This window comes from Perca flavescens, chromosome 22 (assembly GCF_004354835.1).
Source record: "Perca flavescens isolate YP-PL-M2 chromosome 22, PFLA_1.0, whole genome shotgun sequence".
Lineage (NCBI taxonomy): Eukaryota > Metazoa > Chordata > Actinopteri > Perciformes > Percidae > Perca > Perca flavescens.
The window spans coordinates 7,930,403-8,218,760 of NC_041352.1; the positions used below are offsets into that span (position 1 = coordinate 7,930,403).

Below are 288,358 nucleotides of genomic sequence, written 5' to 3' on the forward strand. Positions count from 1 at the left end.
GCACTCATGGGAATATTTAAACGCTGTAAGAAGGAATGATGAATGACAAAGTGGACAGCAGCAGCATGATTGTGAAAATGCTCTTCTTGCTGTAGTGACTTTTAGTTCCACTAACTAAAGTTAAGCAAAGAGATTAATATGTTTGGGTGATCAGAATCAGTAAATGTGTTGTTGATCAGTAAATGTGTTGTTGATGGTTCCAGGATTTCTTAGGAAAAACCAAGAAGTACTACAACGCAGAGCTGGAGACTGTTGACTTCAAAGCTGACTCAGAGGCCGCCAGGCTCAACATCAACAGCTGGGTGCAGAAGCAGACTCAAGGTGGATCATACACACTAACACACATGGAAACATAGCAGCAACCATTTTTCAACACTTTGGACTTGCTTTCGGTTGTGTGCCATTGCTTCACATATTTGTCAATTTTGTTTACCAGATAAAATTAAGGATCTGTTGGCCGACGATGACGTGGACAGCCTGAGCAGGCTGGTGCTGGTTAATGCCATGTACTTCAAAAGCGCCTGGAACAGCCAGTTTCAGCAGCGTTACACACGGATGCCAGACTCAACAAGGTAACACTGCTCAATGTAATTGACTTCACTGATTGACAAAAGTCTGTTAAAGTCAGTAAATATGGGTTTTTAAATCAATAATATGGCCATAGATGCTAATTCTGACTTCTTCATTGACGGTAGTGAAAAAGGGCTAGGGTTGGGTACCGAACTCTGTACTTTTTTGGGTACCGACCAAATTACGTCGGTACTAACGTGGATCGATTCACGCTAAATCAAGCAGTGAACAGCAACACACATTTTAGCCACCAGATAAATGACCACTTATAATATCAGTGTAAGTGTATGCTATATTTAGATTTTTTCACCACTTTACCTAAGTTTATGCAGGGGAAACTGAAGGGGTTCTTCAAAGCCACCAGACTGAAAAAAAAAAAAAAGTCATTTTACCTACCAGAACATTAGGAGCTGCTCGTCTACCACTGCCTCAATTTCTTGGTTAGTTTTTGTTATTGCATGACTTTGGTGAATCCAAACCATCCCTTTAATACACCAAAGTCACACAATAACACAAAGTAACTGATCGAGGCAGCCGTAGACCACCAACTCCCATCTTCTGCAAAGAACAGTTATTAGCAGGTTAGCGCCGTGAGGAGGTAATCCTAGCCCAGACTGAATTTCGTTCTAAAAGTCAGTGTGTTGTTTTCAGAATGACACCAAGCCGGTGAAGATGATGCACCAGGAAACATTGTTCCCTTTCTTCAACAACCCTAAAGCCAACTGCAAGGTACTGATGCCATTGATTAATTAATCAACAATCAAACTAATCATTTATAACTTTTTGTTAAACAGGATTTAATGACATTTCCATTGAATGTGATGATTCAAAGGAGAAAGGATGAGAGTTAGGTTATGATCCATTTTACCATACAGTAACTGTGAAACTAACTGCCTAAAAAAGTTTATATATATAATATAATTTTATAATTATATTATATATATAATTATAGTATATATAAATAAAATAAATAAAATATATAATTTTATATATATTTGCTGTAATGTTTGAAACCCTCTGTTGAACAGATCCTAGAGATGCCTTACAAAGGGGAGGAGCTCAGCATGCTCATCTTTTTACCCAATGAGATGGAGGACAGTACAACAGGTCTGGAGAAGGTAAGACACACACACACACACACACACACACACACACACACACACACACACACACACACACACACACATATAAAAAAACAGAGACAGACAAACTAATAATTGATTCTGTGTCCACCCCCAGCTGGAGAAGCAGCTGACCTATGAGAACTTTATGGAGTGGACTCGTCCAGACATGATGGCTAATGTTGAAGTCGAGGTGGGGCTGCCTCGGTTCAAGATGGAGGAGACGTATGACATGGAGGAAGTCCTGGTCAGCATGGGCATGGTGGATGCCTTTAAAAGGCCAAACTTCTCTGGTAGGACATGTGCCTGGATCATATCAGATATATTCATAATCATTTAAAGAACAGGCAGGTGAACCTGAACTGTCTCCTGTCAGTTTAAAAGAAACAACAAGTTAATACAGAGGTTCTCCCAATTTAATCTACTCTGTTCATGTCATAGGATAAGACCTGATGTTATATTTATTTAAAATATTCTGTCTCCTTTTTTGTCTAACAGGCATGTGTCCTGCCAACTGGCTGGTACTGTCAAAAGTCGTCCACAAGGCTTTTGTGGAGGTCAACGAGAAGGGAACTGAGGCTGCTGCTGTCAATGCTGCTGTCATGATGCTGGAGTCTTGCATGATAAGTTGTCCATCCGCCACGTTCATTGCAGACCATCCCTTCCTCTTCTTCATCCGACATAACTCCTCCATGAGCATTCTCTTTGCTGGCCGATACTGCTCCCCTGAGTGAGCAATACATCGTTTAGAGTAGTGTTTCTCAACTGGAGGGGGGGTTACAATACATCTAGTATTAGAACAGTGTACCATTTTATTTGGTATATCTTGAAAAATGTTAAGAATTACCACTCTAGAGTTTCCTAAAGCTAATAACAACCTGAGTTCCCGTCACCAGAATGATGAGTAAAAACTGCGGTGTTGAATGTTCTTAACTGTGACTACTTGTTTGCATCACTTCTTATATGAGGGAGGGAATGATTCTGTGTTCATCCTTAACATTATGTTCTTGCACTGTTCTTTGTATCTTTTGCCCTTAATCTCAATCTCATCCTTAGGATCTTGTTTACTTTTGGTAATTATTGGAATTGTAATCAACAAAGTGCAGTTATTGTTATTGTACCACTATGCATGTCATGAATATAGACTATAAAGATAGTTTATATGAAGGTTTGCACTGGTATTGATTCCAGGTCATTTTTATGTATGCATATGAAATAAAAGTGGGTGCTTCACAACTATTGTTGTCACATTTGTTTTTTTTAAACACAATTTTTTTTTGACAATTTCTTGTGACAAGATGGATATATATATATATATATATATATTTATATATATATATATATATATATATATATATATATTAAAAAAAAGTATTTTAATTAACATTTTAAACGGATTAAATGCATTGACAACTGTAAAGAAATAATCCGGACTGGCTGTTTTGTCAGTAAATCCATCCTACTCCAGCACAGTAGGTGGTGCTAATGCATCGCTATGTTTGTGCCTTTAGTAGAAAATAAGAATTTGGAACTGCACTTCTGGATAACTTCCTAGTTGTCATGTTTGCAGTTAATGGGAAAAGCGAATCGCGTATTAACGAAACATGACGACAATAATACCAGAAATCTCTTAAAGGCAAGCTGAGATGAGAGAAGCGGAAACTCTGGCTAACGTATTCCAGTTTAAAGACGGGAAAACTAGCTAACTTAGCTCCTAGTGAAGCCTGCTAATCAGGTTTCTCCTGCTTGGTTGGTGATGGAGAGGCTAATAACCAAGCTCACAGAAAAACATGTCCTTTTCACGGCTTCATTCGCTATACGACTGGCCTTGGTCGCTTATGGAGACTACCAGGACAGGACTATGGTGGTGAAGTACACTGACATTGACTACCATGTGTTCACAGATGCTGCAAAATTCATTACTGAGGTAATAGAAGTCCTATAACTTATGTGACATAAGGAGGGAAGTTAAAGTAACCTTAGCCAGATAAAGCTAATTTGTTGAAAGGAAAATTCTCAAGTATAGGCTACTTACATTTTAGATACTACTGTTAGCAATATATAATGCTAATATCATGCTACGCTACTTCTACTACAGTCTTTTAAAACGTCAAACATTCAAGCTAAACTTAAAAAATCAAAAGCTATGTTTCAGAAGCAAATACTTTTTATTCCACTAACGTTGCATATGTTTTTTTTAATCAACTATATTTTAGGGCTGTGCTCGATTGAAGAAATTCTTAGTCGACTAACACTCATTCAATTGTATCGACCAATCGATTAGTTGATTTAATCGACAGATCTGTAAATCTGAGTCGTGCAAAAGCACCACTTTAATTCTTGTGTTTACCAGAGATGTGCTCGTACGTTTCTTGGAAATAAGTAATTCAGCATGAAAAAAGCTGAAAACATGACTAATCGACTAAAGAAATCTAAGTTGACTAAGACCAAAACGACCGATTAGTCGACTAATCGACTAAGAGGGAGCAGCCCTACTATATTTACTGGTTGCCTTTCAGAATAAGATTTTACATACAACACGTGATACATTAATGTAAAATGATGTATTGTTACAGATTTAACTCCCCAACATTAGGCTATGTGATGCAGTTAAAATGAACTGTAGCCTACCTCCACCAGCTACACCATTTAAAGTACTGCTTATTGCATGTCAATGCCATTCTGCATCAAGAGTACTTGTAGTAAATACACTTTGTTGCTTCTGTGCAGTACTACATCATTTAAATATGGGACACTTTTGCACAGGGGCAGTCCCCGTACAACAGATCAACCTACCGCTACACCCCTCTCCTAGCCTGGCTGCTGACCCCTAACATCTATCTCAGCATGGTGTTTGGCAAGATCCTCTTCATCGTGTGTGATGTGCTGTCAGGACTCCTCATCTATAGAATCCTTTGCCTGAGAGGTCTGGGCTCAGAGGTATGTTTTTTTTTTTTTTTTTTTTTTCCAAGCTGTTCCTTGTTGACCATAAATGCTTTTATTAGCATGTTTTATTGATAATTGCTGACCATTGTTGCAAATATATTATTTTTTCCTGTAATACAACAGTATAGAGCCTTCTTGAAAATGCAGAGTGCATATTACTTGTTTGTTTTTCAGACTGCACGTCGTGTTTGTTCTCTGTGGCTCCTTAACCCGCTGCCAATGGGAGTATCCAGCCGTGGGAATGCTGAGTCAATCCTGGCAGCCCTTGTGCTGGGGACATTACTTTGTATTGAAGGTAAGGGTGTGGAAGTTGTGTGTGTGTGTGTAGCTTTGGAGCTTCAAAAACACATTTTATCTCATAATTATTATAATTATATCTCAAAATTATGTAGATATTGCTAATTTTGTAAGGTAATGTGTACACCGCTCCTGTGCCAATACGTTCTTACTGTTTTTCTTCTAGCCAGGCATCTGATATGGGCAGCCATATTCTATGGTCTGTCAGTTCATATGAAGATCTATCCTGTTACATACGCTCTGCCCATCGCTCTAACCCTGCGCACGTTTGAGACCAGATCCGAGGACAACAAAAACGGGTGGAGGAGGTTCATTGGATTTATGGGAAGCTTTCTCAACCGAGAGCTGTTCCTCTTTGCAAGTGTGGCCGGAGGAGTTTTCTTTATGCTCACAGCCCTCTTCTATTATATGTGAGATGAACACAGAACTTGCACACAAACACACAGTAAAACGGTTTTCATTTTGACTGTGATTTTCGACTCTACAAAGGAAGTATTACATATTACAATAGGTGTTTAACCCTACCAAACTAGTTTTTTTTTTTTGCATGGAGTTAGATTTCTCCAAAATGCAAACATGTCCTGGTTCTGTTGTTCAAGTGTATAAAGTCCAGAGAACTTAAAATGATTCAGCTGGTAACACATGATTCATTAAAACTCCCCCTACAGTATTCACATGGTACAAAACATGGTGCTTGAAATGTCTGATTTAAGTATTTCTGATATTACTTAATATTAGGGCTGGGCAATATATCAATATTATATTGATATCGTGACATGAGACTAGATATCGTCTTGGATTTTGGATATCGTAATATTGTAAATGGCTTAAGTGTGGTCTTTTCCTGGTTTTAAAGGCTGCATTACAGTAAAGTGATGTCATTTTTTGTGTTACCAGACTGTTCTAGCTCTTCTATTATTTTTACCTTTACCCACTTAGTCATTATATCCACATTACTGAGGATTATTAATTTTAAATCTCATTGTGAAGATATTTTGTTAAAGCACCAATTGTCAACCCTAGAATATCGCCACAATATCGACATTGAAGTATTAGGACAAGAATATCGTGATACCTGATTTTCTCCATATCGCCCAACCCTACTTAATATTAGCCTCTCCACATCATCCCTTATCTGAAGAAATACACTTTCACATAAAATAAATAATACTTTAATAATCCTCTCCTGTATTACCAGGTATGGATGGGAGTTCCTTCATGAGACCTACTTGTACCATCTGACCAGAAGGGACATCAGACACAACTTCTCTCCATACTTCTATATGCTCTACCTCACCACAGGTATTCACCGCTCCAGCCATTTATAGCCTCCTAGTGTGACAACATACTGCAGACAGAATACAGACCAGCATAAAGTTAAAAATATATAGTTGAAAGTATGTTTATTATGTATTTTCTTTGTTACCTCTGTGTTAATTGGGAGTGTAAACTTACAGGAGATGATGCAGCTTTCTTAGCCTGGCCAAATGTTTTTGTCTTTTGTTGGTTCAGACAGCAGGTGGAGCCAGTGGCTCGGCCTGTTAGCTTTCTTGCCACAGCTCATCCTGCTGTTGTTAACATCATGGGCCTTTTACTCTGACCTGGCCTTCTGCTGTTTCCTGCACACCGCAATCTTTGTCTCTTTCAACAAAGTCTGCACTTCACAGGTACATAATCTAAGTTTAGATGATGCATTTCCAGTTTGATATCACAAGTTCATTGGGGTTACCTCTTAGTGTTACCTGTGAAAAAGGAGCTAATTTGTGTATTAGAACTGGTTCCCACCCATCAGAAATAAAAATGTTTTGTCCTCCAGCATACCCTCCAGCCACAGGCACTGTGAATATTAATGTAGTTACAATATGTGTATAATATTACATCGCCATAGCTCACACCCTTCTAAGAGCATTTAATAACATTTGCCTGTTAACCTTTCATAGTACTTCCTGTGGTATTTGTGTCTACTCCCTCTGGTCATCCCACATCTGAGTCTGTCACTAAAACAGGGAGTGGGACTGCTGCTCCTCTGGTTTGTTGGACAGGTAAGTCAATTTATCGCATTATCGGACAAAATCTTCATAAAAAACTGTCATTAATTATATTGCTAATAGTGCATCTTCAGTGGTAGATGCATTGATGCCTTCCAGTCAATGTCTTCCAGTCTTTTGTTCACCTGTATCGATTCTTATATTCACAATATTAAAGCCGAAGTAACTAAAATTCATGTTGGTATGAAGAAACTATTATATTTCCTCTCCACTATCAGGGTATGTGGTTGGGCCCAGCCTACTTCCTGGAGTTTGAAGGCTACAACACCTTCCTGTTGATCTGGCTTGCTGGATTGCTCTTTTTGATTATCAACTCCTCCATCTTGATTCAGATCGTAACCCATTACAAACCAACACAAACTTCACAGAGACTGAAGGTTGAATGACATTCCAGTATTTTTAACTTAAGATGATGGACTATGGATATATGTAAAAAAATAAAAATAAAGTGTGTATTTTGTTAAGTCTCCCCAGTACTTAATTACCTAAATAATTTTAGCCCAGAACAGATTCATACAATGGCATTTCCTGTTTAATTTTCAGTCATTCTTTAACAACCATGATGTTAAACAGCCCTGTACCAAAATATTTAAAACACCATTCAGAGGTTTTTGGTAGGCATTGTCATTTCTTGAGGATGGGAAGCACTTTCTCATTCCAAAGGGGAAAAATAGGCTGATCGTGTATAGCTGGGCTTTTTCTTTAGTTTGTTGGGAAAATACAGTGTTGCGCTAATTGCTGTGGCAGATCAGTTACATTATGTTGGTAAATCATTGTGAAGAGTTAGGTTTATAAACATATCTTCATATATCCAAAGGATGTGTGTGATAATAATATATCGCCTCATAGGTAACGTATGTGACATTGATATAGGGGCATATACTGTATGTCATTATTACATTTCCATGTGGAATGAGATGTGATTTAAAGACTTCTCTAGCTGCAGTGTGCAGTTGTTACCAGTAGGTGGAAGCATTCTCCAGCAGAAGAAAAAGCTTGAGCATCTATCCTTGTGTAACCCTCACAGATTAATCAGTCAACTGGAGCATGAATACAACCCAAAAAAAGACAGTGCTGGCAGTAGCTCCATAATCTCACTGTAGTCTCCCCCTAATCTCACATGGAAATTATTAGAGCATTCACTAGTCCTGTGTGTTCAGATCATGTTTGCTGGTCCTGCCCAATGGGATTGATTGTGGGAGTGCATAACGATGACATTAACATGTATTTGTGGAAGCATGTGAGATACACAGTAGAGAGGGTTGAATTAGTGGCTTTCCTGAGACATTCTTGTAAAACACTTTGTCTATCTGTGTGTGAGAGAAAGAGAGCTTGCTTGTGTGTTGTGTATGTGTGTGTATGACTCACGGTCAGCTGCGGCCTACATGTCTAGTTTATGATTCACCAGGTTGCACTCAGTAACCTTTCAACTGGCTAGTTGCCCCTGGGCACACTCATAAACCATTTCATTTTAAAACTGGATCCCACTGAATACCATCACATTCAGCTGTTTATTTTGAAATCCCTAGGACTGAAAATATGAATGTTGTTTCTTCTTCTTCTACAAATCGTTATGATTTAATTCAGGCAATCCCAACCAGGCATACTCATTTGACAAAATCAAAATAACAATTCTTCTACTACTTAATATCCACATTTTTAATAAATATGATACTATAGAATATGCATATTCAAGTCAGCTAAACATATAGTGACTGAGAGTGCTTGAAAAGTAGTTATCTAGCTATCAGGGCAAAAACGGTTAGCTAAAAGTATTGAAAAACAGTTGAAGTAGTTCGGTAAATGTACTGTACATAATGGATAGGCTGCTGATAGCTAAAGTGATGGATAAATGGTTGAAAGAAGTATAATATACAGTTGAAATAGCTAAAATAAATTTATAAACCGTTGAAATAGTAAGCTAAAAGTACACTGTAAACCCAGATTTAGTTGTAATTAAACTTTTTAGTGCTTACTACTTATTCTTTCATGTTTTGTTAAAAACCGTATTCATTACTAAATCACGTTAGTTGTTTGTAATAATCAACCTAAGTATGCAGTGCAGATAACTAAAGAATGTTACATTTCTGTATGGGAGGGGCGGGATCATTTGAACTGTTCTGGCTGAAGCAGTGCAAAGGCTCATGGGAAAAAACATACGTTTCGGTTTCTGTCCAAGTTAAAGTGTGTTATAATAATGCTCTGTTATTGTTTTGGGTGTGCATTTATGTTATCTGGGTTTTAGTTTTGTATGGTTGATTTAGTGTTTATGTACATTTGTTGTTGCACCATGACCAAGACCCGGGCGGGGACTGATCGGGTCTGGGCAGTGACGTAGAGCATCGCTAACGTTCATTCAGAGAACGATGGAAATTACAATCTTTGAATTGTTCTCCTTTCTGTTTTAATGGAACTAATGTATAGAATGCATTGCTCTTAAAACTATTTTGTAACAAAGAAAAAAACATTTATGAGATGATATCTTTCTATAGTTTTGATAAGTAGAGCCTATTTAATATCTATTATATTTGAACAAAAGTAAAAGTAAGTTTATTAATGATTTTTAGTGATGACTACTAATGTAAACTTGATTTGTCTACTTCATCAATTTACCAATCTGTGCTGATACATCTTGACCTGTTTAAGTTTTTACACAAGGTGAAACTTGACGGTTTAAGGCAACGGGTTTCCACGCAAATTTCTATTAAAGTCAACTAATTTGGGATAACAGTGTAAGGTATAAATAGTTGAAATTGATAGCTAAAAGTAATGGATAAACAATTAAAACAGTTAGCTGAAAGTAACGAGTACAGCGTTAAAATGGTCAACATAACAGATACAGAAACACACAGTTAAAATACTAAGCCGGAAGGGCAAAACTAATTGGGAAAATGGTTAAAAAGAAAACAAAAAATAAACAGTACTTGAGAAATGACTGAAATAGCTCATTCATTGAGTTATGAATTTTCAGAATAAAAAGCTAAAAGTAATTGGTAACTTTCCTGTGGTAGTAGTACAACAAATTGACAAATCTGACTCAATAGTAAATAACACCCAGTTTAAAATCAATTTAAATGGATATATTTGGAACATGCCGGGTGATTTTGGAGGGGTTTGAGTTCATCTGTCACAGCTGTGGGAAAAGACAAAAAAGATGGGAAACTAGTGCTTTAAAGGCATTGGCAGAGCTAAAGAAAGTAAGCAATAAAGGTGCTGTTTATTGTCCGTTAGTTAATTGTAGTCAGGAAGCAAGATGTGGCAAGGTTGTGGGGGATATGGGCGGGGGATTGCGTGACTGTCTTCCATATGCTTAGTAGGGTGTGTGTATATGTGCATGATAATGTGCATGCATAAGTGTATTTACATGCGTGTCTGTGATATACCCTCAAGGATTCTCCTCATTGTCACCGGGGGATATGGGGAGAGGAGATGCGGACATTGTTGTGTCTATGCATTGGTGCATCTGCCTATATCTGTGTGTGTGTGTGTGTGTGTGTGAGAGTGAGAGAGAGAGTGGGTGTAACCAATTAGGGCAAATGGTGTGCAGAGCAGCAAAGAGTTGGGTATGAACGGTCACGCAACCTTGCATGGTATAGGATTATAAGTCTTGGTCTGCACACACACGCTCTCTCTCTCCCCCACCTCACAGATACAGCTGTCAACAAGCATCAAACACTTGCTTACACTACGGTTGCCCTAAGCCATCACTCCTCTCTGTTGATTGGATGTGCGCTTTTCATTGTTTTCACCCCTTTCCCGAGCTAACTTCTCTTTTCTCACCTCTAGGTTTTGTCTCTCCACTTCTCTCTCTTCCTCTCTGTTTCGTTATTTGCCATTCTCACCCCTTCCCCTCTTTGTAAAGAATAAGTGTCGAATGGCGTGATGGTGTGCGTGCATGCTGACGAATATTAAACATTTAAAGTCATTGAGACAAAAGCAAAGTACTCCTTTGGGGAAAAGTAAAAGAGATACTACACACTTTCGCATACTTGATTGTTACTTATGAAGAGATCTGTGTATGTGTTTAAAAGAGGAACATTTGCATCTAATTTTATAAAGCTTGATCGCTGTAAGGCCACCAAAAAGCACTATGCTTCTTCTTTGTTCAGACTCTATATCACAATTTGATGTATATCCCATTATACCTTTTTAATATTCATTGTCCACAGTTTGAGTGCAAGTCCAGTTAGCAAAACAGAAAGTGGTCATGCTGTTCTTCCTTGCAAAAAAAAGTAGTTATAGTAGTAGTTTTAGGGCCAGAGGTATTAAACACTACAGTGCTGTCCATAGATCATTCATTGCTTATTACTGTATGAGCAAGAATGAGTTATGAACATAATTTAGCTATTACTATTCATCCTGTACTGAATTTTCCCACTCCTTGCCAACTGCCAAGTAATGAATCTCATTAATTTACTGCCATTTAGACCTAACCTGTCTTAATTGGCCCTGCCGTACTGTATGCAAACTCTGCATCCAATGGGAAATCCTTAGAAACTCCCTGTAAAGATGACATGTGTTAACCCTTGTGTTTTCTAAAATTCACAAATATGGGTTTCTTTTTAACTACCTAATTTTGATTACCCAAAAATAACATGGATGATTCCATACAACGCGCTTCGCAAGGACAAAAAAAGATCGGATCTCTACTTTCATTCACAATTTTGTTTTTTTGTTAAATTTTTTTATATTTGAAGAAAAAAATGTAAATGTTTCGAAACTAAACCCGACTGAACGTTGACATATACCCTTCTTTGATTATCCTTCCTTTAATATTAGTCTAAATAATTCATAATTCCTGCCTTTTTAATTAAAGAATTAGGTACAATTTTCTAAAAAGGAGGTTTATTGACCATGAATTCCAAAAATAAGTGTAAAACTAGTAATAAGTTGGTGTTAGTGGTGTTCATACATGGATTTGAAAAGAACTGTTATATGTAAAAAAAAAAAAAAAAAAAAAAAAGCATTGAAAACAAGCACCAAAAATGTCGACAAAAAGAGTCAAAGACGTCATAAAAAGTGTTGATTTTCAGTTTTGACCCAGGAGGACGATGCATGGTTGAATGGAAGACAACACAAGTGTTAAGTACCTGTTCAAGTGAAGTCCCAAAAACTGAATGCAGAGTTACACTCAGGACTACTGGAGGAGGAAGTAGAATCTTAATTGAATAGTGCAGGTTTAAACCAAGAGGAAGAGAACAGTTCTTCTCTACTGTACTGTGCGGGGCTAAATGGGTGTAGAGAACATCAATGATGACATTCATGTCACCATTGAATAACTTTTTGCATACTGAATCATCAAAATACTGTTCACTAGAGGACTTAACAAGGGAAGTGTACACTTATGGGAAGTGTTTAAAATGGAGAAATACTAGTTTTGAGGATACCAATTATATTTTACCAATGATATATTGACACATCACACTGACCCATACGTTAGACCAACACGGACATCGTGCGCCTGAGTAACTTCTGTGTTTTTTTGGTGCACGATAGTGTGAACCATGCTATTGTAAATCTAGTAGAGGCTATTTTAGCCACTGAATTTCCATTGATTTATTTTTAAATGACAGCACTTTTAAAGTTTAAAACATATTATATTTACACAACGTTACCATTTTCAGGTATCTTTTCAGATTTTGTTTGTTCTATTGCTTTCATATACATTAAGTTAAGTAGGATAATAAGATGAATCAAAAAGCTTAATTCTTCACCAAAAAAGAACAAAAAGTGCTTATGTCAAATACATGTGATACCATGAGCATGTAAATGAATGTTGTTCCTGGAACTTATATTTTTAATTACATAGTGGATATGTTTTATATAATATTGTTAAAGATGTGAAGATCATTACAGGATTAGTAGTCTGTTCGCAAACAAACATGGTGGGTGTGGCTATCTCGTTATACAAGCATGCAAATGCACACGCTTGCGCACATGCACATACAAGCTTGCAATCATCCCAATAAGTAAAATCCCCACACTAACTGATCCTTGTGTAACCTGTAAATCCCCATAAGCTATACTCTGACTGTGGTGAAACAAAACCAAGCTTGGGGGAGGGATTAGACAGAGGAACGACAATAGCTGTGGAATCAGTGGGAGAAGCAAACCAGTGAGTGACCCACTGCAGTTAACGGTCCTATAGGCTCAAGTGTTTAAGCAAAAAAGAGGTCAGAGGCAGTGGCGGATCTAGAAAATTTTACATGGGGGGGCAAAGGGGTAGCGAGAGATCTTGGTAGGGTGGCAGGGGAAGACGGTACATGGGAACCCCCATATGTAAACTGCTATGCCCTACTACGCCCCGCGACGCCCTGCTATGCCCTAAACTGCTACAACTATTATTTCTAGTCATAGTTCCATTATCTTTTTTTGTTACTATAATTACCATTATTATGAATCATAATTCTCTATATCTGTATATGGGTATCCATCTGTATCTAACTGGCAGTGGCCACCAAGACCCTGGATCTGTCTGATGTTTCTGCCCAAAAGGAAGTTTTTCCTCGCCACTGTTGCACCAAATGCTTGCTCTTTGGAGAATTGTTGGGTCTTTGTAACTTAAAGAGTGTGGTCTAGACCTACTATATCTGTAAAGTGTCTTGAAAAGAGTGAACTGTTGTTGTATATGTAAATATTTACATATCTAACCCTATAACATATACAACAGAATGGAAATAGCCAAAAACTGAAAAAAGGTCATGTCACGACATGTTATGTTACTGTACTGCAATTTATATGGAAGGAGAATATAAACCAATCTTATGGTCCTGGGGTAACTGCAGCCTCCTCTTCCTCTCTATCATCTTCATCTGCCTCCTCCTGATCATTCTCTGCCTCTGTCCCTCTCTGAAGCTGCAGCCTCCTCTTCATCCCTCATAGTCAATTCTTCCTTTCCCTCTTCTCTTTCACTCATTTCTGCATCTCCTTCTGTGGTCTTCTCCTGCTCTGACCTGCCTGGTCTCTCCAGTTTACTGTCTTCTCCTTCTTCATTTCCCTCCTTCCTCCTGTGCACATCTCAGGATTTTTTTGGCTGGCAATATCCCCACTTTTAGGCTTCAGCTAATATCTCCAGCTACTCTGGCCTGCAAAAGTCAAGATGTGAAAAGCTCTTGTTATTCTTGTATTACATTACACTGTATGGCCCTGTAGCTAATAAGTAGCCTAAAAAACATAACATCAGAGGAGATTTATTACATGCACACATCAGTTATGTTTAGACTAGCCTTCTTAATCCCGTTGTATTTGTTGTTTTCCCAGTTTGACAGTAAAGGATGTCACCTGGTTTAATTTGTGCAGCCATACTGCCGTGATATGTGAGAGGAAGTGGATTTTATAATACTCCTTAACTAATCATATACAAATGATCGGTCTCAGCAAGCACTGTGTAGTGTGTTGTAACGTAACGCCACCGAAACGGCGACCCTCTGTAAACGTTATGAATTCAAACATGCCAGTTTGTAATATTTTGTATTATGCTTTTCCACTGCTTTTCCACTGAGTCCCAAGGTGTCATCTAACCTGCGTTGTTGAATATGGCCACTATGCAAAATAGTGCTCCACAAGAGAACACTACTCTTTAAATGCATAGTTTCCATGTTCCAGTGTTGTAATTGTTAGTCACCCAACATTTGCTCTAGTCCTAAACCTATTTTTTGTGTTCTATTATCTGCAAACGCATGGTTTGGAAGTTTCCTTTGACAAAATGTATAATATAAGAAAAATTACATAGAAATGGATAATATTTGTATTTCACATTGAAGATGTAAGAACTAATATAGTCACTAAGGGCTTTACACAGCCACCAAAGGCCAAAGGGCATTAGTAAATGCCCTCTGCATAGCTCCTTATGATGTCATAAGGAGCAAGGTTACACCCCCCCCCCACACACACTTTCTCTGCTTTGCCCACCCAGAGAATTTGGCCCCCCGAGAGAGAGACTTCATAAACAGTATTAGGGGACCACTAAGGTCTATATAAAAGCATCCAAAGAGCACCATGTCATGGGACCTTTAATGGCTGTTCTCTCTGTCACAATGCAACTTTTATACGACTATCTGGACATGGTGTTAGAAATACAGCTACGTACTGTAATCCAAACTGTGCTACTCTGTTCAGAGGGATAAAGGAGATAGTGAATGTTCAGGGACTATTTTAAACCCATCGGGTGAATGCAATGAACTACCTAATAAGATAGAAGTCCGCTTCTCCTGGGAATCCTGAGGACCAAGATTTTACCACAGCTTTTAGGTTACATCTCTCTCTCTCTCCCCCTCTCCCCCTCTCTTCTTGTTCCCTGCTTCTATTCTTGCCTATACCTCTCTGTGGAGACCAACATTCCCCTGGCTCTAGCCCATGTCCTAGACAGTGGTGAGAGACTGGTGTTGAGTTTCCCAGATCGTGTGAAGGAGCTGTCATGCCAACTTTACAGCACATTAATCATACAGGCAATGTGGCTAGAGATACTCTGTATCCTGTTCTGCTGAGTATTTATTATTAATAGAGACACAAATCCAAAGGATGAGACCACATTTGGTACAGTATACGTAAAAAATTCAAAAGCTACTAAAGAGACAACGTTAACCGAACAACAGAATTAGTTTATTTTTCATTCTTGAAATATTTTTGACCAAATACCTCGATATCAAAACCGCAACGATATTGTAGTGTTGACTATTGGTGTTTTCACAAAATATTTACACAATGAGATTTTTGATAAATAATCATCAGTAATGTGGATATAATGACTAAGTGAGTAAAGGCAAATAATAGAACAGTTACAACAGTCTGGTAAGTTCAGAAAATGACATCACTTTACTGTAATACAGCCTTTAAAACCAGGAAAAGACAACACTTTTTTTCCCATATTACGATATTACGATATCCAAAATCTAAGACGATATCTACTCTCATATCACAATATTGATATAATATCGATATATTGCCCAACTCTACTGTAGATGTGTTTTATTGTGGTAGTCCAGAATGCCATTACATGTAATCATGTTGATATGTTACTCACCCATCAAGCTGGCAGTAATTTGTTGCTTTGTTTATTATTCACCTAATGGCAAAAGAACAACAATCACCCAGAGTTTCCATTTAAAGAAAAGTATTTTAATACATAAGTCCCATTTGCAAAAAAACACGTAGAAACATTGGAAGACACTGCATATGTACACTGTGTTCGCTACCTTGCAGCTACCTCCTCCATGAGACAAGTATGACAGTCTTTAACAATTATCAAAAAGATAGCAAGAAAATAAGCCATATTTATTTACCTTAATGAAACAGAAAAGCCTTCAAAACTAGTTTTTAAATTATACACTTTTGCCTCTTACAATAAATACGAATGATCATACATTTATTGAAATGAACACACACTAAGAGAAAAAGACAAAGTCATAACAGTGACACCATGTACAGTTGTGCGTGTTGACTCAAAAAACAAACTGGGTAGGCTGAACTTCAACTGAACTACTCCCAGTAGTGCAATTTAGAAACTACAACAGTAGCTCCACAGAACTGAGACTCTAACGTTGAATCAAATGTGGTGCTTTTAATGCATTTGTGCAAACATATTGATTGTGAAGACAATGTCTGATGTTTTCGGACTCAAAAGACAACACGAAAAGTGTATATTCATTTGAAAGGAAATGTGTCGTATCTGCAGTGCGATAGGCTGTATCGAGTTGAAATGCCGATTTTGCCTAAACACTAATCTAAACTGTACAACATTAGCTTTGATATAAAATTACATAAATCAATCAATTATTTGTATGTTCAACAGGACTTGCATTACTTAAAATTATAAAATGATTGTGCGCATTGCAAGAACATCAAAACTGTCAACAATATTTTTCATATTCAACAAACACTTCTCCCTTGTCCAACAAACCTTCAACTAATAATTAACATCGTCATTTAACTGGAGCAGACCATCTTTCTTAGGTCCAAGTTCATCTTAGGTTCTGCAATTTAAAGGGCAATTCTAGTGTGATCTTTTATTTCTGCCACAAGGAGGTGAGAGCTAAGGAGCACATGCTTGAACCACATGTGGTGATAGGGTTTCCCTACTTCCTGTGCCCCGCCCTTACTATGTATGCCTTCATGTGTTATCAGTTTCTAGTTTAATAAACAGATGTAGTGAATATACTTATACTTTGGCCAATAGTTTTACATGTTTTGGTCCATTAAATACACATTTTTTCAAAAGGATTCTTCATTTGCAAGGAGAAACCGTTTTTTTTTTATTTTATTTTTTTAAACTGTCCTTGGTGTTCTGACAAAAGCATTGCATTGTACACTATGCTCTTGGAAAATCCAATTCAGGACACACTTTGAGTAAGCAAAGCTGTTGTGGAAAAGATAATGTGAATTTGGTTGTGTCACACATTAAAAACATTTTTAAAAAAATCTGCAGCTGCCAATAGATGTCAGAGTCGTTGAATGCCGGAATAATGAGTGGCAAACGTATTATCTGGCAACAATTATGTAAATTTGACCAAAGTTTTTTTTTTTTTTTTTTTTTACTTCAATTGATTCAGTTTCAAGTCTCATTAAAGTTGATTTAGTACAAGTCTAAATTGCATAGAAACCAGTAGATCCCATTCATACATCACTGGGGGCAAGTAAAGAAAAAGGTAGACGATTCATAGTTAAAGCACTTAAACATGCAAAACCACCATCAAGGCAGATTATCCTTTAAGTTGTTTTCATGGACTCCTTATTAACCATCTCCTTTGATAAGCCCAGCAGTGGGTGTAAGTCAGCTCCTGTGTATAACGTTTTACAAAAAAAACGTCTTTTTACAGCAAAATCTTTGTTCCTCCCACAAAAGCCAGGTGTACACAACACATAAAATAAAATTGTGTTTCTAGACGTAATTCGTCTCATTGTCACTAAATCCAAAAGTGCTAGGAACCAACTACAAAATGTATTCCTTATAAACAAAATCATCTATCTATAAACTGGATTCAAAGTATTATATTTGATTGTCACAACGCTAACACTAGAACCTGAGCCTTGTTTGTGACCCCTTCATCAAATAGAAGAAGTCATGTTAAATGTTGACATCCTGGGAATCCTTTTGTAATGCTGGTGTATGTTGCTTTGTGTGTGTGTGTGTGTGTGTGTGTGTGTGTGTGTGTGTGTGTGTGTGTGTGTGTGTGTGTGTGTGTGTGTGTGTGTGTGTGTGTGTGTGTGTGTGTGTGTGTGTGTGCGTGCGTACACATGCGTGTGTGCGTGAAATTATCTTCTGTGTTTGCACTAATCACTTTTATGGCAAATAAATGTAGGGACTAGACTTGTGGTGCCCTGTGCTCATAACACATGGCATAACGTTCCGTGGACCAACCATCATGGACTGGCTCATGTCATGAGCGCTCTCAGACCACGGGGGGGAGTCCATGGGCTCCCGCTTGATCGAATGGACCAGGCTGTGCCCTTTGAACTCATAAGTGTCGTGCTTGTTATAGTCCTGGTGCATATAGGCCTTGTGAGGATCTTGTGAATAGTCCATGAGGTTGACTGATTGGTTGCTGCATAGAGAGTCTGAGTGAGAGAGTCTCTGAGGGCTAAACTGGCTGTTGTCATTGTTACTGCCCAAGTCTTTGTCGCATTTTAAGAGACGGCCGCTTGTGTTCCCGCTGTTGTTGACTGCATAGTTCTGATAGTTACCGTTGTTGTACGGCGGGCTGATTCCTGCTTTCCCTCGCTGACAGGGCGAGTACTGCGGGTCATAATAATCTGCCTCTGATTTGAGATGGAGGCCTGAGCTCTGGTCGTATACCCCGTTACCATAGTGGCGGTCGATGGCCTCTGGGTCACGGCAAACCCAGGGTCGTCCGTAGACATCGCAGCCGTTCTCAGAGTCCGAGTCTTGCTCTACCTTGATGGGTGGCATCTCAGGCATCAAATGGCCATCGTAGCATTCCCCGTAGCCGTTCTCGTTCTTCACCAGGTCCACACAGTAGGCATCTGGGTCTGTGGGAATCTGGACGTTCCCGTAGAGCTTAGAGACAAACACCTCGTTACCTCTGCCGCTGTGGCAGTTGGGGGAAAGGCGGTATGGCTTCCCATACTGGCTGGCCTTGTTCATACGGTTGGAGGGGATGTAGCCAACACCCTGGCCTGCTCTCAAGGGGCCTGAGTTTGGCCGCAGAGGCCAGCCGCCGCCCAGGCCTGGGCTGACACCTTTATGGGGATCCACAGTGGACTTGCAGTAGTTGAGGGGCTCCTCCTGGTTGTAGAAACCCTCAGGGCGGTACTTGAGGTTGTATTTGGAGAGCGGGGTCCAGGGAGTGTGGTGACCCCGCTGAGTAGCCCCAGGAGTGGGACAGGAGAGGAGGACAGGGTCGGCAATGTCACCCATTCCTCCACTGAAGGAATGCCTCCGGAGGTGTTCCCCTCGCTCACTGTCAGGGAGAGGGATGGCATGAAGAAATGGGTGGGGAGGAGAGAGGGATCAGGAAAAGGAGATCATTAGTCATGAATCAAGAAGACAAACCAATCAGTGTAGATTATACAATGTTTCTGTAGACCTTGAGGACATTCAAGAAGAAATGATCTCTTAAACATATCATTGGTCTGCCCAGATATCCACATGTCCTCAAATGAAATGTTTTTTCTACTGATTGATGAATGACTCAAAACCCAAATATCTAAGTTTGGTTCACTTAAGTTCATGAGAGAATCATTCCAAAAGTGACTCATCTTTTCCGGAGTTCATCTCATCTGAAAATTGAGAACAGAGTCAACATCCATAACCCAAAATTCAATGATGGCCCGCACTCCAAGTTTATAGGCAGAACATTGCAGTATACTTACTTACTATTCTTTATTTGCTTTAGACTTAAACACACATTATGTGTCTAACGTTGATTAATATTAAGTGGAGATTTTTATTAGGGCTAACACCAGAAAGGGCTCAAGATTATTAAACATGAAACTAGAGTGTACTGTAAGAAGGCACTGTTTTCATGCTGAAGACTCAACCCAATAAGCTTCGTGGCCTCCAAGTCCAACCAGCCTGTCCACTTATAAGTAATTGGTATTTTTCTAAAGAAACCTGAATGATGCTGAGAAGAAATGGACAGCAGAGGAGGTGGTAGGGCTCTGCTCCCTGACTACAGCTCAACTCCTGGCCTCTAAGCCTTCCAAAGTTGTTAATGATGCATGAAGCACAGAGGGCCTTATCCAAGCTGAGACATGTATTTGCTCCTAATTGGCCACAGGTAAGGCGTCCAGCACTCATTTGGTTTAGTGTGAGAGCCTGCTGGGTGAGGAAATGGCTTATGTTTGTGTTGGTAACTGGGCCCCAGGGTAAATGCTTGGGTGTTCATGAAGCTGTTGCTGGGCAATAAGCTGGTATCTCTCAAAAATGAATAAATAATACATGAGGATGAATGCCCATGTAGTTTTTCATCACTCTAACACTGTTTTGAATATGTTTTTTGTGCACCCTTGCCTCATGGATCTTAGTCAAGGCAGTTACTAAGTATGTTTTTACATGTAAACTGTACTTATTTACTAAAGTAAACATGGCGGCCCTTATGAATTATGAGGGCATCTCTTTGCTGACAGCTTTGGCATTTTAAGGTTTACAATTTTGACCTTTACTTTTAGCTTCCCCAGTAGGCAAATCAGTGTAATCTATAGAGGAGAGAACAGGCTGCCAAAATGCATCAAACCTCAAGTTTGGACCAAAAGGTTCTGATACATTAGGTTTGTGTTAAAAAGCTTGACCTTTAATTACAGTATAACACCCCTATTAGTCAGTGGATTTACACTAGGACACAGTGTGAATATACAGTACATCATCCCTCCAACTTGAGGTGATGTTGCAAGGATGTTGCTGATCTGTATGAGGTCTCTTACTCATGCTCCAGTGCAGAGATAATCCCTCCACCTCCTCCCTTGTTCTTTCCCCGCATTAACATGTTCTTCATTTTCATCTCCGTGATGGAGGGCAGTAGGAGGGGTACACCTATGCAGAATAGAGCCATCTGGGGAGGCAACAGAGCCCCGGAGGCTGACTTCTTTTTCTGACCGTGGAGGAACTTCAACCGACCCTGGAACTGCATAGTCTGGGAACAAAGAGAAGAAGAATAGAGATATCCAATGATCTATTTATCCTTTGCTTTTTGAAAAGTCCTGCATGTTATTTTTTTCTGTGCATTTCCAATTATAAATTAATACAGGATAGCATTAGGTGCTTTGAGCGAATGCTAACATCACCATGCTATCATACTCACAGTTACAATGCTAGCATGCTGATGTTTAGCATGTCATTTACCTGTTTAGCAAACAATGCAAAGTAGACAGAGAAAGAAAACTGTTCATTATACTTCATAAAGTATAAGAGTCCCAGGCTATGCTAACGGCACAGCTGTGCTTTGAGCTAAATGCCAACAACAACATGCTGAAATGCTCCTAATGACAATACTATCATGGTGAAGGTATGATGCTTACCCTACCGTGTTCTGTTCACCATCTTAGTTTAGCCTTTTAGCATGCTAACATTTGCTAATTAGTACTAAACAAGAAGTACAGTTGTGGTTGACAGGATTTTGTCATTTGAAAGAGGTGGAAAATTAATAAAGCTAATGTGGCTAGCAGGTGTGCTCAATAAAGCTAATTTGATTTCATTCTTTTAGCGGGGAAGTAAGATTAATTAATTTGAATAAGTACTGTGCATTACAAATGTGTTGTGTCTTAACTGTAATTATGTTGACTGATCAATAAAAGAACCATACCAGTATTTGCTCACTCTTTGGCCAACATGTGCTTTAAGACTTGAAGCACATGTACAAAAACTGCCATCTAGAATTTCTGTTGCGCAGCCAACCTCAGTGCAACCAGAGCAGACTTGGTGACAGTGAACTCTAATGACCCTGATGAAATGGTCCAAACCCCATATTCTTATTGATCTGTCATCAGGGCCTTTTCCACTGCTGTTCTCCAAACCACTCTAGTCACAGCCATGAGGAATGAACCAAGCTCCTATTCTGCTGCTGAGTCCAGGCACCAAATTACTTCATAATGCCTTGCAATACAACTATAAATAACTGTACACACTACAATTAAAAATGAAATTGTGCTGTCCCAAAGGGGTCATACTACTTTTTATAGGCCTGGGTCTTCTCCCAGAAAGTGGGCAACATTTACTCCATGCTTAATTTGCATTGCATATTCTGCAACTTTCTGTTTTGTGTGGACGTTAATGTATTGAAAACTGAAGTTACTGTTCAGTTTAGCTGGCAGTTTGTTTCAGACCACTCACCAAGAATCCAGAGGTGCTGTCCAAGAGGCATCGGACTCTGGCAATGAAACATCTGTTGAGAAAGCAGGAGAGCTCAGGAGGAATTCCCCCTGCCTCCGGAGAATGGAACAGGCTGCTCACTACAAAGTCCTCACCTGAAATGTAATAGAGAAAGATGGAGGAGGAGAAGAATTTAATTTAAATTGCAACCTGTGTGGCAACCTACAATGTGCTTCTCAGTCATGAAAAAAAGGGGGAAAAGAACTTAAAGAGCAATCAATAAAACATTTTAACAACAAATTGCATCTTGCAATTGCATTTTCTTTCAGGATTTCTGTCAGTGTGTACAAGTCACTATACTGATGACATTGTAGATCTGACTCAAAAGTAACCAGCAGAACTTCAAAATCGAATTGTGATTAAAATAATTAGCAAGAAATCAGTCAGTGATCACTATGAGAAGCCGCTTAGGCCAGAATTAAATACTTCACTTGCACATACATATATACTGGTACTAACCACTTGCACATACACGCATACTTCAGTTGTGCATACATACTATATATATACTATATATACTTCACTTGCGCATGTATGTATATATATATATATATATATATATATATATATATATATATATATATATATATATATATATATAATACCCACCAAATATATATATATATATATATTATATATATATATATATATATATATATATATATATATATATATATATATATATATATATATATTATATATATATATATATATATATATATGGTCTTATATATATATATATATATATATATATATAATATATTATATATATATATATATATATATATATATATATATATATATATATATATATATATATATATATATATATATATATATATATATATATATATATATATATATATATATATAAGACCATTGGGCAATTTGGTGGGCAATGCATTATGGCAGTCAATGATGCAGCTCAGGTAAAGCTGTATCAGGAGTTATGTGCAAGCAAAGAAACAACCTGAGCTGCAATATTGACTGCCATCATGGACTACCTCCTGAGTGAAAGTCCTATGTTTATGCATAAGTAATAAACACTGGTAAGTAACGTAATCAATAGATAAGTCACTAGGTCAACATATTTACCAATGTTCTTGAACGGGAATTGATCTCCGACCTCCTGAGCAAATGTCCTGTGTTTATGCATGCCACCATCCTTCTGACCGCCAACCCCAATGCACATAAATACTTACTTAAGCAGACACACATACATACTCACACATGTTATGCATGCATGTGCAAGTGAAGTATCCATGTATGCACAAGTGAAGTATATATATATATACTTCACTTGCACATACATATATACTGGTACATGCGCAAGTGAATTATATACTGTATATGTATGCACAACTAAAGTATGCATGTATGCGCAACCCAAGTATGCATGTACAGTATGTGCAAGTGGTTAGTACCAGTATATATGTATGTGCAAGTGTTTAGTACCAGTATATATGTATGTGCAAGTGAAGTATGTGCAACTGAAGTATTCAATTCAGGCCTAGGCAGCTTCTCATAGATCACCCCCATAGCCACATTTTAACCAAATAGTTTGACCAAGGCAACTGGCTCATCCCTTCCCAGTAAGCTACCCACCAGTCCCTGCAGCTAGCGGGCTGTCCTGGTGTGCTGACATCCCCTGTGGGGGACACATGGCCCAGTGGAGCTGCCGTCTGAACTCCTGACGGTCGTCTATGTGGATGTAGTCAAACACATTCTGGTGCATCACGTCAGTCTGTGGGGAAAAATCAGAAATGATTTTAGTATGTACGTACAGTATATATAGTCATAAAAAGTCAGGCAGATACATTTGTAGTTTTAAACTCTCTCTATCATCTTCTAAAAGTCTAAAGAACCATGAGATTGCGGGTTTACAGCACCATCCTCAGACTGACTTTGGACCACTGTGTTTTTCTGCCAACAGTGCAGTCAGGAGGGGGGGGGATTCCTCTTGTCATAGCGCTGATACACTCAGTCTGCCTCAGGATTCCCAGGGAGCGTTCTAACCTCCCCCCCACACATATAAGGTCTATACTATACACACAAAGTCACACACACACACACACACACACACACACACACACACACACACACACAGGAGCATTTACTTAGTACAGTAACACTCTAAAGGCCACTGTAGGGCCAGTGAGGGCAGCTGTGTTTGTCAAACATCGCGTGACACCAGCTCCCGAACAGCAGTCTAGGCCCAGCTTGCGCTCCTCACACACACACACACACACACACACACACACACACACACACACACAAAAACACAGTGTGAGTCGGGTTCCAGCCCACTCTCGTCATGCCTCTCTCTCTTTTCCAGCAATAGCTTTGCTTTCTGTCATTCCATGACAGATTCCTCAGTAAAATGTTCAACCTTCTCCTCTTCCTCCTCTCCCTCCTCCCTGCACTCTCTCCATAATTTCCACACTGGTGGCACGCGAGGGGTTTTGATCGCCTGCCTCTGAAAACACAATCTGTTCCCACCGTCTTCGGCGGGCGCTTCGTCCTGTGGTTTGGTTCCCTACCGGCAGTCGGGCAGACAGACGGATCGAGTGACTATTGTTTATGTTTCTCGTAAAAAACACAGGGAGTAAAAGAAGAGGGGAAAGAAATGAGAATAAGTGATATTTTCGCTGACCTTCAAAGGCTAACTGCCCCAGTAACAAATGGGATCAAAGGCCAGTGGAGGTTTTCTGCTCTTCTCCAGGGCTTTCTTGTGGTGCTACTTAGTGAAGCGTTCTCTTTTTTCCCTGTGGTATATTAGGGATAAGTGTCCTTCTGACTGCAATTGTGGGCTCAAAATTATGTAACATGTTGTCAAGGCCTTAGAGGCAAACTATGTGACTTAAAAAACAACCAATAGCTCCTTTGCTAGAATTGAACATGTGGGAAAGGCGAAGAGAATGTTTTTGTGACCATCTCTGAAATATAATGATGATCTGTGAGTACTTATTTATTTATGTACTGCAAGGACAGACTGTTCATTGTCAACAACACATTCATTCTTAGGTTTCTCAATTAGAATGATTATGGATTCTCTGCCTCTGGTGATCAAACATCACAGTATCACACAAAATGCTTGGGCTGCTTTGCATGCTGGGATGCACTTGCTCTTACTCCTGACCATGTTAATTATGTTTCTGCATTTGTCGAATTAAAAATGTTGATGTGGAATGATTGGTGTTATGAATAGAACAAGTCTTACATACAGTACAGTCACTGTTGCGTTCTGTATACTAAAAGGCCCTGTTGTGGTTGTACTGGCATGAGTTGGAGAATTTGGTTGTTTGTTTGGTCCAGACTGAATTGGCTTAACAACTATTGGATGAATTGCTATGACATTCATGCTCCCCAGAGGATACGTCTTGCAGAGATTGGCTGATCCCCTGATTTTTAATAATAATTTTCATTTCTTCCGTTACTTTGGTTTATGACAAAATACTTACAAAACAAATGGCATTCTAATCAGCCTCACTACGGTGCAAATTATTTTTGTCATTGTCATGCAGAGCATTTTAGCATGCTGTTGTTGGCATTTAGCTCAAAGCACCGCTATGTCGTTAGCATAGCCTTGGACTCTTAGTCCTATTTATATGAAGTATAATGAACATGATCAGTTTTCTTTCTCGGTTTACACATGCATGCACACATTTTATTCACCTTACAGTTTTAATTTCCGTTGTCTGTCTCTAGTGGCTCTCAAGGCATGCAGACACACACACACACACACACACACACACACACACACACACACACTCGTGCACACAGACACACACTGTGGCTGGATCTTTCAGAACGCTTTGGTTTGCTTGTCGATTTCATGGTGCTGGGTTGCTGCCCCCGTCTGCTTGTAAGCCATGTAGGAGCGCTGTAGCAGTAGAATTTCTACCCCAAAATGTCAGTGTGCATGTGTGTGTGTGTGTGTGTGTGTGTGTGTGTGTGTGTGTGTGTGTGTGTGTGTGTGTGTGTGTGTGTGTGTGTGTGTGTGTGTGTGTGTGTAAGCAGACATGAGGGCAAAAGAAGGGATTTTAACAGTGAAAAGCACTCTATTCATGGTTTTAAAGGAGAGAGATGATTTCAGCATGGCAGGACAGGCTGGCCCGTGTTGAAATCATCCATAATTGATGACTGGGTGTAGCTGTCGGAGAGGAAGGAAGCTAAACTGTTGGTGACTTATCAGTGCCCCCACACACACACAGACAGCCACATAATGTATCTCAGGGTGAAACAGAGGTCTTCACCTTCCTGTGGCCTCTTAGCTGTGACTTAGGTTCACTTTACCCTCTACATAGAGTTATCAGACACTGAAAGAGAGACTTTTCCTCAGGCTCATTAGCCGTAAGATGAAAAGCAAAGAAAGTGGAAAGGAATGGATGGAAGAGAACATATCAGCTAAGGGTGAAAGAGGGGAATGTTGAACTTGCTCAATAATGGCAGAGACTTCTGACACTTGTTGACAACTTTGAGACGGGCTACATGAGAGGCTTCCCAGGGGGATTTATTAGCTGACCTTTGAAAAGGGGATATCAATAGATGTCACACACCTCCAATTTGATGAAAGTGTGACATCTGTTTGACTATACATTTAGTTTATTGTTCCAAGCTATTAAAGAAATAGTTCAACATTTTGGTAAATAGGCTTATTTGCTTTCCTGCCCTCTAACTCTTTCTAACTTTGAGAGTAAGATGAGAAGATCAATACCACTTCACACGTGTGCTGTAATTATGAAGCTGGATCTAGCGTCTGGTTAGTTTAGCTTAGAATAAAGACTGAAAACAAAGGGAAACATCTCCAAAGGTAACAAAATCCACCTACCCGCACATCTAACGCTCACTATGTTTAATCTGTACAAAAACCAAAGTCTAAACACAATTAGTTTGATTATTGTATGTACTTAGTACTTACTGTGTATGATGTATACATTGATATTACCTAGAATGTGAGACAACATGACCCTAACAAGAAATTGATGAATGTCAACATTGTTTTTGCATTTTTCATATTGGCTGTGGTTGCTGTCAGGAGCCAAAATTCCTGAAATAGTTTTATGGATTCATGTTACATTAGCCTCAAGCAGGAGCCCCTTGGACGACTGAAAATTAGTCAAAAACCTGAGATGGATGGACTGCTGAGTAAAGAAGGAGGAACTAACAACACACTCCTTTTTCAGAGAAATGTTATGCATTGCTTGGAAGATGACACTGCCTACTAATCTGTCTGTTTATATGTTCATCATACAGTGTTGTACCATCATTATACAGCACGTTACAGTATTGTAAACGAAATATTTTTGAGACGTTCAACTCACCTGATGAAAACCAAGATAGTCCACAATGGTTGAAGAGGCATAAAAAACCATGCCATCACTGCTCACCACCAAGGCAAAGCCTGTAAGAGACTACAGGGAGAGACAGGAATAAGCAGTGACTCAGGGCAACTCATGCAGCAAATAAACTCAAGTGCATCAACTACATTACAGACAAACACAAACAACTGTATTTACTCGCTCCAAAGGCTAACTTTAGATGGCATTATTGCATGATTGCACCCAGCAGAAACACAGTGCAACAGAACCAAACGGTTATTATTTACGACCCAACTGTGGTTACAGTCATTACTGTACAATTTTTTAAAAGCACAACGCAGCCAGAATTTGACTCTAGCCAGACTTTTTATAGCACAATGTTTAATTTATATCACTCTTTCCATAATTCTCAGAACAGCAAATAACTGTAAAAATGGAACAAAAGATTGAATAATACTGGACACTGGAGCAGGAATGAAAGACAGATGGTTATGGAAGTGAGCAGGCCAAATAAAACTTGCTGATTTGTAATGCAAAAATATTGCTTTTGAAAGACCTTTTCGAATATTTTCTGGTGTTATTTAGATTCATGGTATATTGAAAGCAGTTAACTTGAAGATGATATACACTCCAATTTGCTCCTCTTTAAATGTATGTATTTCATAACTTTGATAATTAAGTCTGTTTGACTGGTAAAATGCTTTGATTTGTGATACCAAACACGTTGATTAGAAGCAGAGAAACTCTCTCGTTCCCGCTTTCCCTCTTTACACACACACCCATGCTGTGCACACATTTGGGAATAATGTGTTTGGCCAACACAGCTTACAGAGACAAGTGTTGATTAAAAAGAACATTTAAATAAATACATAACTGGCTTCAGTCAAATAAGGAGGGATGGACAGATGGAGATGGAAGCAAGAGTGTGAGAGAAAAAAGGAGAGGTCTTCCAGTGTGTGTGTGTGTGTGTGTGTGTCTGCGTGCACAGCTGTGATAGCGTGACAACTGCAAGGCTACTTGACTTGCGTGACTGCTGCTGCCAGAGTCTGTCATCTCTATTTTACTGCGAGACTATGCAGGTCTTCTATTGTGTGTGTGTGTGTGTGTGTGTGTGTGTGTGTGTATGTGTATTCTATGTGTTATATATCCCTGTGGCCTCTAGATTCACACTCACTCCCTCACTTTCTCCTACCATTGATCTGATTGCCTTAGCGAGCAGTGTAATGCTCTGCACACTGCACATGCTCCATCCTAACCACATAATAGACTCTGAAACCTGTCTGTGAATAGAGAAATTTGTCCCAGAGGTATTTGAGTCATCCTGTGACAACGTCTCTGTGACAGACAAATCTCTGTACTATGATATATGATAATATGCGGAAAACATAATATGATGGGGAGGGAAACAGAGATAGGAAGATGACTCCGGTTCTTAGTGATGTAGATGCAGATGTTGTTTGACAAGTTCAACTGGCACATGTTCATAACATCCAGGGGGAGGGTGACCGCCCGCAGACTCAGACACACAATAACAGACACACAGCTTTCTGCAGCAAGCACTCACAAATAAAGGATGCTACCACTTTAGCGAGAAATAAAATATCTGATTTGCAAACAAGCACTTTTCCTGATTATGAACCTTACCAAACAAGATTTGGACATTTGTGCCAGTCACAAAAAAAAAACTTTTGGATTGCTCTAAATTTTGAAATGTGGGACCAACATAGATTAGAAGGGGTTTCCAATATACTTAATATATTGGTCATCTGGTAACAGTTTGACATTGCCAAATCTAATATACTTATGAAAACAGTGCTTTGAGTCCAAATCCCAAATGTCAATGTTGAATATATGAACATGTCTGGTTTTTTAGACCACAAATTTGACTTTCTGGGATGTTTGCTGTATGGAAACCTTGTGTCTAAGGAAAGAAAAAATATATTTTTTCTTTTATATACAAAGCAGTAAAAAAAAAAGTAACAATTATAGCTGCGATGGTCAGGGCATTTTGAGGAGAAAATGGAAAAAAAGCAGGAAATGGAGAAGAGGAAGAGGAGAAAAATGGCAAATACACGAGCGCTCTGTCAGCAGAAGTGCCAAACATTCCTGCTCATCACATTGATTGTGCCCAAGGAACAGGCATACTGTTTAAGTCAGGCTTGATGAGTGGTGTGTAGGGGATTGAAATGCTCTGAAAACCAGTATTAACTTTGCTGAACTACAGCTCCTTCTTGTTAATCTAGGACACAAACTAAGACATGCAGGGAAGGTGTCCAACACAATGGCTTATCAGGCATATAATGGTCACCTTGTAACTTTTGGGGCTTGAAGTCACAACCTTTGGGTCTGAAACCAAGTGCTGATCTAATTGAGCTATTGGCCAGACACTTCTAGCTTGGATGAGGTCAGAAATGTATTAATCATAAGAAAAATGTGTGTACTTTGTCTAGTAAGGTCTGTAATTTATTTTATTAAGTAATCTGGGTCAATGGAATGGAAAAGTCAGGTACCAGCAGGATTGTATTTTTTTATTCAGCAAAGTTATTACACATATACATTTCAAAACGGTCAAAATGACCGTCAAGGCTGTTGTAGTATTAATGCAGACACACATTTGAAATATGCAGAACAGTTGTCCACAGAACAATGCCTGATTAGATCGATATATGTATGATTATCTTGTAACAACAGGGCTTCGAACTCAGAACCTTTGATGCCGTAGGAAGGTGCTGACCACAGGGAGCTATTATCTGGGTAATGACACAAGTGGCCTCACAACATCTAGTAGACAATGGGCAGGATTGCATGAAAATGCAGAATTTTAAACTACTGTAAAAAATTAATTTCTCACTAGAACATTTTGAGAATTTGTTTCTTGGTTAAGACAACATAGAGATGCCTGTAATATATTTTCACAAAGCTCAATACATACAAACTGATGTTTAAAGATGCTCTATTGACTGCAATGGCATAGATGAGGACACAATTCAAACTTTTTTTTTGTTAATTAACTTTTTTATGATAAAATTCTGAAATTTTGCACACTAAATCTAAAGTGATCTTCGAATTGTTTGGAAGAAATTGCAGAATTTTGTTTACACTACTGTATGCAGTAAAATGTTGTAATACACCGTGGGCTAAATTTTTGATAAATCAAAAATCTGACTATAACTTTTGTGGAGAACAGTCTGGATATGAAGTTCCCAAAATTTGGTGTCAATAGATCAAAACATGTGGGAGGAGATAGTTTACGAGGTAGGTTTTTAAGTATAGAATTTAAGACTATTAGCACGCAAATCACACTGATTAAGTTTGGCACGAGACTGGACTTTTGTGCAAAGTTTGGAGATTTGTTTTACACATGGGAACATGGATTTCTTAGGAAGATGAAGATTAATACTATATAATACTGGCAAAAACAATAGGGTCCACGCAGTTTTGCTGCTCAGCCCCTAAAAATATGTCCAGTTACATAGTTCTTCTTCAACAAGCAGCTGAAAATGTAATACATGACTCTGGGATTAGGAGAACCTGTCCAAACAATAGTGTGTGAAAACATCCTGAATCTACTTGTATGCAATGTTGCCTTTAGGAGGTTCAACAAGGCCATAAAAGGCCAACATTTACATTTTGGGTTAATTTAGCTTTTTTTTTTTTTTTTTTTTTTTTTTGCCTGTTCACCTTTCTTCTCCATTCCATTCCAAGTCATTGAAATGCCACAGAAAAATTCTGTGACCCATTTTTCTTTTTTAAGGACTTTGACATTTTTAGTCTTCTGGAACAAATACGCCTTGGACTTGAGACCTGAAAGAGTGTGCAGGCAAAACACTATATTTTCTAAGTTGATTACTGTAATTGGCTTTCCAAAGTGAAATTCTTGGCAAATATACCATGGATGAATGCAGTGCATTTATATTTCACATGTCCAAAACTATTATGGGAACACCCATCCATTTAACTTGGAATAGGACAGGCCATTTACACTGTAATTCACGGAGAAAAATCGAGCAAAAAGCCGCTACAACTAAAAAAGCAATTATTCTTTTCTTTATAAAAAAAAACAAACATCCAAGTTAACGACCAAGAGAGACATTTATAACTCTATTATTGAGTAGGAAAATAGAACTAGAAAGAAAGAAACAATAGAGAAAGAAAAAGAAAATGGATTAATAGTGGCTGCATTGTGATACATGCTGTTTTTGTGGGTTTTTTTCTCAATTCACATTTCCCTCTCTTCCTTGCATACTAAAGCCTTTAGGTAGTGGAAACAGGCACCTGCTGTTGGCCAGCTCCGCAACATATCTGCAACTACAATGCCCCCGGCTCCCATAACTGCCGCTGGGAAACTAAAAAGCTTTGACTTACAAATTCTTAAGAGGCGCTTTGCACGCAGAGCCCAAAATAAAATATTGGTTCACTGGATTTGGAAGCAAAGGAGAGTAGGGGAAGAGGTGGATGGTGGTGGTGGGGCAGCCTTGTCTCATTGTTTTAACAGAGTTTCTTTGGTTTTGCATCTGTCTAGCTGTCAGAGTAAGATGAAAGCGGTGCTGATGAGGTCATGACAAACATGGAGACCTTCTGCCATCGGGAACACACCCACATCCTAGACACGCATACTAAGGATAGAATAATGTGGGATTCTGATATATTGAATGATAATTGAAAAAAAATGTTGGACATCAGCCAGTGAGTGAAACCACATGCAGTAACACAAGAAACACATTGTGGCTCTAGTGAGGGCAATGAGCGTCTTTTAGTTGGTGGGTCCACCGCTCTGGCCCAGGAATATCTCAACAACTACATCAAATACTTTGTTTTGTGACCAAATACCTGCAAAACTAATGACATTCCTGTCAGCCTCCGCTGTACTTTGTGTGAAGTACAGTGCTGATAAGCAAATGTTAACATGCTAAACTTAGATGGTAAACAATGATAACATATTGCGTAACATCTTCATGTTATCAGCCAATTCCCATCCATATGTAGTGCAAACTTTAACCAGATTTCCAGAAAATGGGTGAAACAGGAGGCAAAGCAATCCTCATTTCAACCCACTATTGTATTTAATATTCAAATATTGTTTCATCAAGATAAACCCTTAAATAGTAAAAAGTTGGCATTGCCAATTCTCCAACTATTGCAGAAAAAGATGGTTTAAAAAGATGATGTTATCAAAAGAGTGCCAGTCAAACCTTAAATGAATGAAAACAATGTTGAAAACGTGATGGTAATATGTGTTGTGAGTCTGTTGTTCCCATTCTGGGAAAACTCTGAACAAAGCCTCTCTCATCTGTTTTGTTTTTTTTGTTTCTTTTTGGTATCATGAATTTGTATCATAAATTGTTACATTGTTTTCCTTCCTGAAGATTTATCAGTGTGAAGCTACCTTGAATCAATCCTCCCTTTCCTTTGGTGCCTCTTTCTTATCTATCTACTCTCACTGAATGGAGGGATTGTTATGTTATGTTATGTTATGTTATGTTATGTTATGTTATGTTATTGTTATTGTTATTGTATGTATATCAGAATCAGAGGCCTGTTTCACAAAACCAAGATAAGGGATTAAGCCGGGATTTCCCAGTTATCCTGGATGAATTAAGCCTTGACTCGGTTTCACAAAAGTGGAGGCACATAAATCACCATGGAGATTTATTCTGTGCAGCTAGCCTGCTCCCGACCAGGCTAACAGCCAGGACTTATTTAATCCTGGAACCTTTTCTGTTCACTCAGCAGTGGTTTTACCCTTTTGTTATCAGCCTGGATTAAAATACAACAGGTGTATATTGCTGTTCATTTAATTATTTAAAGTTGTGACCATTATTTTTTCATTGCTACTGTTATCATGCTGTATGAAATTAAAAAAAATCAAATGTGTTTTAAATGAAGTCTGTTACTAAGGGCAATACATACAATGGTGTACATTTCTATAGTTCCCCAATGCACCTTAAATTATTTTAGTTTATAATTTATTTTTTTATTCTTTAACAATAAGGATCATGTGTGTTCTGCTTCCATGTGCATTGTATTTGGCATTCTTAGCACACAATTTGTGTTGTCCAGTAAACTGGGACTATAATTTGGGAGGAATGTACAATTTTAAGAACATATCCTAACTGTACAATCCTCCCAAATTATAGACTTAGTTCACTGGACCAGTAACTATCTAGTGATGTAGGCTACTGTACATTCATGTGACAACTGGGAGAGGACACCTTAATGGTTTTTGACCTTATATTTTGCCTGGGGGGAAATAACTGATGAATATACTCTGTTCCATTCATGTTTACAGAGTGCATGGAATTTATCACATCTTTATAGTTTCTAGATTTTACAGTCCAATTTCTTCAGTGTCTTTATTTTCTATGTCCATATATACCAGGGAGCAAGGCATATAATATGTAGAGAAGGAAACTCGTCCTCTATAAAAAATAAAAAAACGCGAGAAAAAGCGTGACAGATAATAGCGGACAGACTAAATGATAGTCTAAAAATATACATTTATGAACTACTGCTCTTAAATGAAACCATTCAATGTGTCACTTGTCATTTGCAAAAACGAACACCTGTACACTTTGCATTAAAAGCGAGTAGGCCTAGTGGAAGTTAATATGACTTAGGAAATTAATATTTTAGCCAATGAGAGAGAGGGAGGAACAGAGTGAAAGAGATATTTACGCTTCATATTCTAGCGTTATAGAAAATGGATCTTCATGGTACATTTCCTGAGTAACATTATCTTCTGCTTACTTTTAAGGCAAAGAGTACAATTGTTAATTTGTGCAAATGATTAGTAGCCTAATCATTGAATGGTAGGATTATGACGGTTTCCATTCAGAGCAGTGGTCAGTTAATGTATATATTTAGGCTGCTTACGCATTCAGTCGGTCCGTGATCGTCTGCTACACTTTCTCTCGCTGTTTCAGTACAGCGGCCGTGTTATTTTCTTTTTATTCAAATAATGTGTTTCACGTCATCATACTTCCACAAGAAGCTGCTGCTCACTCTGTATAAAGTAAAGTATGTATGTACAATGCGTATTCTCCATTTTGGCATCAGTAAATCTGTGATCGACCTCAATATAAAGATAAATGCAATCAAAATTAAAATTAAATTAAATAAGTAGAATAAATAAAAACTAAAATGCACTGTCCGCACACATTTAAAATAAGCAAGTATACACATAAGATCAACACTCTACCTGGTGTTAAAAGCCAAAAAAAAGAGGTGGGTTTTAAGAAGAGTTTTAAAATTAGACAGTGAGGAGGTATGTGCAATGGGCAGGTGTATAGTCCAGGATGTAGGTTATATATAGCCTTGTGTGTCTCACTAAACCTTTAGAACATGGTGAAGGAAACCCTGCCTCGTGTCACTTTGTTCTCCAAGCGCTTGAAACTGCTTTTAGAATCAACTGGCAGAGATCAAGCCAGTAGATTATAGCATACAATCCATCGTGAACGGATTGTTTCATTACACAGCAGGTGGAAGAACAGCTAGACCCTCTTTAGTTTGCTTATAGGGCTAGCAGAGGTGTTGAGGATGCAATACTTACATTGCTAAATTCCCTTTATCAACATCTGGAAACCTCAAAGACTCATGCAAGGCTCCTTTTTATAGACTTCTCTTCAGCTTTCAATACTATTCAGCCGTATTTGTTGGCCGAGAAACTTCAGTCTATTTTTAACTTGAACCCTAACTTAAATGGCTGGATACTGGATTTTTTGTTGAACAGGTCGCAGTGTGTAAGGGTCAATGGTGTTTTATCCTCAAAAGTCCTTACTTCCACAGGCTCTCCTCAGGGCTGTGTTCTTTCTCCATTGCTTTTCATTTTATACACAAATGACTGTAGGAGTAAGTATGAGAAGAGGCACTGTGTGAAATTTGCAGATGACACTGTTATAGTGAGCCTTTTGAATAATGATGAGGTGGGGCATGGCCCTGTAGTTGATGATTTCATTGCGTGGTGTGAAAACTCCTATTTGTCTATTAACGTTTCTAAGACAAAGGATATGATTATTGATTTCCGTAGATCACAGCATAATGTTTCACAAACTGTTATCCAGAACATGAACGTTGAGACAGTAGATGAATATAAATATTTAGGAACCATCATTGACAGTAAATTATCCTTTGAGAGCAACACAGATGCAGCCTGTAAAAAGGCCCAACAGAGACTTTTCTTCTTGAGGAAGATGAAATCATTTAGCGTGTGCAGGACTCTGATGACTTTGTTTTACCAGTGTTTTATTGAATCAGTCTTGACATTTTGTATCGTGGTGTGGTATAGTGGTCTTCCAATGACCAATAAGCGTAAGCTCACAAAGCTGGTAAATGTAGCGTCTAAGGTGGTTGGGGTACAGTTATCACAGCTGCAACACATATATGATAGACGGGTCAGGGGTAAGGCTAACCAAATTTTAAAATGCCCTGATCACCCACTCTTTGGGAGTTTAATTTGCTCCCCTCGGTCGCCGTTTTAGGCTACCTATGTTAAGAACTAGACGTGCCAGGGATTCTTTTATTCCTGTGGCTATTAGGCACCTGAATTCATTTGAGGGACATCATTGAATTTTTTTATATAGAAATGTTCTTATTTATTATCTTATTTTCATTACTGTTCATTATGACATATTGACCTGTGTACTGTCCAATTGGATCTTGTCACTGGTTTTGGGGAAGGTGTCTCTATTGAAGGTGTTGATGTGTGTCTTGTGCTGTGTTTATAATGTTGCTTACACATGTATGTGTATGCGTGTGTTTTTGAATATCCTGCTGCAAATCAAATTTCCTTTTCTAAGGATAAATAAAGTGGAACTTGAACTTGAACTTGAACAATATGGTATTTATATATGTTTAAATTATTCATTTGAGTCTTCTTTTTCTCGATACACCAACTTTTCCACCTAAGCAAAGCATAAAAACATTTTGCAATATTTCGAATTCCTGGCATTTCTACTTTAAGCTTTTATGCAAAAATTGAAAACAGGTGGATGGAAACACACTTATGGTCATTGTAAGCTTGGAGCATGTTAGTCCCCAGCATTGCTGTAGACGTTTCAAATTTTATAGAACATGTATCTATATAAAAAATGTAATATTGCAAATGCAATATATACAATGAAATATACAATATATGGTGTATGTATTGAGTATCTCCAAAAATTCCTATTGGTCAACACTTAGACAAACATTCACAAGCAGATAATAAAACAAAAACAATAGCATATCTCACACATACAAAGTCATGCAGCCCTACCAAGGACACACAAACATATCCATCTCTTCCTCTCTCGGGATCCCAGCACCATAACAACGAATACACAGTTTGCTGTGAGGCCCTGGTGCACGTTGAGTCACGCAACGGTAGGCAGCACATAACTACAGTCAATCTATCCTTTTGTTTGCCGCCCCATTGAGACATCCTAACACGTTAACAGAAGCATCAGTGGATCAGCTCGGCTCCTTGTCTGCGCGCACACAGTTTGGTTGTCCGATGATCAGTGTCATATGTTGTTCGACAGATAGCCATTAGGATATTGAGCGTGTAGCAATGATCTGATGCTAAAGCAATTCCCATGTAGCGTGCTGCGTTATGTGTCTGATTATGACATCCTGTCCGCTCTGATGCCTTCAACAGAAACACTTGCCTTTCTAGGAATTATAGTAAACAATATATCTTTACGAGTTTCATGTAAAATACATTCAACAACATTGGTCATAGCTGAGTAATCCTGGGTGTCCTGATATCATGTCAAAACATTCCAAGAAATGACCCATACCCTTAAATATATGCACTTATAATAATCTATGTTTAAATCTGAGTAAAGGTCTTAGGTCAACTGACAAAAAACAAATCTCCTATTTGCTCTGATTACTGTCGACAGGCTTGGTGTGTTCTTCTCACTCTCTTCTGCTCACTTTCACACACGACCACATGCATTCAGACAGAGATGCACTCACACAGACACAGACACAGTCACAGACACACACACACACACACACACACACACACACACAGGTTTGTGGCACTATCTTTGTGGGGAACCGTCATTGACATATTGTATTCCCTAGCCCCTTACCTCTTAACCACCACAACTAAATGCTTAACCTTAACCCTTACCCTCACCCTAACCATAACCTAATTCTATCCCTAATCCTACAACCAAGTCTTAACCCTCAAACAGCCCTTTAAACTTATGGGGTCCAGCATTTTGGCCCCACAAAACTGTCGGGTAGTAGTATACTGGACTAACGGTTTTTGGACCCCACGAATGTAGTTAAACAAGCCCACATACACACACACACACACACACGACTGGTTGCTCAAGCCGCCAGCGTGTGTGAGTCCCCACCTCCTCCATCAGCTCTGACACTCCCGTCTCACCCCTATGTCACGCAACACCCCAGCTCTGCAAAGGAGGTCAGAGCAAAGGGCGAAGGGCACACACGCACACACACACACACGCACACACACACAAAAAGCCCTCCCTCCCCTCTTCCAAATTCACACTCCTGACTGGCGTGTATTCAAGCTAGTGAGTGTTTCATCAACGGTACAACACAAAGGCAACAATATAATACTAGCATAGCAAAAACCGATGGGCAGTATTTGTATACAGACTCTGCTGACAGAATTCTTCCACACATACAGACAACAGCCATGTGGTTTCTTACTTCCAGAAGGAGGCTGCTTTCATTGACGGTGGTGCCCAGGGGAATGCTCTCTTTCCGGGGTTCAGGGTTAGAGGATGCTGTGCTGATGCCGTGCTTCCTGGAGGGCTTCTCATTGTTCGCTATAAAAAAGAAAAAGAAAAGAGTAAATTGGCTGGAATAAGGGACTTATTTATGTTAAAACAATAAACTAATAGCAACCCGTTGGATGTAAGGATGTAAAAGTAAAAATGTTGTTCAGTCTGGGGTTGCAAGTGCAGGTGGAAATTAAAAGAGCAGCCGCAAAAAAAAGAGAAGAAAATCATTTTTAGTAACCGTACACAGACAGGGATATGTGCTCATATATGCTGCGTTCAAAGTCGGGAAAGTAAAATCAAGCACACCTCATATAGGTCTTGAAGTTATTATTTTCTACTCAGAATACAGAGTATGTGTGTAGAGCCCTGTCAACACAGGAAAAGTTGAGGATGATAACAACGATTACATTTAAAGTATGCTTGCCAATTCTTCCACAACCTCTGTGATATGGCAGTGAGAGAGTTGGACCGACACTCAGACATGTGGCCAGCACATTAACTGTATCAGTCTCCTTTTGCACTGCACTAACACCAGGTATTAGTCTGTGTGGTGGGGCCGTGTAACAAAGCAAAACAGTGGAAGATTTTATGACTTTACAGGATTCTTCTCACACGATATATAGCCACACGCACAGGCAAAGCTCACCGATACACAGAGTTAAGTAGAACGCAGCATTTAGTGGGTTTGGGACATCTGGTTGATTATTGATATCATTGTTAAAATGGACTTATTTGCACTGAAACAAGGGTCTGCCATGTTCTTCATCATTTAATTCTGTTAAAACAAGCTTCGACCTTACTGAAGTGTCCTTATAAAAAACACTGAACTCTTTCCAGTTCCAGTGCTGCTGGTCTCTAGCTGAGTCTGATCTTTGTGGACGGGGACAACACAAAAGAAAATGTCTTATCTTTTCTATATTTCAGTCCAACAAAAAAAAGGATTCTAATCATAATCTGAATCTGTAATCTCTTCACAAACACTGTACTGCAATTAAAGACAATCAGCATGTCTCACTCACGCTCCTGCTCCTGTGTGCCATGTGATATTTAAAAAAAAGAAAGAAATATCTACTAAAGTTATGAAAATATCACAAGCAAGTAACGCTCCATCAACCACTACACATATGGCGTGCTCTTTCCGCTACCGTAGAGTAAGGCGTACCTACTACCATGCCAGAGTGTGTACACATGCAATTAGCCTACACGACTGTGGCGTGCAGAACTGTCACATGTGCATTGGTGACGTGTGTGTTGCGTGTTGGAGACATGTTTGCGTGTCTCTTATGGGTGTGCTGTCAGGGGGCATGTGGCTCACTACAAGAGATCAGCCCTTCGCTCCGTCACTCATTGTAGCAGGCACAGATTAGTCACGCAACACAAACACACACACACACACACACACACACACACACACACACACACATAGACAGACACACACCATAGACTCACTATGAAAAACGATCTAAGTACGAATGTATGTATCTTCTGATGCTTCGTATATAGTCCCCACCCCCACCGAATAACCCCATTCTTCCGTCTTCCATTCCTCCCCCTTTAACCTTCTACCATCTCCTGTCCTCTGTCTATCCCTCCCCCCCATCAACTCTTCTTCTACCCTCCTCCTCCTCCTCCTCATCTCTCCACCCTTTCTTTGTTCAACTCAGGCGATCGACAACCAATTTCGTGATAGCAAAAGCGTTCCCCTTGTCTTAATTCCACCCTGAAGCACGCAAAGCTAATGCGCCTGTTTTTTTCCCCCTCTATCCATACATTTGTCTGGATTTACTTTTTTCACGTTTAATCATTTATTCCCCCATGTTGCAACATCAGATTTTATTCAGGCTATGACTGAAAATACAGTTTTTTTTCTGAATTGCTGAAACACTAAACCCCATTCTCTGAACCAAATGCTCAGTGGACCTAAACCCATTTGTTAAATCAGTCTCTCTTCTTGCAAAACTCTAAACACATTTTACACTGTGATGGAAAATGGTTAACACTATATATCACTATATGTGTTCTCGAATGTTTGAGGTAATGTCTAATGGATGCTCTGTAGTGTTGAGTTATTGACTGGCTGTGTGTATGATCTGAAAGCATTGTTTGATTTTGCCAGCAGAGTCAGGTGTTGGTGTGAATATAGTTTGAGAATTTGGTTTTGTGTTTACAGTTTTGAGAAAATGGGTGAGGGTTTCAAGAGATGTGTTTTAGCAATATAGAGTAAAACTGTAAAGGCCGCAATGTGTGCCTCCGCCGCTGAAAATCAGGCTAAGGGCTGATGACTGCATTGACAGGCAGCTTAGTAAACTCATAAATGCCAGTAATAATGTTAATTATTTTGTCATCACCTCCGCTAGGTGCAAACACATACAAACAAACAAGACTCAGACAGCCACACACACACACACACACACACAAAACACACACATTCTCTTCAATCACCACAATATCATCCAAACAGTGGAAAGTAGTGCAGAGGGAAATGAATCTAATAAGCCTCTTTATTTTCCTCCTTCAACGCCTCATGTATTTTTGTTTTCTCTCTTACGGCAGCTTTTGGAGAGGATGCAGCGTCAGGAAAGACAAACACACGGGATGATTAATTATCGGCACAAGCACTTCCTCTGCCAACAATACGGGCTTTATTCATCGCCGCTCGTGTCTTCGGGTTTGCTTTTCTTTGCCTCTATTTTCTCCCTCTCTGGTCTATAAAGAAAAACAGAGTAGGTAATGGTGAGGCGTTTATGTGCTCTGTTTGAGGACAGGGTGTTAAAAAGTGACAAGTAGCGGGATGTACACGCTGCCAAGGGTGAGGCTGAAAGCGTCTAGCTCCTTCAGTCGGCCAGGTCTGTCTTTCCACTTCCACTGAGTAAACAAAATGTTAGGACCACCCCGCCAGATATCAAGCTCATTCAATTTACGTCACAAATGTCTCAGGTAACACCTCAGATGAGGGACTATGGAGACAGATGAGTTTGATTTTTTTGAAATGAAAAGATAATCTGCTATTGCAAAAGGGACTGCGATGGAAGGAGATACGAGAAGTGAAAAAGATCTGTAAAGTTGTGGTGAAGATTGCTGCGTGCCAAAAGAATCACTTCTACTGAAAAATTAGCAACATGTGTCCCTCTCCTACTAAACTTTCACTGCTGCTTGTCGTCAGAGACTAGGAATGAGCACATCATAAAAAAGGAGTGTGTGAGTGTATGTATGTGTGAGTTTAGGACACAGTCCCCACCAATCAGGTATTCATTTCTGTAACCTCTAGGGGGTGAGGTGAGTTTGGCCATGTAGCATAATATGAATGTGTACAGCACAGTCCTGGTGTGTTTTCTTTTGTTTTCAACACTGTCTCCTTTACAGTAAAGCCATTTTCTCCCACAGTACTAATAACAGGCGAAAAAAGAGAAATATGAAGAAAACACAGAGAAGAGAAAGAAGAAACCGCCATAAGGAGAGACAGCGGTGAGACAGGGGAAGAGATGTCTCTGTGGACCCATAATGTCCCTGGCATGTTTTTATTCTGGGGACAATGGAGATGAAACACAAAGGAATGTCTCGCAAAATGATGAGAACCGCACAGATGAATATTTCAATACAGTCCTGTACATTAGAGCATTAGATTCAAAGATGGCATGGCACGACATTATGTTGAAGAGCGCTGCTGAAGAGCGTTGCATGACTCAGAGCGCTTTATAACTCGCGAGTACATGAGTAGCATGCGTTTTGAACTGAATAGTAGGCAATACACCAGGTCCATTGTTTAGCTCAGGCTCCTATCCAGAGCAGTATGCAGTGAGGAGCAGGTAAGTGGTCATACATGGCTGCATGCATGCTACTCCAAATCGAGTCAAACAGGTGGTTATTGCTGCCTGCTTTCATTACTTTATACTCTGCCAGTTTAATTAATTGATAATAAGCAGCATTTATTTGACAGCTATACTTACTAGTGACTCTGATGCACTGTTAAACTACCCAACAATAGGCTATATATAAAGGAGTTAAAATGATGTGTATAGTACAATATATATAATATGTAATAGTTACACGTACAGTTTTTTGTTTGTTTTTTACTGCATGCCTTTTTTTTACTTTTGATACTTCTAATCTGGCGACCGTTTTACAGTAATACAGGACTTTTGCCTAATGGAGTATTTTTTTACATTGTAATAGAAATAAGAAAACTTATGTGTGTTCTCTCTCAGAGGGTTGATGTTTCCCAAATGTCTCAAATATCTGAGTGACACCTGAACACATCTATCCATCTATCCATCTATCCATCTATCTATCTATCTATCTATCTATCTATCTATCTATCTATCTATCTATCTATCTATCTGTGTTCCGGCTCCCTGTTACCCTGATTTCAGCAGCATGGGTGCCATCTTTTGGCAGCTGATCCTCTGCTGTGTGTTTGGCTTGTAAATGAAGAGCTGCAGACCTGGAACATGCCAACGCCGTGCAGCACAGCAGTCCCTCCCCTCCCACAAGGCTTGCGTGAGTAGAGAAAACTCTGTGTGTGTGTGTGTGTGTGTGTGTGTGTGTGTGTGTGTGTGTGTGTGTGTGTGAACATATGTGTGTGTGTTGAGGTTGGGTTGGCTTACAGCCACTTCCTTTGCTCATTCCCACCCCCTTCCCTCAGCACTCTTCTTCTCTGTCTCTCTCTCTCTCTCTCTCAGTCTCTCTCTCTCCACAGGCACAGGAAATCCACAGCAGAGAGAGCAACAGCAACACACAGAGAGAGAGAGAGAGAGAGAGAGAGAGAAGCTGGCTGATCAAGGGCTGGTTGTCACGCGAGCGAGCCGTCTGTCAATCTCCCCCCCCCCTTCCTCCTGACAGGGTGCTGGCGGCCGGCCAAGGCCTTGCGTGCGAGCCGGCGAGCCACATTAGCCCATAAAGAATTTCATAATAGCAACAGCTGTTAAATATTGATGACTGCTGGCAAGCGCTTAATGGTGCTCCGCAAAAAGGTTAAGCCTGCACTGTAATGGAAGCTAATACTTCATTATGACACAGATCAAATGTCCGGATCCTGGCCTTTCCAAACCCAGCCCTTACCGTTTCAACTTTTTTCTTGTTTTTGCAATGTGGCAAAGAGAAGAAAAAAAAGATTCAGTGAAAGAAAGTTTATGGCATTTCATATTTTCTGAGGATAAACAGGAGCTTTTCCACTTGTTTATGTAATACTGTTCCAGTTGATGGATATACACAATACGCATTTAACTACACTGACTCCATCGTCAATCACTTTTGACCAATATTAACGTTGGATTGAGGGCTATAATCTTTCCGATATCGTTATGAATGAGAATGTTTTTCACTGTGAGAATCTGAAGGGATAGACTGCCAGGATTTAGAGATTTTCCTTTTGTCTGTTAACAAAACAACATCTACAAAAAAGTACTCTTCTTAGAGGCAGGGCAGGAATCACAAATATCATTTTTTTTTTTTGAGGAGATTATAACGCGAGTGATTGATGTTTGAGTGGAGTGTGCATGTGAAGCTGCTAAGGGAGTTCTATCCTAAGTATCTATCTAAAAAATCCATTCCTGAATATAGAACGTAAACAACAGCCGTAGTTGTGAGCCTAGATACTGAAGTGAAGGGGAAGTGATATTATGACACAGCAACATGGTCACACCGGTTGTCAGTTTGGGATGTAAACTCAATTGTTAACACTTCTCTGTTTTGGTTGTCACCATGTTGTACAAGAGTGATATGCCTCCCCACATGAGCCCTTGGGCAAAACCCACTTGTACTGTATGGCAACTGCTCTACAGCGTGTACTGCTACTGTATGTGGCTTGCATCATAAAACTGACGCCACACACGCGCACACACACACACACACACACACACACACACTGGAGGACTATTGTAGCAATCATAATGTGAAAGCCATTTAATTGCTTCTATAAATAGAGAACATGACTGATTGTTTGGTGCACGTTTTATGTGAGCATGTTTGTCGGCTGAGAAATTTGTTTTTCTGATGAGCCCGTTGAAAGAGCGACGCACATGTGATGCCAGCTAAAAGGCTGTCTAAACTACACTAAATTTGCCTTGTCAAGCATTTGGAAAATGAACCACAACATAGGGCCAACATGGTGCAATATTTATACAGACAATTAGAAAAACTAACAGAATGCAAATGGGTGGAGGCCCATTGAGAATGTGCTTCAGAGTGAAATGATGTGCTCTCCACTTACACACAACCACACACACACACACACACACACACACACACACACACACACACACACACACACAGACAGGCTGCATTCAGGCATGTGTTGCGTGAGATGAGCCAGTTATGCAAGAAAGCTTATAATTTGACGTTAACCAAATGAATGCAACAGTGTATTTTCTAATTGAAGACAACAAGACGCTCCAGTTTTCCTGTCGTTGCCGGGGATCTGGCGTGTTCCACTAGCCAAACGTCGACCCTGGCCTTCAGACTGCTCAGCGGGGGTGAAATCAGGATACAAACTCCCTCATGAGTCACATACATCGCAGTAATAACCCTGCCTGGAGGTAGAATGACAACACATGTGTATATACTCTGGAGCTTGCATGTACAGTTCACAGTTGCAGAAACAACCACACATAGTGAGGGTATATTACACCATTTATCAAGGGAAAAAGTCCATTGTTAAGCCTATTTTTCCCTCTCTTCTTTGTCTCCTTTGTTTCGATATTTATCTCAAACTTCCTCTGACAGGCTCATTCAAATAGAGACATCATTTATTTCCTTTTTGGGGTCCATACATACTACATTTGAGGGAAAACTGTGGATACAGAGGGTACATTTTCTACCCTGCTCAAGCACAAAAAGTAAGACTTTTAGATTGCTGGTGTATAGTATGTATATGTATAGGTGTTTTGTTTCCTGGTTGGCCAACTGTAAAATTATTAACTGATACATTTCTAATGTATTGATTATAAAATAATCTCTGTGCCCTGTGTGCACATGAGAGATACACTGCATCACTGTAAGAGACATCAGCTCCTGCGTGCATATAGTGTTTGCGTGGTTAATCTATAAATAGCTTTTTCCTGGGATTCCTCCTTTGATGAAGATGGCTGTGGCTTGTTGGTGGTTAATAAAAGTTGCATTCAGGAACCCCACCTGGCCACAATAAAGCACAAGCCTTCTATTTCTGTACTCTCACAATCTCCATTTTCAAGAGCAGTCTGAGATTTCAAGAGCTCGAAATTAACGTAAAGCGCGTGCGTCCTCTCAAATTGTAAAGTTTATGTGCACGTTTGCTAGTTGCTATAAAGCCCATCTCGCTGATTGAGACTGAGTTTAATTAGAGATAGATTTGAAATGAAAACCTCTCGTGCTTTATAAACAAACAAGATGCTTGGAAACAGATGTGCCATGGGAGGTGAATTTGACGTTTTAAATTAGTTAAATATGATTGGAATTGCAGAGGGAAAAGAGAGGGTTGAAGAAGGAAGAGGAGTGTTGAACTGAAAAAGGCATACATATTTTTTGGGGTCCTCATAAGTTGAGTTAATTAGGTCCAGGCCCTGGTCCAAAGAGTCTGAAGTACATTCATTTCATTCAAATCTAGACTCGAAGAAATGTAGTGCAGAGCACAGGACCGCTGGCCCCCAACGTTTAGAATAAACAACCGTATACGTGTATACAGTAGCTCACTCATTTCACTCAGTAGTACTGCACTGTTTAGTTTTTCATTACAAAACGCACCAGTTTCCTGCTTATTCATACTAAAAAAGGAAATTCTTAACAGCAACTCAGGGTATACTTATTAGTTTTCCACCACTGTATTTTAGTCTCGCTGCATTCCTGCCTGAGAGGGGAGGAGGGCAAAAGAAAGAGCGGAGGTTCCAGTCTTCCCTGCCACATGCACCTCCGGTTCAGCAAAATGTTGCTTCCTTGTGTTGCGTGCCAACTAGTGTCACTCACATTATTCAAAATAACAGGGAGAAAGAAGCACAACAAGCCTTAGATTATCCCTCTCCTATTCTCCTCCCCGCTGTCGGCCAGTCAAAGGCAATCATCACTTGTTTTGTGGTCACACCAGAACATTCAACAGGTTTTCTGGAGAGAAAAAAAAAACCACACCTTTCATGAAAAGTTGATTTCATCTATGATCCTGTTAGCATTTGTCTCCTGTTATAGCCTCTCTATAACAAGAAGGTAATCTGTTAAAAAGATTATGCTGCCGTTTCGGCCCATTGAGGCAAATAATAATGGGCAGATGGTGCCTCAGGCTGAATCCATATGGGAGGGGAAACTACACTAATGCTGCTGCAGCACGCAATGCTAAACGAATGCTAACCACGGAGTACTTTACGACATCAACAAGTTGTGTTCTGAGCGTTGACTCAAGAAGGGAAAGTGGCTGACATAATGTAGTAATGAGAAAAGTTGAGTTACGAGGGAGTACTTTTACAGTACTTTGCTGAAAATCTGCTGGGACAAAATGTCACTGTAAAAACCATGTATCTCCAAAGCATTAACTTTGCATGAGCCAAGAAAATACACCTGTTTTGAGGTTTGTGACAACGCATTTTAGCTAATTCACTGGGGCTTTAAATTGTTTATTTTCTGTAGTTTGAGAAGTAGGGGAATTTTCTCAAACCATACAGAAACCCTCAGTTTTTCAGAAAAAAAAAAAAAAAAAAAAAAATCATAAGCATCAAATTTGGTGATACATGGATTTCTTTTAACGAGAACAGTAATACAAAAACACAGGCATATCTTCACGCAGAATCCACACCAAAACATTACACACACACACACATGCACCTGCACAGAGAAAGGCCCACCTATGTAGTGTAATTAAATTGGTGCGAGGTGGTTAATGTGTTCAGGGTTGAGGGAGATCAAGTGATAGCCATGATGCTGATCATGCTTTATGCATGAAAGCCATTAACTTGTCAGTCAGTAAACACTATCAGAGGTGTTATGTATCCACTGTGATTCTGTGTGTGTGTGTGTGTGACCAATCAGTGAAGCAGGTAGAGCAATAGGATATACAGCCACAGCTCAATTTCAGCTTGTCACCCCACCACATCCCTTCATAGCGTCAAAAGCGTCTTTGTCATTACAAAAAGTTGTAAAAAAAAAACAGTTTCAGCCTGATGTGATCTTACTTCGCATCACCTCACAGCTTCACTTTAGCATGAGTGGCCCGTCTCCTGTGTTTCTTCCAATCCAATAATATCACACAACAATTTGGCCTTTGACAGGGCTGATTCATTAAGCGACACGCTAACCCAACAGTAATCTGATTATCCTTCTCCTAACACCTCGTCCCTGTGTTGCAGAGTATTAGATCCAGCAGCAGTGGGCAAACACTGGATGCTCGCGGAAACATCCCAGAGGCATCTCAGCTGCTCTTTCACCAAAACATCAAGTTTGGGGAAAAAACACAACTTGAGAGTTCAGAAAATAGGCAAACATGTTGTGAAAGTGAGGATAAAAATGTCCATCTTAACAAGTGTTTGAGTTTAATATTGTGTTTTAATAGTTTGGGTAAAAGTATTGAACACTGAGACAAAGTATTAGTACTACTGGCAGCTTCAATCCGACGACAACAATAGTATCAGCTTTTTCAAAAACTCTCTTTAGAGCTCTAGGAGGACTGTTGGAAATAAGTGAGGTGAGTACTGTAACACTGAGATATCCTTTGTCAGGTCTGGACATATCGTGACTGTCCACTTCACATTCTGCCGCCTGTGCCCCTTGCATGTCATCCCAACATTCTAATCCAAGCCTGTTTATACTAACAGTGTTTGCTGCGATCGTTTCATTTGGTTCAGGGAGGGAGGACATACACCTCCTGTGCTATCGCCCAGCAGGCGATACGTGTATTTGTGTACTTGTGTTTGCATGTGACGGAAGGACATGGAGGGGGGGGGGGCATGATGGGAAGTGATGGTGGGATCACGCAAGCTTGCTAAAAGAGGCAAAGTCGGGAGAGAGTCATGCATGGTAGGGCTTTGCTGGGGATGCCAATCAGTCGCCACTGTACTTCCTGGCATCTGGTGTTAGCGTGACGCTACGAGTGTATATATGGATGTGTGTGTTATGTGTAATTCCCAACCAACTGAGGAGATTTTCAGTGTGTAAACAAACACTGACTTGTCTGCCCTCTCCAAACAGTCTGTCACACTGAATAGGAAGGCTATTTTTTCTCCCTGTACATGCAAAGCTGCCAACTGCAGCACACTCCACCATGTTCCCTCTCGAGGGAATATTGAAAACACTACTCGGCCTGTAAAACTGTTGATAAATGACTTCGGAGGCCCTGGAGGAGCTGTGTGCAGTCTGAGAAGATAACCCTGACGATGTCACAGTGATGTCATCAGGGCTTGGAGACTACAATTTTATAACAACAAGCCTGCGTTACAAACTGGAGTTGTGGATTTGGACAGGCAAGGGCCTATAGCCTAAAAAAAGTTTTGATGCTCATATTAGGGATTAAAAGTCTGGATATTTCGAGCTCTGCTGCACCAATTTTGTCTTAGAATTTGTCTCTTCGGAGTGTCTGAATGATCCAGTTAGGAGTCATGTGTTTGTGGTTTTGTGAGTCTATATTTGTGTCAATGGGTAGGTGAGGTCAGCCTTTATTTTTTGTTCTTTGTGTTATGACACAGTAATTGTTTGTGTGCATGTGTGTGTTTCACCCTGCTGCTGATGTTCTAATAGCATGTGCTTAAATCTCCTCGTCCCCTAAGATGAGCCTCTGCTTCTCACGGAGGCAAAGTCGAAAGCAGCGGTCCGTGAGTGTGTGTGCTTATGTGTGTATTTGGATCAGAGAAAAAGAGGGATTTTTTGGACAGCTAGGCAGAGTACAGTATGGCACAGCAGGGTCAGCGGGCAGAATTGAGTGTCTCCGTCCACTGACCTAAATGCTTCTGTGTCCCTGAATCACACAAACACACACAAACCCTGACCTGTCCGTTTCACTGCCTTGAGCTTACCATATGGCTTTCAGTCTAAAATACATTGGAATAAAGTGTTAGTTAAGTGTTTCAAACTGCATTTAGACTAGGGCTGCACGATATGAGGAAAATATCTAATTGCAATTATTTTGACTGATATTGCGATCGCAATATGATTCACGATATTGGAGGGAATGATAGTTTTTGCATCATTATTCTCATGATGATTTATAGTGTGATTTTTGCGAGGATCTGTACCAAACAAAGATTTTTTTCTTTAGTCTGTAGGATAGGATTTATAGGCCGGGACATCTCTGCAGCACCACAATACTTAATTCAAAATGGTTTGACACATATTTTGCCTTTAACAAATATTGTGCCCCCCCCTGCAATTTGGATATTGCACTAGTCCATATTGCAATTTTGATACAATTGTGATTAATTGTGCAGCTCTAATTTCGACCATTATATGAAAATATAACTCTCCAGAGAAACTGAGGATGATCATATAAATGTTCTTACTGCTTTTAATATCTGATTGCTGCAGGATAATGAATTTAACCCTCTGAGGGGTAAATGGCATGTATCCTAGGCAAATTCACAGAAGTGTTTTGGTTCTAAAATAACTCAGGTTATAGAGCTGTTTAGATGCTAAATCATGCCTTTTACGTTACGGCACTTTGTAGAACTCTGCAGATGGGAAAGAGCAACATTGCAATGCTGAAGCAAAGGATAAATGTGGAAAAAGTTTCAGGGGAAATTTTGCAGGCTAATTCGATTTATGTAAATAGTAGGTAACATCGAGTCATTATATAATTTGATTTGTTAGGACTTACCTTACTTATAAAGACAGCTGCTTATGAAAATCCTGGATTAAATGCAAGATGAGATCATGTGCATCTGATATTAGTTTTTAAGCTGGAGATAGAAATGTAATCAAACAGAAAGGCATGCATGTATCTGTCAACGCTTAAGAGTCCTGATGTGACTTCTGGAAGTTTTGTACTTCAAAATATTCAGTTTAACAAGCAAGAGAATTCCAACAGTCAACGTTCGGAAAGGCTCATGGAGAAATTCTTACAGTTATGCTGAACGTCAGGACCTAATGTGCGGCACGCTCCTCAAACTACCCGTGCAATTATTGCCTCCACACTAATGAACCTCACATTATGTGTGTCAGTAAACCACCTTATGGGCTCAGCAGCATATAAACTTCCACTTCGGCTCTTTGGTGTCGCGCTACAGCTAAGACCTGTGGGCAACACCGCTGGACCAGGGCCCAAAAAACAGCCTTTCTGAACCTCCAGTTCTGGCTACTTCCATGCTGTCACTTCATTTTAGGGGTTACTCTTCATCTAAAAAATTTGCTTCATAAGTGCCCTAAAGTTCTCGATTTACCGGTCAGTTTTCGTTCCTACCCTCACCTATGGTCATGAAGGCTGGGTCATGACCGAAAGAACGAGATCCAGGGTACAAGCGGCTGAAATGGGTTTCCTCAGGAGGGTGGCTGGCGTCTCCCTTAGAGATAGGGTGAGAAGCTCAGTCATCCGTGAGGAGATCGGAGTAGAGCCGCTGCTCCTTTGCGTCGAAAGGAGCCAGTTGAGGTGGTTCGGGCATCTGGTAAGGATGCCCCCTGGGCGCCTCCCTAGGGAGGTGTTCCAGGCACGTCCAGCTGGGAGGAGGCCTCGGGGAAGACCCAGGACTAGGTGGAGGGATTATATCTCCAACCTGGCCTGGGAACGCCTCGGGATCCCCCAGTCGGAGCTGGTTAATGTTGCTCGGGAAAGGGAAGTTTGGGGTCCCCTGCTGGAGCTGCTCCCCCCGCGACCCGACACCGGATAAGCGGACGAAGATGGATGGATGGATGGACTTTCAAAAATTAACAATGATTTGGAGGTCCCCTGCAGTGACTCTGAGGACCCACCTAGGGGTTCCAGACCCCCCCGTTGAAGATCTCTGCTCTACGACTTGTGCACACAACAAAGTGGCATTTACTTCAAACTCCTATTTTTCTTATCTCTTCTATTCTCTGATGTCGCAACGACCAAATTTCGTCACAAAAATAATCAAAGTTCCATCTCATCAAATAGCTGCAGTCAGTGCTGAGTAAGACGTGAGACGGCAGCTTTAATGAGTCTCGTGGTATCAAACCCAGACTCAGAAACTGAAGTTGCCGCTTTTTCCATTGAGAGCTCCAAAGTCAACTTCAGTACCATGGCTTGGTTGAACATAAACATTTAACTCAGCTCCTATCTTCATGAATCAGATATTATAATGCTCCATTCTTGGCGAGAGAAATCTTTAAATAAATGGACGATTCAAAGTGACTTTTTTTTTCTTCATAAACACAGCATGTTATTTCCAGACAGAGAAATATGACACCTCATACCAAACGTATCTGATGTAGAAGTGCAGAACATGTGTTTCCGAAGCAGTTTATCTGCACTGTACTGCATGCCACTATTCAGGCCTGTCCTCCAGTGTGTTCTGATTACAGCTGAAGTCTGATGTATGAGCAGGACCTCAGAAATTCCTCTGCAATAGCTTCAGGATGTATCCAGAATACCAGTAATATCTCTGATTTTGGAAAGTATTAGCAGCTCAAAACAATTGCGTGTCACTGTGATCAAGTCACGCGAGGCAAAGCATGCCTCTTTTCCCCTTTACGTCGTAAATTGTGGATGTTTTCTGTTCTTTTACTCATCGGTTCTGTTGTCAAATCTGATGGGATGACTAGACAATGACCAGTATTTGGCTGATATATCAATTTGGTAATCTCTACTGTGTATAATCAATACATAATGAATGCAACTGATTCTAATATGGCATAAGGTAAGAGTGATTTTTATGGATTTCAATTGGGAATTGTTTAATGCTGTTTCTTATGCTAAGCATGGAAGAGACAGAGAAAGAAAGTTACAGCACTGTTACAGTTAGGAGAAATTGCAACACATCATCATCCACTAATTATGCACACACACGCACGCACGCACGCACGCACGCACGCACACACACACACACGCACACACACACAGTAACACCTAATGCAAACATGGACACATTTACAATTTCATCAGTTTGGGACGTGGCGTCTTGCTCAAGGATACTTCAACAGGACACACAGCTGCTGCTGGATTTGGACCGTCCATTTGGGGGCCAGTCTCCCGTTACACACACTCTGCGCACACACACAAAATAAACACACCAAATACCCACATCCTCCTCACCCTACAACAGTACTGCAACTGTTTCTCATATGACAGAGGGGGGTGAGCTGTTGAGCTGAGGGAGTGGCAGGGAATAGCGTGCAAAGACCTAATACAATGTTTCAACCCCAGATGGGTCACATCAGTAGCCCGCAATCAACAAATGTGGCCCTGCCAAGTTTACACGCTTTACATGTCAAAAGGACCGGCGCAGGGAAAAGACAGAAACCTTTTTTTTGACCCCATGCTTATTTTTATCGCCTGCCACAGCTTATAATTATTAATTACTGTGACTGGTTTTTCCATTATGGAAGAGAAGAGAAGAGAAGAGAAGAGAAGAGGAGAGGAGAAGAGAGGAGAGGAAAAGAAAGAAGAGAAGAGAAGAGAAGAGAAGAGAAGAGAAGAGAAGAGAAGAGAAGAGAAGAGACTCAGTGTGAACCCAGTATGCAGAAAATAACAGAGAGCAGGTTATTTCATGGAGACCTATAGGAATAGGTTAACTGCAATAGTTGTCAGGGGTCAAGGGACACCCTTAGTACAGCAGGAAATGTCAGCTGATCCATTTCCTCACTGACACCAGTGATTATTCCCAGAACCACGAAGACATTTAGGGCTGGCGAAACACCGTTGTCGTTATCCAAAGTGGTTCGGATGAGCCAACAGGACACCTGGTGCGTAACTTTAGGCGGAGGGCTTCCTAATGCGTTCACAGTAGGGATGTTTAAATGAGGCCGATGATATCACTGTCTCTGGAGAAATAAAGCTTGAGATAACAAAAGTTTCAGCATCCTGCGCAACTTTATCAGTGACAAATCACACACAAGCATGCTTACATTTGTGTGTATTTGTCACAAACACACACACACACACATACGCACACACAAGCACGCACACAGCATGCACGCAGGACGGTGTGTGGTCTTGTCATTCGGGCTTTGTTTCCACTGTGGCCTCTCATCTTTAAATAACCTGCTATAATCTGTCCATTCAAGCACAGACACATCTAGTTTCTGACTGAATTTTATGAGCACGTGCACTGTGCAGTTTAAAATCAGAGCAGACCGGAAGATCTGGGCCCAGATCTGTTGCAGGGTTGTGCACGTGATGATAAAGGATTAACATCAGTGGGAAAGGAGCTAACTAGTGTAAAAAGAGAATTAAAAAGGCACACCGTTTCCATAAAAGATCAAATGCAGTTTAATGAATGATCTAAAATGATAGTGTCAGACAATGACACACTGGGCGTGGGCTAATAATCACCATGAACATGTTTACAGAAGAACTCTTAAGTTTGAACTGAAGGGTGGCGCTACGGTGTTGCAATTCAAACAGCAGTTCCCATGCTGTTGTCTAAAACTCTGACAAACATAGAAGTAGGAGGGGGTAAAAAAAAAAGAATGGAATCCTTTTTGCGTTAGTAAAAAAAGAAAAGGAAAAAGAAAAAAGGCAGAAAGAGAGTTAAAGATAAAGAGAAGCCAGGGTGGGAACTGTCATAAAACGAACAGAGAATGAGATTCAAAGTCTTTCTCCCACCGGACAATAAAACATGAAAAAGTATGTGTTAGAAGGAAGGAGATTCCTTTGTGGCTCCACTGTACTGTGAAGGAGCGTCAGGGAGAGCTCCAGATGTGTCTCAAACATGCTTCAAGTTTCATAGTGATACTTAGTGGGTCTTAGTGAAGCGGACCCAGGGTTTGTATTAAACCCAATCCAGTCTGGCTCATGTTTATGCTAGGGCCAGATGGTTAGCACATGAGAGATACATAGCAACGTTTTTGACCTTAATTGTACAGTTATCTTTAAGATAATTGTACGCATCACCCAACAAATTACTTGGTAGTTTTGATTTATTTTATAGCTTCCAACAAGATGATGAACACCACTGCCCTGCACCACCATCACTGTCCAGAGTGATCTACAAGCACTGCTTTGGGCCACTTTGGAGGCTTTAAGTCCTCATCATTACTTGCATATTTGAACGTGTGTTATGTGTGCTATTTGTGTAAGCTTTATTTTGCACGTGTTTTTGGGTCACCTGTAGGTATGAATCCTCATAAGACAAAAATCTAAAGCAGGTGTTAAGTGTGTTTATTTGCTATATGTGCTATTTAGGTACCTGTGTATTTCAAGAAAGTTCCAGCAAACGCAAAGGATATTGCAACAGCTCCCCTCATTTCAACACTTTCACAACCCGATGTGAAAGTCAGCGCCTGACATCACCTTTCCTTTCCTGTCTCCCTCTCCATCTTCTCCTTGTCGAAACATTTAGGCTCATTATGCCACAACGGAGAAATTCACCTCGGATCCCCAGTGGTGAATCACTGAGGCAGGGGAGAGGTCAACAAAGCCAGCGGAGAGGAGGAAAGCAAGACAAAGTGATTAGACCTTGCTTGTGTTTGGGAAAATTTTGACTAATAGCTGCTAATTTTAATAATCTAAATAATCCTAGAAATTCTTATGTGAATACTAAATAATAACATTTGAATAAAAAAAAATAAATGATGTAATTTTTATAATTATTTTTCCATTTCTTAGACTTCTGGTGACAGTATCTCACACTATACAGTGGTTGGTAATGTTGAAGAATTCAAACGTGGTTTTAGACTTATGATAAATGAAAGACAGATAATCCTGACACAAAATTAGGACTTCATTTCTTTTGCTCTTCTGAAACAAATTTATTTAGATTTAAATTTAGCTAATTCCTTCTCTGATATGTCAAAGGAGCTTGACAGTTGGATGGAAACACTGCTATAGCTAACTCGCCAGTTGGCTTTCTGCATCTCAAATTCATATTTTCTTGACTCCAAGCCAAACAAGGCGGTTGATATGCTGCCAACTGGAACATAACTTGTTATGCTTCTGGCTTCTTTTATGCAGTATATATATGTTTTTTCTACTCTTACTTAAATCATATACAGTATGAGCTGAGTGTATATCTTTAATCTGGCACAAAATCACACAGCATCATAAGATTCAGTGTTTTTATGAGGAACAAAATAAAAGACTGAAGAGAGAAATGAAGAGCAGAGAAGGATGCTTCTGATTGGCTCTGCAAAGTGCAGATGTGTGTGCATTTCTGTGGAATGGCTGTCTTGGTGTGTGTGATCTCATCAGTGTCAGGAATGAGAGCTCTGAAGGTGTTTGGGAGTGAGTGTGTGTGTGTGTGTGTGTGCGTGCGTGTGTTTGTGTGTGTGTGTGTGTGTGTGTGTGTGTGTGAACGCCATATTTATGAGTGATTCCACCTGATCAGTGTTAACTATGTCAGCTCTATATCCTAAAGGTGTGTGTGTGTGTGCTTATGTGGGAAGAAGAGAGCTGGGATTCCCTAAAGCGTGTTCAGTAAATCCTCAACCGGCACGGATTCCCAGGCATCGCATGCAGCAGGGTGGGACTCCTGAGCTAAACCACGCCTCCACACATACATATACTCTCAGACACACACACACACACACACACACACACGTACAGTAGACAACAGCTCACAACAGAGACCAGTGTAACGTTAGGTGCAAGGCTTAAGCTGGTGTCGTGGGAGGGTTAATGGATTTCAACCATTTATTCACCTGTCATCCCCATTAAATCCATAGCTAGTCCTTTCGTGACCAAATGAGACCTCTTATCTCTATAACAGCCCTCATCTGGTTAACCTCAACCCCGCTTTCTCTCTACGGTGTGTGTCAGTGAAAATGCACATCCCCTGTAAGCTCCCGGCAGCACTCGCGGAAACACAGAACGATACTTATCTTGTGCAAATATGAAAGCAATGATCCAATATACCTCTGGATTCATCCTGAGTACGTTTGTGATTTTGTCATGGCTGAAACACCTTAAGACAAATGCAGTTTTGAAGTTAAAGAGCAGGTTCGGCTGATGAGTCTCACATGTTGAGGAGGTTTTGGTTGCAGTGTGGGTGGTCAGTAGATCAGAGCACTGGCAAGAAAAAACAGTCAAACTGTTGCGTGTGTGTGCGCGCGAGTGTGTGTTGTGGTAGTGGATTTGTGTTCGAGGGAGGGTGCAGGGTGAGAGTGCAGTCTATTATGGTCGACTGTACCAAAAACATGTCATTGCTGAGAAATGGTTGGTTCTCCACATCCAAACTATTTTCAGTGAAACGCTTTTCATTTAGAACATTATCATTGTTATGCTGTAGACGTGCAGATTAACAAATTTGAAGTGTGCTCAAATCTGAATCCCAGTGTCCCAGAATCCCAGAACAGGTTTATGTGGTTTAATTTTCAGAAAACACCATATTTTTTATTTGTTGTACTGCACATTGCTGCAGCTCCTCTTTTCACCCTGTGTGTTGAGCTCTCTGTTTTAGTTACAGACTGAGGCATCTCACTTCTGTTCCATCTTTGTTGGGAATCGTACATGCGCAGTAAGTACTGCTAGCTTGTCAGTTGCAGAGTATGAGGGCGTGCCACGCTAGCAGCTAGGTGAGCATTATAATGTGTGTTACAAAGTGACGCACGTTTATCTCTGAAGTAAAGGCTGGACTACAATAGAGCTGTTTGGAGCAGTTTGTGAACATGGTTTTCTGCTGGAGATGGTAAGTCCCTTTGGGGTGGATTTTGAGCTTTTTCACTTTGTAAACCTATAACGTACACAAAAAAGATATATAACACAATAAAGGAAAGGGAAAAAGCCCCAAAGCATAATATGAGCACTTTAAGGAATTTCTGTACACACTTTGTAAAGCAGCTAGCAAGCGAGCAAGTCGCTAATGGATAAATTGTCTAAATAATAATAATAAAATGATGCTTTGGTTGAAATAGTTAGCTAAACACAGACAAATGTTAAAATAGTTAGCTACAAGTAACACAAATGGTTGAAATACTAAGCTAAACACAACAGATAAATGGTTAAAATAGTTAGCTAAAAGTAACAATAAATGGTTGGACAACTAAGCTAAACACAACAGATAAATAATTGAAATACTTAACTAAAATGAACAGATAAAGAGTGTTTAAATCTGAATTCCAGTGAGAGTTTTTGGTATGAATGGTCCTGTGCTGGTGGGGTGGACTATTTGGCATCAAGGTGAGTGACCCATACTGTATAGAAGAACCATCTTTCAACAGTGGGATAATGAAATCACAATGATTAGCAACTATGCTTCTGGGACGTATAAAGCAGCTGCAGAGTTAGCTCACAAATTTGTGGCTGGCATGTCTCAGAAGCACTGCACAGTAGAAAGTTGATAGTATTTTTTACTCTCCCACATCTACAGTAGAAGACCTCATCCTATACCAAACTACACAAATGCACCGCTTGCAACGGCTTCAGGTTGTAAATCTCAACAAACATGGCAGCTGTTCTGGAAACGTGTCTTTAAATGTCAACATATTTCTTCTGTCATGTCTGAAATGCTGTGGTCAAGCATTTTTATTTTGGGATGAGTCAGTCAGACCAACTGATATACAGTAAGCCCTCTGAGAAACATTACAGAATGCCTGATCTCTGGTTTATAACACGTTAACAAGAGTCAGCTACATGACATTTTTATTGATGTTGATTCAGTCCTGTAATTTGGTGTAAATGTACCCATTGAAACGGCATGTCAATTAATCATGGAAAAACACCAGAGCCCTTCTGTTTGTAACTTGGCACTGTGTACTCTCAATAAATAAAACAACAACAACAATAACAACTCCATAATCTGGATATATAATATGGTGGACAGAGTCCCTTATCATTTTCACACACTGCACAGTAACAGGTAGAAGAGATCCAAAAAGGGCGTCTCTGGACAGATTTACTATCTTAAGTAGACAGTTGTTTTGCTCTGCACTTCACAGCCTAAGTGGAACATCTCGGAACTGTTAAGTTTTTCAGTTTGACTGATTCGTTAACAGTTGTTGCCTAAGCACCCTTGCTTAGAAATTAACACTATTAAGGAAAAATAAATCATGCTAAGCTTGCCACCTGCCTTATTTTAGTGTACTGTGCATACAGGCTTATGCGTGTCCATGTGTGCAGCCTTGATGCGTAAACCTGACACCATTACAACATGTGATGCTCACCACCTGTGCAAACTGCACTACAAAGACTTCCCTGTTTTCATGGCCTGGCCCTTTAATTAGCCGTTAATTGAGCCACAGCTCCCACAGTTAGGACAGTGAGACACAAGCAGACAGCTGTGGAATTAACAGCAGCAGAGACAGGAGATTAAATGTATGAATGGCTGGAAAATTACGTTTCCCTACATCAACCAGTCAGTAATCGTTCATTTTCAATGGTGTGATCAGCAGTTATGAGAACTGCATGCATTATGACGCAGGATCTTTTAATGAAAAATGATATTCATATGAAGATAAATACACTTAAGCTGTTAGGTAAGGTGGCTGTCTGCAAACTCTCTCACACACACACACACACACACACACACTGACACACACACACACACACACACACAAACACACACCTCTATAGCCCAAAATACTCCATGATTTACAAACCACATCTGAGAAGTTATGCAATACTAAAACATGTGGCCAGTTCTGAAAACAAACCATGGCACGCAACGGCAGCGAGGTCATTTTATGCACTGGAGAGCCTCACTGCAATGCTCTCTCTACTCTCTCCCTCCTCCTTTCTGAGTCTCTCTCTTATTCCCAAAGGAGCACTTGCAAAGCTCACAGGGAAAGTGGTCAGACATTATTAGCTCAGCAACATGCCACTGAGTTTTTCCCAACATAGGTTGAATCCCTAAATAGTCTTACCACTGCAGCAGGGACACGCAATGTCTCCTACTGTGCCATTGATATGAAATAGGAGCGATCCGCAAGCATGTTGGAATGAATGGGTAAAAGTGAACCGAAAATGACAATGTAACAAAATTAAACGGCACCAATCCTGATGATGAGGTGGTGATCCGAGACAACTGAACTAAAGCGTCAACTTAATGGTTGAGAAGAAACATGTGACGGCTTCTTTGAGGCACTATATGCTGTGTAATTTCCATGTAATCGCTACCACACTGGAGTGGCAGGAAGCCAGGCAGAGGGTTCTCTTGTATCATTAACCAATGATATTTCACACAGAGACAACAATCTCTTTGTCCAAAGTCATCTTTAAACATGCATAAATCCCCAAAACAGGCGAATTGTGGCATATTGACCAGACACATGCCAAGATTGATCTCATTTAGGCACCAAGCACTGTTAAAAAGTCAGTTTGTATGAGGGTGGTGTGTGGGGAACCTGGCACAAAAAGTGAAACTGTGTTTTCATTATTTGATTATACTAATCTCAATAACTACCCAGTATTATTAATATGCAATTCAGAGGTCTTGAATTTGGTTGTAATGATCACCCAAAAATCCCCAAGAGGATGGTAACCAGAAGAAATAAAATGTGAAGTTTGGTTCTAATTTGGAATGGGAAGGGTTCATGTGGAGTTTATTTACCTTTCTGGCCTGATATAAATATTTATTGAATAAAATATAAAGATCACTGAATGGAGGTCATATGAAAATGCTTTACATTTCTATAAAGTACAGGAAGAATAAAAAATGTCAGCCAAGTCAAGATTTCTTCACTTGTTTTCCATATCCTGTTCAGTCTTGTTAGGCAGATGCAAGCTGCATTTGATGGGAAATTTGAGGACTGATTTAACAGGTGATCTGAATTTATTTATTTTTTACTAGAGAAGAGTCAGCAGCTGTAAATCAAATAAAAGCAGCATGTGTGGATCCACTGTTCTGTGTTTGTGTGGGTGTGCGTGCATGCGTGCGTGTGTTTGTGTATTGCACATGTTTGTATATAGTCAGCATCCTGTGGAGAAGCAGAGGGAAACCATACCATTGTGTTGGTGTATGTTGACACCTCCTTCCTACCCCCTGCTTGCTTCACCAACACTATAGAAAGTGGGTTTTGAAACTCCACTCTACCTTTTGATGGTCTATGCTTTTAAATAGCCTACTGCTAGATCTGTATCATTGAATCACCAAAATACATATATAAATAAATATATATTATATATAAAGTAAAATTTCTCTAAAATTATCCTCATCCTCCCATCCATTTTGTAAAAACATCACTTTTTTGAAAGTTAGCATTTTAATCATTATAACATTTTTTTTAAAGGATTTTCTTTACACACTTTGTAAAGCAGCTAGCAAGCGAGGAAGTCTAGCTAGCAGTTCAATTGTCAAAATAATAGTAATATAATAAAAGTACTAAATACTAAAAGTAATAAATGGTTAAAGTTATTAAGTTAGCTAAACACAACAGATAAGTAGTTGAATAGTTAGCTAAAAGTAACAGATAAATGGTTGAAATAGTTAGCTAAAAGTAACAGATAAATGGTTGAAATAGTTAGCTAAAAGTAACAGATAAATGGTTGAAATAGTTAGCTAAAAGTAACAGATAAATGGTTGAAATAGTTAACTAAAGGTAACAGATAAATAGTTGAAATAGTTGGCCAAAAAGAACAGGTAATGGTTGAAACAGTTAGCCAAACCCAACAGATAAATGATTGATACAGTTACCTAAACCCAACGGATAAATGGTTGAAATAGTTAGCTAAAAATATGCTAATGAGAAAGTTTAAAACATCAAGAGACAGCATGATTGCAGACTTCATCAAACTGAACTAAATATTGACAGTTACATTTTGTGAAAAAATATTGTAACAATAACTTGATTCATAAAAATTAACTAACTAATTAAACTAATTAATTAAACAATAATTAAACAACTAAATAATGTTGTGTTAAATACCATCTAATTTCAAATCAGTTCAAAGAAACACATCTGGAAGTGAAGGGGTACCTGACTTTATCTGACAGGGCTGTGGGGGCACATCAGACAAAAAAGGTTTAGAACCACTGATTTAGATGATATTAATAATACTAGTTATTGCCTATGTGTGAATTACTGTCTTTTGCAATATGGATTGTTATACCGTGTTGCTTTTTAACATTCGGTCACTGAGGCTGCAGCAGTTTCACAACAACTTTGGGCCCATGTGCAGGGATCAAAAGCCAGGTGTTCCTAATGTTGAATGGTGGATATTTTACTTTGGAACCGAATTTGTCAAATGTGAATTTCATTTGTACTCTCCTGCACAATCCAAGGAGAAGATCTACAAAAGGTCCAACTCTATCAGGTCTGGTCACCAGATCCACTTACTGTCGTGCAAGACATAGAACACAAGAATCCTCTTTGGAAAAGCATTAGAGTGGGGTATCGAACATCCTCTAGTATGCCCCAGGACAAGAAAGAAACGCCCCGATATACATAACGAATGACACACCATTAAATTCCCATTTACCCACATTCCACCTGGATACAACAGCTGTGTGGAGAATGAATTACTACATGTAGTACTAGCACGAGGTATGGAGAGATGGAGTGGAGGATACACATATGGAGGAAGAGATGGATTGGCACGAGTTGCCTGTAATGTATTGCATTCACAGGATGCCCTGCACGCTCAAAAGAAACCATAATTGGCCTTGATCACGCTCAACCATTGAGACAAACAGTAAAAGTGACTGGCAGTGGAGAGACAGGGAGGGAGAGGGAGAGAGAGTGAAAGACAGGAAGGGAGGGGGAGATGGTAAGGCAGTGTGACAGAGTGATTTTGCAGAAGAGGACGAACTGTAAATATTGACCCTGGTAAAGGAGGGTAATATGTGTGTGCAAGATGCGTGTGTGATACGTTTTACCTGCTGGTGCGGAAAAACGATAACGACACACACACACAGTTAAAGTTCTTCACTGGTCTGGAAAATGCAGTAGCTATGAATCTTATTGAGACAAAATAAACATCTGGCTTTAGAATCGTTACAGTGGTTATGTGGATAGTTTTAGAAGAGATTTCAAAATTTTCCTGAGAACATTTTAAATAAAAAATAAAGATTCTCCTAAAAGGTTACAGTACTAACCCTTAAACCACACACAAGCAAGAAAGATGCTTTTTGTTCCTCATCATATATTGTATCAACCTTTAGGACAGAGTTTATAAGTCTTCTCCTGAGCTGTCAATGAACATTATTTATGAAAATGCGGGAGCCCACCTGAAAAAACTGCTCAACCCCAAATCTCCCAAACCCTAACTCAGATGACCTACTGAGCCGTTGCACTCCATGACTAATCTTCAGACTATAGCAGATCGGGCCTTCGGCTAAACTATCCCCCAGCTTTGGAATGCACTTCCCCACCATCTACGAGCACTACAAACATTTGAGTGATTTAAATGAGGCCTCAAACCTTTTAGTTTAGGAAGGCATGTAGTTTTGCTTTGAGCTCTCAAATACTTTTTAGTTCCTTCTCAGTCATATTGTGCTTTTACATGTGTTAACTGCTGCTGTCTATTTTGCTTTTTTAAATTGTAGCACTTTGCCTTTTGATGCAAGGTAAAAGTAAATGATTAGTATCATTCTGTTAGCTGTAAGAACTAAATCTAAGTAGTGAGGTTATTACTTTTTTATTGGCCAAGGTACTCACAGCTGCCCAGGATTTAACAAGCGCTAAGCTACTTTTTTTTATCTACTCTCACCTCATTATATAACACTTTCTACTGTAAGACGGGTACATAAACAATTTTCATAACAGATTGTGGAATAGAGTTTGCACTCTGTATACTGCATGTGCATATGTGTGCTTTTATTTATGTAAAGATAGATGCTGATTAAGTCATCACTATCAGTTTGGGTGGTTCTGTTCAAAACAGAAAAAGAAAGGCCCTATATTTCATATTGCAGCAAGCCCACTTTGTCATCGTTTTAATTTTCACTGAAATTATTGCATGTTCTAGCACGGCAGTAACATACGGTTACAATTCGATATATTTACAGTGTACATCTGCTATTGCTGCTGCCTATTTTTCACATTAAAGGAAATGTTGAACGGTAAGGAAGAAACCTGCAAGCTACGCAATAGAAAAATATGTTTTTACACAGACAAGCAATGCTGTTATAATTACACTTTTCTTGGTGCAAGACTGGTATGTGAGAGTGTGGGACAGAGCGTAAAAGCGTGTATCTCACGCCAAAAGCGTGAGAGCTGGAAACCCTGTTCATAACAAAGATCACAATTGTCATGACACAGACCCGTTCACCCTTCTTCTCTCTTCCTCTCCCTCTTCCTCCCTCTCTCTCCCGGCCCTTGTCCTGGTATGCCCTCCCTCCCTCCGTCATGCCGCTGTCCCTGTTGAGCGACTCATGCATGGATACAATGTGCTCCAGTGTGCTCTTTGAAGGCTAGCATTACTGTTCACACGCAATCTGCACCAAACACCGATATGTTTCTTTCCCCTTTTAATTTTTGTTCCTCTTTTCCATCTTTTGATTTTTTCTTACCCCTGTTTCAAGACAGAGCTGGGGAAACTGGTAGACCTTCAGAAATATTTCTAATTGTATAGCATATTCCTATTTTTACTCAAGTAAATGTATTACTTTATTCCCTTCAGAATTAATCCTGTAATTATTATTAAAATGTTATTAAATGTTACAAATACGTGACTTTCCGGTGATATTTTCAGATGCACAAATTCTCGGGCACATTTAAACTCATTTGTCCTCAGAATATGCAGCATCTGCTTAAAATGAACATCTTTCTTTGATTACAGGTTTACAGCCTCTCTTGCTCACCAAGCAATAAGCATAAAACAGCCACTGGTCTCACCACAATCACATTACGGGAACTAACCTGATGTTCTTCCTCTAATTATTTCAAATGCACCGGAAACATTGAACGTATTACATCACTGTGAATTTACTGTAAGAGAAAAATAAAAGTCGAACCTTGATATAGGTTCAATCACAATAACTGTATGGTATAGCAAATTTGATGTACACCCATTTGGATAAAAATGTTGACAACTGACGCCTTCTCTTTTCATCTCAAGAAGAAAAACAGCTCTCAATATGTCATTCAATGGGAGACTCTAAATCCTTCCGATCTTCTGTCCGTCTCCAATCGTTTCCATGTGGCCGGCCTCAGGAATCTCTCCTGGATATTCAGAGCATGCCACTGCCACAGTAGGAATATGACACCTGGCTTTTCTTTATCCGTCTCTCTTCTTTTTTTCCCCCTTAAGGTCTCAGTGACAATAATGTTCCCTTCTTCTCTAATTGTTTTTATCTGACTTTTTGTATTTGCTTTTGTGCAAGCACACTATCTGCTTGCCTGAACTGGCCTTTTACTGTTGTTCCCTCGTGGCTCTGTTAAAATGCTCTTAGTACTGTAGAGACAAACTGTCTCTACAGTGAGTATAACAGGAGGTAGGTGCAGTGTATGCACATATGCATTGAATACCTTAAGGTGTATGCGTGTGTGGTAGCTCTCCAGTGTCATTCAGTGATAGTGTAGTATAGGAAGTAAATGAACTCATTTCTGCAGGGCTGGTCTCTCTCTCTCTCTTTCCCTCTCTCTCTATGTTGCTTGCTTCCTCCGTTTCTCTCTCGTTTACTCTCTCTCTCTCTCTCTCTCTCTCTCTCTCTCTCTCTCTCTCTCTCTCTCCGCTTGCTTTGACAGATCGTTTTCATAACCACTTTTCTGAGGTCACAGCCCAGTCTGCAGTAGTCACGCAACCCTCTCGCCTGCTCAGTCAGCTTTACTTGCACACACACAGTAAATGTACACACACACGCACGCACGCACACACACACACACACACACACACACACACACACACACACACACACACACACACACACACTACTACAGGAATACTACACTACACTACACTACACAATTGCCTGTCTTAAAGAGACAGTGTGTGGCTCTCTCCCAGCAGCCACAACATGTTACAGACTCCGCTTTTAAAGGGTCAGCATGTCTATTTTTGGCTCTCTGTGCTCAAAGCATTCCTCCGCTGCTGGCAACACCCATGCAACCTGTGGCCTCGGAGTGGAAATGCAACACAGGCTAAAGCTAATTTTCGGATTAATAAACCTCTGACATTTTGAAAATGGAACATTTTAACCATGTTTTAACTGAGCAGAAAGCAGGGAATGAATTACCAAGTCGCTGGTGATACGCCTGTTCTAGTAACATTCTGCTTCAGGGGATTCATAAGAAGGATCTCTTTATGTGGTTGGTGTATACTTAGGAAGTAATTGTTTACCTTTACCTCATAAACCACATGTGATTAATGATGCTAGTTGCTAGTGCAGGTGAGAGTCAATTCCACAGTTGTCTCGCATTGCCAGACCCTCCTCCACAGCGCCGCGGAGGAGGGTCTGGCTAGTCCACACAGCATTCTAGGATGGGAGAAAAACGTGTGTTCTGGTTTATTGGCATTTCTTTAAACCAATCACAATCGTCATGGGCGGCACTAAGCGCCGGACGGAGCCACGGAGCCTCTGCAAAATAGCCTCGGGAAGGAACTTGTTTTGGGGGAACGTGTGTACGTTCAAAGGTTGTTTTAGTCGTGCAACAGAAAACTCAGATTGGACAGATAGTCTAGCTAGCTGTCTGGATTTACCCTGCAGAGATCTGAGGAGCAGTTAACCATAATCCTCAGAAATCCACCAGAGTTTAGAATTACACAAAGAAAGCGGAATGTAAAGGACATCTGGCCGAAAATAGGAACATCCGGTGGAATTTTCGGCAGCACCGGAGAACATCATGGATATAGACTAATTCCACAGAAACTATTTATCTTTATCCCTGATGGTCTCTCTACGTGTAGGACTTCCTTCTCTGCGTGTAACACGTTGATGGAGCCTCATACTATCCTGTCCTGTCCTGTCCTATCCTGTCCTGGTCTATCTTTCTGTCTCCTCTCTGTCTTCTTGTTTCTGTTTGGTTGCCTCTCCAAACACCTCCCTATCCTCTCATCACCTTCCTACCAACAGGATAGCCCAAGGAGGAATATACAGTAACTGGGGATGACAGGGAACTAGAGGAAGAGAGTGGGCAGAGAGAAAGAGAGTGCCAGTGATTTGAACAAGTTTAGTAAGACAGCAAAACAAAGGGATCATTCACATTGCTGGCCCTATAAAATTCTTACAAATTCTTACAAAGATCTGGTTTGTTGGACGAAGGATGTGTCTGAGACCTGATACCAATATTAACTCACAGGGATGTTAAAAATATGTGCACAAAAATAACATCACATCCTCCTACTTGTTACAACAAATGTATGGTTTCAGTACACACTCTTGTGTTTCAACTAAATGGAGCCGTCTCCCCAAATACTCATTAAGATGGCACTTGTCTTTTCTTTCCATTGCTCAGTTTTGTTTTCCTCTAGCCCGGCCAAACTGCAAACATTATGTCAAAATGTCAGTTGTATTTGTACATAAATTGAACATATTTTATTAACTAGGGCTTCTTGTCATTTGCAGCAAGCCTTACTCATCACTGGAACATATGTAGTGGTGATTAGCAAGACACAAATGAGCAGTGGTACAGTGGACTTTTAATCTATAATTCTGAGGCTAATTGACCTTCTGCTAAGCCCTGCCCCCCCTTAGTTACTTTTGCTAAGCCTTTTGCTTAAGTGCATAAGCTTTCTGTTATTGCAGGATATGCAGTTTACGTTAACAGTGGCATTTTTACCAATCAAAATTCATTTTCTGAACAATGGTATCAGACAGAGGTAGACCGAAGCAGCCTTCTTTCTAGCCAGCTTAGCCTAGTAAAGCTACGATTGGGTCAACAGTCTCGAAAGGCTCAACAATGGTCATTTGTAGCATACAAGAATATGCCCAGAGAGTAAATGCATGGATGTACTGTAAAAAAAATACACAAACACATACAGGTTTCAAATATTTTTACCTGCACTCTAGCTGCATAATCAAAGTTGACATTTTGACACTTAACTCTACACAGAGTGGACAATAATTCTTTACAAGCTGAAATGAGATTTTCCGGCTCATCAAATCTCAGTTTGTGTTTTTTGTCATGACATCACCAGCAGGGGAGGGAAGGCCACAAAACAGCCTCAATATGGCCTGGAAATTGACTGAGAATTTGGCCGGGAGAGGTTGCATGAGAAGGAGAAGGACTTGAAGTAGCAGGGAGGAGAGGCTTGCCAAGAGTAAAGGCTCAGGCCTGAAGGCTTTTGGCAGGTGTTTTGACTCTGCTATCCATCCAGCTGCTGACTTAAAACATGAGAGGTGTTACAAGAGAATCTATTAGCTGTACAGCCAGGCTGTAATCTCTGTGATCTTCTGTTCTGTTACTAATTTCTCCAAATCCTGCAAATGTTTGATGTCTGACTAGAAAAATAGATAAGAATCAACCTTAATGCAGTCTTTCAACAACGACAAAAGATTAAGATCATTTTTTTCTGGAAAATCTGAATCAAAGTTTATTGTCTACCACAACAGCCTCATCAGCAATCATATTGCTCTGCCAATTAGGTCAAGTCTGAGGGTTTTCTACATGAATTGGCCCATCTGACATTTTTACAAAGATGCTGGTTCAAGGACGGATGGATGGAGAATCGGTATTGTGATGGCCAAATGAATTATGCAATAGGGTTTCTTTGCCCTTTTTGCAACCCCCATCCACCTCGCTAGAACACGGCACTGTGTTAAAATCATTCATGGTATCATCTTTCGTGACGTGTTGACCTCATTACAAAGAGTCTTCTTGTTTAGTAGTTGCAAGGCTCATTTGCAGAGACATTTAATGGGTATGTCGAAGTCGTGGGCAAGGGTAAGTGAGAATGGGAGCTGGGTGACATGAGGTGGACAGGTGAGGAGGCTAAAGCAGCAAAAGTAAAGAATCAACATCTTCAGTCACTAAGGCGAGAGCAATGAAAGGTGAGAGAGTGAGTAACTGAGTGAGTGGGAGGCAGGCTGAAGCCACACCAGTAGGCAGGCAGGTTGAGGTTGTCCAGGCCTCCAGGCAAAGGAGTGGTGGCACCACAAGAGAGGAAGGATTAAATGGATGATTAACAAGCTCAGAGATGGCAAAACAAAGTGAAAAAAAATAACAGCTGCCTTGACATGGAATTACAATGACAATGATAAAGTCAAGTGATAAATCAAGACAAACATGGCTGTATGATATAAGAAGCCCTATTAATGTGAGGGAATTTAAATAAATGTGTATACTGCTGCTCTGTAGTGCAATCAATTTCCTTATTCATCCGTATCAGTTTAAACTCAGTAGTAGCGACTTCTCTAGAGTTGTGTTCCTAAAGAAGCCACGGATAATTCTTTTGTTTAAGCCAACACGAAAGACAAAGGATTAAAATGTGAACAGATGGTATGGGTGATCTGTTTGCTTGTAAAGAGAGCCAACAGCACATCAGTTCAGGCTAGAAAACATTGACAGACACAAGACAACGGGCGTTTGCTGCTTCTGTGTGTGCATGAGAGTGGGTACTCAGCACATTATCATGCCCGAGACATGTGAGCGGGTGCGGCATCTTCATCCTTAACTTGTTTAGGACGTATTGAGGTCATTTTCCCCGGGTTTACACAACATTGCGTGAGAAGGGAAGGGTATCCGGTGGATCCAATTGCCCTCTGTGAGGGCGGCAGCGCCTCCATGAATGTGGCCTTTGAGTGGCGAGAGGCCAGTAGACATGCAGACAGCCTGTACTTACTGTATCTGGGAAATAGGCCTGATGCGACTTCAAACAGCCACAATGATGTTATTATGCCCCCCTCCTCCTCCTCCTTCCCAAGCCTGCCTCTCTCTCTCTCTCTCTTTTCTCTCTCTCTCTCTCTCCTTTCTGAGAACTTGTTGCTCATGAGTCACAAGAATGGAGTCTCCAGCAATCTGTCAGCTTAGTAAAAAGATGTTTTTTTGTTATCACCCCCTCTAAGAGAGATTGAAGTTGAATTATCCATTAAGCTATCATTATTTCCATTTACCCTGCTGAAAATAAAGTGCTTTCACAACATTTATTTTATTGAGCAAAAGGAGGACAAGTACATTGGACATCATACACTAATTGTGGGGTTTTCTGGAGAGGGAAAACAAGGGCAATATCCTTGTTTATAAGTAAAAGAGGATCATTCTGTGGGGTGTAATGACTCTTCCAATAAAGTAATAAGCAATGGACCAACATAACTTTTAAAGTGATATCCGTGCACAGACTTTGCTCCGAACAAAGCATTTCACACTCATCATTCTAAACTGGGTAATCTATATCTTTAAGCCAAGACTTGCTGTTTGTCCCCAGAAATATTAAATAAGGCCTCCCAGTAAACATTGGGTAATATGCCATAGGTAGAAAAGTTGAACTACATCCCAAGCAAACCCAAGTTTTTTACAATATGATGCTATAGCACAGTAAAAATACAGTATAAGCAAAGTTTTTTTTTTAACTTATATCAGACAGATATCGAAGTCCTGGGTTACCAAAATGACGCTGGTGGCAGCTATGGACGACGAGTGGATGTGACTCCGATTTGATTTCGGTGCTATTTTTAAACAGGCTTTTAACGTCGGCGCAGGTTGTTACATCAACATCTTTTCAGTGTCACAATGTTTGTTGGGCCCGGCTAACTTTTGACAGTGAGAAACTGGGTTAGACTTCAGAATGACACACTTTTATCACATTTAATTTGTCAAGTCGTCCTGGAAAACACTTTTGTGAGTTTTAGGATTTGTAAAGTTGTAAGGTTGGTTATGTTAATTCTTGCTGTTCCATATGAACACGATTGTACTATGTTGACACTTGTGGTAGCTGTCTACAAACAAATATATAACATCTATTTTAAAACTTTAAAATTCAAATAATTGCATCCCTTTTTGCTGAGTTTTGTTTGTTTGTTTTCAGGCAATAAAGATTTTTAAGACTCAATAATGTACAACCCGACTGAATCAAAAATATGACTTTGTGGTAACTTGCAGTTTAAGAGCTTACATTGTATATTCCAGGCTGAACAGTCAATATCTAAACATGCCAAGACTCCACTCCATCTCCCTGCTCTCAAGCTAACTGTTGTCCCATGCTGTAAAAAGATCTTACATGTGTTAATCTGGAGACACAGCCAGGGAAAACGTTGGGATCCGTCACAAGAAACACCGCGTTAGAAATCAAATATGATTGAAAAATTATGGGAGTGGTGTATGAAAAATAAACACGGTTAGAAGCCACTTCTAGCTCTATATTTGACAGATGACACTGTATGAAAATAAGGATTAGAATGTCAATGCTCTGACAGGATAAATGTGGCTATATGTGTGAGTGTGTGTGTGTGTGTGTGTGTGTGTGTGTGTGTGTGTGTGTGTGTGTGTGTGTGTGTGTGTGTGTGTGTGTGTGTGTGTGTGTGTGTGTGTGTGTCTATGCGTGTGTGATGCATATTTAAAACATTTGCAATTTAATGATGAAAACAAACCCTGGCACATTAGCATGGAGAATTTACCAGCTCCGCACGCAAACTTAGGAGCAGGGGAGGGCCTCAGTATGTGTGTGTGTGTGTGTTGCTGTGGGTGAAGCCGGCAGCTGTTTAAATTCAGTCTAACTGTGCTCTCTCTGCAACATGCCAATTTAAACACGATCCTCAGGGACATGAAGCAGAGTCTGACACTTCTCTCCACCACCTCTTTCTGTCATTTCCTCTCCCTCTCCCTCCCTCCTTCTTGTTCTTTTTCCTTTTGTTGCAAATATCCGCTATTTTGCCTCTGAGTTGACTTTAAATCTGAATCCAACCAACACCACAATGCCTATAACTCCAGCCCGTACTGTACTCAGACCTCACTTATCGGATGAGTAAGTCATTAGATCAGCGCTGCGTTCGTCCCTGAGAGGTCCAGAGGCTTGATGCCCGTGGCTGCATTTCTAATGAGGTCACAAACACAAAGGAACCTCCGTGATAGACAGCTCTGCCATCATCCTTGCAGATATAGAGTAACACTCTTGGACATTTTAGATTAAAAAAAATAATAATCTAAAGAAAATGTTTCATTTTCTGTGCTTGCTGCTGAGAATTTGCAGTTGAAACGTTATATGTGAAATACTTAAACAGTTAAAGTTGGAGTTAAAGTTTCAGTCAAAATGCAAATACTGAAAGAAGTTAGAATGGTGCTGAAATGTCAGTTTAAGTGTAAGCACTGAGTGAAGTTGAAGATTCAGTTAAAGTTCAAACACTGAAAGCAGTTGAAATGTCAGCCAAGGATGAATTAAGCTGGAGGTGTAAGTCAAAGTGAAAATCTAAAAAAAGAGATTAGTGTCAACTCAAGTGTATAAATTGAAAGATGCTGTCAGTTAAAATGTTGTCTAAAGTGTAAGCACTGAAAGCAGCTGACATGTCAGTCAAAGTGTAGAAGATACATGTACTGTAGCAGTACAGTCAGTGGAAATGGAAGTCTAAGAAGAGTTAAGTACCATATTTTGAAAGTTGATTTCAGTTGAAGTGTGGGCGGAAGTGTAAGCACTGAACGCAACTGCATTAAATCTGCAAAAGATCGGCAAACTGCAAGGGTTAAAAGTGGCAGTTGAAGTGTAAGCACCGAAAGTTAAGTTAAAATGTCAGAGTAGGAGAGAAATAAGATAATGCAGCTAAAATGTCAGTGGACATGTAAGTGGTGAACGCAGTTGAACTACCATTTGAAGTGTGAGAGATGAAACACTAGAGATAACCTCTGAGTTAATAACTGACAGTAGCAATGAAGTACCTACAAATGCACCAATTTGCTTGATCATATATGTACTAATCTTTGCAAAAAAAACCTACTACAATGCATTTATTCTGCCTGTTTCTGAAATGATCCACCTGTATTTGCTTTAATAAAAGGAAAATGACAGTAGATCAGTATAATGCTTCATAATGGATTAGTTAAATTTCCTATTTCCTAGATGTGTGATGAGCCGATTTCAACAATAGTGCCTTAAATCCAAAGAATACCATGAACAGTCTTGACAAACTCGTTTTGTAGTGTGTTAGTAAGTGTGTGTACATACACACACATGTGGTTATGCTCTATCATCACTTCCCACTGGAGTTTTTCTCATTGACTCAATGTGATACAATTTCAAGTGAGGGTCATACATGAGGAGAGACCAGATGAAATCCCTTGTTCTTCTCCCATCATTTTTTGCAGCGCACACATGCACATCAATACGCACAAGTGCACACATCTCAACTAAACCCCAGTAAGCATTAGAGCCGTGACCGGGCCGGTCACGGCTCTGTTTACTGTTGAACACTTAAGATATACCTTCCTTTCCCCTGGCTAACAAATAATGCCTGGGGGGCTGAAGGGCTGAAGGGCTGAGCCAAGCACAAGTCACACAACTGCTTCTCTCTTTCTCAGTCTCTCACACACACACATACACACACACACACACACACACACACACACACACACACACACACACACACACACACACACACACTCTCGCCGTCCTGACTCACTGATACCTGGCTGCCTGTGTGAGACATTTGCCCCTGCAGAGCTGTTCCTCTTTGACAATGTGCCTGGACGCTGTCAAGTCAGAGACCCTCCTTCTGCGATTAACTGATGTTTGGCTTCACTTTGTCTTTATTGCGGTGCCCAAGTTAAAGTGTATGTGTGTGTGTGTATTCGTGATAAGGAAGGATTGGCTTTACCCTTTCTCCCTCTAGTTGTACCCTCTGCTTGAGTCTCTCTCCACCCTAAAAATATTTTGTCAGGCGCACTCATTCGATCATAATTCGGCAGAGAGCAGGAGTTCACGAAGAGTTCAGATGGCTCTGGGTGCACAGAGTGCAGCAAAGGCTTGCCAGCCAATAAAGACACACACAATCCACTACTTAACCATCCTCTTACATCACAGTTCCAGTAATCATTAATTACCCCTTAGTATGACCCGTTTTCACTGAAATAAATGGTTTGCAATGTACAGCATGCATAGCAATATATGATTCAGTATCAGTTACATGTGTGAGTTGAATTTCCAACACACTCTGTCTGGGATTGAAAAAAGCTACCCTCAAAGCTTCTCCAAATAACCCTAACTTTATATGACATGATCTGAGGAACTATTTTTACTCGGGTGAGTTACATGCTCCTGTTTTCCCCATATCATATGCTGATGAAAGGGGACCTCATCTGGTCTGACGGTAGTTAGCGTATTGAGCTGTATCGGGTCAGATGCCACCTTTGGTTAGTAATCTTTCCAACCACATGGAAACATATCGATTTACATTAGGGCACAACTGCAGGGACCGGGCCTGGCCACTGTTGCACACTGAAGCATGCTTCAATTAAGATAAATGGAGGTGACAGACAAAACAAACAGCCTGATGTACACTATGCCTGGCCAGCCAGCATACAGACACAACCTAATGACACGTAGAACATGTGGAATTCATGACACGCGACTCTTCAGAGAACAAACACAATCATGATTCTAATCAGTAATAATGATGCTCATAAAAGGCCTTTGCTTCAGTTCCTTTGCAGTCATTCCTCCACTGAACTAACTGTATTTAAACCTACACCGAATGTATGCAGGTAAAAGTCATCTTTTTTTTTTTTTTTTTATGATTTAACATTTTTTTGTGGCCAACCTGACAATTGTTAGCGTGGAGAGACAAATGCGACACAGACTACAGAACATTGACCGAGTTTCTTGACACAGTTTGTTAAATTGAGTCATAATTTTCTTGTGATTTTCTCCCTTTCACACCAGTACTTAAATCGGTGAGACATTGGTCGGCATGATCGTGCCTAGGCAGCAGCGTCGCTGATGTTCTTTCATCAGCCACTGTGAATAGCCTCTCCATTCGCTCGGTTTAGCCATCAACAGATCGCATTACTGACACCAGTGAGCTTTTTATGTGGGTGGCCCTGTTCAATTGCTTGTGCTGTAGCTAATAGGCCCTGGGTGTTCATTTGGAGCCAACAGGGGAGTAAATCTATGTCATGCTATCAATCAGTTCATTGTGGGCTGTCTCTAAAGCATGCAAACAGGACAACAGAGGGGCACAGACGTGCTTGACACTAACAAACCCTGATTCTTGGATTCCACTATTGATTTAGTTATTTCTACAATGCAAAATTACAATCTAGGCCACATGCAGGACTTTTTCTTTGGTTGTACGCATTCCAGCATTGTTGCAAATCTGATTCAAATTCAGTGACCTCACAATAAACAGTCGCAAATCTTTTTCCTAAAGCCAGGAAGCTGTTTCTGTGCAGAAGTGACCGCATGTCACAACAAATAAAAAAAAAAAGACTATTCCAAGGCTTAATGAGTTATCAAATGGACTTTCAACATGTGGCTTTGGGCGGTACTGAATCTGTAAGCCATATTGCATGTTTGCATGGAGATCAACAAAGTCTATTTGTTTGTTGTGTGGGGGGCATGGATATAAATTGGCAATGTGAAATTACTAAATCTAAGCCAAAAGGAGTGTAGTTGGGGTTAAGCATACAGTGGCATGCTTATAAGAATAGCACCGCTACACTGCAAACTAATAGCAGAACAGATGCTTGTGATATGAAATATGTCTGCCAATAACATTACCATTCAATAACTGTAGATTAAAAACAGTTTGCACACCCTATGACCTTATAATACTTGACTTCAGAGCAGCATGTGAGATTTCTAATTGAATGCCATGATTTTATAAACTATGTTAAACAACAGCTGGGATTTGTCAGCGTGTTTGTAGCACCGCTGCATGCTTAAAGTGCTTCCATAATATAATTATCAACTCAAACTCCAGGGGCTTTGGTGCGCTTGTTCCTTCCCTCCTTGTCCCTGTGAGCTTCCCTTGCTCAGGCAGAGCAGCGCGCTAGGCGGTAGCTGTGGCAGTAATTGCACAAGACAGCTTCCAACAATAGTGTTGGGCCAACAAAGGCTTCTGCTCCCTCTGCATGAGCCCTGGCTGTCTATTCACACTCACTCAAACTCAAACACACACTCTACCCGTCTGTTCACACACACACACAAACACACCTCCCATTGCTTGACGGACACCACTAGCTGTTACAGTTAGTGTCTAAAGGGGCCCCCCTCGGCACTGATTTGAGTAATTCACTTATGGCCTTTTGTGATCCCAGGGGGCTCTGTTGGTCCCCCAGGCCAACAGAGTCCAAGTCCACTCAAGCGCGTTCAATGTCTGTGGCACAAGAGGCCAGGCAGGGACAAAGCCAGTGTCATGCCTTTGATTCAAGCAACTAATGAGTTAGCTGTGAGGATCCTAAATGCATAAAGCGGCTTCTCCATTTATGGTTCTCGACACATACAAGGGATTAGCGTGGCTGGCCTGTCGCGCTAGTTAACAGCTATTGTGTGGCTGATTACGGCAGAGGGAGCAAACACACATGCAAGAGGGTGGGAGAGTGAGCCAACATGCAATAAATGTGCAATTTAGCATGGAACCATCAGGAGGGTAATGACTAAATGTTTGCCGCAACAAAGGAAATATAAACATTACAGAAATATAACATTTTAATTGCAAATATACAAGCAGCTTGTACACCTACCAATGTGATTTTTCTTGTGTCATCTCACCTCAAGGAGCTCTTATCCCACCTTAAATAATTCTATTAGAGTGACTTTGACGATGATCTTAATGGCATTGACGAAGTTGTTCCACTTTGAAAAAAAAAAAAAAAAAAACTCTTAGGGAAACATTTATACACACTAAGTCAAAACTGACACATGCATTGAGTCAATATAGCAACACACGCAATACTGGTTACTCCTTTTATCTTTATTGTTTGAATATTTGATCTTTTATTCTATTCTATTTATTATTTCTTGTATATTTTGTATGTGTGTTGTGTGTCTGATATTTTGCTGCTGTAGCACTGAAATTTCCCAATTTGGGATCATTAAAGTCTATCTAATCGGATCTAACTTTACCCAGTAAGCATGGGGAGAAAATCATTAGGTCCCAATCAAACCCAGGATAATGGGTTGTTTTGACCCAGTGTCAGTAGTTTTTTTATTACTGTTGGGTTATTTTCCTAAACTAAAATGTTTTTTTTTGGCTCAAGTTTTACCTTAAATCTGTCACAAATGTATTTGACCGGTGGTTCCTGGGTAAAGTTAAACCAATATTGCTATATTGACCAATCACTGGTGATTTTTAGTATGAAAATAGTCACATTTTAATGTATGTATATTAATTTATGTTAAAATGTTGCAAAAAGAATTGTCTGTAGCTTAAATAAAAAATTAAAAAAATCAATATCAGTACATTACTTTAGCGTATAAACCTATTTCTGTCTAACCGAATTTACACGAAAAATGAACAGGGTTTTAGCATGCCAAAATAAAGGACAGGAATGATAAGACCCTGAGCACTGGTATTAGGTTAGTCATAACAACGAGAACACGTTAACATTTACACTGGAAATGTATTAAGCGACCATACATCTACGTTTGTATATAGAACTCATAGCACGGAATAACAGACATCGCATGTGGAGGAAAGAGGAAGGAGAAAATCCTGAACACTCGCTTTTAGCCTGGTCACGCACTCTTCATGAAGCACATGGAGATGAGAGGTGATTTTCTTTCACAGAGGTCAGTGAAACAAACAAAAGGGCAGAACCCCATAGGGAGGAAGAAGGGGTTAGTCGTGGTCAAAGAAAAAAAAAAAACAGTTCATAAAATAAAGTAGACCGAAACGGAGTGACAGGGGGAATCTGTACCCCCATCTGATGATGATGAAAATCCCACATGAGATCAAATTATCTCTGCTTCAACATCCGACACGCACGCACACAGCTTGGGATGTTTGGATCCATTATCTCCCTGGATGCTCTTAATCAATACACGTCACTAGGTCTTAGATATATAGGGCTTAGTGATGTGTGTTTGTTGATTACTATAACGGATGTGAAGCGATATGAGAATCTACATCAAACGATCTAATGACTTGTCAAAAGAAATTGTGAGAATGTGACCTGCAGGGAAAAGTGCTTGTTACTGAGAAAAACACGAAAGCTCAAATGCCATTCAGGTCCACTTTAAGAAAAATATGTCATTCATGTCATTCATTCACCTTTTATTACTTCTAATGTAAAAAGTCTTGTAATGAAACAGCTCCGGGTGAACTGGAGATGCCGTGCCACCAACACCAGAACAGCACTGGCCAGTTTGCTTGTGTCTGTCTTCAGGCTTGTTGTGACACATGACATTTAACTGATATGATGGGCTGATGGGTTGAAGTCCTTGCATCCTTTGGGCGTTAAACATTACTGGAGGACTCAAATGCACAATCGCCGTACGCAACTAAGGCATCAAGAAATCAGCACGTAAGCGTTGATTACCAGCGTTGATACTAATTACCCAAGAAGTTTAACTGATTCCTATTGATTTCTCTCTCCTAATCCCTCTAAGACTGTGATTGAGTCAAACAACAGGGGCGAACGAAAAGTTCAAACGGTTTGACCTGCATTGAGTTTGAGTGTTCAATTAAAAAAAGGTATGGACAGATGTAACAAATGGGTTAATGAGCTGTGCACTCAGTGCATAGTCACAACCTGGGAGCGTATGATACTGGTGCCACAGGTCAACCTGAATAGGTTCCTTGAAAGAACCAAAAGGATTTGGATTCTAATGAAATGGTCAGTAAACAAGAGTCTACCGTCATGTGAGAATACAACTTTTCATTTCTACCTTTTTGTGGCATTTTAGTGTTTTTAACATAAAAATACGAAGGGCAGTTCCGTGTGATTGCAAGAACATGGAGGTGTGGAAACCTACATTCAACAAATGGCCTTGGATGTAGTCATAACATTTCTTCAAAAACTCGGTATTATCTAACTAAAACTTGCCCTCTGTCCAAATATGCAATGTACATGTGATAGACCTATCAAAGGTATTTACAAACCCTTCATCAATGCTGGGATAGGCTTCATGCCAACGTAACACTGAGTTGGTATATTGTCAGTGGGTAAAACAAAATTAAATATAGTTTCAAATATTTGGGGAAATAAAGCGTATCCACTTTCTTGCTGAGGTTCGGTAAATACACTGCAGCCAGTTAGCTTAGCTAAGCATGGCGTAAAGACTGAAAACAGGGGGAAACAGCTAGTCTGGCTCTAGTCTCGCATTGCCAGACCTTCCTCCACAGTGCTGCGGAGGAGAGTCTGGCTAGTCCGTAGTCTAGTAGTCTGGTTTATTGGCATTTCTTAAACCAATCACAATCGTCTTGGGCAGCGTTAACGCCGGACACATTAACGGTGCCTCTGCAAAATAGCCTCGGAAAGGAACTTGTTTTGGTGGAACGTGTACGTTCAAAGGTTGTTTTAGTCGTGCAACAGAAAACTCAGATTGGACGGATAGTCTAGCTAGCTGTCTGGATTTACCCTGCAGAGATCTGAGGAGTAGTTAACCATAGTCCTCAGAAATCCACCGGAGTTTAGAAAGCCAACACAAACAAAACAGAAGGTGAGGGACATCCGGACGAAAATGAGGGACATCCGGCGGATCTTCCGGCAGCACCGGAGCAATCCTCTCAATGAATCGCCGTCGATATAGACTAGTCTGACTCTGACCAAAGGTAACAAAATAGGCCTAGCAGCACCTCCAAAGCTCACTAATTAACATGTTATATCTCGTTTGTTTAATCGGTACGAACGCTGGTAAAAAATGCCTTTGTGCTAAGCTAAGCTAACCAGCTGCTTGCTGGCTCTTAGTATTTACCATATAGAAGATAAATGTTAATAGAAGATAAAGACGTGGAATTAATCTCCTAATGCAACTCACTCTCTCCCAAAATTACTTTAACTAATAAACGAAAACAAAATGACGGACTGTACTATTTAGGGTAACAGCATGCACAGATGTGTGCTGGCATAGACTTTAGGAGTCTAAGAGAAGGTGAACAAGCTGCCAATACTATCTCCTTGCAACATTTACGAATGTGGACAACTGTGGGTTGCAGTCTGTGATTTACTGGAAATTTCGAGAGCGGAGATATTTTGTTTAAAAAAAAAAATCAAAACAACAGTGAATTGACCACATCTTGACCTTTGTAATGCTAAACCTTTTCACTTCATTTCTAGTCCATACGGCTTGCTGATTTGTCTTGGCCTCTGCCTTTGGGTTTCGGAGCACAGGGAAGGAAAAAGTGCGGGGTCACTGAGAGTTTAGTAAACACAAAGTCCGTCTATAACGTGACCTGATACACATTTTTCACCGCTGAGCAAAGACTCCATTCACAAACACGCAGCAGCACTTCCCTCTTTGGGAAATTGAGTGGTCTGCACTTGTATTGACTCGATTTGATACAGATTTGACATGATAAGGATTAACCCAAATAGTTCAGGAGAGGGGGCTTACGACCATGACATTCTCGGAAAATTTGTAAATGAGAGAATACGGATGTAGACTGATCGTTTTGTCTTGTTTCCCCCTTCCTCTATTTCTCGATGTTGGGTTAGTTACAAAACCGTCTCCTGTCTGCTGGCTGACGTCACAAGTGGCGTATGCCTGCCATGAGTCTGTGGGCTCTGCGGCCTTTCTCTTCCTCTTTTATTCTAGCTCACCCAGCATTTAGAGGCAGACAACACACATACACCACTGAAACTGGCTGCCGATATTTTCGGAGATTAGCACACAGACACACGTTGCAGATTTAAACAGTGTTGGATATAGTGTTGAGTATGAATTTTACGTTGCAGCACGGCGATAAGAATGTCCAGTTACTGAAATTGGCTTAGATAGGAATACTTGGACTTGTGTCTCTCATCACATTTTGTGTGTGTGTGTGTGTGTGTGTGTGTGTGTGTGTTTTTTCCCATAACCTGTCATCAACACCCTGACTGGACTGACAGCTTTGAGGGAAGGTGGGGCTTTAATTGAGGGCTTCCAGACACACACACACACACTTATAAATACACCTTGCTGCGATGTGGATACATTTACACCACAGGCATTTATATTTGGGCATGAGATTGGTTTTGGTGGTAACTTTAGGGGTTGTTATGAAATATTGAAAGACATTGACAATGTTCAGGGCAGATCATTTACTGAGAGCAAAGCAATCCAGCACTCAAGTCTATCGAGATGGTTTCCAGGTTGTTGATGTGTCATGGAGGTCAGTTTGCAGGTCTATTTTGAGAGTACAAATGAAGGATGAAAGTGCTTGATCTTTGCATGTGGGTAATATATTATTATTTTGCAATGACTTATGAAGAATTTAAGATAGTGATAGTGGAGATAGAGCTGTCACTTGAGTTGAACAGCGACTGTGAAATGGAAAAGTTAAAAGAAAGTGCTTCAGCTTCTGCTCAATTAACCATGACTGTGTATAGAAGTACAAAGACTGGGTAAAACTGACAACATACAGATGCCAAAAGCCAAACACGAAGCAGAGGCTGATGCATGTTGATCTAAAATCAAATTATAAAATTCTGCCATTGTAGTTTTACAACATAATGATCAAGCAACATTAAGGCAGTAAGTTGGCCAACTGGCCAACTGGCATTTAAGGGAGGGAGGATGTTGCAATCTGGTGATTTTAATCATTTGAGGTAATACCACCAAAACTTGATGTTGGTCACACCATTTCTCCAGCGTCAACGACAACAAAAAACACTTGTATGAGATCCATCAATCAACTTTAATGTATTAGTTTATGTTTCTCTGGCATGTCCACTTAATTGGGGCAGTGGCTGAAAAAGAAAAGAAAGTGGAAGAACATGAAAAAAAGTGCAAAACATAAAAAACAGGAAGCAATGTGGGTTGAAGATCCACAAAAGCCTAGTCTTGTCAGTCCACTGAGGGTGGAGAAGCTGGTATGCTGAAAGAGATGAAGGAGACATTCCTTGAATGTGATCCCAAGAATGATGACGAGGAGAGAGAGAGAGAGAGAGAGAGAGAGAGATATATACACGCAATAAGATATACATATGGAATAGTGCCAATGCTGCTTTTTCCCCCAAGGGTGTGATGGGGAATCTGATCGCAGTGCCATGAGGGTCAGGACCTAAGAGGGTGACAGACGCCATCAAAATAAGAGTCTAGTCTCACACTTCATCGCACACAAAGTCAAAATAGCCACCATGGCAAGTACACAGTAATACACACACCCAACGTTTATACATATAACACATTGTACTGTAGCTGTCAGGGTTTAAGGTGTAACGCCTTGCTCTCTTCTGAGAACAGATCTTGTTCAGGAGTACTTCAGTAGTAGTCGTCCAGGGAAGAGTGATTGTCAACTGAAACTTTTTCAGCTATTCTGGGGATGTGAACCGCTGATCCTTTGGTCACAAGCTTATATGCTTTACAATTAACTTTTCTTAAAGCACTCTTTTTTCTTTTCCACTTTATCGGAGTCCCTGAGAGTGTGAGAGGGAATGAAGCTGCATACCAGCCAAGGATGTGACCAAATTACACATCAACAAAGCCCACGGAAGGAGAGCCAACATCGCTTTAGATTTATTGAGAGACATATCTTGCCAGCAACTCATATGAATGCATTAGCATGAATTACATCCACTGATATTACGCCTATAGCAGTGCAATACACTGACTTTATGTGGCCTCAAAGCCCATCTGATTCAAATAACAAGCTCTCTCTGTTATTCATATTAGTCCAGAAACAAGGAGTAAAGAGAGGAATGAAGAGAGTAATGGTCCATGTCACAGTTCCTTGATTCACATCAGTTATTTTACATGATATCATGATTGCTTTCGTGTCACTGAAATACAAAAACAGCACCCTGTCAACATCTCAGAAAAAGTACAAACTAAATAAATAGAGAATATTGGGCCCCCGGGTAGCTCAGTTGGTAGAGCGGGCGCCCACATATAGAGGTTTACTCCTCGACGCAGCGGGCCCGGGATTCGACTCCGACCTTGCGGCCCTCTGCTGCATGTCAATCCCCCCTCTTCATGTCTTCAATTGTCCTATCAATAAATGCCTAAAAATGCCCCCAAAAATAAATTAAAATAAATAATAATAATTAAAAAGAGAATATTCCGTGGAAGATCTGCCTTTGGCTACCTGATCCCTTTTGAAAGTATGGGCGTAATCTGATTCAATATTCGGAACAAAGCAAAATGCTATTTTCAAATAATGAGATAAAAATTTGTGAAACACAATCTCGCAAAAAAAAAAGACTCCATAAAACACACGTACACACACCGGAGGAGAATTAAAGGCAATCTGGCAGAAAGACAAAAGAGGAGGGATAGTTAATCCTTAGGGTAAATATTTAACAAGCTCAGCAATTATAGCGAGGGCAGAGACCTAACATGGAAGAGAAGAGAATTACAGGCTGCTGACTGTCACACACACACACACACACACACACACACACACACACACACACACACACACACACACACACACTTACTTGTTTAACCTGAATGTTCATATACACAACATAGCCTGTAGGCTATGAACTGATGATGTGGATTTTTTTTTTAAATTGTATTATCATTATTTTTATTTTTTCTGAAGGGGCCTGTGGACTTGTGGCCCATTTTTTCAACTGGAGATAACTGTGGCAGCAGCATCACTATATACTAATTATAAAGTGCAGTATATGCCCACTGAAGTCAGCTTTTAAGTTTAACTTATAATAGGCTGAGTCTGAACACCTAGAAATGGTTCTCGGCCATGGGGATTGTGAATTTAAATTTTCTTATGTCCAAATATATTTACATGTCAGGCAGCCTTGCAAAAATGTATTTTTTATCGTACACCAGTGGATATTTGCACCGTTACCGGCAGACACAACAGAATTATATTTAAAAAAATGTAAACTCAAAGTTATGAATATATAATTCTAATAATAAGTGATTTTATATATATATATATATATATATATATATATATATATATATATATATATATATATATATATATATATATATATATAGAATATAGCTATATATATGGGGGGTTTTTTTTCAGTTTGGGGGGCATGAGATAGCACATAGAGTCCTCTCAGGTCAGGTATCTTATTGTGCCGTATCACATGACAGCTGAATCTCATAAAATATATGATGAATAAGGGAAACTAGCTCAAGTGAATCTCTGTCTGACGTCGCTTTTTATTTACACACACACACACACACACATACAGACACAGGCATGCCTATGGGTATATTTGCATAAAGTACATAGGTACATACTGTTCACTGTACTCCACCCTTGAGCAGTCACGCAACAGAGACAACCAGTAGAATCTCAGTGTGCTAATCACAGCTAACTGAACTTGACAACAGTCAAGACTCAGTAGTAACTTCACACAGTCCGCCCAGTGGACAAAAAGCAGAACTGCATCTGTATGAGTAGAAATGGATTCAGTTCTTCTCTATTAAACAGTTAATAAATGAAACTTAAGACTGCAGGTTCCGTGGTTTCATTGAATGTTTTCAGTTAAAGACTCAGTGTTCAAAGAAGGAAAAAAAAGTGACGATTATGACCGTTCCAAACCACAGGAAGGATGTGGATACCGTATGTACTTGTTGCTCATGTTAGATTTATCTGGAAGAGCCCTTGCCACACTCTGTTTATATATCAGTGGAAAACTACAAAGTGACTGTGAGAGTCACGTGAGTTTGACCAAAGAGAGGGAGGGCAGAGATTGCAGATGTATACAGGACCTACCCCCTCATGTTCCACTCTGATTAATCTCATTAGTGTAGCATCAAAAGCGAGCTAAGCTGGTCACTACTGCCACTGATAACAAGGCATCCAGCAGAGGTGGAGAAAAACAAATAGAGGCTTTGGCATTAACGCATGTCCAAAAGAGTTCAGAACAGATCCCTGATGAATGCCACCTTTAAAGTTAATATTAGTGTCTAAAATCCTACTGCTACTTTGGAAGGTGAGCACAGAAGACACTGTTAGACAATGTAAAAGTAACATCACCACTCAATTACTACACACCTTTCAACACTTTTAGCAGTTTCTCACACAGACACACACACACACACACACACACACACACACTCAACCTTCTCCATTTATCCTATAGACATATGTCCTTTGCAGCTCTTGCTTGGCACTGACACTCCTTCATTGAGGCAGCAGTAGCAGTCTTTATCTCTGCATGATCCCTTATCTGGGAAAGGCCCCACTGGTAACGCTTATTAGCACCTTTACTGCAACTTTGCATGATGGTTAGCTATATGAACATTCAGGTTAAACAAGTGTGTGTGTGTGTGTGTGTGTGTGTGTGTGTGTGTGTGTGTGTGTGTGTGTGTGTGTGTGTGTGTGTGTGTGTGTGTGTGTGTGTGTGTGTGTGTGTGTTTGTGTGTGTAAAGTTGCAGCATGCAGTCCCTCTACTTTATTACAAGCATTTTCCCTGGCAAGACAGAGGGAAGATGATTATTTTTTCTTCTTTATATATATAAAAAAAAACTACCCCTTGTCTTAGAGCTGTCGCATCCAGCTGTGCCAGTAGCCTCTGAGTAGATAAGGCAGCCGCCGAGGCTGCCGGCAATGAAATACGTTATGAAGCGGCCCATGAATATTTGAAGTGAATTGTGGAGCAACACAAGGAGTAGAAGGGAGGCATTCAGTGGATGGTGGGAGGGTGGGAAAACACAAATGTGTCTCAACATACCTTTTAATTACACGTGACTTAAAGACGCAAAGGGAAAGAACAGATGCCTCATATATCTACAGTGATGCTATCACAGACAACGTGTCCATCTCTCATGAGCTTAACTCATGGAGCCTATAGGGATTCTTACCCATTCAGCACAAGGGTCTGACTAATCTAGTTTGGGGATACGGAAGATTTTTCCATCTTCTAAAAGACAATATTTTTGAAATTATATAGAATATCTTTAAAGTGATGATTTCCAAAATATTGCAAAATAGTATCCATGTTTATTTTCTACTGAAAACAGAATATTACTACTTCTGGGGCTATTACTACTATAAATACACATTACGACTGTTACTAATAATATCAATATTTATATAGCATCTTATCTTAGAATCAATTTTTTAGCGGGTCGGTTTTATAATAAATATGTATCACAGGTGGACACAACATTGACCTATATGCCAGTTTACAGCAGCAGACATCCCATTATCGACCCTGTATATCAACTCCGCAACTCCCTATTAACTCAGAGACCAAGACACACACACACACACACACACACACACACACACACACACACACTCATTATATAAATCCAATACCACCTGACACAACAAATATTGTCTTTCGACCTCCTTTACCTTGGAAGAAGCTCTTGACGCGGAGGTAGGACACTGCAAGGCGCAGCACGGACAGCTTGTCCAGCTTGGAGATGACATCGGCGGGGAACGGCAGCAGGCTGGCCAGCCGGTCCAGCTCAGCATTCAGCCTGTCTCTGTGCCGCTTGGACGGGTTGGTTTTCTCATTGGCAGCAGACGGCTTCCTGATGATGAGACGGACAGCGGGGAGCGATGGGGTTAAATGGGTATCAGGACATGTGTGTGTGGATGGACTTGTTTCAATCAGAAGTCAGGCATTAAGCTGTAAAATAAGAATGGGTTGAGCCAATTGGTCCCCACTAAATCATGTGTTTTAGTTGGGACGTATTTGACTCCACTGAGAACCTCTTCAACAGGCAGTAAATGATCAGCAGCACACAGAAAAGGACTTAAATCTCATCCACACTATATGAACAACGTTTTTTTTTTTTTAAAGCTGACATGCTTGCATCCCATTTGATGGTCTAAAACTACTCAAATCATCTTATAATTATTAGTGATATACTCACTACTACATTCTAAACTCTGGATAAGATCCTGTATTTAATGTATATCACCACAAAAAACTTTCAAACACTCATATCAAGTCAGTCCCTTGGGAAAAAGTAGAGCAATGGCTGACTCACGAGATTGTTTGTTGTGTGACTATTTGATTTTTTTGATCAATGGGAAGAAAACTGTTAAAGGAAACATAGGTATGAATTTATTATCTAGAACTAGTTTCTAAACAGATACCTAAGTATAAGTTACTCCTTATAATGACATCAATCGTGTTTTGTCTGACTCTGGTTAAGTATGGCAAGCAGTGCCCCATGCCAACCCGAGCAAAGACATACGGCCAAATAAATCTCACTCTGCACAAGTCTCTCTTTCTTTAAACTGTATTTCCTTCTGCCTCAGCCTTCCGCTGTACACAATGCAACACCCAGATTTGTGTTTCCTCCAATGACGAGTCGGTTTATTTGGCAGTAAGATTCTTCACAAGACAAAACAAATGAGTTTAATTTAAGTTTGGTTTCCCTCCCTGCAGACTATTGTTCCATGCTGACATAAATCTTGCAGGTTTACATTAAAGTAATAGATCTGTATTTACCTAAATCCACGTTGGCTGCTCTTCTTAGCAACTCCCGATATTAAAGGAATAAAAATTGCACTATCCTCCTCAGTGCCGCACAGCATGTAAAATGCTCCTTAGGCACAGTTATTTGTGTATTTTAGTATAGGGGTATCACGGCATTACCAGTTAAACATGATCCGCATATGTAATGGTCAGCTCCAATTTCCACAACTGAGAGTTTCTGATCATCTCTACAGACACAAAATACTTTTACATGAATGCTTGGACTCATATTCACATACTCTCCACACAAGTTACTATTGGAAAATTTACAAAGAAAACCATCCGAATGTCGGGGTTTTATCGGATTATTCAGATAATATAAAGTTAACTTCACTTGTGCTTTCAACAGTATTTATAAGGAACTAAAGGTGCCAAAATAGCATCATTATTTCAATATTAAACAAAGATAACAAATGGATAACTGTATAGGCACTGAATTATAATCCAAAATCCTAAAATATCTAGTGGCATAACTAGCAGCCTAGAATTTTCAAAAGTATATTTCTGTCGAGTGCACAGGCAGTATTGATTTGATGTGGCAAAGACTTCCTTTCAGATGAGCAGCGAAGGCAGTGCAAAACATGAAAACTTTATAAATGCCACAGGCCTTGTTAAATTACCACTTCCCTCTTCAACATCTTATATAACCATACCATTCACTATTCATGACATCAGCTGACAAGATGGCCCAAAAAACAACTGTCCTCTACATCGAAAACTATGGTCATCTAAAACACTGTCATCCAAACACACACACACACACACACACACACACACACACACACACACACACACACACACACACACACACACACACCTGCGGGTAAAGACATGTACATGCAAAGTTTAAAACATATACTCTATGCTCAATGTTATTCCACTGACAATATTTAGGGATCAAGAGAGATGCAATTACTTATACACACTTCTAATATCAGGCTATAATGAGTAGTAAGAGGCTTATAATAAAATAACCACGTTATAATGAGTGCTATTATAGTATGTTTGCAATAACAATGCTAGACTGCTTATGTGATTGTAACATGTTATGTGCTACAATCGTACTAAAACTGGCAGCCAGTGCCAACTAAAGCTTATGCTGTTATAGTCACACCTCATGGTGTTGTGGCTCTGTTACTTCCTGTGATTGATTGTAATTTTAGCTACTTTTTTAATACCAATGATCATAAGGTTGAGCGTGAAGTCCCCTTTGCATGTTAGCAGGGTAGCAAAATGTGTAAGCATTAATTCAACAAAATGTCACATGTTCAACAGCGCTCCTTAACTGTTTTTGGACGGGCTTCCTCCTCTTTCTGCCCGCATACATGCAGTCTCCCGGAGGGATCATGATTTCGCGCTCTGTGGAGGTAACAGGTGCGCTGCAGGATGAGATAGAGAGGACGTTAACTTCAATATGGCTGGAGAAAGAAACTTAACACATGCAAGACGGTGAGCATTCAGACTGGTTGTTGCACATTATGTCATTTAAAGTCATCCCTTGAGGAGAAATGCCTGTGAATCCCTCAAATGAAAGCAAAAATATTTCTAATTGAGCTCCAAATTAATTAGCAACGCATTAAGCAAGCGCTGTGGCATATAGGCTGTGAAAGCTTGATAGCCCACTTTGTCAACATTTACAAAACACAAAGGTGCAACTTATCTAATCAATAGTTAAAAAAACCGGAGAAGACATGCAGGCTCCCTAAAAATAAACAACGCATATAATGGTTTTAAGACAACAACAAAAAAATAAAAGAAATCACGAAACAACGTCAAAGAATAAAAGCACTGACCCAAAATCCCTGGGGGTATCAGTTAATTCCAGTATAGTGATGGCTGTGGAGACACATTCACTTAAAGTGCAGAAAAGTGATGCGTCTCTCTGGGTGCACCGGCTCGGTAATGCCAAATGATCCAAAGTGAAATCAAATAAATCGTAGAGGTCCTGTGTGAGCTCCGATCTGATGTTTTCATCAGCTTTGCACTGCTCGGGGCAGATGTTGGCTGATGCTTTATACCCAATTGAGTCGCCTTCACTTCCTCGCGTTTCAGGTGGCGGATTCCTCTGAATGACATGTCGAGCCCTTCGCACGCAACTCTCTGCCTCACAAACAGAGCGCAAGCGCACACACAGACACACACACACACACACACACACACACACACACACACACACACACACACACACACACACACACACACACACACACACACACACACACTATGCCGCTTTCACTGTCTGCTTATGTGAAGCTTTCAATTAATATAGATTACATATTTAGCGTATATGTGGCAATTGCTTTAGTACGCTACTCTAATAACAAAAACTGCACGACATTTTGTTCTCACTGTGGCCATTTTTCATTTTTGCATTCTTTGGTACTAGGCAACATTAAGACGTGTCTATCTTACAACCATTGTCTCTTTATTATGTGGTTACAGCCTTTGTTTGGCTCACTAAAATGCATTTTAAAATAAAAGGCCACCGACCATACCATATTGTTGCCTTTTAGTGTGCTACCTGGATTAAATCATGTCTATTTTCGATTTAAATACGTGTTAGTGCGTGTCCAGTTTGTATATTTACGAGGAGTACCTGAAAGTAGCAACAGCCCAACCCGTCCCGAGCCGGCAGCCGCGCGCAGCGCAGCGCACACACACACACACACACACACACGCGCGCGCGCGCGCGCATTCTGTGAACAGCGCGAGGGGAGGGATCACACGCGAAGGGCAGCAGAAGCACAAATCTCCAGATTCACACCGAGGCTATCCGCGGTCGACAGCACTCGCGGACCGGAGGGTTTTTCTACAGCGGCGGCCCCTTAAAGATAAACACACATTTAACAACGAACGCTGCTGTACTTGAATGTAATACCGCGCTGGACGGGACCGGGCTTCTTTGAACGCATGCTGAATTCAGTGGATGTAGCTTTCAGAATCAAGTTGGGTCTCTGGGACAGATTTGGCAGCAGCGTCAAGCTCGTTACAGATGCCGGGTTTACAACAAATTAGATTATGTCTTCAAAACAAAAGCATTACTGTCACGGATCTAACAGCCTACCCAATGTAGCGGGCCGGGTTCATCTGTAGAGTCTCTGGAGTAAAACTGTGACACCACTGTGAGTGTGACTTGGTCAAATCAAAGTCGTAGTAGTCATCCTATTCCTTTACCCCAATGCTAAGATGATTCTAAACTGAAGATATATGAAATTGTAAAATAAAGAATGCATGTCATGTCAAACCAGGTATATTTAAAATATGTTTCATAGATAATAATAATAATATTTTTTTTTCCCCAAATGAATAATCATCACAAATGCTTTTCAGTATAGGCTACCTTTAGTTTTGTAAAAGTATGAATTGTATTCTTTGACTTTTAATTGTTCCTTTTGTTTTTATGGTTGCTTGTTAAACTCTAATGAATGACGTATGCCATTCAAATATGCTGTGTCTCGTCACTGAAAGAACAGGAATGGTGTGAGAATATATCATATGCACAGGATGTAGTTTGTATGACAGTCTACTGTACTGCGCCCTAGTGTTCAAATACATGCACTACAAGCAGTCAAGTCAAGTACACCACTTGAGCACACATTGCTTATTGTGTATTTATGTGGAGTAAATCATGCAAGCTTATGACTAAGATACACTTTCCATCTTTAAATAGGTATGACATGTAGAGCAGAAAGCCCTTGGTGATGTTGTGCCACATATGATCACACTTACAACTATAGGAATAGGAAAATACCCTTAAGGGCGGTGGTGGTAATGATGGGGATGATTGTTTATGAATGAATGTACATTTCTTTATTTGCTGGTTGCATTGTCTGATTGCCCAACAAAATGAATACATATTAAATGACATAACAAAGGCAAATACATTGTGGCTGTTATACTTTCTCTTTAGAATAGAGCAAATTGAAACAAATTAAAACAATAGAGTAACATATACTTATATAATAATATAATATAATAATACTACGTACAATAACATCTAGAAGGGCTGCTATAGAAAATGGTCAACTGTATGGTAAATTTCTCATAATTACAGGTATTCATTTAACTTACATTAAATCCAGTTCTGAACATGTTCAGCATTGCAGTTTTACCTACTGCATTAAGCACATTTTTAAAGTTGATCTTATCTTAACCCTGTGAAAACCAAGCCACTTCTGAGCATTTTTTGCTCCTGTCACATGATCCTCACTGGGGGCTCATTTTTCCCTCTATCTGCAAGTCTGCGAATCTCAAAGTAACAAGCACAACCACAGCCAGAAGCAGGAATAGCTCCTACATTTCTTTTGAGCAGTATAACACAGTTATAATGGCATGAAATATAAAAACAAAGGAAAAACGTCAGTTACATTTATTTGATCATTTATTTTTAAGCAAATGCAAAAGCCTGGATGATTAAAAAAATGTTTTTCCTTAATTTTATCGATCACATACTGCACATATCTGTAACACTGAAATAGCCTACTTATAAGATAAGAAGCCTTTTTTGTCATTATATTACAATGAATACAACACAATTGTGAATGCCCCTCCCAGCAGTGCTTAAAAGAAACCATATTGCACACATCGGTATATAACATAAAAACAACAATTCATCATATACAGTACCAGTCAGAAGTTTGGACACAATTTCTCATTCATTTGAAAGGGAGGACATTTGTTGTGACAGGGGGAGCTGGGGATCTGAAGAGGTCCTAATGTCCTGTTAGCACTATCAGTGACAGCCATTAAAGCTACAGGGAGCTTTAGTATCAATGCAAATCCACTGGCAGCACTATCCAAGCTGCCTTCCCGATTAGCCTATAGGCTTAAAGCTCTGCTAACGCTGCTGGGAGGGACCTTTGCACGCAAGCCTGTGTGTGCGCGTGAGTGCATGTCTGCGTCCACCGCGTCTATGTGTGCTGGCAGCAGGTGTGTGTGCATGTGTGGTTTAACACACATTTTAGAATAATGACCACAGAGCCAAATAGGACTTACTGGAAGCCAGCTGCCATCTGCAATAGTGTCTTTCATTGATTAAGATGTCTGTGTTAGCGTCAGCATGGGATTTCATGGGACGTGCTGAGCTGTGAAATGACAAGTCTGATTCTAATGGACATTCATAATTGATAGGATGGTCGATATCGGAAGGACAACTTCAAACATAACTAACAGAAAGTACAGCTAACCATTTTTACATGCACACAAATACATGGATGTACGTCAGCAACCTTGTTATCAGTGGGGGAATGTAACTAAGTACATTTACTCAAGTACTGTACTTAAGTACAAATTTGAGGTGCTTGTACTTTACTTGAGTTTTTTTTTTTCATTCCACTTTTTACTTATCCACCACTACATTTCAGAGCGAAATATTGTACTTTTACTCCATTAATCTGACAGCTGTAGTTACTAATATAGTTACTTTACAAATTAAGGTTGTTGCACACAAAATGCACGTAGCTTAAAAAATTGCTGTTTTATTATAAATTAAACTACCCAACATTATAACGGCCTAAAAGTCCAGCTGAAATGATTAGACCATTAAACACTTGGTTGATTGACAGAACTGTTTGGATCGTTTCCAGGTTCTAAAATGTGAGGATTTTTCTGCATTGAGTAATTTTACTTTTAATACTATTTATTTTGTCATTTTAGGCCTTTATTTATATAGGACAGCTTAAGACACGAAAGGGGAGAGATAGGGGGGAATGACATGCAGCAAAGGGCCGCTGAGTCGAAGAGTTAACCTCTATATATGTGCGCGCCCTCTACCAGGTGAGCTCCCCAGGCGCCCACTTTTAATACTTTAAGTACATTTTTCGGATGATACTAACATACTTTTAGTTAAAGTAACATTTCAATTTGTATAAATGCAGGACAGGGTATTTTTTACAGTGTGGTATTAGTACTTTTATTTAAGTAAAGGATCTGAATACTTTACTCACCACTGTTTGTCAAAAAAACATCTAGAGGAAATATGATGGAATTTAAGTTGTTGGTCAAATTATTTTATTTTTTGCCCATTTCTAACAATGGGGTGGACCCAACGGAGGTGATGACCTCACCCACAGATGATTCCAAAGTCAGAAAGCAGGAGGAGAGCTTACAGTCCGGTAAACACTGCTGCAAAGCAGGAATGCTGTTGTCAGGATTTGTGGAGCCAGAGTGTAATCCATGACAGCAGAAAATAGTTAATGGACATGAAGCAGCTCAAGAGGCCCTGTTAGGTCAAACAGGACACATGTTCTGACCCTTCTATTGCACACACACACACACACACACACACTCCATCATACCAAAAAAACTGTTTGAATCTACTTACTTTCACAAATGCTGGAACCCACTGACCCTAACGTGTTTAATACCACATTTGGACAGATTGTCTTTTTTGGGGACAATGAGTAGATCCGTTTTGATCGGACAAGACTATGAAACTGAAATCCAGGATGCAATGAGACAATAAAGTTGAAAGACACAGAGTGGAACTATTACAGAATGTAGAAATGCACGACTTATCGTCTTGGGAAGTATCTCAAGTGTGAGTATAGATCTCATGAATGATTCAGGAATACACAATTGTAAAAACAATTGGAGACACAGAACAGCTCATAACGAAACATTGAAAAGAATTTCAACATTGTTAGGAATTCAAACGTGTGCACCTATCTTCAAGGAAATGGTAATGTGCCAGAGTAAAAAAAAAAACGAGAAGCCAAATGTGACACACCATTGTGTGTGTACACTCGTGGAAGCAAATCAAGTAGCAAAGGAACCGTGACACTTTAAAATACAATTGCTCAGACTGAATTCCACTGTATGATAGGTGACTCTTCTATACTAATATTGACAATAACTTTTATTTACGGACACTCATTTACACTTTACATTTTACATTTACACTCTGGATGATGTGGAATGAGGTGTGACTTAAAAAATACATGAGCTAAGATGCGTCAAGCGGGTAACTGGATGGTCATCAAATCAATATTCCATAGATTTGTTCTGATCATATTAGTAGTTTTTCATCCCATTCTATCTTACAGTGACATCACAGACGGTGCAGTCGTTTTGAGCAAATAGGGGTTACATTTTAAACTCGGGCTTTCCTGTCACATGTTAGTCCCTGAATCAACAGCTGTGTCAATCGGTTTAAGAGAGAAGGGATAATCTTTTGTTGACATTTGGATTTGGATTTTTCCAAAGGTCATTTTATGGTCAGACGAAGGTTCAGATGGTAGGTTGTCTTTCTTCTGTGCTCTCTATAGTCACTCGGCTTCATCCTGTTTCTGTGGTTCTGTTTCTATCAGTGTGAGGTACACCGAAAAAGAGAGGGGGACAAAGGGACGGTGAAAGGGCCACGGCATTGCGTAACACCCGGGATGCTGGGAAATCCTCGGAGCAAATGAGTCACTTTTGCGAGGATGAATGCTGACAGTGGAATGTAAAATCAGGCAGCCACCTTTGTTTGTTTGGACGCACAATATGCAAGGCTATGTGCACGCTGGTTATTGGATGTACTTTAGCTTTAATGAACAATGTTTAAAATGTGAACAGTTTGATGGATGTGTTAAAAGTGTTTAAAGTGAAAGCTCCTGAGGGTTCAATCCTGCAAAAAAATCCCTGTTACCCACTAAATCACAGAGTCTGAGAGGCCGAGCATCATGGGACACACACACACACACACACACGCTGTAGTAAAGCCATTGCCCTAGGTGATGCACATCTAAAAAACCGCATTGGCTTGTACAGCCAGAGGCCAATGGCCACAGAAGGAATTTCATGGTAATGGCACCTGAGCTTTTGGGGAAGACTACCGAACGCTGGGAAAATCCTCTATATCTGGCAACTTAGGCAAAATACCATCACAATTCATTAGGTGTAGTACTTAAAAGGGGCTGTACTCATATAGTTAAGATATAGTTAAGATATAGTGGAGGAAGGGCCACCTGAGCAGAGGATGAAGTCACACTCCCTCTGTGTGTGTTGTAACCCGAGCTCCTTTGGTCTTTGTTTTGATAGCCGGTTAGTTGGTGTGAATTATCGCAGGTATTTCACGTACCGGGGAATGGTGTGTGAGAGCCGTGTGGAGGCAAGCCGAGCCCCCTGTTGTTTTTTCAGTATTTCGAAGTACGGCCCCTTCAATTGTAAAATTTAGATTTTCTTTTAACAGGTGACATACATTGGGGGAGAGTTTACTTGTTTCCAAGGAAAATCGATCATGGGAGTCAATTTCCATAATCAACCTTGTACTAGGATTATGTCACTTGCTCCAATACTATATAAACAGATGGAATGGCTTTTACATTGGCAGATGTTTAGCTGACCTTAGGCAAAGGATCTTAAGCAACATGCTTTTCAAGGTTTTGCAGCACATTTGGGGATTTTGTCAAATATCCCTTAACCTTTGACAGTGCAGACATTATTGACAATATGATACATTTTCTAATGATGATTACGTTAAGTAACTGCTCCTTAGTATACATGTCCTATAAACCACCTAGGTTTAGTTTTGACTCAGGCTGTCCTACAGTATTTACTGCTATAGGGAAGCACAGGGAATGAAGATCGGAAAACTGGCACTTAGTGAAAATGTATCTCTTGTGGGGATCTTAACCTAGGCTTTAACTCAGACAGACTCGGGTTCTTTTAGTTTTACCACAGACAGGAGACCACTTTCAGCCCCTAAGGGGTTTAAGGCTTGGCTAAGGCTGTCATAGGGATCTTACCAGGAGCAGGGGTAGTTAAAAAATAATTTATTCATTAAAGAAATCGTCTTTCTGAGTCAGTATCTACATCGCTGATTTTATGACCTCTATAATGCACCCATGATCTATGTCCGTTGTTCTTCACTACTGCATGACTACTGTATTGACAGTCACATACACTATTATTACATGTTATTCAATCCAATCAAAACCGTATGTGAATGAAATCAATTGGGAGGAAATTGAATGAGTCACTCCGTTTGCTGCCCGCATGCCACAGCGATGTTAATATATTCCAAATGTATTTTTTATTTTTTTTTACAGCTCACACATGACTGTACATCTGAACACTCGATCTGCCACAGACCTGGAGAGAAAAGCTTTCCTACACTGAGTGATGCTTTTCATTAAACTCTACAGGAACCCTGTCGCCTGCTTGTCGGGCCAGTCTATATCCAGGTCATCAGTAATGATTTCAACAACGCCAGTGTGATGCTATTCGGTCATGTTTGAGGATTGCCTGTGTTTCTAAACTTTGGTGAAAGTGGTTGGAAGCACTCAACCAATACATTTCTCAGCTGATCTTGATCACATGGTGACAGTAGCTTCAAAATACAAAAAAAAACACACTACAGCCAACATGGACAATGGACTTATTCAAAGCAGAGTAGTTGTATATGTCTTAAACATGTCTGGAGGGGATCTTTAACTTCAGCTGTAGGAAACTTTCTTTTGAGCTCGTAGACAGCTACTTACAAAATAAACGGCTACACCTGTGGGGTTTTTAAAGCAAGCCTAAAAGTGGAAATTACGGCATAATGGTAAAAGCTAAAACGTAATGTTACAGTAGCATGAGCAGAAAAGAGACTAAGTAATGTCAGTTACAGTGGTATACATCTAAAGTTTGCATTAGCTAACATTAGCCACCATAAACTACTGCTCATACCGGACCAGGTAAGGCTAAAGACACAAATCCCACACGTTTCCTCAAATGAGTGAGGTTGAGTTTAATTGCTGATGAATTCAACTTTCCATTTGTAAGAAAATAACATAACATTTCTTTATTCAAAGGTTGCATAGTCTAGCTTTAATGTGACTACTATAGCTGAAGAAGTGACAGAACAAGCCTGTAGCTTACAGCCGGAGAATGTATTGCATCAATAGAAGGTTACTGCCATCTTGTGGAAGGATGATGGTTTCACACCAGATTGGATTTGGTTTTGCATAGAAGTTTTTACACAAGCAAAGCTGGACCTGAAACCTGGTTTCCAACTGTTAAACGGGAGCACCAATGAATAGAGTTTGTATTTATTTTGTTTTACAGCATTTCATTTTTGGACACTGATTTTATTTCTGTTTAGTGATTCAATTCCTCATCCAGACTCCTTTTTGAAAGCATACACAGCATGTTTATTCATCTTTCCCGCACACAGTGCCTGAATAAACAGGATATGAGATCAGTGTCATCTCATATTTAACTAACCCATCTCTTGGATTTAAGTGTTAATGTTTTATAAGTACCTAATATTAAGGAATGATATGTTGGTTAGGGCTGGGCGATAGGGAGGAAATCAGATATCACGATATGCCTGACCAAATACCTTGATATCGATATTGCGGCGATATTCTAGGGTTGACAATTGGTGCTTTAACAAAAAATATCTTCACACTTAGATTTTATATAAATAATCATCAGTAATGTGGACATCATGTCTACGTGGGGAAAAGGCAAATAATACAACAGCTGGTAAGTTCAGAAAAGTACATAACTTTACTGTATTGCAGCCTTTAAAACCAGGAAAAGACAACACTTAATGTCATATCACCATATTACGATATCCAAAATCTAAGACAATATCTAGTGTCATGTCACAATATCGATATAATATCGATATATTGCCCAGCCCTAATGTTGATGATATTAATGATGGAGCCAGATGAAAAAACTCGGTGGATAATTTTTGCTCAATACCCCTCCTAATTTATACTGCTCATGAAATGCTCCAAAAAGGTTTTTGCCAATGTCCTCTCATCTCAAGTCCAATAACATCTTAAAACAGTAAAAGAAAATGTATATATATTGCATCATCATCATGTTTATTTATTCATGACAGCACAGTCTTGACTAAAAATCATCTGTTTACATAGTGGCCCATAAACAAAACACATAAAAGCAGTCCAAGAGACTGAAAGGCTAAACAATTGCTTGGCTGATGTCCCACATATTCTTCCCTCATTAGTTTACTTTTTGAGTCATTACATTTAAAAGTCTCAATCACAATATTACTGGCTAGTAGTGCTGTCAAACGATTAAAATATTTAATCGCGATTAATTGCATTAATGTCATAGTTAACTCGCAATTAATCGCACATTTTTATCTATTCTAAAAGTACCTTGATTTATTTTTGTCCCATTATTTTTTTCTCATGTTAATGCTCTTATCAACATGGAAAAGTGGATCGGCTTGCTTTGTGCTTTTGTCGCCTGGCTTTGACGAGGGGGGGGGAGAATTGGCATCAGCTGTGTGCTTGGCCATCAAGTATCAGGTATTTCTGACTGGACGTGCTGCAATGATAGCTCAGTTCACAACCACAAAACACACAGATCACTTTGGTCATGTCAATGGAACCATTTGGCAACTTTTTAAAAGTAAACTTTCCATTCAGAATCTTATTGGCATCCATTTCGGCGTCTCGCGCTCGCCATCCACTCAAAACGTAACGTTAGCCTACTACTCTTTGGCCGGCCTGCAGGCCCAAACAAGTGTGTGTGGCGTGCCGGTAGTTTTGTTTCGGGTCTAGCTAGATCCGGTGTGGTGTTGAAGTTTTCTAACGTTACTAGTTGCAACAGCATGTGAAAAAAACTACAAAGTTTGCTAGGCCAGAAAGAACATTAATCTCGCGATAAAAAAACGTACGCCGTTAAAATGGGTTTGCATTAACGCCGTAAATAACGCGTTTAACTGACAGCACTACTGGCTAGTGTCTGTTTTATTGTATTCTATTGTTATACTCAGAATCTCTCTCTTCTGTTCTACCGACTGACTTTGCCATTTTATTACAAACAAAACATTATGCTGTACTTCTCACATTCTTTTCAGATAAAATTTAAATCTCTCTCTCGGCTCCCTCCCCCACTCTGCTGTGTATTTGATCTTCTCGTCCTACAGAACTCTCTGCGTAACCCATGCGCTGCATTAGCAGTAGACCTGGTAACCGTATCACTGTGGCAAAACAATATCACTTGCCACACATAGTGTGCTTTGTCGAATAGCAGCAGGGCACTAGACTCAGCCAGCCCTGTCACACCTCCCCTGCTGTAGGATCCATAAGAAGAATACTTGAATGCAATTTGTGCCTGGAGGCAGGTTATCAGGGTCTGGTTGGTCCTTTTGCTGCAGCATCCTCTTGCTCTGCTAACGCCGCTAGTTGTCTGGGGACATCCGACGTCCATATTATTCCCGCCTTGGCTAGAGGTCAGCATTTTACTCTTATTTTAAGTACCTTTGGTGTACTCCCTGGTGGGCATCAGGGCTGCTGCGTTACCTTTTGTTGGAGGAACGGACCTGGTGTCTCATCCAACCCGTTGGTGCTGATGATGAAAGGTGGAGAGAGAGAGAGAGGCAGATTATGATGTTGTCTTTGCAAGTACTAGTGCTACAATTTCTCCAGAAGAGTCCATAGCTCGGGTTTTTTGACACTCACAGCGTGGTTGGCCTGGCTGTCGGGGGTTACTGGCGCTGCTACCAAAGGAAGACTGGAAGTTATGGATGGTCTCTTGAAGGATCTGCCTTTCTCGGCCCTGATGACAACCAAGCAACGGTCATTACAAACCAGTTAACATTCTCAGACAGGCAGAGATGAAACTTTTGCTATAATTTCACGTATCACGTGCCTCTGGTATCCACGGTTAGTTGTTCCCTTTCGCAATTTCCATCCTCGTTCAAAGTAATTCTACCTATCTCTGCAGTTTATCGTGATATCATGTTGGGTTGTACTGGGGAAAGCTGGAAGTGGAAAAAATATATATAACCTAAGCCCAGAGATCCCTGGAAACACACCACTTGAAATAGGGCTGCACAATATATCGTTTCTTTATAGACATCGCAATATCAACTGGCGCAATATACATATCTGGAAAGGCACTCAGAGAGTTGTAGTGTTAGTAGGAAGAAAATATCAGCAGAAAGCTGCACTTTAAAATGAAACTGTGGTGCATTTTATATTTAATTCAATGTTCAATTTGTTCAGTAAAAGAATTAGAAATGGTTTCCTTTGGTTTGTTTTAAATTCAACAAGCAATTTGTTGTATTTTAGCAAATACTGAAAGCAGCAGAAAGGCAGAACTGAGTACGCGTTAATATCTGTTTATTTATGGCAAGTAATATCGTTATCGCGATATTCAACGTCATCGCATATTTTCCTTATATCGTGCAACCCTAACTTGAAACGCAGTTCCTTGGCGATGCATGTTATATCTTCAACCAAATGCACCTTTCCAGCATTGAGCTCTGATATGGCAGCCAAGATCTGTTGTCTGGGTCCGTCCGTTTTAATGCCCAGCTCCCGCAGGTCTCCATCTGTTAGTGTCAGGAATGCCTCCATGTCCACCTAGAAGCAGAGAAAAGACTAACGCTGATTAAAACACTGAATGAAACATAATGTTCAATAAATTAGACAAACAATTTTCTGTTTGTTATGAGCACAGAAGGCACAGCAGTTCAGTGATGCAGTTATGGGAAAGCAGTTTCCTTCATGTTGAGAACCCATGATTAGAAACGTATATTGAAACAAAGGAAAAACAGAAGGGAAATATTTTAGAATTCCTTTTTGACATAAAAGATAAGAATACCTCCTGTTCCTCAAATATGGGCTGGTATTTCTCGAGGGACAGTTTCTTCAAAATACTAGACAGCTCATCTGAAAAAAAAGACAAAAACAACATGTAGTACGATCTAAGGAAAAACAATGGCACTCATTGCCAGAGTTTCCACCAGAAGATTCAGTTTGTGTTGATTATTTTACATAATGAGACCGTGGATTATTTTCAAGTTATCAAAAATCCCCTATCATCGCCAATCATTGTGTTAATAATAATTACGCGATTTCAGTTTTGGTTGAAATGCACATGGTATCACCTTCATCGGTTATGGTTCCACTGCTGGAGCCGCCGCTGCTCTTGGAGCGAGGATGGGAAGAGTTGGAGGACAGCGAGTCTCCCGGCCCAGTGGGAGGCTTGGGCGTCGGGGAAGGAGACGGGGTCAGAGTGGGCGACGTGCTCTTGGATGTGGAGGAATTCCCTGACTGAGGTCTCTTCTTCAACTCCATCTTCTACAAAGGAAAATACAAATATTTTCCATGTTGATTGTGCTTAAAAATAATGGATAGGCAGGCAATATAAAGTATAATATCATCAAGTGATGTAGCTTTATACTATGTTATGGAAATGTAGGCTACTTGCTGCAGGCAGAGAGGCCAAAAGAATGAAATCAATGCACATAGCATTGTACCGATCTGAATTAAAATATATGTGATGTGTTTGTGGCATTAATAGGGTTGTGCCGATGGACGATGGAGAGCCACCATCATGATGCCACGCCCCCCCCACCCTGTCAGACACACGCTACTCCTAGTAGACGGGAAATTGACAACTGCGTCGGTCTTAAACTAGCAACAAGCTACGTGCAACTACGATTTTATGTAGGATTTATGAATGTAGGTTAGCAACAGTAGGCTAATTCACGAGGGTGCTATTTTATGTGTGAGCTAATACTGCGCATCTGTTCATGTGCAGAGTTATGTTTCTGCTAATATAACCGAGAATGTAGTTTAATCTCAGTAATGATGGTATATTAGGTTATTACTGTCGCTCTGTTAAAGGAAAACGTTCCACTGTACTGTCGTTATGCAGATCACAGACATCTGATTGAGTCTAGACTTTACAGCACCATAGTTAAGTAGTCAAGTAGGGGTGAAAGTAGAGCTGGGCAATTTATCGATATTATATCGATATCGTGATATGAGACTAGATATCGTCTTAGATTTTGGATATCATCATATCGTAATATGGCATAAGTGTTGTCTTTTCCTGGTTTTAAAGGCTGCATTACAGTAAAGTGATGTCATTTTCTGAACTTACCAGACTGTTGTAACTGTTCTATTATTTGCTTTTACCCACTTACTCATTATCAATTATATCCACATTACTGGTGATTATTTATCAAAAATCTCATTATATCTCATATAATCTCATATTTTGTGAAAGCACCAATTGTCAAGACTACAGTATCGTTGTGGTATCGATATCGAGGTATTTGGTCAAAAATATCGTGATATTTGATTTTCTCCATATCGCCCAGCCCTAGGTGAAAGTAGGTTTAGTTGTAATTTACTGCCCCTACCAGTGGCAGCATGTATACTATCTATTTACAGAGGGCATTTAAATGTATGTCTGATTGTTTCTATGTTAACTGTTAGCCCATAGTAGTAGAAAAAAAAACTCACTGTACTCACTGTAGCCTATATTAACACAATTCAAATTGTGCAGAGGGAATTAATTCCAGCGGTAACTCCGACCTGACCTTTTTTTCTCGGGTAACAGAAACTCAGACCAGTTCACTGACATGACAGGAGGCACTTCTTTAACATTGACTGTTTGTCACAGTAATGACAGAAAGGAAAAAAAAAAAAGCACAGACCCTTCTCGAATGGCTGTCGGAAGCCACGAGGCTGGGGTGGGAGTGGATGTCAGGAAGGCTTATCTCAGGCAGCGGCAGGCCGGGTGCTGTGGGTGGCAGTGACGGTTGGCTCTGTGTCTGGCTGTGCTGTTTGTCTGGAGCCTGGGCCTTCACATCTATCAGGCCTGCTGCTCGCTTCCTCTGGGCAGCTATCTGGGACAGAACACTGTCTGCACTGCCTCCTGGTGGAAGAGAGAGGCAGAGACTACGTCATCTGGTTGCTCATGTTAGCCCTGCTCGATTATGGAAACAATCCTAATCACGATTATTAAGAATTTATTACAAAACGTAATGTGCAAAATATTTTTTGTGATCCAAAATCATAATCACGATTAATTTTAATAATTGCAAAACCCTAGCTCATGTTCACATTGTGTCAGGGTATGTTCGTATTTGTGTGTGTGTGTGTGTGTGTGTGTGTGTGTGCGTGTGTGTGTGTGCGGGAACCTGAACGGTTGTGAGAGTCCCGGTTGATCCCTGCCACTCCGTTGGAGCCTCCTGAGGAGTGGGGGGAGTGGTAGTGACCAGAGTTGGAAGGAGAGGAGGAGGAAGGCCCCTTGGGGATGCTGGGAAACTTAATGGACCTGCTGACCACACGACTGATAGACGTCTGACGTACGTACAGGACAGAAGAGGAGAAGAGAGCAGGAGCCGCATGAATAATGAGAAAACATAAGGATGGGGATTCGCCAGCGCCGCCCCTCTCTCACTCACTCGCAAACACTCACAATATCGGAGTTCCCGCTGCTGTTCAGCTTCCTCTGGGGGGGCATGGGCAGGCGGGGCGCCTCGCTCTTTCCCTCCCCGAGGAGACGCGAGCGGTCCGAGCTCCACGGTTCAAAGTTGGACGGAGGCAGGAAGGGAGGGATCACCGCTTTTAGTTTATCGTTGGGCAGCCGGGTCAATGGCGCACCACTTCGGAGCTAGAGGACATGGAAAATATATTAGCATTACAACGCTACCACTTATAATAATAACCATCAACTTTGTTCATACAGCTCATATTGAAAGAGTTACAAAGTGCAAACCCCAAAGCTTTAAAACATTTAAAATATTATTACACACAAACACAATAACCCAGGGCCAAAGGGATTGCTTACTTTGCAACGTGTTGTTTCCGCCAAGCATGCTAACTTTCTGACATCCTAGACGGTCATTCATTCACAACATGATTGAAAAAACTGTACAATGAATCATAGTTTACATCAAATCAAACAATCCTACCATTGTGGTTATAAGAAAGTCCTCCTTTTCTGACGATGCCCTGCACAGACCTGAAAAAGGAACATACAGTAAGTCACATTTACACATTCCATCGACCACACGTACATATGCAAAGTCAGTTCCGATCAGGGTCTGAACAAAACTGACAACGATCAAAAGCAGCAGCTCGTTCTGGGGCCACACAAGTCCTTTTTTACGCACTGTAAACACTTGTAAAGAGACTCTGATGTGTAAAATCGGCGGGGTTCCCCTTTAAGATAAACATCTGATGTCTGACAGACAATAGTGACTATGCTCTAGAAATGACGATGAATTCATGTGATCACTGTGTCTCACCCGCATCTTTGCTCTTGACCGCCCAGGCAGTGCTGGCGTCGTTCGCCCCCAGGGCAGGGGATGGTGCCAGCGCCCCATTGGACACCGCAGCAGGCTTTCTATTGGCCTTCATCGTGGCATCCAATGAAGTTTCAGCATCGTCTGGAAAAGGAGCCAGGCGGTTGGATGAAAGGCCGTGCCTCAGGGTGTGAGTCAACTTAAGCCGCCGGAACCGATTGGACATCCGACTCCACCAGGACTGGACAGGCCAAACAAGTCAAACATGTGGGAGTCATTGTTCATTTACAGTAATATTATATCAGTACTACATGGTATGGATTTTGTATTCATACATACAGCATGAAGTAACATACTGTTTAACATCATATTACAGTAACAGGACTTTTCCTTTACCTTAAGGCCTCCCTTGTCGTCAGGCGGCACGGGGACGTTGTTGAGGGACTGTCGGCTTTTGGAGCGAGTCATTAAGGCTCTGCCGCGCTGTTTCGACTTGTCCTTGTCTACTTGCATACACACAGATGCTAACAGACGCACCAACTCAGTGTCTGAGAAAATCCAAAGTAGACACGGAGAATATAAATAAGATATACATACAGACACCATGGGAACTACCAAGCATGGGCTGTGTAACAGGCTACTTAGTCATAACTTCATCAAAATATGATTTCAGTCTTCTTTGAAGAATGAATTATGTTAGCAGGCATCTCCAAAAACATATTGCAAACACTGAAGCATGCATAAAAACCTTTACATATACCATCCTTTTACAATAAAAGGCCACCTATGTAATATGACTTATTATTGTGGAGAGTTGGGTTAATTAACAACTATTTATTGTGATTGTTTTCATTATCCATTAATCTAGAACTATTTTCTAGAATAATGGATTCATCTTTTGTTGTGTAAAATGTCTGGAAATAGTGAAAGATTCTCCAATTTTCCAAAGTACCAGTTTTTTTCAATTATTCGAATTGCTTGTTTTGACCAACAACCAACAAATATTCACATTTCAGGAGCTAACACTAGTGACATTTTCTGAATTTTTTATTAAAGACAAAAAAAACGTATACCATTAATCAATCATCACATTTGTTGGAAAGTCATTTTCTACTGAATAATCACATTTTAAATTAGTTGCAACTCTACCATTTACAGTCAATGTAACATCTAAAGGATACAATTCCACAATAGTTAATTTAGTTTTGTAAAAGTATGCTTATGAATCTTTATTGGTTCATATTTTTTTGTTAAATCACAAGTACCTCTACCATGCATCCTAGGTCAAAGTCCTAAGATGACTCCATAACTTGATAGGGTAATGCTACTGCTATTTTCACAAATGATGGACACCTGATATTATTAATGCCGCTATTTATTACAGTTTAATAGGAAGGAACTTTTACTTCATTCTGAGCCCATTTTCCCAACAGGCTGTAAAGCCGCTTTCCAACTGGAGGGATTTTTGCAGTTCCTAGAACATAACGTTCCTAGAACCCTTTTTTTCTCGTGTTTGGACTGGACCAATTTGGGGATTATTAAATTCCTCTCGCTACAGTTCCTGTAACTCTTTCAGCTCCTACTTCAGGGCAAGGTCTTTTCCCTTTTCCGCATAGTGGTGGTTAGATGGCTGTGTTATAATAACAAAAGGTCAGTTCCTATGGCCACTTGGCCAGTGTGAATGCAAATAGAAAAAACAGTTTTGGGGGAGAGTAGTTATTAGAACTATTTAGAAGTGGACTGTTCCCATAAGTACGTTCCGGTAACTACTTGGTCGGAAAGAGGCTGTTACAATTATATTAATATATTATAATGTGATGACAGTGGGGGGTACCTGGGTCGTTCAGCAACATAACCAAATCAAAGGCTGTGTATCCGTTCTTAGCCCGAAGGTTGACATCGGCCCCTTGACTCAACAGGTACTTGACAATGTCTTTATTACTGGAAGGACGAGGGAGGCAGAGACAACAAAAGAGTGGCAAAGGATTGATGATAGTGTCAGCATACATAGTGTATGTGTGCATTGCATTCATGAAATGACTTCATATCTCCACTAAAGTTTACCATAATGAACCACAATGTCCTTCTTACCCGTGATAGGTGGCCTGCATTAAAGCTGTCCACCCATGGACACCATCCTGTTTGTCTATGTCGGCGTTCTTCTCCACCATCAGCTGCACCACTTCTAGCTGACCGCTCACTGCTGCCATCATGAGAGGTGACGCTCCCTCCTGATTGGATGAATTCACCTGAGTAGGATCCTCCTCCAAGATCTCCTTGACTAGTTGGGAATTCCCTGAGTCAACACACACACACAGACACACACACACACAAAAATGCATTTATATGGACTTGATTGTGTTTTTTTCAATCACCTGTTAATCTTACAACCAAAACACAATTGACACCGCAGGGGTCGTCACACTTGCAAGAACATTGAGTATTCAGCTTAACTCACCCAACTTGAGAGCACTGAACACATCTGGTCTTCTTCTATCGTCATCTGTGGAGGAAAAAAAGCGCACGGCTGAAAACAGAAGACAGTTCTGCTATTCTCTGAAACAACAGTACTACTTGGCCAGACTCCAAATGGCTCAGCGTCATTTGTGGCTGGGGGTTATGTAAATAAATACTAGAAACTCAGCCAGACTGATAGAAAAATTGCAAAAGTGATTTTTTTTTCTCGTTCACATGTCGGCAAAACCACTAAATTGTGTTTTCACCTATATTTCAGCACAGCCGATGGCTATATGGCACGACGCTGCCTAAACTTTCATTCATGAGACGGATTTAGCTTAATAGATTAATAGCTTAAGTGTCAAACAATGTAGCCACAAGTGAGCTCTGGTTAAGAGTCTAGGTTTGGTTTCAGAAGTGGAGGTCATACGCAACACTACGTATGACCGTGCAGGAAAACTGAGTTAATTACTGCTGGTGTGAAGAGCTATTAAACATCAAAGAGACTGAGAGCTGTTGGTTTTGCTCTCACATCAGTGTCAATTGCAATGCAAGACAGCAACACACACCGACATTGTCATGTCTGCAAACAGGATAGATCAACACTCCCCCATAGAAGTAGCAAAAGATGCCAGAGCCTGAGGAAACCAGGAGAGTGACTCCGGAAGCTGTACTGGACTATTTCAATATTTTAACAATATTCAACTATATCTCATCTTATTTATATATTATGTAATATATATTTGATTCTGCAACAATTTGTTTCTCTTACATCATATTATAGTATGTAGTATAATAATACAACTGTATGATGATGATGATGATTGTGTAGTAATTTGCAAACCCTTTGTTGGCTTTTTTCTTACATTCAGAATTACTACACACGCCAATGTTAAACCTTGTACGACATGCTTTGGCAATACTGTACTACTTCATCATCATCATGGCAATCATGAATTTGAAAGCGAGAAGGAAGCCTTACCTGTCTGGGGTCGGACAGTGGTGATGGAGTCCAGATAGGCCTTGATGTCTCTCTGTTTAAGCTGCATGGCTAGTTCAAAGGCCGTCTTGGACAGAACATTGACCCTGTCTGGGTCAGCTCCACGCTCCACCAGCTGCTGAGTCACAGCCACCTTCAAAACACACCAACTTTATTTACCAGCTGCAAAGAAGACTTCTTCTACCAGATATAACTGTATGCATTCGCGCTACAACTGTGTTTTAAACCAACTCACATATATCAAGATGTAAATCCATTGAACCCACCTTCCCACTGAGGGTGGCCACCATTAGTGGTCCCCAGCCAGTGGTCTTCTGGGAAAAGTTGACATCAGAGCCCCATTCTAGCAGCAGGCGCACTGAGGCCTCGTGGCCATGCTGAGATGCCACCATCAGGGCTATGATGTCCATGAATTCTCTGCCCCCTCCTAGACAGCCTTCACTACCTCTAAAACCAGCCGCGCTGTGGAAAAACAGTGAGCCAGAAGACTTAAGATGTTATTCAAAGGTAACCTAAATTGAGTTTTGTTTCAGTCTAGGAGTAGGCCTAAAAAACCCAAAGCCCAAACCTGCAGCTGTTGTTGTTGTTGTTGCCGTTTGTGAATGCCTCCGCAGCCACAGCCAGATGATCACAGTCATCAACGTAGGCCCCGCTCTCCAGGAGTAGTTTGACTACATGAGTGTGTCCCCCACGGGCCGCCATAGTCAGAACACTCGCACCTAGCCTGTTCCGTCCATTGATCTCTGCCCCGTTCTCCAACAGGATGTGGGCGACAGTCAGGTGGCCAAACCTGGGTGGAGAAATAGAGAAAAAGTATGAGATAGAGAGAGAGAGAGAGAGAGAGAGAGAAAGAGAGGGTATTAAGTATCTATATCCCCCCTAGTTTAGAACAGTGTATCAAACATGTTACAAATTAATTAGAGCACTCTTCTCTAAGCCAAATTAACTTAGGGTGTTACACTGACGACCGTGGCTGAGAGGAGGATGCTGTCCAGGCTTCTGTCCATCTTGGATAATGTCTCCCACCCTCTCTACGACACACTGGCCCAGCAGAGGGGCACCTTCAGCAGAAGACTCCTCTCACCCAGATGCACCACAGAGCGCCACAGGAAATCTTTCCTGCCTGTGGTCATTAAACTTTACAACACCTCCCTCAGAGAGTCACACACCCCCTCTCTGTAATCATCTCATCTCAAACATAGACAATCACTTCTCTTTTTTATTGCACTAAAATCATCTCAACATAGACAATCATTTCTCTTTTTTTATTGCACTATTTGCACATTAACACTGTACATTTCATATTGTATATATTATTATTGTATATTTGTTTTTATTATATATGTTAAAGGTCTTGATAATATATGTTGTTTTTATTTTTTGTTTGTATACCTGGAGTGGTAACAAAAATAATTTCCCCCCGGGATTATTAAAGTATTTCTGATTCTGATTCTGATTCTGATTTTGATTCTGATTCTGATTGAGAAGGCGTGGTCCTCCTGTCACGTGCCAAGCACCACCCAATTAAGTCATGTCACACTCCATTAATTCCCATGGGATATTCATCAGTTTGTACCCAACATCTAGTACACCTGCTGTGACATGTGCCACGTTGGAAGCAACAAAATGTGATGTTTGCATTACAATCAATGATAGTAGATTTTTGTGAGAATTATGGAATATTTTACATACAACTACGGCATGCCCTGCGTGTGCGCTTAACTGTACACTGAGCACTATGATGAATACGGTAGTTATACCCTCAAGATTAGGACGAAGCCATTACAACCAATATACCAATTTTGACAGACACCAAGACAAAAGCATTACAACATTCAAGTTGAACTCCAGAGTAATGATCTCTCAAAGGTAATGTGTCACGACCATAGGTCACGACACTGACAGTTACAATATTTGGATTAAATCAACATTAGTATACCCTTTGTTAAAACCATGAAGCTGAGAAATATTATTTTTATGATTTAAAATGAACAGAATGTTAATGTTGCTTCCCCAAACTCACGCTAGAATCTGGCAACTGCTGGAAAAAAAAGAAGTTTTTCCTGTAACAGGCAAGACATTTTAAAGAGTGGGTCCCGACAATTTCTACACTGTAACGTTAATGACATGACGAATAAAATCGCCAGATTGTTTAATGGAGTTTGATATTTCCGCATCTTCATACATTAGAACAGTGCATTGAGCTCCAGCCCGCAGCCTCACCTAGCAGCCTGCATCAGCGGGGTCCAGCCGTAGTTGTTTCGGCTATCCACCGAGGCCCCCTTTCGTAACAAAAACCGGACCAGGTTCTCATGACCGCTGGCCGACGCAAACTGTAGGGCGGTGTTGCCCTCCTCGTCCGTACAGTCCACCGGTACCAGAGACAACATGTCCGCGGAACTGCACTCCGACCCCGCTTCTGACCGAAGCCTGCTCTGCCGCCCGGACTCCTTTGAGGCTCCGGGCTCCAGGATCCCCCGGGCGGTTTCATAGTCCCCCTCGTCGCAGGCACGGAAAAGCAGCAGCGAATTAGCGGGGACGCCAAAATTCATCTCCTCATTTAAAGTGTTACTCCGTCTTCATTTAATCAAATCCAGTAAGAGTAGTTTCATCGAAAATAACGGACTCCGACTTTTCCTCTGTCAGTCGGCGGCGGCCTGTGATTGGAAATCATGACGCACAGGGAAATAAGTTTCGTCTTCAAGTCTTCTTCTTCTCAAACACTACACCCTGGGTATCATCTTTTACAATCATAGACTTTCGTAATATCTTAACGCGTTTTCGACAAAACAACTTCTTGGAAGGCAACCGCTGCCCCGGTTCCGTTACTTGTTTGGGAATTTGAAGAGCATCAGTACGTCCACAACACAACATTTGATTTCCGCTTTCATCTTTCAAAAGAAAAGCTTATTATATGCGATGGAATAATTGCGGGGTTTTTTTGCTCAAGGAGTTCCTCAGTATATCAGGACACATCGGATGAGGGGAGAGCCATATGGGGAGAGCTTAGGCTACTAACTGCTGTAACATTTCCCCAGCCGATAGCATACCTTTGAAAAGCGCCACATGTGACAATTGTTAAGCGATATTAAACACAAACAAACTGGCTTGCTACATTCGTTTCACTATTGTGTCATTACATGACTTCCCAAAATCACACATCTTGCAATTTTAAAATCCAATAAATAACACAATCTTTATTCTTAAAGGTGTGTTCCTACAAATGTCGGTAACGTCGCCTAATATTCACAATGTATTTGTCTAATGTTTATTCATGATGTGAGTTCATAATGCTAGCTTACTCATTTCATGAATAGAACGTTTGTGAATGTGTTTTCCCCTTTATTTACATGTGAAATGAATAGAATGCTAGAAAGAGTGATTTTGTTAATTAAACTTTTTTTTTAACGGAAGTAGTTCATGGTTTATGTCTGCCTTGATGATGGGGTTGCACTCAGGATAGGTCTGGCATAACCATTGATGTGACAAAAATGTGTTCTCTGCACTCAAATTGTCAAAGACAGGAAATCACCCAATCCCCACTGCAAACACATAATTTATTAATCATGATTATTACTGATTTTCATACGTGTATCAATTTTTAATTGTAGTCAAGTTAGTCGCCTACTCAGGTTAATATACTTGTTATCTTATTTTTTAAATATTAGCCGGATGTAACCTCACTGGTGGAGCGGGTTGTTGTCATGGTAGTTGTCAAGCGTGTTGAGTGTACACTTTACTGGGGGGCTGGCCACCCTTGCAGAAATATTGAAGCAGAAAAAGTCAAATAACACATTCTAAATATAATCTATTGAAATGGAATAGCTAAAATAAGTTTAAGTAGCAGTTTAAGTGGAAGCACTAAAGGAATGTGAAGTGTAAATTTAAGTGCTGAGTGGAGTCATGAAGGCCTTGGAATTGTCATCTGAAAAGCAAGAGATGAATTGTTTCTTTTTTTTCTATTTTCATTTGTATTGTACAGATTTAGATTGAATCAATTATTGATATGATAATGTCTCTGGCGTTTGAGATTTGGTTCCCCTTTAGTGACTCGTTGTTACAGCCTGTACCCGAGCAATAACACAGCAATCCTTCTGCAATAATATTGTTAAATGTATTTAATACATACTATTCATTTTAAGTCATTAATCTATATTGCTGTAGTTATTGTTTATGTACTGTACATGTGTGTCAATTTCAGTCAAATTCAAGTTAAATGTTAAACAAATGGACACCCTTGTTCTAAAAATCCATAATTTTCAACATGAGTTCCAAAAACATCAATATACATAAAACATATATAATGTTGGTTTGATTCAGCTTGCATCTTTTAAAATGATATCCTACTACTTGTTATTTAATTTAGGTGCTGATACATTACAGTGTATGCAGTAGATGTATTCATGTTTTATAAGTTTATATTTTTAATACATTTTAGCTCTGTATTTTTGTCAGCTAAACACTTTGAATGGCCTACATTGCCACAGGTTTTGCATCCATAATACTTGTTTTTTGTTTTTGTGTAATCTTTTTACCCACTCCTGTTTCAAACTGTTTACACAAGTGACATTGGACAGATCAATAGTGCTATCTATTCTAGTTGTTTATTTATTTTTTGTCAGATCTCGTATGGTATTGTGTGTGCGTCTTTTTTCCTTTTTTTTTTTTTTTACCTTAGTCTATCATAGACTGTTATGGTCATGGTCACATAACCTGCAACACTGTAATCGTAGCCACTAGATGTCGCTGTTGATTATGAATGCGTCTAAAATACTAAAGAAGAAGTATAAGTAACCCGGATGAGCAGTACATATTGAGGAAACTGGCCTCTGGTCGTTCTTTTTCCCTGAAGAGCTAACCACGTTTGTGGCTCCTGTTCCTGGCTCACCGCTGTTCGCTTGAATTTCTCCCGAATAAGTCGGTCAGGAATAATCAAAATGGTATGTGCTGTTTTAGTATAGTATTTTACGACGCTCATTTTGTAGCTAGTAATTTTGTAATTCCCTATCTTAACTGAAAAACCGAAATTCTCGGGTTGTTGGCTAATGTTAGCACCGAAGGCTAATAAAGCTGGAGTAGATGTCCCGCCACAAATCCTTCACAAACTAGACTTATTAATAATAACCTGCGTATTGACAAGTTGTAAATATGTGGCGACATGAAGCATCGTGTTTCCCGAATCTTCAAGACACTCTTTATAATTCGGCATAACGTACGTAAAAGTGCTCAAGCATCTTTTGCTATAGCTAAGTTAAAGCAGTGAAAAAACTAGCTAGCTAGTCTCTTGCTCCCATGATTGTGTCTCGCAAAAAGTCATAATGATAACGCGAAGCCAGATACGAACTTTTTTATGATTTGGAGATTAAAGGCCCTGGAACTTCTTCAGAATTTGGTTACAAATGAGTTTTGACAGTAGCTAGCTACGTTATGTCATTTTCCATGTTTTTGAAACTAGCGTCGGAACAATGGACAGTTGTCACATTGGGTGACGTTAGCTGGCTTAATACGGCGTTTATATGGCTGACGTTACTATTAAAAGTTTTGTGGATAAAAATGGGTGGACATTTGTCCATAGTTTAATTTAAACAGTGTTCGCTAACACTATAATAACACCAAAGCACTTTCTTTCACTGGAGAAGCGGTTTATTTTGATATTAGGCGTGCTAGTTAACTGGTGCTGCGTTTAGGTGCTCAGTTTAGTTCTCCAACGTGTTTTGAAGACCGAAACCATTTAAAGGATTAATTGTATTACTAACCTGAATTTTCAAATGTAACTAACCACAATAACTGACTTAATTTCTTTAGCCATTCAGGATTAACCTCGTTAAATGTAATATGAGCTATATTGGTATCTAAGAAATATCTGACAGTTTAAGTTTTCTTTAATACTAAATCATAAAGTTACACTGTTGCAGCTGGTAATAAGAGTCAAGTTAATGAGAAAATAAGCTATTAACTCTGCTGGGCCTACCAGTAATCTTACATCTGTCCTTGCTAACCTGTGCTGACCCATGTTGTATAAAATCCTGTGAATGTCAGGTTAACCGTTTTGATAACTGTTTCCACACATACAGGCTTTCAAGGACACTGGCAAGGCACCTGTTGAGACTGAGGTCGCCATTCACCGCATCCGCATCACCCTCACCAGCCGCAACGTCAAATCTCTGGAGAAAGGTAACAAAGTTCAAAATAGTTAATGTTGAGAATAATACATGGATGTGAGCTATGAGGATAAATTTCCATCTGATAACCTGTGAAGACTGGATATACGCTATTCTGAGCCATGGCTTTAAAAGCATCGTAGTGTGATTGCTGATTGCTTGTGTTTTTAAGTGTTTTTTTTAATATAATCCTCAGTCTGCGCAGACCTGATCCGTGGGGCTAAGGAGAAGAACCTGAAGGTGAAGGGACCTGTCCGCATGCCAACCAAGGTACTGAAGGACAATGGGCTAGACAAACCTTTTCACATTTACTGCATTGGTATATAAGACATGGATTTGCTGTTGCAATGTACATTGGTGAGTCTCATCTGCCATGTTGGTGTCTGAGGACAGGGACTGACAGGCACTCATCATGAATGATGAGTTAAATGGTAAAGTGGCATTGAAGTTGACAATTTCCACCTATTCAAACAAAATGTATGATTGTGTTATGCTCAATATAAGATATTTATGGGCGAACCTAACCCAGACATTCACAAAATGTCTGTTTTTTAAGACTGAATACACTTGAAGTTATCCACCTAATGTTTCTGCCATGTTTATCACAAAAGCTTTGGCTAATTTTTTATAACCGCCCCTCCTTTCTGCACTCTTAATCTTTGTTATTTACAAATAGCCAGCTTACAGACTTTAAGATGTTATACCACAAATAAACAGGGTGCTGGATGCAAAAGATGTAATAAAAGAAGCATCTGCGCACATCTCTTTTGCAACCCTCCAGTTTATTCTCACAGCTTTGTCAGACCATCATCTGAGGATAATATATGCTATCACATGACAAAAGTAACTACATTTACATACTGTGAATGTTTTTTTTAATAGAGAATTGTTTTTGAATCACCGATTTTTGAATTGAATCTTGAGCCTAAAAATCCATCAAATTGACATTTTCTGAATCATGCACCCATAATGCTTTTATTGGCCTCTGTCAAAATTGCAGTACACATGAAATGTAATGTGACCCTACAGGACTTCTGTACTGCAAAGGAACAGCATGAATGCTGTGCAAATATGGAACTACCACCAATTTAGAAAGATTAGTGGTATTCCTGATTCTTTTTTGGTCAAGCTAAAGCTTTTTTTTTTTTTTTTTTTTTTTTTTCTGCCCCATCCAGACTCTGCGTATCACCACCAGGAAAACACCTTGTGGTGAAGGATCCAAAACCTGGGATCGCTTCCAGATGAGGATCCACAAGCGCCTGATTGATCTGCACAGCCCATCTGAAATCGTCAAGCAGATCACCTCCATCAGCATTGAACCCGGTGTAGAGGTTGAGGTTACCATCGCAGATGCATAAATGATGCAGATGATTCAATAAAGAAATGAATAAGGAAACTGATGTTATTGGGTGGGCTCTTAATGCACTGAGATAACAGGATCTGCACACACACCTAAAACAACTCCTTGCTAATCTGTTCTCTATCTATAAACAGGATTTTAATGTACCCTATAGTACATCACACTGAAAGCTGGATAAGCAACTATTCAAATTGGAGAGCTAAAAATCTATTTGCTGCCCATTGCTTTTAATTTGAATCTACTGTGCTGTTTCTAGGCAATTGCAACACAGAAAAGGTATGTGTGGATATCTGATGATTAAATTCTGTGTGGTCTATTTTAATAAACATTGTATTTATTTGCAGACTGGCCACTTGGTAATGGAGAAAACTATCATTACATGTGGTCAGACTTGTATTAGAAAAGTAAGTTTAGGGCAGGAATAGTGGCCCAGAAGACATTGAGGAAACTAGTTTCAAGAAGCTTTTACAAAATCCATTAATCTGTCAGAAATTGGTTAACTATAAACGCATTCTTAACTGCTTCAACCCGAGAAGAAAGGACCCATTCAATTTGGTATGCTTTTTTTAAAGCCTCTAGAAACACTGAATTTATAAAAACTGCAAAAAAGTCAATTATAATGTTGAATTCCAAAACATAATGTAATAGGAAGCACAGTAAACTGACTCGGTAATGTCAGTTACACAGCCATACCTATCTTAGTTGGCTGACATTAGCTAAATCAGCCACCATAAACTATACTGATTGGTCGTATATGAGACCATATCAGGCCTTAGTAGCAAAACACCTGAGTATATGGAGTTAACAAGGGTTGGTTTTTATTACTTATAAATTCAACTAAGTAGTGTTAATTGGCTGGTGGAAGTCTTGGTATTGTTTGGGTATCAACCCTTGTGTCGTCTTCCCGTCGACCATGCAACTTTTTGTTTTGCTAGGTCAAAATTAAAAATGTCTTTTTCGACGCTTTTTGACATTTTGTCATTGTTTTTCTGACGTTTTTGATCTTTTTTTTTGACATTTTTGTCATTTTTCAAATGCTGTAAAATTGAATAAAACTGCCAAATTCAATGAAAGTAGTGAAGTGATCATTTATTTTACTTGTGAAGAGCGTTGAATGGAACCATCCACGTCATTTTTCTTTGACAATTTGGTTGAAAGAAACCCACATTTCTGATATATATAGAAACTTTGAATATGGGTCAAATTTGATCTGAGGGTTAATAAAAAAAAATTCCATATCTTACTTAGAAGATACACCAGCATATTTCATTCCTTATTACTTTGACATATTTAGAGCTCGATCCTCTGATATCATCGTTGAACTCAAACCAGTCAAGCTCGAGTCCTCAAAGCTGGTTGGTCAACGTCACCGTGGTGATTTTCTCCTCTTCACACCTGCTTTCAATTCAAACTGATTAACACGCTCCCCTTGTTCTCAGTGGAAGGACGTCAGCAGACCCGCATGTACTGTAGGTGAAATAAGTCGTTTTTTAAGGCCAACATTTTCTGTGAATTGTCTTCCAAAAAAAGTCAGGGGCTTTGTTCAGTACATTTAGCGAATTAATACATGACGTGATGGAGCGGTCTTGCCTCGAGATGAGTACAGTTAATTTCAGCTATGAAGATAGCGTCAATATGCAGTATGTTGACATGGACCTCACTTGTAATACTCCTGTCAGCACTTCATCCCAGCAGGTAATGTTTCTTTTTTCTTCCCCTTTTTGTTTTCGTCAAACAGTAATAAAGTTCAGATTCTCTTTCAATTATTAAGTCATGTTTTTTATTTTTTTTAGTAATGCTTGTTCAGATTTGTTGGCCATATCATCTTCTGTTAAAACGACTGAAATGAAGCCTAAAGTTGAGCTCTGCACCGAGTTCCTGTTGTGGTGATTGTCTTCTGTGTTTGTAGTCGCCAGGCGGTGCTGAGCAGCAGACTATGAGAGTTTACCTCCGAGTTAGGCCCTTCTCTAAAGGGGAACTCGCTGACAACGAGGATCAGGTACAATATATAATACAAGTAGTATCATCATCATCATCATCATCATCATCATCATCATCATAATAATACTTTTCATCATCAATTTAACCAGTGTTTTTATAATCCAAAAAGGAACCAGTCCACAATGCTACAGAGCATGTTTACCTGTAATGAAGTTAAAATATTACTTTAGCCCAGAGATCTTTAACAGGGGGTCCGGGACCCATAGGGGGTCATCAGAGTCACTGCAGGGAGGCCTAAAAAAGTCTTAACTTAATTCCAACATATTATTAGCAAATATAAATCCCCACTGATGATAGGCTTACTGACCTATAGGTAAAGGACTGTAGTCACTAAGATAGTCATCCACAGATATACAGTTAATACAAGGATTCACTGTGCCACATGTAGGCCTATGTTTAACATTAAAAGGTGATTTATAAAATAACGCAAATTAATATTTTAATAGCTTAGTATTTTATGCATAGGGTATGTATAAAGGCTTTAGGCTGCCCTACACGTTACTTGTAGGCCCAGTTTAATATGCAACTTAATTTGATTAGTAGAGGGGGGTCCCTGCTCGGTCTCAAGTTAAGGTGTCCTGCTCTAGCCTCATTTATTTGTGCAAGTGTTTCAGTTCAATTATATTGTGTATTGGATTTCCACTGAGGTAAAGAACTGTACGCAAATCATTTTAATCTATTTATTTAATTTTGTAAAAAAAAAAAAAAAAATGCAAGATCCTCACCCAGCATTATTTATCATATCTTTGGACTCTGGCTTTGACTTAAGTGTTTTATACTTCTCCCAGTATCTCCCTGTCTTCATTTAAATTGTTATAGGCTAACTTTATAGAACATATTTTACGTTCTACTTTTTAAAAATTATGTGAAGATGGGACCTGCTGTAGTCTAGTGACAAGTGATATGTTCTCTAGAGAGATAATGTTCAATCATTAATAATTATAAAGATCCACGTTTTTCAAAACTGCCATATTTGTCCTATGATCTGATTTTTTTTTTTTTTTTTTTTGAGGAAAATAAGTCGTACAGAAACTGAGCTGTTGTCCTCTGCATATGGCCAAATGCATCTTATAACACACACAGCTATTATTTTGATGTTGATTTGAACTTTTATTTGTATTTATTTCCCTCAGGATTGTATAGTGATTGAAAACAGCCAGACAGTGACACTGAACGCACCAAAGGGTTCTGCCACCATGAAGAGCAGTGAGAAGGGCGTCGGCATGTCTCTTCACAAATTCTCCTTCTCACAGGTCTGCAACGTTTTGAAAATGTACTGTTTCTATCTTATCTGCCTAAACATACTCCCCTAAAGGATTATTAGGAACACCCTACTTATACTGTGTTTGACCCCCTTTCCCCTTCAGAGCGGCCTTAATTCTTCGTGGCATTGATTCAACAAGGTGCTGGAAGCATTCTTTAGAAATGTTGGCCCATATTGATAGGATAGCATCCCCCACACAATTACACCCCCACCACCAGCCTGCCCAGTGGTAACACGGCATGACGGATCCATGTTCTCATTCTGTTTACGCCACATTCTGACTACCATCTGAATGTCTCAACAGAAATCGAGACTCATCAGACCAGGCAACATTTTTCCAGTCTTCAGTTGTCCAATTTTGGTGAGCTTGTGCAAATTGTAGCCTCATTTTCCTATTTTTAGTGGAGATGAAGGGTATCCGGTGGGGTCTTCTGCTAGTGTAGCCTATCCGCCTCAAGGTTGTGTGTGTTGGGGCTTTACAAATGCTTTGCTGCATACCTCGGTTGTAACGAGTGGTTATTTCAAAGTTGATCTTCTATCAGCTGGAATCAGTTGGCCCATTCTCCTCTGACTTCTAGCATCAACAAGGCATTTTCGCCCAGAGGACTGCAGCATACTGGATGTTTTTCCTTTTTCAGACCATTCTTTGTAAACCCTAGAAATGGTTGTGTGTGAGAATTCCAGTAACTGAGCAGATTGGGAAATACTCAGACCAGCCCGTCTGGCACCAACAGCCATTCCACGCTCAAAGTTGCTTAGATCACCTTTCTTTCCAATTCTAACATTCAGTTTGGAGTTCAGGAGACTGTCTAGACCTGGACCACACCCCTAAATGCATTGAAGCAGCTGCCATGTGATTGGTTGATTAGATAATTGCATTAACGAGAAATTTTAACAGGTGTTCCTAATAATCCTTTAGGTGAGTATATGGTAGACGTCCTCAATACATTTATTCCTAAACTATTCTGGATGAGAATCGTGCCATTTCAGACAGGCACTCGCATTCATTTCCACCCAACCATCTTTCTTTTGGCTTTTAGATTTTTGGACCAGAGATGACACAGTCAGAGCTATTTGAGGACACTGTCAAAAGCCAAATGTGTGACTTCTTAGAAGGGAAGAATGCACTAATATTCAGCTATGGTGTAACCAATGCTGGGAAAACTTACACAATCCAAGGTAAAGACTGAAACGCAACAACATAAGCGTTACCGTCTGAAGTCCTATGTAAGTTCTTCTGCCAGTCGGAGTATTTTTGTGCAATGTTTCAGGAACCCCAAAAGAGCCGGGAATACTCCCTCGAGTGCTGGACGCCACCTTTCACTACATTGGAAGCCATGTGTATGAGGGGATGGACCTGAAACCCTTCCACAGAAATGATGCACAACATCTGGATCCTGACCAAGTCAAGCAAGAGAGAAGTGCTAAAGCTGCTATTTTTGCTTCAGTCAAAGAAGTGAGAGAGAGATGAGACATTTCTCCAGGCTTTGCTAAGAATTTTAAATGAATGAAGCCATAATGCTCTCTGCAAATAATGCCATAACATGCATATTAATTTGCTCCCATCTAGGCATGTGATCCTCTCCGAGCCAGTGGTGGTTTAGAGTCCCCTTCCTGTTCCGCCACCGTTCTCTCATCCTCTTTGTTCTACGATCAAACCGGTAGCCTTCACTAATTATACACACTGAAACATACAGTATATTGTCTTGCATATAAAAATAAAAAAATGTAAGCTTGAATTTTTCCCAGTAGGAACTCAATGTGTCATGCGTTCAGACAAGAATGACCAACACGGTTTGATACGAATTCTTCCTATTTCACTCTTTGACCTTTTGGGCCTCTCCATCTCCTCCTTTTTAGTGTTTGCAAGCAACCTAACAGAAGCAGACAGCAGCCAGTTTACATTATGGGTGGCATTCTTTGAAATCTACAATGAGCTCGTATATGATCTGCTTCAACCTTCCCTGTGCTCAAAGTCCAAGAAACGCGCTGCTCTTCGAGTGTGTGACGATGGTGCTGGAAACGCTTATGTTAAAGGTGTGAGCGTGCCTTTTATCCTGTGTTAAGTTGGTCGAGAATATCAGCAAAAGTCTTATCAGTCTTTTTAAGAACAATGTGCGTTTTTTAAATGATTTCAGATCTGAGGTGGATTAACATCCAGACCATGGGCGAAGCCTCCAAACTACTACAGTTCGGAAACCGAAACCGAAGTGCTGCAGCCACAAAGATGAACCAGTCGTCTAGCAGAAGGCAAACTTTTCATTTCACCAAATCTTTACTCTGTCATTTTCTGTTCTCAAAACTCAAACCAGCTTTCCTTACAGCCACAGCATATTTACCATGAAGTTACTGAAGATTGATGGCAGTACAGTTAAAAGGATCTCCGAGTAAGTATCAGACAGTGACATCATTACTATTCAAACAATGTTTTTGTTTGTATCCTGTTGTAATGGCTAATTATTAGGGCTTACAGTAACTTATTTTTTTTTTTTTTAAATGCCACCCCAAGTGGAGTGAATAAACCCAAGACGTGACTGGAAAAAAAGAACACATTCAGAGCCTTTAGCTTAGGGGTAATGGGACCAATTTTAAAGTTGTGTGTACTTAATTTGGTAGCTCCAGCACCATGAAATAAGCTATGCTTTATATTAAATATAAATAACTTGATTGATTTTATGTTTCTCAGGTTTTCTCTGTGTGACCTGGCTGGCTCTGAAAGATGCAACAAAACCAAGACATTTGGGGAGAGGCTGAAGGAGGCGGCGAACATAAACAACTCTCTGCTCACTTTGGGGAAGTGCATCACTGCCCTTCGCAACAATCAGACAGACAGGTAAAGTTTGTTCTAAATGTGTCGGTTTTTCTCACCAGCTGCAAGTATTTGTTTGACAAGTAAAGCAAGGCAGCATTGACCTTTTTGATGATTTAGATGTTATGTTTTGCTGAAACCCTCCAACTGTTTTTGCATTGTTAGTCATTATTTTTATTTTTTTTAATTCTTCTGTGTTAATCAGAATGAAGAGCAGCTACATTCCTTTTAGAGAGAGTAAGCTCACCAAGCTCTTCCAGAGTGTTTTCTGCGGCAAAGGAAGTGCGTCGATGATCGTCAACATTAACCAGTGCGCTTCCACCTACGACGAGACTCTCCACGTTATGAAATTCTCTGCTGTTGCCAAACAGGTCAGACTGAGTACATAACTGTGTGAGAGGAAGCGGTATAATGAGCTAGATTTCCGACCCCCACTAATCTCACCTGCGCTGTCTGTAGGTGGTGCAGGTTATTCCAGACAAGCCTCTGGAAGCTCTGGCTCCTTGTTTGGTTGGCCACGATGGTAAGCCTTTGGTGAAGAATGGGGTGGTTGACAGCCAGGCCTTGGAGAGCTACCTGTCTGAGGAGGAGCAGCTGGATGATGAGGAAGACGAGGCGGACATGTCTTTGCTGCCACAGAATGTAAAATTACTACTCCATGCCCCATTCAAACATTGTTTCATAGATGTATCGGTACCATGTAATTTACTTGGGAGGTTATACCCCAACTGCTATCTATGACGTGTTAGTCAGCCGTTCCTTCAGCATGGTACTGGGGGTGACGAGGTTGGTCGTTCTACCACTTTGCTCCAGACTGACAGAACATCAACTATTTATCTAAGGTTTGAGCAGACCTTCATGGTCCCAGAGGATGAATCCTATTGACTTTAGTGATCACCTGACACTGTCCTCAAATGGCACCATGAAGTTTTCATTAGTGAAATGTCTCAACTATTTAATCGATTGCTGTAAAGGACAGTCATGGTGCCCAGGGGATGAATCCTAAAGACTTTGGTGGTTCCTGTAGTGCCACCATGAGGTTGACGCTTGTGGTTTTGAGAGAGATGTCTAACTCTGTAGTCGCGCATTGCCAGACCTATCCCCACAGCGCCGTGGAGGAAGGTCTGGCTACACCACAAATATATTCTGGGATAGGAGGAAAAGGTGCTCTGGGTTGTTTGCATTTCTTTAAACTAGTGCTGTCAGTTAAACGCGTTATTGCAAACTCATTTTAAAAGCGTCAATTTTTTTTTATCTTAATTTTTTAATTGCGAGATTAACGTTCTTTTTGGCCTAGAAAACTTTGTACTTTTTTTCACATGCTGTTGCAACAACTAGTAACGTTAGAAAAACTACAACACCACACCGGATCTAGCTAGACCGGAAACAAAACAGGCACACCGCACACACTTGTTTGGGCTTGCAGGCCGGCCAAAGAGTAGTAGGCTAACGTTACGTTTTGAGTGGATGGTGAACGCGAGACGCTGAAATGGATGCCAATAAGATTCTGAATGGAAAGTCTACTTTTAAAAAGTAGCCAAATGGTTCCATTGACAAGACCAAAGTGATCTGCGCGTGTTATTGTGAACTGAGCTATCATCGCAGCACGTCCAGTCAGAAATACCTGATACTTGATGGCCGAGCACACAGCTGATGCCAATTCTCCGCCCCCTCGTCAAAGCCAGGCGACAAAAGCACAAAGCAAGCCGATCCACTTTTCCATGTTGATAAGAGCATTACAATGAGAAATAATGGGACAAAAAGAAATCAAGGGACATTTAGAATAGATAAAAGTGTGCGATTAATTTCGAGTTAACTATGACATTAATGCGTTTTTAATCGTGATTTTAAATATTTTAATCGTTTGACAGCACTACTTTAAACCAAACCCAATCCTCTCGCTTGGTTGCAGGGACATGGTCTCTGGAAGGAATTTATTCAGCTGGAACATTTGCACCCCACAAAAGAAAACATCACAAAATATTAAATGAAGTTAACTGTTCACACAATACAGTAACATGAGCTCTTTAAATTAGCTGTATACACGGTTTACGTTATTTGCAGTTACAAGTGTATCGCCATGTGTATTTCATTCACAGCAATCTCCACCAATCGGTCCCAAACGTAATGTTGGATAGTAAATACTGTAAACATCGTCTTTGTAAATCTTTAGAATTATTCGCCGAAAGAACCAAGCAAGCCTGTTTTTATTGCATTATTAAAATCTTCGTCAAAACTTCAGTGTGTAAAGTAAGCTTGCTAGTTTGGAGGTTGCTCTTGTTTCCCGTAGCGAAGGGATTTTGACACCGCAGCAGGGGAAGGGCAAAGCCGGACTGTCCAGCTCGTCAGGCTTATCCTGCCAATGTACTCTCGTTGATCTAGACTAACGGAGATTGCTAATTGGTACATTTGTTCAAGATCCCCTTCATTATGATTGTAGTAACTTTGATGATCCATTAACTTTTCATACAGTTCAGTCATCAAGTCGAAATTTCAATTTGTCCAGTATTTTGATTTATGACCAAATGCCTGCAAAACTGTCAGCTTTACTTTAAGTGCTAATTAGCAATAAAATAGCCAGCTAACACCCTAAACTAAGATGATGATGATGAATGAAATATTACCTGCTAAATATCAGCATGTCATTGAACATGTTGGTGTTTAGTTACAAATGCAGCCTCACAGAGTAGACTTTTAGAGTTGTCAAATACAGCAGTTGGGGAATTCTTAACCTTCATTCATAATATGGATCAAAGTTATTTTCAGTAAATGTTGTACTTTAACTCTCCTAGGAGCTCGTAAATATGATTGAGAGTCTGCGAACAAAATTCCTGGCTGAGCGAAGAAGACACCTAGTTCAGGAAATGGAGATTCGGAAGGAAATGGGAGACGCCATGTTACAGCAGCTCATGGAGAGTGAAGAACTCCGCACGTAGGTTTTTTTTTTTTTTTTTTTTTTTTTTTTTATCTGCAAGAGAAGGCTATTAATGCTGATCTCTGGTATTGTATGCCTACAGCTTTCTTTTTCTTTTTTTTTTGTGATTTCAATTTGTTCAGTGCATTAATACTACTAAATTCATAACCCTCTTATATACACAACCATGGTCAGGGGCAGGATCAGCAACAACTTCCCAGTTAACTCTTAACATATAAATAAAACCAAACTTGGTGAATAAGGTTTGCTCTGAATGTTTAGTCGACAGGTAGAAGAGCTGAAGGAGAGCTACCAAGTAAAGCTGGAGAACACTTTTGAGATGTACAAGGATGCTTTCAAAGAGCATGCCTACCAGAGTGCTATGAACAATCTGGAAGATGACTATGTACCACTTGACGAGTTCATTGCTGAACAGGAGAAAGTGGAGGTATGTCATGTAAACAGCTGTTAACGGGTCAGAAAAATTTGTTTAATAGGTTTTAACAAGAACTCTAATGCAATCCTACACTGATCCCAATAGCTTCATTCAGTTATTGAATTGTAAATAGCGGAATTGGCTTAACAGTAATCTGCTATTGTCCCGTGTTATGTCACCAAACCAAGCAGATTTTTTTTTTTTGGGTTGTCATTGAAACTTGACATTTGTCTCTCACCGACTGTGTAGGCCCTGAAACGTAAAGTGTCAGAGTTGGAGACCTTAACGTCCAGTGTGAAAGGAAGCATCTGTTCACGTCCAACAGTGGACCAGTTGTGCCAGACTAAGGCGACAGAAGCAGCAGGTTAGCATACTTTCTATAAATATAGACCACATTGTTTTTAAATCAGTGGTTCAAAATAAGTACATTCCCTGACTCTTTAAGAGACCCATTGCTTCAGCTTATTTCCTTCTCTGTATTTATTTATGATTTTGTGTATCTTCTATTAATTTCTCTTTCACCCCACAGACGATCGATGTGAACGGCTTTACAAAGAGAAATGTGGCTTAGAGAGGATATGTGAGGATAAACAACAGGTAACAAGGACATTTAAATGAAGTATCTCTATTAAACGTCTGCTCTAGTTATGCGATCACTTGCTCAGCTTAACTTTTAATGTTTGGTTTAGTTGGTTTTGTCCCTGGAGAAAAGGCTGATGGAGGTTAGTGAAACGCTTCAGAAGATCAGCGCTGGCTTCCTGGAGAAATCGGCTGATCTGGAGGTTTTGCAGAGACGCTGTGATGATCAGGTGAGATGATTTCAAGGTAGGAATATACAAAGTTTGGCAAATCATTCTTAAAATGGTTTTAAGAACTGTTTGACTGGATCCAGACAAACATGACTTCACCACGATGGAAATTGTTTGTCCTTTTTTGAATGTTCTTTTTTTTTTTTTTTTTTTTTTTTTTTTTTCCCCCTCTCCATCAAGACAAAATCTATGGATGACATCATACAGCAGAACGTTGAAAAGGACAGGGAGCTTGACTCCCTAAAGGCAGAACTTGCCAAGCTTTCCCAGAAGTCCCCTGTGAAGCTCAAAACCAAGCGAGGCCTGCTTGCCAACATCAGGGAGGCTGTGACTTCTCCACGGAAGAATTCAACTGGCCGAACGCTCAGGAAAACGGTTCGGGCCGTACATCACTGACAAGCCCAGCATCTGGGCAGAAGGAGGGAGATTCCTTTTTGATTTTTAAAAACTTAGCATGGGCCGTTTTAGGATACCTGGAAAGGAATCTGCAAGCGTGACACATTATTTTATTCAGGTGGAGTGGGTTTCTTAAGATGGCATTTTTATGTTGTATGTTTTAATAAAATGAAATCGCTCAAACCTTCTAGGCATGAAGTCATTTATCTTAATCATAGACCATATCAATTCTTTTAATTTTTGGATGACTTAAATTCTAAGCGTCGATGTGTCATTTCATGGCCACATGCATACACATACTGTATATGGCTTCATTTTCCTGTATCTCATAGAAACTGTGTTCTACATGCACTGCTATAGAAATGTCACGCCAGGGAATTTATGCTTTGAATACATGGAACCTGAGGGAAAGTAAACGACAAAAGACCCTGATGGCATAAAAGAAAGTGTATGATTCATTGAGTGAGTCACTTTATTTGCGTAATAGTTTTTACTTTTCTGTAAAACACAATCTTAAGAAACAGGTTATATGTCCACCATGCTAATGAATTTTGTTATGTAACATATACAGTTGAGTGAATAAGATGTATCGGTGTGTGTGGCGTGCTGGAGGTAACGGCGCAGCCTCGTCTCAGTTAGTGAAAGGGCCATTGTGGTAGAGACATCCAGCTGCTCTTCTATCTCTCTGCTCTCTGTGATGCTTAATAAGATTAGCTGTTCGACTTGGCCTGCATCAGTGCAAAGGGGTCAATCGCAGGATTAGCACCTTGCTTAACGGTTACATCAGTTTATTACTTTTCCCCCCCTCATTACTTTGGCTCCCACTTCTGGCTCTTTGTGTGACATTTTTTTTTTAGCCTCCAAAGCATTTTTAGCACTAGTAATTTAGTCATTGGAGTGGAATCAGCGCATCATGCAGCTTTGGGACAGAGTCCGTCTCAGCCATTGAATGAAGCATCTTCCAGGGTAAGAAGAGGAGCAGGGGCAGCCGGAGAAGTGAAGGACAGCTGGGCCAAACCTACCTGCTGTGGCAGAGTCTGAGACTCTGGACAAGCCATCCTCATGCCACTTGTAAATAACAAAGTAGGCGACGATTGCACATTAGGCACAGACAAGGCTTTGGTTGATGGAAAGGCTCAGGTGGATTCTTTGATAAAGGTAAGCTGCTCCATGTTTTATAGATTTTTTTTTTTTTTTTTTAAATGCTATGACTGTTTAGGGCATGAATGGTTGGCTGTAGTTCTACTGTATTGTTTAATTTATTAATGTAGTTTCAGTCTGTTGCTAATTTTTACAATGGGATAAGCAGGTGCAGGTTGCCATCTAATACATGTCTGAAAATGACTGATGTTGAAAAAGTAATTTTAAACAAATCTGATTTTATAAGCCAATATTTGTGACTTTTTTTTTTTTTTTTTTTTTTTTTTTTTTATAAAATGGCAGTTCAATATTGCAATATTTTATATACTGAGTGTAAAAATATATAAAGAGTTAAATGTGTTTTGCATCATCAATAATTCCATCTTCACTATTGTCTTCTTTTTTAACTCTTGTGTTAATATTTCAGACTAAACATACACAGAACATCAAAGCATCTTGTTTTTCTCCCCTGTGGCTAAAAAAGCACTCTGAAAAGAATTTCTTGGTCCACTGCACCTAGTATCTGTGTAAGATAATGGCCATGCCTGGCAATTTCTCTGTTACTGACATGCATGTAGTTGTTTAAACTATAATTCACTATAATAGTTTTGCTGTGGACGGCATGTCGTTAATTTATATATTTTTTTTAAACCGTGAGAAAAAAGTATTTGGTCTACAATCACATTTTGCTTCATACTTAATATTTTCTTGCTATGCAGTTGATATATTTTTTAATACTAAGAGAGCTTGCACTCATAACAAGCACACAGTGTATAATTTTAGTATAAATCATACTGCATGGAAAAGTAAACTGCCAACTAATACTTACAGTACACAAATCATATAAAACACTTTGTGGTTATCATTGTGTTCCCTCTCATCTATCCACGCTCTGACTGCACAAGGTTGCTTTGGCTTATCTAGGAATAGATCAATGATAATGGGATTAATTGTAATATTTTTCATTGAAACCACTCCTGCTAATCCTCCAGGGCTAAACTAATGCCTATTAATAAAATACCCTGTTGGCAGTGTTGTGGTGGAGGGTATACAGGGTATACCCACCTCTCTTTCTGGTGGTTTACAGTATACACCAATCAGCCAAAAAGCTATTGGAAGATATAGGAGTATAGGCCTACCCACTTCCTCCTCGGTAACCTACCCATCTACCTAGTAATACACCCACCTCATCAACTAGCACCACACCCCTGCACGTTACCATATACGTACAGTAGATCATAAAAGCAGAACTGTCCCACTTTAAACATTTCAAAGTTGTTTCAAGCAGCTTTAGATGATAAATGGGATATTTATCAGAATTGTTTCTCACCAAACCTCTATATTTTTCTTTCTTTCATGAAGCTGTGATTTGTCTGGTCTTAAGGACATATTTCTTCAAAATTCTTCAGAGGACTGATATTATAAAGTGTGGTCTAGACCTCTATCTGTAAAGTGTCTTGAGATAACTGTTATGATTTGATACTATAAATACAATTGGAAAATTGAATTGAAATTGAATTGAGAGGTGCACATTATCTATTTATATGCTGTATACCCGATGGGGTTATGTGCACAGCAGGGGTGTGTAATACCAAACAAACTGGACCATGCTGTCACAGCCTTTGAGTTGCAGGCGAAATGTAGATTCTTGTTTTCAAAGCCTGTGGATCAGATCAGTGTTTAGCGCAGGCACCGTCTACAAAGTGCAACAAATATAAAAAAAATATGTAATAGCTTTATTAGTATATAATGTAGTCTCACCCAAAACTAACTTTGGGAAAAAAAGCTTTTGCATAATTTTGGGCAACATTTTAGGAGAAAATATTCAATAGTTTAATTATTGTATAGTGTTTTCCAAAAGGACACTGAAACACATACAGTATTCATTTCAAGCAGCTACAGAGGCGTGTTGGTTGGCAGCACAAAGCTTCAGGTTCTCTTAATTTCCCCCAAACTGCAGAACAAATCGCACATTTACATTTGGGGTATTTCTTTTTCCCCATACAGGTGGTGGCATGTTACCGGCACTTGGCCTCGTGTGTCGGTGGTTGCACCGACAGCTTGCAGCTGCGGGATGAGTTGCGGCAAACACGAGAAAAGGCCCTAAAGTTGTCCGTGTCCATCTGTAATCATCTGACCTCACATCTCCGGAACAAGAGCCTGCCCGAGGGGCAGCGGAAGGAGATGGAGCTCCTGTGGGTGGCCTTCTCCTCCAGCCTAGAGCTCCTCCACGTGGACATGTGCAAAGTTTTCAACATCAGTGACATCTTCTCACTGGCCAACACTGATGCCCTGGTGCAAACTGGCCTACAAGGTACATTACAGCCCTGCACTTCTGATTGTGTATGCAAATAGTATTTCAGGAGGTGGATTAGTCAAGGAAAGCACATCAGATGAATAATGTAAAAACGAAATTGGACCTGGGTGTCCAATATGAAAACTTTGGAAGATATACAACAAATATTGATGTCATCTACAAAATAACACTGCCTAGTGTAGTGGTGGGATTTACTTAAGTACTGCAATTAAGCACAAATGTAAAGGTATACTTGTACTCTACTTGAGTCTTTTCTTTTCATGCCACTTTTCTACTCCTCCACTCCTCCTCTACTTTAGTTACTAGTTACTTTACCAATTGAGATTTTTGCACATAAAACACAAAAATGCAGTGTTTTATTATCAATGAAACTACCCAAAAATTCATAGGCCTAAAAGTACAGTTGAAATGATAACTATTTAACACTTGGTTGACAGAACTGTTTTTTGATCGTTTCCAGTTTCTAAAATGTGAGGATTGAGTACTTTTACTTTTAATACTTTACGTACATTTTCCTGATGCTACTTACATACTTTTACTTAAGTAACATTTACAATGTCAGACTTTTACTTGTAACAGAGTATTTTTTTTACAGTGTGGTATTTGGACTTGTAAGTGAATTCTACTTCCACCACTGCTTTTCAGAGATTATTAAGGTGTGAATAGTACTGTGATGTCTTTTCTTGAATTTCTAAAATGATGTACTTCATGGTGTTGTTGAACTGCGTTATCCAGAGAGGTGTCTCTGTTATTTAGACTACCCTCATTGATATAAATAACAGAAAATGATACAAACGGTTAGAACATTATAACCAGGGTACAAAATGACCATCCATCAGCCAAATGCTGGTAAAATATACATATGGCTGGTAGATTTGATTAACTCACCGGCCAAAAGAACAATAGCAATCTATTGAGTGGCTGGTCAAATTTGAACATTCACTAGCCGTTTGACAAAAAAATTTAATTTTGCACCCTGATTATAACCTTCCTGAGGTTATGATTATTGGGTTATATTGGGCTATGTCTGTATTAGGCTGCATTCAGTTTTTTAATTAGAACCAGTCTAGGGCCACACACACACAAAATCCTATTTGTGTCCCCTCCCCACTTTCAAATTAGTTTGATATCATTTTGATTATTTTAAGTCTTGGTGATTGGACCCTATTTTAAGCAAAAAGAAAGTAAGACAGCTTTTTCTTATACATAGTTTAGTAGCCTACTGGCATGATTTCATCATAATCAACTTAATTATTTCCTGGATTTTGTATCACCATAGTCCCTACAAATGTATGTAGAATGGCAAAATATAGGATTCAAATCGAAAAGATTTTCCTGGTGGAGGACCCCAGACCCCCCTGTTTTCTCAAACCAAAGCTACACCCTTGGAACCAGTTAAATCATGTTTGACTGGTAGTACTTTTTTTTTTCTCAATTTTGATTGTGGTAATGCAGGAGGAGGCAGTGAGGTAGCAGCCCGAGCACTCAGTCTGCCAGACCTGAACCTAGCTCCGAACCCAACCCTCCCTGCTGGGCTGGAGAGCCAGGAGCGCAGCACCATGGAGCAGGAGATCAGCCAAATGGACCACATGATCGATGACATGGAGATGAAAGTGAACGTGATGCGCTGGATGGTGGAGTCCCATGGGTCCCAGCACGCAGAGGTGCTCAGCAGCAGCGACAGCGCCTCCCTGGCTCTGCTCTCAGTGGATGAGGAGCAGCCTGGACACCAGCCTCCGTGCCAGCGCAGTCACATCCATGTGCTCGTATTGCTGTTTGCTGTTGTTTTGGTTGCAGCCACTTTATCTGTTTGTATAATCTTTTTCACATGAGCAAAACCTTAACACCATCAACTTGTTTTTTTTCTTTAAAACTTCAACAATGCTCAGTAACACTGACTCTTTGCATACTTGTTCCAAAAGGAATTTTCTAAAAAAGAATACAAATTTATAATAACATCTTAAATGATCTAGTGCATTAGATACTTTGTCTAAAAATGCACTGAAATAAATCTGGGTGCAAACCAGTTTGCCATTTATTGAAGTAAATCCAAAGATGCTGTATAAATATCTTTGTTGAACAAAGTAATAAAAACACATGGTTGCCAGTTAATGGCTTAAAAATGTCAACTGGTGTAAATGATTTTTACCTCGACAAAAGATAGAGCTCATACTTCCCTTTGTTACAGTACATTCTCCTTTCCTTAAAGACACTTGTCACATTTTATTCCTTGAAGCTTTTTGATTGAGTGTTATTTATTGTGTATATAATCTGTGCTGTAGAGCACTGACAATCTGTAGTTATGCATTATAAAAGTATCAACTTTGATATGACTCTGTGTTGTGTTGTTTTCCATTCATTCTTATTACAGCACCCAATCATTGTATGCAAATCATCACAAAATGTGCAGAATTCAGATGGCATTAAACTACCCTTTGTACTGCTTTTTCGTTTTTCATACTTTCAAAGAGGTAAATACAATTATATAATCTATAAAAGTCTGTAAGGCTTATCTGTCTTGTCAGTTACTGTATAACTGTAGGTCAGAACTTATTATGCCATATTAACAACCAAAACGTATTATGCTGAGTTGACAAACCCATTTATATAAATAATTATAATTTTTGCGATATCACATATCATTGAAGACTCAAGACTGTTGTATTATATTATACAAATAGTAGGCCTATGTTATGCGCCAAAGTTATGATTGAAAACTGTACAATAAAAAAAGCAACAACTAAAAAATCCATTTACAGTAAATTAATTTTTTTTAAACTGTTTGAAAAGAGTTTGATGTCATGCCAATGTTATATCTGATGGTTCTCAAACTTTTTTCAATAATGTACCCCTTTTGAATTGTTTTTTTTGTTTGCTTTAAGCCAAGTAGCTAATCATTTTCGGTAGACAAAAAGTGTATATAAACAGAAACAGTACAGTGATGTCAGCGATACATTTACTAAACAACAGCCTTGTAATTAAAAAACAACAACATTTAAATGCTAATGAGAAAAAGAGACAAAAACTGTATAAAGACAAAAACTTGGAAAAAAATGGTAGAAAGAAGGAAGGAAGGCAAGAATAGGTCAAAATAGTATCAAAAACTTCAAAAACAGTGACATAAGAAGAAAAAAAAAAGAAGGAAAAAGTAGAAGGACAGTATAGGAAGGAAAGCAAGATTAGGTCCAAAGAAGGCGACACAAATGTCACATTTTTGGTAGGGAAAAAAAAATTCTTCATAAAGAGGAACAATGTTCTGGATAACAGCTTTGTAAATATTAAACATTTTGTTAAATATCTCACGTACCCCCTGCAGTCCTCCAAAGTACCCCTAGGGGAGTAGGGTTACACGTACCCCCATTTGAGAACCACTGCTCTACTGTATGATCTAATCCCAACGCAATACATACAATGGAGCTTTATTTTGAAGTGTGTGACCGGATGTGTGGAATGTCTTGATGGTAGGGCGGCAATAATGCAATAACCAGTAACTGGGGAAAAGTTGCAATGCAGATTTTCACAGACGGAAGTACATCCCTGTTGCTGGGCCTGGGGTGGCGGAACACAAGCTTTGACAACAATGGTGCTTAAACAGTGTCACTCGCAACTCAGACGTTTTGGTGTTAAGCACCCAGAAAAGTGGTATGACCTTTCTTTTAATCCAGACGGAGTAGGCAGTTTTGTTTTGACAGCTGTCAACAAATCACCGTGTGTCCGATGTATCATCGCTCCACCTTTTAGGAACTTTGACAAGCTCCTACGGAGAGGGAGACGAGCTGGACTGAAGTTCAGGCATCCTTCTGCATTGACACACATGTCCGCAAGAGGTAATGTATCTGCCTTTATGGTATAAATAGCGTAAATATGGCACTTAGCTAAACGTCAGAAACTGTACTTTAAACCTGCGTATGAGCAGTTTGTGTTTAAATGCAGTGTCGCTGTAAACGACGCAAATTAAAGGTACTTTTTGTTGTATGGACAGCTACGTGCCCTTCAGAATACCCCCACGCGACACTTTTCATTCTAAGCTCATCAGACAGTGTCACCGTACTGGCCTCAGCAGGGGCGATTCTAGGATCAGACCTTTAGGGGGGCTCAGGCCCCTGATGACAATGTGACATAGATATAGTGCCTTGCAAAAGTGTTAACTTTTTTTTTTTTTTAATTAAACTTTTTTTTGTTGTCTTGTATTAATAAATATAAATGCTTTATCAATTAGCTATCTTTGGTTGACATTTGTAAATTTGGTTGAACCTGTCCTTACCCACCACTTATCCTGGTTGTTGTTGGATTGAATATGATCTTGGTAATGTTATCAGTTCTCTAGATCGTGTTTGTCCCCTTGCTCAGAGACTTTAATAAGACAAGTTAAAAGCCCTTTGGTTGATCATGTTCAGACTCCATTTGTTGCAGGAGTAAAAGAAGTGACATGGGATGTATAATGGAAACAATAGCAGCACAGAAAACAACACAATATAAAATATACAACATAAAACAACTGTGCCCTCACACACCAATCAATTATTTCACACATTAGTAAATGAATATCTTTGCTTGAAACTATTACTATGAGCTTCAATTTTTTTATGCCTGACCGAAACATTGTATAGTATCTCTAATAAATGTTTTCATTTATAATTTTTCTAATATAAAACACTAAATATGAAGTATGGGCTATACACATGCATATAAGTGATTATAAATATATTCCTCCATAAATTTATAAAAGAACATTGCCAATTTTAAGCATATGTATAATCCATATATGAATGCTATATGATGTATGTACACTACAGATATATAATATGATATGTGATAAGGAATTTTTTTAAAGTAAAAAAGCAGAAATGTTGTACACATTATTTACAAATATACATTTACATTACATTTTTACTTGGAGTCATTAATATGTGCATACATGTTGTGTAATGAAGACACACCTAAAAACACCTTCATATTCATGTCATTGCTAATAGAATATGTAGCAAAAATGCCACTTACTTTGCTTTGTTAAAAAGCTTTAAAACAGAAGTTACAAAGATACAGAAACACGTGTAGGGATCAAATATGCAGTGACATGCATATTTCCAAGGAAGGGAAAAGTAATATCTCTATAATTCCAGTGTCCAGGTAATGCTTAATGTCTTGGATTACCCCTCCCATCTTCTTATCATTGATTTCAGAGCTGAGTACTTCCATCAACGCCTTCCAGTATTTGAACCCAGATGTACCAAAGTCCGAAGGCGGGAGGCTGTTTTTTGATACCCATGCGGTGGTACGACTCTTTGAGGAAAATGGTTTGGCTTTTTTTGTTAAGTAAAAAAAAAATGTCACCATTATACAGTATATAATGACTCTGCTTTGTTAATAAAAAGCTGTTGATTTTCCTAAACAGGCTTCCCAACGCGGCAAGCTGAGGTGATGGTTAAAGTTCTGGTGAGGATGACAAAGTCTAACATGGATGTCATCTATAATGTTATGGTAACCAAAGTGCTGCAGGTGAGACAGTAGGAGGAGGTTTCTTCGTTGTAGGTATAAAGGAACACGCCGACTTATTGAGACTTTAGCTTATTCACCCGATCCCCCTTCTCATCTCCATGCGTTTCGTAACTCTGTCTGGCGCACCCACCGCTAGCCTAGCTTAGCACAGATCCTGGAGGTAACCGGCTCCATCTAGCCTGCTGCTCCCAATAAGTGACAAAATAACGCCAACATTTTCCTATTTACATGTTGTGATTTGTATAGTCACAACGTGTTTTCATGCTAATCGAATGTGACCAGTTTTAGCGCAAATCACTAATTAGCTTATAAAGCTAGTAGTCGGGGCACGGGTAACCAGTAACATAGCTCAAGCACGGCGTTCGTTGTTCAACTGGTCATGACTGTTTTCCCAAGATGGCGCCCGCCTGTATACTTGAACAATACTGTCTTTATAAACTATCTTTTTAATAAACTCTCTGTACACTTACAAAGTTCTCAATGCTTCGGTATACATGTAGGGACCCTCATTATGCTACCGTGGAAGTGTGGTGCTATTTTGAGCCTTGTTAGTGGTATATACAGAAATAGCGATTTCTTTTTACTTTACCCTCTGCCCCAACGACTAGCTTTATAAGCTAATTAGCGGTTTGCGCTAAAACTGGTCACATTCGATTAGCATGAAAACATATACCGGTCGACTCAGTACATATGTGTTATTAACCCCTAGGTTCATTTTGCGCCGGATTTGTCCAAATTGCTAAATCTGAATGAATTTCCATGACCTTTAAGTGGTTTTGTGATTTTTTTCCTTTGGATTATTAATAACTTTAAATGCAGGACAGAATTTTCATATGCTTGTATAAATTAGTTGTGTTACCACTGTATCATACAGCCTTTTTACAAATTTTCGGCCTGAAAATAGAGCCACACATCGCTCCTCTTCCTCTCAAAAAACTCTTTGTACTCACTATAAAGTCTTAGTGATCGGTGTGTAGGATCAAAAACTCTAGAAAGAAACCCAATATACAGTACCTGCACTGTCAGGATTTCAAAGTGGCACCCATCCTGACAGTGTGCAGGATTTCTGGTTCTTGTCCTTTTCCATATCTTTAAAGGGGTTACTACCTTCCTTTTTGTGTCCAGATGATTCATTTACTTTGCATTACTATGATATTCTTGTTAATGTTTGCATTATTTGTGTGATTTTGGCAGGAGATCATGTTGCAGCGTGTGATGTCTCAAATAGTGGCTGTAAAGAAGGACATGGTAATCCTGGAGAAGAGTGAGTTCTCTACTTTACTGGCAGAAAGTGAGGTAAGTGTGTTTTAACAGCAGACTTAAGCTGTTTCCCAAAAGTAATTGTTGCATTGCATCTGTGCCCTTGGTTGTCGTGTTGGTCGCCATGGTCCCTGAATTCACATCCATCTGCAGAAACTGACTAGATGATAGAGTAAGAAGATAGAATATATTTAAGTTTGAGGGTCAATCAATTATCTGAATTAAAAAAAAAAAAATGCACAACTAATACAAATTTAAACATCTGTCACACCAGCTTATATAGGAGTGGAAGACTGTATGATGTTCTTGCTTTATGTTTGCCAGGTTTAGGAGGAACATGTGTACTGTGAAGTACGTTCATGTCTGTTCTGTTTTTGATTTCAAATGACTCAACTTTGTCAATTTTTTAACATTTCTCCAGAAACTCGAGATCCAGTTATTGCAGCTCAAGGTCCAGCTGGCTGTAAGCGGTCATTCTAATGAACTCAAATCCCTTTTATGTCTTAAGTTTTATGGTAGAAGTTTATTTAGAAGCATTTCATCATCTTTCTTTTCATCCAAGATATTTTTATTTTATGTTTTGTTGTGACTTTCCTCTGTGTATCCTTGCAGGATGTCATGAATAAAGTGCGCTCAGACACTGTTATGGACATGCATTTGGAGAAAAGTCGCGCAAAAGCACTGGTAGGTATTTGAGAACATAAAATACGTGTTTGGAGATCTGTCGACTGCGCTTTTATTTCATCTTTTGTCATCTTCACCTGTACATATACGGTAGATAATTGCAGATAATGACTTTATTGTTAACAGATCTTTAATCCCGCTTATTGTATTTCTATTCTAAATAAAACATTATCATTTTCAGAAAGTACAGCATGAGAAGATGCTTCTAGAAACACGAGCTGAGATTATGGAAATGGTTTGTATATGTGCTGTACACCTACAGTACATGTTTCCTATCCTATCACATCTAATTTGTAGTTCACGGTAATCTAGCACACAATCAGGTCAGACGACGATACAGTGATTCATTATGATGCCTGTGTCTAATTGCCTTTTTTACAGACTGCACAGCAAGATCGTCATTTAACTCAGACCTACATGAAAATAGACACGGAACTGGCTGGTTTGAAAACCATGTTAGAAGCTCATAAACTGGATACTATAAAATACCTTGCAGGTAGGACATTGTGCATTGTTGTTACAGTAATGTAGAATCAGCAATTATAGCCATAATAGCAACTGTTTTAAAGTGGGTTGTTATGGGTACAACTTTTATAAAAAGCACTATTCATTTAAAATGCATTCAATACACTTCACTGCTAAATTTGACAGTCTAAACTTAAATTGCAAGGAACCAGAATGTCTACCTATTCAGAAGTAGTTATCAAACATTTGGCAGTACAAAAATAATGTAAAGGACTTACTGAAACATGCAGACTTATGATTAACCGATGTTTTATTTTTTTTATCTTTCAGGTTCAGTGTTCACCTGTCTCACTGTGGTCTTGGGTTTCTATCGTATTTGGATGTAAGCAGGACCATACTGTAGTTATGATTTTCATATAACCTCCGGTGACACTTGAAATTTTAATGCATGCTCTCAATCTCGAAACAACAGCCAGAGACCAAATGTCTTTCATGTCTGAAAGTTTGCATTCCTTGGTGCGATCTTATCCTCTCCTCAGAAGTAGGAGTTATGGAAGAAAGGCTGTGCCATCAGATCACTGGCAGATGTTTTTGAAGTAATGAGATTTTTTTAAAGATTATTTTGGGGCTTTTTTGCCTTTAATTGCTAGGACAGCTGTAGACCGGAAAGAGTTAAGAAAAAAGGGGGGACAACATGCGGCAAAGGGCCGCAGGTCAGAATCAAACTTAGCCTTGGTACACGGGGCGCATGCTCAACCAGGTGAACTACCAGGGCGCCCCGAAATAATGAAATTTTGACTCATAGATTATTTACCACACGGCCATTCAGAAAATGTTGTTCAGACAGTTGCTATAAATACTGACTTCTTATTCAGATAGTGCTGCTTAAAACTGAAGTTAAACTTTTCAAAAATGTTGTGTATTTATTGTGTATATGTACATATCAAGCTGTGGAGAGAAGATCAGAGGAAGGAGGGGTCATTGGGACTCTTAACCACTTTGCTATATTATCACAGATATTCAACTTGTATCTATCTTTCTGCTTTGTGGTCTCAGCTTTTTTGTAACATGATTGATTTACTTATGCTATTTGAATAAAATGAATTGTCAATAAATGTAAACTTTGTGCCCAACAAATGAAGTCTCTTTTTATTGCTAATTTTGTGTAGGGATATATTTGATGGTACTGTTGTTGGAAACTGGCCATTACTCTGCTCTATATTATACAGTAAGTCTTACATAAACATGCTGATTTGCTGTCTCCTCTGTTTCAAAATATAAAGTAACATTATTAGTTACCTATGTGTATTGCTACTCAGTGAGCTGGAAATGTGAGTAAGTTAAAATAGCTATGGTAATATTTTTTTGAATGATGTAAGGAGTGAATAGAGAAATATGAGTTTTCTTGACTCTTGAGCATAACTCTTGAGGTAAATGATGGCACGAAAATAAACAGCTGATAAGGCATTTGTCAACGTAACCTGGCTTTTATTTTGAAAAATGTTTGAACCGGAAGTGCTTGTCATAGTAGCACTTTAACGTAATGTATTCTCTACTGCTGACACGTGTGTAGCTGTCAAAGAAGCGTTTATCCGTCAACAACTACACTTATAACATTGAATTGTAAGTTTACATGTAGCTATGTGTTGTAAATGTAAGTTGTAAATTATAGTTTGTAATGACTCATTTTAAAGTAAACAAAGACTGGCTACCGGCTAAGCTAGCAGAACCAGAGTAACGTAACGTTAATGTAGTAACGCCGGCGTTAGTAGGTCATTTGAAAGCCTAAACAGGATGGTTAACTAGCTATACGTTTGACACGATATGTGTCGTTATTTATAAGAAAATAACATAACTTCCACTTGACAATGTTGTACAGTGGTTGGCTACATTGTTGCTTCATTTAGCCATTCCTAAATGTAACGGTATTTACAGTGGTCTGAGTGGGTTGTTTCGCTGGCAGAATGAACTGTTAAGGATTTCAGAAATGTTAGTTCTATTTTCAATAACTCGGCTGCTTTGTCACCGACTGATAAAGTAATATATAGTATTGTATGTTGCATTTTTGCAGGCACTGTTTCGTGTTTCCTATGCAATAATGGCTGACGCATTTAGCAGCAGCTCGGAAAGCGTAATTCAGCGTGTGGTAGACGTTACAGTGAAGACAAATACACCTCTGGAAAAACTTGAAGAGTTGTATCAGATTAAGGAGACTTGCGACTTCATCAGAGAGCATCAATTTGAAAAGGTGAGGACATCTATTTCTACTTTTAGTCATGTAAATATTTAAGCTAATTATAAAAGCATGGAATGACAACACAAATCTTGTTAAAAAAACTGTTTGATAAGCTGTTCAGTTAAGCAACTAAAATTAAACATGCAGGAAGTTGAGAAGTTTATTTGTCTAAATGGTTAATGTTCACAGGTTGCACTGCAGTTTCCTGATGAGCTGCTGGTGGATTCAGTTGCAATAGCAGTGGAGATCGAGAGAAACAGCAATGCCAAGACGTTCATTTTGGGAGATACATCCTATGGCAGGTAGGCTAACACCAGGTTTAACTGAGAAAAATCTTGCTTGGTTTAATTATGTGCACTTGAAAGGCTACATAAGTAATTTGTATTGCTTGGATTCTTCATGCAAAGTGAGGCGGTGCTTTACATTACTTTATGCTGTGTACATTTTCTATTTTGTATCCAGCACACACGTGATATTTTGAATTTACAACAGCTTTTGACACTAATTTAATACTAAGTGAGGCTATTAAGCTTTTGGCAGTTTCATTTATTTTATTTTGTTGATCTATTTATCATCAGCAGGCTTATAATATGCCTTAGTACAGTGGCTTATTGAACTTAAAAAAAACAACAGCTTTTGCTTCTACCAGCTCTACTCTACAGTGAGTTTTAATTTGATGTTTAAGCGCATGTTTTTTTTTTTATTCACGACTATTACATAACAATATGTAAGTTAAATGCTTTAAGGTGTTGTGATTATCGTTTGCATTCCTAATTGTTGAATTCTCATGAGCAGTTGCTGCGTGGACGAGATAGCTGCAGAACATGTTGGAGCCGACTGCATTGTGCACTATGGCAGCGCTTGCCTCAGTCCGTCTAAAAGGCTGCCATTGATGTACGTCTTTGAGCGGAGACCGGTGGATCTTGAGAAGTGCACTTCTGCCTTCAGAGAACTCTACCCGGACACACAGAGTCACATCGTCATCCTCTGTGATGTCAACTATGTTCATGCTATAGGTAAGATTATAATGTATTTATTTATTTGGTCTGTAAAGCACTTTGTGACTCTGTCTGAGATAAGTGCTATATAAATAAACTTTACTTACCTACTTATCTGTAAAGCCCTGCTTTATGCTCTTTTATCTGAAAGAGAGAATATATAGTTATGTCAAGTTTATTTAACAGTCATCTTTCAAATCACTGTGTGTAATTCTTAATGAAAATAGGACAGCTTTAAGATGAAGATGAATAGTAGGACAAATTGACCATATTAGTTAATATTAATTGCAGTCTCTAACAAGTCATATTAGCCACATCCTCAGTTAAAGTCTTGAAATCTTGCCTAATAACATCTAAGCTTAAGTTTGGGATTTTCTCTCATTGACTGAATACAACATGCATATATATTCTTTTTCAGATGATCTTCTGACACTCCTTTCTCCAGAGTATCCTAACCTTGTCGTCTCAGAACTTGTTGTCGAAGGGGAGCGGTGTTACGGCCACGGCCGGGTTAAAAGAAAGCATGATGACACCCGTCTGTCGGAGCCAGACAGCAACCAGCGTATTTATCAGTTTGGAAGGCAGTTCTCCTTGAGGAGTGGTTTAAGCATCACTGATTACAGTATGTTTTATGTTGGCCAAGAGGGAGCAACTCTGAGAAACTTCATGATGACTTGGAATCGCTGCTCATTTTGTTCTTTTGACCCCATGAAAATGGCGGGGAGGACTGAGTCAGTAAGTATCAACCGTACACTGATGAAGCGCTATTACGCTATAGAAAGGGCCAAAGATGCCAACGTGGTTGGCATCCTGGTTGGCACACTGGGGATGGCTGACTACCTCCACATCATCCAGCAGTTGAAGGAGACCATCCGAGCAGCTGGCAAGAAGAGCTACATGTTTGCCATGGGGAAGCTCAACGTGCCCAAACTGGCAAACTTTCTCGAAATTGACATCTTTGTGTTAATTGCATGTCCTGAGAACTCACTGCTGGACTCAAGTGAGTTCTATAAACCTGTAGTAACACCGTTTGAGATGGAGGTGGCCTGCAACAAGAAGAGGGAGTGGTCAGAGGAATATGTCACAGACTTTCGACATCTCCTGCCAGGTCAGATTGGGATTTATTCACATCAGAAATTACTAAATCAACTCCTCAACTTTTCTTTTTAGGGTTTAGGGTATGAAAACTATAAGGGGGATCTCTGTAGTATTGTAAAGATCTACATTATAGTGATTAAATGTTATGTATCATGTAAAGTTTGCATATATTATAATTAAAGTTCAGCCTTTTATGTAGGCTTTATTCAAAGAGAAAGAGATGGCTAGCTTAAGTTTTCCAAAGATTTGGACATTTCTTATTTCCCTTCTAAAATGTGCATGGTTGGCTACAGTAAATATTAATATTTCATGAATATATATAATGTTTACATCTCACATTTGTAATGCTTTTTCTCTTTTAATGTTGAAGGTATTTGTACCAACTCTACAATATTTGGACATCTTAATGATAGGGTGTTGCATTTTTTCTAAATCAAAGAAAAGACTAAAAATATTTAAAAAAAAGAAAATGAAGTATAAGATTCAATCCCCCACCACCCTCTTCATAATTTGCATACAGTCCCTAATATTAATATGGTTCCATATCCATGTTTAGCCATGTTGGTAACATGTTGTGCTTATTTGTTACCACCAGTAGCCTAATAAAGTCTTTTCGCACTTCTGTTTTTTTCTTTTTTATCCCAAACTTGCACCAGGTGGACAGAGTCATGTGACGTTGGCTGATAAGCAGGAGGAGGGCGATGAGACTGACGTGTCTTTGATCACAGGAGCTCTGCGAAGTTCCAACCTGTTGAGCAGTGAGCCTGCCGTGTCCCCCCATGGCTCATCCCTGGTCCTCAGGAACCAGACGCTCACTGTAGCCAACACCAACTCAGCTGGTATGACACTGTCAAACATTCTGTTGCATATATAAGACACTTTTTGCGTTTAGTTACCATACATCCTTAAGTTTATTGTAAAAAGCTTTGCACACACCCAATAACTCTTACATCTTGTGCATGTGAGCAAACCAAAAAAAAAAAAAAAAAAAAACAGTTAATTTGTTAGTCTTGCACAAACACACTTCTAAATGTTGTGTATTATTCTACATATTTGTGCTTTCTCAGCATCTTTCCTGGCAGAGCGAAGCTGGCGGGGCTTAGAGCAGAAGCTGGGAGAGACACCTGTTGTGAAGGCGGTACAGGGCAGGAGAGGCATAGCTATTGCCTATGAAGAAGAAGGAATGTCTCCATGATAATTTAACTCAACAGATCATTTCATCATACCTGCAGGTATTACATGTATATTGCTTGTAATAACTGTAAGCTGTAAGTAATAATGATACATTTTCTTTAAATCAATATCAGATATCATTTTATTATCACCTTACTTACTGAATCACAGAATCTATAAACCTATGACTTTTTTTATTTATTTTTTCTGTCCAAACATTACAACTTGTCACACTTGTCCAAATGTATTGTGATTTATTTTAATGGAAAGATGTTTAAAAATGTATACATTAATTAAAACAAATGTAGGCCCGGATTAATCAAATGGAGTTGATTCTAAAATGGTTTTAGTAGGGGAAACTTGACCACTTCTCAGCTTTGGATACTTAACTGTATTACTGGCTTTCATATCTTTTGTGTTTACATTTATTTATTTGAATTACTGCCCATTGACAGGAACTTCTTCCACAAAGGATGCAGGAAATATACCAGTATTCCCATTACATTGTCCTTCCAACCAATCCTGGTTTACTAAAGAAAAAGAAGAAATTAAAAAATTAGAATGATATGTATTGGACAAATCATTCTTTCTAAACACATGAGATATGAAAGAACGAAGTCTCACTTCTCGAGAGTAATGTGATTGTATCGCCTTGATGAAAACTGAGATCCTCTGGATTTGACGACACGTAGGAATGAAGTGCCACAAAGTGAGTCTCGCTCTGTGGTTTTCCATCAGTTTGCTAAAAACACAAAATGCACACAAATATTAATTTTCTGCTAAATCTATTTTTAAACACTGTCCCGTCATTTGAAGGCTCATCACTGTCAAATTACAAGACAAAAACAAATCAAACCGCATGACATTATTGAAATATGGATAAGTAATTGAAAACAAAAAAACTGACAAGTCATTACTTAAATTAAATACAATAATTTAGTAGCAGAAGGAGCAGGAAACTGAAGTAAAAAAAAAGGACATAAATGAAAAAAGAATGAAGTAAATGGATACTTTTTCCTCACTTTTGTTAGCCAGCCATTAATCAGCCAAACATTGCCCTTCCCTTAGCCTCTTGTAATGCTTTAGACATATCTTCATTTTCCATAGTTTTCATCACAACTCAAGGGACTTAAGAAGAAAAAGTCTGGAGTGCTCAGAAGTTCCAAAAAAAGGTCCAAGACACTCTTCTTGTGAAAAAATTAAAAAGCCTATATTTAAATGGCTATTTCATATCAAAATCTTACATTAAAAATAGAACTGGGCAGCAACCCAGGTGTATTGCCACAAAGCGGCCTTCTTCAGGGTGATTTGCACTGGCTTTATAGTTCATTGTATAACTTTATGTAGTGTATACAGTACAGGAAGCCCATAACACAACACGGAGTACTGCGCATAAAGTACTCTTATAATAATACAAAAATAAATTCAGCAAAATTCTACTTTAACTTTTCAGGACCTCCATGATTGAATGAAACCCATCTGTATGAGGTTGCTCACATGTCAGTGCATAATGGAGAGCTTCAATACTCTGAATGTTGCTTTGCCACCCTGACAAAAATCTCGTTGAATGCCGTTTATCAGGAAGATCAAAAAAAGTACTAAGCAAGTTCAAATATTTATAACAATATCAATACCCTTATTAGCCAGAGTAACTGTATTACAACAAGGGACCACCATTTACTTACCTTTGTGGTGGTACACCACAAAGTGATGTGCACGCCACGGGCACGACTCCACACACTTTCCATTTCTGTGCTGGCATTGATTACACTTTGTTTTGTTGCCTTGGAGGTTAAACTACAATCAAACAAAAGAATTTCATTTTGTAGTCTATCAGTAACACAATATATCAATTAAACAGATTATTTTTATTTTTTTTTTAATGTGCACCTCACCTCAAGGTGATTGCAGTCGGAGGGCAATTCAGTTTCTTACTGATTTTCTCAATCAGTATAGCATAGGGAGACCCGGGTGGTACTGAGACAGCAAAGTTGAATGTGAAACGGACTTTGACAATATACGAGTTGTCCGTAGGCTGTTTTTGTTCTTCCTGGAAATTAATGAAAGGGCACATTGATGGAATTAAATCACAGAAATGAAAAGAAAGTCCACCCTAAAACACTTTTATACTTAACATGTTGGCCCATTTTCTGGTTTACAGGTGTATCATATTCTACATAATACCGTAAAAAGCATACCTTTCGTTTTGTGTCTCCGCTGCTGTTCCCACTAGGAGTAAGACCTCAAATATAGAGAATAGGGGGGAAAAGTTTTGTTATTTGGGTCAAATTGTATTTGCAAAAATACTTCCTGTTGTTAGAGCATTTGTTATAACCAATGGATTGAGTTGGTCAGAGGCAATGGTATTTAGCAGCAATTATAGAATGGTGCTTGTAGTTATTCTAGTTTGCTTAATCTGTGTCAGAAAAGAATACCTTGTTTCCTTTCAGGTCTGGTTGGTGGTTTTCGACTTGGAGGCTGAGATGTTCCCTGTCCATGATTAATACCATCCAAATAATGCAATTTAAAATACAGAAATAATAAGTGAAGATGTTATTGCGTAGTTAAAAGAACTTTAACAAATACTACATTTCATCAAGTGTCATTTTAGTAACCTGCAGGGTATGCTTAGAAAATGAAAACAAGACTACTGGTAATGTTTTTAACAAACATGTTATCGTCTCAGAGCAAAATGTAGCCTTACCGTATCGCTTCTAAAAAATACTAAGAAGCAATCTACAAAACAAGAAATTATACTTTTAATTCCTTACCTCATTCTGTTTAGAAGCCAAGTTGATCTCCAAAGGTTCCAGGTAATTGTACGGAACAAGTCCCCTCTATAATTGACATCACATTAATGATGAATACTCTCAATTGACAAGTAACATGATATGGATTCTCTTAACATGACATGAATAATGGTTTCTATGCATATTTTATAAAAAATAAACACGAGAGATGCACACTAGCGTAGAGGTTGCAGATGTACCGATTCTGTACACAGTGGCCTTACTCTTTCATTGAAGATCACAGATGCCCAGTTGTCGGCACCCTTCTGCAGTACAAACACAATGTTGCCCGGCACTACAGCCAACTCATCACTGGTCTCAGGAACAAACTCAAACAGCACAGTGTGGGGTTCTCCTTCTAAAGCCCTGGGAAGACAGGAGATTTCCACATGGCATCAAGAGACCTGCTCACACACTAGTGTAATGGCAAAATTACATTTAAGCTTAATTCCTTATATGTGTGATTGTCACTCCCCTTTTACCCATTGTGCATTAAAGCTCAGGGTTTCTTCTTACTCATTTGAAGAACCTTTTCCACCCTGAGCTGATGTGCTTTTTGTGAAATTGTGTTCCTCCTATATTTGCAAAGATATCTTTAATAAAATACAAAAACCTTCAGAGAAAAAGCATTCAGAGAAAGAGAGGATCAGAAACCACGGAGGGCTCTACTGACTCCACACTGATCTTTAAGATGGAAGCAATTTCAAGCAGCAGGGTAAGCAAACTCTAATTGAAATTAAGAGTGATTTGAATTGGCTGTTGAAAAATCCCAGAAACAAATAGTGATGTTGGAAATTTAAATAGATTAATAACCATTTTGGGTTTTTTTTAATAGAAAAATTATATATATATATTTTTTTTTTAGATATATAAATATTGGGTAATTACATTTGTGATCATTCTAGCAGTATTTCTAGAACCATCATTCTAGCAGTAATTCTAAACCAGAGATCTCTCCACACATTTTAGATTTTGAAGAAAATCTAATTAGATTTTGAAGTAAATCTAATAAACCGTTTTCCAGAAACTGTTCGGATTTTGTGCGTGGGTTTGCCGAAGATAGAACCTGGCCTTATAGTGACGACTATTTGTAAAAATAAGTACTTCTCCCAATGAAATGGGTCATTCGCAATCGCACGTTCCTACGGGAGCCGTGGTGGATGAGATAGTGAAGAAATATGGTTCAGAATGTCTAGTGTCTGCCGTATTGGTCGGAAAATTTTGGGATTTCTTTAAGTTCGGGCAAATTGAGAATGTTGAAACGGGATTTAGAAGAACAAGAGGAAAAACTAATGAAAAAAGACAAAATTAAAATAGAAGATTTAAAACAACTGGGGAAAAACAAAGTGTTTTTACAGATGGATAAAAGAGGTAGTGATTCAGGGAAAGAATGCAAAAGCACACATACACCAATAACCTCCTCATCAGTTCTACAAACTAACCAAAGCCCATGTTCTGAACTTTCTCTAAAAACCAGGAAGACAAGCTGGAAAAACAGAGGGACGAAGAGGACACAGACTCAACAATCGGACAGGACCGACACCATCCGTCACACATGCATCGGGTGGAAAGACCAACGAGTACGAGAGAAAAACATGTTTGAAGCGTTTGTCTGCATGTTACAACAGGCTGTTGGGCAACATATGGAGCGCGGACCCGAAAAAGGCCACTCCCACGAAGGACGTGATCGAGCCAGAGAGATAAAATGATGAGCCCTACAACCCAGACCAGTGTTTGGACTTTGGACATTGGCTATGTAACTGCCAAAAGAAAAAGCAAAAACCACCTCCGACAGAGAACAACACTTGTCCCTCTGTTTAACTGAGTCCAAAAGCTGATGAGGAAGGTAGTGCTAACACACACAAACACACACACACACTCACTTCATGCAATGAAGAAATGCTTTGCACTGATACACTGATTTTGTTTTTGCTACTAGGGACAATTGATAGGTTAGAAAGTTCTGAAAAAGAATCTAATCATTTAAACCATTATAGTATGTTATCTTCTGAAACCTACAAGAAAATGCCTACTACTGAGTGTAAAGTTAAAGGGGTTCCACTCACTTTTTTTTTAGTTAACTCTAGTGCTACAAACTTGATTATTAGAGCTAAAGATTTGACACTGAAGCTCAGTGGTCATTCTATTTGGTCAATTGAGGCTACAGGTCAAACAGTAAAAGAACAATTCTCTGTTCCTTTCTCATGTACATGGGAAACTTTTTTGGTGTCTGATTTATGTCCACTTAATTTGCTTGGTTGTGATTAAATGTGCACTTTTAATATTGATTCAACCTCAACACCTGATGGATTGAGAATTTCTCGTAATGATGCATCTGACATAACCACATTTGTTAATTACAGTGTGGCTAAAATGACGTCACTGAGGCGGCGTCTGTAATCAGCCCTGCCTGTGACTGCATGAAACCTGACTTCCTGCATTGCACAGCTCCTGTTACTACAGTGCCTGATGAAGAATGCTCAAAACTGTTCTTTAGAGACAGAATGACTGTGTTGTAGCTGCTTACTTGACTGACAACCAATATATTTTTTATTTTTTACTCACATTCTGAAAATACACACACTATTAGGAGAAGATAATTAGAAGTACTTATGTTTACTTTTAAGATAAGTATTCAGTTTGTGTGTCAGGAAATGTTTAAAGTACATTTCACTGTTCAAATTCGAATTGGATTGATGAAAAGTTGTTAAAAAATTATCCATTTAAAGACTTCCTAGAAACCTTAAATTGTATTTTTCTAGTTTTTTTTTGGCAGTTGCTGCATCTTACCTGAGACCTGTTGAAGTTGTGTGAGGTTTAGTGCTGAGATGGTTTGAAACCATGATGATTAAAACCAGGTATCAACAACTTTAACACGGAGATTATCATTAAAACTAACATCTAAATGTTTTATGTTAATGTGACTGCTTAATGATGTGCATTATGAGTAATGTACTGAGACAATGGTATACACACATTCATTTAATATTTACTCTCACAAAAAGTAAGATATAAGGTAGTTAAAGATAAATCTTATAAACAGTAAAAGATAATATTTTTATACTATAAAGATAAAGATATATAATATACTAGTATACTTTAAATATAGAAGGGATAACAATTCAGTCAGGAAAAGCTTAGAAGAAACAAGAGCTTTAGAGAGATGGAGAAGTACACTGGCTCAGGTTACAAGTAGGCGTTTCCAGCGAGGAGGAGTCTGCCACAAGATCTTCTGTCTCTGAGCTTTCAGCACACCAATATAAAAAACTTGAATTGACTCAAATGCCTAAAAGTTTAGAAAAAACAAGAGGTTGCTTTCTAGGCCAGTTCCTGCTGGTGCCAGAGAGCTAAATGTAGTTTTGAATTAGGATAATGGGTTTCCTATTGATGGATTGTATAAGAGTTAAATTTAACAGTTACTTTCAATCAGAAGTCAATTATATTTGACCTACTTCTTGCTTTTATTTGAATTTCCCCAGTGTGGGCTAAATAAAATCTTTCTTATGTCATATAGGTGATAAACAAACAGTTGATTTTTGACTTCAAAGACAAATTGTCATTTTTAGGAATAACTAATTCGGATTTCAAAGACAAAAAAGTTAGTATCAGAGTTTTGTCAAATGCTTACAGATGTTATTGTAATCTGACATATTGGGTTATGAAGAATTAGGATTTTTGTACACAAAACATATGTTTTATTGTCCTCAAACTGCCCGACCAATATATAGGCTTACAAGTCCAGCTGAAATGATTAGTTGCTTAATCAGTTGGTTGATTGACGGAAAACTGCTTTGATCGTGTCCAGTTTTCAAAAATGTGAGGACTTTTCTATATTGTTGCTTTTTTGTACCTTAAGTACATATTTTTATGATACTTTTCTTACTTAGGTGATCTTTTTAATGGAATTTTTTGATGGAATATTGCTGGTAACAACAAATGTTTACAGTTTGGAATCAGTACTTACTTTGTCCACTATAACTATCTGTATGAACCTTGTTTAATTGACTAACCCTAATGTAGCAATATTTTTGAATCAATGATGACCTAGATCAGACTTGAAAAAGCAGTGTGTTTAAATGCTCCTTTCTTACAGAGGCTCAGAACAGCCGAGAAGGGGACCACACACACACACACACACACACACACACACACACACACACACACACACACACACACACACACACACACACACACACACACACACACACACACACAAAACAGTGGTAAAGACTGTTTCCTACGATTTGTCAAGTGCTAGTGGACGAACCTCTGACAATGGAAGAACATGGAAGTAATTTGTGTATTGTGATTAGGTTGTAATCAAAAGGGTGGAATGTAATTGCAAAATTACATTTAAGCATAATTCCTTATATTTTTATGTTTTATTTCTACTTAGATTCTCTCACAATGCTGAAAGAGAGTTTATCTCATTCCCACATGTAGATTTTGATTCTAACTAAGTGAGACATCCAGTCCAGAACATAATGTGAGCACTGTTTGTCTGAACAGATAAAGGTACAAGGCCACAGTAAACTATCTTTCTCTACAGATTCACTTATCCCTTTTCAGTGGAGATGTATGGGGGATGTGTCCCCAGCTGTTAAAGTAGGGGACAGGGGATTAGATGAAGTGGTTATATGACGTCTTCTGTAGATTTAGAAGTATCTGGCAGGATCTTTATCTTTATGTTGCCAGTGAGAAGTATCTGGCAGGATCTTTATCTTTGTGTCCTGTGATAAAATGTAAAGTCATGTTTAGAACAGAACATGTGTGATTGTCACTCCCCTTTTACCCATTGTGCATTTAAGCTCAGTGTTTCTTCTTACTCATTTGAAGAACCTTTTCCACCCTGAGCTGACGTGGTTTTTGTGAAATTGTTTTCCTCCTATATTTGCAAATATATCTTTAATAAAATACAAAAACCTAACTTGGTTTAGTCTTTGACTGTCTTATTTGTTTCACTTTACTGAACTTTCAAAACTTTACTCCTGCTGCAAAAGAAACTTCCACAACACTAGTCTTGCTTATTACTGGGTAATAATATCCTGCTGTTGTTAATTGTACATTTACACAGTGAGTCAACATTTTTCCCTATTTTCTAGTTCCTTACCACATCAAGAGCTGATTTTTCCATTTTACACATCCTCCATGTAAAGTGGGAAATCCATCAACTATCACAAAATCTTACCAAGTATCAAGGTAATTTGCAACCATTTTTGCCTGCAACAAGGCTGAATGAGAACTGTAAACAAAATCATATTTTTTTGACACTAACTTTAGTGTTTTTTGAGAGAGCATCAAGTTTCAACGACTTCAAAGTGACTGCTGTACCTTAGAACCTCAGGTTCTTTTGGACGAGTTGGACCGTCTTCAACCTGTCAGATGTAAACAGACACAATGCATCCAGTCAGTAGCGCTGGAAACGGTTTCAAAGTTTCAGAAATTAGGTGCCTCTAAGTTTTTAAAATCTGTACATAAAACTGTAGATCTTCCATATAAAGTAGTATTTTTTTTTTAATATTGTGGAAGATAATAACATAGATTTTTTTCATCATCAGATTGTAGTCTCTTTTTTTTTTTTTTTTTTTTTTTTTTTTTTATTGCCCAAGAAAAGCCCATGTGTCACCTGTGGCTGTAGTGGGGCAAATCCAGAGAAGGCATCCTGAGGCACGACCGAGGCAACAACCTGACCATAGCAGAGAATAAAATGCAGGTTAGGAATGGCAAATAATTCTATTGTTAAGTGATTGACATGTTAGTAAATTAGATGAGCTGTACTCAGGTTAAGTTTAATGGAGTTGATAACACACTATTAAATCATGTAGTAACAACTACCATTTATAGAAAGGTATGCCATCGGATTACCTTTGCTTTGCCCAGGTAGTCCTTCTTCTCCAGCTCAGCAACATAGTGCTTATTTGGTTTGAACAGCACTTTGGATGGGAACTCGACTGGCTTGAAAAGTTTCTGTTTCTGTTGGTGAAATTACATTGCAAGGAATATTATTATATCTGTCAAGTATTTCTGACATGAAAGAAGAATTATTTTTTTTAAGATTGTTTTGCGGGATTTTTTTGGCTTTTATTCGATAGGACAGCTGAAGACAGGAAGGGGGGAGGGGGGTGACATGCAGCAATTAGGCCTTGGGATGGAATTGAACCTGGGCCGCTGCGGTAAAGACTGAGCCTTAGTGCATGGAGCGCACGCTCAACCTACATGTAGGTGAGCTACCACGGCGCCCCATGAAAGAAGAATTTAATTAAATTGCTAATACGGTTGCTAATAAACAGTATCACTTTGCAACACTAATGTAAATGAATAGCACTCTCCATGCCTTATCCTTGAGGCTTCACTGATCAGACTGATATTAAGTTTATTCATTTGCAATATACACTGGTTGATATAGGGCTTTTATTATGAATTGGGCACTGGCTGGTAATTGTGCAGCAATGCTTCATGAAAAAGCCTTATCTGAGTTGTGGGTGGGTACATCACTTTGCACTAAAGAGTTGCCATTTCTCCCAGAAAGTTGATTAGTTTGGGTTTGTTTTAATCTGAACTACTCTGACAAAAATGCAATGCTGAATACATACCATTCTTTATCATTAATATGATCATATTTAAAGTTATTGAATAACTGAACAAAATATGTCATTGGTTGCTCAAATCACAAGATTTTGTCATGGGTGAGGACTGTTTTTTTTTTTTTTTTTAATAATGGTTACTATATGCTAACTGTTAACTGACCAGGGCGGAATCCAGGGCTTTGTCGATGATGTTAAGCTTGGCATCTGTCTTGTAGTTGAGAGCCTTCACAAGGTTTTCATGGGCTTTTTCCCAGTGACCCAGCTGAGCCTCAGCCAGAGACACATTGATCAGAACCTGTGGCAGGAAACATTGCTATTGTATTAGAAGCTTGTTACTATTTTAATCCCTCAGACATTAAATTAGTCATTAGGGCAGATTAGCAAATCAATGTACTCCATGTCTCTAAACAGTTTGACAGTAGACAGAACAGAGAAGAATAGTCTAATCACTTGTAAGTTACATGATAAGGCTTTACAAGAACATATAAAAATGATTGGAGACGTTTAAATACTTACCTCACATGCATATAATTTGTATCTGAGACCAAGTGCTTTGTAATCTATCAGCTGGTTGCCTCTTAGTGTTTTGAAGGCATGCTGGAAATCAGCTAAACTCTCCTCATACCTTCGAATATAAATAATACAGTTAATAGCTTTTGCATGTAATAAACCACAACAATTGTAAAAACAAACAAGAGTAGTGACTAGGAACCAAATTTTAAGATAATAAAAGCATAGAAGGGCTTGTATTTTTAAATTGTAATGTTAAATATAAAGAATGAATGTGGCCATTGAATTGAGATGACTTGCCTCTCCTTTTTGTAAAATGTCATTCCTCTTTGAAAGAAGGCAACAGCCAAATGTTCATCCTTGCGTATGCTGCAATCAAAGGCCTGCGAAACATTAGAAGACACGGTAACTTCCTCTAGAAGAAAAGAGAAATGGTAAACTCTACTTCTTCTTTCTCAGTGACTTGCACTCTCAGAATGCAACATATCACAGCACTCATCTTAGCTTTATAAGCTACATCCAAACAAGATTTACTTTTTGATTAGTGTAATTACGAAATGAAAACTGTAGATATTTGTGTGAAATGTTTAGGCTTGCATTTTACCAACTTCAGACATACCTTTTCAGCAGCATCCAGGTCTTGGTTAAGAAGATGGAGACAGCCAATGTCAAAACAAATTTTGGAGTTTGGTTCTTGGATATCCAGGAAAATCCTAAGTGCCTGTGACAAATCCTGTCTTTCAACACAAGTTACAGCCGTGTCCCACTGGCGCAGAGTGTCCACAAAAGACATAGTTGCTGGTTAGGAGTACACTGAGCTATAGACCAAATTAAGGAAGCTCTTCTGATTTGTACCAGCTAGATCAGGAAGTGTGGTGACAGTGCCATTGTTGATACATTTACATATCTGTGTGGGTGTGTGTGTGTGTGTGTGTGTGTTGGACTCCAAATAACAGGCTGTTCATTAATGGGATACATTAGTCATTTCCTAATATTATAAGTCTCTGTTTTTAAGTGGGATGATGGAGTGCTGACATATATTTTAGGAGTGGCATTAGAATCATGATTTACAATCCTTACATCTGGAGCACCAGGTGGAGTTTTATTATGGATTAGGTCTTCTTTTATTTGCTTTCTTGTCTTTTAGTTGTCAGCATCAGTGACAAAACTATAACGTTCGGTAAATACTTTTACACACTACATCGCTCGTAAACAGCCAATGGTTACATTTGATATTCAAAACGATTTCACTAAGGAAGTATGAAACGTGTTTTGTGTTGTTCACTCTTGTTCACGCTCGTGTTTTCTATAATGCTCTTATTTTAAAAGGATAAAAAAAACGTATTTCCGTTATTCAGTTAGACCACAGACAGTTGCCCAGATGCACCCGTCGCGAGCTAAACAAACATGTCTCTGCTACATTATGAGACAACGGACCTTGATGATACGTAGGCCAATGAAAAGGGAAATGTGCCACGATTAATAAGAAACGTGCCGAACATAAAGCTATTACGTTAGCTGATGGATAGTTGATTTAGCATTCCGTTGGTTAGCTTAGTGTAGCCTTTTGTGACCGTGTTTACACATTGCTAGCTAACTCGCCAATTGGCTACTGTAGCTAAGCTAGCAAAATGGACCTTGGAACAATGTTGTACAACAATTTAAAAGAAGTTACATGGAGCACAACGTCCTTACCATTAGATCAACTTGTCAGTGCTTATAGGTTGCCTCAAATTGCCAGGCTGGATAACGGTTAGTAACTTGCTGTCAAAGTTTTCTTTTGCTAACGTTAGCTGCCAAAGTGCTAGTTAGTAGCTAAAGCAAACTGTAATGAGTTAAACTGTAAGACATTTTTTGCGGTTGATTTTGTCAGCGTATCGTATTAATTTTCAACAAAAGTGTCTAGCTAGTTGACGTAAAAGTTAGCTGTTTCTGTGGATTAAAGTTGCGTCACTATCTCCTAAACCTTCGTATCCATATCTCACCAAATAATTACGTTTGCTAAGTCAGTATTATTTTACATGTCCTGTAACCTCTCTGCTGTCACTGTGTAGCCATGAAAATAAAGTTAGTAAGTGAGAATAAAAACAGCTACTGTTATACCAGCAATAGTATTTCATGTCCGGGACAATATATCAAGGCACCAGAAGACCGTTAATTGTGCAAACCAGCGACTATTGGAAATGTCATTATACTGTAAAGGAACATGTGCAGCGTGATGCCAATTTCAGAAAGAAAATAAGGGCAGAACTACAATAAGAAATTGTAGCAGGTTGAGTCAATTTAATTGTTCAATTAAGCGTGAAAAGTTATATTTGGCCTTATTGTGGGTACAATGAAAGACAATTTTAAGGAAAACATTACGACATGGTACTGTAAATTTACATGAAGGTAAACGTAGAACAAAATTACAGAAGACATAATAACATATACATGTCTATTATGGTATGTACTTTGAAATATTGCCGTTATGAAACCATCAAGAATTATTATTTGTTCTCTATCTTCTTATTTTGGTCACATTCTTCTAGGCCTCCCATGCAAAATTGTCTAGGATTATTGGGCTTTTAAATGGTAGTGCTTTAGAGTTTTTTTAGAGAGGTATGGATTAAGGCATTTGTCATTGTCCATGGAGGATAGGGATTTGAGTGTGCTGAGTAATCCAATGCCTTGCCATGAGTGGAGCAGCCTGTGAGGCTCATAAGTGGTATAAAAAAAACGTAACTGTAATCATGGCATTTCTCAGGGTACCGACTTTATTGTTTGGGATAATCATTCCAAATTTGTCCCAACCATGGACGATACAAATTACTTTTGCTGCCCTGATCCACATTCTAGACACCAGTATGTCTTATTAAGCTAATTAATAAAATAAATGCTGAAACACAGTGACTAGATGTATCACAACTCTGATAAAACTTAAGCTCATCTGTGTCTTAGATATCATTTTTTTTTTATTTCAACAACAACCTTTAACTATTCATTTTATGTGGATTTACAAGTGCTGACAGGACAGCTGATGTTTTCTAAGATTTTGATCGTGCAAAAGGGGCAGAGAGTTATTCTGAAAGTTTGTTAAATTTAGTGATGTATAACTGATATTTTTTTTCTACTGTACCAGTATTACAATAGTCCCTGGATTGTAAGGTACAATCTGTGTTCTGCTTGTTGTTTTCATTCCTGCAGGTCAGTTGGTTGAAGGGCTCAGAGACAATGACTACCTCTTGATTCATTCCTGCCGTCAGTGGACAACTATTACTGCTCACAGTCTGGAGGAGGGACACTATGTCATCGGGCCCAAGATAGAGATCCCAGTGCATTACGAAGGTGAGCTACATCATCGATGCTCGATGCTCTTGAATTTGCTTGACATAGTCTTTTGATGATGTATTTTTTTATATATCAAAACCCCCCCAAAAAAGTCAGGTGCTTCAACTGACAACAGGGGGTTCAAATTGGGACGGACGTCCTGTGTCCTGATAAATACAAAATATATTTTGAGAGGGGTTTTGGTGCATCAGTGTTGAGAGGTTGTAAGAACAATGTGAAGCTTTATCCCAAACCTTCTTTTTATTGATATTTGCACGGAAAATTACAATCCATGCTTGACCCCATCAGTTGCATTGATATGTCTTTTCCTACTTCAGGTCAGTTTAAGCTATTGGAGCAGGACAGAGATGTCAAGGAGCCTGTGCAGTACTTCAACAGCGTGGAGGAGGTGGCTAAAGCATTCCCTGAAAGGGTATACGTCATGGAAGAAATCACTTTCAATGTTAAGGTACATACCGCTTTACTGAAATTGCATTTTATATGATTTCACGTGACAAACTGATTGATTGATCTAATTTGTTTGTTGAAGGGGCTATTATTATGATTGGTTCTGGATTCTAGGACCTTTTTCACACCAACAACTGGGGATGGACCAGGGTTATCTGACCCGTGTTCACCCGTGTTCTGTGGAGACGGATGTTCTTAGTTTAATTCTACTCTTCTGCATTTCATACATTGCAGGTGCAGCAGTAAACAAGGAAGTATGATTCATGACCATTTTAGGACAAGGGGAGAACATTTCTCTTTGTTTCGTAACATTAAAAAGGTTTTGCTAACTCGCACGTCTGCCAGCTGCAGACATGTGTCACGGGGGGGTGGGGGGGGGTCAGCGAGAGAGAGGAAGAGCAGCTGTGCTATGAATGAGAGATATTTCCATGCGTTTACATTCTCAAGCACAGTGAGGCAAAGTCTATGTTGTTTTTTATTATTATGCACCTACATTTCCAACCAATGACATAGTTTGTCCCGCCCTGGTTGTTAGCGACCCTGGTCAAGTCTGACCCACCTCTCGACCTGGGTCGTGACGCCAAGTCGGTCAACGCGGGTCGACAAAGTCGATCCTGGTTGAGCCATCAGTGTGAAAGGGGTATGGAACTCTGACTTCCAACTCTGACATCAGGGGTATTCAATAAATTAATATTTCCAGTTCCTCCTGTTAAGACTCCCAAAACTGGCATGTTTAAGTCAATTTGGTTTGTTTTCAGAAAATGCAGCTCCACAAAGTAGGTTTAAAAATTATTTAACCTAGCACACCATTCAAATGTATCCTTTTAAATAATCTTTGTTGTAGTCAATTTTGACTTTGAGATTCCTCTCAGACTTAACCGATATGACAGTCTTCCAACCGCACTGATATATTGAATATTTAGGGATACAAAATCTTCTTTTTCTTTTTACATTTACTGACACACAAAGGACGTGATGTAACAGTTCCTTGTTTAAATCAATAACAGACTTTATACAGAAAGCAGTTGACCTAATGGAAGGAAAATCTAATGTTTACTGACAGAGATTTTTCTTAAAAATGAAAAAAATAACAAGGTGGAAAAGCTCTTCTTCAGTACTTAGGCCGTATGTCATCTTTTTTTTACAGATGGCTTCAGGGGAATGCAATGAAGATACTGAAGTTTACAACATTACCCTAAGCACCGGTGATGAGCTGACATTAATGGGCCAGGCTGAGATCCTGTATGCCAAGACCTCCAAGGAAAAATCCAGATTGAACACCATTTTTAAGAAGATTGGGAAGCTGAACTCCATCAGTAGGATCGGTCGAGGCAAGATGCCCTGCTTGATCTGCATGAACCATCGCACCAATGAGAGCATCAGCCTGCCTTTCCAGTGCAAAGGCAGGTTCAGCACCTGCAGTCCACTGGAGCTGCAGATGCAGGACGGCGAGCACGTCATCAGAAACATTGTGGAGAAAACCCGCCTCCCGGTCAATGTCACCGTACCCAGCAGTCCGCCCCGCAACCAGCACGACCTGCACCTCATCCGCGAGGGTCATCGCTACAAATTGGTCAACATTCAGACGAAGACGGTGGTCGTGTGCTGCGTTCTGCGAAGCAACAAAATTATCCCCATCCATTTCCCCTTCCACATGGCCATGCCTAGATTCATTATTCCAGAAGAACTGCTGCAAGGAGAGTTGTGGCTAGACACTATGGTACATCGCTGGTTCTCCTTCTGCCAGGAGCAGTTTGACATAGACAACTATTCACGAGCCATCCGCGACGTTCGGACGGACTGGAACGACGACGGTAAGAGTCCTAAGAAGAGCAGCGGCAATGTCAGTTGCAGCGGAAGCAGCGGAGGCAGCAGCAGCTCCAACGGTTGTCCCAGCCACATGCAGATTCCCAGCTCTTTAATTTACGCCCGGGATGAACTCACCCAGTCCTTCCACCGACTGTCTGTGTGCGTTTACGGCAGCAACCTGCACGGTAACAGCGAGGTCAACTTGCAGGGCTGTATGACACTGTGTGGAGACTGGGCTCTTCTGCCTTCTGACAGCATCCCTACAGACCCGGGGGAAAATGAACACTTTCCTCCCGAACCGATGGATAGCACAAACCAACAATCGTCCCTCACCAAGTTGGACATTCCCTATGAGGAGCTGTGGTTGGATCACTTGAGAGGTCAGATCCCAAAACCTTCTTTAAGTGAGGGGATTCGAGGCATCAACAATGGCTGTGGTACGACAGCAGCCCTGTCATACCCAGTCACTTGTCCTCTCGGCGCAACACCCAGTCCAGATGCGTCTCTTACTCCACCACCGGTTCCACCCAAGTCTGAAGCTGTGAGTAGAATCTGTTATGCTTTAAATTGTAATCCTTTAAGATTTCCGTCTTCATTGATTTGGTGACACCCGTGGTTACTGTGGTAAAGGCAAGTGCAGTTTAAAACCACAGCAAACTTCTTTGTTAGAAAAATCACACAGACAACATAAGATTACAGTGCGACCACACAAACTTGCATTGCACATTTAATCAAGAGTCATTGAGTTTGGTTTTCCACACAGATAGGCACATTTGGTGAACTTGCTGTGTTGGAGGTGTGCAGCCTGTCGCCTGCTTCTCTTCATCTAACAGTTCACTGTTCCAAAATTAAAATGATCCTCTGACAAAAACAATGCTAGAAATGACCGTTTCCTTGTTTTGTAGAGACATTTTTGATGAAAGGATCAAAGTTGAATAATACACTTTTAGATATCATTAGACTTTTCTAAAAAACGAATTGTTTTCTAAAAAGAATGCACATCACATGTCAGTCAGTCTGACATTTATTTCATTTGTAAGGAAGTACATAACATGGATTTTCTGCTTTCGCTCTGTTCTCCTGGAAACGGATATGACGTAGTAGGTGAATTTTTGGTTAAAAAAAAAAAGATTCTGGGGAAAACAATTGATTTTAAAAATCGTTGTAATAAAAAATCACGATACATATGATTTTGGATTCCACCCCTAATAAATACATTGCGTTTCCTGTGGCTGCTTCACAATAAATGTCAGCCTGTGTGTTCTGCCAGCTGAAAGTTTTTAATGTGAAGCAGTAGGATGTTCCGTTTGTAACTTAATACAGCTCTGACCCGGTTTAAAGAGAGTGAACGAGACTGTAAAGATTTCATGCGTGGATCGTTCTTCTTAAAATGCCTCGTGATTAGGCAATCTGAATCCAGCCTGGGAATGGTGGACTCTGCCACTACCCATAAAAACTACTAAACAGAGACAATTTACTTGAATCGCTATTGCAGATAAAATGAAGACCCTAAATAGTAAAAAACTGAGGTTTGATATCATGAAAATCTTGAGGATTCTAACTTTAAGCAGTGTCTAACACCTTCAGTTTTACAGAAAAACATTGATTGTTGATTTTGCCGTCAGTTTCAAAGTCGGATCGTTACTTTTCTAGGTGAAGGAAGAATGCCGTCTTTTGAACGCCCCACCGATTCCTCCACGAAGTTTGAAACAGATGCCATCGGTGCCCATCCTGGCTAAGCCACGGCAGCAAGAGACTCGGTCTCCAAGTCCAACCCTCTCCTATTATTCCTCTGGTCTCCACAACATGTAAGACTTGGCACCATTTCATAGCACACACCTGACCCCAATTACAGTGAGAAGACTACATGTGCTTTGACGAAAGTGAGGGGTTATAAATTCAGACAGTGGTCTTTTAAATCTATAGTTTTAAATGCTGATTTATGCTGGCATTTCATATTTCTAGAGAACCATGTTGTCATTGTATTTTTTCCTCTTTGGTTCAACCTACCCGTGAAATCCACCTACATCTTTTAAATTAGGTTTCCTTATATTTAGCTGTGTCCATTGCAGTTTCACCTTAACCCATATTCTTTTATTGACCCCATTCGGTAACAGCTATAAAATGCCAAGTTTTTGTTTTAAATGTTAAATATTTAAACCATATGATGAGGTCTCCTCTACCACAAATAAATTTCATATTTTTCCATCAGTAGTGGAGCATCTGAGCAAGAGGCGGCCGACCCACAAGAGCAAAGCCCCGTGTGCTACCCCTGTAACTGGGGTCGCTCCACCAGCACTGAGCCAAATGCTGCGTTGCCCAGTGGTAGCCTGCCATCGGATGGGATGTCCTCCAGGCTGTCTTGGCCAAACAACTTCAGTGGAGGAGAATCGCACAGCGTGGAGGAATTTCTACCAGCCGGCTGTCGAAGTTACTACAGTTACCCGAGAAAAAGATCCCCGAGCACCCCAAAGACCTGTACATCCAGCCGCGTTGACTTTGATGGCCGAGAGCATGGGCACAGCAGTCAGGACCTCAGGTCGCACAACGCTTCTCTGAATCCGTTCTGCACCAAATCTTCAAGCTACAATTCCGAAATGTACAGAGACAAGCCCCTCAAGAATCTAACACTAAGCAGAGCCTCTCTTGCCCCATCTTACCGCCGAGAACACCCAAATCCAGTGCCATAAAGAAGGGCACCGATTCACTGTCGGGGTCAGCCTGTGACAGTGAGCAGGAAACTTCAAATTGCCTACGTCTTCGGCACGAGCAGGGCACAAAAGAGATAACTAACTCATTAACTCCTAACTGTCCATCCCCATCTCAGACTGCACAGTGGCAGCCCCCATCCAGTCTGGCTGGTCTTTCTATTGAAGAGGTGTCCAAATCTCTAAGGTTCATCGGCCTGCCAGATGACATTGTGTCTCTTTTTGTGTCTGAGAAGATCGACGGGAATTTACTGCTGCAGCTCACGGAGGAGATTTTGTCGGAGGACTTCAAGCTAAGCAAACTGCAGGTAAAGAAACTCATGCAGTTCATAAATGGGTGGAGACCCAAGGTCTAACTGACAGTATGTGACACTAAATTCTGTGATAGAGCAGAGAGTCACGCCTTCAGTCTATATGCAATGCACACCCAAGCCACAAAGATTTTCTTTTTGTATAATATGAATTTATTTCCTTGTTACTTTATTGTGGGGATAGTTGGGTAATTGGTCAGTTCCCAGCCAACCTAAAGTCTGTGACAGCTATTTACTAACTGCATGGAATCATTTGGCACTTTCATGAAGACATGTTCATGTCGGCTACTTAGTACTCTTTCTCCCGCAGCCTAGCTAGCTAAACTAAGCTGTTAAACTAGTGTTCGTGTTATCACACAAATCCTAATTTAAGCCAACAAATGTAAAGGAAAACACTAATAATAACTAAGATTGGCTCATTCTGTCCTCCAAAAGGGGAATATTACGAGTTTCTGCTCTTTCCGGGATTTTTCAAAGACCACAGTAAGGATGTACTATGGTATATGTTGCTTATTTACCATTTAAAAAAACTATGTAAATGTTTTGCAGTGAATACACAATTGGACATTTGGCCAAAAATAAAGCTTGCATCCCAAGCTTGCAATTACCTGCAGTCAGTGACATACGATGCAATCACCGTTTTCACGAGGTCAGGGATGTGATAAAGAACGTTGCTGCAAGTGCATTTCTCAACGTCAATTTCGTTTAAGTCAAGACCTGGCTACTGCTGACAAGTGCTAAAGTATACTCTACCCCTTTTTAAAGCTCTTCTTAAAGGTGCTGTAAGCGATGTTGGGTGACGTCACTTCTTGTTGACGTTCGAAGTATTGTCAAACAAAACGGAGGCTAGCTCTCCCTCCTCATCCCGTCCCCTCCCTTGGGCGCACTAACCCCCCAACCCCAACCCCCAAATCCTTCTAGTCGGTTATTGGCTGGAACACGGTTTGTTACTGTATGTTTCGTGGTGCAGGTTGGCGCAGTTTGTTTTTGTTGGCGTTTGTGGAGCCTGGGCTGTATACAGAGACCGCGTTTTTTTTTTTTACAGTTTGTGTTCAGGGGACAGGCAGCTAGCGGATAGTGAGGAGATTTTTGCTGTACGTGACAAAAAATGTAGCCTAAAAATCGCGTGACATCACTTGGGCCTAAGAAAAATAACGGTTTGGTTCCGGTTTCCAACCGACCCCGTCAATTTATGTGCGACCCAAATTTATTGTATGAGCTTGGGGAAGAAATTATACGAATTAAATAAATACAAATAAAAAGTTTGAGGCAAACTATAATAAAATTTTTGTACAGCACTCTTGCGATGCAAGATGCCTGTTGTCCTCCAGCAGTGCTGGAAGAGGACCCGATGTCGCCGCAGCGGCACTTAACGTTGCCGTGTCCAGTTTTACGGCAGCAGCAGCAGCAGTGTGAGGACGGCGCGGACGGTGCCTTCAAGCAGCCCTCACCGGCCAGCTACTGCGCCGCCGGGGAGCTTCACTACGTTAAACCGAGCAGATGAAACCATTCATGAACTATATGTTGTGTTTAATGTCGTTCAAGAGGATGGCAACGTAGCAAGCAAACCCGATCAAATGAAAGGTAAACACCCGTTAGAGTGCTCTAACGTTACAGCAAGTTCCTGTGGCTCAATGGAGGTGGCTAACAGGAGTGAAGCTAATGACAACTTCGCAACACAATTCATTTGGATACAAGCGTTGCATTATGGAAGATGGACGGGATTCTGAACAGCGATGCCCGCGCTGCGCGCGCGCGCACACACGCACGCACAGCAGAGCCCATGTATGTGCGTTACTTGACGCACATACATATAGCACAGGTAACTGATTGGAAACGATACAGATTATACATGATTTACTGCCGCTGGCGCAGATGAACTAACGCTACATTCGTTACTGTAAGTAGCCTACAATAAACCCTCCATTATTAAAAAGTCAATACTTATCAATACCCACCTACCTGTTCTACAGAAACCAATATTTCTGTCTACGCTGTCCACTCTTGTCCACCGCGCTGTGCAAACACAGCTCTACTCTGCAAATAGCGACTTTTTACAAACAAGCTACAATGAAAGATGTCAGTTTGTAGTCTAACTGTTTATCTTAGTTTGCAACACATCTTGAATTTTGGACAAACTATTGTAAACTTAGCTGCTGTCTAAACGAACCATCCTCTCTGCTGGAGCGGTAAACCTGTGGCTGTATTATAAGACCAAAACAGATCCATGTGGCTACTTGATATGCACGTGAACGATGCCTAAGGACAACTGTACATGTAGTAACAGGTAGGCTATGTTATGAAAAATAGAGTATCCACCGCTACTGTAAAGGGAAAAAAAATGTCCTACCTATCCCTTGCTGCCACTGGGAAAAAAATAAAAAATAAAATAAATTCCCTATAGACCCATGACCTCAACTGACAACCAACCAGAACCAAACAATTTTTTTTTTTTTTTATGCCTTAGAGCACCTTTTAAGCTGTAAGCTTGGTCTGCATTAGTGAACAATCACTACTTTTTCAAATGGCAAGAAATAATGATGTAAACCTGACCTTTGAGCCTGTGGTATCATACTGATGTACAGTACAGAAATTATAAAATGAATTGGATAAAACCAAAAACATCAGCTTTTAATGTAAATGGAGAAGTAGCTGTCGGTACATCAGTCTGATATCAGGGAAGAGGGTTGGTTTCCTAGTCTAGTTTTAGAAGAAAAGTGTTGCATGTAATCAACCAACTGGGCTTTGTTGGCCATCATAAATCACATCTGCGTTCTTGGTGTGATGTTCTACTTGTAAGAGAGCCAAATCCAATGATTATGAGGGTCTTTTGTGCAACAATGTGTCAGATTTGTCACCTTCTTATGCAATTTCTATTTTTATGATTATTTTTTGGACTTTTCCACCTTTATTTGACAGGACAGCTAGGTGAGAAAGGGAGAGAGAGGGGGAAGACATGCAGAAAATAGTCACAGGTCGGAATCAAACCCTGGACCTCTGCGTCGAGGCATAAACCTCTTAGTATATGTGCGCCTGCTCTACCCACTGACCCAACCCGGCCACAATGCAATTTCTATTTGATGCCTTTTTAATCTAAAGTTGAATTAAACTATGTTGCTATTTGCTTTAACCTTAACCATCTCTGCTAAAAATAACGTGAGGTTATTAATAGCAGGAAAAGACTAACCTGAGGCCTAACATAAGTAGGTCTAAAAATAACATGGAAATAACCAACCGAGGTAATGGACCACGACGTTGGCATCATGCACTTTGGTAGATTTCAGCCTTTTAATGAATTGCAGTTAAAGTCATTAAATATAAACCTATAACATAAGAGTGTCTATGTAGAGAGTGGATGCACTACACACTTTTTCCAAACTAAAATGGTACTTTCTCGTGTGTTTTCGTATGTATTGTAAGTGTCTTCTAATGCTAGAAACAAGTAAAAGATAGCTTTTCTGCGCCTTAACCCAGAGACCTTAAAATATATAATATACACTTTAACATTTTCACTTAGTTAGTCACAAGAGACTGACTGGAGAATATACTCTTAACACAAACAACATGCACATCAAAGAATGATGTCAGTTATGTGTTTCCTTAGGATCTGAGAGGCATGTGAGGTCAAATTGAAATTGATCTGCTAAAATGAAATATTGGTTTCTATTGGTACTAAACTTATTTTTTTTCTATAGCCTTGAGTCAGAGTTTTATTTATGCAGTATTTAACATAATGCTCGATATGCCGATGAGTGAGTGTAAGACTGTCGGTATGGCTAGTACATGAAGGTGCCTCAGCAACAACAGCCTTTCTAAAACCAGGTCTCATCTGTTGGCCAACAGCTGTTATTTTCCCCCTGACACTTTTTCAGTGGGGTTGTTACATATTTTACTTGATTTTTTTTTAATGTAAGTACAAATGTAATGTGACTTTTTTTTTTTTTTTTAAAAAAGAAAGTGATTACTATGTTGGAATTATTTTTATTGAAAAAAGGCTTATGTTCAAATTTATGTTAGTTTTTTTGTATTATTCTGTACAACCTGGATTTATAAATCCATGATCTAAAATAACACAAAAAAAAACATCCTCAGTCACACAACATGGACAGTGACCAAAAATAATGTTAATAAGCCATGTGTTCGGGTCATTTTCCAGATTTCCTTGTAACTTTGTCACATTGTCCACATTCTTTGTGGAGAATGGCATGTGTCCCTCGACACTATTATTATATGATGATCAATGTCCTATGCAACAGCCAAGATGCTCCAAAGAGACCATTGGAAGGAACTTCTATTACTTGACAATGATAGACAATGGAGTAGTATGCATATTGGAATTACCACAGTGTTCATTTCAGGGGAATATAATCATGCATGCCAAAGGAAGTCTTCATTTTACTTGAATAATTCTGAGATATAAACTGTGAACACACTACAATCAGGCAGTAAACACTAAAGGGTATTCCATTTGGATAATGCCTGTACCATCTTGGTGCAAAAAGGGAGGGAAATGACTGACACTGGGTTTGATAGCATTTGGAATAGTGTTGGTCAGCATTACTTAAATCTTGAGTTATGGACCGTTATCCTTTAATTCAACTCTTGTTTCCCTGTTTTTGATTGTATTATCTATTAAAAATGGATTAACTGATGTTTGTCGTCTTTTTTTGTTGTGGTCAAGTAGCAGTTTAGCACTGTTGTATGTTGCTAAATTTCACACGTCTTTCGACATTCAGGTTTTGTATGACACGCTTGTGCAACTGATCAAATGTGCAATCTTGAACTAATTCCTGATTTCCCATGAACACGTGATGAAATGATAATGGTAATTCATTCTACGTAATAATATTTGTATAATGTAATGTGTTAATATAAACTACACAAAACCAGCTAATAAATGCCATTTCATTGTAGGAATAAGTACATAGAAGTAAAAATCAAATAGAATCAAACACAGGATTAATATTGTCTTGGCAGTTTTAACCTTGCTTGTTATAATAGATTAAACGTTTAAGACATTTTTGAGCAAAAATGTCAAACATTTGATGGGTCCACCTTCTAAAACATAATAATGTGCTGCTTTTTTTCTCTTAATGTTATAGTAAATTAAATATCTTTAGGTTTTGGGCTCTTGGTTGGACAAACCAAAACAGACATCTCCTTTAGATAATAATTGATTCATTGATTATGGAAATAACGGTTAGTTTTTTTTCAGCCCTACTACTAGGTTTAGTTGTAAAGTGTAATTTATTTGTAATCTATTTGTAGATTAGTTGATTTAATACAGTTGTATACAACCGGCCTAATATATAAAGGTACTTTGGACAGCACTCTGATTATTGCCCCACAGACGTTTCGGCCCTTTGTCAGCTCGTTTCACAGGCAATTGAAAAGATATTACAAAATCTTTCAACAAATTGCAGAAAGTCCTCAGCAGAGCTTTGCTGGGTTTTAGTAACAAATTGCAGGTGCGTTTCGGGAACTAGTAAGTGCTTCATCAGTTCTGCTTTTGTGAAGCCTTGCAGCCGCTGTTTCCTATCTTACACCAACCAGGTTGACATCTCACAGTTCAAAGGAAACACACTTCTGCTTTTTATGGCTCAACTTTTCAACAGTTATATATTTGAAGCCTTAATTATAATAACACTAAAAGGCCCCAGGATTTAATTCAATTGGCCTACAGGATTACTGCTATATATATATATAAATATATTTAAGTCATACTTAAATGTCTATGAGGACATGCCTTCAATACTTTTATTTATAATCCATATTTTATTCAGAAATGTGGAAAAAACAAATGCTCAAAAAACCACAACGGGCCAATCTGTGATCCAGATGCAGTGCTGTCCAATTAGAAAATTAAAAACACAGCATTGGCAACCGTTACCACTCTCAAACATATTGACATGTCTTTAAATACAGAGACAAAATCACAACAACTCAAACTGAGTTGCAAATGTTGTGTATAATTTAGACTAGTCTCGCTTTGCCAGACCATCCACACGCTGCGGAGCGGCGGAGGGTCTGGCTAGTGCGCGTGCCTATGTTCCCATAGCCCTATGTTCCCAAATTTCAAAGATTTTTTTCTAAATTAGGCCCTATGTTACCACAGTTCCCACATTTCTAAGATTGTTTTTCCAAAATTAGGCCCCATGTTCCCAAATTTCCTTTTTCATAAATTTGTATCAGATTTTATCCCCCTTTCTCCAAATTTGGTAGCCAATTACACCCAACCTATTATCCAGTAGCAATGGACTACAGATGGAATTTAACCCTAACCCTAACATAGGGCCTAATTTTAAGAAAAATCTTAGAAATGTGGGAACATATGGCTGACCCCCAAACTCCTAGATAGACCTTTCTCACAGCTCTTGTAAAACACAGGTGGACATAATAATGGGAATAACGCACTGCATTCCATTAGCTGCACCAGTTGCATGGCCTTGTTGGCTCATTGGCAAAGCTTACTGGTACAGCTAAATGGAACATCAATAATGTCATTAAGCTGGGTTTTTCCTGCTCTGACAAGTCAAAATGTGAGTTGAAAAAAAGTTTTTAAATGAAAACATTTAATTTTAGCATTAACTTTTCAACTTTTCCACGCTGGTCATTTTCCATTTCTTCTTTTATTAGAAGTGTTTCCTTTTTTATTTTCATATTGTCATTTCACAAGATCCATTTGTCCTTTAAATATCAAGTTCCCTTTTTGATGTCGTTTTTACTTGACATTACTTTTACCATTTTGACATCTAATCTTTCAGGAATGTGTAATGTCACTGACCTCATGACCTCATGACCTCATGCACCACAGCAGAAGTACAAGAAAGCTTCCCATTTCACACGGTCAAAAAAAAAACAGATGATATTAACATAGCTCGTAGTACATGGAAATGTAATTTGCCTGAGTATAATTTTGCACCACTAATTAGAAACATCAATTTAACTACACTGTAACCCCAGATTTAGTTGTAATTACATTTTTTAGTGGTCACTACTTATTCTTTTCATGTTTTGTTAAAAACCATATTCATTACTAAATCACATTAGTTGTTTGTAATAATCAGCTTAAGTATGCAGTGCACAGATCATATTAAGCAGAGATAACTCAAGGATTTCTGTATGGGAGGGGCGGGATCATTGGAACTCTTCTGGCTGAAGCAGTGCAAAGGCTCATGGGAAAAAGAAAACCCGTCCTGAACGGTTTCTGGCCAAATTAAAGTGTGTTATAATAATGTTCTGTTATTGTTTTGGGTGTGCATTTATGTTATCTGGGTATTAGTTTTGTATGATTGATTTAGTGTTTATGTACATTTATTGTTGCACCATGACCAAGACCCGGGCGGGGACTGATGGGGTCTGGGCAGTGACGTTGAGCATGGGTAACGTTTAATGCAGAGCACGATGGAAGTTACAATCTTCGAATTGTTCTCCTTTCTGTTTTAATGGAGTTAATGTTTAGAATACATTATTCTTAAAACTATTTTGTAACAAAGAAAAAAAACATATTAATGAGGATGATATTTTCTCTAGTTTTGTTAAGTAGAGCATGATATTAAATATTATATTTGAGCAAAAGTAAAGTAAGTTTACTAATGATTTTTAGTGATGACTAGGCCTACTAATGTAAACTTGATTTGTCTACTGCATCAATTTACCAATCTGTGCTGATACAACTTGACCTGTTAAAGGGGAACTATGCAGTTTATTTTTTTTAGCTTAATGTACCTTAACTGAACAGGTTCGGAGTCATTGGAGTGGTTATATGACTTTTTTCGAGTTGAATGGTGGTCGTCTCGCTAACCCCTAGCGCCGGTGAGCGGAAAAACCACCCTAGCTTTGGGCCGGCGAGCCCATCCTTCTTAATACGTCCATGCCCCATCCAGGAACCGGCTAGCTATAGAACAAGGTACCTTTCATAGTTGAAAGAATGCTACTTTTCATTAATCCTGTTAGACAATTAGACCCCACCCCCCCATATTGTAACCAACCAACCATTATGCTTAGCTCACCAATTTCCCTTCTTTTGTTCCACCCCTCCAACTCTTGTCAGGCCAAATATGGATGAAAAATTGCCCGACTTTCAGGTAGGCGGGCCTGGTCGGCGTTTTATAAAGCTGGTCAGGTTTCAATGAAGCCTTCAGATCTGAAACTTTGTCCAAGACTTCATTCAGCTCCTGACTTACCGACCAAATTCTCCTCACTGACCATTCCCGGGGCCGAACGCTGTACCGAGCCTTCAGCCTCCTCAGTGTACCTTCCTCGGCCAGATCAGCTCTCCAAGCCTCCTCCCAGGTCTGCTGTCTCTCACTTCATCTTTATTATTACTACAATGTTGAGGGTTAGGGCTTGATGTCCATGGGTTAGGCTATTGGTCATAAAATAGGACTTTTTTGGAATGCATATTGGGTTTATTTATAAATACAACTATGGGCAACTTTTCCTGGTTGGAGAAAGACAATGCATCAACAAAACGTATCTTACTTATTCAGATATTGGTGGAGAAGTCCCTCCCTCCACTGCTGTAAATTCTATGGAAGTTCTATAGGTTAGGTTAGGTTTGATAGATCAGGGCAGGGGTCTTTAATGGTTTTTAGGCCAACTGGGAACCGTAAGCTCCCCTACCACGTAATGTATAAAATTGAGTTGCATATTAAACTGGACCAATAACGTGTATTGCGGCCTAAAGCCTTTACACATACCTTTTTATGGTGCATGCAATACTGAGCTATTCAAATCATAATTATTGACATATTCATACATTTATACCTCATGTTGTAATGTTAAACATACATGTAGCACAGTGTCTATTGATGACTAGGCCAGTAAGCATACTCTTATGTTATCTTCAATGTTGTGTACATTTAAAAACAAATCCCAAGTAGGCCAATTTAATGGGATAGACTCATGTTTATGTATGTTTTCAGACGTATTCTAACTTTCGGAAAACATTTTTTTAATGTCCAAAGGGGCAGTGACTCTGAGGACCTCCTAAGGGTCTCGAACCCCCTGTTCAAGATCTCTGGGTTAGGATATAGGTTTATGGTGCAAGAAGCTACCAAATTCACAAAATCCTAGTCATGGTAGCTCTGTGTTTGACCTTTACCCAACATGCCTCACAACAACTCTTAAGTTACCGACGTTAGAACATCCATCCAGCACATAACAGGTATCCACCACTTACTAAGATCTTTTCCTTAAAGGCCCTGGACACCCACACAAGGTGTTTTCAGTTAATCTGGCGGATTAGACCTCTTCCCAGGACTGGCTGATTGACATCTTCCTGAGCCTCCTGTTAGCTTTGTTGCACACATTAGGGCAGGACAAACGCCACCTTTATCATTCTTATTGGTAGCATAGGTCGAATGAGCCAGGACAACTGAAATCACCTGTATGGGTGTTCAGAGGCTTAGAACTATTCTACTGAAGTGACTATCATATTGTGTGTGTGTGTGTGTGTGTGTGTGTGTGTGTGTGTGTGTGTGTGTGTGTGTGTGTGTGTGTGTGTGTGTGTGTGTGTGTGTGTGTGGTCAGTCATGGGGACTCCAGGCCTGCTGTTCCTGCTGTTGATGACCTCCTGCCTCCGTGTCTCAAGCGTTCCGCCCGGCCCGTCCCTTGACGAGGGACAAGAGGAGCAGAAAGGGCTTCGTATTTGGTTTAAGCGTAATTATAGTGGACTCGGAGAGTTCCTTGTTAACATTGTGGAGATGATACCAGGGGCTGGCGCATCCTTAGGGGCACTGATCAAAACCCTGCTGCTGCTATCGCCACAAGCAGACGATATCCAACCTGAATTTAAAGCTCTTAACGTTAAGCTTGACAAGTTTCGCGCAGAAATGAAATGGGATGCCTGGGCACCCGGGGCCTACCAAATTCCAGTGAACAACATAGAGAGAGCCTGGCTTGAATACACTCAGCTAGAGACTACTGACGCAAAAAAGAATTTCTTCACATCTTACAGGCAGCATGCAGACAGCACTTTGGTCTTGCACCGATTCTTGACAGCTAAACCAGGATCTGTAACACCAAACCTTGGAGACTTACTGGCTGACAGGTTAGGATGCCATGAAAAAGATATCGAAGCCCAGTTTTTGTACTTGAATCAAATTATGTGTAAAGGCAATACACTTAACGAAAAGTACTATGAATTCAAAGGCATAAAAACAAACGCCAGGGCCGATGAGATTGTGCCCCAATCTGCCTCCGCTTTGTTCGCATCGCACCAGAGATGCTTATCTGACAGTGATGCTTACGTAGAAAGGGACATTTTTGAGCACATTGATGCCACCAAAAACCATCAAGAAATAGCCAACACTGTCAGGACATTTTTGGCCGAAACATATTACAGGTATGACTGGCTAGTTGTTGCGTTTACAACCCAAAACGCACCGATCGACATACCACAACTACACAAGCATTATCTGTCAGGGTTTACTGAGGTACAGAAAGGAAGAGTGACCGTGGCTGTAGCCAAACAGGTGAAGGGGGGTCACAGCAAGACCGATGCTGTTAAAAAAGCGATTGAAAAGTGCTTAGCTAAGAAGTTTAAATCCTGTTCAGATGTTGCAAAGATACTAGAGAACTGTGAGGAAACCATTTTTGAAAAAAGCGTGAGTAAGACATATACAGCAGTGCATGCCTTTAAATTTAAAAGTCACGATTCCACCAAAGGAAGGACCAAAGGTGATGAGGATAATTATGATGATAGCAACTTTGCAGACGCCAATAGCGTAAGTCTTAACCGTCACCTCTATAAAGGCAGCTGTAGGAAAACTTTGGGAAAGTATACCATTTTAATTAAAAGTGACACCGAGCTGGACAGTGAAAGCGATCTCTGCTCCAATGTAGACTGCGGGCAAAATGGCAAGTGTGTTGTTGTGCCAGAAACCTTCATAGAGATGTGCGAGTGCCAGTACCCATACTATGGTGACCGCTGTGACAAGCGCTTAGGCAAGCAGCGTTGTTCTTCTTTCAGCTGCTTGTGCCCGAGCATTATGGACCTACCCCCGATATATCGGCCGGCCAGCGATATTGGCCGATATTAGGCCTTTCCCAAACTATCGGTATCCGACGAAACACCCTTCAACCGTGTTCTGAGTGTTGGCGTGGCATGGTTTGTCCACCAGAGGGCACTCTACAATGTCCCTGTTGGCAACACTTGTGTTTAACCCTTTAAGTTTCATATCTTAAGTTTGTATTTTTATACATTTTATGTATCAGAACTTTAATATATTTTGATGTTCCTCTGTTCCGTTGTAAGTTTATTTTTTTAAATGCATTATCATATTATTTTAGTGAGGACTAATAAGTACAAATAACGGTTAGGGCAATCTGTTTTGTTAGGAATTTCTGGATTAAAAAAAAAAAATAATAATATATATATATATATATATATATAATCCTTTATCAGTCGTGCTCTACAGAGCACACCATTGCTTTGAAGTAAATGCTAAAATGCTTCAACAATGTTAACATGCTGATGTTTGTCAGGTTTAATGGTTACTGTTTTTTTTCCGTCTCAGTAAATGCACATAACATAAAATGCACATGTGAACTATTGACGTACAGTATATGAATGTATTTATTACATTATTCAATGTAAGTAACAGAAATATAGTGATCGACACATTTTAATAATGTGACGATGCACTAAACACCTTTGTGTGATTTCATTATCTATTGTGCAGAATAACCTTGTATAGACTTGAAAAATTTTGAGATTCTTTCTACCTTTGAGTCATGAGTTGCTAGCTAATAAAGTTTAATTTTGAAGTAAATGCGGTTGTTTTTTAAATAAATGCTTTAAAAAAAAATATTTTGCTGCAATGAAAAATGTGATTTGAATCACTGGAATTTTATACGTCGCATTGACATACTGTACATGTACATACTGGACGACATGTAAATCCATGTGCAAATGTTCTTGAGTGTGGACAGATGGAGGATGTGATACAGCACTGTAATGGAGAATATAAAAATTATGCTTGAGTCATAAATACAACGTCGCTCAATAACAATTTTCATATTAAAAAATATTAGACAGTAATGCGTTTGGGACCAACTATTATTTTCATTCTTTGGACCATAAATGTACACATTTTCGTGGCAATCCAATCATGAGTTGCTGAGAAGATGGCAAGATTGTGCCATGATAAGTTGCACAACAATTTTACTGAAAGGGACATTTTTTGGTGGATGGTCTCTGGATTTGTCAGCTTTGTCATTTTTGTGCACAACGGAGGGATTACAATAGACAAATGATATATTTTAAAGAGAACTGGCATTAATAAAGCAATCTGACATACCATAGTTAAATCTAACCCCTCCCTCCCCCTTTTCGTTGGCTGTATAAGTCAAGTAGTATTTTAATTCACATCATGAAACTAGAAGGGTACTCTGAGAGCGCAGACCTCTGCCAAGGTACGCCTTATCTCGCAGTGTTGATGTTCCCAATTGAGGGGGCGTTTACTTTTTATTCGTTCATTTTTCCACATTTCCCCAATTATTCTGACACCACATGAATGCAGCACAATTGCCCTATCTTGCACTTTTAATGAAAGAGAATAAAAATTAAAAATAATATCCGCTCTGTGATTTGGATCCTCTCCTAAATGGAATGGGTTTTTACTTGGCCCATGCTACACCCCCTCCACCAAGCTCCATGAAAACCGGGCCGGTAGTTTTTCTGTCATCCTGCTGACAAGCAGACAAACTGAGCCAAAAACATAACCTCCTTGGCAAAGTTAATAATTAATCGGTGCAAGTTCGCAATATTATTAAGTTGCAAATACATGACCAAAGTGCATATATTTTGTACATCAGCCTCTCAAGTACCTTTACATTTTTTTTAATATATTTTTTTATTTTAAACTGAAGTTACAAGAGATTAATAATCAACGATAATGATTGGTTCTGATCAAATAAGAGTGTGGAATGACCAACATTATGTTGTATGGTTACAAGAATCCTACAATTCCCAAATTTCATCCTTTTTCCAGACTTAAATTTCTTGTTTTTAGGTAAAGTGTGAGATAATTTGCCAAACAAATGACCTTTCAAGGCTACAAAAGGGGATATTTTTGACATTGCAGGGATCTTTTTTAGGACCACTAAACACTACCAACAGGTTCTGAAATTTGCTTTTCTGCAACATTTCCCCAACATTCTACCAACGATTACATTATTATATTTCACAACTCAAAGAATCACATCCATGGTTCCCAGCCCGCCCAAACTCTGCCAAGCACATTTGGGTCCATGGCTTGGTCGAGCAGACAGTCCACCTGCTTCTCCACCGGCAGGCCTGCAGCTGGAAGCTTAGCCCGGATGTTGTGCTCCTCGGACCCCAGCGCCACAGACTGCATTCCCGGGAAGGCGGCGTCCTTCTCAAAGCCCAGCGCCAGCTCCTCACTGACACACACATGAAGCAACATCTAATCACACACAAGTCAAATTCATTCATGCCTTTTTGAATTGAAACTAAAACCTGGTATTTCTTTTTTAAGTGCTCATATTATGCTTTTTGGATTTTGCCCCTTTCCTTTATTGTGTTATATATCTTTTTGTGCACGTTATAGGTTTACAAAGTGAAAAAGCCCAATGTCCAACCCAAAGGGACTTACCATCTCCAACAGAAAACACTGTTCACAAACTGCTCCAAACAGCTCTACTGTATTCCAGCCTTTACTTCAGAGACAAACGTGCGTCACTTTGTAACACACGTTATAATGCTCGCCTAGCTGCGAGCATGGCACTCCCTCATACTCTGCTTCTGACTGGCTAGTAGTACTTACCTAGGTAATGCTCATGTGCGACTCCCAAAAACAGAGAGCTCAACACACAGGGTGAAAAGAGCAGCTGCAGCTGCAACAAAAATATGGTGTTTTTTTTTTTTTAATTAAACCATGTAAACCTATTCTGATATAACCTCTAAATACAATTATGAACCTGAAAATGAGCATAATATGAGCACTTTAAACCAACAGCCTTTGAAACAGAATAATGACATTACAAAAGAAAAGAGTTGAAACAAAAACTGAACATTGTGTCACAAAGGTGGTTTGGATTTTAGATTAATTTTGTCATATTGAATTGCATTGTGTAACAAATATTACTTTAACTGTTTCCACCCCTTCCTTGTATACATCAACATTTGTTCCTGGGCTAATATACTATGTCTAGTTTGGATGGGTTAATATTCGGTTTGATGTCGATAGAGGGAAAAGAAGTAGACAGATGGAAAAGAAATGTTTTTGCATATGTATGTATGTGTATATGTGCGTGTATGTAGTAAGATTTACTGTACATGTATGTGTATACATATATGAATAACTGAAGCATGACATTAGTTAAATACAAAAAGTATAAAAGTAATTTCTTTGAATTTTATTTTTTTTTACTTCTTCCTACTCCTTTTTTTTTAACATGGAATTCCTTATTTGAATCATTTACAATAATTTTGGAAGATTGTGCTGAAATGTACATGTTCTTATTTATCGGTTATTTTTAAATTTTATTTTTTAACAGGTTCAAAATAAACTAAACTAAATAAAATAAAAGTGTTATTATTAGCTCAGTATTAGGGCTTTCCCAAGACAGCCACTGTAACAATGTAAATCATACAATTGAAGCAAAATTTCCCCCATAATTGATAACAATGCAAGGTCTGCCTGCCATGTTCTGATCAGAGGGTGTACCTGGTTATAGCGGCTGGATTCGCTCCTTCTAGTTTTCTTCTGGCAAAGTTCACCTTCTGTAGGGGATACCAGTTGATTTCTTTGGTGTTGACGTTGTTCGTCCATGTACCTCCTTTCTTCAGCTGTTTCAGCTCAAAGTTCTGTGAAGTAGCAATGGGAGAAAAAAAAAAATCTGTTTATTTACCGTTTACTGCATGAGGTCAAAGGACTAAGGTCTTAACTTAAAGCTACTGTCACATATTACAAAAACTCTAAAGAGAAATCAGATTCACACCACGTATTCTGTCTGTGACACATTTGAAATCCCTTCATCTACTGACATCCATCAGAGATTCTGACAAAAGCACGTACCTTCTTTATCTGCGGTTCACTTGTAAAAACACTGACCGTTCCGAAATGTTCAATCTTTTCAGTGTTTTAGTTTATCTTTCTTTTTTAATTGAATTATGCATTGGAGAGTGCACAGTTTAATCCCCCAGTTTAATTGTTGCATCTCTCCATCACATCTTGTATTGATTGTGTATATTAATCTGTATTATTTATATATGTGTAAACAAAAAAAATAAATAAATAAGATCATCCGGGGCCTGTTTCACAAAACCAAGATAAGGGATTAAGCCGGGATTTCCTGGTTATCCTGGATGAATTTAGCCTTGACTCGGTTTCACAAAAGCAGAGGCACATAAATCACCATGGAGATTTATTCTGTGTAGTTAGCCTGGTCCTGATCAGGCTAACAGCCAGGATTTATTTAATCCTGGAACCTTTTCTGTTTACTCAGCAGTGGTTTTACCCTTTTGTTATCAGCCTGGATTAAAATACAACAGGTGCATATTGCTGTTCATTTAAGTACGGTTATTATTTAAAGTTGTGACCGTTATTTTTTTTAATAATTATAAATTTGTCATTGTTACTGTTATATTGCTGTATGAAGACTGCTGTTCATATTGTTGTAAGAAGTTTGATGAATATATTATGGCAGTTGTTGAGATAATTAGAAAAGGATGATAAAATTTCAAATTAGTTTTAAATGAAGTCTGTTACTAAGGGCAATACATACAATGCTGTAAATTTCTATAGTTCCCCAATGCACCTTACATTATTTTAGTGTATCATTTCTTTTTTTATTCTTTAACAATAAGGATCATGTTTGTTCTGCTTCCATGTGCATTGTATTTGGCATTCTTAGCACACAATTTGTGTTGTCCAGTAAACTGGGACTATAATTTGGGAGGATTGTACAATTTTAAGAACATCCTAACTGTACAATCCTCCCAAATTATAGACTTAGTTCACTGGACCAGTAACTATCTAGTGATGTAGGCTACTGTACATTCATGTAACAACAGGGAGAGGACACCTTAATGGTTTTTGACCGTATATTTTGCGTGGGGGGAAATAACTGATGAATATACTCTGTTCCATTCATGTTTATAGTGTGCATGGAATTTATCAGTTTATTATCTTTATAGTTTCTAGATTTTACAGTTCAATTTCTTCAGTGTCTTTATTTTCTATGTCCATATATACCAGGGAGCAAGGCATATAATATGTAGAGAAGGAAACTCGTCCTCTATAAAAAATAAAAAAACACGAGAAAAAGCGTGACAGATAATAGCGGACTGACTAAATGATAGTCTAAAAATATACATTTATGAACTACTGCTCTTAAATGAAACCATTCAATGTGTCACTTGTCATTTGCAAAAACGAACACCTGTACACTTTGCATTAAAAGCGAGTAGGCCTAGTGGAAGTTAATATGACTTAGGAAATTAATATTTTAGCCAATGAGAGAGAGGGAGGAACAGAGTGAAAGAGATATTTACGCTTCATATTCTAGCGTTATAGAAAATGGATCTTCATGGTAAATTTCCTGAGTAACATTATCTTCTGCTTACTTTTAAGGCAAAGAGTACAATTGTTAATTTGTGCAAATGATTAGGCTACTAATCATTTGCACAAATTAACAATTGAATTGAATGGTCTGATTATGACGGTTTCCATTCAGAGCAGTGGTCAGTTAATGTAGATATTTAGGCTGCTTACGCATTCAGTCGGTCCGTGATCGTCTGCTACACTTTCTCTCGCTGTTTCAGTACAGCGGCCGTGTTATTTTCTTTTTATTCAAATAATGTGTTTCACGTCATCATACTTCCACAAGAAGCTGCTGCTCACTCTGTATAAAGTAGCCTATGTACAATGCGTGTTCTCCATTTTGGCATCAGTAAATCTGTGCTCGACCTCGCGGTCTTTTGAGGAAATCCGTGGACGCGCATCTATCTGAATTAATTCAGCCTGGCTCGACTTAGTCGCTCCTCCTCAGCCTGGCTTGGCCTTCGTGAAACGCACCAAGCCAGGATGCACAGATTAGACTAGGTCAAGCCTCGCTTTATCAGTTATCCTGGATTTATATATTCTGCTTTTGTGAAACAGGCCCCAGGAGTGATAGGTTACAGGGGCGGAGCCATACGTTGTAAACATGCGGGACTCAGCCCAAACCTAGATGCTCCATTTAGCAACTATATGCACTATTTTTAAAAGCCATTTGATAATAGAATCCGAAAAATCTGGACATCATTTGGGAAAAACTAGAAATGCAACTGTAGCAAGCACCTCACTATCACTAACGTTAGGCACATTAATATTTAGACGAAACAAATGATATATCCAGCTAGGGCTGGGCGATATGGAGAAAATCAAATATCACGATATTTTTGACCAAATACCTCAATATCAATACCGCAACGATATTGTATTTTTGACTATTGGTGCTTTCACAAAATATTTTAGATAGAGATTTTAGATAAATAATCATCAGTAATATGGATATAATGACTAAGTGGGTAAAGGCAAATAATCGAACAACTAGAACAGTCTGGTAAGTTCAGAAAATGACATCACTTTACTGTAATGCAGCCTTTAAAACCAGGAAAAGACATTCTTTTAGGGCAGAGATCTTCAACACGGGGTCTGGGGCCCCTAGGGGGGTCCTCAGAGTTACTGCAGGGGGACAACCAAATTATTGTTGATATTTTGAAAGTTATTTCAAAAATGAAAATGTCTTAACATGAATCCAACATATTATTAGCAAATATAAATCAGCCTATTTGTGAGGTAAAAAAACATTGATGATAGGCTACATGGCCTATAGGTAAGGTAGCCATCCACAGATCCAGTTCATACTAAGGATTCATTATGCAACATTATAACATAATTGATAAAATCATGCCAACAGATATTTTAATAACTTAGTATTCTATGCACTAAAAAGGTATGTATAAAGGCTTTAGGCCCTACGTGTTATTGTAGGCCCAGTCTAATTTGCAACTTAATTTTATACATTATATGCAGTAGGGGGTCCCTGCTCCGTTTCTCTCTCAGATTAGGGTTCCTTGGCTTAAGATAAGTCGAAGACCCCCGATTTCTGCCCAGTTCAACTTCTTGCCTGTCTGGAGTGTTCTGAAACCTGCCAGTTTACACCAGTGCTACGAGATTGTGTATCATCTCCATGACAACTTCAGTTCTAACTTCCGACTTTTAGGCTTTTTTGTAGCTGGATATAGAGCTGGGAAATATATAGATATTATATCGATATTGTGATATGAGACTAGATTTCGTCTTAAGATTTAGGATATCGTAATATGGCAATAGTGGCATTATTTTTAGAAAACGTTGGGGGCTGGAGCCCCAGAAGCCACGCCCCTCGCTCCGCCCCTGATTGGTTACCTTCCAGTCCAGCGAGGGCTCCTTGACGAACACATCCATGGTGTTTAGCAAAAGGTCTGGCTCGGCACGGTAGGCGCGGAGGGAGTGGACCATGATGCTCTGGATCAATCCCGACTCCTTCAAGGGTTGCATTAGATTCACAAACTGTTGGGTCAGCCGGAAAGGCATGAGCTCAGGCACAGGGAGGAACTGGGAAGGAAACCCAAGATTACACGGAGAGGGAGTTATTCACAACAGACGGTTGGGTGAGGTTCACATTTCTACAGCTGGACACATTTGCACCCAAGAAACCACATGTCTGAACCAGTTATCTATGTTACATTTCGATCCATGCTGCTAGGGTACATCTCTATGGACGGTAATGTCTGTCTGTCCATCGGTCAGACCACCACTTTAGTCCAGACCAAAATATCTCAACATTTAGTTAAAATACGTTTTCAATTCTGCCCTCAGTGCAGTGTTGTAGTCAAGCCACTAGTCATGCTTTGCCAGACCATCCACACGCTGTGGAGGGGAAGAGGGTCTGGCTAGTCCACACAGCATTCTGGGATGGAAGAAAAACACGCTCTGGTTTATTGCCATTGCTTTAAGCTCCGCACAGAGCTGCTGCAAAATAGTTGTGAGAGAGAAAACTCAGATTGGACAGATAGTCTAGCTAGCTGTCTGGATTTACTCTGCAGAGATCTGAGGAGCAGTTAACCATAGTCCTCAGAAATCTACCGAATTAATTTGTTTTGTACTGTATGTCTGAAGGTGCTAATAAAAAATGTATCACAAAAAAAAAGAAGAAATCCACCGAATTGAAAATTCCAACACACAGAACGTGGGAGGAAACGGAAAATACATGCATCCGGCGAAATTTCCTGTGGCAACAGAGCAATCCCGGAAGTGGAATGTCAAGGATATAGACTATCGAGTCACCACAGTTGAGTCAAGTCTTGATTCCCCAGTGTTCAAGTCCTAGGCCAAGTCCAAAAAAAACAAAAAGCGAGCCTGAGTCAAGTCACCATTACCTGAGATCGAGTCCCACTTGAGTCACGAGGTTCATAAAATTCAAGTCCAAGTCATCAGTGCACGTTGACTGGACACAAGTCCAGAGAATAGCGACTCGAGTCAGACCTGAGTACTCTATCGCTGCCTGAGTGAAACAAACACGAACCTGTGTGGCGGACCCGAACGCATGACCAAAGTCAATGCCGACCATGCCTCCCGTCTCCATGTTGATCATGAAGTTGGAGAGATGGCGGTCTCCGATGCCCAGAACCCAGTGGCTAACACACAGCAAGGCATGAGAGCTGATGAAGTGGGAGCGCAGGGACAGAAAGGCCTCAGGACTGTTGCACATCTTCAGAAAAGCTCTCCTAGAAATAAAAAAATAAATAAAAAAAAAGACAAGAAAATGTTTTACTCCGCGCGCTAACCTTCACGAGCTCTTTCATTTCACAGAGACTCAACTTACTTCAGGAGATCAGCGGGCACATGCTGCAACACCTTAGAGAAGTTGTTGACCGCCTCAGAACGCTTCGCTTTCCTAGCAAAGGAGAAATATGCTCTAGCTCATGGCAGTTTGATATTTCATATTTCATTAAACACGGACTATGAAAAAGTTGGTTTCACATTATGAATTACAATCAACAAAATCCAGCTGAAACTATTTAGTTTTGGGAACAGAAATAAACATTCAGGGGACTTACTTGTAAGCACAATTGTACAGTACAATACCACTTAACTTCGGAGCAAAGGTTTGGAGCCATTTATTGTAGTCTTCAGTAGACCTTTAAGAAAATAAATAAATAAATAAATAAATAAATAAATAAATAGTCTTACTATATGTATGATCATAAAAAGTACCGAGTTTATTTAATTAATTTACTAAAAAAAGAAAGCAAATATAAAATACCCAGAGAGCAGCAGGACAAGTATTTTATTTTTCACTTTGAAACGTAACTTAATATACAGTATAATTTCCTTTTATAGAATAGAAACTTTTGAAAACAAATCAAGGGGTGTAGAAAGATTTGAATAGCTCTGATATGACATTTAAACGTCATCACTGGACAGTGGGCTGACTCTAAGTTATTAGAATGAAATGTACGGTACCTTCCTGCCCTCTGCTTTTCCTCGTCAGTCATTGTGCTATACAGGAACTCTTTCAGAGTACAGGTATTCTCCATCCATTCAATCAGACCAATTCTGTAAAGAAAGTGGAAGTGGTAAATGAGGTAATAACAAGAGTAGTGTCAGTATCAGGGAGTGGCGTCAATGATCAACCCCAATCCCTAATTATTTGAAGAATAAATAACAATACAATTACTACAATAAACTGGATTCATTTTGGTATATCAGTTTTTTATATTTCATTTAGTTCTACCTCAATCCGTGTAATCAGAAATTGCATTAAGTTGAACTGGAAGGACAGAATGATGAATGATGGAATGATGGACAGGCAAGCCCCAGTACCTTGTGGTGATGGGAATGACTTGATAGGTGCGCAGCTGCATGCCTCTGTGTGTGCAGGCGGCGTCATGACTCAGCAGAATATTCATGACAGCAAAAAGCTGCTCAATGCGTTGGTCCTGGCGGAGGTCCTCACCCCCCTTCACCAGAAAGGGGTGGTCGCGTTCGTCATCGCCGCGGATGATCAGACGTTTGGGCCGACGGATGGAGGACATCACCTTTACCTGCGGGTCAGGTGATTCACACTGATAAACTCACCAGCCCACTGTGGGGTTTCAATTTGTTTTTTATTTGAATGATTATTTTACAGTAAATAAAAGCAATACCCTTTCGTCAAAGCCTGTTATTTTTGCATGATACTCTGGCAACGGCTTAGATCTGCCATCATACTGTCCTACAGCGAGAGGAAGGAAAAAGTGAGCAGAAAAGAGTTCAACAGAATCATTTGTTTTCACAATTGGAAAAAAGTGACTCTAAATCAGTGGTTCCCAGCCTTTTCTGTCCAACGTACCCCAGCCCTGTCGACTCAGGTATCCCTTTATCAACAGCACTGGAGCGTAAATACAGTAGCCTTTTGGGGAGTTGCTGAACTCCAGAAACTGGACTCTAGGTAGTCTGTTAAAGGACTTCAAGATGACAGGACAAGGAATTCCACTTTATGAGCCCTTTAACCCCCAACACCCTGGGATTTACCAATGCTCTTACTTTGCAGAAGAGTATAAACTTTGTGGTATAATCTCCCTTACATCTCCTCTGCTGTGCTGTGTTGTCGGACTCCTTCAAATACCTCATTCTGTTTGCCTTTAACGTGTTCATAATCTATTAGCCACTGCCCACTGAGTTTGGATTGACATTAAGTAGTCTCAGATTATGAGACTGAATTAAGGCACGGCCTATCAGCTTCTCTCCTAAGGAAAGGCGGGGCGGGCCCGGACTTATTCTCTTTTGAATGTTAAACTAATTATTGCTGGCGCCCAGATAGCTCAGTTGGTAGAGCGGGCGGCCATGTGTAGAGGTTTACACCTCGACGCAGCGGACCTGGGTTCGATTCCGACCTGCGGCCCTTTGCTGCATGTCATTCCCCCTCTCTCTCCCCTTTCACTTCTTCAGCTGTCCTATCATTAAAGGCCTAAAATGCCCCAAAAAAAAATAATCTCTTTAAACTAATTATTGCTGATAGCAAACATAGAGTGCAGGCATTCTATGATAAATTAAATATTAATTAATTACCCACCTATATATGCTACACCACCATTCATTTCAACCATTTATTAGTTACTTTGAACTATTTCCACTTTTAACTACATTGCATTAATTCCTTTGAGCTCACAATTTCAACTATTTATCTACAGCTGACTCAATGTGAGGATATATTTGTACAAATTGGATTTTCTTTTCTCTTTTTTAAGTTTAACTACTCCAAAATCTTTCCCTGTACCAAGTACGCTCTGATAGTATAAGTGCCCCTCGTTGGGAATCACTGCCCTAAATTAGAGGCCATACACACCAATAGGGTTGCAAAGGGGCGGAAATTTTCCGGAAACTTTCCTTGGAAAGTTTAGCTGGGAATTTTGGAAACATTCCAATTTTGATTTACTATGGTTAGTGGGCTATACAATTAACACACATAGGTTAATAATAGCAATGGGTTATGTATTACACCCCCCCCCCCAAAAAACAACTAAATGTTGGTAAGTATGTAGTAGCCTATGCTGATTACTGCATGTGTGCATGTCATTGATGAATATAGGGGGACATTCACCTGAAATTGCATTAAATCAGGTTGTTTTAACCAATATTATGCTGCAAGATGTTTTTTTCTTTCAACTACATTTAAGTTCCCTCTTATAGACTAACAGTATTATAACAAGCAATATTAAAAATATCCATTTATTCCCATTAATTCTCATTTATTTCCGTTAATTCCCATGGAAAGTTTCCAACTTTGAACTTTTGCAACCCTACACACCAATGATTAAAAATAACGACAAACTGCATGAATTGATCTATAAACTAACTCATTTTAAGAATTATAATAATGTGGCCTATAAAAGATTTGTCAAAAACCGGCAATGTACAATATTTAGATTTAGAGCTGTGATTGCCCTGATTTTAACAGTGTAAGTTTACGACTTTACCGACCTGGGACCTCCAGCTCATTGCTGAATGTGTCTGCTTTAAATCCACTTAGCCAGGGGGAGTATTCCTTCAGGTTCCCTGGTTCCTTCTTCCCTGGTTCCTTCTCAATCCATACACGCATGGTAGCTGCCAGATCATCCACCTGCCGCACAAAGCTTTTTTCTGTCCTCTTCTCAAACAGCTTGCTGCCTTTAGGTCCTAGCAGTTTCTCCACATCTTTGGCAAATTTCTGTTAAAAAAAAAAAAAAAATGAAAATAGATTGAAAAGTGCATTTTTGTAGAGTATACACATGCTTTTGCTAGACAAACAAGATCAAAGCAAACTACAAACCTTGATGAATTTTGTGCGAAACGTTCCATGACCGCCCGTGTTACGATCCCCGAGTGAAGAGTGCATCTCGTCATACATGGCGCCCATCCGCTTCTTGTCAAAACTCGGTTTTTCCAATTCATTTTTCACACAATCCCACCAATCCTGTGTGTGGATCACATGACAATAATCAACGACAGGCCAGTAACCAGTACGTAGGTGGCGGCTTGGTTAATTCATGGTTCGACTTGCACTGGTTACCTTAAAAAGCATCTCAGGGTTTGTAAGCTGCTGCAGTGCATCCACAAAGTTCTTCACAGCTCCTCCCTTATCCAACATGCTCCTGAGCCTACACACACACACACACACACACACACATATTATATTGTTTTTTTCATTTTCTTTCTTTCCCACATAAAACATTCGGCAGTTTACCGGTTGACAAATTCCTGCTGCTGGTGGCCTGTGGCAGAGTCCTCAAACTGGTAACTCTCACTGCTGATCATAAGAGCATAAACCAGCGCTTGAGGGTAGCATTCTGCTATCTGCCCAATGCAGTGCTGCATAGCCACAGCTTCCGGCTTGTCCAATAGGGCGACCATTTGACTGATCCAGCCAATCAGCATCCAGCAGGGAACTGACATCATCTACACACACACAAAGACAGTACTGTCACCGTTTACGAAAACAGCGCACGTGTACATTACAGGATTCTGCATGAAATTACAGGCTCGGCACTAAAAACAGCTTTGATGTAGCGTTGCAGGTGAGATTTTGAGCTGTTGGCCAGAGCAACTCCAATTGCAACATCTAATAACCAGTTATCGCAACTGTTTATCAGGTTCCGGTCTAGAATTTCTTAATCCATAATATTACAGAAATGTCTTGACCAGGGATAACCCAGCTAATAAAGCTTACTATACTACTACTATACTGATAATAGTAGGAGACCCTCGCAAACCAAAGAAGTTGCTGCTACAGATTAAAAGACAATTATATTTTGAAAAAGACTAATACAATTTTTTATATAACATCATTACAATAATCATTTACACCAGCTCAATGCAAAGTGGGATTAGGTTGATTCATTCTAACCTCTTTGGTCATGAGGTCCAGTGTCTCAGAGGGGTACAGCTCAATGATCTGCAGCAGACGTGGGAACTTGAGGCGAGCTTCCTCGGAGTTCATCTTCAGAGCTTTCAACATGTTCTCCACTACCTGAACAGGCAACGTATACAGGTCTGGGAATTGGCTTTCTGTAACAAAACGCACAAACGTATAAAGTTAGATCACTGGGTCGCACGCTGGCACAAACCTTACTGACTATATTACTAAGTAATTTACTATAGAACTTGGAAATTCCGACTTTCCAGTTTTACTGGAACTGGAACCATATTATTACTCACCAGTATCACTCTGCTCCTCCTCTCGCAGTCGTTTGTCACAGAAGTTAGCCAGAGCCATGTATGTCTCAGTGATGCTGCTGCTTTCCACACAGTCCTGAGTATAAGACTGAATCTCTTCATCAGCCTTTCTGCTAGCATCACACAGCATCTGCAGTGCCTGTACCTGCAGCCCCACTTCCACTTTCTGCAGGGTAAACAGTTTTTTTAAGCAAATAAGTGCCTAAAACATTAACATAGGCTATTTGTACATGCTCTAGTCATACTGTACACTATTATGTTTTAAATATGTTTGAAAATAACATACAAAAAAAACATATATGTAGAGTACCTTTGGATTTTCATTGGGCCAAGCAGCTCCAGAAAGCTTTGCAATTCTCTCTGCTTTCTCAGCTCCAATAGTTTCCAGGACTGAGGGGCTCCTGCTTACAGCTGTGGCCAGGATGTGGAAAGATGTACCCTGGAGTATCTTTTGGTATCTGAAGACCTTAGCTGTGGCACTCTGACAGTCAGCCTGAAGGTCCTCTACAGAGACAAAAGAGCTGACGTCAAACTTAACTGTACGTGCATGTTGCTGCAACTTAACGCACAGTTCTAGTTGAACATTTTCTTGGGTCTCTTTGGGTGAAATCATCTCACCAATGTTATATGCCGATAACATTATATTTAAAATAACTAACCCACCTACCTGGCCTTCAAAAAAATGTTAAACTTAAATGAGACGTCTTGTTACTGAGTAAATTGATGGCCTTTCAAACTTGAAACGCTGATATTAATTAGTTGACACCCAGACTTGGTAAATTACTATGATGTTTTAAACAAAAACAAGAACTAAAATGCTTAACCCTTGTGTTGACTTCGGGTCAAATTGACCCGTTTTCAATTTTTGTTTTATATCAGAAAATATGGGACGTAGAAATAAGCGCTGAACATGTGTAGAAGAAAAATTTTACAATTAAAAACGTTGGAAAAAGCAAAAACAAACTGTGAAAAAAAGGGGTCAAAAACGTCGAAAAAATAAGTGTTTTTTTCAAGGTTGACGGGAAGGCAACACAAAGGTATCCGGCAGAGTTTTGAGTCCACTGGAGGCGCTATGGAGCAACGTTTTCGCTAGTGAGTCCCTTTTTTGTTTGCACTAGAACGCAGGCGGCGCAAGGCAGATTGTGCCACTGGTTGTACGTTATTATGCTGAACCAACAGTTTGTGGCGGTAATGCACCAACACACGTAGCAATGCACTGACAAATACAGTGAAGGAGATTTCTAGCAAGCAAAAACTTGGGGCAAAACCTTTATTTAAACTTTAACTGTGATGCTTGTTAATAAATGTTTTTAAATTTGACAATGTAGTGTGGCACATTGCGAACTAAGGTCAGATATTATATTGCATAAAAGTCTAGTCTAAAAATGGCACAGTAACCTGTGCTCTAAAAAAAAAAAATGTAAAAATCGAGAATCGAATCAAACCGTGACCTTAGAATCTAATCGAGGATTTGGAGAATTGGGACACCCCTACTCGTTGCACAGTGTTCTGAGGAAACGGGAGATGGAGATTGAATGTGCTCCTGCTTTGCAAATGTTTCATGAGGAAGGAAATGCACTAAACTTGGTCATTAGACCTTAAGTTAAGTATACACAAAATGTGTTTTGGTGAGTAATACTGAATGTAACCATTAGTTGGTTTACATGAAAACTTCACAGGGCACCTTGAAGTTTTTTAAACATTATCACAAAGTCTGGCAAATCAAATGTAAAATGTCATTATGACAGTGACAAATACAGCAATCACGTCTATCATTATCAGTTGCGTAATCCACGGGATAATGTACAGGAGTCATTTCCTCTGCTTACCCAGGAGTGGGATAGTCTTCAGCATGGCATTGATTTGCTCCACAGGACCCTGGGCCTGGCTGCGTCTATGGTTGTAGCGGCTAAAACTGTGGACCCACCGCAGCAACCAGCCTCGGTTTGTTTTGGCTTCTTTGTGAAGTTCCTTCAGCAGCTTGGTGGCCACTGGGAAGTTATTCTGAAAACAACATTGGCGTTCCAAGGTGAGTTTGTGGTACTAACATGTGATAGCACAAAACAAAAAAGGAACTCCCACAGTTGTTTTTTTCACCTGCTTCCATGCACTTTCGGCCATGTGTAGCTTCATGTTGAACTTGCAGTCATTTACTAACGTGTCAACGTCACCTGCCGGGTCTTCGGAACCGTCCACCTCCATACTGTCGCTGGGAGCGTGGCCTCTCAGCTTTTCCTTGATCTTGTCCAAGAAGAAACATCTGAAACGTAGAGATCATAGAGCACATTCTCTAAAAGGCTTGGGTGTCGCACAGACCTCTACAGAAACTCATTCATACCACATACCCATCCATCCATCCACCCATCCATCCATTCACCCATTTTTTCTTACCGCGATGTAATGATATCATCCCACAAGTACAATGGATCCGCTTTAGCATCAGGATAGCGTTCAGTCCATAGCCTGATGAGCCGCTTGAGGGAGCTCACGGACACTAATGAATTAAAAACAATGAAAGTTACTTAGTTTGAGAGTGGGACAAACACATTGTTTTATTACGTATTAAACAAAGACCGTTACAAATTAGTCTACAATTCTTGCAAAAATATCAAAGAATAATCCTTTTAAGGAAAACCCTTTAATTGTTGATTTTATTTGGATATTCACTGTTTGAGGTAATATCTCCACTCACCCTCTCCTTTAATGAACAGCAGGAAGTCCTGGATCTCAGTCAAGGCCTGCACCGACTGCAGGATGGTGAGCCGACTTTGTGTCAACAGTGTATCCACACTGGCGTAATTCTATAGGAGGCAAAGACATTGGCCCTCATTTATCAACCTAACTTAGAAACCAGCGCAGATATGAGCGCAGAAATCGTCTTACGACAGGCTTCACGTGGGATTCATGAAACGTTCGTATCACACCAATCAGAGCGTAAGAATGGTCGTACATTGATAAATACGGCGGCTGGAAACGATTGTCATTTAAATATCACGCCCTAATATATTCTGGGTTTTGAGGCCTCGCCCCTACAATTTACGACATGGCGAGACATAATCCGGCTGAGAAGCGGAACTTTTCAGAGGTGGAGATTGAAACCCTGATATCTCTGGTTCATTTGCACTAACGTGTGTACTATTTGGCAGCTTGAAAACTGGTATTAAAGGCTGTAGAAAGAATGCGGAATGGAAAGAGATCACTCATGCGGTCAACAGTGTTGCCGTAGTAAATCGGACTCCAGCTGAAGTTTAGCCTATTTAATTTATACATCCTTGACGCATTTTCTATAGTCCTAATAGTAATATACAGGCTTATTGCAATCTCTTAGGCCTACATGGTGTACCTATATTTAAATAAACACACGGTAGCGGAGTTTATGCAGTGTTATTTTACTCGTGTTTTTTTTCATGAGTCAGAACGAGACAACAGCTGAGGGAGAGCGCGTGTCCTCCGCCCCCCCCGTGCTGGACCACCACCACGACCCTGTCTCCTGACAGCAGATGGGCTGGGAAAACAAGCCGAAATAACTCGGTCAATGGCAGAAATAAATTGTTCACGACATAGAAATGAAAACCTGAATAATAAATAAAAATGTTGTGCATCGTCATGTTTCCTGTAGCCTATGAATATCATTGCCAAACATAACACTATAGGCTACCTTTTAAAAGCGAGGAATAATAATATCCTGTCTCCTTCAGTTGGGGCTGTTCTGGACACTGCTCTCTGGGCATCGGGTCATCTGGCTCCATCGCTACATTTATGGCACCCAGTTTCTCTGCGAGATGTTGTGCAGAACCCCACAGGCTAAAACAATGTTGCAGACTTTTTCTGCCGTGTATAGGGTCCCCCCCCCCCACTGACGCGAGCCATCTGCCCTTAAACAATCCGATGGAGCGCTCCACCGTGGCACGTATGCGTACGTGTGCCCTATTGTACCGGCTCATAGAGGTCTTCTAAAAGAGCCAGATCTGCCATTGCTGATACGTGATCAACTGATGACTTCTCCTTCTCCTGTTAAACTGATTATATGCTGCACCGTAAGTCCACACTGACTCGAAAACTTGCGTACACGAGTTCAGACCAGACGTGAGATTTGATCGCAGCCTACGCTCACGTCCAAATTGATAAATGCCGAGCTTTGCGTAGGAATCGGCGTACGCCCGTCGTACGCCTGTTTTAGGTCGTACGCACGTTTCATAAATGAGGGCCAATGAGTGCTCACTGTGGATGAGAGCGGAGTTTCAGATCCAAACGCATTTCTGCATATTCACCACATATTTCTAGGGAGATTTACAGGATGCATAAATTCTATATATATATATATATATATATATATATATATATATATACAGTGGGGGAAATAAGTATTTGACCCCTTGCTGATTTTGCAGGTTTTCCCACTTACAAAGAATGCAAAAATCTACAATTTTAATCATATGTACATTCTAACAGTGAAAGACAGAATCCCAAAGAAAATTCCAGAAAATCACATCATATGAATTTATTAAAATTGATAACCATCTGATGAGGAAAAACAAGTATTTGACCCCCTGGACAAACAGCATGTTAATATTTTGTAGAAAAGCCATTATTGGCCAGCACAGATGTCAAACGGTTTTTATAGTTGGTGACAAGGTTTGTGCACATTTCGGCAGGGATTTTGGCCCACCTCCCTGCAGACAGCCTCCAAATCATTCAGGTTCCGAGGTTGTCGCCTGGCAACTCGAATTTTAAGCTCCCTCCAAAGATTTTCAATCGGATTCAGGTCTGGAGACTGGCTAGGCCACTCCAGAACCTTGATGTGCTTCTTCTTCAGCCACTCTTTTGTTGCTTTGGCGGTGTGCTTAGGGTCGTTGTCGTGCTGAAACACCCATCCTCGACCCATCTTCAGCTCTCTCACTGAGGGAAGGAGATGTCGGTCCAGAATTCCACGATACATGGCCCCGTCCATCCTCCCCTCAATACGATGGAGTTGTCCCGTCCCCTTGGCTGAAAAAGCACCCCAAAAGCATGATGTTGCCACCACCATGCTTGACGGTGGGGATGGTGTTCTTTGGGTTGTACTCTGTGTTCTTTGCCCTCCAAACACGACGAGTTGAGTTGAGGCCAAAAAGTTCTATTTTGGTCTCATCTGACCACATCACCTTCTTCCAGGCCTCTTCTGAGTCGTCCAGGTGGTGAATGGCGAACTTCATGCGGGCCTGTACATGTTTCTTCTTGAGCAGGGGGACCTTGCGTGCGCTGCAGGATTTCAATCCATGACGGCGTAGTGTGTTACCAACCGTTTCTTTTGTAACTGTGGTCCCAGCTGCCTTCAGTTGATTCATCAGTTCCCCCCCCTGTGGTTTTGGGATGATTCCTCACCGTTCGCATGATCAGGGACACCCCACGAGGCAAGATCTTGTGTGGAGGCCCAGACCAAGGGAGGTTGGCGGTGGTGTGGTGCTTCTTCCATTTCCTGATAACTGCACCGACAGTTGATCTTTTCTCTCCAAGTTGCTTTCCGATTCTCTTGTAGCCCCTCCCAGCCTTGTGCAGATCAACAATCTTGTCCCTGATGTCCGTAGAAAGCTCTTTGGTCTTGCCCATGGTGGTGATGTTGGATGCTGGTTGTTTGGGTGTTGACAGGTGTCTTTTATACAGGTAACGAGGTGAGGCAGGTGTATTTGATGTAGATAATTGGTTCGGATTGGGGCTGTGTCTTAAAGAAAGACTAACTGGCTTGTAGGAGCCAGAATACTTGCTGTTTGTCCAGGGGGTCAAATACTTGTTTTTCCTCATCAGATGGTTATCAATTTTAATAAATTCATATGATGTGATTTTCTGGAATTTTCTTTGGGATTCTGTCTTTCACTGTTAGAATGTACATATGATTACAATTGTAGATTTTTGCATTCTTTGTAAGTGGGCAAACCTGCAAAATCAGCAAGGGGTCAAATACTTATTTCCCCCACTATATATATATATATATATATATATATATATATATATATATATATATGACCTCATAAGGAGCAAGATTCCAGATCGGCCCATCTGAGCTTTCATTTTCTCAAAGGCAGAGCAGGATACCCAGGGCTTGGTTTACACCTATCGCCATTTCTAGCCACTGGGGGACCATAGACAAGCTGGGGGGAACTCATATTCAAGTTAAAAAACCTCATAAAGTGAAATTTCCATGCCATGGGACCTTTAAAGTAAGAATTAGGGCTGTGCAACTAATTCAATTTTGATTGCAAAAAACAATCCAACTGAGAACAACGATTATTTTGCAATTACATTATGCAAGTAAACTCTTATTTTGTCTTGTGTTCTGAAGGGGAATTCACAAAGTTCAACGGGAAAAGTATTAAGGGAAATATCACAGTTCAAAGTGTTTTCACTGTTGATTTGTTTAACTGTTTCTCTGGGGTTGTTTTTTATTCAATACTTGCAACATCTTCGCAAAAGTCAATGAGTAATCGTGTTAAATAATCATGATTTCAACAATGACCAAAATAACTGTGGTTATGAATTTTTCCATAAACCGAGCAGCCATAGTAAGAATGAATGAATAATGATCTTTGTGGTCACTGACCTGCATGAAGAGCTGCATGGTGTAGTTGGTGTAGTATTTTGCGCGGTCGTAGTCCTCCTGCAGGATGTAGAGCAAGCTGAGCTCCTGGCTGTAATGGCTTTCCAGGAGCTTTTTGCGCTCCTCCACCCTCATGGCTTTGTCGATGAAGGTGAGAAGAGTTTGGTCCGTCTCGCCCTGCTGCAGCTGCTTCAACATGCTGCGGATCATGTGCTGCAGGTACATTTCCTGGCACACACGAAAAAAATAGAAAACTTGCGTGAGAAAAGCAATACAGTTCAGAATTTCACTACTAATAATTTCACTACATGTGTTACATGAATGTAACTAAGTACATTTACTCAGGTACTATGCTTTGGTACAATTCTGAGGTACTTTACTTGAGTCTGTTCTTTCCATGCCACTTTCTACTTCTCCTCTACTACATTGCAGAGAGAAATATTGTACCTTTTACTCCACTCCATTAATCAAACATGTTTAGTTACTTTACACATTAAGGTTTTTGCACATGAAAAACACATGTAGATTATAAAATCCGATGTTTTATTATAAATTAAACTACCCAACAATATCGCGGCCTACAAGTCCAGCTGAAAGGATTAGACCATTAAACACTTAGTTGAGTGACAGAACTGTTTTGATCGTTTCCAGGTTCTAAAACATGAGGATTTTTCTGCATTGAGTACTTTTACCTTTAATACTTTAAATACATTTACTTTTACTTCTAACAGTGTTTTTAAATTGTAGTATTAGTACTTTTACTTAAGTAGAGGATCAGAATACTTCTTCCACCACTGATTTTCCTGACTTTCCATTCCATTCTATTTCCACTGATTTGATCAAGCTACAGAATTCTTTCCTATTTTTGTCTGTCAAAATCTAAGCTTAATTAATCAGTAATTACAATCACAGCACCTCCAAAGTATCTCCCCTTATACTGTATACACTCTTTAATCCACATAGAGTCCTCAGAAAGGAGACGTCTGAGTCATGCATATAACACAATGCATTTCTGGCTGTCTTCCTGAAATCACATGTCATGTTAATGTCCTTCACCCATTTTTTTGCTGTTTCCTGACCCTTCGTATGGAAAACATGGCGATAAGCAGTTTGGTCTTCTGTCTCTCCACTGAATTCCCTCACTGTAATATTACATGCTACAATCTATAATCTAAAATATTTATTTCCCACAGATTACAGTACGTAATGTAGGTTTTTTTATTTCAAACCATCCGTTCACGTTCAACGAGAGACGTGAGAAGAAAGGCGTTTTGGTTGGAATCAAACCCCACAGGATGTCTGCCCTGCCTGGTAAATGATTGATGAATGATCATTCCTTGACTGTGAAAGGTCAGATCTGTTACCTGGTAGATTGGATCTGACCACATCCTGTCCAGGTTGGGCGGGGAGTTTTCATCTATGTTCACAGTGGCGCAGTACTGAAGAGACTTCCACTCAGTCAGGTGACTGTAGGCCTCCATGGCAGCTATTTCCCAGAAGTCCTTCTCAGACTCAGAGGGCTCGTCACCACTCCAGTGCTCAGTGTTCAGAGCCTGCCAGTATCATCAGAATCAAAATCAGAACACTTTATTGATCCCCTCAGGGAAATTTTTCAGTTACAGTTGCTCACAGTCAGATGTAAGGCATAAATTAGGGTCAAGAAAAAACAAGTCAATAAAAGTGCAGAAATGAAAAGTGAAGTATGAAAGAGAGTATGCAATTCTACACTAAAGTTCTCCACACACAGCTGGCAATCTAGTATAGTAGTAGTAGTACCATCCACGTGCATTGACATGCTTCCTTATATTAGTAATATAATATATTTAGATTTATTGTACTGGGAAAATCTATACCTCATTGTAAAGCTTGACAGCTTCTGCAAAGTCAGTGTTGGCTTCAGCTTGAAGCGCAGTGCAGGTGATCGACTTGGTCCCAACTTTACCACCAAAGATGCCGCGCACAACATCATAATCCTCCAAGGATCTGTAAAGCCTGGAGAACAGGGGAAACAAGGAGCCCGCTACTTACTACACCTAACCAAAGCAATTACAAGATTGATCTCAATTACAAGATTGATTTGTACATGTACAATGTAGCTGCTGACAGTTACAATCCGACAAAAACTGGAGGAACAGATGTATGGTACACAAATTTCTCTCTTTTTTTTTTTTTGGGTATTTTGGGCACCACCTAAGCCAAATGAATTTAAAATCAATGAAAGCATCAGAACTAATTAAATGACTAATGATTGTAGTTGGTCCCCAGTAGACTTCTTCAGCAAGTTCTGTCTTGCTTAAGTTTTTTTATTTATTAACTGCTCTAGCTTTTCAAACCTTTTAGACACAGCTATGGGAATAATGGTCTAGAACAGAGATCTTCAACAGGGGGTCCAGGAACCCCTAGGGGGTCCTCAGAGTCACTCCAGGGGGGCCTCCAAATTATTGTTAATTTTTGAAAGTTTATTCAAAAACTGAAATGTCTTAACATGAATCCAACATCTTATTAGAAAATATAAATCCCCTCTGCTTACTGGCCTATAGGTAAGGTAGTCACTGAGGTAGCCATCCACAGATACAGTTAATAAGGATTCACTGTGCCACATCTATGTTTAACATTAAAAGATGATTAATAAAATGATGCCAACAATTATTATTTCAATAGCTTAGTGTCCTATGCAATAAAAGGTATGTATAAGGCTGTAGGCCGCCCTACAACCTTATTATAGGCCCAGTTTAATTATACTTAATTAATTAACTTAATTTATACAATATATGTAGCAGGGGGTCCCTGCTCCATCTCTCTTTTAGTTAAGGTGTCCTTGCTTTAAAAAACATTGAAGACCCCTGGTCTAGAATTATGTAAAATTGCATACGTTTTTATTTAAAAAACATAATATTTTCTTGAAGGAGAACCCCTAACACCCCCCAGCCAAATACGTGCACCTAAGTCTTCTACAAACCAAGGGAAGAACACTGTCCTCATAAAATAAATGTAAAATGGTAGCATGTTGCTCGGCTCCCAACATTCAGGTGCAGGCCAGCACTGATAGAACCATTAGCACGGTTAACACCAACATTGTAATACCTTGCCAGGTGGATCCATTTATTGGTGTCGGGGGGGATTTCTTTGTGTCCTCGAGAGCGTTTGGCAGGAGGCTGGTCCTGGCCACCAGCATGCAACAGGCCCTCCTCCAGCAGCAGGATGCCCGACGGCTGCTGGAGGCTCATCAGGCAGGTGGAGCTGATGTGTGCTGGATTGAGCTGCTGCAGCTCCTTATGCTGGTAGCACATGTCCTAACAACACAGCCAGCAGAGTATTAAAAAGGTATAGTAATCCATGTTTATCAATTACACTTTTTGTCAAATTCAGCGAATATCTCCTCACGGTCACCTAGCCTCTCTATTTTCGGCGGCGGAGCTTGTTCTTTGTTTGGCAGTTGAGTTCACATTTTTGGAAATCAGCTCAGAAGCCTTATTTATAGTTTTGAGTTGGACTTTTATAATCAAGCTATAAATCAACAAGAAATTAAACCTATACAGTATAGAGAATTATGGATGAGGCATCATCACCCAGAAAAAAAAGACACTTCTCCAGAAGAAAATAGCGTATTAATGTGTAGATCCTAAAACATATGTAAATATAACAATTAGGGCTGTCAAATGATTCAAATATTGAATTGCGATTAGTTGCATGATTGTGCATAGTTAAGCTTTTTTTTTTTGCCATTTTCTAAATGTACTTGTTTTTAATGCTCAAGTGGTATTTGAGACTCAACGTCAATTAGGGATGTAACAATTACCAGTGTTAACGGTAAACCACGATAAAAATGTTGACAATAACAATTGCGGTTTTCATTTGAAATATCATTATTATCACGGTGGATTATCACGGTGTGGAAACCCTGTGTTTAATCCTTCCCAGCTTCATCCGAGGCTCCTGAAGTTGCCGCGAAGGCACACTGCGTAGCCTACAACGTGCGTTTCTTGAAGTTGGAATCATGGTGGAAGGAGGAGATGACAGAGCTCAGGACATGTGATGTGAAAAGTTGCACTTTTGATAAGGTTTTGCCTATATTTTTTATAATATAATAAACACTGTTACACTTTTTGAAAATAGTACAGCTTGTGTAGCTATCAGTGCTTTCTGAACATATTGAACACACTTTTAAAAATACCGCGATAATACCAAGATAAACGGTGATCATTTCACTATAACCGTGAGGTTAAATTTTCATACCGTTACATCCCTAAAGTCAATTCACATCGACAGGAGCATTAGGAGCCTAAATCTTAATTGTGATTCAAATTTCAATTAACTGCACAGCCCTAGTACACGCAAATAACTTTAGTCTTGTCCAGAGAGCCATTTGGAAGGGCTCTAAAACTGAACTTGTCATTTAAAAAGACCTCTGTCTTTATCCATTTCTGCTCAAGGAGCCTTGTTTCTGCTAGCCAGTCACAAAGGTACTGCTGCTTGGCTTCTTGATTTCCCAAACTGCGGAGTGGCCTAAATCACAGAACGCACGTGTGCTAATGGGTGCGAGTGGCGTTGAAAGAAATTTAGGTCAACTTATTTATCATGTTAATTTTGACAGCCCTAATATTAATATGTACTGGCTATGAAAACACAGGCACTACTTTCATTTTGACACAATCAATGAATGCTGTTCATTTTTTGGATTCAAGACAGCAGATTGAAAATATAAAAAATAGTGAAATAATCTCCAGGTCCTACCTGCACACATGCTATGAATGGAGGGAAGCAGAGCGTGCTCTGGCTCAGGAAAGTATTAATGCTGCACCGCAGCTCCTCTTTAATCCTCCCGCTCTCCCCTCTCGCTTTGAGTGTTTCCATTTCTTGGAGGATTCCGGCAAACAGGGAGCTAAACAGCTGTTTGGCTAAAATGGGATCTCTCTGAAGGAACATGTAAAGGGGAAAACAATCCATTAGCTGTGATCAAAGCGGTTTAATTTCTGTTTTTTTTCGGGGGGTATATGTATGGTTTGTATTAATTTGTATTTACAGTCTGACTGCTGTGTACCTTACCTGGGCCAGTGCTTGAAGGGGGGCGATGAGGCTGCTGTATGGGATCTGGATGTCTGGAAAGTCTCCCACTCTGTAGTTTCGATAGAGAGTCACCTGAGCCTCTTTTCGGAGCCTTTGATCAGCTTTGTCTTCCTGTGGGGCACCCAACAGAACCACTGATAGTTAGACAAACTGGAAGTTTGGGGAAGTTAGTGACAGTAAGGACTGGGCTATACAGTAATCAATCTTAAAAAGTCTTTGTGTGCCGCCATCCACTCTTTCACAAATTAATAGCACTAAGCATAAATATGTTTCAGCTTGATACCTTTTTCTGTTTTTGTTGTTGGATTTCTCGGTGTGCAAAACCCAAGCTGACTTTCTCCTGATCCTTGAGAAATCTGCGTCTCAATCTGAAGATGTTATTACGTTGCTCATTTGCTGCTGTTGAAATATGGACGACAAAATATACTGACATTTACAGCATTTCAATTCATTTGAAAGGTTCAAAAACTAAAAAGGATTGTTGTAGTAGTGCACATCAAGTCTTGAACACAAATACAAGAACTACAAGAACATAGCATACAATAGGTTCTGGCTTCTTGGGGCTGTTGCTTAACATACTTTGTATTTCAGTTTCTGAGCTAAAAAAAACTGCTCTTTATCATTTTACAGTTAAAACTGAATACAGGCCTTAATGTTAACCCCATTGACTATTTGGAACTGACATACCAGAAGATACAGTAAAAGCTGTTAACTCTAATATATATATATATATATATATATATATATATAAAAATCACGTAACCTATTGTAATTAGATATTAAATATGTAACAGCATCTCAGATACGCCTCCTTTACATGTGTTTAAGAAAGGCCTCTTTCTAAAAAATGCCAAAGTGATATTGTTGAGGAACTGGCATGGAATTCATGATATCGGTACCTGTATCGGTATTGACCATTTTTGAACGATACCCAGCGTACTTAGAACATACTTCTAAAACATATTTAAACGGGTGGGTATTTTCTTCTCAGAGACTAACCTCTGGTACGACTGTCCACCTCATCGGTTGATGCAGTAAGGCGCCTTAGGCCGAAGCCTTCTCCTACTGGTCTCCTTGCTGCAGTTTGCTTCTCTGCCTTCTTATCAAACACCAACAATGAAGACAGAGACTCAGATCCAAGTGTGTAGTCTGCTAGCGTATCCACGCTGCTGCCCGTCAGCCAGTCATACACTGGACGTCGACCTGGGGAGGGGGGGGGACTATACTGGTAAAAATACCTGTTTTAATCTGCAAGTTCTCTGACTGCATAGCTACAGGTACAGCACACACTTCTAACATTAGTACTGCTTTATTGTCACCTATTACCACCTACTATTGTCACCTGCAATGGGCTGGGTGCGGCTTACCGGCGTCACAAAGCTTACGAAGCGGAAGTGAAGCAGACGGAGGGAGGCTCAGAGAGACTGACTGACAGCCTCAGACAAAGAGTCAGTAAGAAGAGGATGTGCTTCGGATTTGTCGTGACGTTTCCCCACCAAGTTGTGTTATGTTACGTCCGCGTCTTGAATGTCTACAACTGAACGGTCAACTGAGTGTCGACGCAAGTGTTTGACACCGCAACAAGGGCCAACTGGCCCACAAAAGCTGACCCTGTTAAGTTTCCTAGACACAGCCATAATATCAACTTTTCCCCAGGGTTGTGGTTATGTCTTGACATTTAATACCAGGAGACTTAAAGGGGCGCGATGCAGTTTTGGCCATTTCTTCGCTGCTTTTTGCTCGCAGGTTTCTCTATAGAGCTCCCACTACAGCTTCGGAATAAATATTTGGCTATGTTTACTTGTGTCTTGACACCTCGCTCCGTCAGTCTGCCGTTTCCTCTTTCTCTGTTCCTCCGACAATGCTTTCCTAGCTTTCTGCTTCTTTTTTGTCGGCTCAGCCATGACGATAGCATGAAACTCCCTCGCAACTTTGTTAGCCGGTTCCTGAATGGGTGTACGTGTGCAGTGCCGTGAAGCAATTTGTTACATCGCCAGACCTGATATCACGCGATACATCCTGACGCTGAGCCGGCCGAAAGTTGCAAGGGTGGTTTTTCCGCTCACTGGTGCTAGGGGGGAGCGAGACGACCACCATTCAACTAAAAAAAAAAAAGTCATATAACCATTCCAATGACTCCGAAGCCAGTCAGTTAAGGTAAATTAAGCTAAAAAAAAACCTGCATAGTTCCCCTTTAAAACTGTACCTGCTGTTTGGGTTTGGCTAAACTCTAAAGAACTCTGAGTGGCTCGGAGTTTCCCCTTCATGCCTCCAGCCTGCGACGCTGCCACGCTCTCTGGGCCTTGAGAGCTTTGGGTCTCAACAAACATGGGGGTCATCACTGTGCTCCTGAAGCGCCAGTTGGAATCAATCACATAGTCCTGGAGAGTGGAGCAACGGAATCAATACGTCAGACTCATCGGTAACAAAACCTCAAGCTTCAAATCTTAGAAACTGGCTTACCCCGAGAGAAATAAATGCTGCAGATTTTAACTGACCTGGAAGGTACACTCTGACAGTGGATACTCAAACATGTTTCGTTGGAAATCAGGACTCTGGCTGGTCATTTCCAGCAGCAGATTGGTAGCCAAGCTTAAGAAACACTTTTCTATTCGACAGGAGTACAGAGAACGAAGCACCGTCAACATTCGCTCAAGGGTGGCAGTGGGGAGGCGCTTCTCCTGACTCCAGAAGTTACGCACATAAAGCCTGAAAACACAATGGACACGGGCGTTTGATTTCAGGTAAAACACTGAAATGATCAGCTTACACTTCCCTGCGCAATATATGAAAGGCAAACATCAAATAAAGACAAGTGAGAGAAAGCGGGAACTTACTGAAGGCCTTGGTTTTCTTCAGACAGTCCCTGAAGTAGGGTTTCTTTAGCTGCATTCAAAACCTCTACCGAGGTGCTGTCTTCCATGCTCTCTGCATCACTGGAAGAATAACAAAACAGTATATCATTACAGTTCACATCAGGGAAGAAACAGTGGACCGCAAACAACATTAAACCTTTAAATGATGCAGTCACCCCTTCGGTCAAACCAGAAAAATGTATCCAAAACAATGATGTGCTAGTTTAACAAACAGTGTGAAACCAGAATAGTCTGTTTGAGAACACAAGCCCAAAAGGCTCAGAGTACCTGTAGTTGTCCTGGATCCACATGAGGATGTCGTACATCCTCTCTCTGCACACTGGTGAAGGGTGGCAGACAAAAGCCATCACAGCTCCCAGGAGCTCCTGGAGCTGAACTGGAGTCAGCTGGGCAACAATCTTGTGAATGATATCCAGACACACTCTCTGCTTTGCTTCATCCCTAGGGGCACAGAAAAGTAATAGTAATACATATATCCAAATGTGTTATTCATTTACATAAGTGACATCACCACTTTAAACCATTCGCAGCTAATCAGACAAGCTCCGCACTTTAGTGCAGTTTGTGTGAAAGCATGCCGGGAGATTTCCTGGCAAATCTTTGTACAACAAACTACAGTGCAGTGTGCAGGGCTAGCAGGGTTATAGCAATCCAGAAAGACAATAAAAGGTGCAGATCATTGAGAAGAGTATGGTGATAACTGACCTGTGGCGCATCGTCTCAATGAAGCCTGTGGTCTTCAGATGCAGAAAGATGTCTGGGATGACTTCGGCTCGACTCAGCACGCATTCCAAACAATACGTTTTTAAGATGCCGTGCAACTTTGGCAGGAGGGAGAACACGTAGTTGACAAACCTGAAAAATTAAGAATAAATCTGCAGTTACAATAAGACTCAAGACAGGTTAGAAAATGACTTAGGGCCCCATCTTGCACCCGGTGCAGCGCAAAGCCCGACACAGTTGTCAATTTCCCGTCCAGTGCCAACGTCGTTTAAATAGCAAATGCACCTGCGCCCATCTTTGCACCCATGGGCGTGCTAGTGTGTTCAGGTACATTCTTGGCGTATTGCTGTCTTGAGGCAGCGGAAAGTGATCGCGCCATTGACCAACAAAAACCTGTTCTAAAGTCAATAACGCAGCATTTCATTGTTATTTTAACGCCCGCTTCACCTCGTGGAGTTTTGGTGGCATAGTGCTCGTGCCATATATGATCTGCTCGCGCGCTTTCATGAAGTGCCTGGCGCAGGTGCGCTTAGGGCATGTACGAATCCACTTTTGCTAGTTTAATGGCAGAAAAAAAATGGTCAAAAGGGTTGTACTTAGTGTCTTAGTTAATCATAGGTGTGTTTTGGGCGTAAAATGCAATAAACCAATCAAGGTGTCATCTCCCATTCCCTTTAAAAGCCAGGCACGTTTGAACCTTGGCACGTCGCTATTATGATGGCGGATTTGCTAAACAGGAAGGAGAGATATTCAGGAGGACAAACTGATCTGCTTGTGTGTGAAGTGGAAGCGCGCGAGCAGATCAGTTGGAATAGGAGATGACACCTTGATTGGTTTATTGCAGGTTACGCCCAAAACGCACCTATGATTAACTAAGACACTTTTGAACCATGCGGACCCTTTCTTTTCTCCGTTAAACTAGCAAAAGTGGATTCGTACGTGCCCTAAACGCACCAGGGCCAGGCGCTTCACGTAGTGCGCTTAGATCGTTAAAATAGGGCCCTTAATGTCTAAGCCTAGGATCAGGTTAAAGGCAATTTACATACACTAAAATCCATGAAATTATTTTTATTACAGGGGAATAGTAGAAAACAAAAAGCAGAACTACAGACTCACCGATCCATAAATGGAGGAAAGTGCTTGGACACTTTGTTCAAGCATATAATGAACTTGTCATCCATGTCTTTTTTCTTCAGATTTGTTATCTTACTTGCTGCGAGACTGAGAAGTTCTTGACGATGCTGAGACAAAAAAATCAAAAATGAATTTACTTTAATTCATGTAACAAATGCAATAAATCTTTTATCATCAAGATAAACATCTACTGACTTCACCTAAGCATTAACTGTTTTGTTGGATCTTTGTAAATTATAGAGTGTGGTGTAGACCTACTCTATCTGTAAAGTGTCCTGAGATAACTCTTGTTATGATTTGACACTATAAATCATTTTTTTTTTTTATTGAATGAACTAAAAATAAATATTCTTTTCATGTGAGATCTTTTCTATTGAGGTGCTTTGAGCTCTGCTCAGACATAAACAGAGATGCTGTGTAACTTGTAACTCAACCAAATTGGGGAAGGTCTCATACATTGTCCACTTCAGCCATATTCTTCAGGACGAGGCCGATAATTTCTGCAGCAGCTGCGTAAACCTCTTTATACCTTACGAAGGACACGTTGTTGGTCAGAGACTGGATGTACCTGAAAAAAAAAAAAAAAACAGAAGTGATTTACTGTAAGATGCTTTGCAAGATGGCAGTATGTCAGCTACAACACAGATGTATACACGCTTCAAAAAGAATATACTACTTTCTACTTCTCTTCCTGGCTGATTTAGCTCACCCGAACATGCAACTTCCAAAAATATGATTTATATTAGCAAATGAAATCACATTGCACAGTATTTGGATATTTAGCTAATTGGTGAGCAGAGCAGCAGAGAGCAGGAGATAAAACGCATCCTGCAAGACGAGGTATGGGAGCTCAAAGAAGCTCACATAATAAGCCAAGAAAAGTTCTCAGCAGAGATCTAGGCTGACAATCGGTGGCATGAAACTGAGCTCGAGGCTGAAAGAGAAAAGAGCAACAGCCTTCAAAAACAGCTGGAGAAAGAGATTCAGTCCCAAGCTGAGAGGTGTCAGAGGCACATAAAACAGCTGATGGCTAAGAAGGACAGATGGAGGTGGAGAGATCCAGAACCTGAAAAAAAGCGTTTCATTTTTATTGGACATATTGTTATTTTCCCCTATTAGAGCCTTTGCATAATTTCCAAAAAGTGCTTATTTAATGATGTAATCTTGAACATAAGGCAACTAAGATATTTACAGAGATTGTTCATTGTAATAAATGCAGTGTTTGAACCTGCAAAGACATGTTGTTGTTTCGAAAAGAAAACTGTAAAATGCTGTAAAAGTATGTACATTAATATTGGCAAGTGAAAAATGTGAGTTTGCACTCAAAATCAGTATTAACATTTCTGTATAATAATATTTAAAAAACAAATTGTCACCAAAAACACGTTCAATGATGCATTCTAGTATATTTTACCCGTCATATTCAATTCCACACAAGGGGTCGTAGGCAGGGAGGTTGTTGGCCAGGATGATTCCCAGCAGCTGGAGTCCAACGGAGTTGTCTTTGCTATTTGGGTCGGTGCCTCGAAATCGCTCGTATATCAGACTACAAGGGCAAGAAAACAGATAAAGTCAGGGTTCTGTACAATTCCACTCTATTTATAAAATACAGAAAAAATGCGTACTAGAAAACAATGTACTACCAAACATACTGCCAGATATTATACATACACCAGACAGGAAGTAGAGTGTAAAGCATAGAGTTTCTCTATCGTGTCTGTTTTCTCCAGACCAGTATTTTACAGAATTACACAATGAGAAATTATTGCTATTATTTATAATTAGTGACAACTGCTGCCAATTTACCCTCTGGCCTTGAAATATCACTTGGGGTTTATAAATCAGGCCTGTTTTCAAAAGATTTCAAATAAAAAGAAAAAGATGTTTGGCGTTTTTAATCTATATTTCACAGACTAGATGAAGAGGGGAAGTCCCACAGGCGAGACCAAAGAATTGTTATCATGGGTGTCAAGAGTGTCTCTGTCCTGGACTGACCATTTCCACTGAGCTACAGGCTTCTGTCAAAAGCTTATCAATTGTTCAGTGAGAGTGTGCAAGCACTACCTGTAAGGCACATGCAGACAGTCTTTCCAGCACTCCACCAGGGTGCGAATGATTTCCAGGTTGTGGCGGAAAACTGCCTTCTTGGAATGGAAGCAATGCTTCATCAGGAACTCCAACAACCGGTTGGCAAGCACTTCATCTCTGGGGTTATCCTGGGACAAAAATAATTCTGTTACTAATAGTTATTTTATAGGATGATAAAATGCAACAATAGCTAAAAGAAAACTGGCATTTTTATATGAAACAGTTAAAGTGAAATATCCATAGATCAAGACAAAAACGGGTTGCTCTATATTTGTTAACTTTAGCTTAAGAACCCTTTTATACATCAGTCTATCCTGCTGCTAAAAATCAGTGTGTTGCCAATTAAGATCTGGACCCGATGATATCATGTTTTTTTGATATGGCTGTTGACATGTCTTCATCCTTGTACTTTATGTGTAATCATTGTCTAACTCTGTGCGTATTTTTTCTTTTTATTTCTTCTTTTTGAGCTCAGCTGCTCAGGAACGCAACATTAATTTCAGTTTCAACCTTAGGTTTAGTCTATATCCACGGCGTTCCACTTCCGGGATTGCTCCAGGCCGCCAGAAATTCCACCAGATGCATGTCTTTTTGCTGATGTCCGTTACCTTCCGCTTCCTTTGTGTTGGAATTTTAAACTCCTGTCTATTTCTGAGGACTATGGTTAACTGCTCCTCAGATCTCTGCAGGGTAAATCCAGACAGCTAGCTAGAATATCTGTCCAACCTGAGTTTTCTGTTGCACGACTAAAACAACCTTTTTGAACGTACACATGTTCCACCAAAACAAGTTCCATCCCGAGACTATTTGGCAGTGGCTCCGTGTGGAGCTTAGCGCCGCCCAAGACGATTGCGATTGGTTTAAAGAAATGCCAATAACTAACAACAACAACCAGAGCATGTTTTTCTCCCATCCCGGGAATACTGTGTGGACTAGCCAAACCCTCCTCCGCAGCAGTGTGAATGAAGGTCTGGCAAAGCGAGACTACCTTAGGGCTGGCCAGGCTTGTCCAAGAGAGCACTATGACGACAATATCCACCACCATGAAATGGATCCCCTCTCCTCCGTTGTTTCCAGAAACAATGACTTGCAGGAGCGGGCCCAGCCAGTGCTTGGCATATGGTCGAAAAACCTGGAGAGATCCAACAGCAAAGATTAAATCCCTGAACGAATACTGAACACAAGAGGAGCAGAGTATGAGGTGTCACACACGGGTAGATGCAGTATCATATCTATTTATTTTCATAGACGGTAACTGAATCAATGTAACCTCCTCTGTGTTGATGATCAGCTTGGAGATGAAGAGTCGGATATTCAGAGGTGTTGCTGGATTCGCTAGTTTTGCATGTAGAAATTTCATCCATGGAGGAAGTTCACTCGGCACGTTTCCCTGTTTCATTAACAAAAAGAGCATGTTGAATGACGTTCCAGAATAATATTTGTATTTGAATATATTATAGAAAGTGACTAAATCATTGTAATTTATGTGATGTCAAAATATTGGATGTGAAGCCATGCGTTTGTCTCCAGCGTCACTTAAACCTGTTCAGATTAAATCAAAAGATTAAGACAAAAAGATCCAAAGTCCAAAACGGCTTTACTTTTTTTCAGTGCCACTGACCGGTTCAATTTTAGGAGTTATGTTGTTCCTCAGCATGTGACCAATAAGAGCAGTCATGGTCGCCATGCATTCATGCTGATTCAGCTCATCCATTTCTAGATCCACCATTGCATCCTGGGAGGGATTTGTCTCTTCTGTCTCCTAGATGTACAAACATACCAACCAACCTCTTATCAAAACCACATTATAATGTATTTAACTGCCAGTTACCGGTCACAGTGCTAAACATGCATACATTAAGACGCCAGCAAGGCTTTTACCCTCGGCAGGGGGTCAAATCTCTGATGTTTAGACCATCGTACGACACTAAAGCATGTTACAAGCTCAGTGTAGTTTCATAAGGGAAAAAAATAAATCTAATGACTAACTCTTTTTGCAACGGTGCGTTTGCGTCCTTCAGGGTTTTGGGAGCTGAAGGAAAAGCTCTGGACTCCGGTGGAGAAATCAAACTGACTCATCTCCTCACTCAGGCTGCTGTCGGCCATGTAAGACTGCGAGGACAGATACACTGGCGCTTCTGTGGAAACCACAACAGAAATCTCATGAATAGGGCTGCAATGATTAATCGATTAGTTGTCAATTATAAAATTAATCGATTGTTGAAAGTGTTTCGATAATCGATTTGAGTTATTTTTTATGAAAAAAGTAAAACATCTCTGATTCCAGCTTCTTAAATGTGAATATTTTCTAGTTTCTTCAGTAAACTGAATATTTGAGATTTTTGGGAAACACTAATCAACATTTTTCACAGTTTTCTGACATATTATAGACCAAACACCTAATCAATTAATTGATAAAATAATGGACAGATTAATCGGCGATGAAAATATGTTTTTAGTTGCAGCCTTACCTAAGTCACATCCCATTTCATTTCATTGTAAAGAGCAGGGCATTTTCCCCAAACATAAGATAAGTCTACTAATTAAGCCTGAACACTGCATAGTTTGGGGTGGAGATGGAGCATGCAGCAAGGTAAAACATTTTAACTGCTCCGTGACAAAGATGGCCAAATTCCAAAAGTTTAAAAACATTGTTTGCAGCATTAAATACCTCCATTCTCCTCGCTCACTTCTTTTCGAATCATGATGTATTTCTTCTTTCTCTCAAGTGGGACCTACAGTGATGAAAAATACGAATGAATGAACCATGACTGCAACTCAAAGTACAGTGTTAAACAAACCGGTGTGTTACAAAAAAAGCATACCTCAATTTCAATTGGAAACCTGTAGGTCCTTTCAATGTCAATGATGTTCTCCAGAATGAACTGATTCTGGACAAGGAAAGAAAAACCCAATCAGTGAAGTCCTCTCGAGTCCTCCAATCACCAAAACTACTATAGCGCTCAACAGTGTGGCTCCGGTAGTGAAAATCACATTTATTTTCTCCATAAGGATTTTTGATTATTAGCCATAATGTCTATACCATCTCAGGTAGACTTACCATGAGCTACGAGACTGAAACAATGGTTCCTACTCCTGTAAAAGCTACAAGTCCCTATGAAATCAACCTTGTTTTAAGAGGTTTTATTTGCGATGTCATGGAGAAGTACACTACCCACAATCCTAAGCGTAACTTAACGTCTCTGATTGGTGGAGCTCGCCGTTACCATGGAAAGGTTTGACACACCCGCAAACTCGTGAACGGCTAGTGAGCTACTACCATTGAAGTCTACCATTTTTTTTTTTTGCATTAAATCAAATGTTTTCTGGTCAGTTTTCATCTCGTAGCTGTTTGGCATGGTTCCAGGCTTAAAACTCTTTATATAAGCATTTTCTGAAACGTCAACAGAGCAATTGAATGGGGGGGGGAAATCACTTCCGGAACCAGAGCCGTTCAAAAAGTGGGCGGTCACCGTTGCGCTCGCTTCCCATGGATTAGACAATAATAGATAATGTGAAGGGAAGTACGGCAATTGTAGTACATGGTTCCAAAATAAAAGATGACTACATTGGTGAAGGGAGTTGGATAAAATTGAAGAAGCCAGTTGTTACCTTCTCTGGTTTCTCACTGAAGAGGAAGCCTTGGTAGAATTTGGGCTCGTTGAAGCTGCAGCTGATGACGGTGATGGAACAGTTGTACGCGGCACAGTGGTAGTGTCTCCTAAGTTCCAGGAGCTGAGTCTCACCAGTCATGTTCTCAGTGAATGCTTCAAAACATGACCTAATTGAAATCAAATCAATATTCATTGTTTCTTCATCATGGAAGAATTAGGACATTTTACATCACTGCCGTGTCACTTCTTGAATTGTAAGTGTTGTGTTGGGGAGTCCTACTTGATCAAGGTCTTGGACAACTCATTCCCCTCCGTTGTGTCTGAACGACAGTAGGCTCGGTTAATGCGGGATTCCTTGGAGTAAACCTCTTCTTTGGGAAGACGAGAATACAGGAGCTCCATCAGCTTGTAGCAGCCGTTCTTCTTCAGCAACTGGATCTCAAATTCCGTTTCATTTGACTGAAATTGATGAATAAATTAGCCTTAAATCCATTCCAATGTGGTCCTCTGATCTAAATAAATACAGCACTAGCTTTGGGCTGTGAGGACAAAAGATCTATCTGCCAAGTGTTTGATTAAAATCTTAAAGATACCAGATGAATGAACAACTGTCTTTTTAGAACATTAAAAAACAAGCATTACCATAAAAGTATACAATAAAAATCACAAATGAAGCTAAAACAGCTGTAAAAAAGTGTTCAGTGTGCATCGTCAAATGTCCCTGAATGCAGCAATGTTGAGCAGCAAACCTTTGTGAAGCGGCTGAGCAGCAAAACAATTATGTCAGAGACATTTGCCACAAAGAAGTCGCCCAGGGCCTTGGTGCTACAGTGAGAGGCCAGAGGCAGCAGAACCCTCTCGGACATGGCCTGCAACATGGAGCTCATGGGCACATCACCACGCTGGATCATCCCGTATACGGTGCACAGGAGCTGCATCTGCCGCTCGCCGCTTGACCTAGTCACACATTAACAAACACGGGGAGTGGACACAAAGCAACTCCTGTGAGATCTAATGCAATGTAAAATGATGACTCTGCAATGGAACTCGTTTAACCCATGAATTCAAAAAAACTATTTTATCAAAATTGCAGTATGGACTAGCGCAATTTTTCTTAAAAGGCAAAATCTGTGTCAAACCATTCTGAATTAGGTATTGTGGTGTTGCAGAGACGTCCCGGCCTACAAATCTTATCCTCCTGACTGAAGAAAAAAATCTTTGTTTGGTACAGATCCTGGCAAAAATCTAACTGTAATCATTTTATTTTCAATATTTGGCAATGACAATGAGAATAATGATACAAAAATTATCATTCCCTCCAATATCGTGACTTATATCACATTCGCAATATCAGTCAAAACAATTGCAATCAGATTTTTTTCCTCATAGCGTGCAGCCCTACTTTACTAACCGCTTAGCAATTCTTTGGAAGCAGGTTTGGAAGGGCTCCTCCATGATGTGTTTTCTGTCACGGCACAGAATCCCTGCCATCAGTTTGAGCAGGAGTGGACTCTGAGAAAGCTCCAAGGCATCCAGCAACTAAAAGACAGAAAGTCCCGTAGGGTTGGTCCAACCGCCAAAGCACCAACTGCAAGTAAAATCTGGTTAAACCAAACAGAGATTTTACCTTTCGGATACAGTCCATGTAGTTGTTGCGGTGAAGTGAGCCCTTGGCAAACTCATCTGACTGCATGGGGAAGTGGGCCGCCACCAGGGCGTCCAGGGCTCTCTGCAGCTCAGCCAGTGGCTCCTCTGGGAGGGTTGTGAAGAAGGGTAACACCAACAGGGCCTGACTCTGGGGAGTTGAGAGAATACGACGAAAGAAATGTACAGAGCTTTGGTTACTTTACTCAAAATCAAAAGTTATTTCAAGTAATCCACTACACTGACTGTATCACAACATAAACCTATTCCATTACCTTGAGATTGAGTGGCAGATTCATGTCAACCAGCAGCAAAATGAAAGTGGAGAACACCGGTCGGAACGCTTCATGGTTGATATCGGAGCAGACAGACGAGTCAATCTGATGGCAGAGGGAAAAGTGTCCAGGAAATACATTTAAGCTATAGTGCGTAGTTTCACAAGCCTTCCGTGATCTTGCACCCCACCCCTCCTCCACGCAGTTGCTAGTTGCCAAGGAGGACACAGAGGATTAAAAAAACATGATGGACTCTTTAGAAGAGTAGGTAATTCTTTTCACACAGCCATACTGAGAAATCCAGAGAGAGTTGTGTGGCGCTGATAGTCTTAATTAGCTTTGTAGCAACTCATTTCGCAACGGCTTGAATGTAACGGACGTTCAATAATATCAAAAAGTTACGCACTAAAGCTTTAATATGAGAAAAATGGGTAAGCTTGTATTGTACTGCCTTGTACTGTTTTATCCCTGGACTTTATGTATTCACTTTTTTCAATTTAATCTAGTTTTGTTTTGCTAGGGGACATGCAGCAGTAACTCCAGCTTTATAATACCTGGAGGAGCTTGGAGAGCAGCAGAAGAGTGGCAGTTTTGCTCTCTGGAGTTGAGGAGTGTCCTTCCCACCACGACTGCAGACTATTCCATCTTCTTAGCACCTCTTCCACCAGCTGTTTTCCCTGAGTCTTCCTCACAGAGCGCTCTCTAAAGCTGTGGTCCAGCATGCCGTTCAGCAACGCACTCACCTGGTGAAAAATTCAGACAGCAAAGCCTGCCTCACACACGAAAAACATTTCCTTTACAGGCACATGACTAGGATGCAAAAAATTCTGAAACTAATTCAAAATTGTGGGGAAAAAAAAAAAGAGAGAGGAGAAAGCGCTACCATGCTGGGATTTTGAGAGGAGGCTTTCATGAGGCGGGGAACTGTGGTGTCCAGACTTCTCAGCAGCTCAGTGTTGATGGTCGACTGGAAGAGGCTGTAGAAGTACTCGCCGTGCGAGAAGCTCAGGAAGTTATGGCTGTGACTTCCAGATATTGGCACAGAGAGCATGATGGTGTTCAACAAAAAGTCTACCAGCTGCTCACTCTGCAGACACACAGCAATATACAACAGAGGGGCAGCACGCTGTGAGAAACACTTGGTAAATTCATAGAAAAGACAAACTTGTATCATAGTGTTTTTTTCACTGTTTTTTATTTTTTTTACAAACTATACATACAAAGATTAATCGATTAGTTGTGTCCACAAATTTTTTTATCGCCAACTATTTTGATAATCGATTGATTGATTTGAGTCATTTATAAAGAAAAAAGTAAAAATTCTCTGATTCCAGCTTCTTCTTCGTTTCAAGTTTCTTCACTCCTCTGTGACAGTAAACTGAATATCTTCGAGTTGTGGACAAAGCAAGACATTTGAGGACATCCTCTTAGGGTTTGGGAAACACTGAATGGCATTTTTCACTATTTTCTGACATTTTATAGACCAAACAACCAATCAATTATTTTCTCGATTAATCACCAGATTAATCAAAAATGAAAATAATCCTTAGTTGCAGCCCTAATGCATACTAATACATCCACTATTCATTTGGCTACATTCTTAATTTCATCCTAACTTCTTTTTGCTGTAGTCAGTTGTCTGCAGCTATAATTACTCACCGTGGGTAGATTCAGTGTCATCAGATTTTAACAAATCTAATCCAAAGAGAGGTAGCACTGACCTGTTGACTTAGAGAGAAGGCTAGCTGAAGCAGGCCGTCTGCTAGACTCTTGGTATTTATGTCCAAGGATGGAAGTGCCTTCCTGTCCTCACCGGGTGCTATGCCTTTATAAACTGTCATCAGAAGTCGGGACCCAAGGGATGTGGCATAGGTGGCATCCTTTAACACGACGAGAAGCACAAATACACAAATGTGGCTGCTACTTTATTGGAGAATATGTAATATGTATACCCAAGTCACCAGAACATAAGGTCAAATATTTTACTTTGAGTTCATTTTCAACATGTTTTGAGTGTTTAATGATTAAAGGTCCAATATGTAATATTTTTACTGTAATAAATCCAAAAATGACACCAATGCCTCATCAGATATTAAGGAAACATGTTAAACTGAAATACTATCTTTTCTGACAACAATGCTAATGTCAGTATTTTTTCTTTTTGAAATTTACATTCCGTGACGGAATTTATGTTTATGTTTTGATCTGTGTGTTGTTATCAACGGCCCAGTTTGACAGGCAGGCCGGGTTGCCAGATATACCTGTAAAAACGTAAACCCAGCATGCTACAGCTATAACGGTAGTACAGCCATGAAAGCAGCAAACAAACGAACAGGATCAACGGAGATAGATTCTACATGACATAAAAAAAAGAAAACAGCATGTTTCTAACAGTTGCGTGACCAGAGACGTAACAACCCCCTGGTAAATATTGGAGATGTATTTGAAAGATGGATCCCAAAAGGACGCAGAGTTGGCTTATTTCCTCCTGAACAGGTAAGCATTAGCTTCATGCTAATTTATCACAGCTACTAGGGACGGCATTTTTTGTCATTTCAACATTTGTGTACTCAAATTGAATTATATAGCTAGAGTACCCGAGTTGGTTACTCGCAAAAACAATTGAGACATAGCCAGTAAAGTGATCCCGACTGGTCCTGGCTAATGCCGCCATGCTAACCCTGCTAACTGTTAACGTTACCGGGAGGACCAGGCAAGCGGGCCATGGCTGCAGCGTGTAGCTTACAGCGTGTAGCCTCTTCAGCGGCTGGAGCCGACAACGGTGAGTTATTTTAAACCACGAGAGGGGGGCTGTAAATCGGAAAGAGAGGACTGTGAGTTTGCAGTGTGTTTAGCGATTGTTGCCGTAATTCTAAGCCAATGAAGTGTGTTCCGTCGGCAAGGTAGTGGTATTTTTAGCGTTTCGTATTGTAATTCTAAGCAGAGGAAGTGTGCCTGACTGGTGTGTGGAGAGGACAGTGAGGTATTTGTGTTTTTAGCGGTTCATACTGTAATTTTCTCCGCGTGAGCACTGGCTTTTATGACTGTCAATATAGCCAGCATCTAACGTTAGCTACTCCGCTGTGCTGTGGAGTAACGTCTGGCTATGTTAGAAAAGCGTCTAGCAACATTGTTGTGAATGCTCCGGTCTCAGCCTGGCAACCCCCGTGAACTTCGAGTCTGGGCAGGAGGGGGCGGGGGAAACGACTCTCCAGTATTTTGAATTGGTAGTGCAGTAACTATTTTAACCGCTAGCTGCCAGTATTACATACAATATTACATATTGCACCTTTAAGAAAACTGAATAAATGAAAAATGGTACAATCTTATTAAATACCTGGCTGTGCAGAATGGAGCTGAGGAAGTCGGCTTTGTGGACCTGCTTACAGGAAGACAGAACCATTTCCATTTGGTCATGGCGGCTCAGGGTGCTAGAATGATAGAGGTCTACAGCACACAACTCCTCCACACTAGAGACATCATTGTAGAATTAGGGGAAGAAACAAAATAATACGATTACTGTTGTTGATAACTCTACTATTATCACAATCATTTTGGTCTCAGAGAATGAAATCAGGCTGTGCCTCAACAAGACCGTATTTGTTACAATCTGCTAGAACCAATATGCTATCTATTTTTTTTCCAAAACTATATTTATGGCTATCCAATTGGCGAGTTGTCTATTCAGGTCTCAGTTAGCTCAATCAAGTTTGTATTATCTTTACCATCCTCTTCTCACGCAGATAGCAGCGTGAGTGATGTTTCACTGGAGGTGTAACTATTAATTCCTTGGATCAATCTATTTATTATAATTATATTATAATTTTACAGACTCAACTTCATTGATCTGCAGTTTTTGTAATAAGTGTTGTTAGGTTTTAAATGTTTTTTTTCTAATTGTGCTGTCTTTTTAGTAATCCTGCACATATTGCACAATAAGAAAAACATTCCATGTGGCTTTTCTTGTTCAGTAACAGTGAGCTTAAAATGAGAGTAGTCAAAAATGAATATACATACCTTTTGCGTGAGATTTTTGTCCGCAAAGTGCTTTCAAGACAGGTGCGGTAAGGTGAGGCCAGCAGCGCCTTTAGTAAGGGAACACACACTTCTGGTAGGTTCTTCATTACCTCCACATCTGCCATGTTGAAACCTACGGAGGACGGCTCGCACACCACCAGTGCTGTAAGCTTGAACAAATCTGAGACAAAGATGTCTTGTTCCAGAAGCTGTGAATAAATGAAGGAAATAGTGAGCAGAAAAAAAGAAGAAGAATCATGGCTTTCTTAATGTCAGAGGGTCTTAAATTCAGCGATACCTTCTCTAACTCTGAGTCTCCTTTGACGAGAATCATGGTGGTAAACTCCAGCAGGCGAACGATGATGGTGCATTTGCTGAAGTTGTACTGGTCCACCTCTCTTGGGCTGAAGTGAGAGGTCTTTTTGCCGAGAGAGAAACAGCTCTCTGCTGCTGCCAGTTCGTGAGTTGCCAGCTCAGTCAAAAAGAAGCGTATTGCTTTCAGAAAGCGTGAATCCTCTTTGGAGCCTTGACAATAAAGGAGGGGGAAAAAAAATGTATTTAATACAGTCACTGTAGGGCCAACACATTTTTTTTTTTTTTTTTTGATCAAGTTACCTGGACAATTCAATAATGTGGAAACTATTCTACGTGTTATTAAAAATACATTCAAAGCATACAGTATATGTGTGTGTATGTTGAGCAGATGATGACCTCTCTGAGTAGATGATGTCAGCGAGTATTATTAGTATGCGTTTTATTTGGTAGGTCTGATCATTTAATTCCTGTAAAGAAATTGTACGTCACTGATCTCAGCCTTTTATTGGTAAAATTCCATATACACACCAGAAAATTTGCAAACTTTATTGTCTTCGTTTCCTATTTTAAATCCTACCTGGACACTAAAACATGTTGGGGCCATGTTGTTGTTTTTGTTTGCGATGGTCTCTGCTCTACGTCGAGCGATTACATTGCTGCTATTGTTTGAATGGTAATACTTACATAGTTTTTCTGTGTAAATAAAGTATTAAAAAAATAAAAATGTCAGAGAGAGGCATTTTCTGATGACTTACTAAGCATGTGATGAGGCTTGATTATGTGTAAGTGGATGAAGGTGTTGTAGCAGTCCAGGGCAGCCAGCAGCATGTCCATCCACTGCAGGGTGCCTCTGACACTGAAAGGACCCGTCAGGTCCCTGAGAGTGGGCTGAGAGTGGAGACCCCCACCCTCAAACCGTGAGATCAGGAAGCCTATGCCATGATCCTTCAGCATGCCCTCTACCCACTGAGGCGGAGACCTCTTTCCTAAGTCCGGTCACACACATCAGTGAAAATGTAAATTGAATTATAAAAGGATAGCATTATTTTCTTTCTTTTTTTAATGAATTCCATCTGTTGTTTTTACTTGTTCATCTGATCAAAGCCAACGTTGGAGGCTCACCTGGGAGGAGAGGTATGAACTCATAGAAGAGTTCCATGCATTTGTGGCGACACTCGGTCTGAGGTCTCCCAGATTGTTCCAGAAGCCATAAAACCACATCAGAGAGACACAGCTTCCCGTCAGGTGGAAAGCCCCTGGATACCGAGAGAAAGGAAAAAAAAGACAATGATGGAACATTTGCCATTTATGAATACACATAATTTAGAATGTCTCATCAATGCATAAACATTAATGCAATTCAGCCTCTTGTACACACAAAGGGCAGTGGACACATACATATACAGTATGTATTAATGAAATCTAATGCTTAAAGGTCCAATATGTAATATTTGTACTGTAATAAATCCAAAAATGACACCAATGCCTCATCAGATATTAAGGAAACATGTTAAACTAAAATACTATCTTTTCTGACAACAATGCTAATGTCAGTATTTTTTCTTTTTGAAATTTACATTCCGTGAATGAATTTATGTTTATGTTTTGATCTGTGTGTTGTTATCAACGGCCGGCCGGGTTGCCAGATATACCTGTAAAAATGTAAACCCAGCGCGCTACAGCTGTAACGGTAGTACAGCCATGAAAGCAACAAACAAACGAACAGGATCAACGGAGATAGATTCTACATGACATAAAAAAAAGAAAACAGCATGTTTCTAACAGTTGCGTGACCAGAGACGTAACAACCCCCTGGTAAATATTGGAGATGTATTTGAAAGATGGAGACAGCTTAGATCCCAAAAGGACGCAGAGTTGGCTTATTTTCTCCTGAACAGGTAAGCATTAGCTTCATGCTAATTTATCACAGCTACTAGGGACGGGCATTTTTTGTCATTTCAACATTTGTGTACTCACATTGAATTATATAGCTAGAGTACCCGAGTTGGTTACTCGCAAAAACAATTGAGACATAGCCAGTAAAGTGATCCCGACTGGTCCTGGCTAACGCTGCCATGCTAACCCTGCTAACTGTTAACGTTACCGGGAGGACCAGGCAAGCAAAAGCAACCCATGGCTGTTTACAGCGTGTAGCCTCTTCAGCGGCTGGAGCCAACAACGGTGAGTTATTTTAAACCAGAGGAGGGGGGCTGTAAATCGGAAAGAGAGGACTGTGAGTTTGCAGTGTGTTTAGCGATTGTTGCCGTAATTCTAAGCCGAGGAAGTGTGTTCCGTCTGCAAGGTAGTGGTATTTTTAGCGTTTCGTATTGTAATTCTAAGCCAATGAAGTGTGTTCCGTCGGCAAGGTAGTGGTATTTTTAGCGTTTCATATTGTAATTCTAAGCCGAGGAAGTGTGCCTGACTGCCGTGTGGAGAGGACAGTGAGGTTGTTGTGTTTTTAGCGGTTCATACTGTAATTTTAAGCCGAAAAAGTGTGTCTGTCAGTTGGTTACAGAGCTCCGCGTGAGCACTGGCTTTTATGACTGTCAATCTAGCCAGCGTCTACCGTTAGCTACTCCGCTGTGCTGTGGAGTAATGTCTGGCTATGTGAGACTAGCATCTACCGTTAGCTACTCCGCTATGCTGTGGAGTAATGTCTGGCTATGTGAGACTAGCATCTACTGTTAGCTACTCTGCTGTGCTGTGGAGTAATGTCTGGCTATGTGAGAAAAGCGTCTAGCAACGTTGTTGTGAATGCTGCGGTCTCAGCCTGGCAACCCCCGTGAACTTCGAGTCTGGGCAGGAGGGGGCGGGGGAGACGACTCCAGTATTTTGAATTGGTAGTGCAGTAACTATTTTAACCGCTTGCTGCCAGTATTACATACAATATTACATATTGCACCTTTAATATACACAATTTAGCTCAGCTGTTGAATTCCATTTTAAAGCGACTATAGGTAGAGGTAAAGTAAAGGGAAGTGTCGTAGCTTAAAACAAAATCCAAATGATACCCATGTCCACGGAGTACCAACCTTGGGACGCGTGTCTTTGCACTGTGCTGATTGAGACTGGCGGCCTTATGATTGATGATTCTTTTCAGATGATCAATGGCACTGCAACACTGCTGCAATGTACCTGAGGATGGAAGAGTGGCGATAAACAGCTTCATACCTTTTTTGATAATTAAATTTAAAATGTTCCGTTAAAGCTATAGTGCGTAGTTTTTGCCGCCCCCATGAGGAATTCTAAGTAATTTCAGCTTTTCTTAGACATAGGTAGGGGGGGCGCCAAGGAAAAAAGGTTGGGAACCACTGCTATAGGGAATATTAGTGGAAAATTCACTTTCATTTGCCAACAGCTTAGTCGGAATATTGTCTTTTTCGGAATAAGGGCAACAAACTGAATATTGTTTGCATGTAAACATAGTCATTGATAATGATATGAAAATCTGAGTTTCCTGTCTGAAAGCTAAAGTGGAAAAACAATTACCCATAGATCTCTCATCTGAGTGTGCAAGAGCCAGACTTTCGACAAATATGACGAGAACTTCAAAGATAAACTGCTCCACCAAGGCCCCTTCCTCCCTGCAGGGACAAATAGTCAACAGCATGGAGCAAATACAGTACAGCTGTCCCAACAAGGTGGTAACATCAAACCATTTTAACCTGGGGCTCCACAGAGACTAAAGTATCGTACCTGAATTGTCTGTAGATGCTATTAAATGCTAAGGCCGCACCAAGCCTTTTGAATCCATTGGGGTGGAGAGCCAAGCTGTAGATACGCTTAAACAAGGACTTCATGTTAGTAGGGCTCTTCTCTTGCTGCTTGGGGGTAGTTTGTTTGATTGACCATTTGACAAACTCTTCAATGCAGCGGGCACAGAAGTCTCTAAGAGTGCTATCCATTGGGTCAACCACACCGTCCTGGCGAGAAAAAACAAAAAAACCAAATACATCAATGTATGTGTTTCAAATGGCAGAAAGGAGACAAAGTGACGTCTAGAATCCCATTGAGAAAAGGTTTGAGTAATATTTACTGATGCATGATCTCAAGTCTTGTTTGAATGTTTGGTCTATGAAGCCCTCCATACCACTTACCATAATGGCCTCCAGAACAGCGACTGTATCTTGGCTCTCAAACTTCTTGTTGTTGGTGAACCAATGAATCAGCTGCATAACCAGCGGCTCAAAGAGCTGTCTGGTCACCTGGTAAAAAAAAAAAAAAAATTCTAATTCATAAACATTACTGTAGTCATTATCAAATACCATCCGTCCCTCTGTAAGAACCAGGCTCAGTGTGTTCCCTCACTTGCTTGTGTGCAACGCTGACTCAGGCTGATAATAATAATAATACATAGGCAAAATACACCAGGAGTTATTATAAAACTGACATTAACCAACTGGAGGCTGGTGCACTGTACATGAGATGTGAAAGATGCAATTTTTAACATTTGTAACTTCAGCAGCTAAGACAACAAGTGCACTCAACATTTTGTTCAGTTTTTAATATTTAAAATTGTTTAATTCTGACATTCCAATCATAAATGGCCCCTACCAAAACCATAAAAGCAACACTAAAAATCACTCACAATTACAGAGTTTTTCCTTCCATTATAAAACTTTACAAGCCGTTTTGGGCACCACATAAGCCGAACAAATGTAAAATCAATGTGAGCATAAAAACTAACTAAATGACTTTTCTCAGAGCTAATGATCGTAGTGGGACTCCAGTGGACTTCTTTACCAAGTTTTGTCGTTAAGCTTTTTATGTGTTATTTATTTATTATCTGCTCTAGCTTTTCCAATGTTTTAAACACAGATATGATAATAATAATGGTCCAAAATGATGTGAAATTGTATTTTTTTTTTATTAAAAAACACAACATTTTCTTGTGGGAGGACCCCTAAACCCCTGCCCAATACATGCACCCAAGTATTCCCAAAATGTAGGGGAAAACACTGCCATTATATGCTAGTTGCTACTTTTTTAAATGTATGTTTACCTAAAACAGTGTGTCCATGAACGACAAATATTCCTATTCCTGGTTTTTTCATTATTTTGTAAAAAGGGTAAAGGAATACAGCTCCCTTGACAGTTTAGTTGAATACTACCATATGATAAAATAAATGATCTAAACGACATGGTAACTACATCCGTAAACTCCCATCAAGTATCTGTAAAACTCCCAAATAATCTCTTGATTTCTTCAGAGAGATAATTAACATACTTCTCTCCCTTTCTGGAATACAATCTCTCCAAATTCCATGATATCTAAGGAGTTTTTTTTTTTTTTTTAAATGGGAATTTAGCTTGAGGTCATTCATACCTGATCCACATCGCAGGCCAGACGCAGTAGCACAGGAAACAACCTCTTGTGCAGCTTGTACATCGGCGGCAACCTATTCTCCCCCTCAACCATCTGAGCACTCTTTCCAACCATGTAGACCACCAAGCTGTGGAGAAGCTCACAAGCTGCTACCTGCATCACAAGAGAAAGTGGATTCTAATAAGTTGTTTTTCATTGGAGGACAACCCCGTGATCACATCTAAGTTTGCATTGAAATGAGTTTGACTGCCACTGACGAGTGGCAACTCTTCGATGTTAGAGGACATACTTTGGTTTGTCTGTCACTCGTCGACAGAGCCAGTTCACTGATGTGAGGCAGAAAAGGGTCGAGGTAGATGACTGGCTTCATATCGGCGAACGGCACTGCGAAGCTGAGCCTTTTCTCAGAATCCCAGGCGACGAATTTCTTCATCGTTTCCTCTGATGAGACCCCTAAATGTGAAAATAAGAAGCTTATGATCAACAAACGCAGCTAATTTCTCTGTTTACAGTCACGTGTCATGGCCCAAATACCCACAATGTCCGTGTTAAATTGAACGAGACGGGTTGGTTATGGAAATCCTCACCAGTTACGAGGTTTCGGTTCAGCTTTCCTCCCAGGTGACCGAGCAACTTCACCACCCTGAGCCTCACCGTGACAAGAGGAGCATCTTCCTGCATTCACATAGAGGTAATCAGTAACTCTAAGACAGGACTTCTCAGGGATATGAAGCAATTGCCCTCATATCAAATATAATATTATTTGATATATATTCAATTTATGTGCTGTACAACAACAGGCATTGATCCTGAAGTAATTCAGCTTTATAAGAGATTAAATTAAAAACTCCCGCAGGAACCCCTCAGTCATTTTGGGGGTATGTAAAGTCCTACAGACATCAGACACAGCATGTTCTCCTCCTCCTGTATTTGCATTGATCCATTCATTTGTATGATGTACTAATGCAGTGAACCCCTATTCTGTGGACTGAAATAAAAAGTACCTGCTGCTATGCAATAACTGCAGCTAAATTGTGACGATTATAAAAGATTTTACTCTGATTTGTGGGGATAGTGAGAGGCCACGGAGGGGAAACTCTGGAAACATAAGAGGACAGAGGGGGAGAGATATGGGCTGAAATATGTGCCACCAGAAACTGAATTTGAATCATTTATATTTGAATTTGAATTGCTAAACTTGAATAATTGCATTGAAAAACTGAATTTGAATCACATAATTTGAAATTGTATTGTTTAATTTGAATCATTGCATTGAAAAACTGAATCTGAATAGTATAATTTGAAATTGAATTCATTAGTTTGTAACTGAATTCCAATAAAATTTGATCTTCACTGAAAATTCAACTCTCTATATATCCTCACATTCAGTTCTCACTATTCAGATTCAGATCAGTAAATTCAATTTCAAGTTACTGAGACAGACATCTGGGTACTTGGAGGATGAAGGAAGAGCAATCAAGCTTCAAAAACATTAGTGCCGTTAAAAGGAATTTGCTTATTATCGCCTTAATTTAGCCCTGACTACTGCAGAGTAAGATACTTTACAACAATACTGTCTTCCCACTTTCCCATCCAGTACCATGGTGAGCTGGTTCGATTGTTTCAGGAGCCTCGTCATCACTCGGCTGTATCCTCTGTCTGTATTTCTTGAAGACACAGAAGACATCACCTCCCAGTTGCTGTCCTCTTTGTCTGAAGACAACAACATCTGAATCAGACTTTTTTTTTGTATATTTGGCTCATATGGATTATCTTGATTTACTTAACAGAAATTATCTCAAATGTAACCAATTGGAAGTGCTTGACCTCCCCCTGATAAGATTATGGGCTTACTGTTGCTGGAGGTGGTTTTCAGGTATCCATCCAGAAGAGGAAGGATGTTTGTGTAGCAGTGCTGCATAGTCTCCAGAGGAATGTGGGAGGACCAGTCCTCCAGGGCATCTAGGGCTACGTTGGCCAAAGGAACATGGCTCAGACCCAACTTCAGAGCCGCCTACACACACACACACACACACACACACACACACACACACACACACACACACACACACACACACACACACACACACACACACACACACACACACACACACACACACACACACACACACACACTTAGGGTGTTTTAGGGTGGTTCAGACTTGCGAAGTACACATAGTTGGGGTGGTTTGAGGTCAGATCATGTTGTCACCACAAACAAACCGCTCCAGAATTTGAGTGAAAGCGTACCGAGACGAGCGGTTTGGTCCATTTTTGGTGTGCATCCTAGTGTGATTGCTGCATCGCACCTGCCCAAACAAACCGCACCAAGGGGGAACACAAACTCTAGTGCGACTCAACTGTTCAACTAAATGAGGCAGGTTTGAAAGCCCCCTAAATTGCAGCATGGTATATGGGCATATTTTTTTTTATGCAAATTGTAATTGAAATTCTGTTTTTCTCATATTACATGAGTGACTCTACAATTTTTTCCACATACCCTCCTGGCAACTGGAAAAGAAGCCGCTGAGGTACAACTACCCTTGGATGTGAATAACTGCACTAAACCCCCTACTGTGCATCTGCATTTTATCTTCATCCATCCTTACCTAGCTCTCAAAAACACAAGGACACAAATGAAAGGATCCCACCTCCAGAGCAGGACAGTAGGCCTTGATGTCCAGAGCCACGATGCTGTGGTGCAGCGAGAGGACAAACGTCAAGCAGGAGGCCAGCAGCTCATCTTTGTACTGCTTCATTCTCACACACACCTAGGGAGAAACCACATGTCACTTACATGCCCTACATATTAAATTCCTCAGTAATTCTCATTTTAATTTATTATAGATAGATAGATAGATAGATAGATAGATAGATAGATAACATATTACAATATGGGAATATTGTAAAGAGAAGCTACCTCTTTTCCAAACTTAGAAAAGAGTGCAAAACAAGCACTTTTCACTGTGTCACTCTGGGTGGATGTAGAGCATCTTTGGCCAACTCCCTGTTCAAAAAACAGAGAAAAAGTAGGAATGTCACCCAAGTTGAATACATACAAGTAACATCCAAGTAATACAAATCTGAGTTTGTTCAGCCATAATGTTCAACTCTGCTTATATCCTATACGGAGCTTACAGAACATTCATTCTTTTAGTCCACCTGGCATCATACCCACCGCCGTGATACAGTATTCCTTTTATTAAGTGTCCTAAATATGCAATAAAAAAAGCTGAGCTGCATTTATTAAGTAAGACCAGGTGGGAAACAAAATTTGATATTCCTCCAACGAGATCTATTGGTAGAGTGCCCAGATCATTTTTCCAAGTGCCCTGACATAGAGTCCTGTGCGATGGCAAAAACGATAAATGGGATGACAGACGATGCTTTGTACTAGTGGAAATATTACCTGGTAGTACTTAATTCTCTTGGCAATTTTCATGGTGACAGAGAGCAGCTTGTAAAAGCCGCTGACGAGTGGGTTTCGTATGGAGTGGAGGATAAGTTCGTGGCTTAAGTGATACATCCAGGACTGAAAATACTCCACGTGTTTATTCAGCAACAACTCGCTGCAAAAAAAGGGAAAACTGTTTTTACCCGAGACTTGACATCTCACATGCTTAAAATGAACTATCAATGTGCGAGAAAACAGAGTATGTTCAATTTAAAAGGTGATATCAGGAGCATGCAGGTTTCACGGAGTTGAATTTGACACTTTTTAAGACCATTGTAACGTCTGGTAGACTGATCCCCCATGTGTGTTGTCTCCATCACCTGCAGAAGTCAACCAGGTTGATGAAGGCAGTGAAATCTTTGATCTTATTGGGCAACAGATGAGCTGTGGGGTCGGAGGAGGGGAGGACATGGGCCGCATCATCCGGAGCCTGCCAGACGAGGAGGCATGGGTTAGGGATCAATGGACAGAAAGGCTTTTGAAGAACAACTGAATAATGTTAAAACTCAAACTGCCAATAGCAAGTATCCAAGAGCTTTGACATTCATTCAGGATGTTTCATTCCATCGAAAAGAATGTTCTTAATTATTATTTTAATTTTCTAAAATAACTGGGGAAAGGTGTCTGGGACATAATCATAATGACTGAAACAATATCCACATATCTTGTACAAAAGCCAATCAGATTATGTGCAGGATGTCACCTCCTCTCCCGTTGTCACTTTGTGCACAGACAAGTCCAATTTTTCCACAATTCGCAGAATCGATTTCACCAACTCGTCATAAAGCAGACGGCTCAAAGATATGAGAGCAGGGTTCTGACTTTCAAAAGCTCCATCCAGAAATCCTGAATCCTGCAAGGGACGACACAAATGTAACACGAAAATCAAATATCGAATTTGTAATTCAAATTGCAAGACCCTGAAAGTACTTTTGTACAATTATAATGTACAGTACAGTAGCCACAAATGTTCAAAAACATTTTACAGTATCACAGTTGTACTAGTCCCAACTAGTGTCTTCAAAAGAGATGCTCAGGGGCTAAATCTTATGTAACGTGGAATATAAAAACAGGCTGTACCAAACAAACCTGCTGAAAGAAAATTTTCCATTTCTCAAATTTGACAACTTAAAACAAATTAACATAGCTGTACCTTCAGCAGATCACAGTCCAATAGGCTTTTAAACAGGGCAAGATAGTTCTGACTAGATGGAACTTTCCACTTTCCAGTACGAACTTGGGAAGTCTCATCTTTGTCCTGAGAAAAAAAAAAAAGAACAAAAAAGGCATATTTCTCAGCGCAGTAAAAAAATAAATAATAATTGACAGCAAATAAAACATTCAGCTGAGTAAATTCAATCATGACAACATTTGAAAACATGCGCCTGACCTCAGACGGCATGATGGGTTTGGAGCAGACACGAATCAAGCCCTGGTGCACTGAAAAAAGAAGCAAAAGTGAATGCTTTAGCAGATGTAATGTGCAATCACGTCGCAGATAACCAGCATGCTGTAAAATTCAGACTTTGATGTCAAGTTCTGTTTTTACTGTATATAAGGGGCCACTATTACAGTCTGTTCTCTTATTTGTGCACTGAATCAATTCTTGAATCAATGAAAAAACATTTAAAAGTAAACTGGTTAATACACATTATTTCCCAGATTAAACCCTCTACACGCATCTTCCCAACAGTATCTGATAAAGGGCAGTGTTCCGTTTCAAAACACCATGATGGCCTTTAGGTAGCATGTGCTCATGATCAGATGGACGTACCCACAGAGCTGATAAAACTCCACAGCACCGGTCCTTTAGAGGCCACGGCCACCAGCACCTTTAGGATGGACCTGCAGCAAGCAGTCTGCATTCTCTCGCTGTACTGGGGGAAGCTGTCGATCTGCACCACCAGGAGACGCTCCAGCAGTGGTGTGTACACCTCTGGAATCTGACACCGTGGACACAAAGCACCAGCTCAAATTAGACAATCATTCGGGTAAAATGAGTACTTCTTGCTACTGTAGGATATTATGGTGTATATAGGCACATACAGATAAAATTGAAACTCTATGGGGCTTGCCATTAGAGCCAGACCGATGAAGGATTTTTAAGGCCGATATCGATACTGTATTTGGTGAAATCCGATATTCCGATATATTGGCCGATATATATTTAAAAAAGAAAATAATCCAGAAACGCGTAACAAAACAAACAGATTTCCCTAACATTAGTTATTTGTAGTTATTTATGAGTCCTCACTAAAATAACATGATAATACAGTTTTTATTGTCACAACAGAACAGAGGAACATCAAAATATATTAAAGTTCTGATAAATAAAATGTATACAAATACAAACTTAAGATATGAAACCTAAAGGGTATGCAACGCCAACACTCATAACATGGTTGAAGGGGGTTTAGTCCGTTTTTATTTTATTTTTTAAACATTCATGTATCGGCCATTATAAATGCCAATACCGATAGTTTGGAAAATGCCTAATATCGGCCGATAATATTAGGGCTCTACTTGTCATACTGATTTTGTGAGTCTGTTACCTTGTCCAGGTGAATCAGGACACTCGCTATAGAGTCCAGGAAGCTGGGCAGCTGGTAGAAGCTTTCGTCTTCCCCATCAGACTCAGTCAGGTACATCTGCTTACAGCGCTGAATCAGCTCGGTGTACATCAAGTCCACGTCTTGCGGGCAAACTTTCTTGCATGGCTACAGAAAAAATAAATAAAGATTTTGTATTAACAACAACAGATTTGTTTTAAGACGGTCTAATGGATTACACAGGAAACCAAACATGATGCAACGGAAATACAGAGCATTAGTAACAAGCGACTGATGGAAATGTAGATCATGTAAATCTAGACTCAAGCAAATCTAAAGTGCATGTGCACAAATGTATCGTCACATAAGTCTTGGCTTTTACGGCTGTATTTAAAGCAAACAAGGCAATTAAACTTACGCCTGCAAAGAATCCATATCCTCGTATGGCAATGGACAGTTCCTTGTGTGTCGAGTCCATGGTCTTAATGATGCCGCAGAACTTATGCATGAAGAACTTCAACTTGCTTTTGTGCTCCTCAATATTATCTGCCACCAGCATTGCAACCTTAAAATGATAAAAAAAAAAAAAATGTACAGTAGTGGTGTATCAAAAGCAGTTTTAATTTCATCATGGTGCTAAGGTGTCTCACATGTTTTCTGTCCCTGTGTGGAAAAAGCTTTGAAGTGTTTACCTGTTTGAGGAAGGCCTCGAGTGCATAGTAACTTGTCTTCTTCATCTCAGCGTTGATGTGTCCACAGAGCTTGGACATGACCTCAAACAAAGCTCGGTAGTGGTCCATAAGGCAGCTGCTGAACTGGGATGCATGTCTGGCAAACAATCGGAGCCCAGCTGTTTAAGAAACAGAGTCAAAGAGGTTATCGTTCTCAAGGACTTTTATCATGAAGTTGCTATAGAAATAGCAGGCCTTACCAAATGTGACAGCATAGCGGCTCATTTCCATCTACAACACAAAATGGGAACGCAAGGAGTCATGTTACATAGCATCACATTTAATGTAAAAGTCAATCACAAAACATTTATTTTTTTAATTATTTATTTGATAAGGACAATGCACATTAATCAACATTTCTGTAAATGCGCCAGTGTTAGCCAGACGACTCATTTTTTAACTGCTGTTCTAGTGACCTAGCAACAATCCGGATGACTCGCTACGACCGACATATTTCAGTTGGTACCAAAAAAGTACTGCATTTTGATACCCAGCTCTACACATGTCTTGTACACTCCCCTCGCCATGCAGGGCACTCCAACTAGAAAGTTTTGTTAGATAGTTAAGACATTGGCGTTTACCTGGGGGGTGATTGCCTTCAGGGCATACTGAAAAATGTCCTTAGATGTTACTGGGTCTGCAAGACAGAGACACACCAATCATGCACCTTCCATGCACTAATCACAGAAACAGCATTTAGATTAGTTTTTGTTGTGTATGTGAAACAAATGGATATAGCAAAAACACGGACACACACACACACACACACACACACACAAAATCCCACCTTCTTCCATGGTTTTAGCGAAGTTGACCATTAGAGCAGTGATTCCTCTCAAACATCCAGCGACAACAAAGAGTTTGGGTTCCTTTGTTAAAGAGGTCATCTAAAACAAAAAGGTTTAATAGCCGCATCTGAATACACACACATTTAACCGGCTGTGTTGTCACAGAATCAGAGAAACTCTGCCTCCACAATCACAGTATAGTATAGGATTTTACCCAAACATCGCCCATACAACGAATCACAATTTCCTCTTCATTTTTTCTATAGCAATACCACATCCTCTGTAAACATACCTGTTCTTTTAGCTCCCCTAGGTAAGCTTTGTAGAGTTTGTCAGAGTTGCTGACCATCTCGCTGGGGTGAACCTCTGCAAGAACTCCCAGCAACTCGTAGATTTTACCGAGGACTTATTACAAAGATTAGACAAAATGTTTGTGTCATTTACATATCCATTGCCTGTCTAAAGTCATTCTCATCACGGTTTCAGGCACCACAGGAAGACTCACCAGAATCGGGTAGTTTGGTCTTCTGACAGAGCTCGCTGTAATATCTGTTGAATATTTCACAGATTTGAAGGTCTGCAGCCACACTGGACGCCTTTGTTTTTTGGAGAACCTGTGGAGAGTATTTAACAAGAACAAGGTCTAAACAGCATATACAAGCCACTACTTTTTAAGTCTATATTTGTATATATGTCAACAGCGGATCCCGTCTTTCGGGTCTGAATGCAGTTGCAGTCTATATCCACGACGTTCCACTTCCGGGATTGCTCTGGTGCTGCCGGAAATTCCGCCCGATCATGCTTAGCGCCGCCCGTGACGATTGCGATTGGGTTAATGTAATGTACTAACAGATAATGTAATGTAAAGTAATGCCAATAAACCAGAGCACGTTTTTCTCCCAATCCGGAATGTTGTATGGACTAGCCAGACCCTCCTCCGCAGCGCTGTGGAGGAAGGTCTGGCAAAGCGAGACTAGAATGCATACACTCGGCCTATGTTAAAGAAAATATACCAAATGCCAAGAGAAACCAACCTTAATGAGGAGCTCCAGCACCGCAGTCCTACACTTAGCTATTTTTTCCTTTGTATACACAGCCATGCATGTGTGCTGCACAGAAAGAGAAGTGGAGAGAATGAATAACATAATTCATTTGTGGAAATACATTTAAACCCTGACTCCCAAAATATAAAACATAATTTAAAGTGGTTCTAAATGGGGAACTTACTCTTATGTCAATAGCATAAGTCTTCTCCCAACCTTTGACTCTTGGCGAGACCTTGTCCAAGAACTTCTCCAGAAAACCCAAGATCTCAACTCGGGTGTCCCGAAACTGGAAGTCAGATGGTTCTTTCAGAATAAAAACTTTTCAGTGTACTACATTATTGTTCACCAGATGTTCCTTGATATCTACCTCATCTGATGCCAGGGACTTCCTGAGGAAGCTGAGCAGTCCATAGTCTTTTGAGAACAGTAAGGATGTCTGCAAAGCTTTAAGATGGAGACGCAAAGATGGAATCAGAAGAAAACAGTAGTATTTGTTACACATACAGACAGATACTTACAGTATGTGTATTGCATGTGTTAAAGGTGCCCTGCCACACAAAACCGTTTTTACTTGCATTTTTTGAAATATGTTGTTGGTCCATATGTGTTTGTGTTATGTCGTGAATGTGAAAATGAACTGCTACCTCCTCTGTCAGCTCTAGCCACTGAAAATAAATAAGCTGAGAAATCAGGCCAATTACAAAAGCTGCTCAGTTTGACGTTGTGTTGCCTGAGCTCATTACTATTCATGAGCTCGCTCAGTTGGGCTGGGTAAAGGATTCTGACAGCCAGGCTCTCATTGGCTGGCTGTTAGCCAATCAGAGTCAAGCAGCTTAGCTCGTTGAATATTAATGAGAACTGGCACAAATCGAGCTGAGTCTTCCTGCAGGCTTTCTATACCACGCTAGAATGGCTTGAAACAAGGTAACCAAGGCATTTTTTCCACAAAAAATGTTACAGAGTCCATGGTAGAACTTCAGACATTACCACAAAGTAATGAAATACGTATTGCAGGGCACCTTTAAAAATGAATTATTCCGTGCAATTTTAAAGCCTCTATCATTGACCCTTTGCTACTGCATTCCAAGACTAAACACCACCTGTGTTACTAATGTGCTATAACTAAGAAAATTAGTTGATCAACGTTCTATGGACCTAAAACTATAATCTAGAGATTGGGAAGAACACTGTAGTTGGAGCGAAGTTGGGTGGAGGGCAGGAGAGGGATTTGGAGTTGGCTTTTTTAACATTCATGCATAAACAGGGAGTGACTCTGTAGTTCTAACTGAGGGAGAAGCACAAACTGTAAATAAATAAATAAATAAATAAATAAATATGATGAATAAGATGGGAGAAGATGCTTCCACCACTTAGGTGCCAGGATGCTGAGTGGAGCCCAGAAAGAGAGATGACAAGGCTCATCGGTCGTGCTTGTAATGTGATGATATGACCATATATGCTATGTTTTGCGATATGAACTACAGAGTGAATCCCCCTGAGGAGAAGGGTGTTATGGAGGGAATCTGCGGTCGGTACAACATCCTGCAGACTTCTGAACCCTCTGGTGCAGATCCACTAAAGTATTTGAATACTGAAAGACTTAATGCTTGGTTAATGACTAGTTAATTAATGCAGATTTCCAATGAAGTTGTGGCATTAACGTTAGCCTCTTGAAAGATTTGCTTATTGTCAAAAAAAAAAAAAAAAAAATACATTTAATATTGTGTTCTGACTGAGCGTTACCGCCCACTACGGACATAGTTTTGGCGGAAGATCCTGAATTGACAGGCAAACGAATGAAAAAAAAAGAAATAATAATAATAATAAAAAAAAAACGAAATATGAAATTATTTCTGCATGACGAATTGATAAGTAGCTTCTAAAAAAAAAACAGGTCACCTTATGCTACAAGGTGTTTGACGCTCGTCAACAACAGAAGCATCATTCACATTAACTTGCCAGATTGTGAATGGAGTTTGGCGCGGATTCAACGCGTCCCTATGAGACATTGAGAAGAGTAAACGTCACTTGACGGACTTCATTGTCTTACCAAGTTCATTCTCGGTTGGTGTTAGCATGCACTCCTGTCCCAATTCACCGACAATATCGTGACATGTCAACGCTGCAGCTCGGGTGTCTTCACACGAAAGTGATTCATGAAGTTTCAGGAGAAGCCCTTGAATGCCTCCAGCAGCGGTGCTGTCGGAAGACATAACTTAACCGCAGTACGGATCTAAGCTAACATTAGCTTCACATTAGCCACATTACTTTCTATCATAAGAGAAAGAACTCTGAACTAGCTAAACAACACAGACACGCCAGGAAACAGCACAGCACAGCCATTCATTAAAATCGTCAAGCACATCAGAATTAGAAGGACAGGATACATTTGCTTCAAAATAAAAGCTCCAATGATGACGTCCCATGGACTTTAGTTTATTACTGTGTGGCTAACTAACTAAAAGCCCTACTTCTGCACTGTGGCGGTATATCTACTATATCTACACCTCTTTCTAATTTGGAAGAACAAACTGCTGGACGTCTCATTGTTGATCGATAAAGAAGGTCATTATTATTTCTGCGTTGATGCTCGCGGGCTTGATGGTTGTCTTGAGTGTGATGAGTTTACAACGCCCTCTCCACTTGGTGTGTATTTTACTGCTTAGCTAGTTGGAAAGTTTTATTTTGAAGTGTTCACCGGAAAACGAAGCACGCTTTTTACATTTTTTTTGTATGAAAAAAAAGTTGTATTCTATATTATTAAACAATTAACATGAACAATTTATGATAATTTGTTAGTTCTTTAGTTTTGAAAATATTCGCCAGAAGTAGACTACTACTAGTCATGTCTGCATTGACGCTAGCTTGACGAACTTCATCTGTTGTAGTTCTTCACTTTGACCACAGGAGGGCGCGGATGATTCATGAAATATTTCTGATGACTTTATTGATCCCCAAGGGGAAATTCAAGATCCAGGTAGCTTAGACATCACACACAGCATACACACAGGCCTACATCATAAACACGATGATAAAATAACAAATCCACATGAATAATATGGACAATATAAGAAAAGATACTGAATAAAAAACACTGATACAGAGTGCTAGCGAGTACTAGTAAGCTCCTCCACTGGCACAGATAATAGACTCAACAGTTCTAAAAGTAGCATGTTTGCATGTTTGTTTGTTCAAGATCCGGTTTCAAGGTTGTTGTCGTTTTTTAATAATATAAGATACTGAGCAAATTAAAAAATTACAACAATTTTTTAGATGAATTAACATTCATAAAATAATATCTAGGAAGTAATAAACAGCTTACATGAAAAGAAAATGTAATGCAAAGGAACAAAAAGTATATTAAAACAATGACATACAATCAAGAAGTAAATAATAAAAAATATATATTTTTGATAGTATTTTGAAGTTTATGTTATAAAGTTTTGTAGCGTCCTCCGAGTATACACCACCCTCTCGTGGACACAGTGAGTCATTAAAACTGCACTCTAGCATCAAGCCAGACACAATTACATAGTAATATTTCTTTTACTCACGAATAAAACTTAGTTTGATGGATAATTAGATTTTCACTGGTTGATTTAACGTGTTTCTGGGCCATTCTGAGTTATTATTTATGTATTATTTATGTATTCTTTAGGAGGCGGGAGCTCCATCCACAACTAAAATCTAAATTTTTCGCTGAATTTCTTTTGAGTTTCTTTGAATTTCTTTTGCTATTTATGATACAGGATACTTGGGTGAATTAATAATGTAGGTTGTTATACCAAAGTAGGCCTACCTTATCCTGTGTAGGCCTAGATGTTAACAATACGCTACTTTAAGCCTTAATACAATTTAAACAGGTGAGTAAATCAAAAAATCCCCCTGTCCCCTGGTTATACCAAACAAAGCTTATACACACATTTGAGAAATGTTTTGTTGCAAATGCTATATAATTGTATTGTCATTAAACCAGGCTACAGAAACACGCGAACCAATTCACGATGTAGTTCGAAAAGAAAGTTCTGGTCCATTCCAGAGCGTCATATGACGATGAAAGCGCAGTTGACTCGATGTGGGCGGGGCTATTGATTCGAATGTGACGTTTTGCGTGACGTATCAAAGGCGTAAAATCAATCTATTCTCTCTGCGTTCTATCTCTATCTAAGCTCAATATCAACTCAGTGATCAATTCAGAGTTCAGTTCTAAGCGCTGAGAGAGCTTTATTGTCCCTCAAGGAGAAAGTTGATCTGCAGTTTTTTCAAACAATATTTAGAATCTTCAAATAGGCCAGTGTTGCCACTGACCAAAAGGGTTTTCAATTATTCTTGCACAATTACTGTAGCCTATATAATCTGTACGATCACACAGAAAGAAGAGCAGATATTTTTTTTACTCTCCACCGAGATTTAGACAAATTCTAATAGCATAATGCCCATACTAACTCTGGGTTTCATTGTGGGTACTTTAGTCACTAAAACTGTAAAAAGACTCCTGGAGCCATACTTAGAACAAGAAGAGAGTGGTGCAGATGAGGAAACCAGCCAATTATCTGCTGGTTCCACTGACCTTTATCTACCTGGAGATGGAGACAGTGGCGGCGATGAAGAGACCACGCTATTACCTGTTGGTCTCACTGATCTATATCTACCGGGAAAAGGAGACAGTGGCGAAGATGAAGAGACCAGGTCAATATATGTTAGTACCACTGATGTATACCTACCTGAAGAAAAAGAGAGTGGCGTAGATGAAGAGATCAGCTCATTATCTGTCAGTACCACAAATCTATATCTACCTGGACATGGAGCCAGTGGCGGAGATGAAGAGACCAGCTCATTATCTGTCAGTACCACAGATCTATATCTACCTGAAGAAAAAGAGAGTGACGGAGATGACGAGACCACACCATTACCTGCTGATCCCCATGACCAAGATAGTAGCACTCTAGAATCAGAGGCCAGCCCCAGAACCAGCGTTACTGGAGAAAGAATGGAAGACACAAGTGAAACAGATCCCTGCGGGAAGATTTGCAGATTTTCAAATAATTATAATAACTGTTGGATGAATGCGACATTGCAAGCTGCACTAAACCTTAACGTTGTGCATAACACATTCACACACCAACAGCCAGAGTCTTTGACACAATTATCAACAACACCATCATTCGCGGGACTGTTTCTAGAAGCCCTTAGAAGCCCAGGGAGGAGTTTCAGTCCAACAGAACTCTACAGGGTTTTAGAAGAATTAAGTGTACGAGTACCGCCATTGCGTTTATTACAGCATAATGATCCACTTATACTATTGGAACATTTATTGTTCTGGTTAAATCACTGTGGGATAAAAACAACTATTGTAGTGCAAGAAAAAAGCAGTTGTGAAGAATGTACATGCGAAACATGTAGCATCTCAAGGCTGGGCAGCGTTTATCTTTTACCCCCACCGAGCCAAGGCAAGGTTTTCGATCTCTTCCAACGTGATATCGAACAGAGCACAGGACCATGTGTGATATGTGGTTCCATAGTAGAGAGAAAAAGAGTTTGGAATGTCCCCGACATTGTAACCCTTTATTTGTCTCGAGTGGGCCATAACGGATCGGTACTCGGCAGCCCTGTGACTCCATTTCAATTTATAGAATTTCCTGTGGGAAAAAACCAAACGCAGATATACTCCATGTCCTCTGTTATTTGCAATGAACCATCCAGAGGGCACATCTGGTCGTATTTGTTTTCAGATTTTATTACCATTGAAGCTTACGATCATGATCGCATATCAATCGTATCAAGAAGCACGCCAGACATATACCGACATGGGATCATTTACCTCTATGAAAAGTTATAGTTTTGAAATTTCAATAAGTTTTTATTTTACTTTTGTCTCTGTAAATTATGGAGGGTGGGGCGCCTGGGTAGCTGACCTGGTAGAGTGTGACCAACTCTATGTGTAAAACAACAAGTCCTCCAAACTCAGGGGCGTCGGACTGGGGGGAAAAGGGGACTGGGTACCCAGGGCCCTCATGTGAGGAGGGCCCAAAAAGATGCTAGAATGAATAGCTGTGGATGCGGGGAGGGGCCCATAGAAAATGCCTACTAGTGGTGGTGGTAATATGACCATACAGTATATCTAAACCAGAGAACGTTGGTCACTGTATGGAACGTAAAGGTCGCGATTTTAAACACGTAACGTTGTTAAATGGTTGCAGTTTGGTTATGTTTAGGCACCAAAACTACTCGGTTAAGTTTAGAAAAGGATCATGGTTTGGGTTAAAAATCAGACTTTACTTCACATCCGGTTACTCACTTGATGCAGAACGTGATGAAGTAAAAAAAAAAAAAAAAAAGAATTACCACGGTCACAGTTATGTTTAGGCACAAAAACTACTACTAGTTAAGTCTAAAAAAAGATAATCGTGGTTTGGGTTACAATCAGACGTTACTTCACTCGAAGGTTGCTGAAGGTTACGCATGTGACGCTGAACGTGACGTTCCTTAAGTTAAAAAACTCGCCATTTACTTTGATTTCCAAACAGTACTCAATGTTATGACCTATCCACCACCCCCGCCTACATCCTTATGCGGAAAGTAATAACTACTCTGGCCACGAGAGGGCACTGCTTCTAGAAACGTAAATATAGAGATCGGAATTGCTGCTTGAACAAATGACCTCTGGGAGTGTTTCTCGGGGGAGGACAGTCTCCTTTAAATGGTCCCCGAGAAAGCTTATGTTATGATTTGACACTATCAACTAAATTGAGTTGTAAATTAGTGCGTAACATATTTTTCTATTAATGGACGTCCATTACATTCAAGCCATTCCCAAATGAGTTGATACAAAAATGATTAAGACTATCAGCTCCACACAACTCTCTCTGTATTTCTCAGTATGACCATGTTCAGAAAATGGTGTCATTCGCACGCAGAAGCTCTTCTGAAAAGTCCATCATGTTTTTTTAAACCTCTGTGTCCTCCTTGGCTACTATAACTGCTTGGAGGAGGGGGGTAGTTCGCGATCACGGAAGGCTTGTGTCATGTTGATGCGCCGACAGTGTTGTTGTCCGATATGACAATATGCCCGATATGAGGCAATTGTGGCACAGTGCCATATCCTGGAATGTCAATGTCAATGTCAAGTCATTTCATTTTTACTTTGTTTTTATTAGTTTTAACCTGGCAATATAGTTTTTCTTAAAGATTTTAGTTTTCATTTCGTTTCAGGTTAATAAAACTACAGAAAAGTAAAAGTCACAGTGGGCCTCTACTCCTCCTTGAAATGATTGGATAGAAGAGGTACACACCAGGCACAGGAACATCTGAAGCGTCCATTAGACACTACATTTCCTGCATATTTCTTTACAGTGAAAAATAAATAAAACAATAAATAAAACACTGATCCTTCCAGGATCTATCCTTCCTTTAGGGTGGCACAGTGGCTCAGTGGTTAGCAGCAAGTAGGCACTGCAGAGTTTGATTTGAAGAAATTACACTGCAAATTGTAATGTGTATAATTGTGTGTGACAAATAAAGATTTCTTCTTTCTTCTGAAAACATCTACAGCATTGTCATTCCCAAAAATAAAGTAGTGACAGTCTTAATAGAGCCCTTACAAGTTAGAAAAATAAAATGAAATGCTCCTCAGTAGGCTACCTGTTTTCTCTTATGCACCTCATCATAATAGACTATATACTGTTTTGTGCCATATGCTTTAAATGTTATAATAACCATAGAAAGAAGAGAGGACTAAGGGGAAATAAATGTATTAATAACTTAATGATAGAAGAAATAATTTTTTCTTAGTAAATAAAGGGGATAACATGCCATTCAGATATAGCTGAACCATAGACATCCATATATCATAGCAATGTATTCCAAGCACAAGCCTTATTTATTGTAAAATGAAAAGATTCACACATAATGTGCAATGGCCTTATGTGACTACACTACATTCATTTAACCAGCAGATGCCACTCATGTGTGTGTTACTTGCAACCTCCAGTGCTAGATTTATTTTCGGTGCACGTGGTTAAAAAGCCTCAAAGGTTAAAGACCCAATTCCTTTTAGTTTTTTGTTTATTTAGCATATAGGCTACAGTTGAGGCGTATTAACAGTAAAAGCCTATATAGGCCTTTCTCAGGAGAATGTCCCCATTTCCAACAGTTTCCTCCTCCAGAGAAACCAACTTTTGGCTGGAACACAGACTTGCTATTTAAGAAGGCATCTATATAAACTGCATAGATTTACAACCAAGGCAAACGCAATGAACTGTCTGCTGCCCCTGCAGCAGCAGAGCAATGTATCACTATCTCTGTTAAAATGCTAATCAGGCTACTTAATGCATCTTATTGAACTTTTATCAAGTCTGTTGTTTTAAAGGTGACGTATATGTTCCACAGATTTCAGGTTGTGTTAATAAAAACCAATTAAAAATACACCTGTCGTAAAGATATATTGTGTTCAGAATAAAAGTTTAGCAAGACAACCTTATGACAACCTTACAGGTTTAGAATATGGGGATACATATCGTAGTCTACGTTTTTTTAAATCAAATTCCCCTAATGTTCTGCGTTTGGATTTTTGTAAACGTTTTTTCAAAGTAACACCAACACATTGACATGTAGCAAATTGTTGTAAATTCCTGTCCAGGGAATTTATTTTGAAAGGCATAACCGGAGGTTCAACGATTTTAAGGGTTGCTTGACACTTTAAAACACCGGGCACCTGTTTAAGGGAGGACTCCACACGAAATTCCCAACACACACACACACACACACACACACGCACAGAGAGAGACCAGACACACACATACAGAAGTTACAGCCTACGTTACATCACATGGAGAGAGGAGCCGATTGAACACAGTGGAGCTGAGCCGGGGTATAAGGAGTTAGGGAAAACGTACGGCAGTGAAAGATAAGGATAGCGCCGTAGTTGTGGAATAATTCGTCCTTCTCAAGACTGATCTTCGGTCACTTTTTCCGCTTCAGGATTTGTTTCGGCTGAAATGTTTCAGGATCCGATGGCAGGTTTGTAATTATGTTTGCTAATTTTTAATGTTTGTTTCAGTTGCTACAAAAAAAACGTATAGCTGCTGATAAATAATTTGCCCTAACATTTGAAGACAGGAAAAGTGTCTAGAAACGGTTTAACTTAACTAACGTTAGCAGCTTAACGTTACTTTTTGAACTCCGTTCACACATCTAGTGCTTCAATGCTGCCTTTTTTGCTGGAGGCAAACCGCCTAACTGTTCCTTGCTCTTGAGTGAAAAATTACGTTAAAACTTTATTTCCCCCTTAACACACCAATTCGGCATAACTTGAATACACGAAGCATGTAGCTAGCACCCACAGTTAAGATTGCTCTTCGATTCATTGAGCTAACGTTAACTCAAACGCGAATGTTGTAAAAGTCGATATATGATGACAAAGGAGTGTTGTTTGGTAAAGTTTATGGATGCCGAACTAACTAGCCGACCCTAATGATCCGACGGTCTTAATGGGGGTTAAGTTCATTTAGTTTTATTTAGCAATAAGCAAGAAATCCTCATATTTTCGAGTTTTGAACCAGCAGTGTCGTGTTCTTTAGCTAGTTGCCTGTGCAAGGGGAGATGCGCTTATACCCAGTGTAGAAAGGGACATGCATGACCACCTGTGTTTCTCTCTAAAGTTTTTTTTTTTTTTTTTTTTCTTTCCGTCTATCGCATAGACACTTTGATTTTAGCCTATGAATGTTTGGCTTGTATACCAAATGTAATCTAATTAAAGTGCAGTACATGTTTACATCACGAGTTGCTTGTAACGTCAAGCAAGGGCAAATAGGCAAACGATGAATTATAGTGTGAAGTGTGGAAGCTGTCCCTCATAAACTTACTCACTGAATATATCCTGTACTTCTAAGCATGGCATTGCTATTCCCAGCCAAACCTACAGTAGGCGTAGTGTAACTCCATGGTAAGGACTGGTTTGATTTGTCAGATTTATGTTTTGGGTTGTAATTTGTATCATTGTTATATTAAGATCAAAAATGCTGAGACTGTTTAGTACTACAACAACTACTTTGATTGAATTACCCCACACGTTGTTCAGAACAGGATCTTTGTGAACTATTCCAGACAGACCGTAGCACTATAACTGTCCAGCTGCACACCTGATTTTCTTCTGATTGACCCATTCAAACTCCCTGCAGGTTAATTGCCGTTCATTTCAAGGGAAATATAGAAAATCCACATGTTGAATGTTGTCAACAAACAACCGAGACAGACAACCCATTTCCTAGTGTTCTGAACACCGTGGAAAACGTTTATAGTAACAGTGAAGCAGGATGAAGGACAGGACAGGACAGGACAGGCCAGTTGCTGTGAGGGTGTCTCTCCTGCTAAAACCCATCTGGTAACGTGTCCCACCTGAAGCAGTCAGTGATGGTATTCCAAATGGTTCTTGTCTGGATCAAGAGTCTTCTCTCTCTCTTTGGCAGAATCCTTCATCCCTGTTGTGGCGCGGTGCTGGGTCTGAGCACGGAGCTAACACTGCGGGATAACAATCACCAGGCCTAAGGGCCACTGGACCATTAAGACATGCTGGCTGCCATGCTGCGCCAGAGTTCTGGTGGAGGATCAGGAGGCGGCGGCGGCAGCAGTGGCGGAGGTGGTGGACCCAAATTCTCTCTAGGCATCTCCCGACTCTCCAGCTCCAGCTTGGGTTCAGGAAGCCCTAGCAGTGCGGGCCCCTTGGTGCCGGGCAGGGTTTCAAAGAGCGGCTCTGTGAGCTCGGACAGCCCAGATATCCCCGTCTCAGACCCAGTCTATATTATGCAGCTGGTCAGTGACGTGCGCAAGTTTGCTGATGTGCTTCTACAACTCAAAGAAGTTTTCAACTGCAAAGGTATGTTTGGAAAGAGTTACCGCTGGCATTGTGGGAAATGTGGCAAAAAAACACACTGTTGTAACTTTCTGCTGTGGTAATTGCTCTTTCTGCTCATGATAAAAAGTGGCCATCACATCACGCTCTTCTTCTAAACAATACTTATTGAGGTGCCGATGTCTCACACCTGGCATAATGAATCCTATCCATTATAATCACACTAGTAGATTCAAATACTAACTGCTGCTATTTTTCAAAGTGTCTTTTTTTTTTTTTTTTTTTTTTTTTAAAGGTAACCTGTTAATGATTTGTTGCCACAACAATTGGTCATTGTGGATGTGGACTTTTTTTTAGTAAATTTTAGACTGCATCCCATAGTAACATGTCCTAACATCTTGTGATGCCACGAGAACATCAGTGTGTTTTTAAACCCTACCCTCTCTGCTTTGTCATTATTATTATATTTGGCTCATAAATATGTCCTTTTTAAAATCTGAACCTGTGGCAGCGTAGAGGGGGAAAAATGGGCAATAGACGGTGTGAGCAAAGCAACAAGGTAACGGCTGTCAGTCAACTCTTGTGTACACACTGTTGCTTTCACCACAATGTACACAGTCCCAGGTCTGTCTACCTGTTTTGTCCCACTGTGGCCTTGGCTGCTCGGTCAGTCAACCGTCCTTATCTCCCTTTTACTTTGGTTCTTGCCCTCCTTGTTCCTATCTGTAATAGTCCTATGTAATAGTCTCTCTAAAAAAAAAAAATAATAATAATAATTTACTACACAGTAAGGATTCACAATAGTCTGGTTAGCTTTCAGGTCAAGGCAAGCAATGCCACAAATGTTGATATTAGTCAGAGTAAATTACCCTATGAAGACATTTTAACACAGGATGATAAGGATCGTTTTACACTGTACAATGTTCTCTCTGTTAAATGTTCAGAATTACACACTGAGGCCACATTAAACGGCAGCATTCCAGCACGCGCTTTTGACACCAACCCTCTGAGCCAGTAATATAGGCTTCCCTTCGTCAGTGATGAAATAGATAATTTCCACACCATAGTGAAGTTGTGTGTTTGTGTGGGCGGTTAGCCTATTACGTTCCTGACTTGGTATGTTCGCCGTTGGCTTTTGGATCAGACCTAGATTTGCTAATTCCCCAGACCTGGTTTGGAAAGGTCTAAGTAAGATGAGGGGAAGGTGCATGTGGTGGTGGTACCCCTTATTTCCCCATTACCACTGTGCCATGCCCATGACATGAGACATAAGCCCGGGAAAAAGGAATCCCAAGCTTTTTTTTTTTTTTTCTCTCTGGAGAGGTCACTAAAGGTGCTTGACCCGGCTGGACATGTCTGCATTCTAGAGAGTAGGACTCACAGAGACCACCTTTTTTAAGCTTTAGAGACTTTTCAACAACCTGTCAGCATTTTAAAGGATCAAAGCACTAAATCCTCATGTGCAAGAGATCAACGTAAGAACTATACCGTAAGCTTTCTTGGCTTCACATTATTTGTTTCTGACCTAGTCGAGTGTTCCCAACCACAGATACAGTTGTAACTTTGTTCTGTTTTGATAGCCGATAAAGTAGATCAACAGACGGCATGCACGCACAGGCCCTTGCTACGTACCAAGATTGCATAGCTGTCATACTAGACGTTTTGCCCTTGCTGCTTGTCATTAAGAAACCGGTTTATAATCTCGGTTCTTTCCATAAGGACAATTGCATAGTCTCAGACTGAGAGAGTAGAATTTTAGAACATCATACCTTAAATGGGTTTAAAAATAAACTCCTGACAAATGCAAGCAACTGTGTCTGCCTACACTGCTGCTAATGTTAACCCACAAATTTACAGGTCCAGTAAGCACAAGCTCAATTATGCAAATGTAGTCACTGAGATGCCAACACATGATTGGAAAGCAAAGTATTCCCATTAGACGGCTTGTTTTGGCTAAACGCAGGAAAGGGCAGATTTGGGGAAATAGGCTGATTATGATGTAGAAAACAGACCTATTGAGGAAAGTAGCAAAGACATCATTGTGTCTCAAAGTAATGTTTAAACTCCAGCGCTCAGTTTCTCAAAAATAATCCAGTGGGATTTCGGATCACGGATTGGATCAAATCCGATTTTTACATTTGATCTGGATCAAACCTGCCCTTTTGGGTTTTTCTTTTTTTTGTCATTCACATTTTTATTGCCTTTTTTGAGAAACAAGAACAATAGTGATCTCTCTCTCTAAACAAGAACGAGAAAGATAACAATGTGCGAGAAAAAACAAAAAAACAAACATGAAATACACATACACAGGGTAAATATTGGTCTGCCCTTTTGGGTTTTTCAAAACTTTGTATTTAGGGAGAATGTTTGACGCATCAGTGATTTTTACACAGGAATCCCATACAAACACAGACCTCATATTAAGGTATTTGGATTTTATTTTGTTGGTCATATCAGGATGGTTGTCGTCAATAAACCTCTTCAAAGTGCCATTGTTGAGGTTTGGCACTCTCGGGCTTTAGCAGCGCTGGCTAACAGATTGTTAAGAGTCAATGGCTTGTGCTGTGATTGGATGTGATTTAAACCCCCCTCTAATTTATGGCCATATTGTCTCTGCAGAAGTTCACAATAGTTCAAACCTCTCATTACTCTGGCCACTCACTGAAACCTAAGTGAACCCTCCTTTTTTTTTTTTTTTTTTTTTTTACCACGCAGGGCCAATAGTCAAGAGCAATATTCAGCTTAGAGCCCTGTACCTCTCGCAACAGTGCCTGCATTCACAGTCAGCGATGGGAGTCTGACACCCATTGTCCCAGGAGGCATCTGCAGACTAGCATGCTGCTGCTAACTGGCAGCTTTTGCAGAAATGATACTTTCCCAAGTCAAGAATAGCTGTGGCCTGTGGGATTGGTCCCTGGGGGGTTTCTTCAGCCATTAAGAATGTTTTTTTATTTATAAAAAAAAAAAGTTTATTTTTCTAGCAATGCACATCGACCATAAATGGTAATTATAATGTAGTTGCTGTTCAGTTGTGGTTGGAGGAAATGACGCATGACTGAATTTTGATTTTTAGAAGTGCCTGAGAAGAAATTTGTGTTTATGTGCCCTCATTGTTGTCAGGTCAGTGTAGAAGTCTCTTCACAGCATCGCCACAGTTTGACCGATGTTTACATTTTTCCTTAATGTCTGACGTTGTCCAGTGGACACAGAACATATCAGTATTTTGAAGATTGGTCGTAACTGGGGTCACAGGGGAAGTTTGGGGACCAGATGAGCGTAACAAACATCTGGCCCTAGCGTGTCCTCATTCACAACAAACATGGTCCTACATAGGGCTGCTCGAATATGGAAAAAATAATAATCACAATTATTTTGGTCAATATTGAAATCACGATTATTTAACACGATTACTCATTAACCTTTGGATATAATGGATAGTGTCCAGGGTATAATGTGTTAGTGTCCTTTATCTCACAGAAAGAGTCTTTGGATCAGAATAAATTCTGTGTTACTACTGTCAGTTGGTTCAGCTTTACAGATATCACACATAACTTTACACAGCTAATGAACAATTCCAGATACATTACACAATGTGCTTCTCACATCACATTCTCACTATGACCTATGACCACTACTAGCCTACTCTCATTACCAAACATTGTGCCAAAAATAATGTTGCCCTCAGTGGGCTTATTTACTAGCTACCTGAGGAAAAGTTCAGTACATAGACGGTACCTTAGAATAACGTTACGTGAAACGTCCCTGCTCATTTTACATACACTTTAACAACAAAACTAAATGCTGAGGGAACATTACTATGATTTTTCATGTTGGTTTTGAGCAGTAGGCCTATGCCTATGCACCGCCACTAAGCTGGAAAACGTTTTAAACAGTAAGTGAATACAGCGTGTCGGGGAATACAAAGTTTACTACAGCGGAGAGGCAGAGGGACCGTAGGGTTAGCTAACGATAGCTAGCTGTTCCCAGACAACTGAGTTGGTTTTGCCTTTTTTTTTTCAAACCAAAACGCTGCTGTGGCTGCTCTCCTTCTGCCATCTTTATTCGCGCTGAGTTTTTAAATTCCAGCGGATGATATGCATACGACTTGCCTTCCTGACTGACAGTTTATGGCTTCGGGAGGGGCGGATGTGCGCTTGCGGACGTGCGCGTGTCATTCAGAACACAAGACAAAATAAAGGTGTTCTTGCAAAGCAGAACATGGCAAAATAATCGTTTTTTCTCGATTATACTATTTTGGTAATCGTTGGGAGCCAAAATCAAAATTCAATTAATTGCACAGCCCTACTCCTACACTGTTTTGGAGTTGCTGTGTTTTGCAGGATCTGCTCTGCACAAGATTGCTGCGCGTCTCATCATCTATTTTAGGAGCGACGGTGCATTGTTGTGGCTGCCTGTCTGACTGGGACAGGTGTGTTGTCAGTGTTTTTTTTTTTTTTTCATGCTCCAACGCTGCCAAACAGAATGATGACCGATTCTGTGCGTCAGCTGCTGAAGAATGAAAACGGCACCAGCGAGCAATTCAGTCAGTGAAGCTGCGGACAGGCTGTTAACAGGAAAGCTTTTTAATTTGAATGCTACACTTCATGTTTATAATTCTATTAAAAGTTCTACATCTGAAGTATCTGGATCTGTCTGCTTTTGCACAGATACCTTGTCACCCCTATAATAACACCTTTCCTTGGATATCCGCATACACAGCCACTACTCCCTGCCACACACTCGTCCTGTCTCACATACCCTGCGTACATACATACAAAACACCCACTCGTTGCTTGAAACATATGCTGACTGTAAGACATGACTTCATTGAACAAATTAAGTCATACATATTTGTCCATCCGATTCAATGTTCAATGCAGCATGTGTATGTAGCCACCCAAAAAGGCCGTCCTGCCATTGCAACTTCTAAATATTTCACAAGCCCAGGCATTCATTTTTATTTTTTTTATTTTTTATAGAAAGGATCGCTGTGAAAAAAGCATGCATTAAAGTAAGGTTTTGTCATGGCCTATCATCATTAGTCAGTTTTAATTTGTCAGTGTTAATGTATGACTATAAGGCATACAAGTCGTCCCCTTATGTCAGCTGTGTGTTTAACTTCAAGTCATAATCACTGAGACATCAATTAATCAGTATAGGCTTTTGGAGGTTCTGAGTTGTAATAATAAAAATAAAATACCGGGCCCTGCTTAAAATGTTTCGCAGGTCTTTTATAATGTTCAATGATACTCTGTAATGCACCTGACCACTCATTAAGGTACAGTTTTGTGACACCGAGCCAAAAAAATGTTTTTAGAGTTACTATTCTTTTTATTTATTTATTTATTTATTTTTTCAAATCATTTGCAGTAAGGAAAATGGTTGCATTGATGTTAAACTTTTAACTTACTTACACTTTACTGAGTTGCATTTTTGGCTTTATTGTTGTGCCTTTTATTTGAAATGTGCTGGACAGATGTGGGGAAAATAAGTGATTTTTCTCTATTTGGAAGCTGGTTAAGTATTCTGCCATGATGCAAAAACTTTGTGGGAAAGTGATTTTGGTCAGGGTCCTCAGAGAAAGCCTAAATGCTATTTTAGCGATTTTGTATTCTAAATCACCCCATGTGAAAGACCAGCCTAAAATTAGCCCTACTTGGGCTTTTCACTAACTATTCCAGACTGTCTTAATGGCTGTAACTGTGCTCTGTTTAGACAGTCTATCCCACTGGGTCTGGGATCCACTGTAAAGCATTGAAAGCTTTTTCTTGCCTCCAAAAAGTTCCTTTTATGGTTCTTTTACTGTGGCCATATATTTAAAGCCACTGTAAATTACCACAAGCACAAGACAACTAGCCTTCCTTACTTTAAAGTTGCCTCTTGAAGATCAAGTTACATTCATGGTTTGGGAGTCTTGATTTAATCATACTTATCTTCCTTGCTAAGCTGCCTACCAGGATTTATTACATTACCTTAATTGTTTTGGGTGATCTTTGTTTAAAAGCACAGCTATTGTCTAATTGATGCCGTGCTAGGGTTAGATCTTTGGATTGGTACGCCTTGGATTAAAGTGCAGAGTATTGTGACATATGGCAGGTCCATTTATTCCATCTGCCTGAGGAAAGAGGACATGAAATCATGTACTTTTCAGGGCACCTTCAGCTGAAAATCTATCTTTTGGCTGTGCACAATGTATACAGGTGGCAAAACCATGTTGACTTGTCAAGTTGAATAGCCCAACTGCACTTGAAGATTTGTAAGTTGTTTTCAAATTGTAACCCAAGGAAGCTCCCTCTCTGTGTGTCTCTTTCTTTCCTTCCGGTAAGATTTATGGTTATGGGCAATGTTTTTGCTGGGGCAGCTTTGTTCTGGGAGGCTGTCGATGTCTGCCACACACTAAGATGAAGCTTCAGGATTCCCACACTACACATGAGAAGCCAAGGATTGTGGGCTCTGACGGGGGGCTGTACTTTAGAAACACCGTTATGGAGGCTTCTTATACACAATTAAGGCTTTTCGTCCAACTGTAAAGTATTAGGGATATAAAACATGGCAGTATTTTTCAGTATTCAGAATGGCAGATTTAACCAACACCCGTTTGGTTGTGTGATCAGAAAACCTCCCCTCGTCCTTCTTGGATTAAGGCTTTGAAACAAAGATGGCAAAATGATCCTCTGAAGAAGCTTAAGTAGCCCTTGAATCTGTAGCCTCGACCCCTGCATTGGATTAAAGTCCTCTAGTATTAGGCAGGGCAGCATTAATTGACATCCTGCATTTTTAAACCGCATCTGTGGTGCAAATTATTCATTCACTAATACAGTCATTTGATTCAGATGCATCCACTAGTGGGGATACAAAATGTAGGCGATGTCTTTTTAAGATTCATGGCCATGTTTGTGATTAATAACAACCTCCATAAAACACAATCTCACTTTTTTTTGTGGTTGAAAGCTTGATTTGAAACTCAGCAGAATTGTTTAATTATAAATCAAACTGCTACTCCTGTTCTGCCTGCGTAACAACACAACAGCTGGCCATCACAGATGGAATATAAAGATTTTATAGAAGATGCGCATTTATTTATTTATTTATTTCTGGATTGAAATTAGAGGACACTTAACATGCATTCTACAAAGTCTAACCCATTCTTGGATCAGCAAAAGTGACGTAGCTCACAAATCCCTATGTCATGAAGCCAAATAACATGGACTGCTCTGAACTCCTTAAGTCTCTGTGTTCTGTTATTTAGGAGCATATCTATGTGGTGAAAGATAAGCCCGCCGTCTAGTCACCTTAACTGCGCTTTCGGCGAGTCAACTTTGCAAGAAAGAATTTGTACAGTCAACCATAGTGAATTGGTAAGATGGTGCAGGTGACCGGTGTCTATTTCAGTTTCAGCATGTCATCAAAGTAAGTAATGAGCTTTAACATGCTGTTTATGTTCAGTTCAGCACAGGCACTAACTGTGTTTACTCACGGCATGACGCGGGTATCCCAGCCTCCCTGTGGTCTTTCAGTGAGATTTGGGCAAGTCGTTTTCAATCTTAAACACAGCTTTTGTGTTTTATCAGTTTCTTCATATGATCTTGCAATTCCCTGTGTAGCAAGGGCTAGGCTGAGCATAATTAGCCTTGTTTTTCTGCCAGAGCCAGCCTTAGGGCATGCTTGCATGTGCCTGTGTCAGCCCCATGCTGGGTACAGCTCATAACTCGTTAAATGCCAGTGGAGCTGATGAGGGAGAGAGAAGGATAACCAGCCACTGTCTTTGTCCACAACATTATGTAAGTTTAGGAACTCCTTCGCTGTGCTCAGTGAAAGGAACGGAGACCCTGTTTGATGTGGAGGCAGACGGACCGAGCGGGAAGCATAGCCAGGAGCAGTTGGAGTCATGTCTTGTGAGACTCCAATAAGGTCTCATTGGGGTGTAGAAAGGGCAGGGGACGAAAGTGGAGCTATTGGGGTGTGATTGAACTTGCCAAAGCAACCGGCACACAAGCAACAATACCCTTATCTCTCTTGAATTGGCTTTTCCAAAGAGATTATGGCTTCCTAGAACAGTGTCTTTTCACCTAACCAATTGTTAGGACTGAATTGAGGAGCCTCTAAATCAGCATATTTCATAACTTTCAATGAATGAAGATGGGGCCCATGCAGTAGGCCCCTTGGCATTAGATTTTTAGTACCTTTTTTGAAAGGACTGACAGGAGTCCATCAGCATGGACTCCACAGCCCTAAATGCTTTCAACCCCATGTAAGGCCGGTGTCTGCTTGAGCTTTTAATTGTAACCTTGGTAAGAAGGAAAACATTGCCTTGTGCTCACAGAGGGCCCTTGTTTTTCTTGAACTCCTGATTATCTTCTTTATCTTCCAACTGAAATTATTCTTGAAATGTGACGTATATTTTGTCCCAATTCCCTTATTGTAAACATTTTAAAGTAATGCCTCGACAGTTATGAGAATACGTTTTCTAGTGCACACTTTCTATCACACAAAGCCCATTCTGTCAGGATTAGGATGCTAGTAAAGCTAAACAGTGTCCTCTTGTTCTCAATACTGTGTTTGTCCCCCAACCTCGGCCCCCTCACCTCCCCAGTTTTTCCCCTTGACAGGTGTACTAAAGGGGCCCATCTTTGTACTAGTTGGGCAGCTCTCCCACCTCCCATCTCTCTGGCCTGCTGATGTTCCTTTGCCTTCATTACACAGCTTGGGGAGCAACTGTAGTCTCTTCAGCCCAATGCCTGACTAGTTTGGCTGCCAGCTCGAGGTTCGACGGTGGGGGGATTCACAGTTTCTCTTCAAGAAAGCATAGTTGGAATGCCAACCTTCAGAGCTTTGCATCAACAGTAGGCGGTGGTGGAGATGTGGGGGGATATCCAGAGAGAAAGGTTGCCTGTCTTTCCTCACTGTGACAGACAGCTCCAAAGAGAAATGAAAGAGGGGGTAAAACAAATTCTTCACTTCGCACTGGGTATCTCATTTATATGCGAACGACTAAAGAGAGAAATATCCAAGGGTAAATGTGGCTGTTGACTAGAAAGATATCTTGGAACTTTTTACAAGGCCACCCTTGGAAATTTGGATCGCCTAATCGTCAATTCAGATCTTTATTACTGGAGGTTGCAATCTGTTATATCTTGTGTTCCTCTCTAGTAGTCAAACATAAGCGTTATCTATCTTCAGCCTTTTGTTGAGCATAATTTTCCATTCACTTTTGGTTTCCTGAGCTAACAGCTAACGAGCCTTACAAAAGCAGTAGCCTGCAGAGTGGGAACATAAAAGCCCCCCACCTAGGTGGAAGGTGCTGTGTGTCTAGCCTCAAGCTCTTTTTTAAACGCCAGCTCTTTGTGCACGCAGTCATGGGAAAAAGTGCTTCAAAGGTAAAGCAACAGGGAATGCCTCGGTATGAGCATAGAAGTCTGGGAAGGCAAAGTCACCCTGCCTTTTACCAGCTGCATGTAATCTGCTAATCCGTAGAGTGGACCGCCGGTGGTCTGTCGACAGAGGTGGACCAGGGCCACTGACCACAGGAAGTATGGAGGGGAGGGGATATCAAGAGATGTATGGGCCACCCATTGCAGTGACCCTGCCCAAGTGTTAAAGGTTAAGTGGACCCATTTTGCAAGACCCCCTCACTGTTGGGCAAATAGTTTAAATTTAGATTGAAACGATAAGGTCATTTTTAGCATCCTGCGTACATTCCCTGTAAGATGCTGTTATGGTGAGGGGGTAATGTGAAAGAATGTGGCATTTCACCCTAGCCAATTAAAGAAGAATCTATTTGAACAAAACAAAGATTATTGAGTCACACAGTGATTGATTATTTAACCAACATTCGGATGCTTGTCTTTTGAAGAAGGGGGCAAGTCTCAAAGGAGCCCCTTGAAACCTAGCCTTACCCTCGCTTTTGATGAATGCACAATTTCTTTGAAACAACTGCCACTACAGAGTCCTAGTTGGTTATTTAGGGGCGAGTAGCTGGAATGTCCAGCTGTGGTCTGACTCAATAGGACACATTGAGAGGTTTTGATTGACATTGGTCATGACTAGCCTGTTCAACATCCTATTTAGCCCCCTCTGCCATGAGCTGCTTCCATTTGATCGGACCTCTGCAGACCCAGTTGTGACATGTTTAGTGATTTCACACTTGCTTTGTGGCAATAAGCACCCCTCCGTTCCCTCAAATGTTTTGAAGCATAGATAATACATCGCTCCCATAATTTGCAATGCATGACTGAGCATAGCTAGGGCCAGAGCGAAAGGAATGTTGCCATGTCATATTGTGTCAGGCCCTAGTGGAAGTTTTGTTCTTCAAAGAGTCAAGCCATTGATGCTTATTCCCCAAACTGAAAGAGGTTCTTTATAGTACACATCAAGAAAAAGCATCAGCATCTTTTTTTTATTTATTTAGCATTAATAGCCTTGAGTGACAAAAACATTCTATTTCTTATATGGTAGTCTATACATTGTGGGACAATTTTAACTATTACACACTTTTTTACATTGAATGATTGAGTCACAACAATAATTGAGTTTCTACAAATCACCGTTTTTGTTCTTGCCCCAATATCCTTCGGTCTCTCTCCGTCTTTTCTTTGGGTGCAACCAAACTGACACATCTATTAAACTAACAGTGACTTGTGTATTATAAGTCCGAGTGCTGACTGTTACAGTCTGTTACAACATATGTTGTGTGATACCAGTAAATCAAACTCTGTTGTGCTAAAACTGGGCCATTGCATCAACCTTGCGGGTTAACATTGGACCTGTATAGTAGAGCATCAGAATGTTTTGGTATTGAGGTGTCATCTCGATGGTGAATGATCCGACAATGTTTTCATTATGGATCCCCCTCCACCCCTCACTCCAGCAACTCCCGTCCCTGCTCCCTTACAAGAGCCTGGAATGTAGGGTTTCCATGACGCTAATGAAGTAAAAACCTGGCAATGTGTTACTGGCAGCCTCAGAGCAGCTCCTGATCTGCGGCCTCCTCATCAGGATCAGAGCCTGATCCCCCTGTAGCCTTCATTCACCAGGGCTTATTATGCCCAGGAATGTCTCTCACTCACTCCTTCTCTCATAACCCCCACTGAAGCAGGGATGTGGGGTGCAGGGGTAAATTTGGGACAAATCCCAAGGGAGAGTACTAACCGCCCCCCCCATACCCACCAAAACTTCTCCGCTATCACTCCTAACAATCCTCCCACTGCTAACCATCACACACGGACAAAGACACACACACACACACACACACACACACACACACACACACACACACACACACACACACTCCAATCCCTCTTTCCCGTGAAAAGCTGCCGTTGTGATTTATTGTTCCATAAATGCTTCATGTGACAGACCCATAAGGCGACCAACCCACTGGTTGTCCATGGGGCTAGTGGCCCCAGGGACAATGGTGAGTTTTCGGTACTCCAACAAGTCCTCATGCAAAACTCAGTGGTCTTCCCTGGGGAAAAAAATTAAGATTTGGCTAAAAGCAGCAGCAGCAGTTTGTTTTTCAGTTTTCACATGGCTAATATTTTTTTTTAATATACTTATGTCATTGCGACTTTTTCCACCACATTTTCCTTTCCAAACTTTATTTTTCCCGTCATAAACATGACCGTAACACAAATGCACTAGTCAGATGTTCCTTTAACCGGCCCTCCTTGGTGGGAACGAGTCTTCTTCTCTTTGTGTCTCATGCAGAATGGCAGTTGAGGGGTTAAATAATCAGTCTCTGTACATTATCCTGTGTCCTGCTGTGCTGGTGGACGCAACCATAATGTCTTGCTAATTAGCCACCATTTAGGATGGTCCAATAGGCCACACAACCGCCATTGAAGATTGAAGCCCATGGAGTTTTGCAAAGGAAGACCCTCTGTCTCATGGGCATTCATGGTTTAGGCTTGTCCTTAATAAACTTCTTGCTTGCCCAGGCTTGATGCCTCCAGGACTCAGGATTCAGTTACTCGGTCGATGAATGGGGTGTATAGCCTGTGTAGGGAAGATTTAGGCTATTGTGTGTGTTTTTTCATTGAAAGGATAATGTCCATAAATGGGATCTAAACTGACCGGGACCAATTAAGGGCTTAAGGGTTGAAGCGGCTCATTGTAAACTTTGACCCTTATCAAATTATTGTGGGTCGGGGTCTCTGTATAAGGCTGTAACAGATAAGGACTTTGAAAAGACATGGTTCTGTCAACAGCAAAATACATTTAAAGTAAAATTATATATTGTGTGTATATATATATTTTTTTTAAACCTTTTACTAAAATACTGGTGAATTGTTCTGTTTTTGTTGTTTCTCTGAAAAGAATGTAGTTGTGTGCTTTCTTTCAATGCAGACTTACTGTCAAGTTTTTCACTTAAAGATTTTATATATATATATATATATATATATATATATATATATATATATATATATATATATATATATATATATATATATATATATATATATATATATATATATTTTTTTTTTGACCCAGTGTAAATGGGAAAGCACCATTCACAAGATTTGTAATGGAAATGAATACAATTATACATGTCCTACCACTACAAAACCACTTGGCACAGTCTTTCTCCTTTTACTCTGGATTGTACGGTCCATTTTTTTATTTTATTTTATAAATCCATAGTAATCCAGGCGACCAACAAACAGGATGACCTTCTCTGTACCTTCATGTGCATCGATTGTATAGAAGTATTGAGTCTCCGTTTGATGGGTGGTTGTGCCAGAACCAAACCACTGGCCCTTTTCCTGCCTCGTGAGGAGTTGGGCAGCTGAAACAAAAGGGCAAGAGGCTTTCATCATCAAGAACCACTAGGTCCTTGGCACTAGAAGGAGCTGTGCATGGCATCTGATGAAGATGGATGAAGATGGTTGCTGTGGTGAAAGATGGGACTCTCCACGTCCTGAAGCATTTGGCAAGCTAGAAGCAACAGGGAATGTTGGCGTGGAGTAGTTCATGTGGAAGTGGAACAGTCTGGGATTTGTGCTGTCTTATGTCATCATTTTGGTGTGTCCAGGGTTTTTAAGCAGCAGAGTTGATTTGTTTGTGTGTGGATGTTTTTTGGAAGTGCTTAATGTTCACCTGGAATTGCTTCGTGAACTACTTGCAGCGTTGTTTCCCGGAGTTATTGCACCTTATCCAATTACTCCAGCTCTTTGGGTTCATGTTAAGTGCCCCGTTGTTGATTTGCAGAGTGTGCTGATTGGCTGCGTTGAAGTTGTCAATAAAGCAGCAGCAAGTATAGCCATTTGGCACGTGGGTTATGACTGCCGTGTCTCATTCATGGAGACAAAAAACAGGCTGCCAGAGTCCTATAAGAACGCTTTATACAACATACAGAAAACACAAAAGTCTGGTCCTCTATAGCTTTTTGTTGATAGTTAGTGGGGGAATTTTGGATCGCATATTGATTTGATTATTGTTGTGATGTTGTGACCTGTTGGTCAATGTGAACTTGTCACCTGCTGGTCAGTTGGCTGGATATCCGGGTCAGGAGTGGACTCGGCTAGCATTGTCATGGCAGCCACACAGACCCAGCATTATTAGCCCCACTGGCGGCACTATTTGTCCCACTCCAAAAAAGAGGGCTAATGAATAAAAGAGAAAATGGGAGACAGCTAAAGTCTTTCTGATCCCTGCTTCCATGAAGGGGTAATCCAGGGGTGATCGTCAGCACAAAATGTGGCTTTGACAGGCGTGCGTGTGCGCGTGCGTGTGTGTGTGTGTGTGTGTGTGTGTGTGTGTGTGTGTGTGTGTGTGTGTGTGTGTGTGTGTGTTATTTACTAGGAAGTTGCAAGGAGATCATTTATACACATGACTATTATAATGCCATTTAAAGTATGACATGAAAACAACCTGTCAACTATATATTTAGTGTGATTACAGCTTCGGAATGGATCATATTCAAGTCAAAATGACAATAATGTTTGTGTGTGTGTGTCGGTACGTTACCAATAAGTAGGGAAAAAAACACCTTAACCGTAGTGCATGTGCTGAACTGTGTTTACATTTTCTTACAATTTCTCAACAATGTCAAGAGCACATTACCAAGGTTGCGGTGGTGACTAACTGTTGGCAAAGTCACATCTAGTACACAAACTACATACCTGAGATGCCATGTTTTCTTTGGTTAACTGACTAACTGTGAATTCCAAAAAGAGCCCAATAGGTCATGTTAAGTGCACTTGACTGTCAGGTTAGCAGCCTTTTTAGTTCTATGTGTAGGTTTGCTGAGTTGTGTGCAATCCCTCTGCCATCTCTGCTTTATGGTGTAGTTGCCTAGACAGACAGTAGTCTGACATGGCTGCCATGGACACTCTTTCAACCTACAAAGCTGGAATGTTATGTAGTAATCCTTTTTTCAGTGAGGTTGCACCATTCATTTAAAACAGGGAGATTTCTAAATAGCTGGGTTCTAGGTCCAGTCTGCTCAGGGTTTATAGCACACGATACAATGTTAAGCCTCAGTGTTGAAACACCGTACAAGTCCCATAATGAAAGCATTTTTCAGACTGAAGACGCAATTCCTAGCATGAAATAGCGTCTTGAAAAGCCTATGTTCTATAGCACACCAAATTCATTTCACAATGACTTGTAACCGAGGAACACTGAACCACAATAATCTCTTATCTTATTGGTCTACCGTTAACCAGGCCTATGGATGGTGTCGGAGCTGTTAATGAGATTTCAGTGCTCGATATGCACTACGCTGCCTGACAATGTCTTTACCAATGCCATCATATTAAATGGTTAATTGAGGGTTAATGGGGGGGCATTCTGAGTTTTACAAGTTTTGTAAAATGCTTGCTTTCTAGAAGTTGTTAATAGGGCTGGGCTAATATGTCGATTATAATATCAACGTCAATATATGAGGCTAGATATCGTCTTACATTTTGAATATTGTGATGTGACATCTCTTCCTGGTTTTAAAAGCTGCATTACAGTAAAGTGATTTACTACGATTTTGCCTTTACCCACTTAGTCATTATCAAAACTCTCCTTGTGTTAATATTTTGTGAAAGCACCAATAGTCAACCCTGCAATTAAAACAAACACAAACTTAATTCTTTTTTTTTTTTTTAAAGATTATTTAACTTAATTCTTACTTGTCACGTTAACACAGTACAAAGTTGGGGAAATTGGGAGCAGTGGACAGCTAATGGCATCAAGGGGAGCAACTTAGGGTTCAGTGTCTTGCTCAGGGACGCTTTGACATGTGGCCGGAGGAGCCTGGGTTTGAACCGCCAACCTTGTGGTAATTAGTTTGATGTTGATGTGTTTGGACAAAAATATCGTGATATCTAATTTTTTTTCCATATATGTATTGCTCTTGCACTTTCACTTCTATACATTGACGTGGCAAAACACAGTCATGTGTTTTTGTGCAGGAAGCTAAGGTAAAAGTGTATTCTATAATCCACATCCATCAAGGGCTTGGCCTAAGTAGTAAATAATAATATTCTAAGTCCAATCCATGAGGTTTTACTAAAACTATCAATTATTACATTGTGACTTTAGCTACATCAGAGCCACACAGTGCTTGTTACAAGATATATTGAATGCAACATATCCATTAACCGTTACAGTAAACGTGTCTTTGTAACTTTCCAGAGCACCAGGACTGCCTCCATCAGGTGGTACACGAGCGTCTCGGGGAGCTGCTGCGAGTCCTGAAGGCCATCATCAACAAACACCAGAGCCTCAACTCGGTGGACATCCTCCGTACAGCTGGAACCGTCATCGCCACGGTCAAAGGTGAGCTATGATGACCAGATCTCCCTTCAAAACACACACACGTACACACATAACTCACAGCTTTCCTGTGAAACGTACCAGCTACTCCTCCACTCTTCCTTTGGTCTGTTTTCTGTCTCTGCTTATCTAATCCCCCCCCCCTTCTCCCTTGACAGTTTTCTCTATTTTCTCTCGCTCTCACACTGTCTTCCCAAAGTCTTAAAAAGAACCTCCCAGAGAATGTTTCTGAATAGTTTTCTTCTAGCTTCAAAGCAATGCAGCCCTTCAAAAGTCACTCAAGTGCTTAGAATGCAGCAGCATGTGTTTGCAAACCCCATACAGAGAGCAAGAAAATAATATTTGGAAGTCCGATACCTGATTCAAGAGGCAGGGAGAAGCGGGTGTCCTTTGTGCTTTGTCTGCCAGTCCAGAGGGAACTACACTGAGGAATCCTTTTCAATCTCTCATTCTCTGAGATTATGATCTGGCATGCAGGTCAATTCTTAACTTGGCAACCACACAAGAATCCCCTGAGTATACCTTGTCTCAATTTGCATCGCAAAGAGGGACCTAGAGGGGCTGCATAGCTTTGAAATGCTTTCACTTTATAAGGAATGGTGACCTGTAGAAGTGAGCAAAGCCTGAAGATTCTCTGTGTATGAATGTAGCTTACCTTCACTGAAATATTTGGAATAGGACCATACACACATAGGTGTGTGCAGGCATGTGGGCCGTAAACACTTATTACCTGCATGCAAGTCTCCTCTTTCATGCAGTAACTTGACTATTTGTGTGGCATTCAAACATGTTAATGCACAATAGAGACACACAGAGTCCGACCTTTTCAATAAGGGAGACTTGGATTTGAAAGCTTAATAGTTGTTTTATAGAGGTGTTTGATTTAGGCTCTTAATGATGTTGCATTAATGGGTAGAAGGATTCTTAAGAATATAGATTCAAATGTTCAGCTCAAACCTGTCTTATTAATAGCAAGTGCCTTAAGGAAACCAGTGGGAGTGCTATATCTGAACAAGTGCCTATGATAAAAAGCAAATAATGTTTATTAATTTACAGTAGCTTTAATTATCTGGTCTTATCTGGTGCAGTGAAGCATGCCATAATGTCTTTTCAGCCACTAGGTGGCCAGCATTGCTCAGTCCTTGACCCTCACACAGTGACAATGTGATATCAGCTGTGCACGGTGCACACCAATATTTTTCACTACCAAATCTGAAAGCTTCTTATGTTACACAACATTTTGTAAAATGTTGTGCTACTGTTTATTTTTGTTCTGATGTGATTTTAATGTTAGAAAACGTGTATGTTAGATTAAAAGTGTACTGAGAATCCTGTAAAAAATATTGTTTGTTTGTATTGCATTTAAACGCAAGATCAAACTGTTGTTCAGAGTTTTGTCACTTCCTCCATCCTGGGACATATCCAGTCACATGCCAGGTTGCTACACCTTCGCATTATTCTCTGTTGGAGGACGAGTTCCCCCTAAACCTGGTTTCTGCGTAGGACTGCGCAGCTGACGAGTGTTTCGAGAGTGTTGTGCTTTTCCACTGAAACAATACCATTTTTCCCCAATGATGTAACTTCCACGTTTAGACCGCTGGTTTGGGCCTGAGCGAGTACTGGCATTGTATTCCAGCAAGCCTCAGGATGTCCTGTTGGGGGCAGGGGTTGGAGAGAAGAGGAGGAGATGTAACAGTGCAAGAGAGTCGTGTGATTTGAATGGTGGTGGCTGCAGTAGCTGGCCTGGGGTTGGAAGAGGCTCCCAGGGCCCCGAGGACATTTCACCCCTTTTGGGATCCTTTTTGCAGCCTTCCGACAGAATCTTAACACTTCCTGTGCCTGAGTCTGAGAGAAGATTTTTTACATTGGATTTATTTCTGACAAGTACTCCTTTTGGCTGGATAGAGGAACATACTATCGGAATGAAAAGTAACTTGTTGGGTGGCATCTTTTAAGGTGTTTGGGCAGAAAATCCGCTCAAAGTAGCCTAGTGGTTACTGTTATGATCAAGACAACGTATTGCTGTTAAACAGGAGAAATGCTGAAGAATGTTTTGAGGTAGGTAATTGGTAGTTTCGTAGCTCAGTATACTTCTCTGACAACTCTTTCCAAAAAACCTGCAATTTGTAAAAGCTACTGAGGAAGCATCTTAGCATTTGGTAAGCATTGGTAGGAGGGTGCTATTCAACTTTCAAGGACCTGGCCAAAGGGTTAGGATTGTAAGTGTGGACCTGTACTGTTTGAAGCATTCTTCCTTAAAGGTTAAAGAAACTACTCAAGATAAGTTGGAGGTGGACTTTTCTACAGCTTGGGGTTTCTCCATGAATTTCTTTTTTCCTCTTCTGTTACACAGAGAAGATTCCCAACCGAAACAAGTCTAAGCTAATCTAAAAGAGATAACTAAAGACAGCATGTTTTCTATTTAAAATGTCTTCTCGGAGTCTTTGAACTGTAGAAATCCCCATTGTTCTTATGGAAAGGAAAGACTGAGGAAATCATGGAGGCAGCGGAGTGGTCCGTGACATCACTGATTTATTGTTTGGTGTTTGGGCTCATTTTCTGAGCATCTCTCTCCTGGTTTATTTTCTCTCTGCTCAGTAAGGACAGGAAGTTTATTGTGAAGACTGATTACAGCCGTATTTACACTGGTGTTTTTCCCCCATTCTGTCCTCAGTCATCACTGGGTTTAGACTTTCAGCAGGAAACTACTGCCTTTTCCAGATTACAGCCAAATATATACACTTGCAGTCTTTGCTTATCTTTTCTGATTTAAGGTACAAAGTTGTTTTCCATGAGTGACTTTTCAATTCTGAAATGCCTGCACATTGGAGATAGAAATTTCCTTAGGTCTTAGTGTGATTTGAAGAGTACAGCATGACTCAGAGATTTTCCTTGGGATGATGAATCATACCATGAGATTCATACCTTTATTAACACAGCTCTATCAGTGGTGCCAGTGCAGGATGTCTTCAGAATGCAGGATTTAGGTTTGCATCCTACTCAATCCTATTTATTCACAATTTGACAGGAGTGAACTTTAAGGAGGTGAACGAAGAGAACAAACATCAGCTTTTTGGAGAGATCTACACTGCTATTGACACATTGGCGTTCACCTTTGGCAATGTGTAAGTATAATGTCGTAACCATGATTGCAATTCCCATGGCTCATTTCACTTCTGTGGGCTTTTGTACTCCATCACACTGTAGAGTGGTTGTTCTACTTAATAAAGAGCCATTTTTTAACTGTATTTGTTTCCTGTCAATTCTGGGATTCAATTCAATTTTATTTATAGTATCAATTCATAACAAGAGTTATCTCAAGACACTTTACAGATAGAGTAGGTCTAGACCACACTCTATAATTTACAAAGACCCAACAATTCTAGTAATTCCCAGATTGCCTAATTAATGTAGGTCGGTTAGTATTCATATAGCACATTTTAAACAAGCCAGCGCAAGCCAGAGAAATGGTTAACATAAAAACGGATAAATGAAGAAACAATGGTCACAGAAAAACAATAGAGAAAATATGGAAAGAGAGAGAACTAAAAATAGTTAACACAAAAAAGAGAATAGATTCACAACTAGGTAATAAATGAAGCACTAGAAATATATAAAACCAGGCTAACAAATATCCTATAGTTTTTGACATTAAGGGGGCGCTTCACGTGGCCGGGTTGGCTCGGTGGGTAGAGCAGGCGCACATATAATTGGAGGTTTATGCCTCGACTCAGTGGTCCAGGGTTCGAATCCGACCTGTGATGATTTCCCCCCCCTCCCCTTTCTCACTCAGCTGTCCTGTCGAATAAAGGTGGAAAACCCCAAAAATAATAACAAAAAAAAGGGGGTGCTTCGCTGATTTTACACAAAAGGAGTTTGAAAAATAAGGGCATTTAGGATGCATGGAAGGTTTAATGAAAGACACTATGGAGTTGCATTAGGGAACTGTAAGATCCAATGGTTTTGGAGCCATGCTAGAGACTAAGAGTCAGGACATCTCGGTCTCTGCTGCATCTAGACCATTCATTTTTTTAATCTTACGAGTACCTCTTGAAATTTATTAAAACAAACACGAACAAATTCCTGGATATGTTTTCTCTGATCAATTTAAGCCTATGTCTTCATTTGTATTGTAATTTGTAATTTTTATTTCCGTTTTCCTTCAGAGTGTCTGACTTCCTTATGGGAGATGTAGAGAATGGATCAGTGTTGGGGCTCCCCCTAACTAAGAGAAGCAGGGTAAGAAAAGTACAATATCTATGCTTATCTATGTTAATTCAGCACATGTGAGGTGTCCAATTGACACTAGCCACCTTCCAGAACTCTACTTGGCATAACAAATTACAGGCTAAGATTAGTGTATTCATATTGCCCCCACTCTTAAACCTCTTTTAAACCTACATTTATTCTTACTTCATTCACTGTCCAGTGAACACCAGGATGTGGCCTACTGCCCCTGAAATGTCAAGCAAAAGATATGAAATATTACCCAGCAGAGTTCAGGGGTTAAGGGAGTTCTCGTTGGTTGACGCATGTTTCCGAAATGGTCTCTGAAAATGATGAATTGACACTGTGTGTTGTTGTTTTCCTGCTGTAGATTTCATAACCGCTCTAAGGAGAAAGTCAAGGTTCTGATAAGCCTTGTTTTAAGTATTTTAGAAGAGCATACTGTGCTTTGAAAAGGAAATTCCCCCGTCCCATTGTAGATTTTTACTTTTTATTTTTTCTCTTTCAGTCTTTTGAGAACCTCTCCCTGGAATCTGGAGGCTCCGGTCCAGAGAAAGATGATCCACCAGGTACGACAGATCTCTATAACACACAGCTACTGTGCTCTGGTGCTGCTCTGCAAAAGTGTGTGGTGGGAATGTAACCATGGAAAATTTGTTGAAAAAAATTAAATAAAATGTATATAAATAAATCCGTCTTAAGCTGGGCTATTCTCACTGCCATTGGCGTGTTGTAGGGTTATCTGGGCTTATTTATATATCCAGGAGTTAGTTTCCTGTCAGCATTACTTATCCTCAAATGGTATTAGTTCATATCTCGCTCACCCAAGGTCAATGTGGGCTTTTCTCGCTGACTCACAGTCACAGATGTTGCCAGCTGAACTCATATTTAGTATGTCCAGAGGGGGTGATAGGGGTGTGGCATGCGGGTTGGTCATGTTTACAGTAAACCCAGATTTTATAACATCCCTCGTGGGATCGTGGTGTTTTTCACAGGGCCGTCTCCGCCGGTTCGGGCAGAAGAAGTGGACCGGACACTGCAGCGGCAGGACAGCGGGGTGGAGTCAGCGCTGCTCTACGCCAAGGCCTGGTCCAAGTACACCAAAGAACTGCTGGCGTGGGTGGAGAAGCGTCTCAGTGTGGGTGAGTTAGGGCACAGGTGGGGGGATAAATACATGTAGTATTTCAGACCTGTAGGAAGGCAGCAGCTAAGTGGCACCTATCACACTGACGTACAAAAGTCATTGGTCATGTTTTCGTGTCATGGACCATGTACTTAATCCTTGTGTTGTCTTCCCGTCAATCTTGAAAAAAACACTTTTTTTTTAATGTTTTTGATGCCTTGTTTTTGTTTGTTTTTGCTTTTTCCAACGTTTTAAATTGCTAGTTTTTCTTCTACACATTTTCAGCGCTTATTTCTACGTCCCATATTTTCTGATATAAAACAAAAATTGAAAACGGGTCAATGTGACCCGAAGTCAACACAAGGGTTAACTTAAGGTACTTCGTTACATACTTTTATATGGGTAATCATGTCAGGGAATCTTTGAGATGTTTTCATGTATAGGTCATGCACAATTGTGGTCTTAAAAAAAAAACCGCAACAGCTTAAACATTGCCCTTCTCATTGTGACTATTTTTTTTTTTTTTTTTTAACGATCCCCTCCAGATATGTTTTCAGACATATAAAAATACTCTGCTTTTTGTTTTCGTCCACTAAAAAGTTCAACTGAACACACGTCATTCTGCACAGTGAAGCTCAAACATCCAACAAGTGAAATTGGAGTTTGAAAATAAGACAAAAAGGTTTTTACTCGCAGTTTAGTTTACATTCACTTTTTTTTTTTTATCTAATTGAACACCCACTTTGAGATTAATCTAACATTTTATATTTTCCGTATTTAATGACTATGACTATAATTTATAGTTTGCGATTTTTAAAAACTTTGTTCAAATAGGATTACTTCTCAGCATTTTTTTTGGTTCAGTTGGTTGTCAGCGTAGCTCCTGGCAGCAACAGGTGGCTGAAAATGTATTAATTTAGTCCGTGCTGTAGTGAGACATGATGTCGAAGCACGGCATTTTAACTAGATCCACAAATGTGGGGATTAATTAGGAGCCAATTTCCTGACAAATTTTGCACCAGAGCTAGACTTAAAACAATGAAGTCTTATCCAGGCTCAAGGTTGAGTGTGCAGTGTGAGATCTTTTGTTTGGACTCTGGTTAATGAATGGTTTCAGTCTAACCCTTAGTCCCTTTGCCTGTCAACACAGTGGCACAAAGCACTCAGTCAAGCTGTACAGTACATTGTTATCAGGCAAATGCATATATGCTGTTTGTCTAACACATCTACTTTAGTTAATGCTTTATTTGCTGATTAATTGTATAGATTTGTCTCATGACTCGAGGACATTGTGTGATTTAATCAGAAAATGCTTTAGCTGATTTTAGGTTAGTGTTGTTTTTAAGGAAGATCCAACAGTTGATACAAAATAAAAGTGTGTGTGTGTGTGTGTGTGTGTGTGTGTGTGTGTGTGTGTGTGTGTGTGTGTGTGTGTGTGTGTGTGTGTGTGTGTGTGTGTGTGTGTGTGTGTGTGTGTGTGTGTGTGTGTGTGTGTGTGTGTGTGTGTGTGTGTGTGTGTGTGTGTGAATTCAACAAAACTTAAAGTTTGGTCTATTTGCAGATGTTGAGTGTGCAAAGAGTTACGCCAAAATGGCTGAATCTGCCAAGACGCTTTCAAGTCAACAGGTGAGTTGATGTTGCAGCGGACTTGCACTGACATTACACTTTTTGGTGCTGCATTTTAGCTGTTAGGGGTCGACATTAAGACTTTCTCCTTCTCATTAAAGGAATTCATGCCTTTCCGTGAAATCTACATGACTGCTTTCAAAAATGACATTGAATACAGCCAGCTGGTACTTCACACTGCAGCAGTACTCCAAAGCAACAAATTCATACAGGTACAGAGCAAACGATGCATTTCTGAACCGGGACTTTGGTTGAATAATGGAAACAAGAGGGCTTACAGACTGTGTGTGTGGGGGGGTTATGTGTTTTATTTTCAGCCTCTTCTGGCCAGAAAGAATGAGCTGGACAAACTACGAAAAGAGGTCAAGGAGCAGTGGCAGAGAGAGCAAAAGAAAATGGTGAGTCGATTGCCATAAAGGCTGCATTCTGTAGAGGGCCACACACCAATGCACACAGAATCTAAAGATGTTTCACTGACCTCGGTCCAAAGATGCTCTTGAAATGCCTAAGCCTAATATATGCATGCAGACAAATGCTTTGTTCTGTCATGTAGTCAGGGCCATCGTTCTATTCCACTTAATGACACAATAAGCATAATTAACTAAGCTAATTAAACTTGGTTAATGAATTGGTATTTCAAATGTAATTTGTATTAATGTTAAGTACTACTAGTTAAGCTCCCACACTCATTACAATACAAATAGAACAATCATTGAACATTAATTGTGTATGTAATACTGTATAAATTACATTGATCTCTATTGCATTATTGAAATGTATGTTAAGTAAATATTACAGATTACTATTAACCTAAAAGCGAATATAAACTTAAAAGCCATATTTTTTTATATACAGTGTGTTAGCTTTGGTTAGCATTGTTGGACTAGTATTGGATTTCATTTAAGTGCACAGATCCAGTGGAAGAGAGACAAAGGAAAAATACTGTATGTGCTGTATGCATAGTGTTGTGTTTGTTTGTCTGCGTATAAACTTTGTGTGTGTGTGTCTCCAGAACGAGGCAGACAGTGCTCTGAGGAAGGCTCGGCTGCTGCTGGCCCAGCGGCAGGAAGAGTATGAGAAGGCCAAGGTGTCCACCAGCCGCCTGGAGGAGGAGCAGATGGGGGGAGGAGGAGGAGGAGGAGGAGGAGGAGCAGCAGCGGCGGCCAAACAGCTGGAGAAGAGGCGCAGGCTGGAGGAGGAGGCCCAGCAGAAGGTACAGCACCTCGTCTGTTCTTCTGCCAGGGGCTCTTTTAATGTAGTACAGAGATGTAGGGATCTGGTTAATGTCTGGCGATACTGGTTCTTCAAGGCCGATATCGATTTTTAATAGTTAATAAAACCGATAACCAAAATCTGGAACCGATATGCATATTTAGTGAAAATTTTATTATTTTTTATTTTAAATTTAAGATTTTGGAATGTCCAACACAAAACTTTGATTAGATGCTTTAAGCAATCATTTAATAAATTAGAAAGTTTCAACATAATACACCGTAAAAGATGGTCAGATAGTGTTGTGGGTGGGACATTAAGTCAGGCTCAGTGGTGAGTGAAATCAAGCAGAGGGACAGACACAGAGCTGTAGCGCAGCCAAGCATTTGACTCAGTAGCAGAGTTGTTGTAAACAAGACCATCACCTAACAGAATATGAGACTCTATCGGCCACATCACAATCTACTTTTTGTGCTTCATAGACCCTTTTGGCAGCAAGTACACACCCAAGAACTACACACATACTCCTGTTTTGTTGTACTTTGTTGACATTTGTTGGACATTGAAAGTACAGAAAGACGGACAAGGCTTAAAGGCATTACAAGGATTTTGGGCCAGATTCCAACATTTAGGCCAACGCCACATAGCAGGCTCCCCAGACCACAAAAATCTTCCCAGCTGCCATTATTCAATATGAATACTGTCAATTAAACTGTAGCTAGCCGGGTCAGAGTGTATATGAGCTGTTGCATTTGTTTAGACCTCATCATCAGCTTTCAGCTTTCAACTTTCAGCTTTCATTTTTCATGTTTTTGAACAACTCGAAAAGGAAGACAAATAACAACAAACAATCTAAAGGGAATTGTTCTCCTCTTAGACTAAAGATGGCAGTTCATTCCCAAGATCTTGAGTCTCTCCTATCACTTCTGAGCCAATGAGCATCTTTGGTTCATCAACTTCTGACCATGTGACTTACAGCAGTTGGAACTAAACAAGCCCAATCCAGAGTCAAATCATGTAAACGTGATCAATCATCGAGTTGAGAATGACTTGTCTCACTTGTGTTGGCAGGCTGGGGAGGCCAAGGAGCATTTCAACGCATGTAAGATTGATGTTGGGGACAAGAAAGTCGATTTGGCCAACACCAAGAGCGAGATCATCACTCAGATCCGAGAGATGGTGTCCCAGTGTGACCTCACCCTCAAGGCTGTAAGTTCAGATTTTTGTGCTTAAAATGTTTATTCAAGATTTAGACCAACTTGAATGACAGAACTTGCGTACTTCATCTTGGGACAGACCGATAAGGAGGCACTCAGTGGCCGATGTGCAGGTTAATTTTGCTTGTTGCTTGTTTCAGGTGACGGTCAATTGGTTCCAGCTCCAGCAGGCCCAGGTTGTATCCCTCCCTGTCAACTACCAGAGTCTGTGTGAAAATGCCAAACTGTATGAGCCGGGCCAGCGCTATATTGACTTTGTCAGGAGTCTACCCACTGATGGGCCTCGCCTGGAGTCCCACTCGTTTGATTCAGCTGTCTCACAAAGCACCGGGTGAGACACCAAGACACTTGCTGCTAAGAAACAAATAAGTGCAATGGCTTGCGTTATCATTGTGGCGTTTGCAAGTAATTTATGACGAAAGATTGCATTTGTCCATTTCTGACACAAAAGTTCAACTCAGTAGTTTATATCCACGACCTTCCACTTTCGGGATTGCTCCGTTGCCGCCTGAAATTCCGCCGTATGTCCTTCTTTTCGGCCGGTTGTCCGTTACCTTCCGCTTTCTTTGTGTGGGAATTTTAAACTAGGCAGATTTCTGAGGACTATGGTTAACTGCTCCTCAGATCTCTGCAGGGTAAATCCAGACAGCTAGCTAGACTGTCTGTCCAATCTGAGTTTTCTGTTGCACGACTAAAACATCCGTTGAACGTACACGTTCCACTAAAACAAGTTCCTTCCTGAGGATGTTTTGCAGAGGCACCGGGGCTCCGTGCGGGCACTTAGCACCACCCAAGACGATTGTGATTGGTTTAAAGAAATTCAAATGAACCAGAGCACGTTTCTCCCATCCCGGAATGCTGTGTGGACTAGCCAGACCCTCCTCTGCAGCACTGCGGAGGAGGGTCTGGCACTGCGGAGGAGGGTCTGGCACTGCGAGACCACCTCTACAGTGATGTGAATCTTTCACTTTCAGGACATGGATGTGCAAACTTAATCACAGTACATCATATTGCAGAGTAGGTAGATCTACATGTCATTAACCTTACTGGAATATTATCTTTGAATATAACTGAATTCTGATGCTCACCATAGAGGGATTGTGACTAAACTTAACCACATCAGCCCTCAGTGTTTTTCTTTCTCATTATTATAATATTATAATTATTATTTTTTTAAGACCAAGTGGTGGCTCACAGAGGGGTTCACAGTTAATTTCAGTGTCTTTTAATTCATTTGAAATTTCCCATGAGTTTAAAAGGGTTTCAGTTGTTCCACATAATGTTGTATTATACAATTTATTTTTTGTATGTCAACAGCGTAAAGCTTTCATCATAGGAATCTGTGGCAATCTGAATGTTTTTATTTATAGTAATGTGGTTGTAAATACAGTGACATTGAGTAACTGCAATGGTCTGTGGTCCTGTAGACCTCACTGGTGAGACGCGGAGTGATTGAGTGAGAGAGCTTGTTTTGGAAAGCGTAAAAACAATTGGGTTGGCAAGGGCTTCCTGCGGAAATGACTGTGGTCACGGGAGAGAGGGCTTACCATCAGTTTCACTTAACATCTGTGGGAGTTTTCAGTAACACACACACACACACACACACAAGCTCACATGCATCCGCAGCATTGGTTTTGAAAAGGTTAAATATAGACCACTGACCTACATACTGTATATTGTGAGATACATTAGAATTCTGTGGTTACAATGGTTAGCATGGATTGCATGTCGGCCATTCACCTGCCTATCAGTTAATCATAGTTAAACTCGCGTCTTTGATGTTGAGGCGGGGCTGATCTCATGATATCATGATTATTCAGGGTTCTGTTCAGTCCTGATGGAATTAGGAAATATACTTAGTCATTTGATCCCACTGTACAGGAATTACAGATACAGATCTCATTTAAAATGTGTCTGAAGAGAGGAATGTTATTGCTAGACAAAAATCCCAGACTGTATTATTGCCTGGCTCTTCTTGAGAGTTTTTCTTTTTCCTGTTGTTTCTCCATATCCAGATTTATTATCTAAGAATAGAGGTTGTTTTTTGTTTGCCCCAAATGTGTTATTTTAGGCTTTGTAGATAAATAAAATTGTGTGATTAGTAAAATTCCACCTGAACAAGAAGAATGTTTCAAAGAATATGATAATGATTATTGTCATTCCATCATCTCCCTCCCTAGGATGCCTTTCAATAAGCGCTCGCTAAGTGGCAGCCACTCGTCCCACAGTAACCTGTCACAGGCCTCGGTGACGTCTGACCTCCTCGCTGCAGATGACCTGGACAGTCCCGTCACTGCCCAACATGCCAAGATTGCTGAAAGGCGTTCCAACAGTAGTACTGACATCCAAGGTACGCAGGTTTACATTTAGTCTGTTGGCTCCTGCTCTTATATGGTGTCTTCTTTTGGTCAAAGAGATTTCAGTGTAAAAGGGGCATCACTGGTTATTGGGCTCATGACTTACATGCCCGTTTTTAGGTAAAAAGATCGCAGTAGTAAGCTACTGACAATGGGCCTTTACACTCTGCAGGTTTATTGGCCGTTTAGGTTGTTTGTTTATGTGTGTATGTGCATGTGTTGTTTCAGAGATTCAACACTCCAATCAAATGGTAAGAATTTAGGAAAAAAATTGGGGGAAAAAAAAGAATGTAGGCCTGTAGATCATTTAAAAACAGAGATATGTGCATGTAAACTGAAAGAAATAGTCCAGGTATGACCTAAAATACAAGGGGTATTAAGTAATCTATGATTTTATTTAAAAACATTTAGTAACATTTATAATGTATGTATAGTGTGTAATAAATGAAGAAATGTGGGCTGCAATATTGTGCCTTTCAGTGTTGTAATGTGTTTTTATGCAGCACTTCGGATTCAGGCCCCATTTCGTCCTTGGGCCTCGGCCAGCCAGGGGGGAGGGATGAGCAGCGACTCGGAAAGTGCCGGAGGGAGCAGTGAGTCCCGCTCCATGGACTCACCCACCGCAAGTCCAGGTAGGCTTAATTTAAGAGTTTTTTTTTTTTTTTTTTTTTTTTTTACCCAAACATGGTTGGTTTTTTGTTTAGCTATAAGTTGGATTTAGCCTTTTTTTTTTCACAAAACAAATGATTTTTTTTTTTAAAGTAAAACTAGGCAAAACAAATTCTTACTGTAAATGGTCAGGTTGCTTATTAATTTATTAGAAGCCATTCAAGAGCCCGCAACAGATAATTGGCTTCAACCATCTTTGCATACACTATGTTGTAATAGGTGTTTCTTAATAATTAATTAAGAGGATAATTATCTTCTGCATAAATCTTTGGGTATGGTTACATTTGAGGGGTCCTAAAAACACATTTACTTCCTGTCAAGCTTTTATGTTTACCGCCTAGCCAAGAAAGCCAAATGACCTGGTGAACCTAGCTCTAAATTTCTCTAAATCTAAATCTCAGGTTTTTCAGTCTTATGTCATTGACAAAGACACCTGACATTGCAGCGCTGACTGGCTTAAGTACCCCTGGGGCCAGCAAATGTTGTTTTCTCCTGTGCACTTGATGTTCACCCAACGCTGTTGGTGTGTTATCTCAGAATCAAGTGGCTTAGCAACCACGGACAGTGGCGCCTCTTTGTTAAACATTGTGCAACTCTGTTGTTTGAAAACAAACGCATAAATTGTAGTTTTGGTGGAGGTTTGAAGTTTAGAGTTTTTCAGTGTTTCCTCTGTTGCTGTGCAACAGTATATGTGTCCCAGTCCAATGACTATGTACAGATCTGCTTCCTAAGCAGAGCTGGGGCAGATCTCCAACTGTTTGCTGAAGAGATTTTCAATCAAATTTGTGAAGGTTCATGTAGAGTGTGGGCTTTACAGTTGACACTTAAAATACACTGTGTCCCCTTTCACGAATTAACATTTGACAATGGGTTTGTTGCAACCTAAAGACATATTGCAGTATACACTTACTGTTTTATGTTACTTGTCTGGTTAAAATTTTCAGATTTCAATATAAGAATAAATATAAGGATTTTCTAGTTTCCCAGTAAGATCAGGTCTGTCCTTGGCTGGGGGAGGACAGTAGATTGCCGTTGCACTATTAACAATCCATGAAGAGGGTGAAAATGAGTCATGTTATTTATGAAGTACTTGCAACCCCCCACCCACCAACCCTCCATCTCATCCCTGATGAGCCTCAGTAGAAAATTAACATTGCTAACAACATTGCTAACAACATTATTAAAATGGGGCCTATTGGAAATAACTGACCTGTCAATGGAGGTGTGAATCCCCAACAATCCCCTACTGGTAGTTTGATTATTAACATGAAGTCGACCACACCTTTTTCATTTGGCGCTTTTAAATTCAGGAAGTGGTCTCAGTGCAGGGCTCAGTACTGCTCATTCCCACCACTCTAATGTAGATCGTAGAGGAGACGGGAAAAAAAAGGAGAATTGGCCAGAATAGACTTACTAGGAATGTGGAGATGTGGACTTACTTGTGTGTCTACTACTACTGCTCAGGAGACTTCAAGAGGAGATTACCCAGAACCCCCTCCACCGGCACTATGTCGTCTGCTGATGACCTGGATGAGAGAGAGCCTCCTTCACCCTCTGATAATGGTGAGTCAAACTATAAACCACACTTTATCATAATTTTTTTTTTTCCTTCATGTTCTGGATATATTTTCATCTATGTGTTTGTGTGTTATTTCTTAATTATTCTTTTATTTACACTAAATATATTTCATTTTTCCCCCTAGCATTATTAACCCAGAAAGCTCAGTTCTTTTGAGATTGTCCAATGCATTTTATAGTGTACTACCTCGGATATATTTTATTTGTTAATATGTGTAATTGGTTTTCTTTTTTGCATGAAAATGACCATATTTCTCAGTGTGATTCAAATGTATTCCTACTGTAGATGCAAGTAGAAAAGAACATGGCTTCTACTGATGCTGCCTGTCCTTATTTCTTCTTTCTGTCCCTCCACTCTGCAGGTTTAAGTGAGATGATAATTGAAACGGCCAGCTCGCCCGGTCCCTTTAGAAACACCCAGATGTCCAAGGCTGCTCAAACCCACAAGCTGAGGAAGCTTAGAGCGCCATCCAAGTGTCGGGAGTGCGACAGCCTGGTGGTGTTCCATGGAGCAGAGTGTGAGGAGGTAACCTTGGTTTCTTTTCTTCTAAATTTTGTTTTAAAACTAATGGAACAAAACGGCAACCAGGAGCCTCTATTTGGACTTTCATTAAATGTAGTGAGGCCACAGCATTCAGAGTATTACAAGATGAAGATGGACATTGCCAAAGTTTTACAATGGCGTCTTTATCATGGTGAGCAAAAAATCTAAACAAAAACAGAAAAGAAAGGCCACCTCTTCCCTCATCAAAACTTTTTGTATAAAGGGAAAAGTTGAAATTGGCCACAGGCTCTCCTCAGAGACCAAATCCTCCAACTGCTCTCAGTCGGGGAACTGGCAGTGGAAACTGAAGAACTTCTGTTCGTCTTCCTAGAAGTCGCCTCCATCACCCTGTTTATTTTAGATCCAGTTTCTTTCCATATTTATGAGATGCACTGATAATACACAAGAGAAAAACAAAACGGTTACTGGGAATGTTTTCTTTTTGATTTTAAATTATGAAATGGTGGTAGACACCTTGACAAGACATAAGAATATAACTCTGCAGTTGTTTGGAATCGTTCCATGGCATTGGTTCAAGAGCTTACCAGACATGGAGTTTTCCTTCTCTGCTTTTTGGTCTTCATTTTAAGCAGTAGTTCACAGCCAAAACTACTTTTGAGTGTACGTCTTTGTGCCTGAACTGTAAAAAGCCTGAAATAGCTGGATTTGACTTGCTTTAGTAATAGAGATGTAGAAACGAGTGTCCATTGGTCCCTATCAACATGCAATGTCAACTAAACATTTTGAATGGGATATATTTTCATATATGTCATGTTTGTTTTTGTCTGTCGCTCGCATTTACAGTAAGTGTGTGTTTCCAGTATTGTTTGGATTGGTTGTGCAGGGTTTTCCCTAGCTTTGTGGAAGACTTAGTTACGTGTATTTGGCGGGTGGGTTTTAGGCCTCTAGAAAATGTGACGTCAAAAATGAAGAAGCAATTTCCACATACATTTTGTGTCTCTTTGTGGGCTTTTGCGTCTCTTTGGTCATTTTTGTTTTCTTTGGGGTTGTATTGGGTCTCTGTGGTCATTTGGCGTCGGTTTGTAGTCGTTTTTTGTCCATTTTTTTGTGGTAGTTTTGCATCTGTCTTTCACATCACTTTGGACCATTATCACCATATCTGAACCAAAACGTTGGAAAAGCTAGAGCACATAATAAATATTATATGAATAATAGTCAAAAATCTTAAAGACAAATTTACTAAAAAAAAAGTCCACTGAGGATGAACTACTATCATTAGATCATTAGCCTTTTAGTTACATTACATTATTTGGCTAAGGTGCTGCCCAAAACGGCTCAGGTGCTGCACCTAAACCTTATAATGGTGGGGGAAACCCTGCTGTTTATAACTAACTTAAGCTTTACCCTGGTGTTAGCCTATTGTTTTTGCCACTATAATGATCAATATGTTCACTTCCATCTCTTCTTTTTTTTAATCTCGGCCTTTTCGGCAGTGTCTTAAATTTTTTTTAAGTCTATCACTTTTATAACTGAGATACTTTTCAACATATTTTCAGTGTTCGTTGGCCTGCCATAAGAAGTGTCTGGAAACCCTGGCCATCCAGTGTGGCCATAAGAAGCTCCAGGGGAAGCTGCACCTCTTCGGCATTGACTTCACACAGGCAGCCAAGAACAGTCGGGACGGCATCCCCTTCATCATATGCAAGTGTACATCAGAAATCGAGAACCGAGCGCTCAACATTAAGGTACTTTCAGTCTAATATGAGAGAGATAAGAGTTCATGACAATGTTGCTCACGGTTTAAGTCCTGTTGTTAGGTCTTTGCTTGTTTAAACGTTTTCTACTTGGCTTTCCTAAAGATGATCTGATACTATGGGCCGGTAGAGGCTGCCAGTGTTGTCTGTGATTATTCTAGTGTTTCAAAATGAATGTTATTTTTCTGAGAAATAATGACGTACTATAATTCTTTAACCCACATTGGATTCTTTAACTTCAATTTCATTTGATTCATTATTTTTCTCGAACAATCAACACTGTTGCAAAAGAAACCAAACAAATTAAAACCACAAAATGAAAACGCAATCAGAATTTACCAAAGACCAAAAAAAATAAAAAAAGGATAAGTTCGAGAAGGAGCACAGTGCATGGGTTTCCTCTAAATGCATATACTGTATGATGTTTATGTTACTTTGATGTATCCTGTTAACATTCTGCAGTGGTGATAACCCAGTTTTGCCATGGTGATCCTGAAAATTGCATCTGATTTTCCCTGTGTTGAATGCATTTTGTTTTTGTGCTGCGAAGGGTATCTACCGCGTGAATGGTGCCAAGTCTCGGGTGGAGAAGCTTTGCCAGGCTTTTGAGAATGGGAAGGACCTGGTGGAGCTCTCCGAGCTTTATCCCCACGACATTAGCAACGTACTCAAACTCTACCTGAGACAGGTGAGCTGCTTTTTGAAAGCATTAGAATAGAGGTATTGGTATACTGTAAATGTACTTACAGCAGCAAAGAGGGTCATCTAAATAAAGGTCTCTGGGATTGCTCCGTTGCCGGTGGAAATTCCGCCGGATGTCCCTCTTTTCAGCCAGATATCCGTTACCTTCTGCTTTCTTTGTGTTGGAATTCTAAACTCCGGTTGTTTTCTGAGGACTAGGGTTAACTGCTCCTCAGATCTCTGCAAGGTAAATCCAGACAGCTAGCTAGACTATCTGTCCAATCTGAGTTTTCTGTTGCACAACTAAAACAACTTTTGAGTGTACACACGTTCCACCAGAACAAGTTTCTTCCTGCGGCTATTTTGCAGAGGCACTGTCGCTCCGCCCGGCGCTTAGCACCGTCCCAACACGGTTGTGATTGGGTTAAATGCCAATAAACCAGAACACGTTTTTCTCCATCCCAGAATGCTGTGTGGACTCTCCTCCGCAGAGCTGTGGAGGAAGGTCTGGCAAAGCGAGACAACCTTAATTAGACATGAGATGGTTAAAAGTGTGCTCTACTGAAGAAAAAAAACAACAAAAAAAACACTGCAGTGGTATTTATTTGTCTTTGTTTATTTTTGGGACATAACTCCCACCTCTCATCCCCCTATTGCTTATCTAATTTCTAATTCTGTCCCACTTGTCTATTTACTTACATATTTCAGTTGTCTCTGTTTATTATTAACTTCCTTGTTTCATTTGTTTTTCTGCTTCTTTGTTCCCCTCATACTTTCCTCTGCAGCTTCCAGAGCCACTCATCCTGTTCCGCTACTATAATGACTTTATCGGTTTGGCCAAAGAAAGCCAGAGTATCATTGTGGAGGAGCTGGAGGCGTTGCGGCTCAGTCCCAACCCAGTGGCCCCGGCCCAGGTCAGCGTGGATCTCAACCGGGTCCTCTTCAAGATCAAGGACCTGCTGAGGCAGCTGCCACCAGCCCATTACAAGACCCTGCAGTTCCTCATAGAGCATCTGCACCGGTACTGCGGCCTCACTTAAATATCCCAAACACATTTCTGCTGAGTGCATTATTGAAATGGTCCTTTTACAATGTGGATGTGAATCTTATTCTTAGAAATCTCAATATGTAGTAAGCCATTCAGTAGAAGAAAGATGGCTTTAAATAGGTCTGGATCAGTGGTGGAAGAAGTATTCAGATCCTTTACTTAAGTAAAAGTACTAATACCACACAGTAAAAAAAAATACTGTTACAAGTAAACAAGTCCTGCATTGAAAATGTTACTTAAGTTAAAGTATGTAAGTGTCATCAGGAAAATGTATTTAAAGTATAAAAAGTAAAAGTACTCAATGCAGAAAAAAATCTTAAACATTTAAAAAACTGGAAACGATCAAAACAGTTGTCAATCAACCGAATGTTTAATGGTCTAATCATTTCAGCTGGACTTGTAGGCCGTTACACTGTTGGGTAGTTTAATTTGTAATAAAACATCGTATTTTATAAACTACATCATAATTGTAAAGTAACTGAAGCTGTCCCATTAATGTAGAGTAGAAGTAGAAAGTGGCATGAAAAAGTAAAGTAAGTACCTCAAATTAGTACTTAAGTACAGTACTTGAGTAAATGCACTCAGTTACATTCCACCACTGGTCAGGATTATTATTATTTTTTTTTTTTAAATGTATAAGTAATAATCCATCGTCTCTCCAGGGTGACCGAGCAATCCGAGGAGAATAAGATGACAGCCAGCAACCTGGGTATCATCTTTGGCCCGACACTGATCAAACCAAGGCAGGCGGACGCCGAAGTTTCCCTCTCCTCTCTGGTGGATTACCCGTATCAGGCTCTCGTTGTCGAGCTCCTGATCAGACACTACCAGATGATCTTTGACACCCCCCTCAGCCCCCTGAGCCACACCTCGCCTACAGAGATGGACGCCCAACCCCGCCTCGGCCACCACGAGAAGGAGCAGCTGAGCCGACACTCCAAGTCGCTGGGAGACATTAAGGAGGTAATTAGTTTTCATGCTAAAAATGAGATTGTGTTCATATAATGGTATGGCATGTCGCAAGATTTAACATCAATATTCTACACGGCACATTTGTCCATTTGTCTTTTAACATTAAATGGTAGATTGACGCTTTGTTTTCTGTTATTTGTTTCCGTCTTGCTATTACAGCAGAGCTCTAAGGTGTATAAGAGGCATTCCTCCATAATTCCTTCTTCCCACTTATTGGCTGAGGTTCATGAGACCGTGCCAAGCCTTGATGGAAGCGACTTTGAACCCGGTTAGTATTGTTACAAAGCTAGTTAATCAATAGAAAGCATTAGTATTACGTAGGCCAATATTATACCAAAAGTTCATTTTCTTTCTGGCTGCTGGATGTTCTTATTAAAAGATTATAACCGTTTCTAAAGTCCATATCATTTCACTTGGTATGTTATAGTTTAAACTCTTGTTTATCTCTCTTATTAAAGTTGATGTAGTGGATTTTGAGGCCTTCAATGGGGATTTGTCATCAAGCGTCCATGAAGTCCCTAAACCTGGCGACAGAGGCCTCTGTCGGTCTCAGCATATCGCCGTCGCCAGGGTCCAGCTTCGACACCCTCGCAACAAACTCTCCTCCCGGCCAGTGAGCGTGCCTGCTGAGCGAATACTCAACCGAGGCCGAGTAGACGAGAACAACACGCGGAACAGCACTGACCAAGATGACAAGAAAGGAGGTGGTTGCGACCAGTCCATTGAAGAGGTGGACGAAACCGAGAACACAAAGTTCCGAGCGGGCACGCATTACCGGAGTACATTTATTGACACCCAGACGTTACGCAGAACTTGGGACAAACAGTACAAGCATGAGGTTGCTTCCAGAACTGTCAGAATAGTGGCCAGTTTGCCCGCAGAGAGTACAGCCGTGGATGCCAGCAACCTATCCGCTTCGGTGCCCATATCCTCCTCATCATCTTTCTCCCTTGAATCTACTGGGAGCACTATTAGCACCATCTTCCCTAACAGACCTTACACTGTCGCAGTGCGACCTAACAGGACTTTAAGAAGGGAGGACAATGTAACAAAGTACAGCCCTGTCACAACAGCTTTCAGGGCTCCCAGAACTCTGCGGCCTCCCCCAGGGACCTTCTACAAGCCCCCGTCAGGGAGCAAAGCTAAAGAGCCACAGCAATGTGCATTAGCTAACAGCGCAGAAGAAGAAGATGAGGAGGAAGAGGAGGAGGAGGAGGAGGAGGAGGAGGAGGAGTTGGGCATTGAGATAGAGGTGTCGGTTGATGAGCCTCTTGAGGAAGACAATGAGGCCGAGCAGGCAGCCATGTCTCAGTCTCCCAGCTCCAGCCCTGAGGCGCTGGGCCCAAGCCTGGCCAAACCTGTGTACCAGAGACTCAGACCCAGACGCCTCCAAGAGGTGGAACACCGAGAGGCTCATTTTGTGTGATCATCTGAGAGTCATCAGATCTAACACAATAAAAAAACAGTGCTCGAATGTGAACAATGTGTGCCGTATTCTATTAGACAAAAGAATAAGAAACCTCTGCAAAGACAATTTCCAGATGTATTATGAATGTGGGCACAGTGTGGACAATGAAATGTACCTTTAGTCCTCAAAAGACGAACGAGATGCACTTAAAATGCTGTATATTTTTTAACAGGATTCACCAATATTTCATTTACCAATCACTTGCTCAGTACACTCTGGCACCTGGTCAGAATATTTATAATTATAATTTTTTTTAAACTGTGCAATTACATTTTTATTTGAATATTTTGTACCAAGTTCTTACAGGCTCACTATGTATGTTTATATACCAAAAAACCTATGTTTGAATCGTTACAATGGTGCACAATAAGTTTGGTGCACTTATTAGTACTCGTGTTTCTACCTACTGTAAGTCAGAATGTTTTAAACTGTTACGTTTTATAATTAATAATTTTTCTAATAACCTGTGTAAAAAGCAATATAATGACCTTTTGTTACATGCTGTACTGGGTATCTGCATTGACATTTGGTAATGTTATGAAGCACCAGTTGCAAAGGGTATACATCCACTTGTTTTTATACTGTTGAACTTGTATGGTGTCAACTTACACTGAACTGAAAAGTTTTTAGAAATGCCACTGGATTGTATAATGGCATTATCTTTCTCATTACCATATAACATTTACATTTCTTAATAGCCAAAGCTGTTTTTTCTTTTTACAACTGCATTAGTTTTTATCCATAACCTAAACCTTACAAGTTCTTTGTAAGTAATAGGAAGTGCATCATTTATTTAAATGGTATCTGTTTTTCATGGTAACGTACAAGGTTGACAGAATGTTCAGTGTAAAGAAACCGGTACATGAAAACAAACACCCTTTTGTAACTTATTAAAATATATCTGACAACTTCCGTGATGATTCCATGATGGTCTGTTTTTTTTTTTTTTTTTTTTTTTCAGAACTTTGAAAATTGCAGCAACTTTATTTAACAAGGAATAATTATTCCCATGATTACTAGTTAGTATTAGTAAATTATGCAATCTTATTGTTTAACAAGGAAAGCTGTAATACACTAAGCTAATTGACAATACCGGCGTGGTGGCTCTGTGAATGTACGCTAATATTCAATTGTAATTCAGTGTAGCATATGTATTGTTTACCAGTTGTAGGATTATAACGTTAGGATTACACAGAATAATATAGGCCAGGTGGTTAGGTCATATAGGCCTCTCCTGATGGCTGAAAGCATTGGCACTGAGGAGATTAAATCAATCTGCTTATTCACAAGCTCTGGATTCTAGCTGTGTTAGCAAACCCAGGGAGCACTCGGGAGAATATGTGCTGGTATGCTTCATGTATTTGGTATCGCTCTACAGTGCAAGCGTTCTTCTGAGGTAAGTGATGTGTCATTTTGGACTATAGCCATGCTTTGGAGTTTAGTCAATGTGTGTGTCAATATAAGTAGAGATGTGGTAGCCATAAAAAATGCACAACGGTTGTGACTGACCGAGATTAAAGTTAATTTTGTTACATGCACAGGGAATGTGCGATATTCTGTTTTTCCTTGTTTACTGCAATCATGTTTACCTTAAACATGATTAGTACTGAGAAAATGTTTGGAGACCGTGGAAAGGTCTCTACTTGTTATGCTGACCGTGTGAAGTGTCTTGAGCTCATTAACCTCATTACAGAGCTATTGCTAGCCTTCACATGGAGTACTCACAGGATGAATGGATGCACACTTCTACAGTTAGACACAGGAGTTCATTCGCCAATTTAGCTTTCCCAATGATCTTTTAAAGTCAATGTTTTTATGTAAAACATGAGGTAGCTTTATTTAGCTCATAGGAGTATTGTGGACTGCTTTAATACAGGTTTGTTGGCTGGTGCCAGCCCCTACGGGGGTGAAAAAAAGGCGCCATGGGGGCAGGAAGACAGGTCAAACTCCTGCTGTGGAAGAACTGGACCATCCGCAGGAGGCAGAGGGTAATATCCTCTCATCCATTAATTACACACTACTGCCATCCCTGTGAAAGTTACAGTTAGCTAAAATACCTTCACGTGTCATTCTTTGCAGATGATACCAACTAATTTACTGAAAAGGCTTTTTTTGGGTTTAAAACATGGTACTGGGATCAACTGCACTATGTGTATGTTATGGAATAATGCAAAAGCACTATAATGTAGGAAAAAAAGTCTTAGTTAGATTTTAAAGTAAACTAATAGAATCTCTCTTTAATGCATAAAACCGGACATTAGCAATGTTGATGACTTGCAAAATTGAATGAAGTCAAAGATCAGATTCCATTCCAAACATACAGAATATTCTGGTAAGATTCATCAAGAAACTGTCAGATGATTTTGAAAGCTTTATTGCAGCTACTCAACTAAATTGATCATATCCTTTTTGGCTATAACATACAGATCAAATGGGAGATTCATTATCGATTGAGAACATAGTGCTGGGGCATTGTTGGCCTATTGCACAAGTTTGCCAATCATCAAACCATAGGCCTACGTACTGTATATGCATTGACATCTGAATGACTCATCCAATGCACTTAAACAACATTTAGAATAAAATGCAAATTTACAAAGTTTGTATTGTCATAAACCAGGTGCGTTTCCTAATGGAGATCATGTGGCCTATTATGCTGTTCATGGGGCTAGTGTGGCTAAGAAGAGTGAATCCACTTTACCGTCAACATGAATGTAAGCAAGCAAACTTTACCAGAAAATATCAAAGATTTCAATCCACAGAGAGAAATATGATGTATTTTTCATAAATATTCATAAATGACTTGTAAACCACTGAAGGCCAACAGTATCTTTTCTACCTCAGGCCACTTCCCAAACAAGGCCATGCCCTCCACAGGGGTCCTGCCATGGATCCAGGGAATCTTCTGTAATGCCAACAACCCTTGTTTTCAATACCCCACCCGTGGTGAATCTCCCGGCCTGGTGTCCAACTACAACAACTCCATGTAAGCATCACCCTGGGCTGGTAGAGGGAGGTCTTTTTAAGCCAGAGGTGTTGAATTCCTATGAAACATTTAATGTGAGATAAGAGGGGGCAGAATTATGTAATGGTGCCAAAGAGCCATTTAAATGTCCCTGGATTACTTGTTTCAAAGCCTCTTTGTGTGCTTACAATCATATGTGAATGTATATGCTGCATATGTGTGATTTGTTATTGACCTCGCTGCTCAGATTGGCTCGGTTCTACACGGATGCCCAGGAGCTTCTTTTCAGTGACTCACAGTTTCTGAAGCTTGATCGCCTCTGGAGAGAACTGAATGCTATGAGTAACTTCATGGACACCCTGCGCACGCATCCTGAACAGGTCTCAGGTCAGTGCTCCAGACTTTCAGCAACGTACGTATGTAGAGGCAAACCCAACATCAGCCTGGGTTTTCTGGTTAGTTGTTTCACTGGAGCAGATGTTAGTGGCAGAATACGATTGTCCTTTGGGATTTACCATCAAGGGTTTTCATTTGGAAGTTTCTATTAATCTTGATATACAGCATGACCACATTTAGCAATGCAAGCTATTCTCAGTGTCCCGCTCCTGGAAGAACATACAAAGAGTTTGGTTCTAGGTGCTTACGCCTTTTCTCTTTCTATTTATTTTGCTGTTGTATTTTGATGGATATTCTAAAAACATATAGGGGTTTTGGTGTGCTAATCGCAAGGGTAATGGACAATAAATGTCAAGTCATTATTTATTAAACTTGGACCCTGAACCCTCATCTGGTCAAAAATCATGTCAGCCTACCAGGATTACAACACATGGGTTTAAAAAAGGACCATGACGTAAGCTGCTTACTTTCACCACCAACATGTTATTTATTTGGTGGGAAAGCAATTCACGTGCCCTCCATCCATCCTCCTTTCTCCATGAGAACATAGAAGCACTTATTCCATCTCAAGGGACACCATGCAAACAATTCTCTTTTCATGTCAACATATATGTGCTTACAGTCTATACAGCATGTTCCCCGCAAAATAAACCTTTATAATGGGAGAGGAATGAGGCTGAGTGCATTCCAGCCTGTGAATGGTTACGGCTGCTACTCTAGTGGAGAATTATGTAGATGGACTAACAGAGCTAACAGAGATATGGATCCACATTCGACATGTGAGGCCCGGGAAAGAAAATTGAATCATGTTGACAACCAAGTTATGTAATTGTAAATGACTTACACAGAAAATGTTTGAGTGGATGTGTGCATTTCATGTGCAAGGCCCTTGATTATGAGAAAGTGTGTGTGTGTGTGTGTGTGTGTGTGTGTGTGTGTGTGTGTGTGTGTGTGTGTGTGTGTGTGTGTGTGTGTGTGTGTGTGTGTGTGTGTGTGTGTGTGTGTGTGTGTGTGTCCAATATATGTGTGCATGCACCTGTGTCCATGGGTCTATAGGTGTATATGCCCCATAATTATATAGCCCAAAAGAAAGTTCCTTTCAGCACAACACCGCGGCCAGCCAGACTCGGACGCCTGGGGCGATATGGTCTGTTTCCCCGACGGAACATAAAGCTTTCTGTTATTGCCGTTAGCATCGTTATCACCCGGCGCTGGAGTTTGTGCTGGCAGGGTTCGGATTGTTGTAAGTTATAGCATAATAATGGCAGGCTGCTGGCTAACTGTGGATGTGTCGTGTCCCCGGGGCTGTTGTCCGGTCTCATCCCAAGTGAAGTCCCTTAGCGGCGGGCAGTGAGGCAGAAAAACCAGGGTGGGATAGACAGCTAACGTTAACGCTAGCTGGCGAACTTACTGGTGGCTAAGCCCAGTGCTGTTTAACATTAACTTTACCTTGATCAAAACAAATATACCTAAAATAACTTGACATTAGCGTGTTGAGCGATGTTGTAACCTTATAGCGTTCCCCACCAAGCATTAGCATGAACTACATGTCAACATAGCACATAACATTTTAAAAGCTGGATCGATCGATATTGAAGTGTATCAATAAATAAGGTCTCTGTTGTATTACTGTGTTGTAAGTGGCATGTAATCACTGACAAAAGTATGCTGTGTGGCAGAAAGCAAGATGTATTACGGTGACAGAGTATTATTCTTTCTGTGAGATTGTATGATTAACAAATACTTTCGACACTCAGCCCACAGCATCGATCACTGCCAAGAGTTCCCTGCGAGTGACGCAGTAGCTCCTCTCTGGCATATCAAGGGAGCAACTGTGGTAAGCAACAACACGCTCGCCCTCTGGGGTCAGCTGCGAGAGTACGGCGCCAAGACCTGTGTTGCTGGCGTCTGTGTCAAGGATAAACGGCAGCTCAGGGTTAGGTGCAACCAGCACCGGGTCCTTGCATAAGACCTGTTTTAGCTGGTGGAAGGCAGCTTCCTGGTCATGTCCCCACTCATAGGGAACATCTTTGCGCAGTAAGTTGAACATGGGCGCAGCCACCGTAGAGAATCCAGCCACAAACCGTCTGTAGTAGGAAGCCAATCCCAAGAAGGATCTCAGTTGCTGGACATCAGTGGGGGTGGGCCAATCCCGGACAGCTGCTACCTTGTCTGGTTCTGTCATGATGCCAGCTTCACTTACTTTATGACCCAAGAAGGATACCTCCCGCCGCAGGAAGCAGCACTTCCCGGGATGAAGCTTCAGGCCTGCAATCTTGATCCGCTCCAGTACTTCTCTCAGGTTCTCAAGTGCTGAGTCAAAACTGGGCCCATGGACAAGGAGATTATCGAGGTAGACTAGGCAGCGCTCGGGGGGGACACCCACAAGGACCTTTTCCATCAGCCTCTCAAATGTTGCGGGGGCGTTGCACAGTCTGAACGGCATGGTGGTGAACCGCCACAGGCCCCGCCCCATGGTAAAGGCGGTCTTGGCTTTGTCTTCTGGAGCCATAGCCACCTGCCAATATCCGCTCCGGAGGTCCAATGAGGAAAACCAGGCTGAGCCGGCCACATAGTCGATGAGGAAAACCAGGCTGAGCCGGCCAAATAGTCGAGGAACTCATCTATCCGCGGCAGTGGATAAGAGTCTTTCACTGTCTTGTCGTTTAATGGTCGGAAGTCGACACAAAACCTCCACTTTCCATCCTTCCTAGGAGCCATAACGACCGATGACACCCATGGACTTTCGGAGGGCTCAATAATGCCAGCATCCTTCATTTCTTGTAGCATCTGGTTCGCAGCAGCTTGACGGGAATATGGGAGGTGCCTAGGCCGCTGGCGGATTGGCCGTGCATCCCCAGTATTGATGGAGTGCTGAACCAAGTGGGTGAGCCCCACATCGTTGGGGTTGGTGGAAAAACTGTGTCGATACTCATGCAGGAGGTTCCAGAGCCTATTCTGCTGCTCGGAGCTCAGACCTGCACGATTTTTCTCCCACAGGTCCTTGACGGTTGCACTGGCTGCTGTCTCTTTCTCAGAAATGGGGGCTACACTTGCGGTCTGGATAACTGCAGGTAATGGTGGATGGTTGTCCGATGGGACAAGGGCTGTGGGGCTGTCAGCAGTTAGTGGACAAGGGCTTTTTGCCGAAGGGACCTTCCCCCGAGAAGAGTCTGGAGAATGGGACAGTTCTCCTTGTTCCTCATCGTCCTTAACTAAATAACTAGTCATTTTGGGGATGTGAGGGTCACTCAGGAAGGGAATAGATACCCCATCAGGGAACATAATTGTCCGTGTTTGGAAGTCCACAAAGCCCTTGCTTCACACAGGAAATCCAGTCCAAGTATACAACTCTCGGTTACTTCAGGGACCCAGACTGGTTGGCAGGTGGAATAAGCCCCCACTTGGATCTAAGTTTCACACCGTCCTAGCATGGGGGCTTTTCCCCCTGTGACTGGGGTGAGTGGGACATCGGTGGCTTGGGGTAAAGTTCCAGCTGGCAGGAGATCAGGGTGAAGGAGAGTTGCGGTTGAGCCGGAGTCGAGCAGGGCGTTGGTCAATTGGCCATTGACCAATATCGGTACTCGGCAGCTATCATTGTTTGAGGCCTTTTGCGTGCTAAGGGCATGAGTGACAGGGAGGCGGAGCGCTTTTACCGCAGAATGATTGTCACAACCTCTGGGGAGCAAAGGTTGGCTCGGGTTGCTCCCCTCTACACCGAGCCTTGAGCGTTTCCCGATGCCGGCACACCCAAAGCAGAATTGAGAACAGGACAGAAGCGCCATGTGTGACCCCCCTGATTGCACCTCCAGCAGATTTGCCTCTGTCGATCTTCAGGTGAAGGGGAAGGACGTCCGGGGCCCGTCGGCAGAGAGGTTGGTCCAATCTGCGGAGAAGCTTGACTCTTGGGCCTTGTTGACAACTGTCCGGGTAGGTTATCGAAACCTTCTATGAGGATGTCTTCCACCGCTAGTGCTTTCTCTAGAGCTGCTTCCAGGGTCTGTGGGTCAGCAAGCCGGACTTGTTGGCGCAATGGAAGGGGTAGGAGGCCACGAATGAATGCTTCCTTAGTTAGCACCAAGTGTGTTTCATCGTCAAACTCAGGGAATCCTCTTTGAGCGAGGTAGCGCAGCTCCGCTGCAAACACTCCTAGCTTTTCTCCAGGTGCCCGCATGTTTCTTATTAGCGTTAGCCTGATAAGCGTTAGCATGAGCCTCTGACTCCTGAGGTTTAGTCACAGAGCTTTCCAGGAAAAGTCCGAAAGCACGTTCCATTGCAAGGCTCATCCTTTGCATAAAGCCCTCCTCTATTCTAGCTGTAATGTCTTTCTCTAACTCTGTGATAAAACTTGGTTGGCCATCCATTTTACCGCCTCCTCACCAACCTGACCAATCAGCTGAAATAGGGCAACATCTTCCTCCAATGAACCCTCGTCCATACAAGAATCAAAGTGTACATGTGACTTTTGTGTCAGTGATCAGTGCGTCACAAATGTTCACTTGGTGTGCGTAACCTCGCTACAAAAACAAGAAGTTACCATCAACAGAGAAGTTGATTTTGTCAGTTGGCTAACTGGTCTGTTAGATATGACACACCAGCTCTTTGCTTGGCACAGCAAACTTTATTCATGCATAGACACGCCACAATAATGAGACAGTGTAGAGGTGGAATGTCTTCATACTGTGTTCCTATCCTTGTAATGCAACAGATTTGTCACAACTTGCCCAAAATATGTGCAACGAAATATCCAGATTTCTTCTACTGCCTGACAATAGAGTGTGACAATAAAGTGTACTTTTGTGGAGCACAGACAACAAGAGTCTGGGTAAATTCTCATTTTGGTGACCGTATGTGGTCTCCTGTTGTTCTGATGTACACAATCATTCAAGTGTAGGGTTCCTACGCAACCGGTAGGAATCAGACCGGATTAGAACGAAAATTTTGGTTCCACTTAATGTGTCGACTGAAATATTTTCCCTCCGTTGCTCCAAAACGGATGTAAAAATATCGCACTTTCTCTGTAGTCTGCCGTTAGCTAGCTACCGTAAATGTAGGCTACTTTTAAAATGCCATATTTTCCCTCTGGGCTCACCAAAACGGACGTAAAAGCATATTAACCATTCACTTTTCAGTTTTTCAAGAATCGGTTTAGGAATCGGAATCGTTTTAAAAGTACCGGTTCGGCATCAGAATCGTAAAAATCCAAACAATACCCAACCCTATTCAAGTGCCATTTTTTTGTTACACAAACCATCTCTGTCTCTCAATGTAGGCCGAGGAGTAAAGGTGGAGGCTATCCTTAAGGACGATGAGACTGTGACATCATTCCTGCTGAGAGACATTCCTCTGACAGAGTCTGTGGTGTATCAGCTAGTCAATGCCCAAATCAGGCCTGAACAGGTACACACACGCTTACACACACACAATAGGGTTGAATAAGGATAAAATGTGTCATTAACTGAATCATTGCTTTCTTGACAGGATGTGTACAAGTACAAATGAGTCGTTTACTTTGAATGAGCTTTGAAAGATGGTATTCACATCTGTAGTTTCACAATTAATTCCACTTCATTGTACATGTCATCCATTCATCAATCCCCTATAGTCTCTTTTCATTCTCGGGGGGCTCCTATCCCAGCATGCATTGCTGGACAGCTCAATTTATTCACAAGCAAATACATTCCCATCCGTATTACACAAATGGGCTATTTGGAGTTTCCACCTAACATAACGTAATAATCTAAGAGCCAGCTGATGGAATAGATTCACAATATGCATTATGATATTATAAAGAAAACAACACAAAACATATATTTTGAGGTTTGTATTTATTGAGTTAGAGGGCTCTGTATATTTCCACTTTGTCTAACTCTTTGGTTTTGGAAGCCATTATGATGCAGAAAACAGAATAAAAAATATGGACCTGTGAAGTATAACAGACATCATGGTGTAATCTACCAAATCAAAATGCCTAATTTAAGCCTTATTTGAATTCAACCTAACCCATACATCACATGTCCACTGACACTTCTTCCCAGTTTGCCTTTGGGGTCCCTGTCTTGCATCTAAAGGACATTGCCTGCAGCCTGACCCTGCTGGAGCGATTCCTCATCTTCCCCAGCCGCAGAGGACTCTTCGCTGTTCGCAATGCTATGTGCGTCCTTACCCCACAACGGCTACAGATCATTGAGGACAAATTCTACGCCAATGTCGACTTTTTCAAGCTCTTCCGGCTGGTCAGTGTTTGCTGGGATGTTAGCAATAAAATTTGCATAGCAATTTTGAAAGCTATTGCAGATAAAACAATACTTTCAATAGTTACCATCCGTAGGTTGTGGATATGTGCCAAGGCTCACTGCTAAAAGCTACTGCCTATTATTTAATGGTTTAACCATTTTTTACATCTAAGAAATGCAATCAAAACTCCAATCTGCCATAATTAAAGTGGACCCCTTTGACATAATTTGGCAGAGTTATCCATTATTTAGTTTATGAATAGGAAAGGTTAGTATAGAGCGGTGGTTGGATGAGTCCCATTTGGGGTGTTGGCATGTTTATTAGCATATTTGCAAAGTTCTTCAATGGCTATTCACAAAAGGCTAAGCCAGCTGTATGGCTGTAGGGCTTGAGGTGAAGCTGGCATAAGGAAATTTGCAAAATAGTTATCAAGTGGTGTCATGGTAAGTGTTTTTAACAAAGTATGTGTCTGATTAATGCATTAATCTTGTTGACAAGTTCATTTAGACTTTGTTTTTTAAGTGATGAAAACAGGCCAATGGAAATTGAAAATGCCACATTCATTTCAGGAAACCTATTTAGGCTTTTAATTGAAAAAATAATAGTATATTACAATATTTTCATGGTCTACGTTTTACAGTTATGTCTGACTACTATTTTAGAGTAAACATAATTGAATGATATCATCATACACCTCATATTTAGTGCGTTCAGTGTATTAGGTCATGGTTGCAGCTTATGTCTGACTTCACATCAGTAGTTTGTGCTTAAACAACACCTGGATCAAAACTTACAGGCCTATCATTCAATCAACAGCTGGTAGTATTTTTATAAGGGCTCTGACTCACAGGATGGGACAAATGTTTCTCAGGGAAATGCAAGTTGGCTTTGTGTCTAAAGTAAATAAAGTATGCCACAGTACAGCATTCTCCTGGAATGTTAAAGAACGCAATTGTGTAGAGTTTTAGATTTATTTTAATATTTCAAAAAGGCAAGAATATTTTAAATATAAATATTACCATGTATTAACATGTTGTAGTGTTGTATAGAAATTATTATATATGTAAAGTGGTTATACTGTTATTTTTTGTTAAAAAAACACAACCATAATCTGTAACTACAAATAATTGGATTACAGTATACAATACAGCAAACAACTCAACATTTAAAACTGCAAACATAACAAAATTGCTTTCCAAAAAGGAATGAACTCACAACACTTAGTTGAAGAAATTGATGGGAAGACCTTGTAACCTTTAAGCAGAACATATTTAGAGACTTAATTAAGAGTGTGATGCCGCTCTGCCAACATGCTTCAAATAGGTATGGGAGAAGTGCAACAGCTATGAGCATTAGCTGAGCAGACAGACATGGCCTCTGTGTAATTGGCTTAGTGAAGGGACACTCCTCTCTTTAGTAATCACAAGACACTTAGAGTTAACATGGGTCACAATGAGACGGACAGACAGCAACAATGGCTGACCTCTGGGACTGGGCCAAGTGAGTCGTCTGTCTGTCTCTGTCTTGTGCTTTACCAGCGGAAAGCTGAAATGCTTTTTGCCATAGTTTCACGTCATCTTTTTTGAAGATAAATGTCCTCATTTAATCCACATTGTTGAATTGTGTTTAGTGAATGTTGGTTTACAATGTTGGGGGGGGGGTGAGGACAGCTTTTCAATACCCCACAATGCATTCACATAATGACGCACCATGGCATACTCAAGATTCTTAGAGCCAATAGCAGTCTTATGCTCGCAATTCTCAATTTTAGAGCTCATTTAGTATATATAGTATCCATACACCAGATCGCAGGGATGTTTCAGTATATTGATAACGTAAGTGCTACTGCAGTTTATAAATGACTGGATTTAGAATTTCTTCCTCAAAATCATTTGCATCTGTGGAGTTTGAGCAGTGAGCACAGTGACAAAAGCCAGCCGATTGAGATGGTGCCCGAGTGGACAATGGAGGTTTGGAAAGATAAGGATGGACTAGATTGTCTTTAACGCTATGTGCTCATCTGAATGAAGTTAGTGGGTGTTTGGAAAAGATTGCCTTCAAAGATAAAATGCTTTGGAGGACGTGCCAATGTTGTTATAAAGCAAACTCTTGAGGAAGTTGGGAATATCTGTCTGTGCTCAATGCCCCCAGATGGGCTGAATCTATATTTGTAATAGGGACGGATGTCTCCTCTGGCAGTTCTGTGTCTTGGCCTCGTGCTGCTTCCTGCAACCTTTAGCCTATTGTGTTGTGAGCTTGCTAGAAGATCTCTAGGCAAACCAGCAGATCCTCAAGAGAAAGTAGTGCCCAGCAGATATACAGTAGAACATATAACATATTGATGATGACGGCAATTTTCAGGTGTTTCTCTCTTGTATACGATGTCTATGTCACAGCATCTGTTTGAATTGCTTTAGAGCACAAAGACACGTTGCTTTATGGCACAAAATATAAGACAGGACTATGAACTATGAATTTGAATACTTTTAACTTGAAACCATGCAGATTGCAGACTGCATATTGGCTGTTATCAAGGCTGGTATCATCTTATCCTTTTTGCTGATCAAAACAAAGTGATGCCAGGAAGGGGGGACATTAGGAACGTCCTGTGTGTCAGGGTTTATGGGAAATGTGGTGTTCATTTTGAGAAACAGAAAACTATTCATATTAAAATAATTAATTTGTGTTTCTCTCCAGCTTCCTCTTGTGCTCGACAATCACTCTGAAGGCATTGATATTCAGCTGTGGGTACGGGTCGTCTCCGCTGTCTCGGACAAACTGCGAGAGGTAAAGGCATGGTTCAGTCTATTCGAAAGTTCACCGCCCTGCTATATTTAGCTATCAGGAAACAGTTGCTTCCTCTTGCCTGAGTTTTTACGCAAATACAGAAAGTAGAGGGGGGGGGATATCATTTAGTGCGTATGAGGAACGCTAAATCAGGATCAGGCCTCTTTAGCCTCCAAAACAGATACATCATCATTATGGGACCATCCCAATGGAAACAAAACTGAGGCTGGTGAAGCCTCCAGATGTGGAAAAGGTTAAACACCATTGGTGATTGAATGATCTGTTTGTCTTTCTCTCACTGACATTGAGTCCATTCACATTCTCATTCTTTTCCTTGGATTAACCCCATGTTTTTACTTCTGTGAAGTGCCTCCCTGCTTGCTTAAGCTAGTTCATCTTGGCCACTACTACATGAGTTTTATTCAATGGACAAGGTTCAGTATCTATAGCAATTCTAACTTTGATTCTATAATATATATATTTGTGCAACTGTAATTACCATGTCATTTGTGGTGTACCTGTATTTTAAACATTCAGTGTACGTGAGTGTGTGGAAATATTGCTTTGTTTGGTGTCTCTGACAGTCTGACATCCTGTTGGCAAGACACTTGCCTTTGTCTGACCATAGACAGTCTGTAGTCGAGACAGACAACGTGAAACCACAAAATAAAAAAAAGAGAAAGAAATCAAATTGTTGCTATTAGAACGTAATTATATTTTCAGGTAGCGTTGTGTCCTGTGAATACCACGTATCTCCAAAATATCAACAAGAGCCTCATTTACAGCTTTGTGACATTGCATTTGTTACACAAGTGGGGTGTTGTTAGGAATTTAGTTAAGACTTTTTCTCAACTTATAAAAAAAATGTAAAATTCAAAATCTAGAAATTTGGAAGATACACAGCGACATTAGGTACACAAAAAGGCTTTAGGTACTGTTGACTGTATATTTTAAGGTTAAATAAATATTGTAAATAAAGGCATAGCATCAGGGCGAGCTCACCCTTGAACATTTGATAATTTCTATGCATACGGTTCCTTCATCTGGTAAACATCATGCAAATATACAACTTTGTTCTGTTATTCTTATCAGCCAGAGGTGCTAATCAGAGTGGTAGCAAATTACCCAACTTTGAATTGAAAGCAATCAGAGACTGCAATCAGGAACAAAACATATGCTCTATAGTTAATAAATGTCCAAAGTACAGTTTTGTACTTTGGTGCTCCAATTAAGTCAGTCACCTTAAAGTGTCTATGAGGAAATTAATAGCACATTTACTTATAAAACCCTATTTAACTCATTATCATCA

The 288,358-nt window shown here is 40.1% G+C and overlaps 13 protein-coding genes, 1 non-coding gene and 1 pseudogene across 20 annotated transcripts in view; 11 read left to right on the forward strand and 4 right to left on the reverse strand.

Moving 5' to 3' along the window:
- Window positions 1-2,586, forward strand: part of LOC114548991 (leukocyte elastase inhibitor-like) — a 7,058-nt pseudogene extending 4,472 nt beyond the window's left edge.
- A 577-nt stretch (window positions 2,587-3,163) lies between these two features.
- Window positions 3,164-7,446, forward strand: pigm (phosphatidylinositol glycan anchor biosynthesis, class M). Its single transcript, XM_028569595.1, has 8 exons — window positions 3,164-3,618; window positions 4,458-4,631; window positions 4,812-4,932; window positions 5,101-5,344; window positions 6,133-6,236; window positions 6,447-6,601; window positions 6,875-6,976; window positions 7,201-7,446. The coding sequence occupies exons 1-8, from the start codon at window positions 3,448-3,450 to the stop codon at window positions 7,366-7,368; spliced, it is 1,239 nt and encodes a 412-aa protein (XP_028425396.1). The 5' UTR covers window positions 3,164-3,447; the 3' UTR covers window positions 7,369-7,446.
- Window positions 7,447-18,209: 10,763 nt separating this feature from the next.
- Window positions 18,210-88,765, reverse strand: ahrra (aryl-hydrocarbon receptor repressor a). The gene is made up of 9 exons (XM_028570041.1): window positions 88,464-88,765; window positions 87,957-88,049; window positions 85,533-85,714; window positions 38,297-38,415; window positions 27,629-27,718; window positions 23,910-24,048; window positions 22,266-22,399; window positions 20,861-21,069; window positions 18,210-19,398 (listed from the first exon to the last, which is right to left on the reverse strand). Exons 2-9 carry the CDS (start codon window positions 88,016-88,018, stop codon window positions 18,261-18,263), a joined length of 2,073 nt encoding a protein of 690 aa, XP_028425842.1. The 5' UTR covers window positions 88,019-88,049; window positions 88,464-88,765; the 3' UTR covers window positions 18,210-18,260.
- A 9,511-nt stretch (window positions 88,766-98,276) lies between these two features.
- On the reverse strand, window positions 98,277-109,974 carry anks6 (ankyrin repeat and sterile alpha motif domain containing 6). Of its 2 annotated transcripts, XM_028569278.1 has the most exons (18): window positions 109,350-109,974; window positions 107,695-107,916; window positions 107,393-107,588; window positions 107,109-107,259; window positions 106,128-106,172; window positions 105,761-105,965; window positions 105,504-105,610; window positions 104,066-104,217; window positions 103,673-103,910; window positions 103,337-103,386; window positions 102,841-103,035; window positions 102,560-102,722; window positions 102,074-102,294; window positions 100,514-100,706; window positions 100,228-100,295; window positions 99,870-99,986; window positions 99,081-99,177; window positions 98,277-98,967 (listed from the first exon to the last, which is right to left on the reverse strand). In XM_028569278.1, exons 1-18 carry the CDS (start codon window positions 109,676-109,678, stop codon window positions 98,918-98,920), a joined length of 2,799 nt encoding a protein of 932 aa, XP_028425079.1. In that variant the 5' UTR covers window positions 109,679-109,974; the 3' UTR covers window positions 98,277-98,917. The 2 variants fall into 2 exon arrangements, with proteins under 2 accessions (XP_028425079.1, XP_028425080.1); XM_028569279.1 differs by lacking the exons at window positions 98,277-98,967; window positions 99,081-99,177 and adding an exon at window positions 99,200-99,382.
- A 1,975-nt stretch (window positions 109,975-111,949) lies between these two features.
- On the forward strand, window positions 111,950-114,687 carry rps20 (ribosomal protein S20). Its single transcript, XM_028569861.1, has 4 exons — window positions 111,950-112,066; window positions 113,201-113,300; window positions 113,484-113,557; window positions 114,463-114,687. Exons 1-4 carry the CDS (start codon window positions 112,064-112,066, stop codon window positions 114,643-114,645), a joined length of 360 nt encoding a protein of 119 aa, XP_028425662.1. The 5' UTR covers window positions 111,950-112,063; the 3' UTR covers window positions 114,646-114,687.
- LOC114549657 (small nucleolar RNA U54) lies at window positions 113,346-113,413 on the forward strand. Its single transcript, XR_003691574.1, has one exon. It is a non-coding gene; the product is annotated as a small nucleolar RNA U54 (small nucleolar RNA).
- Window positions 114,688-116,020: 1,333 nt separating the features above from the next.
- Window positions 116,021-125,463, forward strand: zgc:56231 (kinesin-like protein KIF20A). Of its 2 annotated transcripts, none has more exons than XM_028569855.1 (18): window positions 116,021-116,342; window positions 116,557-116,646; window positions 117,782-117,901; window positions 118,953-119,091; window positions 119,184-119,368; window positions 119,483-119,573; window positions 119,773-119,949; window positions 120,051-120,162; window positions 120,237-120,299; window positions 120,599-120,745; window positions 120,927-121,092; window positions 121,181-121,363; window positions 123,514-123,653; window positions 123,918-124,083; window positions 124,321-124,435; window positions 124,601-124,668; window positions 124,761-124,880; window positions 125,061-125,463. In XM_028569855.1, the coding sequence occupies exons 1-18, from the start codon at window positions 116,223-116,225 to the stop codon at window positions 125,274-125,276; spliced, it is 2,418 nt and encodes an 805-aa protein (XP_028425656.1). In that variant the 5' UTR covers window positions 116,021-116,222; the 3' UTR covers window positions 125,277-125,463. The 2 variants fall into 2 exon arrangements, with proteins under 2 accessions (XP_028425656.1, XP_028425657.1); XM_028569856.1 differs by having other exon boundaries at window positions 124,761-124,896; window positions 125,061-125,149.
- An 875-nt stretch (window positions 125,464-126,338) lies between these two features.
- Window positions 126,339-130,565, forward strand: rgs9bp (regulator of G protein signaling 9 binding protein). Its single transcript, XM_028569964.1, has 3 exons — window positions 126,339-126,434; window positions 128,424-128,730; window positions 130,189-130,565. The coding sequence occupies exons 1-3, from the start codon at window positions 126,339-126,341 to the stop codon at window positions 130,563-130,565; spliced, it is 780 nt and encodes a 259-aa protein (XP_028425765.1).
- A 1,607-nt stretch (window positions 130,566-132,172) lies between these two features.
- On the forward strand, window positions 132,173-137,765 carry mcur1 (mitochondrial calcium uniporter regulator 1). The gene is made up of 9 exons (XM_028569470.1): window positions 132,173-132,560; window positions 133,917-134,030; window positions 134,129-134,232; window positions 135,427-135,528; window positions 135,914-135,955; window positions 136,105-136,176; window positions 136,358-136,411; window positions 136,558-136,672; window positions 136,972-137,765. The coding sequence occupies exons 1-9, from the start codon at window positions 132,314-132,316 to the stop codon at window positions 137,025-137,027; spliced, it is 906 nt and encodes a 301-aa protein (XP_028425271.1). The 5' UTR covers window positions 132,173-132,313; the 3' UTR covers window positions 137,028-137,765.
- Window positions 137,766-138,154: 389 nt separating this feature from the next.
- On the forward strand, window positions 138,155-146,761 carry dph2 (diphthamide biosynthesis 2). 3 transcript variants are annotated; one of them, XM_028568824.1, is made up of 8 exons: window positions 138,155-138,264; window positions 138,713-138,889; window positions 139,067-139,179; window positions 139,673-139,893; window positions 140,294-140,983; window positions 141,630-141,812; window positions 142,041-142,205; window positions 146,413-146,761. In XM_028568824.1, exons 2-7 carry the CDS (start codon window positions 138,740-138,742, stop codon window positions 142,166-142,168), a joined length of 1,485 nt encoding a protein of 494 aa, XP_028424625.1. In that variant the 5' UTR covers window positions 138,155-138,264; window positions 138,713-138,739; the 3' UTR covers window positions 142,169-142,205; window positions 146,413-146,761. The 3 variants fall into 3 exon arrangements, with proteins under 3 accessions (XP_028424625.1, XP_028424624.1, XP_028424623.1); XM_028568823.1 differs by lacking the exon at window positions 146,413-146,761 and adding an exon at window positions 144,597-145,737; XM_028568822.1 differs by lacking the exon at window positions 146,413-146,761 and having other exon boundaries at window positions 142,041-143,931.
- On the reverse strand, window positions 142,271-152,913 carry ncf2 (neutrophil cytosolic factor 2). The gene is made up of 15 exons (XM_028568821.1): window positions 152,652-152,913; window positions 152,333-152,415; window positions 152,039-152,147; window positions 151,683-151,817; window positions 150,801-150,908; window positions 150,562-150,621; window positions 150,267-150,310; window positions 145,160-145,301; window positions 144,918-144,983; window positions 144,582-144,636; window positions 144,345-144,388; window positions 144,042-144,196; window positions 143,832-143,943; window positions 142,771-142,888; window positions 142,271-142,676 (listed from the first exon to the last, which is right to left on the reverse strand). The coding sequence occupies exons 1-15, from the start codon at window positions 152,823-152,825 to the stop codon at window positions 142,585-142,587; spliced, it is 1,497 nt and encodes a 498-aa protein (XP_028424622.1). The 5' UTR covers window positions 152,826-152,913; the 3' UTR covers window positions 142,271-142,584.
- Window positions 152,914-153,404: 491 nt separating this feature from the next.
- Window positions 153,405-161,464, forward strand: garem (GRB2 associated, regulator of MAPK1). The gene is given in 7 exon segments (XM_028568820.1): window positions 153,405-153,784; window positions 155,219-155,359; window positions 155,680-155,810; window positions 156,957-158,159; window positions 159,272-159,426; window positions 159,834-160,234; window positions 160,237-161,464. Coding segments are annotated over 7 exon segments (2,598 nt in total). The 5' UTR covers window positions 153,405-153,663; the 3' UTR covers window positions 160,683-161,464.
- An 11,523-nt stretch (window positions 161,465-172,987) lies between these two features.
- Window positions 172,988-229,961, reverse strand: prkdc (protein kinase, DNA-activated, catalytic subunit). The gene is made up of 86 exons (XM_028569037.1): window positions 229,664-229,961; window positions 227,981-228,057; window positions 227,795-227,899; window positions 227,602-227,676; window positions 227,073-227,181; window positions 226,860-226,972; window positions 226,567-226,666; window positions 226,361-226,416; window positions 225,980-226,010; window positions 225,741-225,898; window positions 225,467-225,613; window positions 225,052-225,216; window positions 224,274-224,442; window positions 223,890-223,939; window positions 223,653-223,757; window positions 223,203-223,352; window positions 222,820-222,929; window positions 222,455-222,614; window positions 221,966-222,052; window positions 221,697-221,816; window positions 220,900-221,059; window positions 220,646-220,758; window positions 219,633-219,720; window positions 219,335-219,498; window positions 219,046-219,198; window positions 217,817-217,924; window positions 217,416-217,642; window positions 217,209-217,303; window positions 216,752-216,854; window positions 214,842-214,975; window positions 214,475-214,705; window positions 213,703-213,929; window positions 213,405-213,613; window positions 212,725-212,857; window positions 211,109-211,267; window positions 210,271-210,474; window positions 209,942-210,130; window positions 209,388-209,492; window positions 209,096-209,263; window positions 208,880-209,007; window positions 208,218-208,425; window positions 207,749-207,927; window positions 207,467-207,635; window positions 206,680-206,745; window positions 206,526-206,589; window positions 205,844-205,992; window positions 205,476-205,616; window positions 205,125-205,244; window positions 204,843-204,986; window positions 203,831-203,982; window positions 203,181-203,312; window positions 202,223-202,334; window positions 201,749-201,873; window positions 200,615-200,764; window positions 200,177-200,350; window positions 199,871-199,969; window positions 199,532-199,742; window positions 199,240-199,414; window positions 198,033-198,236; window positions 197,317-197,432; window positions 197,013-197,144; window positions 196,701-196,880; window positions 195,051-195,259; window positions 193,820-193,958; window positions 193,331-193,519; window positions 191,970-192,194; window positions 188,085-188,193; window positions 187,784-187,886; window positions 187,490-187,652; window positions 187,222-187,396; window positions 185,703-185,896; window positions 185,375-185,558; window positions 185,064-185,224; window positions 184,404-184,615; window positions 184,230-184,317; window positions 183,990-184,133; window positions 183,662-183,887; window positions 181,846-181,913; window positions 181,523-181,743; window positions 181,163-181,255; window positions 180,757-180,837; window positions 180,522-180,593; window positions 180,222-180,423; window positions 179,063-179,251; window positions 175,334-175,473; window positions 172,988-174,047 (listed from the first exon to the last, which is right to left on the reverse strand). Exons 1-86 carry the CDS (start codon window positions 229,824-229,826, stop codon window positions 173,843-173,845), a joined length of 12,342 nt encoding a protein of 4,113 aa, XP_028424838.1. The 5' UTR covers window positions 229,827-229,961; the 3' UTR covers window positions 172,988-173,842.
- Window positions 229,962-236,323: 6,362 nt separating this feature from the next.
- Window positions 236,324-275,576, forward strand: arhgap29a (Rho GTPase activating protein 29a). 3 transcript variants are annotated; one of them, XM_028569650.1, is made up of 23 exons: window positions 236,324-236,631; window positions 238,080-238,486; window positions 254,087-254,230; window positions 257,256-257,352; window positions 258,394-258,466; window positions 258,963-259,023; window positions 259,450-259,596; window positions 261,139-261,203; window positions 261,305-261,415; window positions 261,521-261,601; window positions 262,216-262,416; window positions 263,487-263,624; window positions 263,773-263,963; window positions 265,813-265,982; window positions 266,493-266,621; window positions 268,126-268,221; window positions 268,599-268,762; window positions 270,298-270,486; window positions 271,046-271,183; window positions 271,962-272,197; window positions 272,887-273,187; window positions 273,356-273,464; window positions 273,655-275,576. In XM_028569650.1, the coding sequence occupies exons 2-23, from the start codon at window positions 238,180-238,182 to the stop codon at window positions 274,620-274,622; spliced, it is 4,116 nt and encodes a 1,371-aa protein (XP_028425451.1). In that variant the 5' UTR covers window positions 236,324-236,631; window positions 238,080-238,179; the 3' UTR covers window positions 274,623-275,576. The 3 variants fall into 3 exon arrangements, with proteins under 3 accessions (XP_028425451.1, XP_028425449.1, XP_028425452.1); XM_028569648.1 differs by having other exon boundaries at window positions 236,325-236,631; window positions 268,123-268,221; XM_028569651.1 differs by lacking the exons at window positions 236,324-236,631; window positions 238,080-238,486; window positions 254,087-254,230 and adding an exon at window positions 255,927-256,285 and having other exon boundaries at window positions 268,123-268,221.
- Window positions 275,577-276,586: 1,010 nt separating this feature from the next.
- Window positions 276,587-288,358, forward strand: part of abca4a (ATP-binding cassette, sub-family A (ABC1), member 4a) — a 40,269-nt gene continuing 28,497 nt past the window's right edge. The window contains exons 1-7 of the mRNA XM_028569066.1: window positions 276,587-276,652; window positions 277,285-277,378; window positions 277,509-277,650; window positions 277,877-278,016; window positions 283,298-283,425; window positions 284,064-284,261; window positions 286,960-287,049. Of these exons, the coding sequence (XP_028424867.1) occupies window positions 276,587-276,652; window positions 277,285-277,378; window positions 277,509-277,650; window positions 277,877-278,016; window positions 283,298-283,425; window positions 284,064-284,261; window positions 286,960-287,049 (858 nt within the window). The remainder of the gene's footprint in view (window positions 276,653-277,284; window positions 277,379-277,508; window positions 277,651-277,876; window positions 278,017-283,297; window positions 283,426-284,063; window positions 284,262-286,959; window positions 287,050-288,358) is intronic.

What these genes read in the sequence shown, in the direction of transcription:
- pigm (XM_028569595.1), top strand. Translation starts at nt 3,448, where the DNA reads ATGGAGAGGCTAATAACCAAGCTCACAGAAAAACATGTCCTTTTCACG. An exon ending in GACATTACTTTGTATTGAAG is followed by an intron (nt 4,933 to 5,100) that starts GTAAGGGTGTGG and finishes TTTTTCTTCTAG; the next exon opens with CCAGGCATCTGATATGGGCA. An exon ending in ACAGCCCTCTTCTATTATAT is followed by an intron (nt 5,345 to 6,132) that starts GTGAGATGAACA and finishes CTGTATTACCAG; the next exon opens with GTATGGATGGGAGTTCCTTC.
- ahrra (XM_028570041.1), bottom strand. Translation starts at nt 88,018, where the DNA reads ATGATCCCTCCGGGAGACTGCATGTATGCGGGCAGAAAGAGGAGGAAG. An exon ending in AAAGCAGCCTCCTTCTGGAA is followed by an intron (nt 27,719 to 38,296) that starts GTAAGAAACCAC and finishes CTCTCCCTGTAG; the next exon opens with TCTCTTACAGGCTTTGCCTT. An exon ending in CCCGCTAGCTGCAGGGACTG is followed by an intron (nt 22,400 to 23,909) that starts GTGGGTAGCTTA and finishes ATTACATTTCAG; the next exon opens with GTGAGGACTTTGTAGTGAGC.
- anks6 (XM_028569278.1), bottom strand. Translation starts at nt 109,678, where the DNA reads ATGAATTTTGGCGTCCCCGCTAATTCGCTGCTGCTTTTCCGTGCCTGC. An exon ending in TGGCCACCCTCAGTGGGAAG is followed by an intron (nt 107,260 to 107,392) that starts GTGGGTTCAATG and finishes TGTGTTTTGAAG; the next exon opens with GTGGCTGTGACTCAGCAGCT. An exon ending in TGGAACCATAACCGATGAAG is followed by an intron (nt 100,296 to 100,513) that starts GTGATACCATGT and finishes CTTTTTTTTCAG; the next exon opens with ATGAGCTGTCTAGTATTTTG.
- rps20 (XM_028569861.1), top strand. An exon ending in CGTCAAATCTCTGGAGAAAG is followed by an intron (nt 113,301 to 113,483) that starts GTAACAAAGTTC and finishes TATAATCCTCAG; the next exon opens with TCTGCGCAGACCTGATCCGT. An exon ending in CTGTCCGCATGCCAACCAAG is followed by an intron (nt 113,558 to 114,462) that starts GTACTGAAGGAC and finishes TGCCCCATCCAG; the next exon opens with ACTCTGCGTATCACCACCAG.
- zgc:56231 (XM_028569855.1), top strand. Translation starts at nt 116,223, where the DNA reads ATGGAGCGGTCTTGCCTCGAGATGAGTACAGTTAATTTCAGCTATGAA. An exon ending in GAGAGTGAAGAACTCCGCAC is followed by an intron (nt 123,654 to 123,917) that starts GTAGGTTTTTTT and finishes CTGAATGTTTAG; the next exon opens with TCGACAGGTAGAAGAGCTGA. An exon ending in TAAGGCGACAGAAGCAGCAG is followed by an intron (nt 124,436 to 124,600) that starts GTTAGCATACTT and finishes TTCACCCCACAG; the next exon opens with ACGATCGATGTGAACGGCTT.
- rgs9bp (XM_028569964.1), top strand. Translation starts at nt 126,339, where the DNA reads ATGCCACTTGTAAATAACAAAGTAGGCGACGATTGCACATTAGGCACA. An exon ending in AGGTGGATTCTTTGATAAAG is followed by an intron (nt 126,435 to 128,423) that starts GTAAGCTGCTCC and finishes TTCCCCATACAG; the next exon opens with GTGGTGGCATGTTACCGGCA. An exon ending in GGTGCAAACTGGCCTACAAG is followed by an intron (nt 128,731 to 130,188) that starts GTACATTACAGC and finishes GTGGTAATGCAG; the next exon opens with GAGGAGGCAGTGAGGTAGCA.
- mcur1 (XM_028569470.1), top strand. Translation starts at nt 132,314, where the DNA reads ATGGTGCTTAAACAGTGTCACTCGCAACTCAGACGTTTTGGTGTTAAG. An exon ending in GACACACATGTCCGCAAGAG is followed by an intron (nt 132,561 to 133,916) that starts GTAATGTATCTG and finishes CATTGATTTCAG; the next exon opens with AGCTGAGTACTTCCATCAAC. An exon ending in AGCTCAAGGTCCAGCTGGCT is followed by an intron (nt 135,956 to 136,104) that starts GTAAGCGGTCAT and finishes GTATCCTTGCAG; the next exon opens with GATGTCATGAATAAAGTGCG.
- dph2 (XM_028568824.1), top strand. Translation starts at nt 138,740, where the DNA reads ATGGCTGACGCATTTAGCAGCAGCTCGGAAAGCGTAATTCAGCGTGTG. An exon ending in GAGAGCATCAATTTGAAAAG is followed by an intron (nt 138,890 to 139,066) that starts GTGAGGACATCT and finishes TAATGTTCACAG; the next exon opens with GTTGCACTGCAGTTTCCTGA. An exon ending in AGCCAACACCAACTCAGCTG is followed by an intron (nt 141,813 to 142,040) that starts GTATGACACTGT and finishes GTGCTTTCTCAG; the next exon opens with CATCTTTCCTGGCAGAGCGA.
- ncf2 (XM_028568821.1), bottom strand. Translation starts at nt 152,825, where the DNA reads ATGTCTTTTGTGGACACTCTGCGCCAGTGGGACACGGCTGTAACTTGT. An exon ending in ACCTGGATGCTGCTGAAAAG is followed by an intron (nt 152,416 to 152,651) that starts GTATGTCTGAAG and finishes AATGTTTCGCAG; the next exon opens with GCCTTTGATTGCAGCATACG. An exon ending in AATCACATTACTCTCGAGAA is followed by an intron (nt 142,677 to 142,770) that starts GTGAGACTTCGT and finishes CTTTTTCTTTAG; the next exon opens with TAAACCAGGATTGGTTGGAA.
- prkdc (XM_028569037.1), bottom strand. Translation starts at nt 229,826, where the DNA reads ATGTCTTCCGACAGCACCGCTGCTGGAGGCATTCAAGGGCTTCTCCTG. An exon ending in ACCAACCGAGAATGAACTTG is followed by an intron (nt 228,058 to 229,663) that starts GTAAGACAATGA and finishes TCCATCTTAAAG; the next exon opens with CTTTGCAGACATCCTTACTG. An exon ending in GAAAAGCAGAGGGCAGGAAG is followed by an intron (nt 180,838 to 181,162) that starts GTACCGTACATT and finishes ATTTTCTTAAAG; the next exon opens with GTCTACTGAAGACTACAATA.
- arhgap29a (XM_028569648.1), top strand. Translation starts at nt 238,180, where the DNA reads ATGCTGGCTGCCATGCTGCGCCAGAGTTCTGGTGGAGGATCAGGAGGC. An exon ending in GCTGTCTCACAAAGCACCGG is followed by an intron (nt 263,964 to 265,812) that starts GTGAGACACCAA and finishes CTCCCTCCCTAG; the next exon opens with GATGCCTTTCAATAAGCGCT. An exon ending in ATGGAGCAGAGTGTGAGGAG is followed by an intron (nt 268,763 to 270,297) that starts GTAACCTTGGTT and finishes ACATATTTTCAG; the next exon opens with TGTTCGTTGGCCTGCCATAA.